At 47.2% G+C, this 288,358-nt stretch overlaps 2 protein-coding genes and 1 long non-coding RNA gene across 14 annotated transcripts in view; all 3 read right to left on the reverse strand.

The window, feature by feature from the left end:
- The window catches only part of LOC119251633 (uncharacterized), a 15,399-nt gene extending 10,363 nt beyond the window's left edge, over nucleotides 1-5,036 (reverse strand). The window contains exons 1-2 of one of the 4 annotated variants that reach the window (XR_005126532.2): nucleotides 4,926-5,036; nucleotides 3,548-3,740 (exon numbers count right to left, since the gene is read on the reverse strand). This is a non-coding gene — a long non-coding RNA (uncharacterized LOC119251633). Of the gene's footprint in view, nucleotides 1-3,547; nucleotides 3,741-4,482; nucleotides 4,534-4,925 lie in introns of those variants that run through there. The other 3 variants (XR_005126534.2, XR_005126533.2, XR_005126535.2) reach the window with 3 other exon arrangements.
- Nucleotides 5,037-11,261: 6,225 nt separating this feature from the next.
- Nucleotides 11,262-103,691, reverse strand: LOC119251640 (zinc finger protein 260-like). Of its 8 annotated transcripts, XM_054698314.1 has the most exons (11): nucleotides 103,655-103,691; nucleotides 98,081-98,206; nucleotides 97,507-97,602; nucleotides 79,094-79,172; nucleotides 52,876-53,002; nucleotides 52,303-52,398; nucleotides 45,986-46,125; nucleotides 39,540-39,702; nucleotides 39,196-39,288; nucleotides 22,226-22,291; nucleotides 11,262-11,951 (listed from the first exon to the last, which is right to left on the reverse strand). In XM_054698314.1, exons 2-11 carry the CDS (start codon nucleotides 98,185-98,187, stop codon nucleotides 11,926-11,928), a joined length of 993 nt encoding a protein of 330 aa, XP_054554289.1. In that variant the 5' UTR covers nucleotides 98,188-98,206; nucleotides 103,655-103,691; the 3' UTR covers nucleotides 11,262-11,925. The 8 variants fall into 8 exon arrangements, with proteins under 8 accessions (XP_054554289.1, XP_054554285.1, XP_054554284.1 ...); XM_054698310.1 differs by lacking the exons at nucleotides 11,262-11,951; nucleotides 22,226-22,291; nucleotides 79,094-79,172; ... (1 more) ...; nucleotides 98,081-98,206; nucleotides 103,655-103,691 and adding exons at nucleotides 34,763-37,125; nucleotides 54,575-54,802; nucleotides 57,834-57,872; XM_054698309.1 differs by lacking the exons at nucleotides 11,262-11,951; nucleotides 22,226-22,291; nucleotides 79,094-79,172; ... (1 more) ...; nucleotides 98,081-98,206; nucleotides 103,655-103,691 and adding exons at nucleotides 34,763-37,125; nucleotides 91,501-91,562.
- Nucleotides 103,692-112,012: 8,321 nt separating this feature from the next.
- GFOD1 (glucose-fructose oxidoreductase domain containing 1) lies at nucleotides 112,013-228,218 on the reverse strand. Of its 2 annotated transcripts, none has more exons than XM_037520931.2 (2): nucleotides 227,941-228,218; nucleotides 112,013-118,952 (listed from the first exon to the last, which is right to left on the reverse strand). In XM_037520931.2, exons 1-2 carry the CDS (start codon nucleotides 228,191-228,193, stop codon nucleotides 118,033-118,035), a joined length of 1,173 nt encoding a protein of 390 aa, XP_037376828.2. In that variant the 5' UTR covers nucleotides 228,194-228,218; the 3' UTR covers nucleotides 112,013-118,032. The 2 variants fall into 2 exon arrangements, with proteins under 2 accessions (XP_037376828.2, XP_054554290.1); XM_054698315.1 differs by lacking the exon at nucleotides 227,941-228,218 and adding an exon at nucleotides 122,872-122,960.
- Nucleotides 228,219-288,358: the final 60,140 nt, after the last annotated feature.

Consider the following 288,358-nt stretch of genomic DNA (forward strand, 5'->3'; position numbering starts at 1 on the left):
GATATGAGGTGAAAAGAGAGTTCTGAGGGGCCCCTCATGGTGGCACAAGGGGTTCAGTCTAGCACTATGAAGCTATGAGAACCACTGAAGGATGAGTTGGATCCCTGGCCAGGGATCTGACTCACATGGTGCAGCAGACCTCTCCTGTCTCCCTGCTGCTCCCCTCAGCAGTGTATTTCAGTAGATCTGCTGTTCTGCTCCCCACTCTGTCTCTGGTGAATCCTCTCATCCCCCTTCCAACACCCTCACCTCTGGTTTATGTATAAATAAATAAAATAAATCTTTAAAAAAAGGGAGACCTTGTTCTAAGAGAGAAGAATGCTCTTATGAGTGAGATCCGTGTTTACACAGTAACAGTCTAATACACCCACTGAGCCCAGAGGATCACATACACCCACGAAACCACCATGGATGCTATAATTTCAGTGATGTCAAATCTGACCCAGGGCACATATTTGTACAGCAAGGAGGCAGGACAATTGGAAAATTCATAGTAGACTGACCTGAAAGACTGGAAGGAAATTATAGGTAATGATCAAATACTAAGCAAAATAACAACAACAAAAAAACAATCGTATTTGAACACCTGGTGTCCATTATATATGTTGAACTATTTAATAATTTTTACAATTGAATACATGATAAAATTTTTGGTTTATTTCTCTGAAAGTATAAACAAGTTATGAAGAGAATGTGTGTGAAATGACTGGCATTTCCATTGACATTCACACCACAAAAAATGAAATAACTGTGATTATTTCATTAAAGTTAAAGAAGGTGGGGCCTACCTGGTGGCACAAGGGATTAAGAGGCAAGCACCATGAAGCTGTCCACAGCCACTGCAGCATGAGTTCAATCCCCGGCCAGGGAGGTGACCCACATGGTGCAACAGACCTCTCTTGATTCGCCCGTTGCTCCCCTCAGCAGTGTATTTCAGTCAATCTGCCTGTTCTGCCCCCCACTCTGTCTCTGGTGAATCCTTTCACCCCCCACACCTCTGGCCTGTACCCACTTCTTGTATACATAAGTAAATCTTAAAAAAAAAAAAAAAAAAGTTAAAGAAGTAGGTGCAGGACCTGAACACTGAAAATTATAAAACTGTAGTAAAGGAAATAAAAGATACAAAGAAATAGAAAAATGTCTTGGCCTCCTAGGTGGGAAGAATTAACATCATAAATGGCTTTATTGTCCAGAGCTATTTACAAATTTAATCTAATAGCTATCCACATACCAAGGAGGTTCTTTGTAAGGAAACAGAACACTCACCACATTTATATGAACCCACAGAAGGTCCCAAATAGCAAAAAATCTTGAGAGAAAAAGTGAAAATGTAACTATAATACTTCCTGACTTCAAACTATATTAAATGCCAAGCGTAATCAAAACATTATTTTACTGGAACAAAACCAGAACTCAGAGCAATGGAAGGCAATTAAAAACCCAGAAAGCAAATGATATAAATACGAAGAGTTCACCTTGGACAAAGGAGCTAAAATCATACAATTCAGACAAGACAGCCTCTTTAACAAATAGTACTGGGATGGGGACTCCTGGGTGGCCTAGGAGTTAAGAGTCAGTGCTATCACGGCTATTCCAGGCCAGAGAGCTGACCCACCTGTGGCACAGCAGACCTCACCTGTTCACCTGTCTCACTCACTGCTTCCCTCAGCAGTGTATTGCAGTGGATCTATCTGTTCTGCTCCTTCCTTTCTTTCTGGTGAACCCTCTCAACCCTGGAACATCTAGTCTACACCCCAGTTCTTCCATGCATAAATATATCTTCCCAAAAAATGGTGTTGGGTGTTGGAGGACGCCCAGTGTAGTGAGCAGAAGGGCCTTGACCCGAGTCCCTAAGGCATGTGAAAACACATGCGTCTCGGAGGAAAACCTCTGAGTGACAGGACTTGGTGTTGAGAGCCTGGAAAGTGACCTGCGTGGAGTCAGGCTTCTACATCTCCACAGTCTGAGAATAACAAAATGGAGAGACCCTGCGCAGTGAGCAGAAGGGCCTTGACCCGAGTCCCTAAGGCATGTGAAAACACATGCATTTCGGCGGAATACCTCTGCGTGACAGGACTTGGTGTTTAGAGCCTGGAAGTGACCTGCATACATCTCCACAGCTTGAGAATAACAAAAATAATGAGCGAACTTCCCAGGCTCTGGCTAGGGGGCAATAAGATTATGTGCGTGAGAACTAACCACCTGGTACCCTACTGTCTGAAGTAAATAGTTAATAGTAAGAAAATAGACTAATCACTCATACCTGTTATCATTATATGGTATGCTTTGATGTTACACCTACTGCAATTAAAATAGTATATAATGAGCACTAAAACAATAAAGATTTACTGCATGCTAGACATGACAGTCCCCCATGTCAAATTTCCCTCACCGTCGTGTCCCAGGTCTCGGACTCACTAGAAGTCCACAGTTGGGAAACATGTATAGTGACTTGCAAAACTAAGAAGCAAGACCCATTCAAAACTCCATACAGAAAACTAATTCCAAATGGCTGAAATGTTTAGACATAAGAGCCCAAGAGCTTGAAGTACTGAGAGCAATTAAGGGGTACACTATAGGACAGGTGCTACAAAATGTATTAGGGAACACAACCCCAACACCAAGGGAAAGAAAGCAAAATTCAACAAGTGGGACAACACCAAACCTAAAAGCTTTTGGAACGCAAAAAAAACCAGCACAGGAACAGAAATGCATCCCACAGAATATAAAAAAATATTTGCATGTCACACATCTGACAAGGAGTTCCTTCCAAAATTTATAATGTATCCGGGCCTCCCTTGTTGTGCAAGGGGTTTAAGACACAATGCTAGGACGCTATTCCCAGTCACTGCAGCATGAGTTTGAGCCCCGTCCAGGGAGCTGACCCACATGGCGCAGCAGACCTCTCCTGTTTCACTTGCTGCTCCACTCAGCAGTGTATTTCAGTACATCTATCTGTTCTGCTCCCTACTCTGTCTCTGGTGAATGCTCTCACTCCTGCATCTCTGGCCTGCACCCCAGCTCTTGTATGCATAAATAAATAAATCTTTAAATAACAACAAAAAAAAATTTAAAAAACCCAAAATTTATAAATTCCCCACCCAATCTGAGAAACCAAGCAATGAGTCCATTAAAAAAGGGCAAAGGAACTTTGCTAAAGAGGAAATTTTGAGGTCCAACAGACATAGGAATGTTCACCTTAATTTATTGTAAGTGAAATGTCAATTAAAACCACACTGAGATGCCACCTCACCCCTTGACAGTGGCCCAAATAAAAAAGAGTAAAATGAACAACGCTGGAGAGGGTGCAGAGAAAAGTGGGCTCTCACCCACGGCTGGTGGCCATTAGAGCAGTACAGTCCCTGTGGATAACGGTGCAGAGATTTCTTTAAGAAATAAATATAGAAATGCCATATGACCAGCAATACTTCTATAAGTTATTTACCCCAATGTGCAAAACTCATTACAAAAAGATTCATCTACTCCTAAGAGCAGAGCAGCACTGTTCCCAACTGCCCAGCTAAGCTAAAGAAAACAAATCACTCACCAGAGATTTATCCATTGTCCACTGCTCTCAAAGATGCCAGAGGACTCTGGAGGCGGCGCTGGGAGAGGTGATGGAATCCTGCAGGAGAGGACTGAGGCAGCTGGTCCCGGGTCCTGGAGTCTCCTGTCCAGAGCGCTCCACACACTGCCTGGGAGAGACCAGAGTCACTGCGCGTGACAGCTGTGCTTACACTCTGAGAAGGAGCAGGAAAGGACCCATAAGTCCATTATTAATACTATTTGGGTTTACCATTTACCGCGTTAATAAAAACTGATACTTCCTAACTAGGAAGAACTAAAGAAAAATTTCAAAGATGATTAATTATTTCAAAAGGGCCTCCCTTGGTGGCCCAGGAGGCTGAGCCCAGCGCTGTGAAAGTGTCCACAGCCTCTGCAGCGCCGGTTTGATCCCCAACAGCCTGCTGGGGAGATTCCCACATGGCCGGCAGACCTCTGCTGTCTTGCCCGCTGCTGCCCTAAGCAGGGTATTCCCCCCCATCTGCCTGTTCTGTTCCCCGATCTGTCTCTGGTGGATCCTCTCACCCTCCAGGGCATCTGGCCTGTTCCCTGGCTCTTGTAGGCATGAATAAATAAATCGTAAAAAAAAAAAAAAAAAAATTACTTAAAAAATTGGTCAAAATTTCAAAGGAAATGAAGTACCTAATGCAGGACACTCCCAGGAAAGTTCCAGAGCCCTGCTTCCACGCATTCATGTCCTGTTCACATACGTACACCCCCCCCCCCCCCGTGACAACACACACACACCCTGGGGTGTCCCCCCAAGGGAACGAGGGCGCACAAGCACGGGAGGAAAAGCTCTTTCCCAGGGGTCTGGCCTCCGGGACACCGTCCTCCTGGGGAGACCCGGGGTACCGGCCAGGCACGCGGCGGGGCGGCGGCCACGATAAACGGGCACAAAGGACGGGAAACTCTTACCCGCCGGCCCGGTCAGGGCCCGGGACCCCCGCAGCCACGCCGAGAGGGACGCGAGACCCCGGAACGCAGCCCCGTCCGCGTCCAGGCGGGAAACGGCCGCGCGTGCCCCAGGGTGAGCTCGGGGTCCCCGCGGAGAAAACGCCCGGGGACCCGCGGAAGCCACACCCCGGGGCGGGCGCTCGTGGCGGGGGGTTCCGCATCCCACGACAGCCGTCCCAGGGCGTCACAGCGCACGGAACTCCCGGAAACGCGGAGGGGCGGCCGTCGGGGGGCTCGCCCGTGTCCAGGGCGGGGACCCCGCTCCCCTCGCCCCCGAGCCTCGGCCCGGCGGACCCTCCCGGCGCCTGTTCCGGGCCACGGGCCCCCTCACCCGCCTCAGGCCTCCCCCGGCGCCTCCCCGCCGCGCCCGCCCCCCGCTCCCGCACGCGGGTCCTCAGCCTCACCCCAAGCCCAGCCTCGGCGACAAGGCCGCTCGCAACCCGCGGTGGGGGGGGTGGGACAGCGATCCCGGAGGCCCCGGGGCCCCGGGAAAGACGGGGAGGACGCGGGGCCGCGCCTGCGCAGACGAGGCCGGCGAGGCCGGCCGCCCCTGGGCGGAGCCCCGGGCGGGAACCGCGTGTCCTCGGGAGACTACATTTCCCACAATCCCGCGCGCCGCGCGTCCGGGAGCGTCAGGGCGCGTCCTCCCCCAGTGGGGCTCAGGGACTTAAGCGGCGGCGGGGCCGCTCACATTGTTCGGGGCGCAGGGCCTGACTCCGCGGGGCACGGAAAAGGAGGGGGTCCTTGTTTTCATGCAAGAGAAGTGGGTTTTTCTCACTCTGCCCTCCCCCTGCGCTTGGGGTGCTGTATCCCTGGGAGAGTGTTATGGGCACATTCCCCGGACAGCATCTGTATTTTATTTAATTTTTTTTAAAGATGTATTTATTTATGCATACAAGAGGGGGGGGGTACCGTCAGAGATGCGGGGGGGGGGTGGGGGAGGGTGCGAGAGGACTCACCAGAGACAGAGTGGGGAGCAGAACAGGCAGACTGACTGAAATACACTGCTGAGGGGAGCATTGGGTGAGGCATGAGAGGCCTGCTGCGCCATGTGGGTAGCTCCCTGGCCGGCTGGGGATCAAACTGGTGCAAATTTCTTCAAAGTGCGGTGCTTAACTCCTTGTACCACCAGGGAGGCCCTGGACAGCATCTTGAATAAACCCATGTCAAGGCCTTTCTTGTGTGGCATCTCTGCCTTTCTGGGCGCCAGTGAGAGACCAGCTTTGGAGGCTCCCAGCGGGGACTCTGTACCCTCAGACCCCATTCTCTCCATGCACTGTGTGAGGGCTCAGAGCTGCTGGAGGCCTCCAGGCTGAGCCAGGGTCCTTCCGCCTGTATCTTAAAAGGTCTGAGTTTGAGGGGCTCGCAGTCTCCTCATTTCTCGCTAAATGGGCTTTTAACGACATTTTCCATCCTGCCAGACAGATTTTAAGAGTTACCGCATCCTGACCAAAAACTAAGCAACTGCTGCGTGACCCACTACCAGCACTGCCTGCCTGTGACGGACATCAGGCCCAGAGACACACACTCTCTTCCCACACATTCTGTCATTCCTAAATAATGCCTCCTAATATATTTACACGTAGCGTTCAACATGTATCACAGCCATGAGAGTGTTCGTTGTATAGGCCATGAAAATGGACTGTTAAATAGGGTACGATTTTATAGGTCCTGATTGAGAATTGCCGTGGCATTGCTTCTCATTGTACATGTGACTAGTTAAAGTAGAAATTGTTAAGAGTCACAGTCAACAGAAGACCAGACAAGGAATGGAAATAGAGGAATTTATGACACAGAGATACTAATAAATGTCCACTCACACCTTGTGCAGCTACATGGATGCATCAGAGTTCTTAAAGGAGGGAGTTGCAGAGAATGGGGCATGTGAATGTATTAGGCTACCTAACTGGAGTGCTTCAACTTTTCTGAACTGAGATTATATTATTCAAGGTAAACCTAAAACAGTAGGACTATTGTCCACTCTGTGGAGGTCCAGGGCCAATCAAGGGGAGGGCCTGTGAGAGACTACCACTGCCAATACCTGCAAATGAGCTCATGTGAAGCAATTATATTTACTTGTGATTCTTCCTGGTGTGATAGAGGCAATGTAGCAAGATCCTCTATGAGGGTACCATGGAGTGTTGGATGAAAGTTCTTGAAAATACTCCTACATAATTATCAATACACACATTACAACGTCTGTGTTACTAAATGGACAAAAAAAGTGTAGTTGTTGCAAAATACAATTAAAAGTATTTGAGATTTAAGGCTTGTGTGAATGGAGCCTTACACTGTGTTCACAACTAGTTTATTGTTCCTATAGTTCACCGAATCCTTGAACAAGGAAGAATTGGTTAATGTTGATGAAGGATAACATGTAATCAGGGTGTCCCTGGTGGGCCTAGGAGTTAAATCTCACCCTTATTACTGCTAAGGTCTGAGTTTGATCCAGGCCAGGGAGCTGACCCACATGGCACAACAGACCTCTCTTTTCATGCCCGCTGCTCCCATCAGCAGTGTATTTCATTTAATCTGCCTGTTCTGCTCCTAATTCTGTCGCTGATGAATCCTCTCACCGACTACAGCACTGGCCTACATTGTTGCTCTTTTATGCAAAGAAAATTACAAAAAAATGTTATCAAATATACCTGAGGACATACACATAAAAATCCATCGGGTTTATGGGCCTCCCTGGTGGCAGAGGGGTCAAAGTCTCAGTGCTATCAAGCTGACGCCAGAAACAGCAGCATGAGTTCGATCCCTGGCCAAGGAGCAGACCCACATGGTGCAGCAGAACTCTCCTGTCTGTCCCGCTGCTTCCCTTCACAGTGCATTTTAGTAGATCTGCCTCTTCTCCCTGCTCTGTCTCTGGTGAATCCTCTCACTAGCAACCCAACCCAACCTCGGCCTCGACCTCTGACTTGTATGCATACATAAATAAATCTTTTTTAAAAAATCAGCTTTATTAAAACATATTTAGTTCAGATACCAGTGTATGCTCTTTGGTCAAAATCAAGTTGTGGGCATTTAAGAAGCATTCTTGTTCTTTTGATTCCTGAATCTCATTGTTGGTGGTCAACATAAAGGCTCAATACTTAGCTAATGTGCACACACACAATTCTATGCTCTGTTTTTGGAAAGTCACCTGTTCTTTCACCATGTGCCTCTGAAGATTTCTTTTGACCACAACATCAAATAATAGTCATGATCTCTATTACTGCCATGAAGATATATAAGGATTTTAATCAGCTGTCAGTGTATTTCCATAAGGAGAAATTGATGAAATGATTTGAACTCCAGCATGTTTCTATGTCTGACTTTTATGCCAACGATGAAGCCCATAACTCTTCTTGGTGATTTAAATCAATGTTTTGAGTCAACCAGAAACAGCATCTCCATTTAGATTTTCTTGATACATGGCACATTACTGTCCTAAATTTACCTGCAAGTTAGATATGAAAAAATCCATCTACTAGGACAGTCTCTCAGATGTTTGAGGCAACAAAAAAGCAAACACATGACTTCACATAGACAAGAGAAAGCCAGAGAATGAAGTGAATTAGAGCTGAGTTACATTCATCACCTCTTCATAATATCGCAAGTGTGACTGATAAAAAGTACACAGAAAATAATTATACCTCAACCATCGTATTGAACATTTTCTACACTCTCGACATTCATAGGGTTTGGCTCCAGTATGACTTTCTGATGTACAATGAGGTGTGATTTCCTGTACAATGTTTTCTTACACTTTAGACATTCATAGCACTTCTCATGTTCGGTGAGGGTTGATTTCCAGGAGAAAGTTTTCCTACACTCTTGACTATAATAGTTTCTTTCCAGGTGTGACTTTTCTGATGTACAAAGAGGAGTGATTTCCTGTAGAACGTTTTCTTACACTTTGGAATTTCAGAGGGTTTTTCTGGTGCATGAGTTGTCTGAAGACACTCAGGTCTCACTTGTGACAGAATGATTTCTTACATCCTTTACATTTATAAGGCTTCACTCCTGTGTGAGGTTTTTTTTTTTAAAGATTTATTTATTTATACAAGAACTGGGGTACATCCCAGAAGGCCGGGAGGGTGAAAGGATTCACCAGAGAGAGAGCGGGGAGCAGAACAGGCAGATGGACTGGAAACACTGCTGAAGGGAGTAGCAGGAGAGACAGGAGAGGTCTGCCATGCCATGTAGTAATCTCCCCGGGCGGCTGAGAATCGAACTTGCACTGCAGAGGCTGCGGACAGCTTCACCGCGCTGTGCGCAACCAGCTGCGCCACCTGGGAGGCCCTGGAATAATTTTTAAATAATTTTCAATGTTTTGCTTTCCACACTGAATTTTTACTAAAAATAATAATTCAACTAACATTATGGGCTAAAAGTAAAGTCCAAGACTTTGCTAAAAAAAAAAAGAAACCAAGAAAGATTTAGATGGGTTTGGAGATGGAAGAGGGGTTAGAAGACTATGGGGTACCTTTTTTCTATTTCCTTTAAGAATGCCATTGTTAGTGTTTCTTTCTAGGCATGGGTAGTGGAAAATCATATGATTAATATTTACAGATCAATTTTCCTTTAGATAAGACTAGAGAGCTCTTAGTTTATAAAAATGCAAAGTAATTTTTAGTTACATTGGACACACCTAAGAGTATACAGAAAGTATTCTGGAAAAACAAAATATGAAAATAAGATGTCAAACAAACACATCTATATTGTATATGCTGAACTTTTAAGAGAAAAAAGATTCACTTGAGGACACATGAGTGAATACATAGCACACAGCAAAGACGAAAGGATGCTGAAAGTCAACATTAGGAAATTCTTTCATATGATTGAGAGGAATGAGAACATTAAAAATTAGGTAGCACAATGTTTATGTCAGATACCTTTAATTAAAATTCAAAATTTTAGGGCCTCCCCGGTGGTGCAGCGGTTGAGCACTGGGTTGCGAAGCTGCCCGCAGCCTCTGCAGCGCCGGTTCGATCCCCGGCCACCAGGCGAGGGTCCCACATGGCGTGCAGACCTCTCCTGCCGCCCGCTGCTCCCCTCAGCAGTGTACTTTGTCAGTCTGCCTGCTCTGCTCTCCCCTCTGGCTCTGGTGAATTCTCTCACCCTCCCATGCTTCTGACCGTACCCAGTGCTTGTATAAATAAATAAATAAATCTTTAAAAAAAAAAAAAAATTCAAAATTTTAAAGTAGACATGGGCTTTTCAAGTGATTATAGGAGTAATCTGCAATAAAACTGTGACTATTTATAGAACAATAATGGATATACAGATGCATGTAAAATGTTTGAAACTCATAGAACTAAAATATAATATGCTGTTAGATATCCATAAACCAACTCCTTTATATATTCAAAAGATCAATAACAAATCAGTACAGAAAAAATCTGAAAAAATATAATAACTTTTATATTCTTATTAACTTCTTTCGCCCTGAAAAGACAACACATTTTTTTTGTCTGCTTTGGGATGTTTGCAAAAATTCTCTCCCAAGAATGTCTGCTCCAAGTTTTATAAATGAATTTCATGAGATCTTTGTCTTCTTCTACTTAGAATTTTTAACTTCAATTCTCACACGATGGCTATATTCTCCTTGAGTTCCATTTACTCTTACTTCATGATGTGTCTTAAGAGATGTCTCAGTCCACCACATAAGAGATGTCAGACTCTTTTCTTCATCTGTGCCACTAACACAACTTTAATTATAACAGTACCCAGCAAAAGTCCCCTTATGTTTCCATTATTGTCTCATGTTGCACATTCGTTGGCTGTGTGACCAGACCATTGTAGGTATGCATGCGTGCTCAATGGTCTTCCAGTCAAACACTGTATATTTACATTATGAAGTGGTTTTTTTTTTTTTTCTCTAAGCTGCGTGGTCTCACTATTTATAATTATTGCATGTGGTGTTGAGGCCAAGTCCAGGGGTCTGTGTGCTCTATTGCTGGAAGTGATACTAGCTGCAGACTTATTTCAGGAGAAACATACTCCACTATTTGTACCTATGTTTCAATGAGGGAAAATTTCGTTGCAAAATATCCAACAACATCAGAGGAGGCAGCTGACAGAGACTGTTTTTTCAGGCTTCCAGCAACAATCACTAAGCAACCATCCTTTTATATGTTCATTTCTATTTTGTCTACATCTATTTTCCACAGACTGAGGACTTACCCTGCTACATGATTGCCTTAGTTGTCACTCATGTCTAGAAGAAGGGGAGCTGGCTAGAATAAGTAGCTCCAATATTGGAGGGGGGAGGAAAGAATGCAATATGACTCTCCTGGAAGCTTGTGATAATCTGAAGGGATTTTGACTAGGACGCTGCACAATCACTGAACATAAGGAAAGTTAGAGTGCCCATTGTAACGTTCAACCTTGAGCTGAGAGTCTACACCCACTAGACTTTAATTTTCTGGTTCTGGGGCCTCCCTGGTGGCACAAGGGGTTAAGACGCAACCTATCAAAAGCTGCCTGCAGCCTCTGCAGTGCCGGTTCGATTCCCGGCTGCTCCCCGGCCACTGGAGGAGGGTCCCGCAAGGCGCACAGACCTCTCCTGCCGCCCGCTGCTCCCCTCAGCAGTGTCCTTCGGTCCTTCTGCCTGCTCTGCTCCCCGCTCTGGCTCTGGTGAATTCTTTCATCCTCCTCCGCTTCTGACTGTACCCAGTGCTTGTATAAATAAATAAATAAATAAATAAACAAATAATCTTAAAGGGGAAAAAAAAAAAAAAAAAAAAGACGCAACCTATCAAGCTATCCGCAGCCACTGCCCCACAAGTTCCACCCCCAGCCGGCCAGGGAGCATCCCACATGGACCAGCAGACCTCTCCTGACTCGTCTGCTGCTCCCCTTAACAGTGTATTTCAGTCAATCTGCCTGTTCTGTTCCCCACTCTGTCTCTGGTGAATCCTCTCACCCTCCCCCCACCTCTGGCCTGTACCCTATTTCTTGTATAAACAAACAAATAAATAAATAAAAATTTTTCTGGTTCTATTTCCATGCTCAGCTTTTTTGGTGGATTTTCTTCTCTTTGAATTATACAGAAGATCTTTTTAACATTTCTTTCAGGGTAGATCTAGTGTTAGTGAACCTCTTCTCTGGTTTTTGTCTGTCTGGGAAGACCATTATTACTCTCTCATCTCTGCAGGAGAACTTGCAGGTGATGATATTTGTCACCAGTATATTTTATCTCTATTCTGAATATGTTGTCCCATCCTCTCCTTGTCCTCTGGAAGAGAACTTGGTGATAATATTGCCTCAGTTGGGATCATCTGACCCCCTTTGAGATCTTTTAAATGGCTGGTGAAAGCAAGTGGGAGTTTAATGTCAAAAAGTGACTTCATGATTTTGTTTCCTCTTTTGCTTTTTCATGAGATTCTTCCTCAGTTCAATTTCATTGGATATTTTTTAGGCTCCAACTGAACAGTCACTTTCTAGATTGGGAAGAAACAAATACAAACGGACTGAATAATGAACAATTGTGTAGGTCATCCACACCCATAACATTCTGTTCAAGTGGCTCCTCTTCATGTCCTAGAAAACTCCCTATTGTCCACAAGGACCCTCTATACTTGCCAGTTCATACAAATCCCCAGATCCTGGGTCAATTATTTGATTCAGAAAGAATCAATGCCAAAATCTAACTGGATATCTGGTTCTGGGCGAGCTTTGACTCCACTACCCACCAGATTTCTCCAACAACAGCAAGAGCTTAGACGAAGGTGGAGCTGGAAGGGACGATGCTAAGCTAGGTAAGTCAGAGGAAAAAGATAAATATCAGATGATTTCACTAATATGTGGAAAATAGTGAAACTGAACAAAGGGTCAGGAAAAAGACAAAATTGGCAAGCTGGCCATGTATCTGGAGGCAAACAGCGGGGAAGGGGAGGAGGAGGAGTCAAAACAGAGGAAGGAAGAGCACAACGGACTGTGGTGACAGATCACAGGTGCTGTGGTGGTGGAGACTACAACCAAGGGGAGAAATTAAATAACGCCAAAAATTAACAGTGATGTAAGAAATACATCTATTAAAAAAAAAGACTTTTGGCAACTAATTCCCAAAACGGACCCTGTGATTTCATTGTTTTTCAAAATTGTTGATCAAAATCGCACTCATGGAAAACAAGAATGGAACAGGCTGCCTTGCAATACAGAGGGTGGATGACAAACTTTTCTGTAATGGGTCACATAGAGTTTTAAGCGCAGCACGCCTGTAGACAACTTGGCAACTGCTTCCACGTGCTGCTGGAGTGCCAAGGCAGCCAGGATTGGACATGGTGTGTTCCAATGAGCCTCTATCTATGGACACTGATGTTTGAATTTCTTAGAATCTTCATATATTACAAAAATATTCTGCTTGTGATTTCTTATTCCACCATGTGGAAATGTAAATGACCATCCATACACAAATAGGCGGCAGGTGAGATCTAGCTGAGAAGCTTGTTCCCTGGCCTCTGCTGTAGGATATAAACTTCAAAATTTTTTTCAGAAAATATTTATCATCAAGTGTTCAATCTTTATCTTCGCCTCGAGCCATAAGCACAAAAACACTCATGGAAATAAGTGGGAAACAGCCACTCCGATCTCTCAACCCCAGGCTGAAAATCCACAAAGTTCCTTGGCTCATATTTAAAAATCTGATCTAGTTCTCATTCAGGTCCTTGGCAATGGAAGGGACTTGTCGCTGTTCTTTATCCCTCCTGTCCAGTCAATGGCTCCCTGCATGGTTTCTTGGCCACGTTTGGAGAATCTGTTGGTGTTCACTTATTCCATGTCCCACAGAGGGGATCAGTAACTAAGACCCAGAGTAGAAAGAAAGTTTTACAATCCCCTGCTTGGGACCACTGAGCAACGGGAGGTCTGCTTTTCTTTAAGTCAGTTATGAAGGAGAAAGAAAAATTAATTTTAATTTTTTAAAGATTTATTTATTTTATATATACAAGCACTGGGTACAGTCAGAAGCGCAGGAGGGTGAGAGAATTCACCTGAGCCAGAGTGGGGAACAGAACAGGCAGATGGACTGAAATACACTGCTGAGGGGAGCAGCGGGCAAGGCAGGAGAGGTCTGCACGCTATGTGGGACCCTTGCCAGTGGCAGAGGATCGAACCTGTGCTGCAGAGGCTGTGGGCAGCTTCACAGCCCAGCACTCAACCACTGCGCCACCAGGGGAGGCCCTAATTTCAATTTTTTAAACTAAAACAAGGACCAACTTCTAAAAGTAAGAAATCCTAAGGAACCCCTGTGTTCACTGCATCACTATTTACAATAGGTAAAAACCTGGAAACAACCCAAATATCTCAAAACAGTTGAATGGATCAAGATGTGGCCTATATACACAATGGAATACTACTCAGCAATAAAAAAAAAATAAACTCATGCCGTTCGCAACAACATGGATGGAGCTAGAAGGAATTATGCTCAGTGAAAGAAGCCAGAGGAAAAAGAAAAATATTGGATGGTTACACTTATGAGACACAGGGCAAGCTAGGGTTATTAGGCAGTTTTAGGGACAGTGCAGGAGGGGACCTATGAAGAATTAAGAGACTTCAGAGATAAGGACAACCAAGGGAATGTAACCAATTCCACTGGGAAAAACAAACATCCCAGGACCATTGATAACAAAATGGGAAAAACAAACATTCCAGGATGGTCCTGGTTTTCTTTAGGTGATAAAGTGTGGAGATGCTCTCCCGGAAGACTAGGCCATAAAGATAAAGATGTAACAAATGGGGAAAGACAGACCTGTTAGATAAGGAATGTGAAGATCCCCCACTCAGTAGCAAATTAAGTGAGACAGCCGAGAACTGACCAATCACAAAGAGACTGGTGGAGCTTTAGAATAATCAGGGAAAGAAAGTATACATTCCCTGAGACAGGACTCCACTTTGGCTTCCCTGGCCTGGGAGTCCCACTTTATTTCTGTTCTTTTTCTCCTCAATAAACTTTTTCTTTCTCTAAACAAACTGCCTCTTCTCGCTTGCTTGCCTGAGCGTCTGCGAAGTTCCTGCTGCAGCTTCCTGAGACACCAACCCGTGGGGGGGTCTAGTGGCTGGGGCTCAGCGCTGCCCTGCAGCCTGGAATCCGTTCCTGGCTGGAAGACTAGGCCTGACAATTCCGGTATCACTTATAGCAGGAATATAGGGGAACCAAATAAGACTTCAGTGAAAAAAAAAAAAAATAACCGTACAAAACACAAGAAAGCAAACACAGACCATTATAAACCAGAGACATCCTGCAGGGGAGCAGGAGGGAGAGGGATCAGAGGGAGTGAGGGAGGAGCTCAGGGGACTGAGGTGATGGTGCACGGGTGCCTTGGGGAAGGAAACTCCATGGGGCTCCACCTGAGGTGGGGGGGGAAGCGAACATTGTTTAAAAATGAACAACGATGTAAAAGATAAAAATTTTTTTTTAAAATCCTAATGACATATCACTGAAATATCCTCCTGTACTCAAATCCTGATGATTATATTATTTTCCCTGTATATTATGCTATCTCTGTCATTTGGCTATCTCTTGTTCTTACAGTTATGCTTCTCTTGCTATTTTATTTAACATGGCTCAGCCTAGTCTCTCAACCTGCTGCGAGAGTTCAGGCAGTTCATGTAAACTATCAGGGCTCCCTATTTCTCTTCCTGTTTCTAACCAATACAGTTGTGTCCCAATTTTTGGTTAAATCAATACTGACATTATCATGACCATACAAGTATCCTTTACTTTAAGTCAAATAATTCACTATGTCTACATTTACTCCTTAGATCCAAAGCTTTTCCATTTTCCCTTTAATCAATTTCCTCTTATTTATGTTTATTTCTCTGTGGACCTATTGCTACTCTTCACACAGTCCACTAGACTCACACAGCTTCTCCTACAGTAGTATAAATGAAAGTTCCCGCCCATTAACATATTCCCTGTACGCAATGCCCCCTTCTCTGCTTCTAGTTTTCTTTCTTAAATCTGAATCACTTATGTTTCCAAGGATGCCCCTACGTCTGCTTTTTCTTGTCAGCTCATTCTCAGAATGCTCCTTATCACTGTCCTTTGTCAAATGCTCTATTCAGGATCTCACATTTCTCTTTTCCAACGATCTATGTACTGAGATTTGTAGACTTCACCCACTGAAGAGATCGTTGGAGAACTTTTGGAGACTTGCCAAAAAATTTCTTTAGTCTTAAAATTGATACATTATTTCACCTGTACATAAATCAAGGATCAAGCACACTATTTTTCAAATTTGGAGGATGTTTATGCATTTCTTCTAGCACCCAATACTGTGGGCGTCTTCTATTCAAAAATCTTTGTAATTGCTTTAATTTTTTGTCATTTAAAAATATTTCTCTTTCCCTCTCACTCAATTAAGATGTTTTGCATTCATTACGCTGAGCACTTATGTACAAAGTACATGGTAACATTCATTTCATGATATATTTTCATTTGTTTATTTTTCATTATAGCTTTTCAATAAGGTAGATGTTTGATTCCTCTTTGATTCTATATTTATTTTAAGTTTGTATTGAAGTACCATTGGCTTTTAAAATTTATTGTCTTCAGTTCATTATAGTTCCTTTAATTTTCTAATTTTCCCTTTTATGGCACCTTATATATAATTCCCTCCCCAGAATACTACTTTTAAAAATCGATTTTCAACTCCTTTTTCATACTTTGCCTATTTCTTCTAATACCTTTGCTTCCGTACATTTTATTGCTCTTTCCGGTGGCTTTTGTTCCCCAAATCTAACAATCCTTGAGCCCTCACACTTATTCAGAAGAGAAATAAGAAGAGGCTGGTATAAATGTCTACTTAACTGAAGAATAATCATGTTTATTTTTTTATTTATTTATTTTAGAGGCATGTTTTATTTATTTATTTGTTTGTTTGTTTGTTTTGTTTATACATGCACTGGGTACAGTCAGAAGCGTGGGAGGGTGAGAGAATTCACCAGAGCCAGAGCGGGGAGCAGAGCAGGCAGAAGGACCGAAATACACTGCTGAGGGGAGCAGCGGGCGGCAGGAGAGGTCTGCGCGCCATGTGGGACCCTCCTCCGGTGGCCGGGGAGCAGCAGGGGATCGAACCGGCGCCGCAGAGGCCGCGGGCAGCTTCGCAACCCAGCGCTCAACCGCTGCGCCACCGGGGAGGCCCAAGAATAATCATGTTTAAATGGAAGTTTCTTTCTTAAAAATACTTTTAACCCAAACCTGGGAATGTTAAATGTCAAAACGTGGAAGAAATAAGCAGATACTAGTTATATGTGACATTTGAAAACCTTTAAAATAGAGTATAATTCTATCCACTTGCTTATTATCATCCACAAAATGAGAATCTTTTTCAAGAGATCATTTTTGTTCACCTTTTCCTGGTGTTTAACTGCCTCCAATCCCATATGAGCCAGTAATTATACTACATTTTGAATATTATGAAAAAAGTGGTGGATTTTTATAGTTCCATTACTAATGTTTTACTTTCAATGAATTTCTTGAAGTTGACTTGATCTCCAATCATTGAGAGAGCAGTGTCATTGCTATATATTATTGTCTATTTTTATAAATAGTCACTAGTTTTTACTCTTGGTAATTAAACAATGTGGTACAATTTGATGTAGCTTCTGGATTTAACTAAACAGTTCAAGAAATGAAAAATAACAATATGTAATTTTTTTTATATTTTGGATATAGTTATGAATTTTTACATATACACATGTATTTTCCCTTCATTGAATTCAAAAGTCAGGTGCTATTGTGATTATTACCTGCATTTCACAGCTAGGAACACAACAAAAACATTAAAAAAATAATTTCCCCAAGACTCTATAATAAGTAAACAAGTAAGATAATTTAAATTTGAACTTAAGCAATTGGGATGACCACATTTTTTCATCACTAAGAACTGCTGGGTATTAAAAAGTAATGACAGCAGTAAATTTATGAATGTTTCCATATAATGATAATTAAATGTACATAGAATACTCTGATTTACACATTTTCCATTTATTCCTAAAGACAACCCTTATCTTTCAATCTGCCTGGAAGATATTTGCAGGTCCTAATACCCTGAAATCATTTTTTTCACATGAAAGTCTTAGTGAAAATTTAGGTTTATTCTAGGGGAGTGCACGTATAGAGATATGTGAATATAAACTGCTCAAATTACAAATCAATTTTTCTTTGATCCCGAACTCCGAGCTGTGTGTGGTAATCTCCTAAGTACCACAAGACAGGGCCAAGAGACAAGTTTCCCCACCTGAAGCTGAAGTATGTGCTGTACTGTCCTTCAGAAATGTGAGTTGGGGCCTCCCCTGGTGGCACAGTGGTTGAGCGCTGGGCTGCAAAGCTGCCCGCAGCCTCTGCAGCGCCGGTTCGATCCCTGGTCGCCAGGCGAGGATCCCACATGGCACGACAGACCTCTCCTGCCGCGGCCGCTGCTTCGTCGGTCTGCCTATTCTGTTCCCCGCTCTGGCTCTGGTGAATTCTCTCACCCTCCCGCACTTCTGACTGTACCCAGTGCTTGTATAAATAAATAAATCTTAAAAAAAAAAAAAAAAGAAAAAAAAAAAGAAATGTGAGTGGGTCCATCCCCACATATGCACGGTCCATGACAGGAACATGTTAAGAGGTGCTGTGATCTGGACTTTGTTCTGCAGCGGTTACCTGAGAGTTCTGAAAGGATAACTCATAAAACTAGAGCTGTAGATATAATCTACAAGGCTTTCCATGAAAACCAGCATCAGGCTCATCATCAGTAAACTCTTACCTATAGACCAGAGAGAGAGATTTGAGAAAGATGAAAATTTAAATAGAAAGCAGTTCCATAAATCCAGAAAAAAAATATATCATAGAAGGAAAAGATAGCCAAGATCAGCAATTTTCTGGGGCACTGGGGCCACAGGGAAAGCTTTTGGTATGGGACCTGCAAGAGTTGTGCATATGACATATTGAAAAAACTAGCAACAACAAATGTTGGTGAGGATGTGGAGAAAAAGGAACTCTCCTGCACTGCTGGTGGGAGTGCAAACTGGTCCAACCACTATGGAGAGCTGTGTGGAGATTTCTGGACCTACTAAACATAGAGCTTCCATAGGATCCAGCAATTCCACTCCTAGCTATTTACCCAAAGGACACAGAAACATCCATTCCAAAGAGCACCTGCACCCCTATGTTTATAGCAGCACTGTTTACAATAGCTAAGCTTTGGAAACAACCCAAATGCCCAAAAATAGATGACTGGATCAAGAAGATGTGGTGCATATACACCATGGATTATTACTCAGCAATCAAGAAAGATAAACTCATGCAATTTGCAGCAACATGAATGGCGCTGGAAGGGATCATGCTCAGCAAAATAAGCCAGAAAGAAAAAGAAAAATACCGGATGGTCTCACTCATAGCAGGAATCTAGAAAATTTAAGGGACCAGGAAAATGAATAACTATAAGAAAGTGAAAATCAAAAATCAACAAACAACAAACAACTATGAATCAGAGACACTCCATGGGTGGTGGGGGGCAGGGAGGGGAGGGATTGGGGTCAAAATAAGGGGATTGCAATTGTATGGGGAATATAAAAATAAAATTTATTTTAAAAAAATAAAATAAAAATGAATGCCACAGGTTAAAAAAAAAAAAAAAAGAGTTGTGCATATCATTGGAGTGCTATGCAAGAAATCCCAGGTCCAGACATGCAAATGTTCCCTCTTACTTTCCTTTCAGTTTGTGAAATGAAAGTGTTTATTATTGCAAAATAATCTACTTTGTACTCACTGAGTATTTCTGCTGGAAGAAAAACATTAAAAGAAAAGGTCAGGGGCCACTAGCAAACATTTCTAATTTTAAGGTCATTCAGTTAGTCATAATGGGCTGCCACCATATAAGGCCAAATGTGGCATTTACTCTATGAAGATAATTCACTTCATGCATGTTTGCTTGGGGCATTATTTCATTTCCCTGGAAATTCCTGTAAGATTCAGAATATAGAACATTACTCATAGTACACAAAAATATAGTGGGTCTTTATAATATAGTAAAATATAAATGATATTTTAGGATAGCATCACTGTGAATGTTACATTACTCTCATATTCTAAAATCCATTTACCTTATTCACAGAAATTCATGCATTTTCTAGGTGAATATAGAATATTGAGTTCGATTCTTTTCTCCGTTTAGTGAGATGAGCTCTATATACTGACTTCATTTTTGTAGATTTATTTCATCCTATTGTTCCCAATATGAGTTACTTTGTATTTTGGGGCTTTATATGTAACTACTTGGCAGAAAACTAAGCAGGCAAAATATAAACAGACCAAAACAACAACAACAACATCAATAACAACAAAACCCTCTAATGTTCAGAACAACTGCATAGGAACGATCTCCATACCAAAGACAAGAAGCAACCTATAGATCATTTTTCAATTCCATAATCCAGGTATAGCCTGAAATTCATTAGGCAAAAGGAGCTTTCCCAGTTCTGGTGCAGTTCTGGGTGATCACATGGGTAGTTCTTCCCATTAGAAAGTGAATGGATGTGACCTATGTCACCTGTGGACATGGTAAGAAGTTCATGTTCCTTCTCAATGGCCTCTTATTCTGCATCCAAGAATTGATGTGATATACTATGATATTCTATAGGACAATAGATCTGTGAGGCAGATAGAGCTAGTGTTCTTGCTAGACCATGCAGGAAAAAATGGTTCCATCAGAATTGTTTCTAAGAATCATTTTATTTTATTTATTTATTTATTTTTTTTTATAGAGGCATGTTTTATTTATTTATTTGATGGTTTGTTTATACATGCACTGGGTACAGTCAGAAGCGCGGGAGGGTGAGAGAATTCACCAGAGCCAGAGCGGGGAGCAGAGCAGGCAGAAGGACCGAAGGACACTGCTGAGGGGAGCAGCGGGCGGCAGGAGAGGTCTGCGCGCCATGTGGGACCCTCCTCCAGTGGCCGGGGAGCAGCCGGGGATCGAACCGGCGCCGCAGAGGCCGCGGGCAGCTTCGCAACCCAGTGCTCAACCGCTGCACCACCGGGGAGGCCCAGAATCATTTTATAAGAAAGAAAGTTTTTATTCTTTTGAACTACTGCATTTGGATTTAATGATCACTACACTCTTGTGCGTCTTCATTAATCTTTATGATATATATACTCTCTGCTATTGCCTAAAAATCACTAAGATTTCCAGAGATCGTAATGTCTTTGTATCTCCCTATGAGCTTCTGTAACTTCATCCACTTTTCAATCGAGAGCCCATACTTTGTGGGTATTTTGATGTGTAATAGACTTTACTCAGGAGTGGGGCAGATGGTCATACATACGGGCACAAAATGAAATTGTTACTGAAGTGATGACTATGACATTAACAATGCATGCAGATAAGAAGTGATTTTATCACTCCTTAATAGCAGAAATACATCCTCTTAATTTAGCCAATATCATTTGCTGTGCCCATGAACATTCACTAACAGGTTTGATGAGACTGCACTTCATGCCTTCCTTATTCAGACAGCGAATAAGCTGTTTCATGGAACAAGTGTTTTAGATGACAATGAAGAGGTAGGAAATTAAACTATAATGCAAGTCTAGACCCAGAGTTGGATAGTTGACAGCTGCATGTCTGCAGGGGAAAAGTCATTATTTTCTGTGATGATAGACTGAAAAGAGATTAAAGTTCAGCTGGATTTTATCTGATGCTCCATAACAGGACACATTTCTCTCAGACTTAAAAAGAAGTATCTGGACGACTTTGACTATTCAGTAATCACAGATTCCATTACTTTTCTTTGTATATATATTTATTGATGATTTCATATACCAAATGTGGTATTTCAAATAGAAGAACATGTTGCTAAATACTGTTTGTAATAGATTCAGATTTGCTCAGTGATGCCTGTGTGATGACTTTTCTAAAACTGCAAATGTTGCATGACCAAATACTAAATAACTAATTTGAGGACAATGGCACTACATATATACACAGTACATTTTGAAACAATTAGTATTTTTGTGCTTGGAAGCAGTGATTTAAATTTTGGTCTTACAAAAACAAGTGGTATATCACACCTGAAAACTTCTGGGAACTTAAGGCTGTAAAACATTCCAGGCCAAGTCTTTGAGATAGATTTGTGGTCTTTTAAGACAGAGACTGTCTGGAGAGGAGTGTGAAATTTAGCGATAGAACAATAGCAGTTAACGTGAGAGACAGCAGTTAAAGTTAGAGATAGCAGTTAATTGATAGTTGAAGTTATTAGATAATTAAAGTTAGAAATAACAGTAGTTGACAAGATAAATAAAGAAGCAATACGCAAAAATATGGCCTTGAGAAAGTAAAAGGAATTCCCCTTTTTTTTTTTGAGGCTTGGGGCTAGAAAAAGATCAGTGCAACTTATGCGACACTGGGATTCTTTGGGTTTTTTAATTCCTTTTAATCATTTACTACTTTTCTTAAATCTGAATAGTTTAGTTATAGGAATAAGTTTTTTAATTTTAGCCATAATTGGATTTGATTACCAGTATATAAGGTGATTATGTTTTTTGATGTTCAAGATTCAGGAATTTTATAAATTTTGATTCATTAGTAATTTAGCAGTTATAAAGGAGTTAAGTTTTAGTCATACAAGTTTTTTGTTGCTTTGCTGTTTTTTAGCATTAACAGAATGGTTACTGGGCAGGGGAAGAAAATGACTGTGAGGGGACAGGTTGTGTGGTAACTGTACTTACCTTGAGGACAAAGTGAGATGGCTGTTATCACCTCAGCAAGGGTCATAGGTCCCCAGGCCAGTTTGGCTGGTTTTGAAAAAAATGCCAGGGTTGTTAGTCTTTTTTTACTACTTGAATGCACTCGCTTATGTACTCCCATGGCTTGCTCGAGATGTATAAATAAAGAACTGCTGAGCCCCTCAGCAGGACGATACTTGCACCCTTATCAAGTATCAGTGTCTCCTCATTCCCCCATCCCTCCCCCCACCATGTCAACGATGCTGTCCCATCCTTCAGGAACCCCTGACTCCCAGTTTGCAGAGCAGGCCTCCAGCAGGTTTCATCTCCTCCAAGGTGAATCCAGGGGGCAGAGAACAGCTGTGCCTCTCCAGAGGAGGACTTGGGATATTCCCCAGAGGAAACACCCCACAGCTGCTGGGACTCTACCTCCCCCTGGGGAGAGGGTGCTCCCTCTAAGCACGGAGGTCAGGCAAGGCCCCAGGATGTCCAGGCGATAGGGGTGACCTGGTCCACTGCTGTGGGCAACTGCTCCATCCCTGGGAAGTCAGAGTTGGGGCTGGCAGAGCCCAAGTGGCATCCAGCTCCGGGCTCTGGCCTGCCCCCTGGGTACTGACACCGGCCTCAGTTTCCCTCAGCCAATAAAAGGAAACCGAGTTTGGAGAAAAGGAAAGTGGCTGAATTTGTGGACAAAGGAGGAGGGCAGCAGCCTCATGACTGACAGACCCCTGTCCTCTGCTGGGCAGAGGGCAGGGTCTTTATGCAAAGGGAAAAAAGGGGAAGAAGAGGGAGGGGCTGCAAGGGGCGGGGATAGGGGTGGACCTAGATGGGGGAGCTCCAGGCAGCTTTTCTCAGCTCTTTGGAAGGAGAGAAGAGAACCTGTCAAACAAGGGGGGAACTGCAAGAGATGGTGGAGACCAACTAGTTCATTCCTCCCTGAGAGACTGGTCACTTGCAACTGCGTCACAGGAGCTCCAGGAGCTCAGACCCAAACCGCCCATTCATAATAAAATGCTTCTTTAGTTACACTTTTCCTCCTCTATTTTTTTAGATTTACTTCTTTATGCATACAAGAACTGGGGTACAGGCCGGAGGTGCAGGGGGTGTGAGAGGATTCACCAGAGACAGAGCGGGGAGCAGAACAGGCAGACAGACCAAAAATACTGCTGAGGGGAGAAGCTGGCAAAAAAGGGGAGGTCTGCAGCGCCATGTGGGCCTCTTCCTGGCTGGCAGGGGACAAACTGGTGCTGCAGAGGCTGTAGACCGCTTCACTGCGCTGCGCTCAACCCACTGCGCCATCGGGGAAGCCCTTCATTATTTTTTAAAGATTTATTATTCATTTACGAACACAAGAGCTGGGGTGCAGGCCAGTGGTGCTGGGTGATGGGTATGAGAGACTCACCAGAGACAGAGTGGGGAGAACAGGCTGATTGACTGAAATCCATTGCTGAGGGGAGCAGCAGGCGCGCCAGGAGAGGTCTGCTTACCATGTGGGATTCTCCCGGGCTGGCCGGGATCGAACCTACGCTGCATAAGCTGCGGGACAGCTTCACAATGTGGCGCTCAACTGCCTGCGCCATCAGGAAGGCCCAGTCAATTTTACCTTATGGATATATTTTTACGTACATTATATCTACCTCTCTATCCTCTTTCTGTATTAATATTTGTATCATCTATCTAATCTTACCTATTTTTGTGCCCATGGATATTTATAGCAGCATTGCTTGTAAGGCAAAATAACTAAAAAAAAGGGGGGGGGAGCGCTAAGGAAAAGTCCTCTATCCATAAATAAGACTAGATATATTAAGGTATATACATATTATGGAATATTTTGTGGTTACTAACAAAATGAGATAGATCGATATATGCTGACATGGCGACTTCTGCAAGTCATATCACTACTACGTAAAAAGCAAGATTCAAAGCCATATACACAGAAACACAGATGTGCATGCAGGTGTGCTATATATTTCTGTGTGTATATGTGTATATTGATAATAATTTCATGTGGGTAAGAATTTGAAGATTTGTAGAATCACCTCTGTATATCAGAAGGAAGTTTAAGGGGAAAGGTTCTGAAGGGAATGGAGTTTGTTTGGGGGGTCTAGGTGCCCTTCATTCTGACTCAGTCCTTAGCTCCAGGAGATCTGTGGTTGGGGAGTGTAAAGGCAGGACTGGTCACTGAGCAGGTTTTCTAAGATCCCATGCAGACCAGGTAAAGGAGGAGTCAGAGTCCTCAGTGCCTGATATTTTTCCTTACCCTACAGTCCACCCCCTCAGGGTTTTCTGCCATATGGCCTTTATCAGTCTCTACATACAAATCATAAACACATGTCTCTTGGCAATATGAACACTGCAGCCATGGCCCGCAAAAGTAAATGAAATACATCGCAATATAACAAAATACAACAGAACACAAATTAAGTCCAGGCAGGGCCCCAACCTAGTGCAAAAGACAATTATTGGTACCAGCAGATGAGCCACCAAACCTGCTGCCGAAGGCTCTGCTCATATGAGGGAGGGGAACCACTCACGGCATCTACTGCAACATGCCAGGAGCCGTCGGGCTTCCTGGCCTTCTCTGGCTGTCGTCTCGGCTACAAGCCACACACAGCATCCACCCCCAGGATGCACTAACTCTGGGATTGGCGATTCTGTTCTGTTGGGGGTAATCGCCAGCCCTCAGGGTTTCTGTCTGAAGTCGCTCCAACACTCGGCTTCATAGCCACCCATGCGACTCGCAGACCCCTGCACTCAGGCCAACCCACTGCACAAGCACATGGGTCGGGGATCCAACTCTACATTTTCCCCAACCGTCCCCCAAGGACAGGTTCCTCAGCTCCTCACCCTCACTCGACGAGCAGGGCATCACCCACAGGTGATTCCACGAGACTCCCAGGTCTTCAGCATACTCAGGCTGCTTAACAGCCGCTCAGGGCTTCCCAAACTTAGCATCAGCACCAGCTTTTGCCTTCTCAGTTGGCTTTTCTCCTCCACCTGGCTGCTGGGCATCCACAGGCTGCTTTTGGCCATCAAGGCCCACTGGCCACCCCCAGATTCCCATCTCCTGGGGTTTACAAACAAAACTGTTCCATCCCCAGGGTCCCAAAACATATCAACCTGCAAGGGCCTCCGCCTTCTGGCGGGATTGTCAGTCCAAGTTCATCAGTGTGAGTCCATCAGTCCAAGCCCACCAGTCGAAGTCCGTTGGCCTCTCCCTGCATCAGCACTGGCGAGCTCTGAATCGTGGTCCTCTCCTCCCCGACGATTCTGCTGTCTCAGGGGTCGTTGGCCGGTCCTTTCGGGTGTCCTCGGCTGGTCCTCTTGGGCGTCTCCTTCATGCCAGGTCTCGTCCTGCAGCTCCTGGACCCCGTCCCTCTCCTGTGCCGCCACGACGCCTCCAGCGTCATCACAGGCAAAGTCTGTTACTCCTTAGTCCCTCCAGGTCTTCGGAGGGCTCCATACTCGTCTGCATGGATCATCTTGCCGACTTACGCCAATTGTAAAGGTCAGGAATGGACACAGAGCAGGTTTTCTGATCCCATGTAGACTGGGTAAAGGAGCAGTCAGAGTCCTCAGTGGTTTTTTGCAGGTCTTTTATTGGGGTTCACCAGGCATATGGCAGGCAGGGGTGCTTGGGGGCCGGGAGGCTGGCAGGCCTCCCAGCCCCCAGCAAATCCGCACTCTATCTGGGCTCTCTGGCCTTCTCTCGGCTTCTCCTTCGACTTCTGCTTCTGCTGATTGGCTTCTACTGGCGTCCCTGTGACGCCGCCCTTAAAAGCACAGTCTTAGCGCAGGTGGACCCACTCCAGGTGCCCGCCATCAGGCACGCATTCAGGATCACAGGGTTCCCTCATGTATCCTGACGGCGGGAGGGCAGAAAAGCCTGATATTTTTCCTTACTCTGCAGGGAGGTAGGTCCTTTTGGGCTGTGAGGTTGGTTTCACTTGACATGAAATTGAAGCACACAGTACAGTCTATTACATATTACAGTATAGCCTTTTTATGACACTAATTCAAGGGTTTCATTTTAACTTTGGGGAGTATCTACAGCTGACAAACAAAGCAAATGACACACACCCAGGTGAGTTTCATTGTTAAAACCATTGAAACTGGCTTGAATCCATCTGGCAGAAAGGTGGTGAGAATAGGTCAACACCTCGCTACCTACTGCTTGACTAAGCACCTCTACTTTTAGACTTCGTGGGGAGGGGTGTAATTCTGCACCTTTGTCTCTTGGTTTCTGATGTGCATCTCCTGTCTTGGCTTCTTGGAACCCAGGCACACGGAAGGAAGCCTCCAGAACCTGGGCCTTCCAGAATATGGTTCCTGAGATTCTGCCAACAATGCCTGAGCGCCCAAAGAGCATGTCCACAGGGCAGTCCACAAAGAGGGTTTGGGAGACATTACTGCCTTGAAAAATTAAGTTTGCAAAAACATATTTAGCTTTGTGCAGTTTCCCTAAAATTCTCCAAAGAAGGTGCTTGTCTTCACTCTAGAATGGCAAGGAACATTTTTTTCCCAAGAAGTAAAACAGGAATAAGACAAAAAACATGTGGTGTCTGTTACTTTTATAACAGATGGAAAATGGGTTATCTTTATTTTACTCTGACCCATAGAATGACAAAAACCAAGATTTTCTATTTTTGATATGTAAGTTTTGATTGCTGCAAAAAGTTTTAAAACTATTGCACTGTAGTCAGTCATAAAGACATGATTCAGTTATAAACTCGTCTTTTTTCCATCCTTCCTTCCTCTCTCTCCCTCCTTCCTCTTTGTTGCTTGTCTCTTCGCCTTCCTTCCTACCCTTGACTGACTTTCATTTGTTGGAGGACACATTAAACATCTTCTCCACATGGAAGACTGCCTGGGTGTTTCCCCCTCTTCTTTCCTGAGGGAACCCCAATTATGTTGAATAGTACATTAACTCTAAGGGAACATCTCACACTCAGCTCGAAGTGCACGAGTCCCTTCCCTTACCAGAGGTGGGTAGAGGAGAAAATGTATGACCCGGTGTTGGTCGATGTGACTAAAGAGGAATTCTGCCAGGTGCTACCTGAAGATATTCCCCTTCCTGGTAGGGAAGGAAGGTGTAAGAAGAGTCTTTGCTTCTCTCTTCCTTTTTTTGGTTGTGACTATTGGGCTGTCCCATGATGCCTGCAACTGGGGCAGCCGTCCTTCTACATCCCAGAATGCACCCTCGGCCCAGAGCCAGTGATAGCAGAGTCGATGGACAGAAAACCTGGGATTGGAACAGTCCCAGCCTTCTCGAGCATTCCTAAGTAAACTGGAATTTTCCTAGTGGTTGAAGTCAGGTTTTTCTGTGACTTGTAGCCACAAAAGCATTTCCCTGTACACCTGGGCTCTAAAGTCACGTGGAAAGCTCTATTACATTAACAGTAAAGTAATCGTGTTAATTATGATGACAGTGGGCCTCCCCGGTGGCGCAGCGGTTGAGCGCTGGGTTGCGAAGCTGCCTGCGGCCTCAGCGGCGCAGATTCGATCCCCGGCTGCTCCCCGGCCACCAGAGGAGAGTCCCACATGGCGCGCAGACCCCTCCTGCCGCCCGCTGCTCCCCTCAGCAGTGTACCTTGGTCCTTCTGCCTGCTCTGCTCCCCGCTCTGGCTCTGGTGAATTCTCTCACCCTCCCGCCCTTCTGACTGTACCCAGTGCATGTATAAACAAAACAAACAAACAAATAAATAAATAAAAACATGCCTCTATTTTTTAAAAAAAAAAAATTATGATGACAGAAATATGATCAAAGAGTTTTGGCTACACCCAAGACTGATAGCAACACTGTTGGAAGGGGCTGGGGAGAGCACCCCATTCTGTCAAGAGTTTTGGCTACACCCAAGACTGATAGCAACACTGTTGGAAGGGGCTGGGGAGAGCACCCCATTCTGTCTCCCGGGGAGGGGCGAGTTTGGTGAGGCATCTGTGGTCACTGCTAAATAATCCTGAGCAAGTTAGTAGTTCTGGGGAAGCGGCTGTGGGGTTGTGACCAGGCCGCACTGACCCCGCTTCAGTGCTCTTAACTGTTTCCAGCTCAGCGCAGAGGATCTTTCCCGTTATTTCTGCTTTTAATTTCTTTTACCGGCATTTTCCGGTTTTCCAGCGTGCAGGTTTTGTACTTCATTAAATGTTTCCCCAGACACTTCATTCTTTTTGCTGCAGTTGTAAAAGTCTCCTACGGAAGCTTTCTGATGGCTCCTAATGAGGGTGTGGACACACAAACGAGTTCTGTGTCTGTTGATTTTGTATTCTGTCACCTTAGTGGATTCATCTTTTCTAACCGTTTTTTTTTTCCCGGTGGCGTGATGTCGAAAAGGGGAATTTAAAAGGCCCTACTATTTCTACCACACCCTGAGTCATCTGCACCACCCAAGATGTTGATTGACTCTCTCACGTAGGTTTTCATGCTCAGACATTGTGGGGGTTTTTTTTAAACTTTTTTTTTTGCCCCCTCCGGCGCCCACCTCCCTGCGCGGCTGTTGAACAGTTTGTTTCCTCAGATGTAGAGTGGACGTCTTTGGTGGTGTTCAGCCAGGGGGAAATGAAATTATCATTTTTGTCATGGTTATACTATAACCATGACCAAAACAGGTTGATATATAAGATGTGATTTCTTTATTTTTCACCCCACCGACTGCTGACATTGCTAAAAATAGACATTTCAACATCAGGGCTTTTGCATTTGAGGTTCTCACTGAAGTGCCCAAAGTATCACTTCATTCAGGCCACCGTCAGTCACTCCCTCCTCAGAGAGACCCCCAGAGCGCTCTGTCTAGAACAGCGCCTCTGCGACCTCAGTGTACTTTCCAGACCTTACTCCATAATACCTGTGGAGAGACGAGGGAGGACTGTGAACCCGGAGGAGGTGCCACCAGCTCAGACCCCAGCGCGCGGTGAGGACGGGCCCGGGACGGGCTGACGCTCCGGAGGCGCCGAGACCATCGCGGCGCAGGGAGGACACACGGGTCACGGGGGCGCGAGGGGGGGATGGTCCCGCCAGGGACCCCAAGGGCGTCCAGCCGATGAGCGCCCCGCGACAGCGCGAGCCCCTGAGGGCGACGGTGCCAGGCCGCCTCTGCCCGGGCGGGCGCAGGCCCACCCCTCCGCTGCCCCCGGCTTCTTGTCACCCCGTTTCCTCCGCGGGCGGCACCCACAGCCCGCCCCCAGGGCCTCTCTGGCCGCTGTGGAGAGAATCCCCCGCCAGCGCCTTGAGGACATTCGCGCCAGATGGAGGAATCCACCCGCCGGGTCTTCTGGGCCGCCTCCGCACCCCGACTCCCCCGCGCCCCGGGAACACCCCCCCACTCCGCGAGTTCGGGACTCAATCCCAGGGAGGTGGCGGCTCCGGCTCCCCGGACAGCGTCCCTGGAGGGCCAGGAGCCGCCGGAGCCGGCACAGGGCTCGCCGCAGAGGGAAACGTTACCGGGTGACTCAGCAGGGACCGCGGCGAGCGCCGGGGACATCTTCACAGACCTCACGTGTCCTTCACACTGTTTCCTCAGCTCACCCCGAAAGGCCGCTGAGCAGGGTGCACAGAGTCAGGCGAGACAGCGCCCCAGCAGCGTCCACATCCTCCACCCCAGCTCTCCGCAGGAGGACGGCACCCACGCGCTCTCTCCTCAGGACGGAGTGCGAGGCCACAATCACCTCACCTTGGCCGACATGTCGGTCCCGCAGCCAAGCCCACGAGTCTCAGGACACGAGCTGGAAACGCCACCTCTCCTGGCCGAGAGGACTTGATGCTCATCCCTGCTCGTGAGAAGGGGCGCATCTCCTCCTGGCCTGTCTCAGGGTGTATTTTCTGTTTCTCGGGATGTTCCACATCATCTTGCACACATCCACGTTTTTACAGATTTGTTTCATGAATCTACACATATTTATTATTAGTGTTCTTCAAAATGATGATATCACAAGTCAGATTAATTTATAACTAGGAATTTGATAAGGTAACTCTAGCTCAATTATTTGGTTTTCCAAAATACTCGTTCAACAAATATTATGTCTCCTTTTAGGATGTCATCTGGGAACAGAGTATGTGACCAAGGATAACAGGACAGGCCCAACGACACAGGCGCATTTTAAGCATCTGTTATTTTGGTAACACCCCTGGTCCAAAGTGAATGATATGGCCAAGTCTGAAGTCATGGAGCAGAGACGATCACTTCAGCCACACTAGTGCTATGGTACGAGGCATCTGTTCCTCAGGATGTAAAATCAGGCAGGCTCATTCACTCAAATGATCACATCCAGGTAGTCTGGAAATGACAGGGCACCATATTTATTACAGTTTTTTATAAACATGATTTTTATGATTCTTTAAGCATCTTCAGTTTAACTACAGTCAACTTTGCCTTAAGTAATACGTGTCTTCTTTAAAGCCGTTTTTATGCATCGTCTTTTGCAGTGTAGCAAATCATCCCAAAGTAAACTAAACACAGCTTACTATTTGGCGACCAGTTTTAGATGAGCAGGTGGTTTTCCTAATGACCTCATTCTCATCTAAAACTCATTCTGGTTAGTTTAACGGCAGGACCGAAAATATCTGAGTTATCCCAAGTTCTCTTCTAATCTACATAATAGTACTAGTGATTGACAGACGGTCTGAACAGTATTTCCAAGACCCAGGAATATCCCACAGCGCCATCCTCCTCGGTCTCTTATGGGTACACTCCCTTTCACCCAGGGGATGAACTTAGGGGTGGGGGCGACCAAGGGAGACGGCACAGACCTGCAAGGAGCACACACCTCTTGTCCCCACATCCGAAGGATAAGCGCCCCACACAACAATGGACCCATAGCCTCCCTGGTCCGTAAGTCTCAGACCGTGAAGCTGTCCAAGCCACTGCAGCAAGAGCTCCATCCGTAGCCAGGCAGCTGACCCACAGGGCGCAGCAGACCTCTCCTGTCTACCCGCGGCTCCCCTCGGCAGTGGATTTCAGTGGATCCACGTGTTCTGCTCCCCACTCTGTCTCTGGGGAGTCCTCCCCCGCCCCAGTCCACTCCCTGTCCCTGGAGCTCAGGGCTCCTGTAGTGTCCTCACCGCTGGAGTGTGGACAGTGTCTCTGGGCTGTGCTGATCCTGCGCGTCCTGACCCCAGGATGCGGCTGAGCTGGGCAAGGTCCCCACGGAGCACGGGGGAGGCCTCTCCTGGGCCTCCGCCGACAGCATCACCACCCACCTGGGCCGCCCACCCATCCGCAGAGGCCTCACCCGCCACACCCCTGGATGCCCCAACACACCTGCAGGGGGACGTGACACGAGTCCCCTGAACCCCTCACCTTCAGAGCAGAGAGTGACCCTTGCTGCAACAGCACACATGGGTCACGTCACAGCAACAGACACTTCCAGGGAACGTGGCACGAGCAGAGGAGCGTTGTCTTAGCAAACCCTGCAGGCCTCTTTGGACCAGGTCTGAGGTGAAGGCTGAGGGGCCGGATGCCATCTTTAATGGGCGCTCGAGGACACCAGGAGCCTGCAGCATCGTGGAAAGCGGCCTGCGGCCTGGGGGTGAAAACCTCAGCGACCTCCCACGGCGCGTTGAGGACTATAGCCCCTGGTCCCGACACTCCAGGTGGAGTTTGAAGGGACCAATGTACGTCCCCCTGCATCACGGAGGATGCTCTCAGGGCACAGACACCCCGTCAGTCACCAACCTGGAAACACAGGACGGGGGATCTGGCTGTAGAGATGTTCCTGACGGAGGAAGCTGCGTAGAGGGCGTGGGCAGGGAGGAGCGGGAGCCCAAGTCCCAAATCCACGATCAGAGAAACAATCCCCGACGGATGGGCCCCAAGCCCAGCCCCGCGGAGAGGACCCCGCGGAGAGGACGCCGCGGAGACGACACAGGGCACGACTGCAAACCCACAGACCAAGGCTCGGCGAGGACATGCAGGCGAGTAACGGGGGCAAACTCTGCGGGCCTCGGAGCCTCGGGAGAGCCCTCAGGCCGAGCCCTTCAGCAAGAGACACGCGGCAGAGACCCCCACGACCAGCCCCCGCTCCCTGCCCGCCACAGCCGTGGGAGCCCCGGCTTCTTGGCCCCAGCGGCCACCCCTCGGGACCGTTCAGCTCAGGGAGCTTTCTTGTCCTTACTCCTGTGAGTAAATCTCTGGCTCTTCTGGAAGTCTGGGCTCCACTTGGAAGTACTTTCGCACCAAAGACAAGAAACGAAGAAGAGCGCACCCGAGGCCTCAGACTCCGGGCCTGCTACACAAACACCCCACTCGGCATCACCACGGCACCAAAGAAACACACCAGAAGGTGCCCGGGGCCCCGGGGGGGTGGGGGGGGTAGCCAGAGTGACATCAAGGACTTTGCAGCCACCACCTTCCACGCCGACCACTCACCCCAAGGTATGAACTGACTCAAACAAAGACCACATTCAGGACACGGCCAGGAACCTGTGGCCTCAGAACACATTTCCAAGGCATGATTTTACTTGATATAAACCCTGGACTCTCGGGGGGCTCACACATCCTCGCCAGGGGATACAAAGGGTCTTCAAGTGGGAAGAGGCTGGATTTGGGGAAGTGGTTCTGCTCCAAAATACGAGTGTGGTTTGAATTCAAGGCAGTGGTTTATGAAGGATCACAACCCCATGCGGTTTCTAAATGGATGAAAGTCCACCTCATAGAAAAGGGTTAGAAACAGGGCCTCCCCGGTGGTGCAGCAGTTGAGCGCTGGGCTGCGAGGCTGCCAGCAGCCTGTGCAGAGCCGGTTCGATCCCGGCCACAGGCGAGGGTCCCACATGGCGAAGCAGACCTCTCCTGTCTCGCCTGCCTCTCCCCTCAGCAGTGTATTTTGTCAGTCTGCCTGTTCTGTTCCCTGCTCTGGTGAATCCTCTCACCCTCCCACATTTCTGACTGTAACCTGTGCTTGTATAAATAAATAATCTTTAAAAAAGCATATTAAAAAGAAAAACATCCAAAAAAGCATTTGGAAAAAAAAAGAAATAAAAGGGTTAGAAACAGTTGCAGCGCCATGACGTTCCTGGCAGAAAGAAAGACGAAGACCCCGCAGTTGACCTGGAGCAGCGCAGGCGCTGGGGGCACTGACCTCCTGGCTGAAGCAGCTTAAAAGTCCACATGTATGTTCTGACTGCAAACCGTTACCTTAAAGAGCAGTGGACTAACTGCTATCTTGTGCGACACCTGCGTTAAACACTGTCTTATATTGTTAGGGAAACTGTCAGCTGAGTGATGAGGAAAATAGGCTGACAGCACTGTGTTGTATTTATCAGCCCCATAAACCTACACCGGCTGAAGCACAGGTAGGAGCCACATCTATCACTTTCTCACGTGGACACAACGTTGCATTTAGCAGGAAGTGCAAGGGTTTTGGGCACTTCCCGTCACAGTCACAGCCGCTGCTTCACAACAGTTTCCTTGACATTAGTCCTTAAGCAAGAATCCTTTACAGCAAAGAACATGCAATGGAACAAGGACAGTCTCTTCAGGAAATGTTGCTGGGAAAACTGGACAGCTACACACAAAAGAAAAAAACTAGGATATCTCACGTCACATTCAAAAAGCAACTCAAAATGGATAAAGAACTTGAATACCTGAAACCATAGAACACTTAGGAAAAAACAAGCAAAACACTCCCAACAGTCACCTCAGAAACATCGTGAGTTCTCATGTCACATGCAAACAAAACGGAGAAGATAAACAGCTTGGACTCCAAGAACTAAAAATCTTCGTACAGCAAGAGAGACAATAACCAAGACAAAGGGACACCGCAGGTTGGGAGTGGAGCTTTGCACTCCAGACAAGTGATGAGGGACTGATTTCAAAGATGTGCAAACAGCTCACAAGACTCAACAAACACAGTAGACCTCTCCTGTCTCCCCACTGGCCTCCTCAGCAGTGGATTTCAGTAGATCCACCGGTTGTGCTCCCCACTGTCTGTGGAGAATCCTCTCACCCCCTCATATTCTGGCTTGCACCCCAGTTCTTGTATGCAGAAGTAATCTTCCAAAAAATTTCCCTTATTTTGTAGAACTGGGGTGCAGGCCAGAGGTTCGGGCGTGAGAGGATTCACCAGATACTGAGTGTGGTGACAAACAGGCAGAACCACCGAAATACCTGGCTAACGGGAGCAGCGGGTGACACAGGAGAGGCCTGCTGTGGCCATATGTGGGGCGGCTCTGTAGTCGGGGCTCAAACTCCAACCAGAGGGGCGATAGCGCTGAGACTTAACCCCGAGGCCACCAGGGAGGCCCCAAGAAACCTTCATCATGAAAGGCAGGTAAAGAAAGCTGCAGACCTCAACCTACAGCCAACAGCACACAGTTCAACTTTTCCTTCTAGAGGAGGACATTTTGGAGGTGAGCAATTCCAGCATTGGGGGGCACCACAGAGGCTTAGAATACTGGACAGAACGTGACGGCTAAGTTAGAAAACCCAGAGAGATCACTTACCCACGCAACATGCAGTGTGCCCTGTAGACAGCTACTGTGGACAGGAATAGCATCGCCCAGGAACTTCAACTGCTCTCAGCTGAATGATGTGGTTTGAGTGCCTAAGTTTGAATATATTTTTTTTAATAGAGGCATGTTATTTATTTGTTTGTTTGTTTTATTTATACAAGCACTGGGTATACAGTCAGAAGTGCGGGAGGGTGAGAGAATTCACCAGAGCCAGAGTGGAGAGCAGAGCAGGCAGAAGGACCGAAGTACACTGCTGAGGGGAGCAGCGGGCGGCAGGAGAGGTCTGTGCGCCATGTGGGACCCTCCTCCGGTGGCTGGGGAGCAGCCGGGGATCGAACCGGGGCCGCAGAGGCTGCGGGCAGCTTTGCAACTCAGCGCTCAACCGCTGCGCCACTGGGGAGGGCCAAGTTTGAATATTTTTAAAAAGATTTTTATTTATTCAAGCATACCAGAACCAGGGTACAGGCCAGATGTGTGGGAGGGTGAGAGGATGCACCAGAGACAGACGGGGAACAGAACAGGCAGACTGACCGAAATACTCTGCTGAAATACACGCAGCGGGCGATACAGGAGAGGTCTGCCGCACCATGGGGATGCTCCTGGCCGGCCAGGGAATCAAACTCGCATTGCAAAGGCCACGGACAGCTTCACAGCGCTGCGCACAACCACCTGCGCCACCAGGGGAGGCCTGCCTGTCCACTCTTGACAGTCATAGCATTTCCATCCAGTGTGGATTCTGTCATGCCTAGTGAGGGCTGACTTCCTGAAAAGTTTTCCCACATTCTTCACAATCATAGGGACTTTCTCCAGTGACTTCTCTGATGTCTAGTGAGAGCATGCTTACTGGAAAAAGTTTTCCCACACTCTTGACACTCATAAGGCTTCTCTCCAGTGTGACTTCTGTGATGGTGACTGAGGGATGATTTCTGGCGGAAAGTCTTCCCACACTCTTCACAATCATAGGGTTTCTCGCCTGTGTGACTTCTCTGATGGACAGTGAGGGATGATCTCCAGGGGAAAGTCTTCCTACACTTTTGACATTCATAAGGTTTCTCTCCAGTGTGACTTCTCTGATGGTCACTGAGGGATGACTTAGTGGAAAAAGCTTTCCCACACTCTTCACAATCATAGGGTTTCTCTCCAGTGTGACTTCTCTGATGGTGACTGAGGGATGATCTCCAGTGGAAAGTCTTCCTACACTCTTGACATTCATAAGGTCCTTCTGCAGTGTGACTTCTCTGATGGCGACTAAGGGATGACTTACTGAAATACGCTTTCCCACACTCTTCACACACGCAGGGTTTCTCTCCAGTGTGCGTCCGCTGATGTAGAACAAGAACTGACTTACGGGAGAACATTTTCCTGCACGCTTGACATTCATAGGGTTTCTCTCCAGTGTGAGTCATCTCATGTCGAACAAGAACTGACTTACGGGAGAACACTTTCCTGCATGCTTGACATTCATAGGGTTTCTTCCTTCTATGAGTTCTCTGATGGACACTAAAAGCAGATTTCTGCCTGAAAGTTTTGTTACATACCAGACACAGGTAGCGCTTCACTCCTGTTTGAGATTGTGGATGTACAGTGAGGGCAGTCTTACATGAGAAAGTTTTCATGTAATCGTTAGAGCCAAACAACTTCACTGCAGTGAGATTTCTCTGGTGTCCCCTCTGTAAGGAAATTTCAGAGGTGCCCCCACACTCATCAGGTTGATCGTCTGCTTTTGTTTTCTGATGTTCAGTCAGAACAGAGGTTTTAGAGGCCGCTTCACCATATCTCTTATATCCAAAATTATTCTGTCCTAACTGGGTACTCTCATGCGGATAGGTGTGAGATGTGTTCCTGAGACTGGCCCCACTTTCATAACATTCCTGCTGCGCATCTTCAGCATATCTAGGAGGATTCAAATAAACTGGAGTCATCTTTGCAGCTCTCCCCTTTTCAGTACAACTACAGGGAGTCTGTCCCCTTTGGGTTCTGTCTCGGACATCGAAAGGTGCCTCATCACGGGTGTCCCTGCACTCATTGCATTTACGGGCAGCCCCTTCCGGGAGGGATCCTCTAGGTGTAAATACTGTTTCTTCACTCAAGACTTTTCCTTGTTCATGAAATTCAAAGGGCTCTTGAAAGTTCTGAATCACCTGGTGACTAAGGTGCTCAGGATACTTGATGGGTTCCCTCATTCTACTAAAGATCTCTTTGTTCTCTCCAGCATGCTCTTCATGAGGCTCACCAGGGAAAATCATGGTCCCATGTATAGCAAAGTTCTCAGGCATCATCGCTGAATTGTTTCCATTTTTGATACTATGGTTTAAACAACAAATTGACTCCAAAATGCTTTTTCCCCATAAGTCAGTTCTCTCCTTGGATGGTATTTTGCTACTGGCGGTAATAATCTGCCACACATGTCTGCCCTGATTTGCAGGGCTGCCCTGAGTCAAGTAATCCATAGTATGGACATCTAAAATGAGATAAAAATGACCATGTCTATAAAAAGCAAGCATTTTGAGTGAATACTTAACTCCCAAGCGGCACAAAAGCTTCTATATTACAACACAATTTACAGGTATTGATTTTCTGATTCATGCTTTTTGCCCGTAGCAAATTATGGGAGAACAGAATTTTTTGTCTTTTGTATTTTGGCATAGAAGAACTGGGGTGTAGGCCAGAGGTGCAGGAGTGGGGGTGTTGTGGGGGAGCGTGGAGACAGTGTGTGGAACAGAACAGGTGGATTGACTGAAATACACTGCTGAAGGGAGCAGAGGGTGAGACAGGAGAGGTCTGCTGTGCCAAAGTGGGTAGCTCCTTGACTGTGGATCAAACTCAGGCCATAGGAGTGAGAGCTCAGAGACTTAACTCCTAGGCCGCCAGGGGGGCCCCAATTAACAGATTGTCTAATGCCAAGCCAGGATGATAAGGAAGCAGTAAAACTTATACTGCTTTTATAAAATCATAAATATTTGGTAAAAATAGTCATTTAACTATACTTGTCGATTTCAAGCAGGAATACTTAAAACAACACAGAGCATATATCCTTTCTTTCTTAGACTGACCCTGTGTAACTCTTGATGGTACTTTCTGAATAATCAAGCCCTGCAGATGTCATCGTTTTCCTGGAAAACCTATGGATTGAGAGTGATACAGGGTCATTTCCCAGTCACTTTAAGAAAAAGCCCTGCCGAGACACAAGGATGCTGCACGTCCATTTCCTTAGATGTTATTTCTCCTCCGGCCCTGGCCACAGTCACCTGGAGAGGTTCTCAGAGACAAGCACTTTCCTCTCTGTCAGGAGAGACCTCGCTGTCAGTTCTTATTTGAATATCGTATCACATAAGGCTCAGAATCCTAACACATGCAGCAAACTCCACCTCATCATTGTGTCCCATGTCCCCTGCTGAGCGATAGGAAAAAAGTTCTGATTCCAGCCTGTGGCGTCATCATTAAAGACTTTTCCCACATCTTCTGATACCAGCACCCTTGGTGTTCTCACCACAGTCCTTGCTACCTGTGTTTATAGCAGCTCCAGTTTTTATGTCGTGTGTCACTCTTAGCTACATCACACTGTCATTGATTCCTTTACTTTCCTCCCGACGATTCCCACGAGAAGGTGAAATCGCACAGGTGACACTGTTCCCCGAGGTATTAGCCCCCAACCTGAAACTCTTGGTGCCATGGCTTTAGAAACCACCACCTCAGGTTCCCCCTCCCTTGTCACAGAACATCCCATCCCACGCTGAACAATTTCTGGGTCCTCCTCAGCCTCACAATGACTATGTGGGCAGTCACAAGGCTTGCCTCTGAAACACTTCTCATGTTCTAAACAACCCTCCAGCCAAGCCCCCTCTATCCGTTTTGAGCTAGTCACCTAATAAGTGACATCTCCAATAGCAATACACAGCCTCTAGCCCAGAACACAGAGGGAACTACATATGTGACATGTCAGTGCAAGCCATTCACCTCACCTGAGCTCTGAAAGAAAAGAATTAATCTCTATAATGATGTGTTTGGAGCACACACACAAAAACAACATCCTCCACTTTTTGCACTCATCCTGGTCTAACATCCTCTGTGGCTTTACCTATTTAATAAATGTATTTACTATATTTTCTTTACTCACAGACTATATTACTTCAGAAAGCAAAGACCATTTCTGTGAGTACTGTTGCTCCCCCCTCTCATAGAAAACTTACCACTGGCTAAACTTCCCATGAACACACAGAAAGAATAAAAAAATTCCTGAACAGGTACCTAAACAAAACAGTGTGAGAATACACTAAGAGAGAGAACACAGAAATGTGATTACTGCAGAACAGTATCAGGGACTGCATACTGGTTTAAGAACATAGACAACCATTAAAAGAGCAGGAGAAAATCTACAAGAGAGCAATATTTGGGAACTGAATGAAGAATCAGTGTGATACAGACAGACACACTGTCCAAGGTTGGACATTGGAAAGAGTGTGGCCAATATCACTGGCCACACTCCCAGTCAGTTCCTCTCAGCCTCCCGGCCTGGCAAGCACTGACTGACCTGAGAGGTCCCGGTTTGGGGGATCGTCCACAGACCACGGTTGTAATCCCTGCCCCGACTTGATGCTCGCCTCAGGATCGGTAACACAATGCCCTGTGATGAGAAACAGTGTTGGTCATCGATCAAGTTCAACTTCAATCTTTGAAAACTAACAAATGCAGTGATAAGAGCTATGCAAAAGAGGCCAATCTGAAACTTTCCTAAAAAAACAAAAACCGAAAACACCCACAATGTACACTGCCTGCCATGTTCAACCTCACCTGCACTCAATTATATAAACAAGTGCACACTTATCGGTGCAGAAGACAGCATTACACTCGAGTGTTACACTGGCGCTTCCTCACCTAGGGACAGCAGGTGACTGTAGGTCTCCAGCATCACATCCCAGTACAGGGTCCTCTGAGCTTCACTCAGGTACCACCACTCCTGCCACGTGAAGTTCACAGCCACGTCTTCAAATGACACCGTCCCCTCTGAGGAAACATTTCTCATCTCAGGGCGGGCAGCCTGGGTCAGACAGAGCAAGTGCAAACACACCTTATTTTGTGGGTCTTTGGTCCTATATAGGATGTACAGAATTCTCAGTTGAAAGAGCCTCGCCTCTACATTCACCCGTTCGGTCCTAAAAGTAGAGCTATAGCTTACCTTATCAATTTGGAAGTGTCTATGATTCTAAGAATAAAGGATGAATAAAATTTGCTCCTTGAGGAGCTGACAGCCTGGTTGGCATGTGTAACAGACACACACCCGGAATCATGTGCTAAAGGAGCTTCATAACAAATGAAAAGCATGTGCAACTTTGTGCCAATGTTTTACTCCTGTGACCTCAAAGCCTGGGATCTCCAACTCACAGTAAACAAAAACTGAACCCGAAACCAGAATGTTCAAGCAATGAGGGGGGAAAAAGCACAGTTGAGAGATGTTCAATTACAAGCAACTATAAACCAGAGACACACTATGGAGGAGTGGGGAGAGGTGGAGGGAGGAGCGATTAGGGTCAAAATAAGGGGGGGTGGGATGTATGGGGACGATAACCAAGATGAAAATGCATACATTGTGCAAAAATGAAAAATGATGTAAAATATATATAAAATAAAATTTTAAGAAAAGATGTTCAGCTGACAGAGTCAGAGAAGACAGAACAGGTCATCACTTCTCAAATGGAAGGACAAAGGGAATGAGAACTCGGCAATAACTTGGTGGCGGAGGTACAAGGAATGTTTTCCTAATATGCTGTCCGCATGACAGGCTGGAAGACACTGGTATTCCACACACAACTGGACATTTGTGTGACAGATCAGGAACTCTAAGCTGAGAACAGAAATTTGGGAATCAGGGCCTCCCTGGTGGCACAAGAGTTTAAGTCTCAGCACTATGAAGCTATCCACAGCCCCTGCAGCATGAGTTCAATCCCAGGCCAGGGAGCTACTCACATGGCGCAGCAGACCTCTCCTGTCTCGTCCGCTGCTCCCCTCAGCAGTGTATTACAGCAGATCTGCCTGTTCTACTCCTGACTCTGACTCTGGTGAATCCTCTCACCTCCTGCACCTGTGGCCTACACCCGAGCGTTTATATGCATAAATAAAATAAATCTTAAAGAAAAAAAAGAATTTGGGAATCTCCAATATATTTCTGATAGTTTTCATCATCATATGGGAGAAGACAGTGACCAGAACAAAAGGTATCGAAAGAAGAGGAAAAACAACTAGAAGAGATAAATACGTCTTTTGGAGAAAGAAAAAAATAGATCACAGCAATGAAAGAGTTTTGAAAAATAAGATACTCGGTATAAGAAAACAAACATCTTAAGAAATCTGTAAATTTATTCTATTATCTCATTTCCTGTGTAGTAAATCCTATGTACCTCCACATACATATTGAATAGGAACCCATTAAAATAAATTTCTATTTGTATTAGCTAAAAAAGGATTCAGAGGATTTTTCCTCAACACAAAACAAGTCGTTGACACAGCCACAGGCGACATCAACATTCCCAGTGAGAGAAGGACTAACAAAGATGCTCAGTGTCCCCTTATTCACAATGGATTCGGGTGACCCTATACAACAACAACAACAAAGAGACAACATACATAAAAATGGTCATAACTAGTTATAATTCATTCTTGGAAAACTAATGAAAGCCACAGTAAAGCAACTCTGGAAAGGAAAACCCAGGGAGCAGATTGTGAGTATAACACACACTCGTGTTCACACACACAGGAGCTCCTGTACGCTGCCAGTGAAATGACAAAACAGTAAGCAATGCGTATAGCGGAACCAAGGGCAGAGACTTGCTGGAATAAAGAAACCCGGAGGGTTAAACAATGAATTAAACAAATGCAAAGACACTACAGCATCCAGAACACGATGAGCCTGCTGCACTGACAAGCAACCCTCGCAAGGTAACCCGGCCTATCCCAGTTCTAGGAAAACAAAAATGCATTCTTATTTATAGGCACATTGATGAAAACACTAATATGAGAAATGAAACCACAGCAGAGAGAAGGTGGATGGCTCATTTCTGTGCACAGAAACTCACTGGACCTCCAAGCAGTTAACAAGGCAATAAAATAAGAGATTCACCAAGAAAACAAGCTGTAATAAGACTCCATTCATACAGGTCTGAGTTGTCAAACTCTTGAAAACAGAAAGTAAATGGTGGACACAGGGGCTGAGGAACAGGGCAGTTGGGAGCGAGAGTTTCATGAGTACAGTATTTTATTACTGGGAAATGAAAAAAATCTGGAAGGTGGTGACGGCTAAATAACACTGTCAGATACTAAATGCCAAACACCACCACATGCAATAACAGCGAAAGAAGACTTTTTATTTTACATTTAAATAAAGGGTCGGGGGCTCCCTGGTGGTGCAAGGGTTAAGACACAACCTATAGAGCTGTCCGCTGCCACTGCAGCACGAGTTCAATCCCTGGCTAGGGAGCTACCCACATGGCGTGGCAGACCTCTCCTGACGCGCCCACTGCTTCCCTCAGCAGTGTATTTCAGTCAGTCTACCTGTTCTGCTCCCCATTCTGTTTCTGGTGAATACTCCCTCCGCCACACACATACCTCTGGCCTGTACCCCAGTTCTTGTATGCATAAATAAGTACATCTTTTTAAAAATGAATGAATGAATGAATGAATGGAGGGCCAGGTTTACTAGGAAAAGGAGAAAAAGAAGCTACAGTCACACTGGACAGAAGAGCAGCCACTGCTACTCCCCACAGTGCAAAGGTTTAAAATGAAACACTTGCATGGTCACAGGTGACAGGAGAGCTGCTAAAATTAGATTGTAAAATATATTCATTGTAACAATATTCTATAAACATTCTATCAAAATTAAAAAAATCTACCATTAACCGTAACTATAGCAAGAATCATAGCAAGAATCATACGTATGACTAACGTACACACACCCACTGTACTCCAGACTCGATGACAGAAATGTGAAGCTCCTTATTAAAAACTACATTTAGGATCACTGACATAAACTCCCAACAACCAAAGGTCAAATGATGAACATCTGCGCTACCTGGTTTTACTCAGCGAGTGTCTGTGTCATGACCCTTGTTCAAACGTTTCCCACTGACCGGAGTACTTTCTCCCCCTGAACTCTGAGGTGTCACCACACACTGGCCAATCGAAGGCAGAAAAGGGAGCAACCTCATCACTGAGAAAACGCATCCATCAGGTTTGGCCAAAAAAGAGAACTGTATTGTGAATGAAAGTGAAAACACACACACAGTGCACGCGCGCACACACACGCACACACACGCACACACACACACACACGGTGGTGCTGTTGTTAGCAACCATTAAGATATCAGGTAATATTGAAGAGTAACTTGCATTGGATGAAACTGAACTCTGGAATAGAGAAATCCCTTTCTGCTGGCGGGAGACCTGGGCTGAGAAGGATCTAATTCCACACGGGAGGGCACAACACAGGACGAGGTTTGCACGTTGCATGAGCGGCACCTGCCATCGGGATGACTACAGGCGCAGTCAGGTGGGAGCCGAGCCTGTGGTAGTAGGACTGGGCAGAGGCCCACGCTCAAGTGTAACTGGCAGAAATGGCAAAACACAGGTGACTGACTCACTCAGGAGAAGTGCAGACTGAAGACGGGAGACCAGATCGGAACACAGGGATTAGCTACATTCAGGAGCACAAGATACTCAAGCACTCAGGGACACGGAAAAGAAATCATCAGAGAGACCATGACAGAAGCAAACACAAAGAAATTTCATCTTCCAAAACACTGAAGACGGAGGAAAACGCACCAACACATACGACGAGGTCAACATTGTCCTGATCCCCCCCCAAAAAAAACAGCATAAAAGGGAAAAATAGACCAACAGCACCAAAGAACAGAGAAGCGAAAATCCTCAACAAATTCCAACCGACTTAATACAGCAACATGGAGTCTCCCAGGTGAATCAAGGGGTCAAGACAAAGCTCTATGATGCGATCCGCAGCCCCTGCAGCATGAGTTCGATCCCCAGTCAGGGAACTCACCCACACGGCACACCTGACCTCTCCTGTCTCATTGCCTCTCCCCTTAGTAGTGTATTTCACCAGATCTGCCTATTCTGCTTCCCACTCTGTCTCTGGTGAATCCTCTCACCCCCTTCACCTCTTGCCTGCACCCCAGTTCTTGTATGCATAAATGAATAAATCTTATTAAAAAAATGGACAAAGGAACTACATAAACTCTCCTCTAGAGAGGGAATTCTGACATCCTACAGACAATAGGAATGTTCACTTTAACTTACTGTAAAAGAAACGTAAATTGAAAGCACATTTAGATGCCACCCCTTGAGAAGGCCCAGATAAAAAACAATGGATTTACACGAAACGGGGGGGGGGGGGTGCGAATTTTATGAGGACTATAACGAAGATGAAAATGATTACACGGTGCAAAAATGAAAATTATGTAAAAATATATAAATTAATATTTAAAAAAGTGAAAAAGCAAAAAAAAAAAAAAAAAAACCACATATGGAATGAAGAACGCTGGAGAGGGCGCAGAGAAAAGGGAGCTCTCACCCACGGCTGGTGGCCATGACAGTCGGAACAGACCCTATGGATGAGGGTGCGGAGGTTACTTAAGGAAATAAAAACGGAAATTCCATGTCATCTGCAATACTTCTACACGTTATCCTCACGGGAAAACTCAAACACAAAAAGATTTATCCCACCCGGGAGCAGAGCAACTCTGTTCCCAACTGCCCAGTCATGGCCCAACCTACATCCCTTCACCAGAGGCAGGGCAGGAAAGGTGGAGCACACGCAGGGGAACACTGCAGGGCTGTGAGGAAGGAGCAAAGGGGCACACTGAGGATAAAATGGGTGGGCAAGGAGGTGATAGTCTGTTTTTTTGGGGGAAAAAAAAGATTTATTTATTCATGCATACAGGAGCTGGGGTACAGGCCAGAGGTGTGGGGGAGGGGGGTGAGAAGATTCAGCAGACAGAGCAGGGAACAGAACAGGCAGATTGACCGAAATAAACTGCCGAGGGACGCAGCAGGCCAGTCAGGTCTGCTGTGCCATGTGGGTTGCTCCCTGGCTGCCCGGTGGATGGAACTTGTGCTGCAGAGACTGCAGACAGCCCCATCGGTTGCATCTCAACCCCTTGCGCCACTCGGGAGGCCCCAGGAGGTGCTATTCTTCAATGAAATAAAACAAAAAGTAGAGACACATATCAGATGGCTTCACTCATCTGTGGAAAATAAATATCCAAAAAACATTTACAGGCAAAATACTTGAATCAAACTTGAACCGGGTCATGTGAAGGTAAAGATGACCACCAGAGGGAACAGGGGAAAGGGTGGAGAACTTAGGGAGGGAGGCAGACGGGGGATGGGCCAGGGTGGTTTGGTAGAGGGTGAACAAGGGGTAGGGCAAGACCCACTAGGAGTCTAGGAAAAAAACTGGCAACTATTTGAGCAGAAGGTTTTAGTGCTCCACATGTCAATGACAGATCGAGGAGGGAAAATAAGTAAAAGAAGAAGAAAAAAGTTTAAGAAAGTTTAAAACAATTTAAAAAATTGAAACTTCCCCAAGGTCACACACGGTGTCGGCAGGAACTTTGGGGAAGGCAAAGGCTGGAGAGTGTCACTGGACTGGGGAACAACTTAGGGTGCTGGGAAGCATCACTAGAAATGCATGCAGACCACACCAAGGAGAAATGCCCAGGAGCAGTGGAAACAACCGCCAGAAAAAAGGACTCTGAAGAGTCTACCGGGCACCTGGGGTTTGCAGACCCCTTGAGAGAAGAGCAGGCAGGTATGGAAGGACACCCCAGTGGACTCAACGTCACACATGCCAAGACTGACGCCTGCATGAAAGTCTCCGAGAGCGGCCTGGGACACACTACAGGATTTCAGCAACTGCACAGAAACCTTAAAAATTCAGTTGTCCTTTTCAAATGACATGTGGCTCCTTCACCCCCATCTGCACTCTGGTCCTCAGACCCCTCCTCCTCCTCCTCCCTCACCCCGCACCTGAGCAGCGCAGAGCTGGGAAGTGTTTCTGTCCAGCGGGGTGAAGAGCCACAGGCCACACCTTCAGCGTCATCAACGGAGACCCAGGTACAGACTCTGCGCTGCGGGAGCACCAGGGCAGAGCCCCATCTCCACGCACGCTGGACATGGGAAGGGCCTGGACCTACGCCACACCTTTCCCTGGTGAGGAATGTGTCCCTGCAGAAAACTATGTTTCTAATGTGCATGTCCGTGATGAACTCGCATAAAGTCAAGGCACCGCGAGCTGAAGCCAACACGCCACTCACCAGAGATTCGTCCATGGTCGCTGCTCTCACAGACGCGCCAGGGCTCGGGAGCGGCGCTGGGGGGCGCTGGGGTCCAGCACAGAGGACGGAGGCGGCTGCCGGGGTCCGGAGTCTCCTGGCCAGAGCCCGCCACACGCTGCCTGGAGACACCAGAGAGTCACCGCGTGTGGCAGCGGGTGGCACTTCTAGCAGGGCAGGAACGGCCCCGAGTCCACGCGCGGCAGAGCCTGGGCGGACGGTTCACCACAACTTAGTAAAAGGTGACACTGCCCACTGCCTGCGCCACGGTCACGCAGGAGCAACCGTCTCAGAGCTGAGGAGTCGCTGCAGAGTGTGGACTCCACTTCCAGCGAGACGACCTTCCCGCCCTCCGCTCCAGGACACCAACAGCGCCGAGTCCCCTGGGTGCTCTCGTGCAGGCTGGAGGAGGGAATGCAGCGGCCAGCAGGACGCCGCCTGTGGGGGAACGCGCAGCGCCCCGGAAATTCAGTCCACAAGCCTGTAACGCCCCACGAACTCCCAGCCACCCGGTCCTGCAAACCCAGTTTCCCGGGACCTCCCCGCACCCACAGGGCCGCATCCCGCTGGCAACCCGCGAGACGTCACCCGTCCCCACAGGGTCCGCGAATCCCGCCCCGGCGCATTACCCGCGCCCCCCGCCCCAAACGCAGCCTGGCTCTCCCCTCCCTCACCGCCCGACTTAAGTGGGGCCCAAAGACTCAGCGCGCATGCGCACAGGCGGACCCGCGCTTCCCCAGGCCCCCGCCTCGGGGACCCCTTCCCCCGCCCCGGGAAGGCCCCGGCAGCGTCCGGGAACACCCCGGAAAGCCGAGTCGTCCTCCCCAACGGCCGCCGCCCCCGCCCCCCGCGCGCTCCGGCGGGAATCGGCTCCAAAGCGCCCGAATCCACGCGGCCGGAGCCCCCGCTCGCCCGCGCCCCCAACCCCCCGACGCCTCCGCTCCCCCGAGACCGGCCTCCCGGGACAAACCCCGCGCTCACCTCGGGGAGCCCCAGCGCTCGCGAAGGCGCCGGAACTTCCGGACGGGAGTGGGCGGGGCCGCGACTGCGCAAATCGCGGAAGTCCCGCCAAGAAATCTCCGCTAGAACCACGGGGGCTGGAGACTACATTTCCCACAACCGCTTGCGCGACAGTCGGGCCGTCGTTGGGGCGGGGTTGCGGCCTGGAAGTGGGAGGAGTGGAGGTTGAGGAGAATGAGCAGGTGGGCGAGGCCCGTGAAAACTGCGGGGCCCATAACGGGATCAAGGCCCTGAGGGAAGAAAGCTCAACAGGGCCGCCCGGGGGCTGAAAGGGTTAAGAAACGCTCTGACTCAGAAGCTGTCCGCCCCCTCCACAGCACGGAGCTACCCCCAGGGCAAGGCAGACCTCTCCCTTCTTGCCCACTGCTCCCCTCAGCAGTGTATTTCAGTCAGTCCGCCTGTTCTGTGCCCCACTCTGTCTCTGGTGAATCCTCCCCATCACTCTCTCTCTCACACACAAACACACCCCTTTGGCCTGCACCCCAGCTCTTGTATGAATAAATTTAAAAAATATGCGTAAGAAGTCCACATATACATAAGAAGTCCACATAGAGTCATTCACAATATCTCAAGGATGGTTGATTAAAAAAAGACCCAGAAAATAACTATATGGGTCCCCAAACCATCGTCTTGAACTTTTTCTTATTTTTTGAAAGATTGGTTTTATTTATTTATGCATATAAGAGCAGACGTGTAGACCAGAAGTGTAGGGGGTGAGAGGATTCCCCAAAGACAGAGTGCAGAGAAGAACAGCAGATTGACTGAAACACACTGCTCAGGTGAGCAGCAGGTAAGTCAGGAGAGGTCTGCTGTTCCATGTGGTCAGCTCCCTGGCCAGGGACCAAATCGTGCTGCAGTAGCTGCTGACAGCTTCATAGTGCTGTGACTTAACCCTCTGCACCACCAGAAAGGCCCTCAGACTTTTCAATTATGCTAATCTTTAGTGTTTTCATGTTGGCTTATGCTCCATAACAATTTTCTGACTTAAGGAATATAAGGTGTTATTCACTTCCTACTGTATTGCAATGTCTTAATATGAATTTAAATTTCATTATAAATTACTTAATCATATTTTCACTTCTTTCTAGTTTCCACTATGAATATCTGGTGGTTTCAAAATTCTTATTTGGACAAACCACTCATCACTTTCCACTTGCGGTTTCTCTCGGTTTGCACTCTCTGATGTTTAGGATGATTTGACTTCTGGTTAATCACTTTGCCGCTTCTGGTTAAACTTCTGGACTTTTGGTTAATGACACCAAAGTTGGGGCCTCCCTGGTGGCACAAGGGGTTAACACACTGCCTATGAAGCTATCCACAGCCACTGCAGCACGATTTTGATCCCCGAGCAGGGAGCTACCCACATGGCACAGCAGACCCCTCCTGTCTCGTCTGCTGTTCCCCTCAGCAGTGTATTTCAGTCAATTCACCTGTTCTGTTCCCCACTCTGTCTCTGGTGAATTCTCTCACCCCCCCACCTCAGGCAGATACCCCAGTTCTTGAATGTATAATAAAATAAATTTTGGGAAAAAAAGAGACTAAAGTAAAAATATTGACTTCACAATTTTAACATTTCTCTCTGATGTGAATTCTCTAATGTAGAGTAACGCTTGACTTCTGGTGAAAGGCTTTGCCACATTCTTCACATTTGTAAAGTTTCTCCCCAGTATGAATTCTGTGATGTTGACTTCAATGTGATGGATGGTAGAAGGCTTTCCTACATTCTTCACATCTGGAAGGTTTCTCTACAGTATGAATTCTATGATGTCAAGTTACATTTGAATTATTATTAAAGGTTTTGCCACATACTTTACATTTGTAAGGCTTTTCCCCAGTATGAATTTTGTAATGGTCAGAAACACTTGACAGACAATTGAAGGTTTTGCCACATTCTTCACATCTGTAAGGTTTCTCCCCAGTATGAATTCTATGATGTCGAGTAAGACTTGACTAATTGTTAAAGGCTTTGCCACATCCTTCACAATTGTAAGGTTTCTCCTCGGTATGAATTCTGTGATGCTAAGATAGTTAAAGGCTGACAGTTGGTGAAAGGCTTTCCCACATTCCTCACATCTGTAAGGTTTCTCCCCAGTATGAACTCTCCGATGTCGGGAAAGGTGACACACATAGAAAGATGTTACCACAGTCAGGATGCGTGTAGGCTTTTCTCCAGCATGAATCCTTAGAAGGTTAGTCAGCTGTGGATGCCAATACAAGGCTTTACCATGCTCTTCACACTTGTGAGGTTTCTTTTTTTTTTTTATAGAGGCATGTTTTTATTTATTTATTTGTTTGTTTGTTCGTTCGTTTTGTTTATACATGCACTGGGTACAGTCAGAAGCGCGGGAGGGTGAGAGAATTCACCAGAGCCAGAGCAGGGAGCAGAGCAGGCAGAAGGACTGAAGTACACTGCTGAGGGGAGCAGCGGGCGGCAGGAGAGGTCTGCGCGCCATGTGGGACCCTCCTCCGGTGGCCGGGGAGCAGCCGGGGATCGAACCGGCGCCGCAGAGGTCGCCGGCAGCTTTGCAACCCAGCGCTCAACCGCTGCGCCACCGGGGAGGCCCACACTTGTGAGGTTTCTCTCTCTCATGTTCAGTAAGTCGTGGGCACCATTTGGTAGCTTTGCCGTATCCTTCACAATGATAGGGTTTCTCATGAAGTGCATGATGCTGGAAAAGTATTGAGGACTCCTCAATAGGATCCTGTGTAGATTTTTCATCTTCCTATCTGATTCTCTGATGTTGATAATGACATCACTGAAAGTTTAAATCTATCCCACATTGACAATGTTTTGAATAATCATTTGCATTATGGACTAGGGGACTTCCCATATGTTCCCACATTCCTCTCAGATTGTGTCTTGTTAAAAATGTCTCATGGATCTTTGCTAACAGAAACATATTTATCACTACCTGCAACAGACATAAAATGGAGTTTTACCCAACATGGTTTACACGCAGGATCATTTTGTACAGGAGGAATTGTGTTATGGATGATGGAATCTTCATTGCAACAACTGTTGTGCCCTTCCCATGTATCTTGACATGTCTGGTCTTTCAATAATTCTAAATTCTCAAAGGTGCCGATTCCATCTCCTCCCGGTTCCACATTTAGCAACAAATTTTCTGTGCCTGACTGTGGCATGGAGACCTGGTTTCCTTGAGAAGACAGAGCTGGGAGACAACCCCACTCACAGCACTCAAGACTAAATACTTTAAATATTTAAGACATAAAATTAATACCAAATAAAGACGACCGACATGACGTTAGGACAGGTAACATCAGCACTAGACAGCAACACACATGCTTATGAATAGGTAACATCCTTAGGGAAAGGAAAATATATAGCAAATACAGAAAACTGCATGATACAACCCTATAGTAAATACATGTTTCTGCTTCAGAATTTGGAAATATGGCACCAAAAAAAAATCATAGATTTATGTTAGAGAATATATATAAAATGAGATATAATTTGTGATGTCAGTAGGGGTAGATATGTTAAAGAGTGGAGTTTTGGTATGCAGCTGAAATTACATGGTTTTCACTTTAGGAAAGACTGTCATAACTTTTCAACATGGTATGGAATCCCCAAGAGAAAAAAGATACCGTAAAATACATGGAAAAGAAATGAAAACAGAGACTGATGTTATGTGTACATAGGTTGGATGACAATGCTTTACAATGTTTGTAAATAACATACAAACCAATATACCTCAATTACCATCAAAATTTGTGAAAATGGAGGGAAATCACCAACAAAAAAGGAGAGAGGAATAAAAGCATATAAGAAAAGGTCAAAAAATATACAGTGATGCAGTAGGTTGGAAATGAGGTATAAAATGGCTGAGAATAGAGGAATCATTCTTGAATAAAGTTAACGCCTCCTTTTCAGTAATACTTTGGTGTAAATGAAAGTCCACAATACGCTGACAAATGTGTCTGAATGAATTAAAAATAACACCAATTCAATCTTACCTATATGACACTCAACATAGATGTTTCATTGCACCATGTGGAATGTAAGGATGGAACTAGATTCCATGAAGACCGATCATGAAAATGGAGCCGTGTGGATCACTCTAATAACATGATCTGAGTCTAAAGCATCACAGAATGAAAGGAATGCCCCCAGAAAATAACAGAAAACTACATGTATTGGGAAGTCATTGTAATATTACCTATATACTAAGATGAGGTCCTGAATGTGTGCCGCAAACAAAGACAGAACTCAATGCAGAAGATGAAAACAATAAAATCAAGAAGAGGTTCAAGGCCTAATTGCAACTGGAAGGAAAATCATGATATAAATTCACAAACCGGAGATGACAAACAGGGGTGAAAAATAATTCTAAAAGGAAGATGTGGTATATAGACAGGTTGGAAAACTACTGAGCTATGAAAAAGGATACATCTGGCCATTTGCAACAACAACAATGGAATGTTGGGGGAGGATTAGGCTCATTGAAAAGAATCAGAAGGAGAAAGACTTACTGGATGAATTCACTCCTATTTGGACTTTGGAGAAACAAACCAAGGAAAATGACAATACAAACCAAAATAAACTCTAGAAATAGGACTGCAGAATGAAGGGTACTAAGAGGGAAGAACAGTGGGTGTGGGTACAAAAGTGGGAGGGGATTCAAAGATCTATGGAGAAGCCCACTATGCACTGGAGGTGGGTGTGGTGGTGACAGACATCTGAGGATAGGAGAATCTATTCCCTGAATCATGTAGAGCGAGGTAAACCCATGGTTCCTTGATTCCAAAAAGCTAAGAAATACTGAGAAAACATTGAAACAAAGCAAACTCCCCAAAACATGTTATTCAGAAAACAATACTAAGGGGAAAATTTAAAGCATTAAACAATTACACTAGCAATAAGAGAGATCTCAGTGGAGCAACGTAACTTCACACCTCCAGGAATTAGAAAAAGAACAATTTTAGCTCCGTATTGGCAGAAAGGAGGACATAAAATAATAACAAATACATAAATAGAACATTATAGCCAAAAAGCACGTGCTTGTCTGTGAAAGGAAGTCTGGATTTGGAAAGATCAACAAAACAGACAAAACCAAAGTTCAATTCAGTAAGAAGGAAAGGCAGAGGACTCAAGTGTCAGAGAGGAGACACCCCCAGGGAGACCAAGACGAAGATTCCAGGACAAAACAGCAGCATGTCTGCAACGCCTGAAACAGAGCTCCCCAGACATTTAGGATGCTTTCCTGTGGACCACTGCACCTGCCAGCTGCGGCCTCTGCCGGATTCATTCCACCTACCTGGGAGGAGGACGGGATCTGCACTTCTCTCCACATCCCAGGGCTCCATCTTTTGCTCCAACAAGATGACCAGCTCGGCCATAGACACAGCAAGACCTGTTTATTAGGACAGGTGATAAGAGATGGCCTGAAGAGTCTCAAATTCCCAACACAGTATTGTGTTTAGTAGAGGGGACAGTATAGAAGGTTCTGGAAAAGGATCACTGCAAATACTTTTTCTGACAGCACCTTTACCAGAAATCATTGAAATTTTCATATCCTAAGAACCATTTCTAGACCTCTGAGTCCTAGCAATGTGATAGAGAAGCTGGGATCTTGCTTGTAGCAATAACGGTTAAGTCACATATTTTCTTAAATGAGCACCCATACAGAGAGTAGGCTGCAGATCATCCTAAGACAGGAGAAATTTAAGACATGTTGAAACATGAGACTTTCCAACAAGCCCACACTGTTGTTCTTTAAAGTAGGGATCTAAAAGTATCCGACAATTCTGGGCATCCCTGCAGCACATCCACATGCGGTACAGGAAACGCTGAGGGCACATGAGGGAATGTAGAGGGTTATCCTCCTCACCCAAGGACACCACATTTCTGTAGGTCTCTCGCATCGCGTCCCTGTACAATTTCCATTGCAGCTGGTCCAGGCCCTCCTGCTCCTCATGCAAGAATTCGATGGGCACATCTCTGAAGGTCAAGGGTTCCTGAAATCAAAACATACAGTTACTACATGGCCACCAGCAGAACTCTAAATAGGACACGAGGTGAAAAGAGAGTTTTGAGGGGCCCCATGGTGGCACAAGGGGTTCAGTCTCAGCACTATGAAGTTATGACAACCACTGAAGGACAAGTTTGATCACATGGCACAGCAGACTCTCCTGTCTCGTCCACTGCTCCCCTCAGCAGTGTATTTCAGCAGATCTGCCTGTTCTGCTCCCCACTCTGTCTCTGGTGAATCATCTCACCCCCGCAAGCCCTCACCTCTGGCCCATTCCTCACCAATTTATGTATAAATAAGTAAATAAAATAAATCCTAAAAAATGGGGGAGACCTGGTACTGAGAGAAGAATGCCCTTACACAGTGAGAGCCAAGTTTACACAGGAACAGTCTAATGCACCCACTGAGCACATAGGATCACATACACCCGCGAAACCACCGTGGACGCTATAATTTTGATGACGTCAAATCTGACCCAGGGCACATATTTGTACAGCAAGGAGGCAGGACAATTGGAAAATTCGTAGTAGAGACGGAGATGAAAGACTGAAAGGAAATTGTAGGTAATGATCAAATACTAAGCAAAGCAACAACAACAAAAACAATCATATTTTTAAAGACTTTTTTATTTATGCATACAAGAACTGGGGTACAGGTCAGAGGTGCGGGGCGTCAGAGGAGTTACCAGAGAGAGAGAGAGCGGGGAGCAGAACAGGCAGACGGACTGAAATACACTGCTGAGGGGAGCAGTGGGCAAGACAGGAGAGGTCTGCCGCGCCATGTGGAAAGCCTTCTGGCCTGCTAGGGACCGAACTCATGCTGCAGAGGCTGCAGACAGCTTCACAGTGCTGTGCTTAACCTATGCACCACCAGGGAGACCCCGTTCCCACAGCTTTCATTAGCTTTATATATGAAGCAGATATTATTCTTTGAGCTTTTAATACACTTTATCTTTTATGTGACCATTTCCTCAAACACCCACAAAATTACAGACCCGGGTTTTCCCTACAGATCTGAGCTAAAATGAATCAGAGAGGACCCGACATGAATGAGCACAGCAGGTTTTGTAGCCAGCAAGAATGGTTTGGTTAAAAAAGGGAAAGTCACACGCTACATACAAAAGAATGAAGCTTGACCACTACCTCACACCATGCACAAAACCCAACTCAAAATGGATTAAAGAACTAGACATAAAACCTGAAACCATAAAATACATAGAAGGAAATGTAGGCGAAACACTCCATGACATGCACATCAAAGACATCTTTACAGACACATCACCCAGAGAAGTGATAGTGAAGGCAAAGATCAACAGCTGGGACCACATCAGGTTAGAGAGCTTCTCCACAGCAAAAAAGACAGTAACAAAAACAAAGAGAAATTCTTAAGCTATCAAACATGGGCGCCCGGCATCTGGGAGGTGGCCCACCCGAGTGTGGGCCAAACCACAAGGACTTGTCCAAATGTCTCCGTCCCTTATCAGTGGGGGAGGCGGCCCCTTAGGACCGCACCACGCCCACCCTTGTTGCTGGGCTCCCCACTGCCCCCCAGGGCTGACCCCCATGCTCCGTCCTTTCTCTGGGTTGAAGATGTCCTTGCAGAGGGGCAGAGGCCAGGTTGACGGGTCAGTCAGTGTTCCTGGGTCTCCCCAGGTGAGCGAGGAGGCGTCCGTGTTTCCTCAAGTGCATTTTCTCCCACGGATGCCCTGGGCTCCGGGAAGGTCTCCATGGAGAGCCTGCAGGGTGGATGAGGTGACGTGTCCTCCTCCCAGGATCCCCACGCAGACCTGGAGGAGTTTACAGACGGGGAGACAGGGGGTGCCTCAGGGCAAACTGGACGGGAAGGGTTGACCCAGGTGGGGAGTCCTCAGTGCGTGCTGGGGAATCCAGGGCGGGGCCCCCCAAGGAGCAGAGAGAAAAGGGACCTTAAAGGATTACCCCAGGGGCAGAGGAGGGAAAGCCCGGGGAGACGAGGAAAGGGAAGTCGCATGGCAGTGGCAGGCGGCAGTGCCAGGGGTAGACCCGGAGGAACCCTGAGACCCCAAACTCTGTGCACCCTCCACCGGCACTGCAATCTGCTGCGTGCGGAGCAAACACCCCCTCACGTGAAAGCCCTGCCGTGGAAAACAACAGGGTTGGGGTGCAAGGGGAGGAGAAAAGACAGGGTTATTAGACAGTTTCCAAGGAACCAAAGCCTCCCGGGCCTGTGGGCCTATCCCCGCGGCAGGGGTGCTGGGGGCTGGGGAGACGTATCGGGCGCTGGGGGGCTGGGGACACCAGCAGGCGCTGGGGGCCTGGGGAGACGCAGCAGGCGCCCGGGGGCAGGGGATCCACAGCGGGCGCTGGGGGCCTGGGGAGACACAGTAGGTGCCTGGGCTTGACCGCGGGCGGGGCGCCCTGGCCGCCACCCCCAGACCCTGCACCCCGGCTCTGCCGTCTGCGGGCGGGAGCTGTTCTGGGCATGATGGGTGTCCCTGGGCTCGCCCCCAGCCTGGCGTGGCGGCCTCACTCCCCGTCCAGTCATGACGCACAGGTGTCACCAAACATGCTCAAACCCTCGGCCCATCTAAATGAAGGGGTGTCCCTCACCAGGTGGGGTGCCGCGCACTCCCACGGGGTCCCACAGGACAGCGCGCAAGCCAAGCGCAGGGGCTGACCTGATGTGAGAGCTGCCTGCGGCCGCGGCCCTCCTGACCAGAGACCCCACGTGAGCTCAGGGACCAGACCCCGCGCTGCCCTTCCAGAGGGACCGGGACAGGCCCAGGCGTCCTGCTCAGCACTGAGAACATAGACACGCTCCCGTCTGGACCGGAAAGTAGAACTCAGACAGATTATCAATAAGCCATGGGGGTGCTCGGCCTCCAGGCACTGCCGGGGGTGGCCAAGGAAACGTGGCCGTGCTCCCCAGCTGTGCTCCCAGCTGTGCCCGTGACTCCAGGTCCCCAAGGACAAGTGGCCTAAAGACTTGACTTCTTCGTGGCGATGTGGGATTCAGCTTATTCTGTCCAGTAATAATATCTGATGCAACTGCCACAGGACCCAGCCACCCACTCCCAGGACACAGAAACACGGGTCTGAAGGAAAACCGTGCCCCGATTTTCGCGCGGCACCACAAACAAGAGCCTAGTTCTGGAAACTGCCTAAGTGCCCCCAAGGGGAGGAACGGTCAAAATGGGGACTCTCTGCACCACGGAATACTACTCAGCCATGAAAAAGGATAGACCCATGCCACTCATGGCCACATGGAAGGAACTGGAAGGGACGGTGCTCGCTGAGATCCTCAGAAGGAAATACACATACAGGTGGAAAGTCGGGAAACTGAAGGAAGGGTCAGGGAAAGACAAAACCTGGAGGCACCCACAGGTCTGAAGCACACGGCAGTAGAGAGGGAGGGGTCAGATCCGGGAGGGAAGTCACAGGGGATTGGGCTGACGTCCTCAGGTGCTGGTGGGGGAGAATGAAGGGGACTAGGCCCGAGGGGAGAAGTCAACGAGTCTACAGACATGAACGACGTCAGAAAATAAAAATGAATAAAGAACAAAGGCGACAGAGAGGCTCGATGGCATCAGTAGCCTGTGATGAAGAACCTGAGAAACTGACTGCAAAATAGGAAAGAGAACAGCGGAGGGAAGGGAGAACGTGAGAAACGAGCATGTGCGGGAGTCTGCGGCCCCCCGGGGGCGTGATCGAAGAGCAGTTCAGCTCCCACTGTCCTCAGCTCCCCTTGGGCCGGGGCAGCGACGACAGCCGCGCCCCAAATGCCATTGTCGGCAGGTGCGGCCGCCCCGGGTGTCTGGTCTCCTGGTGTCCGGGGAGCCCAGGGAGAGGTTCCGAGGGGGAGCCCAGACCCACGTCCTGACGAGAGGCGACGGGGACACAGTGGCCCCCTAGCTCCGAGGCTCCCGGACCCAGCCTCGGGAATCCGGCCCCGGTCACATGGGCTGCAGTGGCCAGGGAGGAAGGCCAGGAGGACGGGACGGGGTCACAGTCCCGTGACCCCCACAGTGATGACCCCGGCTTTGGGCAGCGCCTGCCGCATCCTCTCTGCAAGTCCCCCCTTGGGGGCTGTGGGGGGAGTGGACACCCCTGACCTGCCCTCAGGCTCCTGAGTTTTCGGGGACTTGCTGTCGGGGTCTCCGCTGCCTCGGTTGTCTGTTCTGGAACGGACCTGCCCCAACAAGGGGCCTGAGCCACAAGGGGTCTCTGTCGCCCCCCACCCCTGCCTCTTTCGGTCCTGCAGACGCTGCAGAGTGATGCCCAGACCCACTGCGGGGACATCCCAGGGGCAAACACCTGCCCAAGAGGGCGGCTTCTGCACGGGAGAATCCAGCTCGCCAGGGAGGTCCACGGGAATGTGGAAGGGGAGACCCCAGCAGGCGGCACCTCCGTACACCCCTCTACCTGCAAGGAAGCAGAACAGATGCCCCCCCCATGCCGCTGTGGCCCATGATTCAGTGCAGGACAGGCCCTTGAGAAAAAGCTGGGTCAAGACCACCAACCCCCACCCCCCTGAAAGCAGGAGCTGAATCTCCCCTGCCCGGGGCTGCCCCAGGGAGAGCGGAGCTCACAGGGGTCTGCGGGTCCGTCTCCCCTACCCGGGGCTGGCGCCCCCGACCTTCCCCGACTGCTGTCCCCCGAGAGCCTGCCCTGTCCCAAGGGCAGCGCCCCCTGGGGTCCGAGGACCCGACCCGGAGTCTGCTCGGCTCTCCCTGGAGCAGAGATGTGTGCGGGGACGGGACACCTGACGCCCCCACTATTCGAAATGCCTTCCCGGTTCGTGGGCATCACAGGGCTGGGTGGAGGCTCCTCTGCACTTACCCAGCAATTTCTCTCCCACAAGGTTTTCCTCTAATGCCACGAAGAGCAGCACGTGGAGCCCCCGCGCATCTTCTGGCCAAGACAGAGAGAAGCTGTTTAAACAACGAGGGGAAGGATGGACATTTTCCCAGGTAACAGAAGTCACCGAACAGATCTGAAGACCCGCTGCTCCTCCCCACTGAACGAAGGTTTCCCCGGAGGCCTGGCTGCTGCCTGCGCGGTGGGTGAACTGCAGCGCGCCCTGGGCGAAGCATCACCGGGTGGGTGGGGCTCAAAGGGCAGACTGAACTTTCAGGGCGACCTTCCTGCCCCCAGGGCTCTGATGGAAACTGTTTTAGGGCCACAGATCTTGGAAACAGCGAGAAGGATGGGACCAAGGCCAAAGTCGGAAAATGTCTTTCAAAATCTTTTTTTTTCTTTCAAAATCTTTTTATGGGGCCTCCCTGGTGGCGCAGGCGGTTGAGGGCCGCACCGTGAAGCAATCCGCAGCCTCTGCAGCACGGGTTCAATCCCTGCCGGTCAGGGAGCAACCCACATGGTGAGGCAGACCTCTCCTGTCTCGCCCGCTGCTCCCCTCAGCAGCGTATTTCAGCCAGTCTGCTGTTCTGTTCCCCACACTCTCTGGTGGATCCTCTCACCCCCCGCATCTCTGCCCTGTACCCCAGCTCTGGTACGCATAAATAAATCTTTAAAAAATTCAATTTATGGCGCCTCCCTTGTGGCGCAAGGGGTTGGGACAGAGGCTATGGGGCTATCCATGGCCACTGCAGCACGGGGTTGCATCCCCAGCCAGGGAGATACCCATGTTCACAGCAGACCTCTCCTGTCTTCCTGCTGCTCCCCTCAGCAGTGGATTTCAGTCAGTCTGCCTGTTCTGCTCCCCCCTGTCTCCGGTGTATCCTCTCACCCTCCCACGATCTGGCCTGTACCCCGGTTCTTGTATTACAATAAATCTTGAATAAATAAATAAATGAATAAATAAATAAATAAAAAGGTGGACTGCGGTCCTCACTCTAACTTGACTTGAAAGCTCACCCAACTTTCCTGAGAGTCTGACGAGCCTCCCAGTGATCAGGCGTACAACACTGTCCCTAACTAAACTAAGAAGCCAGTAGTTTCCACTGGCCTTGGGACTCTGCACACACAGCAAGCCAACCCTCCTGCTGAGTGCCTGGCTTTGTGCCTTACTCCAGCATTTCAGGGCTCCCCGGGTGGGTGTTGCCCTAAATAGGGACACAGGGGATTTAGAACAGCTCCTCTGCGAGGAACAAATATCCCACCGACATTCTTTTCAGTCTAAGGGCACTCGAAAAATGGGCTGCGTCCCTGGTGCAATGTGCTCTCATGCCCCAACCCCAACACTTGCTATTCTACTACTGCTCGGCTTGTGACTAAGCCTACACTCAGCGGCTGGCCCCAATGACTTTGCTCCAGGGCAGGGAGAGGGGCAGCCTCTCCTGCAACCCTGCCGGGTCTAAATAGGTTCTGCCATCCGCCATGTCAACACAAAACATGTGAGACTTTAATGGGAAGGAACTTTAATACAACTAGGAAACAACACAGGAAAGGCAAAGAATACAGCTTCTAAATCAACCACCCAAAGTGACCCGTCCCCTCAGGGGTAAAAGTCCATCCAAATGGGATTGGCCCAGAGCAAGGCCCCAAGCCTGCCACAGTCTAAAGCACCTTCCAGTGGGGACCCACAGAAAAGGGACAGAAACAGCCAGACAGGTCTGGTAGGGAAAGAGCAAAATCAAGACAAAAACCGCATTGTCCCCTCCCCACGGGTCTCACCCATATCTGTGTCACCCCGTCCACCAACAAAAGGCAGGAGCAGTTTCTTCACGTTTCTCTCTGCTCCATGGGCCTCCCCCAGGTCTCCTTCTGGCTCCATCCTGCTTCCTTCCTTTCTCCGTCTCCTCTGCAGCTTCTCCTCTCCCTGCTCAGCTCCACCCTCCCTTGGGTGGGGCAGGGAACCTGGAACCTCCCCTTTCCTGGGGACCCCCTGTTACAACTTCACCTGTGACCGAGGGCCCTTAGCCGCTGCTGTACTTCTCATTCTCCTCTTCAAATCTTAACATACACAATCTCCTACTCAAATTTGTTTCTTCTAAGCGAGGGGGAGCGCCTCAAGGTTAAACTCCTCCTCCCAACAAACAGCTCACCCCTCCAAGGGGAACGGCCTGTCCAGATGCCCCCCCTCACCTCCTTCCAGAACCACCAACAGGCAGCTCAGGGACGAGTGTCAGGGAGACCCTCTCCCGGGCCCTTGGAGGCAGGGCCAGCTCTACATGCCACTCCAGCAGGGAGCAGCTCCTGAAAATGGACCTCCTCCCTTCAACTCCCCAAGAGATTTTGGGCTGGATATGGTCGGGGGGGGGGGGGGGGGAGATGGAGGACAAGAAAGGAAAGACTGGAAAGGACGTGCCCCAAGGCCAAAACCTGACTCACACTAGGAGGTGGGGGTCGAGCACATGCACAGGACCCTTAACCAGCTTTGGAGGTCGGACCCTCAGGCGCCAGCGCCTTGTCAGGAGGCAGGAAGGGAGCAGGGTCCCTGCTCTAGGGAGTGGGGCACAGGCCTGAGGGGAAGGATGTGGAGACGGGCCCACCCCGGAATCTCTGGTCCCTTTCTAGCGCTGCCTGTTGCCCAACATCCGCAGCAAGCAGCCGCTCCCGGAGGAGCGCGCCTCCCAAGGAGAAAGGGGCTGTGGCAGGGCAGGCTCCGCACAGGCCCGGGGCAGCCGCCCCCCTGCCCGCCCCGGACCACGCAGGAGCCTCTTCTCACCAGCTCTCGCCTCTGCGGGGCCGCAGCCTCCTGGCGGGTGGCTGGTACCTGCCAGGACGTCTCCAGGGACCTCCCTCAGCGGAGGCCGCTCTCCTCAGGGCCGCCACCTGCAACCGCGCAGGCCTCGCTCAGCAAACCTGCCCCTTCCCTTCCCCGGAGAAACCTGCCCTGTAAACACAACTAACGTCTCCGTCTCGTGGAGGAGCGACCTGGGGAACTCCCGGGGGCTGCTGAAACAGGGTCTGGGGAAACATTTCCCAGAGTGAACCCCAGGACCTCGCACTCCAAAAACCCCATCACCCCCACCCGATTCCCCGAGACCCACGGGAAAATCCCGCAGTTCTGGAAGGACACTAGGGAAGATCTCTGGCGCCACCTAGTGCCCAGAACAAAATCACCACCTTCCTAATAGTGGGAAGCCAGGGATCCCAAAACCACCTTCAGGCCCTGAGAGGGGCTGGGCCGCGCCTACGGGGTAAGAAGGGAAACCAGGCGTGGAGCAAGACCCCATCCTGGAGCGGAGAGCCAGACGCTGGACCAGGGGTGTGGACGCGCCTTAGCAGCGGGCACTGCACAGGATGACAGCCAGCGTTTTGGACCTGACAGCCCTGGAACTGAGACCTAGAGCGCAGCATTCGGGGGCGGGATCCACACAGCTGCGGGCACAGCGCCGGGTGAACGCGCGGCAGACACAGCACCCGGCTTGAACGACAGCCCCTGTGTGGAGGCACCCCCCCCTTTTCTCAGAGAACCACTGGGGAAAAGCACAGGTCAGCAAGTGCAGGTCTCTGGCGCCACCCGGTGACCAGAACAAAGCCACCAAGGAGCTGATTCCCTGCTGGAACTGAGTGAACCCAGAGAGTGGGAACCACCAGGGGCAGAGCCCAGCAACAGGGCAACAGCGCCCTGGTGGCGTTTTGGCTCGCGGTGCTGGACTCGGTCCGGTGAACAGATGTCAGCAGGTTGACTCTGTGTTGGACTCTCCAGGCCAACGATATGGAACTTAAGCATCTGTGGACTTCTGCTATCTGCTGGGGGTGTGGGGGTGTCATTCCTAAATCCAACTCCCCCAGGTACCAAGGCAAGGGGTGACTATAAACTTTCTGGGGGCTCAAAAGTCATACATGGATTTTCCACCACCGGGGATCAGCGCCCCAACCCCATGTTGCTTAAGGGTCAACTGTATCAGCAAAAGCAATCATAAGAGCTAAAAAATACATGTGGTTCTGCTGGCAGGACAATCCAGACACTGCTACTGTTAGGGGAATCGAGAGCCCAGTACAGAGGAAAGGAGACAAATGACACCACAGAGCAGAGCCTCAGGCGAAGATAGGAGGGAATATAGACAGAGTAGAAGGAATCTAGAGCCAAGTGCAGGAAAGGAGACACATGATAGTTCATGGAGAAAGTTCAGATGCAGAATAGGGGTGCCCGGGGGCTCCACTAGATCCAGAGAAGCCCATTAGAATAACCCCCTCAGAGATACAAGGAACATACCTCAACATCATAAAGGCCATCTATGACAAGCCAACAGCCAGCATCATTCTCAATGGTGAAAAGCTGAAAGCAATTCCATTAAGATCTGGAACAAGACAAGGATGTCCACTCTCACCACTGCTTTTCAATATAATACTGGAAGTCCTAGCCAGGGCAATAAGACAAGAGAAAGACATCCAAGGAATCCAAATAGGAAAAGAAGAAGTCAAACTATCACTATTTGCAGACGATATGATATTATACATAGAGAACCCCAAAAACTCCACAGAAAAGCTAATTCAACTCATCAATCAGTTCAGTAAAGTGGCAGGATACAAAATCAACATGCAAAAGTCAGTAGCCTTCCTATACACAAACAATAAATCTGAAGAAGAAGAAATCAAAAAAACCATCCCTTTTGTTATTGAAACAAAAAAAATCAAATATTTGGGAATAAATCTAACAAAAGAGATAAAGGACCTATACAAAGAAAACTATAAAACACTGTTAAAAGAAATAGAAGAAGACACAAAGAAATGGAGAGACATCCCCTGCTCGTGGATTGGAAGAATAAACATTATTAAAATGGCCATCCTTCCAAAAGCAATATACAGATTCAATGCTATTCCAATCAAAATTTCAATGTCATTCTTCAAAGAAATAGAACAATTATTGATGAAATTCATATGGAATCACAAAAAACCCCGAATAGCCAAAGCTCTCCTGAAAAAAAAAGAAGGGAATGGAGGCATTACACTCCCAGACTTCAAACTATACTACAAAGCCATAATCATCAAAACTGCATGGTATTGGAACAAGAACAGACATACAGACCAATGGAATCGAATAGAAAATCCAGAAATAAATCCACAGATTTATGGTCAACTAATCTTTGACAAAGGAGCAAAGACTATGCATTGGAGCAAAGAAAGTTTGTTCAATAAATGGTGCTGGGAAAACTGGGTCGCTACATGTAAAAGAATGAAGCTTGACCACTACCTCACACCATACACAAAAATCAACTCAAAATGGATTAAAGAACTAGACATAAGACCTGAAACCATAAAATATATAGAAGGAAATATAGGCGAAACATTACGTGATCTGCACATCAAAGACATCTTTACAGACACATCACCCAAAGCAGTGATAGTGAAGGCAAAGATAAACAGCTGGGACTACATCAAATTAAAGAGCTTCTGCACAGCAAAAGAGACAATAACAAAAACAAAGAGAAACCCCACCAACTGGGAGAACATTTTTGCACCCAACACTAATGATAAAGGACTGATCACAAAAATCTGCAAAGAGCTGATGAGACTCAGCAACAACAAAGAAAATAATCCAGTCAAAAAATGGGCAGAAGAGCTAAAAAGAAACTTCTCTGAAGAGGAAATGCAAATGGCCAACAGGCATATGAAAAAATGTTCAACATCACTTGCCATCAGGGAAATGCAAATCAAAACTACCATGAGATACCATCTTACACCAGTGAGAATGGCACATATTAAAAAAACTAGCAACAACAAATGCTGGCGAGGGTGTGGAGAAAAAGGAACTCTTCTGCACTGTTGGTGGGAGTGCAAACTGGTCCAACCACTGTGGAGAGCTGTGTGGAGATTTCTGGACCTACTAAACATAGAGCTTCCATATGATCCAGCAATTCCACTCCTAGGTATTTACCCAAAGGACACAGAAACATCCATTCCAAAGAACACCTGCACCCCTATGTTTATAGCAGCACTGTTTACAATAGCTAAGCTTTGGAAACAACCCAAATGCCCAAAAATAGATGACTGGATCAAGAAGATGTGGTACATATATACCATGGAATATTACTCAGCATTCAAAAAAGATAAACACATGCAATTTGCAGCAACATGGATGGCGCTGGAAGGGATCATGCTCAGCGAAATAAGCCAAAAAGAAAAAGAAAAATACCGGATGGTCTCACTCATAGCAGGAATCTAGAAAACTTAAATAAGGGACCAGGAAAATGAATAACTATAAGAAAGTGAAAATCAAAATCAACAAAAAACTATGAACCAGAGACACTTTTAGGGGGGCGGGGGCGGGAGGGGAGGGATTGGGGTCAGAATGGGGGGCTGCAATTGTATGGGGAATACAACAATAAAATTCATAAAAAAAAAAAAAAAAAAAAAAAAAAAATAACCCCCTCAGAGCCCCGGGTAACACTCGCTGTGGGGGATCGTCTCATTGATTTCTTGGTGGACACTGGAGCGACATACTCAGTTTTGAATTCAAAATTAACTAAAATGAGAAAAAGAGACTGTAGCAGTCACTGGGATTACGGGAAGGCCACAACAGAAAGCCTTCCTACAACCTTTGGAGTGCCGGCTGGGCACCACACAGCTCCAGCACAGCTTCCTATACATGGAAGAGTGTCCAATCCCTCTACTTGGTCGCGACCTTTTAAGTAAGCTCAATGCACGAATTATATTCTCACCAAAACATCAGAGGCTTCACCTACAGGTGCCTCCAGAGCATGCTCTGTGGTTCCAGATGTTACTTACTCAAGATGTTCCACCGAAAGGTGAAATTTTACCTCCAGAAACTGTTGAAAGAGTAAGGAAATGGGTATGGGCTGATGGAACCCCAGGACGTGCGAAAAATGCAGAGCCTGTAAAGATAGAAATGATAGAGGGGAGCAGCACTCCGAGGAGGAAGCAATATCCCTTAAAGGAGAGGCCTTGAGGGGAATTGAGCCAGTATTGAAAAGGTTCCTTCAATCTGGACTCAATTCGGCCCTGCCGCTCACCGTATAACACCCCGATTCTGCCAGTGAAGAAACCCCATACAGGCGAGTACCGTTTCGTCCAAGATTTAATGACATTGTTTGGGATTTACATCCCACCGTGCCTAATCTCTACACCTTATTAACTGCCATACCTGGTGACTTCAGGTGGTTTTCGGTATTAGACCTGGAGGATGCCTTTTTCTGTATCCCAATAGATGTCCAGGATCAACCGCTTTTTGCCTTCGAGTGGCAAGACCCTAAGTCCAAGAGCACTCTCCAGTATTGCTGAACTGTGCTTCCACAGGGGTTTAAGAACTCCCCAACTATTTTTGGGGAAATACTGGCCAGGGATCTCAGGAAGGTTCAATTAAACCACGGCGTCTTGTTGCAATACGTAGATGATTTATTGATTGCAAGTTCAGACTACAAATCTTGTCTGGAAAATACCATAGGGGTACTGAACCACCTGGCAGAATGTGGCTATAAGGTGTCACCTCAAAAGGCACAGATCTGTAAACAAACGGTGACGTATTTGGGGTTGAAATTAAGAAAGGCAGATGAAGCCTGATGGCGAAAAGAAAACAAGTAATTTCAGCCCTTAAAGACCCCAGCAACTGGCGACAGTTGCGCGGATTTTTGGGTATGGCTGGGTCTTGCAAGATTTGGATTCCTAACTTTCGATTAATAGCAAAACCCTTGTATGATGCTCTCAAAGGCCTGGACTCTGAACCTTTGTCTTGGACCCCAAGATGTCAAAAGGCCTTTGATGAAATAAAAGTAAAGTTGATCTCAGCACCAGCATTAGGGCTTCCAGATCTTAGGAAGCCATTCAGACTTTATGTACATGAGAGACAGGGTGTTGGCCTTGGAGTACTAATCCAATTGTTAGGGCCAGAAATGCAGCCTGTTGCATATCTGTCCAAACAATTGGACCACACCACTAAGGGATGGCCTCCATGCTTGCGTGCTGTGGCTGCCACTTGTGACCTCATACACGAGGCGAAGTTTACATTGGGTCAGCCCATCACTGTGTGTGCCACATTGGGTGTTGACATTGCTGTAGCAGAAGGGTGGACTTTGGTTGACTGTCAGGCGAATGGGAAAATATCAAGCAGCTCTGTTGGACAATCCTAATGTGAAGCTGTAGGTTTCTAACTCCCTGAATCCCACCACACTACTTCCAAGCAATGCAGATGGACCTGAGGATGACACTTTAATCCACAACTGTTTAGAAACCATGGACACAGTGTATGCCAGCCAACCAGATCTGACTGACCATCCTCTGCCAGACCCAGAGTGGTAGCTATTTACAGATGGCAGCAACTTCATGGACCAAGGCCGTCGATGTGCGGGATACGCAGTGATGACGCTCCAGAACACAGTGGAAGCCAAGGCTCTTCCGGCAGGTACATCAGCGCAAAAAGCTGAATTAACATCCCTGACCCGTGCATTGGAACTCTTGAAAGGTAAAAGAGTCAATATATTTACTGACTCCAAGTACTCTTTTATGATTCTCCACATGCATGGGGCCATTTGGAAGGAGCGGGGACTCCTTACTGCCAGTCACAAGGACGTCAAACACCCATTAGAAATCCTGGCCCTGTTAAAGGCAGTAGCTTTACCATCAGCTGTTGCCATGATGCATTGTCCTGGCCACCAAAAGGGTGGGTCTGACATGACAAAGGGGGAAAAGGGCAACAGGGCAGCCGATTGGGTGGCTAAGGCCGCTGCCCGTTCTGCCCTCCAGGGGGGACTCATCCCTCTTGTGGACCTGACTCAGTATGCTCCTGAATACACCTAGCACGATGAGGAGAGAGCTCATGCATGGGCATTTACTGAGTTTGACCGCAGCTCCACTTGGAGAGTAAACTCCCATGGGATGATCCTCCTCCCGGAGGCCCTGGTATATCTGGTGCTAAAACATCCTCATGAAGGATCTCACTATGGGAGAGATGCCTTATTAGAAACAGTGCGCCCATATTTGAAGGGCCCGTATTGACACAAAATAGCACAACGGATCACCCGAGGTTGTGAATTATGTGCCAGGAATAACCCCAAGACTGACTCCCATCCTAAAGCCATTGGGGTTCAATATCGGGGCAAGTGTCCTTTTGAGGACTGGCAGGTGGACTTTACACAAATGCCTAGAACAACAGGCAATTTCAAATATCTCTTGGTTTTTGTCGACATGTTCTCGAGATGGGTGGAAGCATTTCCCACAAAGACGGAAAAAGCTTCTGAGGTTGCAAAACAGCTACTGAAAGAGATAATCCCTTGCTTTGGGCTGCCGGACTCTATCCAGAGTGATAATGGGCCGGCATTTGTCTCTGACGTCACTCATGCAGTAAGCAGTGCATTACAGATTAACTGGAAATTGCATGCTGCATGGAGACCGCGGTCTTCCGGGCAAACAGAAAAGATGAACCATACCTTGAAGAAAACCTTGGCAAAACTGTGCCAAGAAACACAACTTCGTTGGGACCAGGTACTATCCCTTGCCCTCCTCTGCATAAGAGTGGCACCTAGAAGTGGGCTCAAATTAAGCCCCTTTGAGATTGTGTTTGGAAGACCTTTCCAGGCCTCGGTTCTGAAAGCCAGTCCGGAAATAGCTCAAGATTGCCGGATCACACAATATGTGAAACACATCCAGGAGGTTCTTGCAGTAATTCATAACTTTGCAATCTCGAGGATCTCTATGCCTCCTGATCAACCATTGCATCCCTTCAGACCTGGAGATCAGGTCTTACCGAAGACTTAGCAGAGCAGGGATGCTCAAAAAAATGGACTGGTTCCTAGGATGTTTTGTTGAGCACACATACTTCTCTGAAACTTGCAGGCATAAAACCCTGGGTACATCATTCCAGAGTTAAGAAAGCCCCAGGAGGAACTGACCCAGAGACAAAGTCCCATTGGTCTTGTGAACCCATTGAGGACTTGAGATATTTGTTTAAGAAACAGACAAAAACTTAAATGTTACTGACTTCTTTTCCAATTATTGCCGCAGGATACCCAAGGACTCACTTTTTCTGAAGAAACCCTAAGAAAACTAACATGCTCTAACCAATCTTCTTCCTTTCAAAGTTTAGGAGACGTGAAATAACATCTAGGATCATGCATATGCTGCCAGTATTTTTTTTTTACACAGAAAGGCGTTCAATCTTGATTTTGGTATTTCCTTTTGACTTTTTGTTTTTAACTTTGAGATTTTTTTTTTTCTTTTCTCTGCTTGTTTTTGTTACTTTGGCCTATGAGTGAAACTGCAGTTGTATGACATATCCCACGTGTGATAAATGGTAACTAAAGAGCTCTTTGTGTCTATATGTTGTATGTCTGTATGTCCTTTCCTTGTGTCCTTGTCTTGACCTCCAGTGGTTGACAAATTGGTACACATGGTGCCCATAGACATTGAAGGAAAAAAAAAAAAGTCTCCAGCTATGAGGAAACACAAAGGTTATGGTTTGATCGTCAACATTGTACTACTGAACTAAGCCGGTGCCTTCATAGGGATTGAACATTGTTGTTTCTGTTAATTTTCTGATATTTATGGCAAAGCTTCCCAGAAATCTAAATTCAAGTACAAATTTGGTAGCCTGTCATTTGGCTGATGCAAGGAAATTTTGTGGAACCTCAGTAGAGCTCCTGAGATACTCAACAAACTTTCTCCCTTTCCTCCTGGGAAGGCATTAGATGAATTTGTTCTATTTGGCTTTTACCGAATGGAGTAAAACTGGAAGGGAAGCTTTGTCACTTGGGAAAATGGTAAAACTTTGGTATGTACAGAAATGTTAACAGTGGTTTTCTAAAAAATGTGTATTAAAAAAAACCTCTCAGAATCTGGTATGTATGTAAATTGTCAATGGTGATTGTCACCTTGTAATATTGTATAATTCAATAGTTTACTATCTACAGAAATTGTTTCTGGAAATACAGGGAAAAAAGGTCTCAACAGATTCCTATTGATGGAACTGTTTAGAGTAAAAAAACTTTCTACAAAGGACTGAATAGACCTGGAAATACACCTGACATTTACTAAGTTTTCTTTGACATAATACTGGTAATTTTTTTATGAATTTTGTCCTGAATCCACAAAGTTTTTGTTTTGTTGTTTTATTTTGAGTAACCATAATCTGCAGCAAGGTTGCGATTTTTTTTCCCAGCAAAGCTAACTTGTGTTTGCATTTTCTCTCCCCTTGATATCGACACAGCATAAAAATAGTGGTAGTAATCTTTTACTAGTTATTTCAGAGTCTGTTTTTGCATAACTTCCATAGGGATTTTGTTTGCTGAAACTGAAAAAAATTAGACAAAAGTTTCATTGTGTGGCTTTGTGTGGAGTTCTTCCAAAAAGTTGAAACAGAGCTAAACCAAGAAGAGGAGAACCTGTTTGCTTTGTTCGTAGGGTTCCAGAGACCTCCAAAGAAGGTGAGGAAGCTTGCCTCCATTGGCAGGACTGGACAGCCCAGCCAACGAAAAGTCCCTGGTACCCTCGAGAAGAGGAAAGCCCAGGTGGAGTCTGATGAGACCAACTTTGTACCTGAAGCCTAACATGGACCGGATGCCACTGGTTCGCTCTGATCCTATATGGAGTATTTCAACAAAGACAGCCAAAAATTGCTGCTTAGTTATTCTGCCCTGTGATTTTATGCAAAAATAGGTGATATGGTTTAAAAGTACATTTAGTTTGCAAACTTTTGCTATGCTGTTCAAAAAATTTGGGATCAAGGTTGAATTTGTTTTTACATAAATTGAACCATTTTAAGATTTTTTTTCCCTGTGATTTTGACTTATTTGCTGTCTTCTTCGGGATAATGCCTGAGATGTTTTCTTTCGGCTTGGACTGATGAACTGTTTTTCCAGGAATGGAGGACTTTTGCTTTACACAATGGACAATGCCTGGAGGGACTTGTTTTCTTTCACACTTGAACCCTGGAAAATTTTCATCTGAGACTATATCCCAGCATCCATATGTTTGATCTTCATCACCATGGAAATGGTGGAAAAAAGTAAAAGGGGAAAATTGTTAGGGGGAAATGATGTCCTGAGCTAATCCCATACAGGCTTTGTGGACACCAACCCCACTCCAGACTAAAGCCATCAAAACACTGGGAAAGACAAATCCAGTCACCACCAAAGGGAACATGGCAGGGACCTGAGGGTGGAGCTAAGCAGCCAGGTTGGATATAAAAACCAAACACGTGGGCCTTGGGGGGCTCACTCTCCTGCTCGCCTCCTGGCTTCACGGCTCCTGGCTCGTGGCCAGCTCTGAGAGTGCCATTTGGGATTCCTGATCAGCGGATCGGGTAGGACGCATTTAAAACTTTGTCTCCCACTTTTCTCCCTGAGCTGTACATTTCCTCATTTCCCCTTCCCTTGTCAATAAACCTTTTACTAACCTTTCGCGTGTGCCTGCAGTAGAACATTGATAAGTCCTTTTAAGCGTGCGGGTGAGGACCCACAGTCAGATACCCCGTTTTGTATCGGGGCTGCCTTATAACACTACTACAACTGTAATTTGATGCCACGATTAAATAAAACACTAAATTTCAGTTAGAATAAGGGAAAATCAAGATGCATTTTACCCCTTCCCTAATTCCATACTCCTGTCTGATTGAAGAATAAAGGGGGGAGTTCAGTGAACAGGGAGTGTTCAAGGAGGGGACTCTGAGCAGGCTGGGAAGGGTGAGACCAAGCGATAGAATAAAGCGGGCTGCCTTCACTTCCTCATGCAAAGAGGAGGATACCAACATACAGAAATGTCCGGAAAAACAGGTCCGGAGGGCCATGTCCGAGGCCTCAGTTCCAGTGAACAAAAGCAAGAAGTCAATGTGAACAGGTGAGGGACCCACTAGAAGGTCACAGGCCAGCTGGTAAGAGAGAAGACCCAGGTGAGGTCTGAGGACAGAGCAAGGGGGCTCAGGACAGCTGAGACCAAAGACTGACACAGCTGACGCAGGTCCACTCCCGCTGGGCTCTTCCCAGGGATGCTCTTCATAAATGCTCCGGTGCAGTGGCACGCGATGAAATGTTACTGTGATCAAAAAAGACAAACTCTCGCCATCTGTGGTAACAAGGATGGAGCTGGAAGGGTACACTAGCCGATGGAGTCAGAAGGAAGAAGATAAATACCGGATGGTCTCACTGAAATATGGAACATAGAGAAAACAAAAAAAAAAAAAAAACAATCAAGAAAAAGACAAAACTAGCGAACTGACCACAGAGCTGAGGTGCACAGCAAAGGAAGGAGAGTGAGGGGGGCGAGACAGGAGAGGAAAACACAGTGATGGTCCACGGGTGATGTGGCGGTGGGAGAGCTATGGGGACTACTGAAAGAAAAAAGAAATGCTCTGGTGCCCAGTGAGGCCTGGAGGCAGGGCACCTGAGAGCTGAGAGGAGACAAGAGGCTGCCCACACAGAAGAGCCTTCATGACTGATGCCTGAGGGGAAAGTGTGTGCAGGGGCCTGGGTTAGGGGACTGACAGAAAGGGTGACGTGGCAGGCGACGAATATTTGAAGACTTCAGTTTGGGAAAAACACAACAGGAAAGCACCATAAAGGGAGGATGTGATCCCAGGTCCACCCGGGGCGTGTGGCACTCCATGTATGGTTGGTGTTAAAATTCTTCTAGCAAACGCCAACAGCTTGATAGCTGTGATCAGCTCTAGAAGTGAATCAGCCAGACTTTTGAAAGTTCCCGGAAGAATTCCTCCCTCATTCCTTCTCATGTGCCATCCCCCTCATACAAGCTGTTCTCAGAACACAGATAAAGGCCCGTCAGCCAGAGAGGAACCATATTCCAGACATCTCATGTAATGCTTACTTATCGCCAGAACCTTCCATGGCTTAGATGTGCCTTTCATCTGTCCCCCCCTTATCCATTTACCCTTGGCATGGACTCCAGGTCAGCTCCTTCCCTCTAGCGCCCATGCTGCCTCCCATCACCTCCAGCGATCCTCTTTTCTCATCCCTTCCCTCCCACTTGCTTCTTTTCTGATGCATATAGTTCTAGCACTTCAGAGTCAGAGTGATTCCCAGCTGGTCTTCCCAGATACTCTTTGGTGCCTGAGGAAACCTAAATGTCAAGTCTAGATTCCTTAGCCCGGCACACTGAAGACTGACTGACTTCTCCAGGCTCCCCTGTGAACTCCCACATACCAGGTGAGGAGCCTCAGAAGACCTAGAAAGACTGGGTCACAGGTCTTGTTCCCACCAATAATCTCATTAGCTACTGTTCCTGCTGGTCCTTGATGTTGGGGTCACGAGTGATTCACCAGGTCCAAGGCAATCTCAAATAGCCCTTGTCTGATTTCCACCCCTCCATGTGCTCTAAAAGGATATTAGAACTTGGAGGAATTCAAGACTGAGGACTGCTAAGCGCCCACAGGCTTTGGGGACATAGTCCCTATCAGCTGCTGTTACTAAGGACCCCTTGGCGTTCTTGAAAATTGTCCAGTATGTCCTTCATCCAAAGCATTGATTGCGAGTGTGCACAGGTCAGAGACAATGGGACTTACATACATAGATGTTCTAGAACAAAATTCTGGAGTTGAACCCCAATTAAATTTGAGCACAAATAAGAAATTAATTAAGGGCCTCCCCGGTGGCACAGCGGTTGAGCGCTGGGTTGCAAAGCTGCCCGCGGCCTCTGCGGCGCCGGTTCGATCCCTGGCTGCTCCCCGGCCACTGGAGGAGGGTCCCACATGGCGCGCAGACCTCTCCTGCCGCCCGCTGCTCCCCTCAGCAGTGTACTTCTGTCCTTCTGCCTGCTCTGCTCCCCGCTCTGGCTCTGGTGAATTCTCTCACCCTCCTGCGCTTCTGACTATACCCAGTGCAGGTGTAAACAAAACAAACAAACAAACAAACAAATAAATAAATAAACATGCCTCTATTTAAAAAAAAAAAAAAAAAGAAATGAATTAATCTGTAATTCCTTAAGAAGCGCTCCTAACATGTTTTAGTGTTTCATTTTCACTCTTGGCCGAAGGGAGAGTTTGTTTGGATCAAAAGAAGTAAGAACTTGAGTAAAATCAGGAGAGAAATGTGTTTCCATAATTGGGATGACATTTAGAGGAAGTCCAAACACCAACTTCAATATGGTGCTCTCATCTCTGCACAACCTTGGCTGGACCACATCCCTGCTGCAGAAGCAGTCACAGATCAAGTCACCTCACAGGAACTCACCTAGCAGAGGTAGACTCAAGAGAGCATTCAAGAGGAAGTCTACACTTGAATGAACATGACAAAGGACTTTGAATGTTGTGCATCAGCGTTTTTGCAGAATGTACAAGTTTTGGTCACACGCGCCGTACCCATCCATCTGGTTGTGACTTAGCCCAAACTCTGTGAAATGACATCTTTGTCATCTGTTGTCTAGAATTCTTGGACAATCTTCTGGCAGGGGCCCTGGAGCTGCCAAATGTAAAGACGGCCCAGGTATGTCTAGGCAGAGGGATCTTCTCTGCTTAGGTGAGATTAAGGTAAACATGGGTTAATAAAGTGGGAGCCTACTACTTGGAATGAGGTGAAGTGATTTTTTCTTCATTTCCATACAAAATTCGACATACTTCGTATATGTGTAATTCATTCTCATGACAATTACTGCAGTCACTTCATTTTTCATATGGAACCACCCAGACTTGTCACAACAGGTGCTAAAAAGGCACAGGAGAAAAGCAGCAGGAAGTAAAACTGGAAACTGGTTGTGCCTGTCTCTGTGTGCAGTAGGAGAGGGTGGGGGATACATGGGCATGGTAGGACACTGACTTCTCTTTGACCAGGAAACAAAAACCTAAATGACTTGTAGTATAATGCATGCGTTCTTATTAAGCAAATGCCCCCAAACTACGGAAGCAACACTCATCTAATAGGAGAAAATATAATCCCTGGTCTACAAAACAAGAAATGGGCCTAATTTGAGAAAAACCAACATCACAAAGAAATTCCAGATTTAGGAAGGAACGACTAGCTCCTGCATTGGAACTAAAACTTGGGACAGTGGAGTCATCCATCAAGGGCTGCCTTCCAGGCCACCCGATGGACAAAATACATCATCACATTTTACAGTTGAGCAGCTGGTACTTTGAGCTTTTGTTAGGTAGAAATGATGTCCTGAGCTAATCCCAACAGGCTTTGTGGACTCCACTCCCAGTCCAGACTAAAGCCATCAAGACATTGGGAAAGACAAATCCCATCACCACCAAAGGGAAGGTGGCTGGGACCTGAGGGTGGAGTTAAGCAGCCAGGTTGGGTATAAAAACCAAACACGTGGGCCCTGGGGTGGCTTGCTGTTGCTCGCCTCCTGGCTTCACGGCTCCTGGCTTGCAGCCAGCTTTCAGAGCGCCATTTGGGATTCCAGATCGGTGGATCGGGTAGGACACATTTAAAACTTTGTCTCCCACTTTGCTCCCTGAGCTGTATATTTCCTCATTTCCCCTTCCCTTGTAAATAAACCTTTTATTAACCTTTCATGTGTGCCTGCAGTAGAGCATTGATAAGTCCTTTTAAGCGCATGGGTGAAGACCCACAGTCAGGCACCCCGTTTTGTATCGGGGTTGCTCTACAACACTTTGACTAAGTGCTCTCCCTTCTTGACTACTCAGAACTGCTCTTAGGTGTACTACAGGATTATAAGATGTGAGAATGTTATGTGTGTGCTGTGATGTTGCCCATGAATGCAAGGATTTGTTGCAACTTGATTGTCTAAATGGGTTGGCCAAATGCTGAATGCATGAACATCAGACCAGCTCAGAAGGGCATGAATACAAAGATCATGGGGACCCTGCTACTCATGTCGCCTGACAAAAGTCCGGGCATGGGGCAGATTTCTGAAAAATCAGGAATCTTGTTAGCTGACTCCTGCTAGAGTCTCCTCATTTGTTTATGGCTAGTTTCTACCATTGCTAAAATACACATTTAAAAGCAAAACTGCAAATACTGATCAGTCACTGAATAACCGGTTTGATGACAAATGGCAGTGCGTGATACAAATATTACATTTCTTATAAAACTAGTAGTTCTCTGCCAAAGGCAGCAATTCAACATTTGGCCTTACATGAACAAGTGAAAAAACTTCTGGGAACAAAAGGCTCTAAACATCCCTGGGCCAAGTCTTTTAGCATGGAGATGTGGCCATTTAAGGCAAGGGCTAACTGGAGGAAAGTCTTTTACTTTACAGTTAAAGATAACAGTTGAATGTCAGAGGTGAGCCAAGCTCCAGGTAGAAGAAAACTCTTGATAACTCAGAAGGCACCATAGTGGACGCCTGCTGATTCATTCCTGTTTATTTGGGGCTAATTGGCATGGAAGCTGTCAGAGTACACATTCAGTTTTGTGACCGGCTGAGCTAGCTATAACCATCTTTGGCCATGCCTCTGATAAAATATTGGTAACTCCTTACAACTATAAACAACCATCAGCAATCTTACAGAGAAAGGAATTTTCCGTTAATCTTAAAGTTAGACAGGGAAACTAGGCTGCCTAGATAAGTAGAAGAGTAATAGGCAGAAAACTCCTGTTTACATTAGGGGAATTCCTCCCTGAAGGGAGAGCTGGGGGCTAGGGAGGAGTCAGTGCAGCTTGCCTGGCACCATCGCCCTCCAGGCCCTGGGTTCCTTCATAGCCCATCAATATTAAAACAACATACTATGGATGACAACTTCTAGATAAACGCCTTCTGGTTTCTGCTTTAATCAATGAGTTATATGTTAGTCTCAACTTTACAGGTTAGTTAGAAAAAAATCCCTCTGTCTCCCTTCCCCCAGGTAACTTCCTGCCCTTTGTTTCCCCAGCCCTTAGTTCATCCTTCACTCAGTAAACATGGAAACGTGAGCGCAGCCGCAGAAGCCTTTTGCTAGTAATAACATGACTGGTCTTTTCAGATGAATGACTATTCTGAGAAACTTTTGTTGAGCTAATGAGCCTCCTTTAAATAAAAAAATAATAAAGGTCACAGCCTCTGCGAAAGGGTCAATCAACCCTGGCTGCTCTGGGAAAGATGTGACTGTTCCCTTCCCTCATGCCTGTGCTCACGCGCTCTCCCGGGTTGCCTGAAATGCATAAATGAAGGGCTGCGGAGACCCTCAGCAGGACGAGGCCCGCACCCTGACCCAGTGTCTGCGTCTCCTCATGCCCCTCCCTTATCATTCTCTACAGTTGCGCCACCGCCGCCCCATCCTTCAGGAACCCCTGACACCCAGACGGCTGCAGCTGGCTCGCAACAAAAGATTTCATCTTTGTATTATTATTTCCAATTTTTCCTTGTTGTGAAGTGAAGGGAAAGTATGCACCAGAAGACCTGCCTGCGTGCACGCTCTAGGCCAGCAGAGGGTGGAAAGGAAAGGCCGGTCCAACTGGGAGACAGCTCCTATCAGGCCAATTAGCAATTTGACTGAGCTCCCTGAAGATGGTTATACCTTTCAACACTGCTAAGAAAGAGGGAAGCAATTGTTAGGGGGAAAGGCTGCTTTGCACTAATCCCATACAGGCTTTGTGGACCCCACTCCTACTCCAGACCAAAGTCATCAGGACACTGGGAAAGACAAATCCCGTCACCTCCAAAGGGAAGGTGGCAGGGACCTGAGGGTGGAGCTAAGCAGCCAGGTTGGGTGTAAAAACCAAAAACGCGGGCCTTGGGGGCTCCCTCTCCTGCTCGCCTCCTGGCTTCACGGCTCCTGGCTCGTGGTCAGCACTCAGAGCGCCATTTGGTATTCCTGATCAGCGGATCGAGTAGGACGCATTTAAAACTTTGTCTCCCACTTTTCTCCCTGAGCTATACATTTCCTCATTTCCCCTTCCCCTGTGAATAAACCTTTTATTAACCTTTCTTGTGCGCCTGCAGTAGAGCATTGATAAGTCCTTTTAAACACGCGGGTGAGGACCCACAGCCAGACACCCCGTTTTGTATCAGGGCTGCCTTATAACACAAAGATGCTCTTGTAAATAATCAGACACAACTTAGGAAAGTCCTTTAGAGATCAGTGTGAGGTAGTCACTTAGTCATCAGAATAACAAATAATTTTAAATCTTGTTTCTTTAAAGTCTGTGCTGTCATCTTCTTGTCTGGACCAGCCTTTCTCTCTCTCTCTCTCTCTCACACACACACACACACACACACACACACACACACACACACACACAAACCATACACATACCACACGCCACATATACTCACATATGCACATACGCACAACACACCACGCACATGCTATCTGTACCACCATTGACCCACTCCCAATTGTGCTTCAGTCCACAACCCGCCAGGTGCGCACTCATGAATAAGAGCACCCGAGTCTAATCAACAGGAAAAGAGCCAGAATCACTTCTTCTCTTCAGTCTTTCTTTGTTACATTCATCCCTTGATCCCACGCAAAAGAATGTAACTAAGATATCTCACGTCACATTCAAAAAGCATATCAAAATGGATAAAGGACTTGAATACCTGAAACCATAAAACACTTAGGAAAAAACAAACAAAACACTCCAACAGTCACCTCAGAAACATCCGTGAGTTCTCATGTCACATGCAAACAAAACGGAGAAGATAAACAGCTGGGACTCCAAGAACTAAAAATCTTCGTACAGCAAGAGAGACAATAACCAAGACAAAGGGACACCGCCGGTTGGGAGTGGAGCTTTGCACTCCAGACAAGTGATGAGGGACTGATTTCAAAGATGTACAAACAGCTCACAAGGCTCAACAAAAACAAAGCCAACAACCCCGTGGAAAAATGGAAGGAGAACAAAACAGCCATTTCTCAAAGGGAACCACAGATGGCCAACGGGCACATGAAACAGGCTCCACATCCCTTAGACCAGAGAAATGCCATTCAAAACCCCATGAGACGCCCCCTCACACCCTCAGAATGGCTCCCACCGAAAAAACCTGCCGAGGACGTGGAGAAAAAGGAGCCTCTTACACTGCTGGGGGATGCGAGCTGGTCCATCACTGTGGAGAGCCTCAGGGAAGGTCCCAAATCACTACAAACGGAGCGGGCATCAGCCCCAGCCATTCCACTCCTCGGAAGCCACTGACAGGACACAGGAACATAAATTCCAAAGGACACCTGCGCTCTGATGTTCACTGCGGCTTCATTGACGAAAGCCAAGACAGGAAACAAACCTTCCTGCCCCAAAACAGAAGAGTGGATGACAAAGATGCCGTCCACATACACAATGGAACTCTGCTCAGCAATCAAAGCTAAAACGGCGGAAGGGATTATGTTCTGAACAAAGAGAGAAGGAGAAAGACCTGGATTACATCATCACCTCCAGGAGGAATACAGGGGAACGAAGAAAGGGTCAGGGAAAAAGACGAAACTGGCAGGCAGATGACAGAGCTGAGACGCCAGCAGGGGACAGGGCAGAAGATGGGCCAAGATGGGAGGAGGAGCACCAGGGCCTGGGGTGACGGGTCACAGGGGCGGTGGGGACGGGACATTTGCAAGAATTATACAGAAGGGGAGCAATCCAATGTTGCACAAAAATGAACAACAATGTAATAAAAGAAATTTGAAAAGGCAAGAATCCTTTCCTTTAAAAAAAATTCAGGGGCCTCTGGTGGTGCAGGGGTGAAGTCTCAGCACTATGAAGCTGTTCTCAATACTGCAGACACGAGTTCGATCCCTGGCCAGGGAGGTGACCCACATGGCACAGTAGACCTCTCCTGTCTCCCCACTGGCCCCTCAGCAGTGGATTTCAGTAGATCCACCTGTTGTGCTCCCCACTCTCTCTGTTGAGAATCCTCTCACCCCCTCATACCTCTGGCTTGCACCCCAGTTCTTGTATGCATAAGTAATCTTCAAAAAAAATTCCCTTATTTTGTAGAACTGGGGTATAGGCCAGATTTAGGGGTGAGAGGATTCACCAGATACTGAGTGTGGTGACAAACAGGCAGAACCACCGAAATACCTGGCTAACGGGAGCAGCGGGTGACAAAGGAGAGGCCTGCTGTGGCCATATGTGGGGCGGCTCTGTAGCCGGGGTTCAAACTCCGACCAGAGGGGCGATAGCGCTGAGACTTAACCCCGAGGCCACCAGGGAGGCCCCGAGAAATCTTCATCATGAAAGGTAGGTAAAAAAAGCTGCAGACCTCAACCTACAGCCGACAGCACACAGTTCAACTTTTCCTTCTAGAGAAGGACATTTTGGAGGTGAGCAATTCCAGCATTAGGGGAGCACCACAGAGGCTTAGAGTACTGGACAGCACGTGACGGCTAAGTTAGAAAACCCAGAGAGATCACTTACCCACGCAACACGCAGTGTGCCATGTAGACAGACAGCTACCATGGACAGGAATAGCATCGCCCAAGAACTGAAGAGGATACTAGAAGCAACAGCAACAGGAACAGCGACATCATCACTGCATGAACTTGGGAGAACAGAGTGAACCAGGTAACTCTACGCAATTAGGAGTGAAACTGTATGTCAGTTCCCATTGCTCTCAGCTGAATGATGTGGTTTGAGCTTATAAGTTTGAGTATTTTTTAAGAGATTTTTATTTATTCAAGGATACAAGAACCAGGGTACAGGCCAGATGCGTGGGAGGGTGAGAGGATGCACCAGAGACAAAGGGGGGAACAGAACAGGCAGACTGACCAAAATACTCTGCTGAAATACACGCAGCGGGCGAGACAGGAGAGGTCTGCCGCACCATGGGGCTGCTCCTGGCCGGCCAGGGAATCAAACTCGCACCACAAAGGCCACGGACAGCTTCATAGCGCTGCGCTCAACCACCTGCGCCACCAGAGGAGGCCTGCCTGTCCACTCTTGACATTCGTAGCATTTCCATCCAGTGTGGATTCTGTCATGCCTAGTGAGGGCTGCCTTCCTGAAAAGTTTTCCCACTCTTCACAATCACAGGGATTTAGGCAGGTGACACCTCTGATGTCCAGTGAGAGCGTGCTTACTGGAAGAAGTTTTCCCACAATCTTAACACTCATAAGGCTTCTCTCCAGTGTGACTTCTCTGATGGTTACTGAGGGATGATTTCTGGCGGAAAGTCTTCCCACACTCTTGACACTCATAGGGTTTCTCTCCAGTGTGACTTCTCTGATGTCTAATGAGGTGTGACTTACTGGAAAAACCTTTCCCACACTCTTCACATTCATAAGGTTTCTCTCCAGTGTGACTTCTCTGATGGTCACTGAGGGATGACTTAGTGGAAAAAGCTTTCCCACACTCTTCACAATCATAGGGTTTCTCTCCAGTGTGACTTCTCTGATGGTGACTGAGGGATGATCTCCAGTGGAAAGTCTTCCTACACTCTTGACATTCATAAGGTCTCTCTGCAGTGTGTCTTCTCTGATGGTGACTGAGGGATGACTTGCTGGAATACGCTTTCCCACACTCTTCACACTCATAGGGTTTCTCTCCAGTGTGAGTCCTCTGATGTAGAACAAGAACTGACTTCTCGGAGAACACTTTCCTGCACGCTTGACATTCATAAGGTTTCTCTCCAGTGTGACTTCTCTGATGGTGACTGAGGGATGACTTACTGGTAAAAGCTTTCCCACACTCTTCACAATCATAGGGTTTCTCGCCTGTGTGACTTCTCTGATGGTAACTGAAGGATGATTTCCAGGGGAAAGTCTTCCTACACTCTTGACATTCATAAGGCTTCTCTCCAGTGTGAATTCTCTGATGCTCACTGAGGGATGACTTAGTGGAAAAAGCTTTCCCACACCCTTCACATTCATAGGGTTTCTCTCCAGTGTGAGTCCTCTCATGTAGAACAAGAACTGACTTATAGGAGAACACTTTCCTGCACGCCTGACATTCATAGGGTTTCTCCCTTGTATGAGTTCTCTGATGGACACTAAAAGCAGATTTCTGCCTGAAAGTTTTGTTACATACCAGACACGGGTAGCGCGTCACTTCCGTTTGAGATTGTGGATGTACAGTGAGGGCAGTCTTACATGAGAAAGTTTTCATGTAATCGTTAGAGCCAAACAACTTCACTGCAGTGAGATTTCTCTGGTGTCCCCTCTGTAAGGAAATCTCAGAGGTGCCCCCAAACTCATCAGGTTGATCGTCTGCTTGTGTTTTCTGATGTTCAGTCAGAACAGAGGTTTTAGAGGCCGCTTCACCATATCTCTTATATCCAAAATTATTCTGTCCTAACTGGGTACTCTCATGTGGATAGGTGTGAAACGTGTTGCTGAGACTGGCCCCATTTTCATAACATTCCTGCTGCTCATGTTCAACATACCTAGGAGAATTCAAATAAACTGGAGTCATCTCCGCAGCTCTCCCCTTTTCATTACAACTACAGGGAGTCTGTACCCCTTGGGTTCTATCTTGGACAACGAAAGGTGCCTCATCACAGGTGTCCCTGCACTCATTGCATTTACGGGCAGCCCCTTCCGGAAGGGCTCCTCTAGGTGGAAATATTGTTTCTTCACTCACGACTTTTCCTTGTTCACGAAATTCAAAGGGCTGCTGAAAGTTCTGAATCACGTGGTGACTAAGGTGCTCAGGATACTTGATGGGTTCCCTCATTCTACTAAAGACCTCCTCCTTCTCTCCAGCATGCTCTTCATGAGGCTCACCAGGGATCATCATGGTCCCATGTATAGCAAAGTTCTCAGGCATCATCACTGAATTGTTTCCATTTTTGATACTCTGGTTTAAACAACAAATTGACTCCAAATTGCTTTTTTCCCATAAGTCAGTTCTCTCCTTGGATGCTATTTTGCTACTGGCGGTAAGAATCTGCCACAAATGTCTGCCCTGATTTGCAGGGCTGCCCTGAGTCAAGTAATCCATAGTATGGACATCTAAAATGAGATAAAAATGACCATGTCTATAAAAAGCAAGCATTTTGAGTGAATACTTAACTCCCAAGCAGCACAAAAGCTTCTATATTACAACACAATTTACAGGTATTGATTTTCTGAGTCATGCTTTTTGCCCGTAGCAAATTATGGGAGAATAGAATTTTTTGTCGTTTGTATTTTGGAATAGAAGAACTGGGGTGTAGGCCAGAGGTGCAGGAGTGGGGGTGTTGTGGGGGAGCATGGAGACAGTGTGTGGAACAGAACAGGTGGACTGACTGAAATACACTGCTGAGGAGAGCATTGGGTGAGACAGGAGAGGTCTGCTGTGCCAAAGTGGGTAGCTCCTTGACTGTGGATCAAACTCAGGCCACAGCAGTGAGAGCTCAGAGACTTAACCCCTAGGCCGCCAGGGAGGCCCCAATTAACAGATTGTTTAATGCCAAGCCAGGATGATAAGGAAGCAGTAAAACTTATACTGCTTTTATAAAATCATAAAAATTTGGTAAAAATAGTCATTTAACTATACTTGTCGATTTCAAGCAGGAATACTTAAAACAACACAGAGCATATATCCTTTCTTTCTTAGACTGACCCTGTGTAACTCTTGATGGTACTTTCTGAATAATCAAGCCCTACAGATGTCATAGTTTTCCTGGAAAACCTATGGATTGAGAGTGATACAGGGTCATTTCCCAGTCACTGTAAGAAAAAGCCCTGCTGAGACACAAGGATTCTGCAAGTCCATTTCCTTAGATGTTATTTCTCCTCCGGCCCTGGCCACAGTCACCTGCAGAGGTTCTCAGAGACAAGCACTTCCCTCTCCGTCAGGAGAGACCTCGCTGTCAGTTCTTATTTGAATATCGTATCACATAAGGCTCAGAATCCTAACACATGCAGCAAACTCCACCTCATCATTGTGTCCCATGTCCCCTGCTGAGCGATAGGAAAAAAGTTCTGATTCCAGCCTGTGGCGTCATCATTAAAGACTTTTCCCACATCCTTCTGATACCGGCACCCTTGGTATTCTCACCGCACTCCTTGCTACCTGTGTTTATAGCAGCTCCAGTTTTTATGTCGTGTGTCACTCTTAGCTACATCACACTGTCACTGATTCCTTTACTTTCCTCCCGACGATTCCCACGAGAAGGTGGAAATTGCACAGGTGACACTGTTCCCCGAGGTATTAGCCCCCAACCTGAAACTCTTGGTGCCATGGCTTTAGAAACCATCACCTCAGGTTCCCCCTCCCATATCACAGAACATCCCGTCCCACGCTGAACAATTTCTGGGTCCTCCTCAGCCTCACAATGACTATGTGGGCAGTCACAAGGCTTGCCTCTGAAACACGACTCATGTTCTAAACAACCCTCCAGCCAAGCCCCCTCTATCCGTTTTGAGCTAGTCACCTAATAAGTGACATCTCCAATAGCAATACACAGCCTCTAGCCCAGAATACAGAGGGAACTACATATGCGACATGTCAGTGCAAGCCATTCACCTCACCTGAGCTCTGAAAGAAAAGAATTAATCTCTATAATGATGTGTTTGGAGCACACACACAAAAACAACATCCTCCACTTTTTGCACTCATCCTGGTCTAACATCCTCTGTGGCTTTAGCTCTCTATTTAATAAACGTATTTACTATATTTTCTTTACTCACAGACTATGTAACTTCAGAAAGCAAAGACCATTTCTGTGAGTACTGTAGCTCCCCCTCTCATAGAAAATTTACCACTGGCTAAACTTCCCATGAACATACGGAAAGAATAAAAAAATTCCTGAACATGTACCTAAAGAAAACAGTCTGTGAGAATACACTAAGAAAGAGAACACAGAAATGTGATTATTGCAGAATAATCCCCACAGTATCAGGGACTGCATGCTGGTTTAAGAACATAGACAACCATTAAAAGAGCAGGAGGAAATCTACAAGAGAGCAATATTTGGGAATTGAATGAAGAATCAGTGTGATACAGGCAGACACACTGTCCAAGGTTGGACATTGGAAAAAGTGTGGCCAATATCACTGGCCACACTCCCAGTCAGTTCCTCTCAGCCTCCCGGCCTGGCAAGCACTAACTAACCTGAGATGTCCTGGCTTAGCGGATCTTCCACAGACCACGGCTGTATTCCCTGCTCCGACCTGATGCTAACCTCAGGATCGTTAACACAATGCCCTGTGATGAGAAACAGTATTGGTCTTCGATCAAGTTCAACTTCAGTCTTTGAAAACTAACAAAAGCAGTGTGAAGAGCTGTGCAAAAGAGGCCAATCTGAATCTTTCCTAAAAAAAACAAAAACCGAAACACCCACAATGTACACTGCCTGCCATGTTCAACCTACCAGCAGTCAATTATATAATCAAGTGCACACTTATCGGTGCAGAAGACAGCATTGCACTCCAGTGTTACACTGGCGCTTCCTCACCTAGGGACACCAGGTGACTGATGGTCTCCAGCATCACATCCCGGTACAGGGTAAGCTGAGGTTCACTCAGGTACCGCCACTCCTCCCAGGTGAAGTTCACAACCACGTCTTCAAATGACACCGTCCCCTCTGAGGGAACATTTCTCCTCATCTTGGGGCCGGCAGCCTGGGTCAGACAGAGCAAGTGCAAACACACCTTATTTTGTGGGTCTTTGGTCCTGTATAGGATGTACAGAAATCTCAGTTGAAAGAGCCTCGCCTCTACATTCACCCGTTCGGTCCTAAAAGTAGAGCTATAGCTTACCTTATCAATTTGGAAGTTTCTATGATTCTAAGAATAAAAGGATGAATAAAATTTGCTCCTTGAGAAGCTGATAGCCTGGTTGGCAGGTGTAACAGACACACACCCGGAATCATGTGCTAAAGGAGCTTCATAACAAATGAAAAACATGTAGAAATTTGTGCCAATGTTTTACTCCTGTGACCTCAAAGCCTGGGATCTCCAACTCACAGTAAATAAAAACTGAACCCGAAACCAGAATGATCAAGCAATAACGGGGGAAAAAGCACGGTTGAGAGATGTTCAATTACAAGCAACTATAAACCAGAGACACACTATGGAGGGTGGGGAGGGGTGGAGGAACAATTAGGGTCAAAATAAGGGGGGTGGGATGTATGGAGACTATAACCAAGATGAAAATGCATACATTGTGCAAAAATGTAAAAATGATGTAAAAAAATGATGTAAAAATGATGTAAAAATGATGTAAAATGATATAAAATTTTAAAAAAGATGTTCAGCTGACAGAGTCAGAGAAGACAGAACAGGTCATCACTTCTCAAATGGAAGGACAAAGGGGAGGGGAACTTGGCAATAACTTGGTGGCTGAGGCACGAGGAAATTTTCCTAATATGCTGTCCGCATGACGGGCTGGTAGACACTGGAATTCCACATGCAACTGGACATGTGTGTGATGGATCAGGAACTCGAAGCTGAGAACAGAAATTTGGGAGTCAGGGCCTCCCTGGTGGCACAAGAGTTTAAGTCTCAACACTATGAAGTTATCGGCAGCCATTGCAACAAGAATTCAAGTCCCAACAAGGGATCTACCCAGAAGGCGCAGCAGATCTCTCCTGTCTCTCCGCTACTCCCCACAGCAGTGTATTTCAGTCAGTCTGCCTGTTCTACTCCTGACTCTGACTCTGATTAATCCTCTCACCCCCTGCACAATGTGGCCTACACCTGAGCACTATGTGCATGAATAAAAAAAATAAATCTAAAAGAAAAAAAAAAAGAATTTAGGAATTCTCGGGATAGTATTAATAGTTGTCATCACCATAGGGGGGAACACAGTGACCAGAACAAAAGGTATTGAAATAAGAGGAAAAACAACTAGAAGAGACTAATATTTCTGTTGGAGAAAGAAAAAAAATAGCTCATAGCAATGAAAGACTTTTGGAAAACATGATGCTAGGTATAAGAAAACAAACCTCTTAGGAAATCTGTAAATTTATTCCATCATTTCATTTCGTGTGTAGAAAATCTTGCGTACCTCCACACACATACTGATTAGGACCCTATAAAAATAAATTTCTATTTGTAATAACTAAAAAACGGATTGAGAGGGTTTTTCCTCAACACAAAACAAGTCCTTGACACAGCCACAGGCGACATCAACATTCCCAGTGAGAGAAGGACTAACAAAAATGCTCAGTGTCCCTTTATTCACAATGGGTTCGGGTGATGCTACACAACAACAGCAACAACAGAGAGACAGCATGCGTAAAAATGGTCATACCTAGTAATAATACATTCTTTTTTTTTTTTTTGGTGGGACCCTCGCCGGTGTCCGGGGATTGAAATGGCGCTGAAGAGGCTCTGTGCAGCCTTGCAAACCAGCACTCAACCACTGCGCCACCAGGGGAGGCCCTGTAATTCATTCTTGGAAAACCAATGAAAGCCACAGTAAAGCAACTCAGTGAGCAGACTGTGAGTATAACACATACCTGAGTACGCTGCCAGGGAAATGACAACAGTAAGCAATGCATGTAGCGGAACCAAGGGCAGAGACTCCCTAAGATAAACAAATCCGGAGGGTTAAACAATGAAGTGAACAAATGCAAAGACACAACAGCATCCAGGACACGATGAGCCTGCTGCACTGACAGCAACTCTCGCAAGGTAACCCAGCACATCCCAGTTCTAGGAAAACAAAAATGCATTCTTATTTATAGGCTCATTGATGACAACGCTAATACGAGAAATGAAACAACAGCAGAGAGAAGGTGGATGGCTCATTTCTGTGCACAGAAACTCACGGGACCTCCCAGCAGGAGTGGGCTCAGGATGCCAATAAAAGCACCGTATGACGAAATGGGACAATACAATCCCCTCGCGCTTTCGACCCTGTTCAAAATGGAAATGCGCAGCCATGAGGAAAGGACTGGAACACACAGCTCTGCAAATCACACACCCAAGCGGGTCCTAACACATGAATGTGCTCAATACGACCAGTCACGAAGGAAAAATGAACAAGAAGTACAAGAGATGAGATTTTACATCCGCTGGGATAGCAATGATTTAAAAAGAAAGAAAAGAACAAGTACTGGCAAAAATTGGGACCTGGCTCCCTCGCGCACTGCTGGGGCAAACATAAATGATGCAGCCAGGAGGGAAGACAGCAAGGTGATTCTTGGGAAAAGGGAACTCAGAATGACAGGAGGACCCACCCCCACCCCGGGGTGTTCCCCAATAGCAGGGACAGCAGGGACGGGCAGAGACGTCTGCTCACCTACGGTCACTGCACCACCAGTTATTACAGCCCAAACCAAAATCAACCCAAGCCTCAGGTGATGGATTAATGGGTAAATAAGACTGGCAGATACACATAAGAGATTATTAATGGGTCTCACAATGGAACTAAACAATGACACACACTACAATATGAAGGCACTCCTGTACGAGACCTATGAAATGACAAAACAGTTAACAAGGCAATAAAATAAGAGATTCACCAAGAAAACAAGGTGTAATAAGACTCCATACAGGTCTGAGTTGTCAAACTCTTGAAAACAGAAAGTAAATGGTGGACACAGGAGCTGAGGGACAGGGTAGTTGGGAGCGAGAGTTTCATGAGTACAGTATTTTATTACTGGGAAATGAAAAAAATCTGGAAGGTGGTGACGGCTAAATAACACTGTCAGATACCAAATGCCAAACAACACCACATGCAATAACAGCAAAAGAAGACTTTTTATTTTACATTTAAATAAAGGGTCGGGGCCTCCCTGGTGGTGCAAGGGTTAAGACACAACCTATGGAGCTGTCTGCTGCCACTGCAGCACAAATTCCATCCCCGGCCAGGGAGCTACCCACATGGCGTGGCAGACCTCTCCTGACGTGCCCACTGCTTCCCTCAGCAGTGTATTTCAGTCAGTCTGCCTGTTCTGCTCCCCATTCTGTTTCTAGTGAATACTCCCTCCGCCACACACATACCTCTGGCCTGTACCCCAGTTCTTGTATGCATAAATAAGTACATCCTTTTAAAAATGAATGAATGAATGAATAGATGAATGAATAGAGGGCCAGGTTTACTAGGAAAAGGAGAAAAAGAAGCAACAGTCACACTGGACAGAAAAGCAGCCACTGCTGCTCCCCACAGTGCAAAGGTTTAAAATGAAACACTTGCATGGTCACAAGTGACAGGAGAGCTGCTAAAATTAGATTGTAAAATATGTTCATTCTATCAATATTCTATAAACATTCTATCAAAATTTAAAAAATCTACCATTAACCGTAACTTCAGCAAGAATCATACGTATGACTAACGTACACACACCCACTGTACTCCAGACTCGATGACAGAAATGTGAAGCTCCTTATTAAAAACTACATTTAGGATCACTGACATAAACTCCCAACAACCAAAGGCCAAATGATGAACATCTGCGCTACCTGGTTTTACTCAGCGAGTGTCTGTGTCATGACCCTTGTTCAAACGTTTCCCACTGACCGGAGTACTTTCTCCCCCTGAACTCTGAGGTGTCACCACACTGGCCAGTCGGAGGCAGAAAAGGGAGCAACCTCATCACTGAGAAAACACATCCATCAGGTTTGGCCAAGAATGAGAACTGTAATGTGAAAGAAAGTGAACACACACACACACACACACACACGCACACACACGTTGGTGCTGTTGTTAGCAACCATTAAGATATCAGGTAATATTGAAGACTAAATTGCATTGGGTGAGACGAAACTCTGGAATAGAGAAATCCCTTTCTGCTGGCGGGAGACCTGGGCTGAGAAGGATCTAACTCCACACGGGAGGGCACAACACAGGACGAGGTTTGCATGTTGCATGAGCGGCAGGTGCCATCGGGCCGGCTACAGACACAGTCAGGTGGGAGCCGAGCCTGTGGTAGTAGGACTGGGCAGAGGCCCATGCTCAAGTGTAACTGGCAGAAATGGCAAAACACAATTGACTGACTCACTCAAAAGTGCAGACTGAAGACGGGAGACCAGATCGGAACACAGGGATTAGCTACATTCAGGAGCACAAGATACTCAAGCACTCAGGGACACGGAAAAGAAATCATCAGAGACCATGACAGAAGCAAACACAAAGAAATTTGCATCTTCCAAACAACTGAAGACGGAGGAAAACTCACCAACACATACGACGAGGTCAACATTGCCCTGATCGCCCCCCAAAAAAAGACAGCATAAAAGGGAAAATAGACCAACAGCACCCAAGAACAGAGAAGCGAAAATCCTCACCAAATTCCAACCAACTTAATACAGCAACATGGAGTCTCCCAGGTGAATCAAGGGGTCAAGACAAAGCACTATGAAGCTATCCTCAGCCCCTGCAGCATGAGTTCCATCCCCAGTCAGGGAACTTACCCACACGGCACACCTGACCTCTCCCGTCTCCTTGCTGCTCCCCTTAGTAGTGTATTTCACCAGATCTGCCTTTTCTGTTCCCCACTCTGTCTCTGGTCAATCCTCTCACCCCCTGCACCTCTTGCCTGCACCCCAGTTCTTGTATGCATAAATGAATAAATCTTATTAAAAAAATGGACAAAGGAACTACATAAACTCTCCTCTAGAGAGGGAATTCTGACATCCTACAGACAATAGGAATGTTCACTTTAACTTACAGTAAGAGAAATGTATATTGAAAGCACACTTAGATGCCACCTCACCCCTTGAGAAGGCCCAGATAAAAAAAATGGATTTACACAAAACGGGGGGTGGGGGGTGGGAATTGTATGGGGACTATAACGAAGATGAAAATGATTACATGGTGCAAAAATGAAAATGATGTAAAAGCATCTTAAATAGTATTTAAAAAAGTGAAAGAGCTGAAAAAAAAAACCAACCACATATGGAATGAAGAACGCTGGAGAGGGCGCAGAGAAAAGGGAGCTCTCACCCGTGGCTGGTGGCCATGACAGTCGGAACAGACCCTGTGGATGAGGGTGCAGAGGTTTCTTCAGGAAATAAAAACGGAAATTCCATGTCATCTGCAAAACTTCTACACACTATCCTCACGGGAAAACTCAAACACAAAGCAGAGCAGCTCTGTTCCCAACTGCCCAGTCATGGCCCAACCTACATCCCTTCGGCAGAGGCGGGGCAGGAAGGGTGGAGCACACGCAGGGGAGCACTGCAGGGCTGTGAGGAAGGAGCAAAGGGTCACACTGAGGCTAAAATGGGTGGACAAGGAGGTGATAGTCTGTTTTTTTTTTTAAAAAAAGATTTATTTATTCATGCATACAGGAGCTGGGGTACAGGCCAGAGGTACAGGGGAGGGAGGTGAGAAGATTCAGCAGACAGAGCAGGGAACAGAACAGGCAGATTGACCGGAATACACTGCCAAGGGACGCAGCAGACCAGTCAGGTCTGCTGCACCATGTGGGTTGCTGCCTGGCTGCCCGGTGGATGGAACCTGTGCTGCAGAGACTGCAGACAGCCCCGTCAGTTGCATCTCAACCCCTTGCGCCACTCGGGAGGCCCCAGGAGGTGCTATTCTTCAGTGAAATAAGCCAAAAAGTAAAGACACATATCAGATGGCTTCACTCATCTGTGGAAAATAAATACCCAAAATACTTACAGCCAAAATACTTGAAGCAAACTTGAACAGGGTCATGTGAAGGTAAAGATGACCACCAGAGGGAACAGGGGAAAGGGTGGAGAAGTTAGGGAGGGAGGCAGACAAGGGATGGGCAAGGGTGGTTTGGTAAAGGGGAAACAAGGGGTAGGGCAAGACCCACTAGGAATCCACATGTCAATGACAGATCGAGGAGGGAAAATAAGTAAAGAAAGAGAAAAATGGGCCTCCCTGGTGGTGCAGCGGTTGAGCGCTGGGTTGCAAAGCTGCCCGCGGCCTCTGCACCGCAGGTTCAATCCCCGGCTGCTCCCTGGCCACCAGAGGAGGGTCCCACATGGCGCGCAGACCTCTCCTGCCGCCCGCTGCTCCCCTCAGCAGTGTACTTCGGTCCTTCTGCCTGCTCTGCTCCCCGCTCTGGCTCTGGTGAATTCTCTCACCCTCCCGCGCTTCTGACTGTACCCAGTGCATGTATAAACAAAACAAATAAATAAATAAATAACATGCCTCTATTAAAAAAAAGAAAGAAAGAAAGAAAGAAAGAGAAAAAAGTATAAGAAGCTTTAAAACAATTTAAAAAAACGGAATTTCCCCAAGGTCACACACGATGTTCTCAAACATGGCAGGAACTTTGGGGAAGGCAAAGGCTGGAGAGTGTCACTGGACTGGGGAACAACTTAGGGTGCTGGGAAGCGTCACTAGAAATGCACGCAGACCACACCAAGGAGAAATGCGCAGGAGCAGTGCAAACAACCGCCAGAAAAAAGGACTCTGAAGAGTCTACCCGGCACCTGGGGTTTGCAGACCCCTTGAGAGAAGAGCAGGGGCAGGGATGGAAGAACGCCCCATTGGACTCAATGTCATGGTGCCAAGACTGACGCCTGCATGAAAGTCTCCGAGAGCGGCCTGGGACACACTACAGGATTTCAGCAACTGCACAGAAGCCTTAAAAATTCAGTTGTCCTTTTCAAATGACTCGTGGCTCCTTCACCCCCATCTGCACTCGGGTCCTCAGGCCCATCCACCTCCTACTCCCTCCCCTCGCACCTGAGCAGCGCAGAGCTGGGAAGTGTTTCTGTCCAGCGGGGTGAAGAGCCACAGGCCACACCTTCAGCGTCATCAACGGAGACCCAGGTACAGACTCTGCGCTGCGGGAGCACCAGGGCAGAGCCCCATCTCCACGCACGCTGGACATGGGAAGGGCCTGGACCTACGCCACACCTTTCCCTGGTGAGGAATGTGTCCCTGCAGAAAACTCTGTTTCTAATGTACATGTCCGTGATGAACTCGCATAAAGTCAAGGCACCGCGAGCTGAAGCCAACACGCCACTCACCAGAGATTCGTCCATGGTCGCTGCTCTCACAGACGCGCCAGGGCTCGGGAGCGGCGCTGGGGGGCGCTGGGGTCCAGCACAGAGGACGGAGGCGGCTGCCCGGGTCCGGGAGTCTCCTGGCCAGAGCCCGCCACACGCTGCCTGGAGACACCAGAGAGTCACCGCGTGTGGCAGCGGGTGACACTCCTAGCAGGGCAGGAACGGCCCCGAGTCCACGCGCGGCAGAGCCTGGGCGGACGGTTCACCACAACTTAGTAAAAGGTGACACTGCCCACTGCCTGCGCCACGGTCACGCAGGAGCAACCGTCTCAGAGCTGAGGAGTCGCTGCAGAGTGTGGACTCCACTTCCAGCGAAACGACCTTCCCGCCCTCCGCTCCGGGACTCTCGACAGCGCTGCGTCCCCTGGGTGCCCACGTGCGGGCGGGAGGCGGGAATGCAGCGGCCAGCAGGACGCCGCCTGGGGGGAACACACAGCGCGCCCGGAAATTCAGTCCACAAGCCTCTAATGGCCCAGGAACTCCTCCCCCCACCCCGTCCCCGCCCAGCAAACCCAGTTTCCCGCCGACCTCCCGCCCCCACAGGGGCTGCTCCCCCACCACCCCAACACCCCCCCCCCCCGAGCCGGCAACCCGGCCGGCGCGATGTCATGCGCCCCACCCTGGGTCCGTGAATCCAGCCCAGGGCGCAATACCCCCCCCCAAGAAACGCCGCCTAGCTCTCCCCTCCCTCACCGCCCGATTTTTGGGGCCCACAGGAGTCAGCGCGCATGCGCACAGGCGGACCCGCGCTTCCCCAGGCCCCCGCCTGGGGGACCCCGTCCCCCTCCCCGGCAGCGTCCGGGGCAGCGTCCGGGGACAACCCGGAAAGGCCGGGACGTTCTCCCCAACGGCCTCCGCCCCCGCCCCATCGCGCGCCCTTGCCCCCCGCTCCCCAACAGCCCGGCGTCTCCGCTCACCCGAGCCCGGCATCCCGGGACACAGCCCGCGCTCACCTCGAGGCGCCTGAGCGCTCGCTGAGGAGCCGGAACTTCCGGACGGGCGGGGGCGCGGCCGCGCCTGCGCAGATCGCGGAAGCCCCGCCCAGAAACCTCCTCGGGAACCACGGAGGCTGGAAACATTTCCCACAACCCCTTGCGCGGCCCGTCGGGCTGTCGTTGGGGCGGGGTTGCGGCCTGGAAGTGGGAGGAGTGGAGGTTGAGGAGAACGGGCAGGTGGGCGAAGCCTAGAAAACTGCGGGGCCCATAACGGGTTCAGGGCTCTGAGGGAAGAGAGCTCAACAGGGCCGCCCTGGGGCTCAAGGGGTTAATCATCGCACTGACACAAAAGCCATCTGCCCCCTCAACAGCAGGGAGCTACCCACATGGCATGGCAGACCTCTCCTGTGGCGCCTTATGCTCCCCTCAGCAGTGTATTTCAGTAGACCCACCTGTTACGTTCCCCATTCTGTCTCTGGTGAATCCTCTCTCTCTCTCTCTCTCTCTCACACACACACACACACACACACACACCCTTTGGCCTGCACCCCAGCTCTTGTATGAATAAATTTAAAAAATATACATAAGAAGTCCACAATACATAAGAAGTCCACATAGAGTCTAAATAAGACATTCACAATATCTCAAGTATGGTTGATTAAAAAAAAACCCAGAAAATAACTATATGGGTCCCCAAACCATCGTCTTGAACTTTTTCTTATTTTTTGAAAGATTGGTTTTATTTATTTATGCATATAAGAGCAGACGTGTAGACCAGAAGTGTAGGGGGTGAGAGGATTCCCCAAAGACAGAGTGCAGAGAAGAACAGCAGATTGACTGAAACACACTGCTCAGGTGAGCAGCAGGTAAGTCAGGAGAGGTCTGCTGTTCCATGTGGTCAGCTCCCTGGCCAGGGACCAAATCGTGCTGCAGTAGCTGCTGACAGCTTCATAGTGCTGTGACTTAACCCTCTGCACCACCAGAAAGGCCCTCAGACTTTTCAATTATGCTAATCTTTAGTGTTTTCATGTTGGCTTATGCTCCATAACAATTTTCTGACTTAAGGAATATAAGGTGTTATTCACTTCCTACTGTATTGCAATGTCTTAATATGAATTTAAATTTCATTATAAATTACTTAATCATATTTTCACTTCTTTCTAGTTTCCACTATGAATATCTGGTGGTTTCAAAATTCTTATTTGGACAAACCACTCATCACTTTCCACTTGCGGTTTCTCTCGGTTTGCACTCTCTGATGTTTAGGATGATTTGACTTCTGGTTAATCACTTTGCCGCTTCTGGTTAAACTTCTGGACTTTTGGTTAATGACACCAAAGTTGGGGCCTCCCTGGTGGCACAAGGGGTTAAGACACAGCCTATGAAGCTATCCACAGCCAGTGCATCACGAGTTCGATCCCCGGGCAGGGAGCTACCTACATGGCACAGCAGACCCCTCCTGTCTCGTCTGCTGTTCCCCTCAGCAGTGTATTTCAGTCAATTCACCTGTTCTGTTCCCCACTCTGTCTCTGGTGAATTCTCTCAACCCCCCACCTCTGGCAGATACCCCAGTTCTTGAATGCATAATAAAATAAATCTTGGGAAAAAAAGAGACTAAAGTAAAAAAATTGACTTCACAATTTTAACATTTCTCTCTGATGTGAATTCTCTAATGTAGAGTAACGCTTGACTTCTGGTGAAAGGCTTTGCCACATTCTTCACATTTGTAAAGTTTCTCCCCAGTATGAATTCTGTGATGTTGACTTCAATGTGATGGATGGTAGAAGGCTTTCCTACATTCTTCACATCTGGATGGTTTCTCTCCAGTATGAATTCTATGATGTCAAGTTACATTTGAATTATTATTAAAGGTTTTGCCACATACTTTACATTTGTAAGGCTTTTCCCCAGTATGAATTTTGTAATGGTCAGAAACACTTGACAGACAATTGAAGGTTTTGCCACATTCTTCACATCTGTAAGGTTTCTCCCCAGTATGAATTCTATGATGTCGAGTAAGACTTGACTTATTGTTAAAAGCTTTGCCACATCCTTCACAATTGTAAGGTTTCTCCTCGGTATGAATTCTGTGATGCCGACTAAGATAGTTAAAGGCCGACAGTTGGTGAAAGGCTTTCCCACATTCCTCACATCTGTAAGGTTTCTCCCCAGTATGAACTCTCCGATGTCGGGAAAGGTAACACAGCATAGAAAGGTGTTACCACAGTCAGGACACGTGTAGGCTTTTCTCCAGCATGAATCCTTAGATGGTTAGTCAGCTGTGGATGCCAATACAAGGCTTTACCATGCTCTTCACACTTGTGAGGTTTCCCTCTCTGATGTTCAGTAAGTCTTGGGCACCATTTGGTAGCTTTGCTGTATCCTTCACAATGATAGGGTTTCTCATGAAGTGCATGATGCTGGAAAAGTATTGAGGACTCCTCAATAGGATCCTGTGTAGATTTTTCATCTTCCTTTCTAATTCTCTGATGTTGACAATGACATCACTGAAAGTTTAAATCTATCCCACATTGACAATGTTTTGAATAATCATTTGCATATTCCCATATGTTCCCACATTCCTCTCAGAGATTGTGTCTTGTTAAAAATGTCTCATGGATCTTTGCTAACAGAAACATATTTATCTCTACCTGCAACAGACATAAAATGGAGTTTTACCCAACATGGTTTACACGCAGGATCACTTTGTATAGGAGGAATTGTGTTATGGATAATTGTCCCTTCTTGGGAATCTTCATTGCAACAACTGTTGTGCCCTTCCCATGTATCTTGACATGTCTGGTCTTTCAATAATTCTAAATTCTCAAAGGTGCTGATTCCATCTCCTCCCGGTCCCACATTTAGCAACAAATTTTCTGTGCCTGACTGTGGCATGGAGACCTGGTTGCCTTGAGAAGACAGAGCTGGGAGACAACCCCACTCGCAGCACTCAAGACAAAATACTTTAAATATTTAAGACATAAAATTAATACCAAATAAAGACGACCGAATAACGTTAGGATAGGTAACATCAGCACTAGACAGCAACACACATGCTTATGAATAGGTAACATCCTTAGGGAAAGGAAAATACATAGCAAATACAGAAAACTGCACGATATAACCCTATAGTAAAAATATTGTTTCTGCTTCAGAATTTGGAAATATGGCACCAAAAAAAATCATAGATTTATGTTATAGAATACATATATCATGAGATATAATTTGTGATGTCAGTAGGGGTAGAAATGTTAAAGAGTGGAGTTTTGGTATGCTGCTGAATTTACATGGTTTTCACTTAAGAAAAGACTGTCATAACTTTTCAACATGCTATGGAATCCCCAGGAGAAAAAAGATACCGTAAAATATATGGAAAAGAAATGAAAACAGAGACTGATGTTATGTGTGCAAAGGTTGGATGACAATGCTTTACAATGTTTGTAAATAATATTACAAACCAATATACCTCAATTACCATCAAAATGTGTGAAAATGGAGGGAAATCACCAACAAGAAAGAAGAGAGGAATGAAAGCATATAAGAAAAGGTCAAAAAATATACAGTGATGCAGTAGGTTGGAAATGAGGTATAAAATGGCTGAGAATAGAGGAATCATTCTTGAATAAAGTTAACGCCTCCTTTTCAGTAATACTTTGGTGTAAATAAAAGTCCACAATACAATGACAAATGTGTCTGAATGAATTAAAAATAACACTAATTCAATCTTACCTATATGACACTCAACATAGGTATTTCAGCGCACCATGTGGAATGTAAGGATGGAACTAGACTCCATGAAGACCGATCATGAAAATGGAGCCGTGTGGATCACTCTAATAACATGATTTGAGTCTAAAGCATCACAGAATGAAAAGAATGCCCCCAGAAAATATCAGAAAACTACATGTATTGGGAAGTCATTGTAATATTACCTATACACTAAGATGAGGTCCTGAATGTGTGCTGCAAACAAAGACAGATCTCAATGCAGAAGATGAAAACAATAAAATCAGGAAGAGGTTCAAGGCCTAATTGCAACTGGAAGGAAAATCATGATATAAATTCACAAACAGGAGATGACAAACAGGGGTGAAAAATAATTCTAAAAGGAAGATGTGGTATATAGACAGGTTGGAATACTACTGAGCTATGAAAAATGATACATCTGGCCATTTGCAACAACAACAATGGAATGTTGGGGGAGGATTAGGCTCAGTGAAAAGAATCAGAAGGAGAAAGACTTACTGGATGAATTCACTCCTATTTGGACTTTGGAGAAACAAACCAAGGAAAATGACAATACAAACCAAAATAAACTCTAGAAATAGGACTGCAGAATGAAGGGTACTAAGAGGGAAGAACAGTGGGTGTGGGTACAAAAGTGGGAGGGGATTCAAAGATCTATGGAGAAGCCCACTATGCACTGGAGGTGGGTGTGGTGGTGACAGACATCTGAGGATAGGAGAATCTATTCCCTGAATCATGTAGAGCGAGGTAAACCCATGGTTCCTTGATTCCAAAAAGCTAAGAAATACTGAGAAAACATTGAAACAAAGCAAACTCCCCAAAACATGTGATTCAGAAAACAATACTAAGAGGTAAACTTAAAGCATTAAACAATTACAGTAGCAATAAAAGAGATCTCAGTGGAGCAATGTAACTTCACACCTCCAGGAATTAGAAAAAGAACAATTTTAGCTCCATATTGGCAGAAAGGAGGACATATAAAAAAATAAGAAATACATAAATAGAACATTATGGCCAAAAAGCAGGTGCTTCTCTATGAAAGGAAGTCTGGATTTGGAAAGATCAACAAAACTGACAAAACCAAAGTTCAATTCAGTAAGAAGGAAAGGCAGAGGACTCAAGTGTCAGAGAGGAGACACCCCCAGGGAGACCAAGACGAAGATTCCAGGACAAAAGAGCAGCATGTCTGCAACGCCTGAAACAGAGCTCCCCAGACATTTAGGATGCTTTCCTGTGGACCACTGCACCTGCCAGCTGCGGCCTCTGCCGGATTCATTCCACCTACCTGGGAGGAGGACGGGATCTGCACTTCTCTTCACATCCCAGGGCTCCATCTTTTGCTCCAACAAGATGACCAGCTCGGCCATAGACACAGCAAGACCTGTTTATTAGGACAGGTGATATGAGATGGCCTGGAGAGTCTCAAATTCCCAATACAGTATTGTGCTCAGTAGAGGGGACAGTATAGAAGGTTCTGGAAAAGGATCACTGCAAATACTTTTTCTGACAGCACCTTTACCAGAAATCATTGAAATTTTCATATCCTAAGAACCATTTCTAGACCTCTGAATCCTAGCAATGTGGTAGAAGCCGGAATTTTGCTTGTAGCAATAACGCATAAGTCACATATTTTCTTGAATGAGCACTCATACGGAGAGCAGGCTGCAGATCATCCTAAGACAGGAGAAATTTAAGCCATGATGAAACATCATGAGACTTTCCAACAAGCCCACACTGTTGTTCTTTAAAGTAGGGATCTAAAAGTATCCAACAATTCTGGGCATCCCTGGAGTACATCCACACGCGGTACAGGAAACTCTGAGGGCACATGAGGGAATGTAGAGGGTTATCCTCCTCACCCAAGGACACCACATTTCTGTAGGTCTCTCGCATCGCGTCCCTGTACAATTTCCACTGCAGCTGGTCCAGGCCTCCTGCTCCTCATGCAAGAATTTGATGGGCACATCTCTGAAGGTCAAGGGTTCCTGAAATCAAAACATACAGTTACTACATGGCCACCAGCAGAACTCTAAATAGGACACGAGGTGAAAAGAGAGTTTTGAGGGGCCCCATGGTGGCACAAGGGGTTCAGTCTCAGCACTATGAAGTTATGACAACCACTGAAGGACAAGTTTGATCACATGGCACAGCAGACATCTCCTGTCTCGTCCACTGCTCCCCTCAGCAGTGTATTTCAGCAGATCTGCCTGTTCTGCTCCCCACTCTGTCTCTGGTGAATCATCTCACCCCTGCAAGCCCTCACCTCTGGCCCATATCTCACCAATTTATGTATAAATAAGTAAATAAAATGAATCATTAAAAAATGGGGGAGACCTGGTACTGAGAGAAGAATGCCCTTACACAATGAGAGCCAAGTTTACACAGGAACAGTCTAATGCACCCACTGAGCCCATAGGATCACATACACCCGCGAAACCACCGTGGACGCTATAATTTTGGTGACGTCAAATTTGACCCAGGGCACATATTTGTACAGCAAGGAGGCTGAACAATTGAAAAATTCGTAGTAGAGACGGAGATGAAATACTGAAAGGAAATTGTAGATAATGATCAAATACTAAGCAAAGCAACAACAACAAAAACAATCATGTTTTTAAAGACTTTTTTATTTATGCATACAAGAACTGGGGTACAGGTCAGAGGTGCGGGGCATCAGAGGAGTTACCAGAGAGAGAGAGCGGGGAGCAGAACAGGCAGACGGACTGAAATACACTGCTGAGGGGAGCAGTGGGCAAGACAGGAGAGGTCTGCCGCGCCATGTGGAAAGCCTTCTGGCCTGCTAGGGACCGAACTCATGCTGCAGAGGCTGCAGACAGCTTCACAGTGCTGTGCTTAACCTATGCACCACCAGGGAGACCCCGTTCCCACAGCTTTCATTAGCTTTATATATGAAGCAGATATTATTCTTTGAGCTTTTAATACACTTTATCTTTTATGTGACCATTTCCTCAAACACCCACAAAATTACAGACCCGGGTTTTCCCTACAGATCTGAGCTAAAATGAATCAGAGAGGACCCGACATGAATGAGCACAGCAGGTTTTGTAGCCGGCAAGAATGGTTTGGTTAAAAAAGGGAAAGTCACACGCTACATACAAAAGAATGAAGCTTGACCACTACCTCACACCATGCACAAAACCCAACTCAAAATGGATTAAAGAACTAGACATAAAACCTGAAACCATAAAATACATAGAAGGAAATGTAGGCGAAACACTCCATGACATGCACATCAAAGACATCTTTACAGACACATCACCCAGAGAAGTGATAGTGAAGGCAAAGATCAACAGCTGGGACTACACAGGTTAGAGAGCTTCTGCACAGCAAAAGAGACAATAACAAAAGCAAAGAGAAATTCTTAAGCTATCAAACATGGGCGCCCGGCATCTGGGAGGTGGCCCACCCGAGTGTGGGCCAAACCACAAGGACTTGTCCAAATGTCTCCGTCCCTTATCAGAGGGGGAGGCGGCCCCTTAAGACCACACCACGCCCACCCTTGTCGCTGGGCTCCCCACTGCCCCCCAGGGCTGACCACCATGCTCCGTCCTTTCTCTGGGTTGAAGATGTCCTTGCAGAGGGGCAGAGGCCAGGTTGGCGGGTCACTCAGTGTTCCTGGGTCTCCCCAGGTGAGCGAGGAGGTGTCCGTGTTTCCTCAAGTGCATTTTCTCCCACGGATGCCCTGGACTCCGGGAAGGTCTCCATGGAGAGCCTGCAGGGTGGATGAGGTGACGTGTCCTCCTCCCAGGATCCCGGCGCAGACCCGGAGGAGTTTACAGACGGGGAGACAGGGGGTGCCTCAGGGCGAACCCGAAGGGAAGGGTTGACCCAGGTGGGGGGTCCTCAGCCCTAAGGAGCAGAGAGAAAAGGGACCTTAAAGGATCACCTCAGGGCGAGAGGAGGGAAAGCCCGGGGAGACGAGGAAAGGGAAGTCGCCTGGCAGCGCCAGGGGCAGACCCGGAGGCACCCTGAGACCCCAGACCCTGTGCACCCTCCACCGGCGCTGCCATCTGCCACGTGCAGGGCAAACACCCCCTCACGTAACATCCCTGCCGTGGAAAACAACAGGGTTGGGGTGCAGGGGTGAGGAGAAGGACAGGGTTAGACAGTTTCCAAGGAACCCAAGCCTCCCGGTCCTGTGGGCCCGTCCCCTTGGCAGGGGTGGCCCCGACGGGGCGCTGGGCCCGAGCCCCAGCATCTGAGGCCCCCTCTGGCAGGGGCCCCGGGAACGGGCGGGAGGGGCAGGTTCGCCTGAAGGAAAAGAAACAAAATCCCAGCACCCGCCAAGGGGAGGCCCCCCGGGCCGCCTCCCGCGCCCCCCTGGCCGGCGCTGGCCGCACCCGGTCCCCGCAGCCCCGGGGACACCAGCGCCCCGCCCGTAGCCGCCCACACCCGCACCCACAGTTCCCGAGCCCCGGGGGGCCATGCCCGGCTCCCCCCGCCCCAGGCTGCCCGGCTCTGGTGACCCTGCGCTTGGGCCCGCGGGGCGGTGCCCGGACCTCACCCCCACCCCGGCCCCCGCCCCTGCTGGGGGTCTCTGCGCAGCCGGATCCCCGCGGCCTGGGGGTACAGGCGCCTCCCTCTGCGCCTCTCCGGGCGGGGAAGCCGGGGGAGGGTGTGGGGGTGCTCAGACCTGCTCCTGGGGAGCCAGCCCCTGGGGGACCCCTGCGTGTCCTGCCCTCCCAGCTGCGGCCCGCCCGGCGCTGCCCGGAGGCCGCTTCTCTGGCCGGCCAGGCCTGGGGCTGCGCTGCGACCCGCCCGCACCGGGGCCCTCCCGCAGGCGCCGGGGGGCTGGGGAGACGCAGCGGGCGCCGGGGGGGCTGGGGAGACGCAGGAGGCGCGGGGGGGGGGCTGGGGAGACGCAGCGGGCGCGGGGGTTGGGGAGACACAGGAGGCGCGGGGGGGGGGTGCTGGGGGGGCTGGGGAGACGCAGCGGGCGCCGGGGGGGCTGGGGAGACGCAGCAGCTGCCTGCGCTTGACCGCGGGCGGGGCGCCCTGGCCACCACCCCCAGACCCTGCACCCCGGCTCTGCCGTCTGGGGGCGGGAGCTGTTCTGGGCATGATGGGTGTCCCTGGGCTCGCCCCCAGCCTGGCGTGGCGGCCTCACTCCCCGTCCAGTCATGACGCACAGGTGTCACCAAACATGCTCAAACCCTCGGCCCATCTAAATGAAGGGGTGTCCCTCACCAGGTGGGGTGCCGCGCACTCCCACGGGGTCCCACAGGACAGCGCGCGAGCCAAGCGCAGGGGCTGACCCGATGTGAGAGCTGCCTGCGGCCGCGGCCCTCCTGACCAGAGACACCGCGTGAGCTCAGGGACCAGACCCCGCGCTGCCCTTCCAGAGGGTCCGGGACAGGCCCAGGCGTCCTGCTCAGCACTGAGAACATAGACACGCTCCCGTCTGGACCGGAAAGTAGAACTCGGACAGATTATCAATAAGCCATGGGGGTGCTCGGCCTCCAGGCACTGCCGGGGGGTGGCCAAGGAAACGTGGCCAGCTGTGCTCCCAGCTGTGCTCCCAGCTGTGCCCGTGACTCCAGGTCCCCAAGGACAAGTGGCCTAAAGACTTGACTTCTTCGTGGCGATGTGGGATTCAGCTTATTCTGTCCAGTAATAATATCTGATGCACCTGCCACAGGACCCAGCTGCCCACTCCCAGGACACAGAAACACGGATCTGAAGGAAAACCGTGCCCCGATGTTCACTGCGGCATCACGAACAAGAGCCCAGTTCTGGAAACTGCCTAAATGCCCCCAAAGAGAGGAACAGATCAAAATGTTGATATATACACTATGGAATACTACTCAGCCATGAAAAAGGATAGACCCATGCCACTCATGGCCACATGGAAGGAGCTGGAAGGGACGGTGCTCGGTGAGATCCTCAGAAGGAAATACACATACAGATGGGATGTCGGGAAACTGAAGGAAGGGTCAGGGAAAGACAAAACCTGGAGGCACCCACAGGGCAGAGGCACACGGCAGTAGAGAGGGAGGGGTCAGATCCGGGAGGGAAGTCACAGGGGATTGGGCTGACGTCCTCGGGTGCTGGCTGGGGGAGAATGACGGGGACTAGGCCCGAGGGGAGAAGTCAACGAGTCTACAGACATGAACGACGACTTCAGAAAATAAAAATGAATAAAGAACAAAGGCGACAAAGGGGCTCGATGGCATCAGTAGCCTGTGATGAAGAACCTGAGAAACTGACTGCAAAATAGGAAAGAGAACAGCGGAGGGAAGGGAGAACGTGAGAAAGGAGCATGTGCGGGAGTCTGCGGCCCCCCGGGGGCGTGATCGAAGAGCAGTTCAGCTCCCACTGTCCTCAGCGCCCCTTGGGCCGGGGCAGCGACGACAGCCGCGCCCCAAATGCCATTGTCAGCAGGTGCGGCCGCCCCGGGTGTCTGGTCTCCTGGTGTCCGGGGAGCCCAGGGAGAGGTGCTTGCCAGTTCCGAGGGGGAGCCCAGACCCACGTCCTGACGAGAGGCGACGGGGACACAGCGGCCCCCTAGCTCCGAGGCTCCCGGACCCAGCCTCGGGAATCCGGCCCCGGTCACATGGGCTGCAGCGGCCGGGGAGGAAGGCCAGGAGGACGGGACGGGGTCACAGTCCCGTGACCCCCACAGTGACGACCCTGGCTTTGGGCAGCGCCTGCCGCGTCCTCTCTGCAAGTCCCCCCTTGGGGGCTGTGGGGGGAGTGGACACCCCTGACCTGCCCTCAGGCTCCTGAGTTTTGGGGGACTTGCTGTCGGGGTCTCCACCAACTCGCCTGTCTGTCCTGGAACGGACCTGCCCCAACAAGGGGCCTGAGCCACGAGGGGTCTCTGTCGCCCCCCACCACCCCCGCCTCTTTCGATCCTGCCCACGCTGCAGAGTGATGCCCAGACCCACTGCGGGGACATCCCCGGGGCAAACACCTGCCCAAGAGGGCGGCTTCTGCACGGGAGAATCCAGCTCGCCAGGGAGGTCCACGGGAATGTGGAAGGGGAGACCCCAGCAGGCGGCACCTCCGTGCACCCCTCTACCTGCAAGGGAGCAGAATAGGCCCCCCACATGCCACTGTGGCCCTTGAGAAAAAGCTGGGTCAAGACCACCGACCCCCACCCCCCTGAAAGCAGGAGCTGAATCTCTCCTGCCTGGGGCTGCACCAGGGAGAGCGGAGCTCACAGGGGTCTGCGGGTCCGTCTCCCCTGCCTGGGGCTGGCGTCCCCGACCTTCCCCGGCTGCTGTCCCCCGAGAGCCTGCCCTGTCCCAAGGGCGGCGCCCCCTGGGGTCCGAGGACCCGACCAGAGTCTGCTCGGCTCTCCCTGGAGCAGAGATGTGTGCGGGGACTGGACACCTGACGCCCCCACTATTCGAAATGCCTTCCCGGTTCGTGCGCATCACAGGGCTGGGTGGAGGCTCCTCTGCACTTACCCAGCAATTTCTCTCCCACAAGGTTTTCCTCTAATGCCACAAAGAGCAGCACGTGGAGCCCCTGCACATCTTCTGGCCAAGACAGAGAGAAGCTGTTTAAACAACGAGGGGAAGGATGGACATTTTCCCAGGTAACAGAAGTCACCGAACAGATCTGAAGACCCGCTGCTCCTCCCCACTGAACGAAGGTTCCCCGGAGGCCTGGCTGCTGCCTGCGCGGTGGGTGAACTGCAGCGCGCCCTGGGCGAAGCATCACCGGGCGGGTGGGGCTCAAAGGGCAGACTGAACTTTCAGGGCGACCTTCCTGCCCCCAGGGCTCTGATGGAAACTGTTTTTGGGCCACAGATCTTGGAAACAGCGAGAAGGATGGGACCAAGGCCAAAGGCGGAAAATGTCTTTCAAAATCTTTTTATGGGGCCTCCCTGGTGGCGCAGGCGGTTGAGGGCCACACCGTGAAGCAATCCGCAGCCTCTGCAGCACAGGTTCAATCCCTGCCGGTCAGGGAGCAACCCACACGGAGATGCAGACCTCTCCTGTCTCCCCTCAGCAGCGTATTTCAGCCAGTCTGCTGTTCTGTTCCCCACACTCTCTGGTGGATCCTCTCACCCCCTGCATCTCTGCCCTGTACCCCAGCTCTGGTACGCATAAATAAATAAATCTTTTAAAAAAATCAATTTATGGTGCCTCCCTGGTGGCGCAAGGGGTTGGAACGCAGGCTATGGGGCTGTCCTCGGCCACTGCAGCACGGGTTGGATCCCCAGCCAGGGAGATACCCATGTTCACAGCAGACCTCTCCTGTCTTCCTGCTGCTCCCCTCAGCAGTGGATTTCAGTCAGTCTGCCTGTTCTGCTCCCCCCTGTCTCCGGTGTATCCTCTCACCCTCCCACGCATCTGGCCTGTACCCAGGTTCTTGTATTACAATAAATAAATCTTCAATAAATGAATGAATGAATGAATGAATAAATAAATGAATAAATAAATAAATAAAAAGGTGGACTGCGGTCCTCACTCTAACTTGACTTCAAAGCTCACCCAACTTTCCTGAGACTCTGACGAGCCTCCCAGTGATCAGGCGCACAACACTGTCCCTAACTAAACTAAGAAGCTAGTAGTTTTCACTGGGCTTGGGATTCTGCACACACAGCAAGCCAACCCTCCTGCTGAGTCCCTGGCTTTGTGCCTTACTCCAGCATTTCAGGGCTCCCCGGGTGGGTGTTGCCCTAACTAGGGACACAGGGGATTTAGAACAGCTCCTCTGCGAGGAACAAATATCCCACCAACATTCTTTTCAGTCTAAGGGCACTCGAAAAATGGGTTGCATCCCTGGTGAAGATGTAAAGAAACTCATCAACTGGAGGAGGGTCCCTTAGATGTTTGACGCACGAAAGTCAAATACATGACTCCACGTACATACCAGGAGAAAGCCATAGAGTGAAGTGATTTAGGGCTGAATTATATTCATCAGGTCTCTTCACAATATCTCAAGTATGGTTGATAAAAAAGGACATAGAAAATAACTATACAGCTCCCCACACCATCGTCTTTAACTTTTATTTACTTTTTTTAAAGACTGATTTTATTCATTTATGCATACAAGAGCAGAGGGGTAGGCCAGAAGTGTAGGGGGTGAGAGGATTTGCCAGAGTCACAGTGGGGAGTAGAACAGGCAGGATGACTGAAACACACTGCTGAGGGGAGCAGCAGACCAGACAGGAGAGGTCTGCCACACCATGTGGCTAGCTCCCTGGCCGGATGGGAATCGAACTCGTACTGCAGAGGCCACAGATAGCTTCACCGTGCTGTACTTTTAACCCCTTGCACCACCAGGGAGGCCCACATTTTCCTTTCTCACAGGATATCACTTCAACAAAGCAAAGGCCACTTCCGTGATTACTGTTCTTACCACCACTCAGAGAAAATTTACCACTGTCCAAAACGTCCCATGAACATACTGAGTGAATAAACAAATGCCTGAAGAAGTACCTTAAAGAAAACAGTCGGTGAGAATAAACTAATAGAGAGAACACAGAAAATGTGACTAGTGCAGAATAATTTCCTGCAGTATCAGGGACTGCGTACTGGTGAAGTCCAACATTGACAACCATTAAAAAAAGAGCAGGAGGACATCTAGGAGAGAGCTTATGTGGAAACTGAATAAAGAATCACTTCAATAAATGCAGATAAACTGTCCAAGGTTTGGACATTGGAAAAGTAGCACAGTGTGGCCTACGGGGGTAAGAAGGGAAACCAGGCGTGGAGCAAGACCCCATCCTGGGACTGAGAACCAGGCCGCAGGACCCGGGGTGTGGGTCACTCCCTAGTAGCGGGCACTGCACAGGGTGACAGCCAGCGTTTTGGACCTGACAGCCCTGGAACTGAGCCTAGAGCGCAGCATTCGGAGGCGGGATCCATACAGCTCCGGGCACAGCGCTGGGTGAACGCGCCGCAGACACAGCACCCGGCTTGAACGACAGCCCCTGTGTTGAGGTGCCCCCCCTTTTCTCAGAGAACCACTGGGGAAAAGCAAAGGTCAGCAAGTGCAGGTCTCTGGCGCCACCCGGTGACCAGAACAAAGCCACCGAGGAGCTGATTCCCTGCTGGAACTGAGTAAACCCAGACGGTGGGAACCACCAGGGGCAGAGCCCAGCAACAGGGCATCAGCGCCCTGGTGGCGTTTTGGCTCGCGGTGCTGGACTTGGTCTGGTGAACAGATGTCAGCAGGTTGACTCTGTGCTGAGGACTCTCCAGGCCAACGATATGGACCTTAAGCATCTGTGGACTTCTGCTATCTGCTGGGGGTGTGGGGGTGTCATTCCTAAATCCAACTCCCCCAGATACCAAGGGATGACTATAAAGTTTCTGGGGGCTGAAAAGTCATACATGGATTTTCCACCGCCCGGGATCAGCGCCCCAAACCCCTGTTGCTTAAGGGTCAACTGCATCAGCAAAAACAATCATGAGAGGGCCTCCCCGGTGGCGCAGCGGTTGAGCGCTGGGTTGCGAAGCTGCCCGCGGCCTCTGCAGTGCCAGTTCGATCCCCGGCTGCTCCCCGGCCACCGGAGGAGGCTCCCACATGGCGCGCAGACCTCTCCTGCGGCCCGCTGCTCCCCTCAGCAGTGTCCTTCGGTCCTTCTGCCTGCTCTACTCCCCGCTCTGGCTCTGGTGAATTCTCTCACCCTCCCGCGCTTCTGACTGTACCCAGTGCATGTATAAACAGAAAGAAGGAAAGAAGGAAAGAAGGAAAGAAAACATGCCTCTATATAAAAAAAAAAAAAATTAAAAATTAAAACCAATCATGAGAGCTGAAAATACATGTGGTTCTGCTGGCAGGACAATCACAGACTCTGCTACTACAACTGTAATGTGATGCCACCATTAAATAAAATGCTACATTTCAGTTAGAATTAGGGAAAATCAAGATGCATTTTACCTCTTCCTGATTCCATACTCCTGTCTGATGGAAGGATAAAGGGCGGAGTTCAGTGAACAGGGAGTGTTCAAGGTGGGGAATCCGAGCAGGTTGGAGACCAGCTCCAGCTAGATGTCGTGTCAGGGATCTCAGCAGGAGAGGACGGCCTTGGTGAAGTTTTTTGGAGGGCTGAGGGGAAGTGGAGCCAGGTAGGAGTGAGGAAGACACAGACACCTTCTCTCCTGCAAGTATCTCCTCCTGAGGGTCTCAGCAGGTCTTTCTTTATACCTTAAGGCCAGCGGTGAGATGACATCAGCATAAGCATCAAAGCAGAACAGAGACAATCATCACATATTTCCTCATGAACATACAAAGACCCTCTTGATCTCATACTACAAAAGGACACTTCCTTAATCTGATTAAGAAAATCTACAGGGGGCCTCCCCGGTGGTGCAGCGGTTGAGCACTGGGTTGCGAAGCTGCCCGCAGCCTCTGCAGTGCCAGTTCAATCCCCAGCTGCTCCCTGGCCTCCGGAGGAGGGTCCCACATGGCGCGCAGACCTCTCCTGCCGCCCGCTGCTCCCCTCAGCAGTGTCCTTCGGTCCTTCTGCCTGCTCTGCTCCCGGCTCTGGCTCTGGTGAATTCTCTCACCCTCCCGCGCTTCTGACTGTACCCAGTGCTTGTATAAATAAATAAATAAATAAATCTTTGAAAAAAAAAGAAAAGAAAATCTACATGGACAATGACTCCCCTAGTTACAGCTCTTTTTCTAACATAATCCATTGTCTAAGACAGTACAATGTTCAGTAACAATCAATCACCCTGTCAAGCCTTCCTAATTTCCGAGTGGACATGAAAGTCCATTGTTATGCTCTATGACTAAAATCAACCCATTCCCTAGTACTCAAATCCTCCAGCCCATTACCAATTACTTCAAAGTGATCAAAAGTAACTCATCAATACTGTTTAGTTCTACAGAAATCTAACCTTCAACTAGAAATACCGAACCTCCCCACAACCTGCACACTGTTAACTTTTCACAAACACCAGGAGATGTACTGTTGCCGCAAACAGGTACCCCCAGGTTAGGCTATGGTTTCCAGGCACAGTGGGTTCAGGGCGGCTTGTTCTCCAGAGTTCTCGGGGCCAAACATTTCTTTCCTAACTATATCTTTAACAATTTTTACTTCTTTTGTGACAGTTCATGCGTAACAACAATAAGCCAATTGTCACCTGGGTCTGATTTAGGTTTTCACAGGCCAATGAATAACTAACTTACTTCAGCATTAACCAGGAACAAAGAGGAGAGCTTTAGCAGGCTTCGCCATGAAGATTCCCTAGTTCAGATCTTCTTTGGGAGGTGCAAGGACTCCCCTCTTCTGCGAAGTACAACTTTCCCTCTTTGGGGGAGCACAGGGACTCCCCGCTTCTCGGAGGTCTCCCCCAAAGCCCAGACCATGTCAAGCATGGGAGGCGCAGCCTCCCGCAGAGCAGGCTGGGAAGGATGAGACCAAGCGATAGAATAAAGAGGGCTGCCCTCACTTCCTCATGCAAAGAGGGGGATACCAATATACAGAAATGTCCGGAAAAACAGGTCCGGAGGCCCATGTCCAAGGCCTCTGTTCCAATGAACGAAAGCAAGAAGTCACACACTTGGAGGTCACAGGCCAGCTGGTGAGAGGGAAGACCCAGGAGAGGTCTGAGGACAGAGCAGGGAGGCTCAGGACAGCTGAGACCAAAGACTGACACAGCTGAGGCAGGTCCATTCCTGCTGGGCTCTTCCCAGGGATGTTCTTCATAAATGCTCCGGTGCAGTGGCACGCGATGAAATGTTACTGTGATCAAGAAAGACAAACTCTCACCATCTGCGGTAACAAGGATGGAGCTGGAAGGGTACACTAGCCGATGGAGTCAGAAGGAAGAATATAAATACCGGATGGTCTCACTGATATGTGGAATATAGAGAAAGCAAAAAAACAAAACAATCAAGAAAAAGACAAAACTAGCAAACTGACCACAGAGCTGAGGTGCACAGCAAAGGAAGGAGAGTGAGGGGGGCGAGACAGGAGAGGAAAACACAGTGATGGTCCACGGGTGATGTGGCGGTGGGAGAGCTAGGGGGACTACTGAAAGAAAAAAGAAATGCTCTGGTGCCCAGTGAGGCCTGGAGGCAGGGCACCTGAGAGCTGAGAGGAGACAAGAGGCTGCCCACACAGAAGAGCCTTCATGACTGATGCCTGAGGGGAAAGTGTGTGCAGGGGCCTGGGTTAGGGGACTGACAGAAAGGGTGACGTGGCAGGCGACGAATACTTGAAGACTGCAGTTTGGGAAAATCACAACTGGAAAGCACCATAAAGGGAGGATGTGATCCCAGGTCCACCCGGGGCGTGTGGCACTCCATGTATGGTTGGTGTTAAAATTTTTCTAGCAAACGCCAACAGCTTGACAGCTGTGATCAGCTCTAGAAGTGAATCAGCCGGACTTTTGAAAGTTCCTGTAAGAATTCCTCCCTCATTCCTTCTCCTGTGCCATCCCCCTCATACAAGCTGTTCTCAGAACACAGATAAAGGCCCGTCAGCCAGAGAGGAACCATGTTCCAGACATCTCATGTAATGCTTACTTATCGCCAGAACCTTCCATGGCTTAGATGTGCCTTTCATCTGTCTCCCCCTGATCCATTTACCCTTGGCATGGACTCCAGGTTAGCTCCTTCCCTCTAGCGCCCATGCTGCCTCCCATCACCTCCAGCAATCCTCTTTTCTCATCCTTTCCCTGCCACTGGCTTCCTCTCTAATGCATGTAGTTCTAGCACTTCAGAGCCAGACTGATTCCCAGCTGGTCTTCCCAGATACCCTTTGGTTCCTGAGGAAACCTAAATGTCAAGTCCAGATTCCTTAGACCGGCACACTGAAGACTGACTGACTTCTCCAGGCTCCCCTGTGAACTCCCATATACCAGATGAGCAGCCTCAGAAGATCTACAAAGACTGGGTCACAGGTCTTGTCCCCACCAATCATCTCATTAGCTACTGTTCCTGCTGGTCCTTGATGATGGGGTCCCGAGTGATTCACCATGCCCCAGGCAATCTCAGATAGCCCTTGTCTGATTTCCACTCCTCAGTGTGCTCTAAAAGGATATTAGAACTTGGGGGAATTCAAGACTGAGGACTGCTAAGCGCCCGCAGGCTTTGTGGACATAGTCCCTTTCAGCTGCTGTTACTAAGGACCCCTTGGCGTTCTTGAGAATTGTCCAGTATGTCCTTCTTCCAAAGCATTGATTGCCAGTGTGCACAGGTCAGAGACAATAGGACTTACATACATAGATGTTCTAGGACATAATTCTGGAGTGGAACCCCCATCAAATTTGAGCACAAATATTGATCAAGAAATGAATTAATCTGTAATTGCTTAAGAAGCGCTTCTAACATTTTTTAGGGTTTCATTTTCACTCATGGCCGAAGGGAGAGTTTGGTTGGATCAAAAGAAGACAGAACTTCAGTAAAATCAGGAGAGAAATGTGTTTCCAGAATTAGGACAGCATTCAGAGGAAGTCCAAACACCAACTTCCATATAGTGATCTCATTTTGCACAGCCTTGGCTGGGCCACATCCCTGCTGCAGAAGCAGTCACAGGTCAAGTCACCTCACAGGAATTCACCCAGCAGATGTAGACTCAGTCATGTCATTTTTCATATTGAACCACCCAGACTTGTCACACCAGGTGCTAAAAAGGCATAGGAGAAAAGCAGCAGGAAGTAAAACTGGAAATTGGTTGTGCAGCAGGAGAGGGTGGGGGATACATGGGCATGGCAGGACACAGACTTCTCTTTGACCAGGAAACAAAAACCTGAATGACTTGTAGTATAATGCATGGGTTCTTATTAAGCAAGTGTCCCCAAACTATGGAAGCAACACTGATCTAGTAGAAGAAAATATAATCCCTGGTCTACAAAACAAGAAATGGGCCTAATATGAGAGAAACCAACATCACAAAGAAATTCCAGATTTGGGAAGGAACGACGAGCTCCTGCATTGGACCTAAAACTTGGGACAGTGGAGTCTTCCATCAAGGGCTGCCTGCCAGGCCACCCCATGGACAAAATTCATCATCACATTTTACAGTTGAGCAGTTGGTACTTTGAGCTTTGACTAAGTGCTCTCCCTTCCTCACTGTTCAGAACTGCTCTTAGGTGTACTACACGATTATAAGATGTGAGAATGTTATGTGTGTGCTGTGATGGTCCCCACGGCAGCAAGGATTTGTTGCAACTTGATTGTCCAAATGGGTGGGCCAAATGCTGAATGCATGAACATCAGACCAGCTCAGAAAGGCCTGAATACAAAGATTTCATCTTTGTATTATTATTTCCAATTTTTCATTGTTGTGAAGTGAAGGGAGACTACGCACCAGAAGACCTGCCTGCGTGCACGCTCTAGGCCAGCAGAGGGTGGAAAGGGAGGCTGGTCCAACCGGGAGTCAGCTCCTATCAGGCCAATTAGCAATTTGCCTGAGCTCCCTGAAGATGGTGACCCTTCAACACCGCTAAGAAAGAGGGAAGCAAAGATGCTCTTGTAAATAGTCAGATACAACTTAGGAAAGTCCTGTAGAGATCAGTGTGAGGTAGTCACTTAGTCATGAAAATAACAAATAATTTTAAAACTTGTTTCTTTAAAGTCTGTGCTGCCATCTTCTTGTCTAGACCAGCCTGTCTCTCTCTCTCTCTCTCTCTCTCTCTCTCATACACACACATACACACACACACACACACACACACACACACACAGATGCACACAAACCATACACATACTACACGCCACCTATGCTCACATATGCACACCACCCCACGCACACACTAAATACCTCCACCGACCCACTCCCATCTCTGCCTCAGAGTTCACAACCCGCCAGGCGCACGCTCGCGAAGCCCCCGAGGTGACCCAGGAAGACAAGAGCCAGAATCGCTTCTGTTGGTCAATTTTTATTGGTTACTCTCACCCTTCACCCCAGCGATGCAGACTGTGGGGGACAGCAGGAAGCCCCGGGGAGGCAGAGCCAGCAGGCGGGGAGTGCGGGGCTGGGCCTGAGCACAGAGCGCACCCCAGGGCCAGGGAGTCCCTCCCCCCACAGCAGTGTGGCCATCACAACCCTGGGAACAGCTGCATGTACTGTCCTTTTTTTTTGCTTTAATAATAAAAGAGGAAAGGAAAATTGTCTATAATGTATCTGCTATTCTTGCTATCCACATTATATATAAAATATAGACTCTGTTTACTTTATAACACACATCTTTCCCCTTGATAAATAACTTCAAAATATCTAGTATACATGCCTTGACCTTGTCATATATGCTTGGTTTTCTACATACATCCATACATATATATATAAATATATACATATATATACTCACGTCTGTAAAACACAATAAATACATCCTCGACAATGACAACTGAACAAATGCAATTTTGGTTTAAAAAAAAATGAAGGACTTCTGTGAAAGCACCAGGCAGCAAACAGAAAACCATAACTGCTAGAAACTTCTTCCTTCCCCGGGGCTAGACAGGGCCCAATTCTAAATATGTTTGGTTGCCTAAACAAGAAAGAGGGTCTAAGGAGGCGGTCAGGTCCCTGCTTTTGTTTCTTTTCCTGGGATGTGACTAGAGTTACAAGTAAGTCATTACATTCAGAAGGACACCAAGGGGTCCTGGTGATGCTTCAGGGACAGCAGAGACCCGCACAGGAAGGGAAACGCAATGGCCGCAGGCCACCGTGGGGCAGAGCCCGGCCTGCCTGACAGCCTAGCTAAGTGCAGAGCCATCACGTGTAGCACAGTCTTGCTATTACTCTGCTCGCTGTGTAAACAGAAAGGGTGCAGCAGATTCAAGAGTGTTCAGTAGTGCAACACTTTAGTAGCCTGACTGAGCCAGATGCTCCGGTGCCCTGTCCAGGACTCCAGCACAGAGAGACTGGGATGTGGGGAAAAGGAAGGTTCGGAGGCCACTGCTTTGCACTGCTCACTGACTGGGGTCACTCAGCACAGTCCTGGCTTCAGCTCAAGATCCAGTGAGACCACCGAGCCTATCGCCTGTTGCAGCTGCCCAGGAGGTCTTCACTGTTCTTGTAACAAGTGCTGGAAGCCACTCAGTAGGGCCACCCCTGAAATTGGGAGCACTCCCTGTCTGTCCACTTTCCTGCCCAAGGGGAGGTCAGCCCAATGGCTGCAAAGTCTGCAGCCACATTGTGGAGCAGCACACCTTTCTTTCTCTGCCCTCCACCCGGCTCCAAAAGGGAATGAAATGCAGCATGAACTGTTGCTCTTTTTTGTTTAATGAGCTCCCACTTCCACAGCCTCTGCAGTAGAAAAACGGAGGCAGCAGGTGAAGCAGAGTCCTCAGCTAGTGGAGCCCTAGGTCTGGATCTAGGATTGGGGTGGGGGCAACCTAAGGAGAGCTGGCCTCAGGAAATCCGAAAAGTAAACATCTGAATTGCTGTCCCTGTTCCCCCTACTATAAGACAAAGCAGAGAGAACTGTTCACCTTACAATCACAATGGGAAAGTTTAAACAGCTCGTTTTTTGTGGTACAGTCCAGCCATAATTGAGTTTCTAAAAACATTCAGTCAGATACAACAGCTCAGGGAATACAGCCCATAGCAGGCTTGAGTTCTAGATGCAACTCGGACCAACCAGCCAGGACCTCAGACAAGTCACTGCACCTCTGAGCCTCCCTCTTCCTATCAGAGAGGCCCCAAATCCTGGTATGAGCACAGTGTGACTTAGAAATCTGGGTAACCTGTGGTACCACTAAGAAGTACTGTAACCTTGACCATCATGTCACCTCCCTGGGATGTAAAATAAAGGAACTGAATATGCTGGACAGAATCCAGGGCCAATGGATTCACTTTCTCCCCAGGTTATCACTGGCCACGGCTGAAGCCACCCCTTCCCGGCCCAACCCACCAGAATAAAGACAATCACATCAGACACCGAATTTATGAGCCCAGACCACATTCAACAGCTTCTGCCATGAGACAAGATAGTTAAAAGCAGAGAAAGGTATGAATTCAACATACAGCTAAAATCGAAGTCACAAATGAACTGTAAAAGCTCCACTCCCTGAGAAAAGGCGTTTTCCCATGGGATACACCCAGACACCGAGAACACATTTGACAGTCATTGGTAATAACTGGCCAAGGACATTTGAAAATCCTAGGTCTGGGGCTTGCTGCATCACCTACACTCAAAGTCAACTTAGGAAGTCAATTTTTAAAGGAGTTGAGCGATATTTGTTTCGGAAGGAAAAGAAAAATCAACTTCTGCTGCAGCTCTCTAACTAACCTTCTGGAGGAATGTGAGTGTGGCTTCCTGCTCACAGGAGGGTGTTGACAGAAGTGCAAAGAGCCCCATGCAGGTTGCAGTGAGCCCTTATCACAGCTGCTCCACAGGGCAGGAGGGCAGCCCCCTACAGAGTCCGCAGGGAGTGCTTTCCTGCCCAGGAGAAGGACAGAGGCCCAAATCCTTCTTCTAGGGAGGGAAACTGGTTTGATGGAGAGGAAAGGCTTTGGAGTCCATTTTGCTTAATAGCTGGACTTTCGGAAGTTGCTCTTCTTCAGAGTCTCAATTTTCTCACATATAAAATGGGACCAGCAATACCCACTACTGAGCGTGGTTTACAGATGAATGAAATCACAGATCTACAACACTGCGCACAGTAGAAAAATCAAGAAATGTTGGCGCACAGGGGGTTCCTCAATGGCTCTCTGCAGATAAAGTGTTTGGGAGGAGCTGTCTTGAGTTGGAGAGGGCCAAGGCTGCCCCTGAAGTGTCCAGATACACCTGACACAGGTAATGAAGGCCAGGCAGACTAAGGAATGTGGCTGGACTCTGCAACACCTCTCCCGTCGTGGAGAGACTTAGTGATTGCAGACTCTCCAGAAGAAAGCTCAGAGAATCCAAACTTTCCAAATAAGCCCAGAGCATTTCCAAATGCTGGACACCAGTGGGTACCAGAACATCAGACTTATATCCTCTTTCAGGATTGGGAATTTGGGATCCCTGTGAAAGCAACCAGTGGCATCAGCCACATGTTCAGTACTAGAAGCAGCCACATGTGGCAGAAAGTAAACCAGGGAACGGCAGAACTAGATGTGAAAACCTGAAAGTGCTGCCTCCATCCCACAGGTTCCTTGCTACATCTTAAACAAAGCTGAAAGGCGCCGGATTATCACCAGGACTTCACCCCAGGTCAGTCAGTGGATGTGCCCAGACACCTAAGGGCGCTATTGACCATCTGGGCTGAAACAAAGCCTTCCGCAGAGTGCCGTCCAGGGCTTAAGATGACCGTTTCCTATTGTGTCTCCCAGTCGAGGCTTTGCAAGTGGTAAGACTGGGACCAACGGAGCACTAACGTGTATCCCAAGTGCACTCGCAGCGAGTTTTGTATTAAAAAGTCAACTATCTGGGGCTTTATTCCTCCCATTTCTTCATCTACCTACTACACGCGTTGCAGTAGATAAAACTGGAATAAACTTACTAAAATATTTTTCATGCTTCTCTAAAAGTCTATTTTCTTTCTATATACCCCAGCCTCAAATGAGAATTTTTGTTTCAGACATGGAGCTCAGAGGCCTCGTGGGAGAAACCTCCCAAGTATCATGGCTAAATGGAGAAACCTAAAATGAAAATCCCAGGAATATCCCAACTTACATTATCAACAATTTAGAAAAATGAAACGCATAGAGTCACTGGTTTCCCTCCCTATTCAATCACAGCCTCGTAGGCCAGCTAGAAAAAAACTTGTTTCCACTCAGAAGGCAATTTAGGACAACCTGAAGCAATACAGTCCCTGGCATGGCCTCTGCTCAAATTTCGGGGAGACTTTCATTCTATCAGATGTGGTTTTGAACTGATAGTTGCCAAAGCTGGAAAAGTCCCGTAGCCTTGTCAGCAATGGACAACACACCAGTACAAGAGAGCATTTCAGCTGTAAGGCCCGGGAAGTAGCAAGATTCTTTGCAGGAAGGCAATTTTAACCTCTGAGCTGGAAAATGACTTGAGCAACATTCTGGACATGAGGGCTAGCGGGAGGAGCCACCTGGAATTCCCAGGGCACTGACCTTGGGAAGGGGATGGAAGCTACAGCTCTTGTGCTGTTCGTGTTTGGACTCTGCTATTGCAGAGCTGGGGGTCCATTAAATTCCCGTCTAGGCCATGTATGTGAAAAGAAGCCTAAATCCCAATTGTGTGCTCAAGACTGCTATTAGATTTCCATGACCTGTGAACAAAAGTTATGTAGTAGACTCCACATGCAACTCTGACAAAGATCTTACATGAACAAGAGATAACCCAAGGACAATTTCCCATTTTCAAAATGTATTTGACTAGGTCTTTCTTTCAAGACCAGATCTGAATTTTTTCAGGAACGATTTTAGTGACACTTGGTGGTAGAAAGAGGAAGCATTTATGAAACCTTAGGCGTACATGTGTGTAGGAGCGACAGATGGAAACACACACACACACACACACACACACACACACACACGATATTCTCTTTGGGCACTGCCTGTGCAAACCTGCAGATTGCTCTCTCCAGAGGGTGACAAGACAAGAGAGACAGGAGAGCAAGGACAGGAAAAATACGTTTTTCCCTCCATGAGCCTCTTGACCCTATGTGAAGTATACACATCAGAGGGCTCTAAAGCTCCATTTTAGAAACACTGAAAATTATGTTCCTTGTTTTCCTTTTGCTTTGTTTTGTTTAAAAGCTTTTCAAAAATTTTCAGGCGTCAGAATCATAAAAGCAAAGGTCAAAGCTAAGAAAAGAACTGTAACTTTTTTTTTTTCAGGGAAGATTATATCTGAGTAGCATTTAAAAGGCTTCCCTTTTAAATCCACAGCACTGGGTGAAGCTCCTAAAAGCCCGTCTCCAACTAGTAGAAGACATGGGTGTTGGAGCAACTCCAGGGCTCACTTACTTTCCCTTCTACTGAGGAATTCCCACAGTAACGTGGGGCTCCCAGCTGCTTGCAGTCTTGGAGGGCAGCCTGTCAGCTTCTGGGCAAACCATAGCTCCTCCTGTGTTCTTGGCCCTGCCTGGGCAGCCTTGTGAAAGGACCACCTCAACACATCAGTACCAAACTCCTCTTACATTCAATTCCACTCCACCAGAAATACTGTTGTAAAGGTGATTCTGCAGGCTTTTTAAATGGTTGACAAATTCAAAGGCATATTTTATTCGCTGCCTCATCTGTTTAGATGCAGCATGTGCTCTCCTTTTGGCTTAAGGAATTCTCTCTGCTTGCTCCTCCTGGCACTCCCTTATCCCTCTTCAGGCCAGCTGAAGGGCAATGAACCAATTAGGAAGACACTTTCCAGGGCTTCCACTGAGGAAGATGAATTAATCAAGAAAGCTGTATACTTTGCTACCAAGTCCCCTTTTTCTTCAGACACTTCAGGTGGCTTCCTGGGATTTGAACTTTTACTCAGGTGCCCACTGTACCTACCCACAACCCTGCCCATTTTCCTCCAGACTCGCAGGCTTGTGTGACCATGCGGGGACTTGCCTTCTGCCCGTAGTGGGTCACAATAAGGCCAACACCCACTGACCTTGCCATCAGCTACAGTGCCTTGACCTTGACCTCACAGGAGCATGTGGTTACAAAGGAGGCCAAGGTGGGGTGAAGTATGGTGTTGGGAGGAAAGCCCTCCTTGCTCCTCACAGTAGCTGCCACAGAGGCAGCTAAACCTCCCTTACACAAATGGCAGCAGAGAGGATCTCAGGAACACCTCGGCTGTAAGCCCAGCGCCTGCCAACAGTCTTGTTTGGGGCCCCTCAGCTGGGCTGAGTTTCTCCTCTTGCCCATACCATTTACTACACTGCTTGCTCCCTCTCTACCTCACTCTCCTGGAGGCCACAGCTTCTCCTTGCCTCCTCTCCAGGCCCCCAGAAGGCCTAAGACACCTAGGCCCAGTCTGCGCTAACAGTACAGGGACATTCTGCTGCGGCGCATGGCCTCGCTGATCAGGTAAGCCGGACTCAGCTCTGGCTCCTCAGTCATGATGGCAATGTTCTGCCACTCGCCAGTCTGGCTGGACCGTTTGATGGTGTCCACCACGCACAGGGCGTACAGGCAGTCGTCAAAGGTGGCCGCCATGGTGAGTGGCCTCCCGTCCCATGTGCGCCGGTCGTCCTGGTCCTGGAAGGCCTGACGCACGGCCTGCATCATCTTGATGGTGCCGCGGAGGTAGGGCGAGGGGATGTCGCTGAAGGCCTTCTCCGGCAGCAGGGAATTGCTGACCAGCGTGGCGTCCTGCAGCAGCAGCTCCTGCTCTGGGGCGCTGTTGCGTTGCCCGTACAGGTCTGTGCCCACCGCCAGCAGGCGCCCAGCCGAGCCCACCACGGTCACATCCTGCTTGAAGTCACCGGGCACGTTGAAGTTGAGGGTGACGGTGCAGCACACCCCGCCCTCCAGGACCATCTGGAAGGTACAGAAGTCGTCGCTGGTGATCTGGCGGATACCCTTGATGTGGTCAGTCTGCTTCACAAAGGTCTTCAGCAGCCCGTGGACCTTGACGGCCTTCTGGCTGGTAAGGAAGGTGAGCAGGTCGATGATGTAGGTGCCCACCGAGTGCAGGCCGCCGCCGCCCATCAGGTCATCGCAGCTCCAGTTGTACTTCTTGCCCAGCAGGCTGCCACTGTGCACCTGCACCTCGCACACCAGCAGCTCACCCACGTAGCCCTCCTCGATGAGCTGCTTCATGCGCACGAAGGCCGGCAGGAAGCGCAGCACGTTGCCCATGATGCTCATGAGCTTGGGGTAGTAGTGTGCGGCTGACATCATGCGGAAGGCGTCCAGGGGCGTCGCTGTGCGGTCACAGATGACATTCTTGCCTATGCCTGCAGAGTGGGAAGAAAAACAGCAGATCAGGGCACTGAGTGGAGCAAGTGATAGGGGGGTGCTGTGAACCCCAGAACTTAATTCTCCAAACAGGAGCCGGACCTGATCAGATATCCTTACTACAATTTTAAGATACTTTATAACTAATGCCTTTTATTTCTACAAAAAGAATATATATATATAATGCAGTGTTAAAGTTGAATTATACCACTAGCATTGGTTTAAAGATTACAATTAGATTTAATATATTCAAAGTTTGTTTAAGATTTAAAAATGCTAACCAATAACATAAAATGCATCATCTAGTATCAGACATAAGATTCATAAGTTGTAAAATACATGCTTAAAATATTTAAGATATATTAAAGTATACAATATAATGCTACATGTAATTATATTTTCTTTAAGACTCTTACATGTGAAATGTTTTGTTTTTATTTTATCTGTAAAATATAATAGTCATTAAAAATAGCATATGTAGAGAGCTGTATATCTGGACAGAGTCAGAATATATAATAAACTTAAATCATGCCTAAGGCGAGCCTGATTATGTATGAGGAAGAGGGCCTCCCTGGTGGCGCAAGGGGTTAAGACGCAACCTATAACGCTATCTGCAGCCACTGCAGCACGAGTTCGATCCCCAGTCAGGAAGCAACCGACAGAGCGCAACAGACCTCTCCTGTCTCACCTGCTGCTCCCCTCAGCAGTGTTCTTCAATCTGCCTATTCTTTTCCCCACTTTGTCTCTGGTCCTCTCATCCCCACATCTCTGGCCTATACCCCGGTTTTTGTTTGCATAAATAAATAAAATCTTTTAAAATAAAAAAGTATGAGGAAGAATTTCTTAATGACACCCTTCAAAGGTCTAAGCTTTTAGCTGTCTACCCCCATGACCACCATCAAAAGATTATATTTTGAGTGCACTCTAGCCTGTTTATTCTGCATCACGGATTAGAGCTGGTAGTGGTCACAGATGTGTTTGTTTAATGTTTTCCTGATCTTTACGGGAAAAGCAGATATTGCCTGAGTTTGGGGTTGGCACAGCCAATTCCCCCCCCCCCCCACTGCCATCTGCCTCACCATGGGGTTTGATGCCTTTGTCCACCGGAGGTAGACTAATGTGATGACTGTAACTGATGCATGCATCACAGGCAGACCGAGCCCTTTAGGAGACCAAGTGGCTCTGGGTTTGGAGAAAATGAAGAATCAAAGGGAAAAAAGAGTGACATGGAATGAAAACGGGGTTGATTTTGCAGAAGCCAAGAGTCAGGGAGGAAAACCAACTCAGCTGAACCTGGAGAAACAGTCAAGTGGAACTCAAAATAAAAATAAATGACATAGAAAAAGCCAGGTTAAAAGACGCAGGGTGAAAGATTTGGAGAGCTTCTGAGTAAAGGTGCTTGCCGGCCTGCAGCTGGTCTTCGGGGTCCAGTCATAGTCTGTACACCGACCTAATAAAGGGGATCTGGGCATCTCAGTCACTGATGAGTCGACCACACAGGGAAACGTGGTGATGACACACACACTTGTCCTGACTGTGGGTCCTTGAGTCAACAAAATCCATGAATCATGACAGCCTGAGCTAGAGGGTTAACACAGATGGAGGAAAGTGAATACAACTGAGGCTGTTGACTTCCATTTGCACAGCTAGTCCTGGCCCCAAGTGAAAGGCCCGGAGCCTACACCCAGGCCACAGTTCCTTGCTTGCTCCATTTTGGCAGAGCTGGCTGACTTTTCTGATGACCATGAATGAATAGTAGGAAGCTCCTTTTACTGTGAACTCTGTCAGAGGGATGAGGAAACACTGGTTTGTGTTACCTAAAGTGCCTGTACCTGTACTACCCTGTTCTGATGATGTGATTAGGTGGCTTTAGGCTCATTTACCTGGGCTCATACCCACAGGAGCAGGTTTATAGGTAAACAGATCAGGAGGTCACCGCAGATATCTGCCTCACACCTGTTGGGTTATAGGCTGTGATCTCTCCTGTATCCCACCTCAATGTGCCCCAAACCAGGACCTCTGACTGCATCTTCTCAATCATGCTAATGGTGCATGGAAAAGTTCATCTTATTCTTTTGCATTATAAAAACTCTAAAATAATAACAAATAAATTGAGAAAAATAATTTGTTCCCGCTCCATGTATCCCAAACAATCAGTGATGAAAATAATAGACTTCCTCTCCAGACAAAGCAATATGAGCATATATAATTCCACCCCATCCTGAAACTCATGCATGGCCCATCTTCCCCCGCCCACCCCCCAAGTTTCTGAGATACAGGACCTCTCCCTGTTGGCTACTTTTGTCTCCCATCCAAGTACTAACCAGGCCCAACCCTGGTTAGCTTCCAAGATCAGAATGGTCATAGACTGATGGGCTATTTTTATATGTGTGGTTCCACACTGTGCTATAAGTTCCTCAAGACTAAAGACTGGTTGTCTTTATTTCTTAAGTCTCTACTATCTGCCATTGTCACCTAGAGATGTAGTGCATGAGTGAACAGTGTTCCCTGGCTCCACTTCTGCACCCTGTCCCACCTCTGCAAACACCCACACTTCACAGATGGGTGTCAGCAACATCTGACCACATAATATTGTCAAAAGTCAAAAAAGACTTCTAGGAATCTATCATAAAGAAATCACCTAAAATTAAACACAACCCAAAGAAATCCTCTAAAATAAAGCACAGCCCAAAGATGATTCTCACTGCATTATTTATAAAGTGAAAAGCTGTGAATAATGCAAATGCCCAGCAAGGAGAGTGGGTAAATAAGCGGTTGCACAGGCGCATAATGGAGTAGTGCACAGCTATTGGAAACTATGCTTATGAAGATGCCTGCTAGTGGCAGCCAAGCTGGTTATGATGTGGTGTTAAGTGAAAAGGGTTCACAAGACACACCATGATTTCAACTCTCCCCTAAGAGAGCAAAGGAGAAAGAAATAACCCAGATGGGACTACCGCTGAATATTTATAGTGGTTAACTCTGATTCTTATCAAATTATGACTGATCTTTTTATTTTCTGAGTTTCTACTTCTACGATCAGATAAAAATATTTACTTAAACCCAAGGAGACAGGAAGGCCTTTGAAGGAGAGTGCTTACATGATGGAAGAAGGCACACCGGAGCCAGCGGTGGCTAGGCAGGCCCTGTCTTAGTTTCTGTCCCAGCGAGCTGGTAGAAGCACCGCTGACCCTGAACTCTGAAGGCTTCCAAGGCTCAGGCTATATTGCCAGGACTTTTTGCTCCAAAGCCTCAGGACTGCTTTAAGATTCTGGTAAAAGCTATGGACTGTCCCCAAAAGATGCATTTCAAACATACATACAGATCCCTACCCACAAGCTGCAGACATTTCATTCATAAATTCTAAGATAACCTTTTGAAATCCTTAGACACAATTTAAAAATCAGGTAATGTCTCCAGTTTTCAAAGGAACCCAAAATACAGAGCTAGCGTGGACCTCGTGGGTGTGTAAAAGCCAAGTGAGTTTTCCTTCCCTTCTGAACCATCTTGTCTCCTATGTGGGGAGAGGGGTTGTTTGCCAAGCCCATTTTAAAACCCACCAGTTTCTCTTTTCCAGCTTTTCCCACCTAAAGTCTGCCCTACCAAGATGCTAAGAACCAGAAATCCCAAGGTTCTTTAATAGTTTAACACGAAGGCTTAGTTTAAAGGAATACAATTTTATTTTGTTTATTTTTAATTTCAGCTTTATTAAGGTAAAATTCACATAAAATTATATTTGAAGTGTTCACCTCGATTTGACATACATATGTGTTGTGAAAGGATTCCTCCCACCTAGTTAATTAACATATCACCCCCACATATTTTTTTGGTGTATGAAGGAACATTTGGTGTATGTAGGAACATTCTACTCCCTAGCAAATTTCAATTATACAATACAGTGTTATCAACTGTAATTACCATGTCTTACTTTAGAGTCCCAGGACCTTGTTCATCTTAGAGCAGAAACTTTGTACCTAAAGGAAAACAATTTTAATTACAGACATTAGGTGCATGCGAGTGTGTATATGTATGTCAGTATATATAGGGTGTTTAGTTATATGTGTAGGTGTGTGTATGTTGGTGTGTGTGGGTATGTATGCATAGGTGTTGGGGCGGGGGTAGATGCATTAGGTGGCACAGTACAGTCTCTTCATCCCTAAAATCACTTGCAATAGAAAGGAAACTTGCACTGTCTGGGCCTAGGGCTGACATACCTGACAACCCTGGGTGTGGCATATACTACTGAACGTATGCTGGGATCTCTCCTGAAAAGCTGACAGGTGTCTGCCTTCCAAATGGCCTCTATCAGCCTGGGGTTTGGGTCTGGGTCTCCAGAAATACCAGAGGCAATTAACTTTACTGAAAGGCCAGGAGGCCACTCTACCACTCTGCATCCAAGCATTTTTCCAAGCACCACACAAAACACACTCCCTTTAGGTTTGGAGTCCATATGCGCTGTGGCAAGAATACATGTGGAGTCCTCCTTTGAAGGCAATAGATCTAAAACATTAGGACTTTACACAGTTTTAGAGAAAATCATGCTACAGATACTCAAGCAAAGGACTTAAAACAAAGGAACCCAATTCCACATCAAATAAGTGGCTAAAGGAGAAAAGTACTTTGCCAAGCCTCAAAACAGTGGTTGGAGAGTCAGCAGAGGCCCCTGGTGCTCACAATGATCTAAAGGAATGGAGGGAGCTCTCTGGGCACAGGGCTATGGAGGGTGGCGGCACACCACTGCCCCACTGGACTGCGGGCCACTCCACCACCACCACTCCACGCTCAGTTCCTCCACTGAGGGTTCTGTGTCCAGAAGTGGACAACGTGGAATCCCACTCCATTTGCCAGTGCTGTGCAGCGGCTGGAGGTAGCTGAGGAGTCCCTATTCAACAGGCCCCAGCATTCTAGGAAAATCTTCACAACCCACCCCAGTAGACCATTTGCCCTTTGAGCTGGAGCCAACTTAATTTTTTTAAGCTCAGAACCCCTTGCCACCAAATAAAGCAAGAGTTTCATGTCTATAAAATGATGGGGCTTCTTGCCTATGTCACGGGGCTGAAGTAGGGGAGGAAATAAGATGGATGAGAAACTTCTGGAGGGTGAAATGTACAGTGCAAGGCAGTGCACCTGCTCGTTGTCAAACACTTAGATAATTTCAGAGGAGCTTAGTTCCCTCCTGAGAGCCCTCCTGGCAAATAGACTTCCTTCAAAGCCTGCTGAGTGTGTTCTCAGTAACTGAGCCAAAATATCCACTGTCCTCATGAAGTCTTGGTGCTATAGGAAAAGAGTTTCCTTGCAAAAGATCCTAAAGCCAAACAGCTTTTTTTTTTTTTTTAAAGCCAAACAGCTGCTTCTCTCACACCCACAAGCTCAGTGTCTCCGAGCTGTGGCTGAGCACCTGCTCTAGCTCGTTCCAGAGACCAGGGCTTTCGTGGGGGCTGGTATTCCATTCAAATGGACCACCACAGGGCCAGGGCAAGGGACTTCCCATGGACACCTCTAGGGAAAGGCATATGCTCAGCGCCATCCCCCAGGGTCCTCTTCCTGCCCTTGAGTGTGTCATTTATCCTGGGTGCCTCTGGAGTAGAACTGGCCAACAAGAAACAAGAGCCACCCAGAGACAAGAGCCATTCACTAGCATAATCAGCCTAGAACTTCAAAGCCTCCCTCCCAGTCAGCACATTACACACCCCTTTATCTAATCAAATTACAATTACACACCCCTTTATCTAATCAAAGGGAGAAATCTGTGAGGTCTGTTTGGCTTTCCCACCAGGTCTTCCTGATTATTCCACTTGTGTTGACAGCCCCTTATCTTCTGAAAGCCAGCACAGACACTGGTCTGGCAGCCTGGACTGCAGCTGCCCATGTAGACTGGTAGGCCCCCCCAACAAGTCCAATCAGGTATGGCTTCTTATGTTTTTCCTCCCAATCACAGAGGGCAGAGAGTTTTCTTTATATTTTTTTCAAGCAGGGAACTCATAATCTTCATTCATGTGCCATTCCTTCAATATTTCATTGCTAAGCTATGGGAGAGACCCGAAAATAATTAAGAAAGATGAACAGGAGCTCACAGTCTACTAGAGAAGACCAACCAGGAAATGAGTGATTACAGGATCTAATAGATTATGGGATCTATTAGAGGTATGAGCAATGAGAGCACAAAGGAGGGACTGCCCAAATGATTTGGACATGGTAGAAAGCATTGCTGGGAGGTGATAATTGAGTAGGGTTCTGAAGCATGTGTAAGAGTTTACCTAATCATTCAGAAGCTTTGGCTCCCATGTAGATAATGGTCAAGGGTGTTCACTCTGAGGCCTGAGAAACTGCTAAAATCAAAATGTTAACAAAAAGTGTGTGTGTATATCTTGATGTTTGATGTTCTGTTCTGAGGAAGAGGCTGAATAGAGATCTATGAATATATCAAATAGAACTGGAGTTTAGAGTGAAGAACAAACAAAAACAGGTCAACTTGTAACAGGGTGGTCCCCAGGAAAGGGGGAGGTTCCCTGCCCCACCCAAGGGAGGGTGGTGCTGAGCAGGAAGAGGAGAAGCTGCAGAAGAGACTGAGGAAGGAAGGAGCAGGATGGAGCCAGGAGACCTGGAGGAGGCGCATGGAGCCTAGAGACACGTGAAGAAACTGCGCTTGTCTTTTGGTCGTGGACTTGATACAGTTAACAAGTTTGTCTTTCCCCATTTCTTGCAATTCCCCTTATCTAGCATTGGCAGGATTGATGGCTTGTCTTTCCCATTTGTTGCAGCTTCCCCTCCCCTTGGGAAGAAAAACAAGCTGGCGCCCACCGGTTTCCCTGCAGACCCTTCCCCCTCGCCCTAAGAAAAACAAGCTGGCGATCACCCGTCTCTGTGCCTTGACACCTTCCCCTTCCCTTAAGATGAAGGAGCTGACACCCAGCCATCTCCCTGTTGAGCTGGCGCCCACTTGTCTCTGTGCGGACCCCTTCCCCCTCCCCTTCGTGGACCCCTACCCATCTCCCCCTGTATAAATACCCCTGCCCACTGCCAAAGAGCAGGACGGTGGTTTTTCGGACATGAGTCTGCCGCCCTCCTTATTTGTCGACAAATAAAACCGCTTTCCTTTTCCTCAAACTCAGTTTCCTTTTATTGGCTGAGGGAAACTGAGGCCGGCGTTCGGTAACAGACTGGGTGATACAGATGTGTGTGAGACCCGTGGGGAGGTGACCATGGCAGCTTTTATCTTGATGTTGATTTTGCTCTTTTCCTTCTGGGCTTGTCTGGTTGTTTCTGACCCTTTTCTGTGGGTCCCCACTGGAAGGTGCTTTAGACTGTGGCAGGCTTTGGGGCCTTGCTCTGGGCCAATCCCATTTGGATGGACTTTTACCCACGAGGGGACGGGTCACTTTGGGTGCTTCATTTAGAAACTAGACTCTTTGCTTTACCTGTATTGTTTCCTAGTTTTATTAAAGTTCCTTCCCATTAAAGTCTCCTATGTTTTGTGTTGATGCGGCGGATGGCAGAACCCACTTAGAATAGGCAGGTTTGCGGGGTTTGGGCTGCCCCTCTCCCTGTCCTGTAACAGATTTGGCGTCCAACGTGATTTAGGATAGAGCCATCCGTGGTTAGTCAGCCCCATGGGGAAACTGGGCTTCCCTATGGCACTGGCTACCATAAGCGCAAATGTGATTTTTGGTTTCTCCAGTGTGTTTGTTTCATATGTCGATTTGCTGTTGAAAAACTGGCTTGGGCTTTGTGAAGATCTGTGTGTCTGTATGTAATTTGTTTGTAGTGACTTGCTAAGAGATTTTAATTTGTGGAAATTGTTCTGTGCCAGTTTTACTCAAAAGATTAGGCAGTACGTAGGACCATGTGGCCAGATCAATGATGGCGTCTGAGGCCACTTGGAGTGCTCTTGTAAAATTCAGAGGTTCTTGTTGCTAGGACTTTGGAACTTTTTTTTTTTTCTTTCTTTTTGTAATCTCTGCTGTCTCATTAGCATTTCTAAAGGCAATGATGGTTCTTCAGTTGTATGTTGCTTTGTCTTTGGCTACTTCCTGCTCTCTGCCTGATGGATTTTGCAAGCCAATTGTGGAGCAGTGGTGTTTAAATTAGCAAATGTATGCCTGGGTGTTAAGGAAAGAGTAGCCTTAAGCAGTAACTGGTAATTGCTGGTAGCCTTGATGGATTCTTGGAGATAACTTGAATTTTTGCAAAGTCTGGATCAGAAAAATTAACAAGATTTTGTCTGAGTCTGAAAGGATTTGCTGCTGTGAATTTTGTCTACACAATTTGTTTTGGGCATGTTTGCCATTTTGAATCCTGGATTTGTTCAATTGCTGGTGTAAGACAAGATTCTAAGTTTCTGCTTCCTACTGAGGAAGGTCTGTTATGGAAAGCACTCTTTAGGGTGCATGATGTAATTGTACCAGGTTTTCATACCTGTGTTGTTGTTGTCCCTCCATAGTGTGGGGGAGGGGTAATCTGTGCTTAGATGTTGAATCTGCTCTTTCAGCTTCTGTCCCAGAGTGGCTAACAGAAGTAAGGAGATGACTCTTTTTAATTGAAAGTTAATTACTGATATTTTGATTTTGCTTTTTCAGGTTCTATTCCAGGAAACCCAAGGAGTGCCTGCTTGGTGGCTAACAAGAGATGACTCTGTTAGGGGGAAGTGATGTCCTGAGTTAATCCCATACAGGATTAACTTTGTGGACTCCGGACCCACAGTCAGGCACCCTGTTTTGTATCGGGGTTGCTCTACAACAACTCCTTTTGCTTAAAAGTTAACTGTTACTTTTATTCTTTCAGTTGCTGTACAGAATACCCCAGGATTGACTTCTAACAAAAAGTCTTCAACACTGAAAACCCTAAGGTGATAAACAAAGTCATGGAACTCTTGTGATTAATAAAACTTTTCCTTCCTATTTCCAAAGTCTTAGGTTTGTAGGATGACAACCAGAAATTTTTCTGCCAGCAACACTCCACATTTTTTTTGGACTTTGACATTTTTTTTTTCTGAGCCTATGGAGTAAAACTGCAGTTACATAACATTCTACGTGGCATAACTAAAAAAAAAACTGTCTTTGTCTATATGTTGTATGTCTGTATGTCCTTCTGTCTGTCTTGACCTCCAGTGATTGACAAATTGGTATACATGGTGCCCATAGACGTTGGGGAAAAAAAAAAAAAAAGAGTCTCCAGTTATGAGAAAAACTTAAGGTTATGTTTTGATTGTCAATATTGTGCTACTGAACTAAGCCGGTGCCTTCATAGAGATTGAATATTGTAGTTTCTGTTAAATTTTCTGATATTTATGGCAAAGCTTCCCAGAAATCTAAATTCAAGTACAAATTTGGTAGCCTGTCATTTGGCTGATGCAAGGAAATTTTGTGGAACCTCAGTAGAGCTCCTGAGACACTCCACAAAGTTTCTCCCTTTCCTCCTGGGAAGGCATTAGATGAATTTGTTCTGTTTGGCTTTTACCTAATGAAGTAAAACTGGAAGGGAAGCTTTGTCACTTGGGAAAATGGTAAAACTTTGGTATGTACAAAATGTTAACAGTAGTTTTCTAAAATGTGTAAAAAAAAAAAAAAAACCTCTCAGTATCTGGTATGTATGTAAATTGTCAATGGTGATTGTCACCTTGTAATATTGTATAATTCAATTGTTTCACATCTACAGAAATTGTTTCTGGAAATATAGGGAGAAAAGGTCTCAACAGATTCCTATTGATGGAACTGTTGAGAGAAAAAAAACTTTCCTACAAAGGACTGAATAGACCTGGAAATACACCTGACATTTACTAAGGTTTCTTTGACATAATACTCGTAATTTTTTTCTGCATTTTGTCCTGAATCCACAAAATTTTGTTTTGTTTTGTTTTGAGTAACAAGGATCTGCAGCAAGGTTGCAATTTTTTTTCCAGCAAAGCTAACTTGTCACATATTCTCTCCCCTTGATACCAACACGGCATACAAATAGTGGTAGTAATTTTTGCTACTTATCTTAGAGTCTGTTTTTGCATAACTTCCATAGGGATTTTGTCTGTTTTAACAAAAAATTGGACGTGAGTTTGATTGTGTGGCTTTGTGTGGAGTTCTTCCAAAAAGTTGAAACAGAGCTGAACCAAGAAGAGGAGAACCTGTTTGCCTTGTTTGTAGGGTTCCAGAGACCTCCAAAGAAGGTGAGGAAGCTTGCCTCCATTAGATCAACCCGGCCAACGAAAATGCCCTGGTACCCTCGAGAAAAGGAAAGCCCAGGTGGAGTCTGATGGGACCAACGTTATACCTGAAGCATACACCGACTGGATGCCACCGGTTCACTCTGATCCTGTATGGAGTATTTCAACAAAGCCAGCTAAAAAATTGCTGTTAGTTATTTCTGCCCTGTGATTTTATGCAAAAATAGGAAAAATGGTTTAAAAGTTGATTTAATTTGCAAACTTTTGCTATGCTGTTAAAGTTTGGGATCAAGGTTGAGAGAATTCGTTTTTGCATAAGTTGAACCATTTTAACATTTTTTCCCTGTGATTTTGATATATTTGCTATCTTGTTTTAGCCAATGCTCCAATTTTTTTTCTTTTGGCTTGGATAATGGACTATTTTTAAGTAATGAAACTGTCATACTGGACATTCATGGACAATGCTGCTGACTAATTGTTGCTTCTCTTACACACAATATAACCCTGAAAAAAGACTGTCTCCTAAGACTACACCCTGAGATCTGTGCCACCATAGATATGGTGGAATAAAAATTAAAAGGGGGGATTGTAACAGGGTGGTCCCCAGGAAAGGGGGAGGTTCCCTGCCCCACCCAAGGGAGGGTGGAGCTGAGCAGGAAGAGGAGAAGCTAAAGAAGAGACTGAGGTAGGAAGCAGGATGGAGCCAGGAGACCTGGAGGAGGCGCATGGAGCCTAGAGACACGTGAAGAAACTGCGCTTGTCTTTTGGTCGTGGACTGGGTGATACAGATGTGTGTGAGATCCGTGGGGAGGGGACCATGGCAGTTTTTATCTTGATTTTGCTCTTTTCCTTTTGGGCTTGTCTGGTTGTTTCTGACCCTTTTCTGTGGGTCCCCACTGGAAGGTGCTTTAGACTTGTGGCAGGCTTTGGGGCCTTGCTCTGGGCCAATCCCATTTGGATGGACTTTTACCCACGAGGGGACGGGTCACTTTGGGTGCTTCACTTAGAAACTAGTTCTTTGCCTTTCCTGTCTTGTTTCCTAGTTGTATTAAAGTTCCTTCCCATTAAAGTCTCCTATGTTTTGTGTTGATGCGGCGGATGGCAGAACCCACTTAGAATAGGCAGGTTTGCGGGGTTTGGGCTGCCCCTCTCCCTGTCCTATAACAAACTCTCTGATTTCAATAGAAATAAGTATCTGAACAGAAAAGATAGCTTATAATACCTCCCTCCTAAATCTTGGTCGATTTCCCTCACTCACTGCAACACTCCATTTGGTTCAGTTCTGCCTGTTTCTTTCTTGATTTTCCCTTTGACAGCAATTCCTTCCAGCCTCTCTAAAACACACACACACACACACACACACACACACACACTCATGGGTGACATTTATCTAAAGTGCCCCTCTGCCGAAATTAAATCCCTCATCTTCCATCCCTTGAGAGTTACTGACAGACAACCCCTCAAACCAAACCACTAGTCTGATCTCTTCACAACAATAATGGCTTAATTAAAAAGAGCAGCAACGTCCATTTATTGAGCACTTGCTCTGTGCCGGCAGAGGCTGAGTGTTCCAGGTACACTTCCGTTTGTTAGTCCATACACCTCATGAGGCAGGTACCAGTACTGTCCCCATCTTACATGTGGAACCTTTTCCCTATGAGAGGGAAAGCCGTTTGCCCACAGTTCTATGGCTCAGTGAGTAACACAACTGGGATTTGAACCCAGATTGTGCTCCAGAGCAAGTCTGGTCTTCTGCATTTACTGCCTTCTGGTCATCTCTGTCTTAACACTGGCAAGTTACTTTTGCAGCCCATTTCTAAGATAACATCACCTCCCTGAAACTTGCTTCCATTTTTGCAGGTGGTATCTGTCTCCGCACATGTGTGCAATGCCCCTAACTCTGGCACCACTGAGGAGAATCATGCAACTGACTGTGAGTACCAGAAACCAGCAGGTGGGGGCGCAGATGCCTAATGCTCGTCTAGGTGACTGCCAAAAGTCCCAGAGCAACTGGATTAAGTTCCCATGCTAATTTCAAACTTGAGATAGATGGACCAGGGTGGCCCATATTCCACTACTTTTATCAAGGGCCCTGATGCCATCAGTGAGCTCTACAAGAGAGAACAAGCAGAGAGGCAGTCAGCATGGCTAATGTTGGCAGAATTTGATATCAGCCTGAATTAGATATACAAGGGCTGTCCAGTGGCCAACCTGCCCTAAAAGGTCAGCCCGCATCCCAACCCACCTTCCATGGACTTGCACCCCACCTTCCCCAACTACTCAAGTTGTTGTCTGAATCCTCCCTTTGCACGGGAGTCCCTAGCCATAGTGAGGTTGGCTCAGACTGTTTCCCAGGTACGATCTAATCACTGCGCCTGTGACATGCGCAGCAGACAGTGTTTCTGCAACATTGCTTTTCCTATTTCCTTACTGGGTGAGCCCTGTACATCTCTAGCACCATGGCTCATGATGTGCTGAGAACAAGGAAATCATGCCAAGAAGCCACTAGTTAGTTCCTACCAGCCTGGGCACTCCCCAGGAGTGATCAGCAGAGCTTGCTACTTCCAGCCCAGGGCAGAGATTTGGAAACAGGTAGGTATGTGGGAGCCAGAGACCTTCCAGGCTGGTGGCAAGCTTCCCTGCCGCCCGAGGCCGCCCTTCCCTGCCTGCAGCTGGCACGCATGGACCTGAGTGTGAGGGGCAGGAGGTGCTGAGACTGTGGAAGAACAGGAGCTGGGGGTTGGATGCAGGAATGCAGTGGTCAAGGACTTAGGAAAACAGCCAGGACCGTGAACCTCACCCTTGAGTCCTGTCCATCGGTCCCAAATAGTCAGATGACAGACACTGTGGCTCGGTGGGCATTATCCTGGGGGAGGGCCCTTATCACATTCCACCACTGGACAGACAGAAGTCAGAGGATACTGCGTGGACCCAGGGGACATAGCTAGTCCCATAAGCTGTACTCTCCACATAGGAGCAGTCACCTTCTGGAGTGAGGGAAGGGAGAGGCTAGTGGCAGGGAGGTGGGCCTGAGGCAGACTTTCCCTGCCTAGCGCTGGCACACATGGACCTGAGTGTGAGGAGCAGGAAGGTGCTGAGACTTTGGGAGGCTAGAACCTTGGGGCTGGGTGCAGGCCCAGGGAACGCCGAACAACTGGCCAGCAGCCTCTAAACAACTGGCCAGCAGCCTCTAAACGAGACTGAGCTAACTGAAAATGCAAGTGATTAGATTCAGTGAGATTATTGGATCAAATTGCCGACCAGCCTAGCAGGAGGGGAGCCCATAATGGGGATCAGGCTGGCTTGCAAAGAAATCAAGAAATCTGCACTTTCTCTTCCTAAGTATGACGTGAATTCTCATCACACATCCAAAAGGGTGGGAGCCTCATGTTATCTCCCACATAGTCATTGACAAAACCTCAGTACCTAATTGTCAATTGCAGTTCAATACTTTGGAGAGGAAACACCAGCCTCACTGTGTGATAATATGAAGGCAATAGGCTTTAAATTAGGCAACTGCTCCAAAAAAATGTAGAAAATTCATTCAGGAGGGGTTATGCCTTAGTGAAGGAATTGTGCATATATATATCTACACATATATATGGGCATATATGTGTATATATACATATATACATATGGCGAGGGCCATGCTACTCATGTTGTCTGACAAAGGTCTAGGCATGGGGCAGATTCCTGAAAAGTGAGGAATCTCATTAGCTGACTCCTGCTAGATTCTTCTCATTTGTTTATGGCTAGTTTCTACCCTATATGGCAATTGTTTAAATATGCATTTAAAAGTAAAACTGCAAAAGCTTTTTGATCAATGACTGAATAACCAATTTAACGGCAAATGGCACTGCATGATACAAATATTACATTTTTTATAAAATTAGTAGTTCTCTGCCAAAAGACAGCAATTCAACACTTGGCCTTACATTAGCAGGTGAAAAACTTCAGGGAACAAAAAAGGCTGTAAACATCCCTCAGCCCCAAGTCTTTGATATGGATTTGGGGTCTCTTGAGGCAGGGGCTAAATGGAGAAGGAAATTCTTTTGCCTTGAAGGTAGAGATAGCAGCTGGGTGGCAGACACAGCCATGCTCCAAGTGTAAGAAAATTCCTGATAAGCCAGGAGGCTCCATAGTCAGCTCCTGCTAAATTCTTCCTGTTTGTTTAGGGCTGACTCCCCTGGAGGTGACAATTGGTGTGGTAGCTGTTAGAGTGTGCATTCAAGAATAAGTCAACAACAATTCTGTGACTGGTTGAGCTAATGGCAGCACAAATAGCTCACTTGGAAATAGTCAATGTTACAACTGTTGGGGGAAAAGGCTGTCCTAAAGCTAATTCCACACAGGCTTTGTAGACTCCACCCCCACCCCAGGCCAAAGCCAAAGACACCAGGAACTCCACATCCCATCACCACCAAAGGGAAGGTGGCTGGGACCTGAGGGTGGGGTTAAGCAGCCAGGTTGGTATAAAGCCAGACCCGTGGGCTTTGGAGGGGTCCCCCATTTTGGCTCCCCGCCAGCTCGCAGCGTCCGGCCAGCTCGGAGAGTGCCTTTGGGTTTCCAGGTCGGCGGATCGGGTAGGACGCATTAAAGACTTTATTTCCCTATTTTCTCCCTGGGTTGTACATTTTCCTTATTTCCTTTTCCCTTGTAAATAGACCTTTTATTAACTTTTTGTGTGTGCCTGCAGTGGAGTATTCATAAGTCCCTTTTAAGCGCGCAGGGTGAGGACCCACAGCCAGGCAACCCGTTCAATATCGGGGCTGCCCTATAACAATCCCTCAGATTCGTCCATGCCGTCTCATCCTTACAGGAACCCCTGACACGACAGTTAGCCGGAGCTGGCTTCCGGCATACATACGTACATGCGTACAAACAGCAGATGATGTCTGTTTTTCTTTAAATCAGGCTATGTCACATAGTCTAAGTTTTTGGCCTCTCTTTAAAAAATGGAAAGACCAGAAACGTTGGGTTTCTTCCCCAGAGGCCCCAGCATGACAACAATCAGCTGGAGCTGAATAGGGTCTTCCACAGTTCAGTGGTGTGTGCACAACCAGTGCTGCCACAGTCCCCACCATTCCTTATTGTCTGTATTAGTTATCTCTTGCTATCCAGCACACGGCCACAAACTTAGCAGCATAACACAACACCCGTTTTTGTCTTTCAGTTCTCTAGATCAGAACTCTAGGTGGGCTCAGAGGGGTCCCTGCTAAGGGACCACACTGGAGAAGAACATGCTTCCAGATTCATGGGTGGTTGGCTAATATATGACTAATCAGAGCGACATCAGGGTGAAGGCCACCTGTTTTGCAACCATCCCAGGACAGGTAGGTTCATCTTCAGTTCTCACAGATGAAAAGATAATTTTGGAGCTTTCAGTAGATTTTTACAGACCTTTACTGCTCAATTAGGGGACAGACCAGCTTTCTCAGTATTTCTCTGGCTGCCTCCTCCCTCTGTCATGTAGTCCTGCTGCTTCAGAGTGACACGCCCTTACTGCCCCGCCCCTCGGCACAGGTGTACCCATTTACATCTGCGCATGCCCAGTGTTCTCTGGGCCCAGATGTCGATAATTACAGGTGTGTGTGCAAGACCGCAGGTGCCGGTCACAGATGCTGAAGGTGGAAAAGCAGAAAAAAGCCTGTAACTTCATTTACCCTCCACCATCTTAGAAGTCCCATGATCCACTCATTTCCTTTTGAGTTCTAGAAAGCCTTACCAGGAGAAAGAGTCTCAAGTATTCTACTCCAAAGACATGGGTTGACATTCCTTTCAACCTCCCTGTTTTTGGGTCCTTTTTGTAGTTTTTACTCCATCAAAAAGACTCAGTAAGGTTCTCTAGACTTTAAAAAAAGCTATTATTAATCTCCTTGTTACCAGGGAGACTGACTGTGTCCCCAATTCAGGGCTCCCTGTGGGCAGTGGTAATAGGAACAGGGCCTGGAAGGCCTGCAGCTTCTACCTCTGGGGACTGAAATGAGCACAAGGAAGGGAGGAGGATCTGAAATTGATATGCAGCGGATGCCAGGGACTTCCCATCAGCTCAGGTAAGCATCACACAGACACCATTATCGCCATATGTCCAGGATAAAGAACTGAGCTGAGAGAGATGAAGATTGTTCAAGGTCATCGATACTCAACAGGTCCCAGGCACAAATACAGTCTGTGATGCCAAAGCCCTGTGCTTTTCATTTTCCATCTAGGAAATTGCTACAAGTAGCAGGTGGGAGCAGAATTAAAAGAGCCTGGGAGCTGCCAAATAGGTTAATAAAAGATGCTCCCAACCTTGGGTCCACTGGAGGCCAGCAGAGAGTTGGGCATTGAATCCGGAAGGCAATACAGGGAAGGTGTAAGATAAAGGAAGATGGTCAGGTTTTCATGTTGCTGTCACCTGTGGCCTTGATTGTGCTAATGCAGGAGGTGCTTGGGAGTAAGGGCACAGGGCACACGGGCCTGATGTGTGGTGTGGGCATGTGTGAGTGGGCACTCCTAAGCATGGAGGCTGCAGCTATAAGAGGTATGAAAGGACAAGTGACTACAGAAAGGCAGGGCCAAGAGAGAACACCAGAGAGAGAGAGAGTAAAAAGAGAGTAAAGAGAAAGAGAAAAGATTCACCAGGGGCCAGGGGCTGGTAGGCCCCCTGGCCTCCCTGCCTTGCCAGGCTTGCCAGCCTGCGGGCTTGCACAACAACAGGCATAAAAAGAGCCTTAAAGGGCCAATCCGATCCCCGGCTGCCGGGCGAGGGTCCCGCATGGCGCACAGACCTCTCCTGCTGCCCGCTGCTCCCCTCAGCAGTGTACTTCGGTCCTTCTGCCTGCTCTGCTCCCCGTTCTGGCTCTGGTGAATTCTCTCTTACCCTCCCACGCTTCTGACTGGACCCAGTGCTTGTATAAATAAATAAATAAATCTTAAAAAACAAAAAAAAGAGCATTAAAGCCTGGAAAAAGCCAGTGAGGGCTCCCGGACTCTCCTTTTCCGTCTGCCTGAATCAATGGAAAACCTGCCTTGTGCCTTGCTGGTGCTATGGAAGGAGATGTGCTCGAAGAGAAAAGAGCTGGGAAGCAAGAAGGGTCAGGTCAGAGGGTTGACGCAGGGAAACCACATTTGTCATCCTTGCGAGGCAGGCAGATGTCCGGTTGCTCCACATCCATAGCAATGAACGGCCCAGAGCCACTGAAAGGATAATATCAGGAGGAAGGGTGACTGAGGCACCGTCCACTACAGTGGCTGGGTTCCCAGAGGGGAATAAAGGAGGCCCTGTAAATGTTCCCCACTTCTATACACAGGTACCACCATCTTGGCAAAGGGAACTGGCAACAGTGGGCTTGCTACTCCCTCTACTTTCAAAAGCAGTGTGCCACAGCAGGCCCACACTGCCCACCCTGTGAAGCCCAGCAACACAGATCCTGTGGGAGAACACCTGCTGTGACCCCCTCCTGCCCAGGAAAGGCACAGCCCAGGGCCCGGGGCTTCCTCATAAACAATGCCTCTGCCTCTCAGCCAGAAGCAAAGGGAAAGACAATGAGCTGTGAAGCAGACAGTCTTCAATTCAGACAGGTAATGTTCCTGCCAGACAACAGCAATAAACGCCTCCCACGGCCAGGAGGCTCCTGGATCATCAGGACAGTCATTAACAAACCACTTCCCAAAGCACTTTCACCACCTCATTTCCACATCTTTGCCAAGTCTATGAGGCTGGAGGGAGTGGTGGGAAGGTGATGGAGGTTAGAAAGACAGAAGTAACCTACAATTAGGTGTTAGTGTGTGTTTGGGCGGGGGTGTTGACAGTAGAGATTTGTAATTTCAGGGGCTGAATCTCCTCATTCCATCTGGGAAATTGCCTCCATGTGAGAAGTAGTGGGAGGTGCAGTTTCTTCCCACTGTACGGGCCACGCTGGAGTTTGCTTTCTCAGAGGGCTTTGCAGCAAAGCTGTGGGCACACATGTGGCCCCAGAAACATGACCTGGGCTTGGCACCAGGAGGGAGGGAAGTACTGGACCCTGGTGAGCAGGGTGGGGGCCGCAGCCAGTGACCAAGGGCTTTGGTGGTAGTGATGACATCCCCTGTGCCCATGGTCCAGTGCCATCACGCAAATTTGAGAGCCACAGGGTCCATCCACAAGGGCTAGATTTCTGGTGTGATCTGCACGATGGATCTAGCTGCCAGGTCTCTGGTTCTTCATATTTTCCAGGCCTAACTCCCCTGGCTTCCTAGCAATTTGTTGACAAACTCATGTCCTTTCAGAAAATTTCATCCTGCTAAAATCAGCCAGGTCATTTCTGTTGTTAGCAATTAAAACACTTCTCTAGTACAAGATTTCGATGACAAGCTTTCGGGACCCTTTCTGAAAAGACTGATTTGGGGAGAGGAATCACTCAGTGCCTATTAAAGCAGCCCATGTCCCAGCATCCTTTACTGGAAAAGGAAGTGCGATGGGGACTCAGGAGGAATGGAAAGCTGATGGGGACATGCCGGCGGTGTGACTCAAGGCCCTGGCCTCAAAACTCTGCTCCCTTCCCTATAAAATGGAGTATCATCTTCAAAACAGCTATGCCGAGGAAGAAATCACATACAGACATTGTCCCCACATATGAAAAGCGCACTGAATGTCTGAAGTCAATAATGAATCAGAATACAAACCTCTCACATGAGCTTTTAGAGCAAGGGCTAGTCAGGTGGCAGGGAGGTAACTATGGGGCAGTGCGCAGCGAGGGGTAGGGAGATCCCAAGACTTGAAATCAAAATGGGTCCTATGCCTGGCTCTGCCACTGATTGAATATGCACAAACCACAAACCTGCCAGACCAAGTTGTTACAGCGCTGAGCCTACGAAATGAGTAGCACGTTGGAAAGAAAGTCTGCTGCAAAGAACCGTCTATTACAAGAATAACATTACTGCTGAGATGCAGTAGAAAGAGAAAGCAAACACAGACGTGCTGCAGTGCTTGCTGCTTGGGGTCCCTGGGCAGGACACCAGATGCTGCATGAATGAAGACTCAGCGGGGCACTGGCAGGGTGAGACACATGGGACACACCCTGGCAGGCACTTCTCTCGATGTTGCTGTATGTATGGGGTAGTGACGGGACAAGATGGGCAAAGACGGAACTAGGCAAAGACGGAACTAGGCATCTTATCAACTGCTCCAGATAAATAACTGCAGTTGAAGACTGTGGTGGGAGGCTGCAAATCTGAACCCCTCTTTCCTCAGAACCAAACCTCCCTGTTCCTTGGTGGCAGCTGCTAGCTTGAGGGAGTACCCTGTCAGCAGAGCTCAGCACCTCAGAAAGGAGCCTGGGGAGTGGGGGTGGGGGCAGGGAGGGGAGGCTACAAAGCCCCTAGGTCACCCTAAGAAGCAGTGGGTCCCAGCAGCCTGAGCCAGGAGTGCACCCCCTGCAGTCTTCTCTTAAAGGGACAGTGCTCAATTCTTCATCTTAGGACCAGATGACAACAACCTCTGCTGAGATGAGGGTTTTAGCATCAATCATCCAGGACAAAAGGCTGAAAAGAAAAAAATAGCTCAGTGGGAGGACCAGGTGCTGGCTAGGGTGACTCTTGGTGCTCTGGAGTTTTGTTTTTACAATCTGCATAGATGCAGACTCAAGAGAGAAACCCAGTTGTCAGGCACTCCCAGAAAGCTGGGTCTGCACTGGCCTGGCCACACACCTGCTAACACAAGCCTGGAAAGCTAGAAGGCCTTGGCCCTGCCCGGTGATGTCAAGTGGCAGCAGCCCCTTACAGATGAGGAAATGGGCCAGTCAGGTCTCAACACTGCCTCTTCCTCACAGGGGCTGTGAGGCCCTGGGGAAAGCAGGGGTGTGGGCCTGCAGGTAACAAAGCTCTGAAGGCTCCAGGCCCTGGGGTGAGTCCAGGAGTGACCTAAGGCTCCCTCTATATCCTGAGGAGGCTCCTGCATGGAAAAGACTCCCAACACCCAGGAGCACACTCTGCGTGGGCACAGTGCTGGAAAAAGTTGAGGAACCGCACAGGACTCGGGTGGGGCATGGAGAGTGGCTTCCGTAAAGATATGCCATTTATAGAGGAGGGCAGAGTCCCAGGCTCAGTTTGCTGAGTTCCACACCAGGGAAAGGGTGTTGGTGAGAACAGAAGGCTTCACTATGGCTCGTCCCTACCCTGTTGGCAGGCACTGTCCTCCCCCGCAATCCTCACACACTCCCTCTCACCAGCATGTCCTCCTGAGAAAAGATCTCCTGCAGTCATACTGCAGTCTACAGCCCACCCAGGTGTAAGAACAATAGAAAAGTCTCCCAGGACCCTGGGGACTTCATCATCATTCCCATTTCACAGACTAAGAAGCCAAACCCTTAACAGTCAATGACCCAGTTCACACCCTAGAGAGAAAGTGCTAAGTGGTAGAGCAGGATGCAAACCCACACATTCTTTCTCCCCGTATCTGCACCTCATCTGGAAAAATCTGTTGCAATTAATTCTAAATGCAACTTGACTGGCAGAAAGACATGAGTGCAAAGGAATCAACTTGTAATTATGGTGTTTCATGTAACCTTTCATCCAATCCACAAACACTTATTAAGGGCCTACTGGGGAAGAACTGAAGGGGGTGCCGTCACCCATCTGGTATTTTCCACTACACACTTGTATGCTTTAGAACCGTAGTTCCCAATGCGAGTACCTCGGCATCCAAAGTGTTCAGGACCCCACAGCAAGGTCGCAAGGACACATTTTTAAGGAAAACGCAGTGGTACCCAATGTCTACTGGGCACTTTCAGAACTGCTGCAAGAAATTCAGTTTCAAGGCTGGGTTACACCACATTCTTTCAATAATATCCCGTCCCTGTGAAGCTCAGTTGGGGGAAGTTGAGCCATGATAAAAGGAAGAAAATGAAGGTGGGAAAGGAAATAAATGTAGTTTGAGAAGTTGTGCAGGGCTCGCTGGTACATACCTCCATCATAACTGCTTTTTTTTTTTTTTAAGATTTATTTACTTATGCATACAAGAAGTGGGGTACAGGCCAGAGGTGGTGTGGGTGGGGGTGAGAGGATTCACCAGAGACAGAGTGGGGGACAGAACAGGCAGACTGACTGAAATCCACTGCTGAGGGGAGCAGCTGGGAGTCAGGAGAGGTCTGCTGTGCCATGTGGGTAGCTCCCTGCCTGGGGATCGAACTCGTGCTGCAGTGGCTGTGGATAGCTTCATAGGTTGTGTCTTAACCCCTTGTGCCACCAGGGAGGCCCTCATAACTGCTTTTAATAATGTAATACAAGCATTTTTATTCTTTAAATGCATATGATTTTTTCAAGTCTCTGTTATGTTGTAGGGCATACACACCTACCTGGTCCTCATTGTTTGGACTTGCTACGGGGACGGCTAGCTTCACCTTTGCCTGGGAGTACCATGAAAATATTATTGAGGCACTAAAGGCACTGGGAATGGAGAAGATTTGGGGACCTCTGCTCTGAGTACATTCTGTCACTTCCCCCGCCTCATAAATAACTGCATGTTCTTTCAAAAGGAGGAATCATCTGATACTGGTCGGAATTTTGGTTTCCCCTTAGCACAACTTGTTTGCTATAGATGCTTCTTACTACTTATTCACCGTTTACAATAAAAGATTGAATCTGGCATGAGAAGGGAGCCACAAACAAGGAGGGGTCAGGAGGGTCTGCTGACACCCCAGTTCATAGGTCTCTGACCTGGTGGTCAAAGAGGCATAAGGCACCTTTTGACCCTGGAGAATCAATACAATTTCTAAGCAAAGTAAAATAATCAACTGCCTCTTAAGGAGTTTGAATACAAAAGAAGATACAGAAATTATGTATAGCTTACTTTATAGCCCTCTGGAATTGGGCCTCTTTGTCCATGAGATTGAGATGCTGTTTTATTTCAGCTGACTCGCTTATGATATCGTTGATCTAGATCAGTCTTCCCTGTCTGGAAAGGTGTGGACCTCCAGGATAAAGGAACCCTCAGCACACAGGGCAGGGTCAGAGCTAGTAGGCAGCAAGAGTTCAAGGTCCAGCCCTGTTTGTCTCCCAGCTGCAACTCTCCAGCAGGAGTTGCAGGTCTACTTGCCTATCTGCTGGCCAGGACAGCACAGATAAGCTGGTGGCTTAGCAATAGCTGCACTGCTGCCGGGGGAGACAAGGGTGTGTGTCCAGTAAGGCTGACATTCCATTCTCAGGAGCATGCCAGTCTTCTCTGTAGATATCTCGAGGCAGGACAGGCAGGAGGGGCTTCACCCAGGCACCTGCTCCCACACAGCCTTGGTCCTAGTAACCTGCAGGTGATACCAGCAACCCAAAAGAGTTCATGGAACTGTCTTTAAAACTAATGAATAACTATAAGAAAGTGAAAATCAAAATCAACAAAAAACTATGAACCAGAGACACTTTTTGGGGGGTGGGGGCTGGGAGGGGAGGGATTGGGGTCAGAATGGGGCATGTGCAGTTGTATGGGGGAATATAAAAATAAAATTTATTATTTAATTAAAAAAAAAAAGAAAAAAAAAAAGAAAACTGGCAAGTGGTGATGGTGAGCCTTCAATAAAGACCAACCATTTTGCCACAGAAGTGGTTACTACTCTGCTTCATGCTGCAGATGGGAAGACAGAGGTGTGGGGCCAGAGGAATTCATAGTCTATATTTCTGCCAGGCGAGGAAAGGAAATAGCATTTTTCTGGTCTTTCATTGCATCAAGATTAGACAGTCGTCAGGGTTTTGGGAATAGAATTGGCCAAATAGTTGTATTTGTTTATTTAACAAGGGAGTGCCTTTTGTATGCAAGTTGCTCTCTGTTGGGGTTTGGGGAAGATGCATGAAATCAAGGAATACAGGTGAGGGGAGATAAAGCACAGCACCTAAAACAAAGCTACCCACCCTGTTGAAGGGCATAAAACTGCATTAAAGCACTTGTGAAAATGAAAGCATATTAGGGTAGAAAAATACACAGCAACGTGTAAGAAGAAAGCCTCGACATCCCTCCTCCACTGGGTCCGCCCATTCACTCCGCTTTGGACTTCACATCCTTTTCCCTCAAACACCGTTTACAAGACTCCAGGCTTATCAGTTAGTTAAGGCCAGTTTGTTTTGACAATTACTCATTTTTTTTTCAAACAACTCTGTGGTCCATTGTCCTCTGTTCTTTTACCTCCAAACCCAAAGGATTGTTCAATTTAATGTCCAGGAAGCTTCCAGTTCTTGAGGCCTACATGCCTGGCCTCTGCATGGGACACACACCCAGCAGACTGCAGTTCTTACAGTCACCGCCTGCCTGAAAGGTTACTCAAGGTTGCACCCTGGCCTCACTGCAGAGGAACTGAGTTCACCTTGGGGGACACAGGGCTGTGCCCTGCCAGGCAGTCAGCACAAGTGGCGTTCTGGGCAAAATGTACTCTGGGCACCCACCATCCACTTCTCTGGTGAGCACCAACCCCAAGTTCTCCCCACTGCCCCTCATTCTGCTGCTCTTCCTGGTGATTTTTAATAGGCAGCCTCCCCTCTGCATGTGCTTCTGCTATGAGAGGTTGAGCCTTTAGCACAGGAGGTGAGGAGGGTGGGGATTTTATTCAGGTCCTTGCTCCCACCCACCATGCCCAACTCTGCAGGACTCACTTTCTCACTGCAAAGCAAGAGGACTAGGCTAAGGCAGCATTTCCCAAAGAGCTTCTAGGAACCACTGTTCCCACAGGGTGTTTCTTGCTGTGCTGTGTGTAAGAGAAGGACTTCAGGGTTAAGGACTTTGGCAGCCTCTGCAGCATGAGTTCCATCCCCACCCAGGGAGCAACCCACATGGCACCGCAGACCTCCCCTGTCTCCCTGCAGCTCCTCTCAGCAGTGGATTTCAGTAGATCTGCCTGTTCTGCTCCCCACTCTGTCTCTGGTGAATCCTCTTACCCCCCGCATCTCTGGCCTGTACCCCAGCTCTTGTATGCATAAATAAATAATCTTCAAAAAAATTTAGGAAGCACTCGTAAAAAATGCTTACTGAGTTGCAGTGTGTGTTCTAGCCCCAGTTCCCAGCCTCCATCTCATCCCCACAGGTTAGACCTGTCAATGATTACCCTCAGCTCAATCTTGGGTGTGTTTCTGTTTTGAAGATCTTTAAAGCCATTTTAAGCCCCCAGTGAGCTAGGCACACACACAAGTAACTGAAGTTGCAAGCACCCTCTCCATGAGGAAAAGCATTCTCTCCTAGGGAACTGCTTTGAGCCATGAATGTTTACCAGAATCTCCAAAATATCAACAACATGGTGCGGACCCCAAATTATCTGACTAGTCCCCTTTATCATGAGGCCATCTGGAGAGAGGAGGAACAACTAGTGTTTGGACTAGATATTCCATAGGGCCCCTCCAAGTCAACCGTTGCACAGGTTATGTTCTCTCTGTAGTGCCTTGCTGACCAAACAGCCAAGCGCGTTTATTAGAAAGGGTGGGGCAGAGAGGAGATGAGAAGGCAGGAGGCTCTGATGCTAAGTCAGGGCTCTCTGGTCCCAGCAGCTGACCTGCCACATGTCCTGATGAGAGACTAGCACTTTTTTTTTTTTAAAGATTTATTTATTTCTGCATACAGGAGCTGAGGTACAGGCCAGAGATGTGGGGGGTAAGAGGAACCACCAGAGACAGAGTGGGGACCAGAACGGGCAGACTGACTGAAATACACTGCTGAGGGGAGTAGCGGGCAAGACAGGAGAGGTCTGCCTCGCCATGTGGGTAGCTCCCTGGCCGGCCGGGGATCGAACTCGTGCTGCAGAGGCTGTGGATTGCTTCATTGTGCGGTGCTTAACCCCTTGCGCCACCCGAGGCTAGCATTCGACAGTTTTAGAAGCAACAGTTCAGAAAGGGTGGGGAGGTGGAAGCACTTACGTTCCCCCCCGTCCACTGCCTGCACCCCTTTTTTTTTTTTTAAAAGATTTATTTATTTATGCAAGCACTGGGTACAGTCAGAAGCGCGGGAGGGTGAGAGAATTCACCAGAGCCAGAGCGGGGAGCAGAGCAGGCAGAAGGACCGAAGTACACTGCTGAGGGGAGCAGCGGGCGGCAGGAGAGGTCTGCGCGCCATGCGGGACCCTCCTCCGGTGGACTGGGAGCAGCCGGGGATCGAACCGGCGCTGCAGAGGCTGCGGGCAGCTTCGCAACCCAGCGCTCAACCGCTGCGCCACCGGGGAGGCCCTGCCTGCACCCCTTTAAGTTGAATGAGTAGAAAAGAAATGGTAGAGTAGAAAAGTCACGGTAAACTGTTTAGAAAAAAATTTCAGTAACTAAGCATATAAACAACTCATCACAAAAGTTTAGTGGTGCTTTTTTGCCAACTACTATAGGCAGTCAATTTTCTAAAGTTCTACACTGTGTCAATGCTACCTTTGAAAAATACGTAACACCTCTCCAATTTATGTCACTATAATCTTTTACACACACACACACACACACACACACACCCTCCCTCTCCTGTTTAGAGCTTAATCTCTGCCATGGCCCGCAGCGGGCATTTGAGACTTTTCAAAGCTTGGTCATGATTTACTTCTACAAGAGATTCTCTTTTCCCTCTGCTAAGTTTAATTTCAAAGGGTTCAGTCCCGCGCACTTTCTCACCCTCATGGAGTTCGTCCCTTTCTCCCCTGCCCCCACCCAGTGTCAACCCAGCTTAAGTTTCATCTCCTCATCTTCCCTGGAAACCTGGAGCCTCATATATTTCTCCTTCAATAACTTTCTGAGCTTTTATTATATAATGTCAAATGCTTAGCCTTATTTTCATCTGCAAAATAGAAACTCCCAATCGCCTGTGAGTTATTACTGTGAGTCAGTTCCCCCAAACCTTCTGGGCTGCCATTTACTTTTGGTTTATATAAAATGGGGATAATAATAGCATCTACCTACAAAAGATGTTATGAAGTGACAATGGGGTTATGCGCATAAGGTACAATGCCTGGCACAGAAGTTCTTGATAAATGTCAGCTATTATTAACCAGGTCGTGAAACCTTCAAAATGAGCAGAAATCACGTCTATTTCTCGGTGCCCACCAATGGCCTTGCACAACCACCATCTTCTATAAATCCTGGTTGCTTGAAATTTACTCCACAAGGGATGGATAACAGAAATCCAGGAGAAAAGTTGAAAGGACACCTTATTATGGTTTTCAAGGACCTAGGTAATGGTCACTTTACAAAATATCATAAATATTATTATTTTTGTTTGTTTCCTAGAAGGCAGAAGATAAGAAATGCAGGTAAATTTTAGTAATCTTGGTTGGAAATTTCTGATGGCTCCAACAAAGCTGCAGTAGAGAACATTGACACAGGACACAGGTAGGTGAGCCAACCAAGGGCTGACTGACCTCAAAGCTCTTTCACTTATTTGGACAAATAAATTTACCTTTCTCAGCCTCCCTGCCTTCATCTGTGAAATAGAAACAGTAAGAGTATCAACCTCACTTGTTAGTCATAAAGCCCATCTTCAAAGCACAGCACAGGGTCTCACTGCTCAGCAAATACCAGTTATGGTCATGAAGCTGTGGTGTCTATTGATATTGTGGAGTTTTTTTTTAAAGTGGTTGATAAACAGTTTTGGTAGATCGTGGGTAAACAGACCTGCGCATGTCATGTGGGAGAAATGCTGAGGCCGTGAGATATATTAGACCAGGGACTGCTCGGATGGGGCAAAACAACTCTGCCCACCCTAGGAATGGCTGTTTCTTCTTGATCCATTAAGAATCGCTGCTTCTGCTCAGTAAGTTTGCCCCCAAGTCCTCTCATTAATTGATTCTTGTTATTTCATATTGAGGCAGGGGGTGAGAGGATGAGGTAGGTGGGCAGGAGCAAAGAAGTTGGGAAATTTCCAGGGCAGAAAAGAAGTGAGAAGTGAAACAGGCTTTCTGCGGTCGCGGTCGCCCAGATCCCCATCCTGTGGAAAGGCATCCAGGGGTCCAGTCTGGGGCCCTTCAGCAGTGGAGCTCCATCGAGCTCTCCATCTGAGGTGGAACAACTGGGTACCCCAAATTCCAGACCCTCCACCATCTCATTTCTTTGGAATCTGGTGATACCAAGACTAACCAAAGCATTCCTTTTTAAAAATGAAGAGCGCTTTGGTTAAAAATATTTTTTTTTTTTTTAAAGATTTTTAAATTTATTTATACAAGCACTGGGTACAGTCAGAAGCGCGGGAGGGTGAGAGAATTCACCAGAGCCAGAGCGGGGAGCAGAACAGGCAGACTGACGAAGTACACTGCTGAGGGGAGCAATGGGCGGCAGGAGAGGTCTGCGCGCCATATGGGACCCTTGCCTGGTGGCTGGGGATCGAACCGCTGCTGCAGAGGCTGCGGGCAGCTTCACAACCCAGTGCTCAACCGCTGCGCCACCGGGGAGGCCCTGATTAAAAATATTTCTAAACAACTATTTATTTTTGGTAGAGCAAAATAGTATATTACTTTCCCTGGCCAATTTCTCCTTTTTCTCTTGGTCAATTTCTGAAAGAAATCATCTGTAGACATTTTGCTAGCTGGCTAACAAACAAGCAACTGTTTGAAAAGACTGGCTTTGTCATTAAACTTTCTTTTTCATGATTTTATATAAATTTTGCATTTCACATAAAAAATTTCTAATGTGTGGAAATTAGAGAGAGAGTAAAATGCAGTACCTCCATCGCATAGAGGGAAGAGCAGGAACGCACATTTTCTTGTATTTATGTAAAATATCTCTGAAGGGAAGGCTGATGAGCAGCATCAGCAGGAAAGCAGGTGACACAGCCCATCTGCTGCTATACTCTGAATTTTGAACCAGATGACTTTATTTCCAATTTGAAAATGAATATAGATAAAAGTTTTATTCTAAAAGGAGAAAATAAACCTTACAATGTCCTTTGGATGGGAAGTAGGGCCCATGTTTCACCAGGGAGGTCAGGACAGACTAAACAAAGAGTGGCCTGCAGCCGCCCACAGTGAGGCCTTCATCATGGCCCCCTGCCAAGAGGCACTGGATACGCCATAACAAGCCCATAAATCAAGCGATAAAACTCATATGTCGAGGCCTTGCCTCTGATAAGAGAAACTTTCTTTTCCTTTCCAGCAATACAATGGATTCATGAATTATCCAGAAACTCAGATATTGCAGTGTCACAGGCTGGTTGACTGAGAAGCTGGACAGAAGCCAGACTTGCCCCTTCATAGCTGTGCAAACTCAGATAAGAGGGTTACCCTCTCAGGACAGTAGCCTCCTCGTCAGTCAATCATGGACAGCAACATCCTGAGAAGTGACTAAAGGTTACTTATGTAGAGTGACTGACTACCAGCACTCACAGGTAAATGTCAGCTCCTTCCACTCAGATAAAGAACCCAGGGGCTCCCAGAGGAGGACCATCCTGCTCTTTGCTACTCCCACCCCAAAAAACTTACATGCGCTTCAGTAAGGTTGCTCCACACCCCACCCAAGTTAGTTCCCAGCCATGTGCAAGGAAAGCTGGGGGCCATTGGTGGGGAGTCACATTCAGGCTTGTGTTATACTGGGGGTGGGAGAACTCAAGCAATGGCAGCTCCAGCTTGGGGTTCATTCATTTCAGGGAGATCTGATCCTGGAACTAAATACACCAGCCACTGAGCCACTGAGTAGGAGGCAGGCCAACCTGAGTGCTGGAAGGTGATCCTAATATATCACTATACTTGCAACAGTGGGTTTCAGCACTGGAGTCAGGAAAACAGAATTTATGTGTTTTGTTACTTTGTTGTTCATAAACATGTAAGTTTATGAAGCCACCCAACATGCAAACCAAACTGAGGAATAATATTAGTCCACGTCTATGCAACTCATCTGAAATTCTCCAAATAATTAAAGGCATCATTTACTGAGCACCTACTATTTGCAGGCCCCGGTGCTGGATGTTTTATCTTCAATCTTTCCTGAAATTTTATAATTGCCTCCATGACAGAGATGAGGAATCTGAGAGCATTTAACCTTCAAGAGATCAGAAGCTAACAGCTGGGTCAGGATCTGAACTTGGGTCTGAGCACCCATGTGCTTTCAATGCACCCCTCCATGTAACTGCCACACTGAGAGCTTTACCACGTGCACCTACAGGTGACACTGTAGCACTGTCACCTTCAGGACAGGCGGTCTTTCCCAGGACCACTGGTATGGGAGACTGAATGTCAGCACTCTAATCCCTATCACCTATGAATGCCCCTTACATCATGGTATAAAGGACTTTGCAGATGTGACTAATTTAAGGATCTTGAGATGGGAGCTGATCCTGGATCCAAATGGGCCCCCTATAATTCCAGGGTCCTTATAAAAAGGAGACAGGAGATCAGAAAAAGTGGTGGCAGAGGCATCCTAGAAGCAAGAGGTTGAAGGATGAGAAAAGTGGTCCCCAAAGAAAACAGCCAAGGCAGCTTCCAGAAGCTGGAAACCGTAAGGAAATGGATTCTCCCCTGAAGACAGCAGAAGGCATGTCATACTACCAGTATCTTGAAATCAGACTTCTTACCTTCTCAGACTAAATGAATCTGCATTAAGTCAGTAGATCTGAGATAATCTATCACAGCTGCAGTAGGACGCTCACGCAGCTGGGATTTTCAGTGTCGGAAGGAGGGAATTTCACCTCCAGGAAGAAAGTGAGGGTTCCTGGTGGCAGGGCCGGCAGGTGTGCAGGGATTCACTGGGAGACCCACAACTTCACCCGCACCTTCAGTGCCAGAGAGGCCTGACTGGAGAAAGCACTCAGCGGGGGGACAAAGGCACTCAGAACTGCCACTTAGCAGGCTCAATCCGTGACGGGGCTGCGGGGCCCCACAGATGCCTGAAGGGAAAAAAGGGCTGTCTGGCTGGGGCGCTCACCGCTGCGGATGTCTGCTGTGGGAAACCTATCTGCACCTCCACAGTGCCGCTCTTTGCTTCCCCTTTCACTCCCAGGCCCTACATCACCTGAGGGCAGCCCCGCCATTTCCTGGAAGGTGGGGAGTCAGACTTGCTGTGTCAGAAACCCAGAGCCAGATTAAAGGGGAGACCTGAGGGCTCTGTTGCCTCCTCGCAGGGCCTGTCTGCTTCCAAGTGAGACGTCAATGCAAAACAGAAGAGCAGGGGCCTTCCCTGGTGGCACAGAGGTTGAGCGCTGGGCCTGCAGCCTCTGCAGGGCCAGTTCGCTCCCGGGCCGCCCGTGAGGGTCCCACAAAAAAAAAAAAAGAGAGAGAAGAGCAGGTGGGGGGCCAGGAAACAGCCTTGGCCAAATCCCAAGAGAGTCATGGGCCGTGAAAAGGGCGGTGTCCTGCAGGAGCGTCGGGAATGCCACCTGGTCACACGGCAGGCATCTCCCTGGAGGGTTCTTGGATTTAATGATTTTGGGAGGGGCGGGGGGGTATTTTAATACTAAATCTATTTACATTAAAATTAACACAGGAATATTTGGAACCAAATACAAATTTTGCTTTAATTTTTTAAAGTAGAAATTTCCAACTATAGACCATTCTCCCAGGCTCCCCTGGCCTCCCAAAGGAGGCACTGCTTTTTCTCTCTATTCTTCATATTTCAGAAGAGGCTGAGAAGTCTGGCTTAGGAAAGTGCCAGGGCAGGATCCTTCATGCTGCATTTGACTCCTGTCTGTAGCCAGCAACGACCGGCAGGAAGTTGGCTACTGTATATCATGTAACATGATATACACATCTATAATGTTATGTTGCATATTATGATATATACTGCACATATATATATTTACTACATACATACATACACACACACACACACACACACATATGCATGTGCTATATTAGTCACTTCTCTGGGCCTCACAAGTCTGTTCTGAAGCTTAAGTGAGATCCAGTGGAAAAACCCAGCACATCTCAGGCCATCATTATCAGGTTAATGGTATTATCAGACACCTAGCTAGGATCTGTGACAAGGCTCACGTCCTCACCAAGCCAGAGCTGGGCTGGGTGTCAGTCTGACACAGGACAAGGGGAGACAGCCTTTTCAAGTTTACCCTTTTAAATATTCCAAATCTTGCCTGGCATGGTTATAGGTAGTAATCATTACTCATTAAGTTGTATACTTACACCCGGGTGTTTCGCTGGGTGTAAATTTATGTCAGTAAAAAACTTTTTCAAAAGAATTGCCCTTTTGAAATCATACACCCATTTTGCATATTTGACCCAAAATGGCCCCATGAACAAAGGCAGAGTCCAAGGAGCTCACACTGAGTGTCTGGTCTTATTAAGGGCTCCCCTGCAGTCAGAAAGGATGCAATTCTGGATCCCAGGGCCTGGAGGCAGATGGAGCTCAGTGAGCGGTGAGCACCTGCTCTCTCACTTTGCAGTCAGGCAGGGGCCACTTCCGAGAGTCACACCCCAGAACAGGAACTACAGAGGGGTTCCTGCAGGATCAGGGTCAGTTTCAAAAGCCTTTCTATTGATGAAGATGCCATGGACACCAGTTGCCTCCACTCATTCCCCTGATATCTTTTAGCACAAAGCATGGGCTAGTTAATGGCAATTCTGGGCATTTAAAAAGAAAAGGGCTGGACAAGCAGCTTGGAAAACAGGCAGATTTTTAATAATGTAAAGCATGTATCTCTCCTAAAGCCCCAGCAATTCTTTTTTTTTTTTTTTTTTTTTTTTTAAATATTAAATTTTATTTTTATATTCCCCCATACAATTGCAAACGCCCCATTCTGACCCCAATCCTTCCCCTCCCGCCCCCCCACCCCCAAAAAGTGTCTCTGGTTCATAGTTTTTTTGTTGATTTTGATTTTCACTTTCTTATATTCATTTTCCTGGTCCCTTATTTAAGTTTTCTAGATTCCTGCTATGAGTGAGACCATCCGGTATTTTTCTTTTTCTTTTTGGCTTATTTCGCTGAGCATGATCCCTTCCAGTGCCATCCATGTTGCTGCAAATTGCATGTGTTTATCTTTTTTGAATGCTGAGTAATATTCCATGGTATATATGTACCACATCTTCTTGATCCAGTCATCTATTTTTGGGCATTTGGGTTGTTTCCAAAGCTTAGCTATTGTAAACAGTGCTGCTATAAACATAGGAGTGCAGGTGCTCTTTGGAATTGATGTTTCTGTGTCCTTTGGGTAAATACCTAGGAGTGGAATTGCTGGATCATATGGAAGCTCTATGTTTAGTAGGTCCAGAAATCTCCACACAGCTCTCCATAGTGGTTGGACCAGTTTGCACTCCCACCAACAGTGCAGAAGAGTTCCTTTTTCTCCACACCCTCGCCAACATTTGTTGTTGCTAGTTTTTTTAATATGTGCCATTCTCACTGGTGTAAGATGGTATCTCATGGTAGTTTTGATTTGCATTTCCCTGATTACAAGTGATGTTGAACATTTTTTCATATGTCTGTTGGCCATTTGCATTTCCTCTTCAGAGAAGTTTCTTTTTAGCTCTTCTGCCCATTTTTTGACTGGATTATTTTCTTTGTTGTTGCTGAGTCTCATCAACTCTTTGCAGATTTTTGTGATCAGTCCTTTATCATTAGTGTTGGGTGCAAAAATGTTCTCCCAGTTGGTGGGGTTTCTCTTTGTTTTTGTTATTGTCTCTTTTGCTGTGCAGAAGCTCTTTAATTTGATGTAGTCCCAGCTGTTTATCTTTCTCTTCACTATCACTGCTTTGGGTGATGTGTCTGTAAAGATGTCTTTGATGTGCAAATCCCGTAGTGTTTCGCCTATATTTCCTTCTATGTATTTTATGGTTTCAGGTCTTATGTCTAGTTCTTTAATCCATTTTGAGTTGATTTTTGTGTATGGTGTGAGGTAGTGGTCAAGCTTCATTCTTTTGCATGTAGCGACCCAGTTTTCCCAGCACCATTTATTGAACAAATAAATCTGTGGGTTTATTTCTGGATTTTCTATCCGATTCCATTGGTCTGTATGTCTGTTCTTGTTCCAATACCATGCAGTTTTGATGATTATGGCTTTGTAGTATAGTTTGAAGTCTGGGAGTGTGATGCCTCCATTTCCTTCTTTTTTTTTCAGTAGAGCTTTGGCTATTCGGGGTTTTTGGTGATTCCATATGAATTTCATCAATAATTGTTCTATTTCTTTGAAGAATGCCATTGAGATTTTGATTGGAATAGCATTGAATCTGTATATTGCTTTTGGTAGGATGGCCATTTTAATAATGTTTATTCTTCCAATCCATGAGCAGGGGATGTCTTTCCATTTCTTTGTGTCTTCTTCTATTTCTTTTAACAGTGTTTTATAGTTTTCTTTGTATAGGTCCTTTACCTCTTTTGTTAGATTTATTCCCAAATATTTGATTTTTTTTGTTTCGATCCCAGCAATTCTTCTCTTAGAAATGTACTGAAGATAAATATAAATATATATCTATACAGAAGACCTGAATATGATGTTCATAGCAATTCTATTTACAATAGTCCAAGCCAGAAATAACCCAATCCATTAGCATGACTAAAGGAGTGGAGGTATATCCATGAAATGAAATAAACAAACTATTCAGACATGCAGCAATATGGAGAAATCTCAAAATACTGCACTGAGAATAAGAAGTCAGAGGCTGAGGGGTCCATATGTCACTACACGAAGTTGTCAAGCAGATGAAAGTTAGCTATCCTGACACAAAGCACATCAGTGGATGCTGCGGCTGGAAGGGTGGGTACGGAACACAGGATCACTCAGGGAACTGTCTGGAGTGATGAAACTATTACACACCTTGAGAGGAGGGTAATGTTATATAGGTGTACTACACACTTAAACCATACACTTAAACTATACACTGAAAATGGGTACATTTTATTGTAAGTAAGTTACATCTCCAATAAAGGAAAGATCAAGAGAGCAAGAAAAAGAGGTGGGGGGAGGCAATGAGGGGGGGAAAGGTGGGGGAGAGAGAGAGAGAGAGAGAGAGAGAAAGAGAGAGAGAGCACGTATAAGCCCGAGAGAGCCCTGATATCTTTGATGCATGCTCCCTTTCAGGGAGGCAGATACTTTGCTTCCCTGACTCCTAAAATCCTCCATACAGTTATTCATGAAGAAGCTGAGTTTCGTCTGGAAAGGATTATAGTCTATGAAACCAGGGGAATACTGATTTTTGTTTTGTTGTGGTTTTTTTTTTTTAAGATTTATTTATTTATACAAGAACCGGGGTGCAGGCCAGATGTGCAGAAGGATGAGAGGATTCACCAGAGACAGAGCGGGGAACAGAACAGGCGGTTCCACTGAAATACACTGCTGAGGGGAGCAGCGGGCGAGACAGGAGAGGTCTGCTGTGCCATGTGGGTATCTCCCTGGCTGGCCGGGATCGAACCTGTGCTGCAGAGGCTGCGGACAGCTTCACAGCACTGCGCTCAACCGCCTGCACCTCCAGAGAGGTCCCTGACATTTGTTTTTAAGACAAGTGACCTCTGGCCTTCTGGCATATTGGAGAGGAAAGACTTGATGGGAGGCAGAGGCCCCATAATGGAACAGCACAAGTAAGCACACGGGACGTATGCAAGGTATACCTGGGGTTCACACAACACACAACCACATCACACGGGAGAAGGAAAAGAATTAAAACATGTACTTGTCAGTTGATACACAGCCACTTCCCCGAGATCCCCAAATTTCTCCCCATCATTCAGGAACTCTCTCCATAGCCTAGCAACTTGAAAGGCTGGCAGCTGCCATAACCAAGACCCTACCCCGGCTCCGATGTGGCTTCTGTGCTGATGGGCTGGTGCCCGGCTGCCACTTGAATGTACTTCCTGCTCCCCAGAGCAACTTAAATTAGGAGTCACCCACGAGCATATTGTGATTGAAACAGCACACATGTCAGGATGCAGTGCTGCCAATGGAAAAACACAAAAGCAGGATGTTTTAGGCATAGACCACATAAAAACTCTTCAGGGATTTTTCCATTTGTAAGCCCTGCATTGATGCCAATTGCAGACGTGTATCTCGCTTCCAGATCAACATCTTAAATGAAGGGGAGAGGGAAGATTATTGGAATAATGGAGAGGAAAGCACATCTGGCGACTGGAGGCCAGAGGTGAGGAGTGGCTGGAATAAGAGACTCTTCTGTGGGGCGAGGGAATCAAGTTCTCACCTCATGAAATCAAGTGAGCTGAGGGACAGCCCTCTGCTCACTCCTTCTAACGAGTCACTGATGCACAAGTATTGCACACGGTTAAGAAACAACAGAGAGGGCCTCCCCAGTGGCGCAGCGGTTGAGCGCTGGATTGCAAAGCTGCCCGCAGCCTCTGCAGTGCCGGTTCAAACCCCGCCAGCCTTGGAGCAACCCACATGGCGAACAGACCTTTCCTGTCTCGCCTGCTGCTCCCCTCAGCAGTGTATTTCGTCAGTCTGCCTGTTCTGTTCCCCACTCTGTCTCTGGTGAATCCTCTCACCCTCCCGCGCATCTGGCCTGTACCCCAGCTCTTGTATAAATAAAATAAATCTTTAAAAAAAAAAAACAAAAACCCCAAAACCAAAAAATATATATGTTATTCCACCTGTAAATACCTAAGCTAACATCAGCTGATCTAACCCTCCCTCCCTCCCTCCTTCTCTCACTCCCTTCTCCCTCCCTTTTCTTTCTGAATGGCCACCTGCAACTATTGGGCCTATAACAATTAACAACAGAAATTAACAAGAATTCCCTGCTGTCATTCACTACACAGTCTGAATTCAGATTTCTTTGTTTTGAAAATGTCTCTTCATGTTTGATCTTCTTGTATCAGGGCACAAACAAGCCCTCCCCTTATACTAGCCATTTTCTAATAGCCTCTTAATTCTTTTTTGTGCATTGAGGATTATAGTTCATAGTATTCAGACACATGAGTCTCTAGCCCCATATAATGCTAACATCTGTAGTCAGGCAATTCTCTTTAAAAGGACCTCAGATTTCTCCTGATTCATTTTATACAAAGAAATATGAACCAAAATTATTTTCCTCAGCAGGAGAGCCACTGGTCTACACAAGGGTCAGATGCCATTGTTGGCCCTTAAGCACCTGTTGAGGAGAGATAATCCCAGCCTCTCTGTTGTTTCTTTCTTTCTTTCTTTCTTTCTTTTTTTTTAATGCAGCATGGTGCTCAACCACCTGCACCACCAGGGCGACCCCACATACGTATTTTTTGGATGGTATAGCACTCTTTCAAATTTGGCACAATAATGAACAATCTGAAAACTAAAATAGGAAAACAATTCCATTTATAACAATTCCATTTATAACAAAAAGGATAAAACACTTTAAATGTAAAATTTTTAAAAAAATCTATGCTCTGAAAACTAAAAACAAACAGTTGAAAGAAATTAGAGAATACTTCAATAGCTGGATAGATACCCTATGTCCATAAATCAGATGACATAATGTTGTTAAAAGATACTACTACCCAAATTGAATTGTTGAATCTAGAGATTCAATACAATTCCAATAAAAATTTCAGCTACCTTTTTTTTGGAGAAATTGATAAGCTGATCCTGAAAATGCAAAAACAATCTTGAAAGAGAACAACATTGGAAGACTACACTTACTACAGAGCTATAGCAATAGATGGTGCAGCGCTTGCAGCGCTGGCATACAATAGACAAGTGGAATAGAACTGAGAATTCAGAAGCAAACTCTCACACTTAACTGATTTTCACCAAGGCTGTCAAAACCAATTAATGAGGAAAAAATAGTCTTTTCAACAAATGATCCTACGACAGTGGATATCTACATCCAAAGAATAAGGCTGAACTTTTAACTAACACCATATGCAAAAACTAACTCAAAATGGATCAAAGACCTAAACATGAGAGTTAAAACTACAAAACTTTTAGAAGAAAACACAGGAATAAAATTTTTTAGGCCTTTTGTTGGATTATGACAGTGTCATCCAAAATATGAGCTTGAACCTCAGTTCTGCCACTTCCTGGCTATGACCAAGTAGATAGCTTAATTTCTTTTTTTTTTTTTTTTAAGATTTATTTATTTATTTATACAAGCACTGGGTACAGTCAGAAGCACGGGAGGGTGAGAGAATTCACCAGAGCCTGAGCAGGGAGCAGAACAGGCAGAAGGACCAAAGTACACTGCTGAGGGGAGCAGCGGGCGGCAGGAGAGGTCTGCACGCCATGCGGGGACCCTCGCCGGTGGCTGGGGATCGAACCGGCACTGCAGAGGCTGCGGGCAGCTTCGCAGCCCAGCACTCAATTGCTGCACCACTGGGGAGGCCTTGTAGATAGCTTGATTTCCCTGAACACCAATGAAAATGAAGTCTCATATTAATGGATTGTTAGAAAACTTACAGGAGGCAACATCAGTCTTGCATCTCAGTCAAGTGAGTTAACTGTTATCCTATTCTTACTAAAAGAACACATAACTACAGATTAGAGCCCATCTGTGGACTTGGATGAAAAAAACATTTTATTTCAAGATTTTGAAAAAAGAAATTATAATTTACAAAGCTTAGAGTGAATTTTCTACACTGGGTAATTTTCTTCAGTAACACCTTTTGTTTCATAGTTTCCAAGAATAGCATACTGGAATCTTCTAGGTCAAACTCCACCTGAAGATACTGTTTATGAAGTATCCAGTGTTTTAAACTTTTGAATTTGAATGGCGTTGTATAGGGCAGCTTGTCCCAGTGAACCACCAGCCCCACTACTCCCTATTGCTTAACCACAGTGCCATCTTACGATTTACATCACTCTGTGGCTCTGAAAAGTGATTATATTTCCAGACTATTTCAGATGCTAAGGTAATATCTTTGTTAGCTATCCAACTTTTCTGTTACAAAGGTTTGGCTAGTCTCTTCTTTTAAAGGCTTTTCAAATTTGGGAAGATTTTTAAAGTTCTTTGAATATTTTCAGTAATTTTAAATACGAAGCTCTAAAATATTTTTAAAGCTCTTTTAAAGCACTGGCAAAAATAGAAGTATAACGCAAGTGGTAAACAGAAGCTACATGTGTAAAATTTTCTAATAACTACATGAAAATGCTAAAGAGAAATAGGTAGAATTAATTTCAATAATAAATTTTACTTAATCCAGTTTATATAAAATATTATGAACATATAATGGATATAAAAATTTGAGATGTTTTATATTCTTTCAAATTGCCTTCGAAATGGGTGTGGATTTTACACTCATAAATCAGCTGAATTTGGAATAGCTCTGTTTCAAATGTTCAAAAACCACAGATGATGAGTAGCTCCGGAACTCGACAATGCAGATATAGACAGCCAATGATGTGCCACACAAGGTCACACAGGAAAAGAACGTTCACCCTGGAAGGTATTTTAAAGCGGTAGATTCTGGAACTTTGGTGGTCATTGGTCATGGTGAAGCTAAGATGAAGCAAAACAGATCCCATTATTCCAGTATATAGGGCTGGAAGCAGGATGTTTGGGGCTTCTATTTTGGCCATTGTTTCTCCTTCTATCCTTCCTACCCCACATGTACTGAGGGTGAGACAGGCCAAGTCCAGAGTTGAAGAAAAATTGAACACAGAACAGGAGGTGTGGCTGAGAGATCACTATTCCTAACACCTATATCTTTGTTTCAAGTCCAGTCCTAAATCTCCAGGGGCCGAAGGGTGCCAGGTCCAGGCCCTGGGTCCCATGTCCCAGAGGAGGCTGGCAAGGGTATTTCCTGTCTCTTCTGTCCCTCCCTCCCAACTTCTGAGGCACTTTTTCTATCTCAAAGAACAGACCTTCTGCCTATGCTGTTCAAGGAATATTGTGTTCTCCCAACTGTGATATTTTGGGTCTTTTTGGCAGGAGGTAGGATGGGCAGGGGTGGAAATAACTCACGAAATGTTCTCTGAACAAGGAACCAGTGAAGAACAGACATCTGGCCCCAGGATTTTGCTGGCTCCAGGGACATCACTATAAACCCACTAACATTAATTGCTTTCATGCCTGCTCCCATTTCTAGTGGAAATAAAATACCTCTCTGGCTAATGGAAAATGAAACACCCATTTGCTGTTTGTTTACCACATTATGTAAGAGCTCTCAACACCACCACTCCCCCCAGACCCCATCTCAAAACCCCTCAAGGACATCTTGCATGAAGCCTCCCAGGCGCACATATACAGGGTCCTGAGGCTTAGAAAGAGCGCCTTCAATCCTGCTAGGACTGTGGAACTCCTTATTTCTAGAGAAACCAAAGAGAAGGGAGGTAGAAAGAAGAGAGACAGAAAAGGGAAGAAATTCTGTTTCTTTTTAATTCATGCCTCCAGGAATCTTATGGATCTCGCTATTTGCTGGGTTCAGCGTCTGATTTCAGTTTCACCAACAGAGTAAGGAAAATACAGGTTCAGCTGATATTGGAGTTTAGGCAAATTTCAACTCCTTGGGTCCCATCTAGTTGTCCTTTAAAATGGATTACAAGAACGCACCAAGAAGCTTTCTTTGCTAGTCCTGGTTGGCTGCCTGTGGTTACCCAGTGTTAGCACTGATAACAGTATGGTAACAAACACCTTGTCTATCAGTCGCCCCACTGATAGTTGGCAGAACCCCATCTTACACACCATTCTGTCTCTGGTGCCTGGCACAGGTCCTGGTAAATCAAAGGTTTAGCAGAGACCCTTGATTGTCCTCCTCTTCCTGCCTCCTGCTCACTTCTCTTCTTCTCTAGCAATAGAATCATTATTTAAAAAGAGAGAGAGAGAGAGAGAGAACCATTAAGGTTTATCAGGACCCACAGTTGTCAAGAATAAAACTACATTTCCCAATCTCCCTTGCAGTTAAGTGTGACTTAGTCTGGCCAGTAGGATATAAGTGGAAGTAATGAATAAACTTCCCGTGGTGCAGTGTTCCTTTTCCCTCTTCTTATGTGAAGACTGACTGGGAGAGAGGCCATTTGGACTATATAGACAAGGACAATACCCTAGGGATGGTAAAGCAATGAAACAAAGGATAATGATCCTAGACACCATGGAGCTGACAGAGGGACCATTATGTGAGAAACACATTGCTATTTTGGATCTGGGTTATAACAGCTGAAATTACATGCTTAGGATTTATTTATTGAAAAGAAAGGCGGTCACACCCTTAGAACAGGTAACCCCACTGTGATGATTATCTTATGTGTAAACTTGACAGAGTTACAGGCGCCCAGACATTTAGTCTAACATTATGCTGGGTGTGTCTGTGAGGCTGTTTCTGGATGAGGTTAACATCTGAATAGACTGAGTAAAGCAGACTGCCCTCCCTAATGCGGGTGGGCCTTACACGATCAGTTGAAGACCTGAATCGAACAAAAAGGCTAAGTGAGAGGTAATTCCTCCTGCCTGACATAGATCTTCTGCATTTGGACTTGCACTGAAATATCAGCTCCTTTTGTAGCTCAAGCCTCCTGGCTTTTGGACTAGAACGCACACCATCGGCTCTCCTGGGTCTTCAGCTTGCTGACTGAAGACATCGAGATTTTGGGCGTCTATAAATACATAACCCAATTTCTTAAAATAAATTTTCTTTTTATTCTTGACAATCATGGGTCCAGCTAAAAGTGAATGGCTCTACTACTATAGAGTAAGGGGAGAACTAACTGGGGGAGGGAGGGACAGTCAGGGGTCTTCACTACATCTGAAACTTGATTAGACTTTTGGACAAATGAGGATCAAAGAGAGCTCAGAGAATCAGTTATATAAACTGGATTTAGTGAGGTGGCTTTTTCTGTGTCACTTGATTTCATCAAGAGAATTGCAAGCACAGACCCTTTATTTAACAGAGAGGGTGATGAACAATTACGATGACTCCCACTCAACCACCCTCTCCTCATGCTCACCCAGCTTGCTCTCTGAGATTGCACAAGAGCAGAAGTTCACAGAATCTCTCTTCTTGGGTCAGCTCCCAAGGGATGAGAGCACTTGGCTTTGGTCCCAGAAAAAAACTGTGATCGGGCAAAGGTATGTGAGAAATGCACCCTTTCCCAGCAAACTCTGCAGAAGAGCGTGGCCAAGAGCCCAGTAGAGCAGCATTTGTCCTCCACGTGGAGTGTTTATGAACTGACACATTCTCTCTCCAGCTCAGGAAATAGCTGCCTGATCAGAACACAATTGAACATGACCTTGGGCCCAGCTGTGGCAGGCAGAGGTTAATTTCCTTTCCTCCTTAGGGCAGGCCCCAGTTCCAATTGTCTTGCTTTGCCTAATTAAATTTTCTGCACAATATAGCAAGCTCCTTATCTTGGGCAGCAGGCAAAAGCTTCCCCTCTGTTCCTGCCATAAAGCACAAGCTTGATGAGGGGCTGTTTTGCTTTTCACAAAACAGTCTTCCTTGTGAGGAGAAAAGACTTTCGCTACTGGTAATGGCTATTTCACTGAAAACGTGGGCTTGCCAGTGAGGACCTCCCGTGTGACCTGGCAGAGAGAAAAGATAAAGCAGCTGTGTGAAGGAGCTCAGGTAACTTAGGACCTGAAGGAAAGTAGGCCAGTGGGTCGAAATATCATCCAGTCACAAGCAAACAAAAGATTTAATAAATAGGAGATACTCTCACATGGGCACAGTCCTAGGCACCCGCCAGCCTCTCACCTCTTGGGGCAACCACTCGCCATGCTCACCTGCTCACACGGCTCTGTTAAGGGGAGAGCTGGGCTGACATACTTGTGTTCTTTACAAATACATCACTTTACAAATGTCTGGTCCTACTAACTTATTTTGGAGTGACTACTGGTTTTGGAGAAATGACACTTTCTCCAAAATGATTTTTTTTTTAATTAAGCAACTCAGAAAAATCTGAAGAGGAAAAGGAAGCTCCATATTTCACCCTCAGTGAGCATCCATCACTAAGTCAGGCGACCGCCACCCAGCAGCCTCGTGGTGCACTCATACAGCTAGGAAGAGGGATAGATTTATAGGTAATTTTAAAGGTGGGATAACCCACACTATCTTTAATAAAAAGGATTCTATTATTTAAACCTAACAGGTATGAAATGGAATCTGCTGGATTTCTTTTTTTTTTTTTTAAGATTTATTTATTGATGCATATAAGAATTGGGGTACAGGCCAGAGATGTGGGGGGTGAGAAGACCCACCAGAGACAGAGTAGGGAACAGAACAGGTGGATCTACTGAAATACACTGCTGAGGGTGTTATAGAGCAACCCCGATATTAAACGGGTTCCTGGCTGTGGGTCCTCACCCGCGCGCTTTAAAGGGACTTATGAATACTCTACTACAGACACACACACAAGGTTAATAAAAGGCTTATTTACAAGGGAAAAAGAAATAAGGAAAATGTACAACTCAGGGAGAAAATAGGGAAATAAAGTCTTTAATGCGTCCTACCCGATCCGATGACCTGGAAACCCAAAGTCACTCTCAGAGCTGGCCGGACGCTGCGAGCTGGTGGAGAGCCCAAAATGGGGTCCCCCAAAGCCCACGTGTTTGCCTTTTCTATCCACCTGGCTGCTTAACCCCACCCTCAGGTCCCAGCCACCTTCCCTTTGGTGGTGATGGGATTTGGAGTTCCCAGTGTCTTTGGCTTTGACCTGGGGTGGGGGTGGAGTCCACAAAGCCTATATGAAAATAGCTTTGGGACATTTTCTTCCCCCTAACAATTGGAGCAGCGGGTGAGACAGGAGAGGTCTGCGCCATGTGAGTAGTTCCCTGGCTGGGGATCGAACTCGTGCTGCAGAGGCTGCAGACAGCTTCACAGTGCTGTGCTTAACCCCTTGCGCCACCAGGGAGGCCCGGAATCTGCCAGATTTCTGCAATAATATGGATTTTCGGCTGACATGATTCTGAAGGCAGGTGAAAAGGCGAAGGCCACTGATGTATGGGTGATATCAGAAAGGTAATAACAGGGGGAGATCCCCAAACCCAAAGTGATTTAGAAATATTTCCCTTGGCACTCTGGAGAGAGGCTTTCAGTGAAGGTAAGGGTAGCAGCTACTCTGGGCCCAGTGTTCTGGAAGCCCAGGGCCTGCTCTTGTTATAGGACAGGGAGAGGGGCAGCCCTATAACACTCTGACCACGCAGCTGGCTCACCCTGTGCTTCAGTAGATTACCTGATCCCTGAGGAGGGGGGCATCTACCTGTTGCTGGGTGAATCCTGCCAATAATGACAGGGGCAAAGATGGCTATTAATCACCTACGATGGGGAGGAGGAAAGAGGGGAACAATTTGAAAATTCAGAATTAGTGTCAGGAGATTCCCAAGACAGAGCGATGTAGAGAGACAGAGGTCCGTCGTCCCCTTTAGAGGCCAGCAGTGAAAAAGAAGCGGAGGAAGGAGCAGCAGGGGAAGGGAGAGAGACAAGTCTGACAACTTCGACACTGAGAACAGAAACCTTGCCACTCCCCAAGCCCCGTCCCTCACCTTCTGCCTCAGGCAACCACAGCCACCTAATTATCCACACAGCAAAGCAGCTTCACTTCAAGGAGACAGTGAGAAATGCTTTCAAAGTAACAAGGAACTCCTATGTGATTGCATGGTAAAGGCGTCAGCTCCACCAGGAAGAATCCAGAGACCTGCAGTCAAGCATGTGTGTGTATGTGTGTTTGTGAGTGTGTGTGTGTGTGTGGTCATCTGAGCAGGTGTCAGTGCCCCACAGAGCTGTCAGAAGAAAGGGGGGCAACAGAAGGGAGGCTCCAGGAAAAGGCACACCAGAGAGTCAGCTGTGAACAGCAGGCTCCACGCTGGAGAGAATTGGGCCTGTGGCTGATGGGCCTGTGAGGTAGGACCGTACACACATCGGTGTCTGTTTTCCTCCAGCTGTAACTTCTGGCCTGTTCTCCTGTTAGACTATCACCTGGCAGCCCTCCTTCCCACATGGAAGGGGTGGTGTGGGCCCCACAGCTGCAGGCCTGTCATCCCAGCCTGTGACAAGAACTAGGGGTGAGCGTGAAGGAGCACCTCGACCTCTTCCATGAACTCAGTTCCAGCTTTCCCTAACCTGCCCGCTGACATTTCCAGTGAGAAACGTGGACCCAGCTCCATCATTTACTTCATAGTGATGGAGAAGCTCGGCCTGGGCTTTCAAGTGGACTGCCTGGTTCAGGTTCTAGCTCTGCTGCATTCTCACTGTTGCAGTCAAAATACTCAACTTCTGGGGCCTCCCTGGTGGTTAAGCACCCCACTATGCAAGGGGTTAAGCACCGCACCATGAAGCAGTTCGCAGGCTCTGCAGCACGAGTTCCTAAAAGGTGGATGCAGGAGGCTGGAATGCAAAAACCCACCAGGCAGCCCACCTGGGAACAGGAATGTGGAAGCCTGCCTCGAGGATTCAGACAATGCATCTCCCCCACCCCCCACCCGCCCTACAAATCTTTTCTCAAAGAAACTCCCCCCACCCTACAAACTTTTCCCCCTGCTGTACGAGCTCAGTTTCCCACCTGATCTCTCCTCACCCTATAAAAGCCTGCCCCCCCCAATGTGTGTGGCTTTACTGACCCCCACCTTGGGTCCGTGAAGTCCGCCCGGGGCACAATAAATTTTCCCTTCCTTTGAGAAAGCTTAGCCTGGCTCGCCTTTCCTTTACCACGCCGAACCTTTCCGTTCCCAGCCAGCCGGCCAGAGAGCTACCCACATGGCGCGGCAGACCTCTCCTGTCTTGCCCGCGGCTCCCCTCAGCAGTGTACTTCGGTCAATCTGCCTGTTCTGTTTTCCACTGTGTCTCTGGTGAATCCTCTCACCTCCCCACACCTCTGGCCTGTACCCCAGCTTTTGTATGCATGAATAAATAAATCTTAAAAAAAAAATATTCAACTTCTTTGTGCCTCCGTGTCCTCATCTATAAGACGAGGGAAATGCTAGCGGCCTTCGCTCTCAGGCTGGGATTGGAGAGATGGTCCACACAAGGGCTGAGAAGAGCTTCAGCATGTAGGAAGGGCCATGAAGGCCATTTCTATCACATAGCACGGGATAACTGTTAGGGGCTAACTGCACCCCCCAAAACAATAGGACCTCAAAATGTGACTATTTGGAGACAGGATCTACAATGAGGTAATTAAGGTGAAAGAAGTCGTGAAGGTCCAATAGGATTAGTGTCCTGACAAGAAAAGGAGATTAGGACACAGATGCCCAGGAGACCCCTGGTGAGGACCCGCGAGAGGAAGGCCATCAACAAGCCATCAACAAGCCAAGGAGAGAGGCCTCAGAAGAAACCCAGCCTGTGACACCCTGATCTCAGCCTCCAGAACTGTGAGGAGATAAATTCTGTCGTGTCAGTCTCCTCATCTGTGGGGTCTTTCGTCGAGGCGGCCTTGCAGACGAGTGCACACAACACACATGGAGCTGATACTCGGCCTGTATGCATCAGTGCGGAGGCTGAGCCAGTGCCGCATCTGATTGGTGACACAGTCATAAAATCCCTCATAGATGTTCACATCTGCCCCTCCCCACACCTGAGAGAAGCAGGAAGACCCCCCCCACCCAGAGAAGCAGCCTTTGGCCCCAGATTCAGCAGGAACGTGTCTGCTGTCCGCCCTCATCTTGCCTTCCCTTTGTGCTTACTCAGTTCCGTTCTCCATGTGCTCAGAGCTCATTCCCCTCCTTCCTTTAAAGCACAACTCAAGCGAGTATAGCAAAGGGGTACAGGGGGCTCGTCCGAGCAGAGCCAGCAACAATCCTGAGACGCCCCCCGGGGCCCTATCTGCTTGAGAAAGTGTGTGAGGCTGAGGACCACGACGGGGTTGCTATGACGATACGTGCGCTCGCTATTTGCTCAGCATCCCTCAGTCTTTCAAGCGGTCTCGAGGGATCTGCTGTACCCGCCAGAAGCCCAGAGAAATCGGAACTGGGTAAGAAGTTGTATGAGAGGCCAGGGTGGAGCCAGGCGGATGGCCCACCCCCGAGAGACCATCATGGCGTTAGCCTTCCCTGACATGCTCCCCTGAAGGTCTGCGCCTGAAACCACATTCTGCTTTCACCGCACAATTCCTCCTTTGCCAGGCTGCTGGCCACGCAGCTGGTGGAGCATTTGCCACCCTCTCCTGCTCCGCTGGGTAGCAAGAGGAAGAAGTAAACTGCCCATCTCGGCAGTTTGCCTGGGCACAGAGAGCACGGGGATTTGGCCACCTGCTTGCTAGGGCTGCTTGGCTTCCACTGGTAAATTCTCTCTTCTGCCACCAAGGTATTTGAATTCTGCCAGAGTCACCATGCACAATGACAGGTAGGAGCACTTATTCCTCATCCAAGAAATGACAATAAAATCCTTTCTAATGGGGCCTTCCCCAGTGGTGCAGAGGATTGAGCTCTGTGCTGTGGAGCTGTCCATAGCCTCTGCAGCCTCTGCAGCCTCTGCAGCACAGGTTTGATTCCCGGCCAGCCAGGGAGCTACCCACATGGTGCAGCAGACCTCTCCTGTCTCGCCCGCTGCTCCCCTCAGCAGTATTTTCAGTCAGTCTGCCTGTTCTGCCCCCCACTCTGTCTCTGGTGAATCCTCTCACCCTCCCATGCCTCTGGCCTGTACCCCAGCTCTTGTATAAAAATAAATAAATCTTTTAAAAAAAATCCTTTCTAATGGAAGTTTCCCACAGTGATGCTCAGTTGCAGAAGGGCAGGGAGTGCCCAGACGGCTGTAATTTAGCGCTTCATCTCCTTATCGGAGGTAAGCCAAGGATGAGACAAGCTGAAAAGAATGAGCATTCTTTGACTGAAATGGGAAAAAGAACAAAACAAGCATCACCCCAAGGCACCACTGGTCCTTCCCTCCGAGGCCACATCAGCTACCACCTCTGGCCCATCAGGCAGCCCGTGCTCCTTCTCCAGGAGCAGCACACGTGCAAAAGCAAACAGAGACATCCTGGCAGATCACATCTCACAGCTTTGCCCAAGCCCAGAGCTCAATCTGATTGTTTTCTTTCTTTCTTTCTTTCTTTTTTTTCTTTTACAAGAGGTAGCGTGCAGGCCAGAGGTGCAGGGAGTGGGGTGATAAGAGGATTCACCAGAGACAGAGCAGGGTGCAGAACAGTCAGACCCACTGAAGTCCACTGCTGAGGGGAGCAGCGGGCAAGACAGGAGGGGTCTGCCATGCCATGTGGGTCAGCTCCCTGGCCAGGGATATAACTCAGGCTGTAGCCACTGAGATTTAACCCCTAAGCCACCAGGGAAGCCCCTCAATTTGATTATTTCAAAAAGACTGCTGGGAACATCAAAAATCATAGCACAAAGATGTCTGATATGAAGAGGCCACTATAAAATGTACAGGATGGCCACACCCCTACACCCCTACCAGAAATCAGTTTCTGGAGTCTTCCGATGATGTTTTTCATTTGCTTTACCCTTGCCAAAGCAAAGCACTTTTGCTTTAAAAAGAAAGAAGGGCTTGTTAATACCTGTCTGATGCAGGTTTTATCCACCTCTCGAAGGCTGCTACTCAGGTGGAGGTTACTGTGTCCTCTAGTCAGGATAAGTGGCATTAAACCACATCTAAGCACCCTCCAAACATGCAAGGAGTCCCGGGGGAACTAGAGGAAAACAAATCATGGGCCCTGTTCATTAGGGTCTTGTGATCCAGACAGGGAGAAAATTTGTGCATATTTGGAAATGACTTGAGATGGCAGTATGGTTCCTAGGCATTTTGTGACACAGGACTGCGAGCACAGGAATTCAGAGAGCAGCAGAGTCAGCCAGCACCCTGAAAATCCTACCAATTAAACAAAACATGCCCCAGGCTTAAGAGGCCAGAGAGTGGAGCTGTCTTGCTTGTCTTACACAGGGCAGGCGAGGCTTTGGGTGGCTCAGGGTGGTCACCACGGTCACTGGCAGGACGCACCACCAGCACAGAGCTCAAGAGCACATTTCCATGTGAGTTCTATTCCTGCACCCCAACTTGTGTGGAATGGAACCTTGGACCCTCACATAATCTCCCTGTGCCTCCAGAACTCCATCTGTAAAGTGGGGACCAAATAAAACATTACCGGGTAGTTGTGGAAAGAGCTTTCATACAGGCCCAGCAAGTTGTACGTGCTTAATACAGGCTACCATCCTGGCCCTGAACTTCTAAAGGGGATCCCTTTCGTTAACAGCAGGATATTTGGCCTAGCTCCAAAGACAGATTATGCAGCAGAAAGCAATTTTAATTTTAAACTAGATTTTTTGGGGGGTGAAGGGGGAGGTCCTAGATCTTCAAGAACAGGGTGTTAGTCAGAAGCCCCTGAACTCGAAGGGAAGGCCAACGTAACCCTAGCTGATGCAGTGGCTGGAAACAGAATAAGGTCGGCTGTTCCCGTGGGTGCACAGTGGCCACAGTGTCCAAGCTGGGAACAGAATCAGCAGTGAAGGGAAAGCACGTTGTTGGTGAGGGCCCAGAACACCGAGCCGCGGGGAATGAGCCCACCATCTGCAGAAAGGATCCTCCCCAGCGCTGCTGCTCTTCCTGGTGAGAACACATACGGTTCAGAGGCTAGACCCAACACCCAACTTTTCTCATGGCCTCTTAAAACCGGTCCATTCCCCTGTTCCACCCTTTCCAGAACTTGTGCATACAGGTCTTCTCTCATGAGGTAGTCTGAGAACATGCTGCACAAGGGGAAACAAAACCTTTCTTTGCCAGCCAGCTTGTCCTGCCCTTCCACCCACTGAATCTTCTTCCACCCAGATATCCCCTTAAGGATGGGCATTCTCTTTATTGAATTGAATACAAGATCCTGAATGACCCCCGCCTCTCCCCACCTGTCTTGTCTTGGCCCCTCAAGCTCAGAACACAACATAAGACACTGTGGGCACACACGGTCCAGCCCCGAGGGTAGCGGCTGGTCTCGGATGCCTTCGCACCCTTCATCTCTGCTCAAGGAAGGCTTTCCTGGACCCAAGAAGGATTTGGCTTAACCGCCACAGGGCATCAAGTAACAGACCAGGATGTGGGTTTGGATTTAATAGCTGGGCAAGTTGACCTATTTAATAGCTTATTTCCTCATCTTTGACTATCTGTTTTGGACTGTGCTCATGGCTTAAGTGAGGTAATAGACACAAAGCCAGCAGTTCAGCATTTGGCACGTACAGCCAATGCCTAACCAATCACTGGCATTATTACCTATATGTCTATTATGATTAGCATCTAGTTTCCTAGTCTCATTCAACAAACACCGACCAAGACTTCCTAGTATCAACCATGTGCCAGGCACACATGCTAAAAGATGGGCATGGAACCAGCCCTGATGGAATTTAGGGTGTGGTAGGAGAGGAAGACAATAAACAAGGAAAGAAAGAGAAATATCATTTCAGGTGTGGGACTGTCATGAAGGAATCAAATGGAGTTTGTGGCAAAGAAAAATTACTTTAGAGAGAGGTTAGGCTGCAATCGGGGGAGGTTGCTCTGAGTGACATGTAAGCTAAGCTTAAGGATGAGTAGAGTTTAGCCACAGGGAGAGGAGGGGGCAGGGCACACTGAGCAGAGCGAAGATAAGGCCCACATGAGGGTGGATGAAAGCTTGCCGGGCCCAAGAAAGGAAGAAGGTCAGCACAGCCAATGAGCCACGGCACATGGAAAGTGCCGCTGGGTGAGGTGGGAGCACCGAGCATGGGCCAGAGCTGTAGGCTTGGAAGGAAGCTTGGTTTTAATACTCTGGGTGATGTGGGGCATTTCTGAAGAATTCTGATCAGAAAATGGTACCTCAGTTGACGTACCTGCTTTCTCCCACCATTCACAATAAACATTTTATATCTACCCCTTATCGAGGACTCCCCTGGCTGGCTGAGCACTAAGCGTTTCACGTGTGTTATCCAGATGTGGCGTGGCAGCAGCAGGCTAGAATGATGGTGATGGGGACGCAGAGCCATGGGTGGCTGTGAGAAGCGTCCAGGAGGCAAGAGTGTGGTCAGGCTTGGCTGAGTGAATGAAGGGGCCCCATGGAAGAACCCAGCTCAGACACTGCCACTGCCTTCCTTCCTAAGCTATCCTGTCTTCGTCACTGTCATCATCATTGTCACCATCATCACCATCATCATCATCATCTGCAAGTCACAATTTTCATTTATCCAAAGAATAAAATTAAAACAATTCATCGATTTAACAAACACCACACTTTGGAAGACAATGTGCTCTGTGAGAAGCATGTGCTCGATCACTGTGCTCTAGATTACTCTAGAACTCCATGCGTACTTACTTTATCTTCACCTGTTTTCAATGACTGAGTCTAGAATTAATTTTCAAAAGAACCTGACATTAGCTACATGGTCCAATTGATTTAAGTCACCGCCTAGAACAAAGCCTGAGAACTAACCTAACGACACAAAGTATTAGCGCTGTTTTCCGACGCAGCAGAGCTGCTAGGACTGCTGGCGTCACCTCGCGTGGAGGGGTTCTCACTGAGTCATGCAGCCGGTGGGACAAAGACCATAACAATGTCAGGCTTAAAACAGTAACAAAGCCCTGAGCCAGGGGGACAGCTTCTTATAAATGCAGCAAGGAAAGAATTGTTGGAACATGGGTTTTTCAACTACAGCATGAATAATGTTATCAGGGACCACATCATCACTGAAACAGTCATGTGGGACTGGATTAGGAACCTGCTAGAAAATGATTATGTAGAAAGAGTGTGATATGGGCCTCCCTGGTGGCGCAAGGGGTTAAGAACCACACTATGAAGCAATCCACAGACTGCAGCACAAGTTCGAAACCCGGCCGGCCAGGGAGCTACCCACATGGCGCAGCAGACCTCTCCTGTCTCACCCGCTGCTCCCCTCAGCAGTGTATTTCAGTCAGTCTGTCTGTTCTGCTCCCCACTCTGTCTCTGGTGAATCCTCTCACCCTCCGCACCTCTGGCCTGTATCCCAGCTCTTGTATGCATAAATAAATAAATCTTAAAAAAAAAAAAGAAAGAAAGAGTGTGATATATCCCTTGCTGTGAAGCACACACACTCATAGGAAGAGCATGTTCTGGAAAGCATGGGCCACTTTCATTGATGTGAATGTGCTTCCATATAACATGCAGCTGCCTCCTGAGAAGAAGAAAGCTAAGAGAGGGCCTTTGGAAAGGGAAGGCCTGAGGTCTCGCATTGACTGCCCCATCCCCCAGGCCTGGGAGAACATGTCCACTTGTAGGTAAGTGGAGAGAAAAGGATCCGGCTCACCTGAACTGGCTTCAGCCTCAGACCTGAACTCAGGCTGTCCATTTTTGAAAACTAGTCATTTGCTTACTGAGTAAAACCTTCCACCAGATGCCACTGCAGAGGACAGGCAAGACTTAAGCCCCAAGAAAACAAGGAATGAGCAAAAAATGATGAACGTGATAGAAAGGGATGAAAGAGCACCCTTTCGAGTGGGTGAGTGTCCCTCTTCCACTCACGACTCTCCTGAGACGCAAAATCCAACGCAGACACCCCAGTCTGCTTGACGCATGGCTGATGGAACCAGGTCTTTTCTAGAAATCACAGCCATTGGGGATGATTCTCCTTGCATGAAAGAAATGACAGAAAGTATTAGTGCTGTTTGCCAATGCAGCAGAGCTGCTAGGACAACTGTCAGTTTCCTCTCCCAGAATGAGTCAGCCTCTGATGTGTCCACAAGAGGGATGTAGAGGCCTAAACAGTGGTCCAGAAGGCAGGCCTAATTCCAACCTGGACCACCACTTGGGGGACTCTTGTCTCTAAAGCACAGAGAACTTGTTTCCTCAGTCACATCTGCCCACACTTTCCATACTCCAGTGTGACAGGCCGCCAAAAACTAGAGAATTCTGAGGTACGGTTCGCTCTCTGCAGCCACTGTGGGAAACAGAGAGGATCCATTAATGGGGGGAGGGGTGGTCAGAAGTGAATGAAAGGACTAAATTGAAGGAATGAACAGCCAACTTCAGACGCCTTCCTGTTTTTCAGTTGGTCCCCTTGGATGCTGGAGACCCCCAGTCCTTGTCTACCCCTCCCCGTAAAAGGCCCTGTCCTCTCATCTTTTTTTTTTTTTATGACTCCTCTGTAGATAGTCGCAGCAAGACCAGGTGACAAACAGAAGACACAGACAGTCCCCAGGGTGTCCCAGGACCATCATCTCATCCGGGTCTTACTTAGAGTTGAAAGACGTTAAAGTTGAAAGAATCAAGCTGTCTAGGACTCACGTTAAAGAGTACGAAGCAGTCCCCACACACATGCACATGCGCAGACACACATCTGGTGGAGCTGGAAGGAAAAGCAAGGTCTGAGCGCCGGCCTCCCGAACCTTCCTGTTACATTGGAAAATGTTCCTCAGCTCTTTTTTACTAATATTATCAATAATGCAAAGCTCTAGAAGGAAGTCAAACAGGTGTTGGAGCTGAGAGACATTCAAAAACCTGAGAGAGTCATTCAGTGTTTCCTGCTTAGGGTGAAGCTGGGAAGCTCCAGCAGGTGGTTCCTGGTTTTGTGTGTTTTTCTTAAGTTCCCATCGAGCAGAAGGCTGGGCATGGAGGAAAGAAAGAAATGGTTCTTGCTCCAGTCCCAGCTGCCATGTTGAACTTCTACTTTGCTACTGAAGAAGGAACTTGGAAAGGAAGATTTATGCCAGGTGTCAGGTGAACATCTTTCCAAAAGAAGATGGATGTGACTGAGACCTGGAGGTCATAGCGCCTAAGGGAACAGACTGCTTTAGAAGTTCCTACGCCTCCCTGGGTGAGGGAGGCATGCCAGGGAGCTGGCCAAGGGACCGAGTAAAGGCAAATGACATGTGACCTCCCTTCCGTGGGCCACTCCTCACTCTCCACAGCTACCACCAGCCTCTCTCACCTCGACTGTGATAGATGCTTCCGGTCTACTTGCTTCTACCCTGCTAAACCACAGCCAGAGCCAGCCCTCTTAAACCAGAACAGCAAATAATGTTGCTCCCCCATTATCAACCCTCTGATGGCTTTGCATGCCCTTTATTTTTTTAAATTTTTTAATTTTATATGTTTTTTATATATTTTTTATTTTTGCACAAAGTATGCATTTTCATCTTGGTCATAGTCCCTACACAATTCTCGCCCCCCTTCTTGTTTTGATCCTACCCCCTCCTCCATCCCCCTGTAGTGTGTCTCCGGTTTATAGTTGCTTGCTGATTTTCATTTTTACTTTATTATAATTAGTCTTTTTCCTGGTCCCTTATTTAGGTTTTCTAGATTCCTGCTATGAGTGAGACCATCCGGTATTTTTCTTTTTCTTTCTGGCTTATTTCGCTGAGCAGGATCCCTTCCAGCTCCATCCATGTTGCTGCAAATGGCATGAGTTTATCTTTTTGATTGCTGAGTAATATTCCGTGGTGTATATGTGCCACATCTTCTTGACCCAGTCATCTATTTTTGGGCGTTGGGGTTGCTTCCAGAGCTTATATTATGTCTACTGCATGCCCTTTAACACAGGACTCAGAGCCCTTACTAGCTCCTCCATAGCCCCAAGTCACCATTCCTCTGACAACCCCCTCACTCATTCCCCTCCAGCCCACAGCCCCCTTGCTGCCAGGCAACAAACACACCAGCTGCTGGAACACTCAACCTGTGGCAGCCCCAAACACTTATAAGTCTTGCTCCCCCATTTCCTTCAAATCTCCACTCAAAGGTCAGAGAGCCCTTCTCTGACCACCCAGGAGAGCCTGCCCCTCCCGAGCCTGCCCCTCTCTTCTGCCCTCCTCCCACCCCCCCTCTCTGGTCAGCTCCTGGGTCTGGCACTTTCCTCTCTAGCTGAGCATCTGCAGTTATTTAGTCATTTCTTCTTCTTTTTTTTTTTTTAAGATTTATTTATTTATTTAGACAAGCACTGGGTACAGTCAGAAGCGCGGGAGGGTGAGAGAATTCACCAGAGCCAGAGCAGGGACCAGAACAGGCAGAAGGACAGAAGTACACTGCTGAGGGGAGCAGCGGGTGAGACAGGAGAGGTCTGTTGCGCCATGTGGGACCCTCGCCGGGAAGTGGCCAGGGATCGAACTGGTGCTGCAGTGACTGCGGGCAGCTTCGCAGCCAAGTGCTCAACCACTGCGCCACCAGGGGAGGCCCATATTTAGTCATTTCTTTAGTGTTTCCCTTTCCATCACTGGGAGTGTGAGCTCCACATGGGCAGGGCAGGGCTTGGTCTCTTTGCTGCCCTGTCTCCTACAACTGGGGCAACCACTGACACATGCTTGCTCGCTTGCATGGAACTCATGCCTTGAAACAACACCTGGGTGGAGAAAACACGATGACACTGGAAAAGCCAAGGCCAGCTGGGTCCTCTGGTTTGTTTCTGGATCTATATCCTCCCATCTGTCCACGTAGTCCTGCTTCTCAAGGGTGACAAGCAAGCCTCGGGGTGCTACAGGGAGAGGGACAGCAGTGGGTGTTGCAGAGGGGAGGGCCAGACTCTCAGACATCTCTCAGGGGAAGAGGCCACCCCATCTCCCTCTGAGCTACAGCTAACTTACGAGTGGAAAGCTAAGGAGGTCAAGACTGGAAAGGAGAGCAAAGATAACAGCTGGGCTAAATAAGAGGGATCCTCGAACCTGTCAAAAACACCCCACTTTCAAGAGAACAGGAATGTGATTCTCTTTCCAGTGCAACAATTCTCATTTGCAACACATGGAAAAGCTGTAAAAGAGCTGTTGTCTTTTTTCCTAAGTCTCTAGAATAAACATTGTCAGGTATTTATCTTAACTTTCAAGACTTCTATTTATGCAGCAGGCTGATGCCTTCAATTCTACAAAGGGCTGATTTTTCTGGGGCTTTAGGAGGACGGAGGTGAAGGCACAGCCCCCCTCGTGTGGGAGTATGGCACGGCGCTAAAGCCATGTAGTGGCATGCTTTAAGAGTGGGGTTTTTTAATTCCATGCCCAGTAACTGTGCTCAGAGGAATCCACTCTAAACAGGATGTCATAAATCAGGCACTATTTATAACAGAAAAATAAAGCTGGAAACAACCTAGCTATCTAAAAATAAGAACGATAATGTATGTGGAATTCTTAGCCTAGTGCCTGGGGCTAAGTGGGTGCTCTCTAGGGGGTAGATAAAAATTTTCAGCGTGAATAATTAAAGTAAGTGTCCACTATACAATAGGTAACTTTTTTAAAGCTTTTTCCTATTGGTGTTGTCCATGCATATAAAAATCTAAGCAAAGGAGATATTTAAACCTTTCAGCAGGGGACTGTACAGCCATCTGTATTTTCTGAGGAGCCTCATCAATCTTTTCCTACTTTCCTGACCCCTCATTTGACAACAACAGAAGACATATGGTCCCCACTAGATCTGTTCTTGAAACACAAACACATGCTTTATTAGTCTTTATTAGCCTTCCCTTTGAGAGGCAGGTGAAAAATCATTGTGCAATTCAATCAGCTTTTTTTAGCATCGATCAGGTTCTGAGCCTTGGCTGGAGTGACCGTCACAAGAGGGACTGCTCAGACTGTCTACAGAGGGTCTCTACGGGAGTCCAGGAGGGTCTGCTGGACAAGGACGGCCCTTCTCCAGAGCTGTCAATCAAATAGCCACATCAGCCTGAGACGGGGAAATCAATCAGGTTCTTCCTCTGGGGAGCACCAGTGGGCAGAAATCTGAATTATGAGCTGTAATCCCAAGGAAGGAGAAAAATAAATCAATAGACTTTAAGTGGGGATGGGTTGGGACCCCACTCCTTTTTTCATCTGTGAAAAAAGACATGCCAGACACACACAGACACGCATGCAAATATAAATTCACACACACGAGCTCCCTTCTCTATGATCCTGCCCTTCTCCAAACAGGGCTGTAACTCAGTGCCGAGGTTCTAAACATCAAAAAGAACAAGACGTCTGCTTTCGTGGTTTGCAATGCTGTGCAAACCCCAAGTGGAATCGGAGGCCCGTGGAACACATGCTGGTCCACCCAATTCTCAGGAGGCACTTGGCAGGTGCCCACAGGTTAGAAGAGACCTGAGCAAACACCCACCGGCAGGGAGGATGCTGCGGTCTATCAAGCGATGCCTTAGTGTCCCCCAGATGCCGCGTGAGCGTTTGTTTCCGTCCCAGACGCCACCTGCCAACTCCTCTCCTTTATGCTCGTCCCCATGAATTTCGACTTGTGATTTATTTTAAATATTGCCTCTACAGACAGAGCAGACACTGCCCCAAAGGCAGGCACGCTCACAAGTCTACAATTTGACCCTTTGCAAGTAAGTCACTAATGTTTCAGGTGGATAAGAAGAAGAAAAGGAAACAAACAAACAAACCCATGTTCCTTCTGATTCAGATCATTTCCATCTCAGGAGGAAGCCTGTGTTCACCCAGATATCAGTGGGCTGGTTCCTTTGTTTAAACAAAAGGCTTTCCTGAAAGCTGCAGGGAACCAGAGAGAAAGGATTCTTAGTAACAATTTTCTCATAGTGAAAGCTGGAGGTGCTCTGCTGGGAATCCTTACTCTGGTTTAACAATTCTGGAAATTCAGCCAGCAGGGTGGACTGTGTGAATATATGTGAGTAGGGATTTCACCCAAGGAACTGTTTTAAATCCAACTTGTTTTAATTGGCTATTTCTCCTACATCTAATGTTTTAAATATATATCCCCCAGAGGAAGCACACACTTGGTAGTAAACGGGGCCTTCACAAAGCACAGGGTGCATGACCCTCCCCTATAGCTGGCTTACTGAAAACCAAGCAAGTAAATGCCTGTGAAAGTCTGTTTCCCTTCCAAAAGTAAATGATGGAGTAAAATCCCAGATAGCATCATACTTGAGAAGAAATCTGAAGTGTCCTGCATAGTACCTGGCAGACAGAAAGCAACGGAAATACTGGGATCTCAGTCCAATGTTTGATCGGTTTCCAAAACAACAGCCAAAACTCGTTCACAGCTACATTGACATGGACACGAGCCACAGGTCCGCTTACTGAGTACTGATTTGTGCTAAGTAGGAGGCTAGATGCTCCCACTCAGTGTCACATGTCACCTGAGAATGTGGTCAGACCCATTTTTCCATACAGAGGGACATGCTGAGGGTGCCCAGGCTATATGACACCAAGGTCATTTAGTGATTAAGTAGCAGAGCCAGGACTGGACCCACTTACAGAACACAAGCTCTTCCCACAATGATACACTGCTGCACGTGAAGAAGCTTCTTAAAGTATCTCAGAGAGGGTGCCCTCCTTCGAGGACTTTTTAACCTATCTCCCACACAAAGCAGGAATGGCCCCAGCAGATGGCTATTTTACCCCTTGCTTAGAGTGACAACGGGCTCGGAGAGTTGCCACTCCAGGGTTGAGCTGTGATCCAGTGGTCAAAATTTCTGTGTCTGCACTGATCTGAAAGCTTCTCTCACCAAACTCTGATCCTTTGGTCCTATGTGTGCTTACTATTGCAGAAGATTTTGCAAACGTAAGGGAGATAATGCTGACAAGAGGATGACAGCAGCAGTATCTACCCCATTTTAAATCCTATACAAAGAGAACCCAGCTATGCAGGGGCTCCCTTTCAAACCTAACACCCCATGAAGTACACATCAGATATATTTGGATGTGAATAAAAGAGAATTTTTGATACACTGTATTATCCAATTGATGGAATGTCATAAATCTTAGAATCAGGTTGCGAGGGAGGGCTACTCTAAAACATAAGAAAATGCCCATCAGTATCCAATGGTCCATGGTGGAGGACTATGGGTGCCTTGGTGATAGGTGTGGTGTGGTAACATACTCTGAAAGTAAGGTCCTGTACCTCTGCATCATACACAGTATTGCAAACCAACGTACCTCAATAAAAATAAAATTGTCAGAAACACACACACATACACAGAATGAAAATGCCCAACACATACTGTTAACAAAAACATTGTATAAGCAGCATAATCTCCATTTTGCTCTTTTGCAAATCTGTATGCAAATAGCTAAAATATGGAAACCACCTAAAAGCCCCCAAACAGATGACTGGATCAAGAAGATGTGGTACATACACATAATGGAATATTACTCAGCAATCAAAAAAGATAACCTTATGCCATTCATAGCAACATGGATGGAGCTGGAAGGGATTATGCTCAGTGAAATAAGTCAGAAGGAAAAGGAAAAAATATCGATGGTTTCACTTACAGGAGGAAAACCATACAAGGGATTAAAAAAAAAAAAGACAAAGCCAGCAGGTAAACTATAAACTGGAGACATTAGCAGGGGAGGGGGAGGAAGAGGGATCAAAACAGGAGGGACGAGCACAACAGTCTATGGTGATAGTTCAAGGGTGTGTTGGTGGTGGGAATTTTATGAGGACAACACCTGAGAGGAGAAATCAAACTTTGTACAAAAATGAACAATGATGTAAAAATATAAAAAAAAGAAGAAAAAAGTCTGTATACATTTAAAAACATTTAGGGGCCTCCCTGGTGGCACAGCGGTTGAGCACTGGGTTGCGAAGCTGCCCACAGCCTCTGCGGCGCCGGTTCGATCCCCGGCTGCTCCCTGGCCTCAGGAGGAGGGTCCCACATGGGGCGCAGACCTCTCCTGCCGCCCGCTGCTCCCCTCAGCAGTGTACTTCGTCAGTCTGCCTGTTCTGTTCCCCGCTCTGGCTCTGGTGAATTCTCTCACCCTCCCGCCCTTCTGACTGTACCCAGCGCTTGTATAAATAAATAAATAAATAAATAAATAAATAAATAAATCTTTAAAAAATAAATAAAAATAAAAATATTTAGAAGTAAATACAAAAGAAAAATAGCGATTAGCCTTGATTGATGTAGAGGATTATAAAAAATTATCTTTCTCTTATATTTCCACATCATTTTGAAATTTTACAAAGGTTTACATTGTTTTTTGACTTATCCAACCAATCTATGAGCACATTTTATATAAAGACTATAGTGGTAATAACAATAATAAAGACTATAGCAACTCTATAATTTATACTACACTTACTATCAGTCGAGCAACATTAGGGCTTTATACATAGGGGCACATTTAATCTTCGCCACAGCCCTTTGAGTTCAGTACTGTACTATCATTATCGCCATTTGACAGATGAGAAGACTGAAATCATAAAGATTAAATCCACGGCCCAAAAACTGGGGCGAGGTAGGGCCAGGATTTAAGTCCAGGTGTCTGACCCAGGCTGCCATGCTCCTGGGCTTGCCAAGGTCTCTGTTCCACCAGACCTGATGTAAGACAGACAGCATTCAGGAGAGCAAAAATTGGCTCAAAAATGCATCTGAATCCATCTTTCAGTATAAACACAACAGAACTGACACAGACTCTTGAAGAGATAGGACATACCTTCTACAAAGTGGTAGGAGCCACCTAAGCGCCCATCAGCAGATGACTGGATTAACAAAGTGTTACTGAGATATGCAGATGCTGGATTATTAGTCAGCCTTAAAAAGGAACAGAATCCCGGCCTCCCATGGTGGCGCAGCAGTTGAGCGCTGGGTTGCAAGGCTGCCTGCAGCCTCTGCAGCGCCAGTTCGATCCCCGGCCACCGGCAAGGGTCCCACATGGCGCACAGATCTCTCCTGCCACCCGCTGCTCCCCTCAGCAGTGTACTTCGTCAGTCTGTCTGTTCTGCTCCCTGCTCTGGCTCTGGTGAATTCTCTCACCCTCCTGCGCTTCTGACTTTACCCAGAGCTTGTATAAATAAATCTTTAAAAAAATAAAAATAAAAATAAATAAATAAAATGACAGCCACACCCACCCAATCCTTCCAGAAAGAGGAAAGGGTCCTGGACCATCCTGTTCACTCAGCTGTAAGCATAGGCCAAGGATCAAACATCACCAAGAATGATGGGAGCCACCGATGCAGGGAGTAGATGAGTTAGGCTGAGATGGGCCTCCAGTGCTCTCCTCTTCCACATGGCTTGGCTGTGATGCCTCCTGAGAAGGCCTCACACAGCAAGCAGGCCATGGGCCCAGCCTGCCTGGCCCTAAAAGACGGAAGCCATGGGTGCCAAGAAGCCATGGATGGGATCTAGGGTCCCATAATCAACCTCATGTGTGCCCTACCCCAGTCCTTACAATATCATCTGGGTCATGAGGCGAGGTGGAGGCTCCATGGGGGTGAGACGCAGATGAGCCTGCTCCCAGGAAAAGGACTTCAACTATTCCACTAGCTCCTAATGGATCCCCATCACGTTGTCCCTTCAAAGTCTGGGAAGTTGCCTTCTGCCTCCTTGATGCTAAATGAACATCCTGCTGGTGTTTTGTGAGCACCCAAGGAGGGTACATCACAAAAGGCAAGGAGAGCAGAAGGAAGAGCTCCCCAGGGAACCAGTGGTGGAGGCCGGAGGGATAGACAAGGCTGACCGTGAGCAAGGAACATCTGTCTCCTACAAGCAGGGCAGACACTGGGAACTAAGCTAGAGGCCAGGTTGGGAGCCTCTGCTAAATGTTGCCAGTTCTCCACAGCTTTCTCCTGCTCTGACAATGGCCGGCCCTGTCTGCTGGGGGCAGAACATGGGGCCTGACTAGAAGTCCAGGGAGCAGAGGCAGTTTTTATAACTTCTCTTGGGGCAGGTTTTATAACTTCCCTGGGTCTCTGTTTTCTCATCTGCAAAGCAGGAATATCACGATATTTTTCTGATGTGGTTGCTATGAGTAAACCTATGGGAAAGCATTTTTAGAAACCACAGGAAGTTGGAAATAGCACGATGTCAGGTGTTGTGGGAACCCACAGGTAGCAGAGGCATACAGCACGCTGAGTTTCTCCGGTTTGACTTAATCATCTTGAAATGACAGTTTTGAGGTCACGCAGTTGCTGGGTTGGTTGAACCCAGAACCAATGTGACTACTGTGCACCTGGAGCCTTTTAAGAGAGAATGTGCACGCAGCGGGGCTTGACTTTCAGAAAACCCAATAACTACACAAAAATCCAAATAAGCAAAATGGGAGGCTCAAGGAGATAACATATGAGCAACCTGCAAAGAGTTACAAACAGGGTTTCAAGGAACACGGCTTATAGCAAACGCCTCGAGGTCGAAGACATTCCATTTCCCTAAGCCCGAGAGACTTACATTTCAGAAATGTCACATCACAGTCAAAAATAAAGGAAAGTTTATGCCATCTGCTGGGCCTGGGGCTTCCTTGGGCTGTCCACATAGAGGGGGCACCCCGAGAGGCACCTCTCAATCTTCTGCCATCCCCAGGACACCAGACAGCCTGGTGATGCTATAGCCCCCAAGCATGGGCAGGCACTATTAAGCCTGAGAACAACTCTGCCGAAAAAAGAAAACTGACTGGTCCTTGAGGGGAAGCGTCACCTGCTCCCTTTTCACATGGCTGCTCACAGGGCAGAGCACAGAGGCCAGATGACCCACCAAGTCGCAGCCACAACGTCGACGCTCCACACAAACGGGAAAGTCCAGGTGGAACAGGCTGCCTCCTCTACCAACCATGCAGAATTCTAAATTCTTTTCTTCTTGGGCTAGAAAAGGAAAGGAAAATCTGCCCACTTCCGGTGTCTGTGGAAGGTTCTCTCCTTCCTGTGGCTCGCAGTCCCTGTCAAGCTTCCCCTTGCTGGGTCCTGCCGACTCTTGACAAAATGTGAGGCTTGTTCAGCCCAGGGTGACACTAGTCACTGAGCAGTGTGAAAACTGGGGGCAGGGGAGGAAGTGGGGAGCATATGTGTGAGCGCAGAGGGAGGGGGTGCCACCAAAGCTCTGCGGCCAGCAGTGGAAAGTCAGACTTGCTGTTTTCATTTTCCTGTCACCTTCTGAGCTCAGGCACCTGTGAGACTTCACGTCCACTATCTTTTACACCAGCACATTGAAGACCACCTCAAGGTGGGGTGGGGAGGGGGAGGCAGGAGCACATAACTGAGGAAGCTGAGAGAATCCAGCTCACTGTTGTTCGAGGTCCTGGACTAAGGCACGAGAACCCCAGACCCTCCTGGGCCAAGGGAAGGAAGCTCGGTGGCGGTTCGCCTGCCCACGCCCACCTTCTGAAGTGCTCCTCCATGCCTCCCTCACAGCACCATGCCCAGCTGTGAGCTGATGTTTTTCCCCTTGGTCTTCCACAATAAGGCCCAGTCAGTGTCCAGTACCTTTTTCTCTGGCCTGGTTGGACCATGTTGGACATACAAACAAAAAAGCACCATGTTAGACATGAAACTTCTTGACCACCCAAAAAGTAAGAATAATTATCTAATTAGTACCAAAGATCCTGAATGTGCCATGCTGGCTTGCTAGAAACACAGACAGACCCTAGGAAAGTAAGTACAACTGCACATTTAGAGAGATAAGCTTGGGGCCTCCCTGGCCTCCCTGGTGGCACAGGAGTTAAAGACGCAGCACTATCAAGCTATCAAGCTATTGTCAGCCACTGCTGTATGAGTTCGATCCAGGCCAGGGAGCTACCCACATGGCGCAGCAGACCTTTCCTGTCTCACCCGCTGCTCCCCTCAGCAGTGGATTTCAGTGGATCTGCCTGTTCTGCTCCCTACTCTGTCTCTGGTGAATCCTCTCACATCCCACACCACTGGCCTGTACCCGGTTCTTGTATGCAGAAAAATCCTGGGTCTCCCTGGTGGTGCAAGGGGTTAAGACACAACCAATGAAGCTGTCTGCAGCCACCGCAACATGAGTTGGATCCCCGGCCAGGGAGCTACCCACATGGCGCAGCAGACCTCTCCTGACTTGCCCACTGCTCTCCTCAGCAGTGTGTTTCGGTTGATGTACCTGTTCTGCTCCCCACTCTGTCTCTAGTGAATCCTCTCACACACCCCAACACCTCTGGCCTGTACCCCAGTTCTTGTATGCATAAATAAATAAATCTTTAAAATAAACAAACAAACAAATAAATAAATCTTTTTAAAAAATAAAGATAAGCTTCCAGGAGAACTCCAAGTGGGTAGGAATCTATCAGCATCACAAAGGAGTGAGTGAGGTGTATCTCCCTTTGAGACAAGAGGCCCCGGGACACCACAGCACATTTCCTAGTCCTCAACCTCAGCTGCCCTTGCAGGAAGACACACAACATGACACAGGACGCAGTTGGTCCCCGGGGTGGCAGGCTCTATCACTGTCAAAGGGCTATGTGGGCTCTGCATGAAAGGGTGGCTGCACCCAAGGGTTGGTGCCTCCGCAGCCCATCAACCAGGACATTCTGCAATTTCAGTCAACTGGGTGTCAACTGCCCATTAGTGGTAAAGGAGGAGGATTTCAGAGACCATGAGACTTCACGGTCCTTTCAGGTAGGAAGATCTGTTCCCTGCTGATCAAGAACTAGGGAGTCTTGCAGCTACTGATGACATTAAAAGCTGGACCAGAAACTTAGTCAAGGAGGTGCCCTGGGCCTCTGGGGCATGGTGCAGACACTGGAATCTTAGAAAAATATCTTTCTCCAGAGCTTTCTGTAAGAACCAGACCAGGCAGAACACAATAGCATGTCACAGAACTGATGGAGTGGACTGGTGAAGAAAATCTTTCTTAGAAGATTAGAAAGTAGAGTGTCTCACATGCAATAAAGAGGCATTATAAAGTTCTTTGTTTTATATATTCATATATTTACATATAGAGCTATAAGATATATATTATACAAATATGTTGTCTACATATATACATTCCTACATATATTGGTGTCATTATATTTTTCTAATATAGTGTCAGTATTTCCAATCTCACGTATTCTTCGAGAACCTTGCCAGCTCATGATGAAAAGGTGGAATCCTTCCCCTTAAATTTGTGTGGGGCCTTGTAACTGGCACAATGGGGCAAAAAGTGGTGAAATTGACATGTGACTTCCAAGGGTCGGGTACAACTTCCAGATGGCTCATGCTCTCTAGGGATGCGGGATTCTGGAATGCAGCTGCCATGCATGAGGAAGCAGAGTGCATGCAGATGTCTATACTGACAGCCCCAGGTGAGGACAGTGAAAAGTAAGCATCACCTCAAACAAATGAGTGAGGAAGCCTTCAAGTCATCCCAGGCCCTCTCCACCTTCAGAGCCACCAAGTTTGTGCAACAGGAAGCAGAGATGAGCTGTCCTCACTAAACCTCCCAAATTAAAGACTGAAGAGCTAAATATATGATTGGTATTGTTTCAAGCCACTAAGTTCTGGGTGATTCATTATGCTACAACAGAGCATTAGAATCAAAATGTATCACTTATTGCGGGGCGTGTCACAGAGCTTGGTGGCTAACCAGAAGACCCTGCCCAACTCTTTTTTGATGAGCTTGCTCTAAGGAATGTAAGCAAACTTCATCTTAAGAATAAAACTTTTCATTAATGATGAGAAAACTCCCAAAGCACTAATAACCCAGCACCTCAGCACAAACCTGAGTGACCACTTACATCATTGCCAGGTTGCCACCACGTGTGGAACCTCACCAGCTAAGAACCTCTCATTAAACCCCAAGGTCCCTCCTCTGCCTGCAAAACCCAAAGCATGGCAGAAACAGTTGGTTATTCAGAGCCTGTGCTCCCAATGGCATATTTCATGGAAAAAGCAACTCTTTCTACCCTTGATATTCACAACCCTGAGACCAAGACCAATCCCTGGGGACCTGTTATTCCTCTTTCAATGTAGCTCAAGAAAGAGGGTTTCTCACCCCTCACTGACTCAGCCCTAACCAGGCCCCTATGCACCCGATGGCAGCAGAAGAGGTGACCTCTTCCTGCCTACAAGCCAAGAACGCAACCTATCTATCATTTCAAAGTAGCTAACCCAAGTGGGACAATGCTGCACATTCAAATCTTATCTTAATTTTTCACTTAAAGATCTTGGCGATCTTTCCGTATCAGGATATGCAAATTACATTGTGGTTTCACAGACTGCATCATATTATATTGTATTAATACAGCACAATTCACAAAACCCATACCCCTATTATTAGACAGTGTGTTTCCAGTTATTATAACTAATGCTGCAATAAACGTTGTGCTAATACAGCAAAATAAATCCCAGATGTGGAATTGCTGGGGTCAATATGGGTGTGATTTAACTTTGATTGCTACTGCTGAATGGTTGGGCACATTCTTAATTCTTCTGTGGCTCTATTTTCTCCCTTTATAAATCAGGAAAATATCGATGAGCTATCAGGTTACTCCCTTAAAAGACTTGGCTGGCCTGAGAAATACAAAGCAGGGTCATTTTACATGACATTCAGTCAAAGGCACTGTGTTCATGCCAAATTCCAACCCAGAGTTGTGTCTGGGGCAGATACCAGGCCCAGCTGCTGGTCCGACAGCATCAACCTCAGTGGCCCTGGCCATCCTGTAGCCGGGGAGCAGGGTGGCTGTGTTCAGAAGACCTGTGTTTTCCTCTTAAAATCACAAGGGAGAGAGTGTTGCCACGAGCAGGGCACGAGAGAAGGGGAAGACCAACACAAAGGCGGCGGGTCTCTGTGACAGAAATGATGAAAAGCAAAGTAAGTCCCAGGCTCAAAATCCAGAGCTTTTGCTGCAATGGCCTCTGACCCAGTCTGGCGAGGCCACCTGCTCTGGTTGCCACTGTTTCCCGCTGCCACTGACAACTGCCAGCCCTGCAGCCATGGGGAGCCCCACATGTACTTCATGCTCCTATGTTGAGTGGGGGAGGGTGCATCAAGCGGGAAAGCTCCAGAGCCAGGGGTCCTAATGCTCCAGATTCCACCCCTGATGACCTGAATATGGGAGCTGCCCAAAATAGAGGCAGGACCAAGCTGCCATGAAGACCTGGACAGAGGGAGCACACACCAGCCGCCACTCTGTGGGCTCATCCACCACGTGTGAGGCTGATCCGGTGCTTCCTCAGGCTCAGCACTGGCCTCTTCCTCCATGCTGCTGGCTCAAGGTATTTGTCCCTGTGCCTCAGCAGCAGGTGGTGCTCGGTGCAGCCGGCTCCTGCTGCCTCTGCTGAGCGAGCTGGTCACCATGGACACCGCCGGGGTAGGGCAGACTGCATCAGCCCCACATGCTGGCCTCGAAATTCTCTCCCTCTGTCAGGTCTCCCTTTTTTTTTGCTCCCTATGTAAATAAATCCCATTATTGCTGTTTCTCTCTGTGTGTCCTGCATTCTTGTGAGACTGAGGACCCACCCATCCAGTAAGCCTGCTGCCCTGGGTTTGCCCTGTTTAACCTTAGAAAAATCCAAGAAAGACTAGGTTCTGCGGCTCTCCCTTTGCCACCCTCAACCTTGGAAGGTCCTGGGCCTCCGTGAAGATGTTCTCTTCGAAAACTTCCTTAAATTGTGGTGAATGCAAACTTGAAGAAGACACTGTCACCTGCAAAATCACTTCTAAATTCCTTCACACCACCCTCAAAGGCAGGCTGTCCAGTAGAACTTTCTGTAGTGACGCTAGGCTCGCCATCTGTGCTGTCCAGCGTGGAAGCCGCTGGCCACATGGACCACTTGACATGAGGAACTGAATTTTTCATTTTATTTCCTTTTAATTAATTTCAACATAGTCACAGGTAGCTGCTGGCGATTTCGTCTGGCCAGAATAGCTATGGATATCATGGCTTTTAAAGGACAGACGCCCCTTTAGTCCAAGTCTCTCTCAATCAACCCACTAAGAAAAGGCAAGTGAACCCTCCCGCTGTCCTGTAAAGATGGATATACCCGGATGCACAGCGATGGACACGTGACCTTCAGCAGTTACCGCTGGTGTCTGCCACGTGGCTGTGCACCGGATACCAGGCGGGGGCACGCTGAGGTGCACTTGGGACTGAACAAGAAAGGGCATCTCTATCCCTTCTTCACTCAACAAGCTGTTACGTCTGTGTGGGGCTTACAGTCACAGTAGATGCTGAGGAGTATTGCGGGGGGTAAGAAGGAAGAACGGTATTTTGCTTGGGGAAAAAGAGACTGTGGCCATATGCTGAGAAGCCCTTGGGGGTCTCCGCACGTGTTTTGCACATGGATGTTTTTGCACATTGTTTCATTTATTAGCTTAATGGAGAAGACATTTAAATAGCAAGTGACAATGTGACACAACTGAGGAATAGTCTATGTAGGGAGAAGCAGGGGCCTCCAGGGGCTGGCAACTCGCTGAGCCTCTTCCACCCTGCAGTGATTGTTGTATACATTACATGGCGATGATTCCAGCACTGGGTAACTCCCTGCCCTTCCCCATGCACCATTGTGCTGATCCTATTAAAACCCCAAATAAATAAACTATGTAGCTCGTGTTTACATAAGTGGGTGGAGAAAAGACAGTTAGCTTCAGCAGGGAGACAAGAGAGCTGCTGAGCTGTTGAAGAATGAAGACACAATCACCTCCTTTACAAAGTGACCCCCTGCAACTACACATAGACTTTGCATTTTGTAATCACCTGAGACCAAGTCCCAAGCCTCAGAGAAAATTCAGTGCCATCTATGAACATAAAATTACACCTCTCAAAAATAAATGGAAAAAATTTTAAATCAAGAACATGGATAATGTGTACCTCAACTAATATAAGTTATATTAGTCATATAAGTTAAAATATATCTTAATAATGCAATATGTTATACATATTATATATATATATTATCACTACATTCTTAATCTGTATGACTGAGCACTTACACCTAACATATATATATTTATTTATTTTTTTTTTTAAGATTTATTTATTTATTTATACAAGCACTGGGTACAGTCAGAAGCGCGGGAGTGTGAGAGAATTCACCAGAGCCAGAGCGGGGAGCAGACCAGGTAGAAAGACGGAAGCATACTGCTGAGGGGAGCAGCGGGCGGCAGGAGAGGTCTGCGCGCCATGTGGGACCCTCCTCCGGTGGCCGGGGAGCAGCCGGGGATCGAACCGGCACTGCAGAGGCTGCAGGCAGCTTTGCAGCCCAGCTCTCAACCACTGCGCCACCAGGCGAGGCCCCTTAGAATTCTTAACCTCAACACAATATAGTTGTAATTAATATTTATGTAGGTGCTAGAGACATAGACATGACTTTATTTCAGTGAGCGTGAACAGAATCACAGAAACGGAGGCCAATTTGCATTCTTGTTTTCTAGAGCCATCCATTCCTGTAACCACAGTATTTGAGAATTAACTGTTCTAGAAGTGCTAGGAAGGTTATTGGAGCAATTTTACCCAAATTCTCCTCATATTTGATTTTCTGGAGACTGCCCCTGTCAGATGGCATAATGGGGACAATTTTAAAACAATGATCACAGAGCAAAGCAGCGGAGAGAGAGGACTAGAGAATAAACAATGGACAATAAAGGCCGATCATGTATTTCTGTGATTTCCAAAGGATTCAGCTGTGCCTGCAGGTCTGCGAGCGTCTGAGAGCAGCACGGCCACCCTGTGCATACAGAGGGGCTCCGGCACTAGGCCCTTCCCGCAGCACCCTTGGGCTCCCAGGACACTGGCCTGTCTGTCTCAGTAAGCCAAGAGCTGCCTTGCGGCCCCCTCCTTTTGAATGTGAGAAATTATCACATCTGCATCTCAGGAGTTTTCTTCGCACGTACAGAAGCTAAGCTGTTGACACAGGGTGACATTTATCGAGCACTTACTATGTGCCAGATGAGTGTCCTGCGCTTGCGATCTTTTTCTAGCCCAGGAGACACAGCGGCTGAACTAGTAAGCTTCTTCATGGTCTTACTTGAAAGGTGGATCTCAACATGCTTATCCATTAAGCACGTGTTCCAGGGCCTCCCTGGTGGTGCGAGGGGCTAAGCACCACACTATGAAGCAATCCACAGCCTCTGCAGCACAAGTTTGATCCCCAACCAAGCCAGGGAGCTACCCACATGGCGCAGCAGACCTCTCCTGACTTGCCCGCTGCCCCCCTCAGCAGTGGATTTCAGTCAGTCTGCCTGTTCTGTTCCCCGCTCTGTCTCTGGTGACTCCTCTCACCCCCCGCATCTCTGGCCTGTACCCCAGCTCTTATATGCATAAATAAATAAATCTTAAAAAAAAAAAAAAAAAAAAAATGTGTTCCACCCCAGAGATCCCATGCACTTGCTCTAGGATACAACTCGGACATGCAGAGTTTTAAAAGCTCCCAGTTCTAAGCGTGCTATCAAGATTAAGAAACACTGAACTAAAGCAGGAAATGAAGAAAGTTGGATCTGAACTCAGGCCTCTTAATTCCAGAGCCCATGACCTTCACCCCTGACCTATCCCATCCTCCACACTGACATGAAGCACGTTAGGTGCTGGTGAACAAAACACTTTCATCGGATGTCTAAGCCAGACCAATTCTGCCATGTCAGGCCTCTGGGGTCTTCCACGCAATTCCAAGTCTTTTTATTTTTTTTTTATTGTTGTTGTTTTTAAAAGATTTATTTATTTATACAAGAACAGGAGTACAGACCAGATGTGAGGGAGGGTGAGAGGATTCACAGAGACAGAGTGGGGAACAGAACAGGCAGGCTGACGAAATACACTGCTGAGGGGAGCAGCAAGTAAGACAGGAGAGGTCTGCCATGCCATATAGGCATCTGGCTGGCCAGGATTGAACCCACACTGCAGAGGCTGCAGACAGCTTCACAGTGCTGCGTTCAACCGCCTGCGCCACCGGGGGGGGGGGGGCAAGTTTTTCAATTTAAGGGTTAATATGAATTCTTTGTGATCCATGGCCATGTCCTAGACTGTCACCCATCAGTCTTCAGCTGGCCACTCTCAAGGCCCTGCCACTGGGGAGCACGCCTTCCTTCTATAAAACCAAGTGCTCAACTTTCTCCCATTCCAACATAGCTCAGTCTGCTGGCAGCCGTTTTGCTAACAAGTGTTTTCAGAAATCAAAACCAGAGAAGAGCTTTCAATGTAAACAGTACTTGGGTTATTACCCAAACATCCCTAGTTCATTTTGCAGACCCGTTTAAATACTTTAAAACAAGTGTTTATGTTGTTATCTGTTAATGCTTCAGCTTCGCCCAAACTACCCTGTTTGGTGCCAAAACTACCCCGTGTGTGTCTGTCCTGCTCTCTTCTCCTCCCTCCTGTTCCTCCCCACATGAAAGAAAACCCTGCAATGATCTGGGTTCTGCAATGGACAGGAAAAAAGCAACAAGCTTTGGCCTGCTGCGCTCATTGCTTCATCCGCTAATCTAAAAGTAATCAGATCATTGCAAAGAAGTCTCTCCACCACCCACATCTGCTGAGCTTGATATAATTTCATTATATTAGAAGCATTTAACATTGTGTTCTCCTTCCCCCGCCCTCTCTACAGAGCCTAGGGCAGTGCTGGGCACATGGTGGTGCCAACAACTAAGAGCAAAACGGGTCACAAACATGCCAACTCACAGGACAGGAAGGTGAAAGGGGAGGCATCTGTCCCCCAGAGCTCGTACTGTCCAAACCTGGGTTCAAACAGTTTACCCACCTCCTCAACCCCCTGTTCATGGAGAACAAGTCTATGGTGTCACAAGACCAGCAGGCTGAGAAACCAGGAGAAGGATCTCACCAGCCATATCTGTCTCTAACCATCGTGACCACAGACAGTGACCTAAAATCACTGCCCCCCTCTTTCTTCAAGAATCACAATGCTGCGGGTCTGAGAGTGCCACCCTAGAGTCCACCCTTCCCCTCTGCTTCTGCCATCCACACTGATATCATAGACCTGTCCCTTGTGTCTGACTTGCTGTGCTTTGGGAGCAAAACCAAGCACAGATCTCTTCAAGATGACAGAGAGCACACACAGGGGACACAACCCAGAGGGAGACTTACCCAAGAGAAAAGGGCAACACATTTGAACTTAGAGACCTCTTTCAGCTCAGATTTTGTGCAAAGAATGTGTCATTTTTTAGGTCCATTAGAAAAAGCAACTTCCTCTAATTATCAAGTGAACCACCCAAAAGGTAATTTGTCGAGTAAGACAGATACCAGTCCTCTTAGATCAGCACAACTGTCATCAGTGACACAGTGAAGTAACAGCCTGGTGGTGGGGGGACTAAACATGGGAAAGAAACAGCTCAGCCAGCGGCAGGAGAGTTAGAATGGAAGGAGCTGGCCTTCTGGAGAGGCCGGGGCTTTACAAGCCTGTAGACTGATACTCCACAGGGCCTGTCTTCAAAACGGGCCAGATTGCCTCATACTTACAGAGCTGCACTTTCTCACACGCATCTCAAGGAGCTCTAGAGACAGCCTGGGCCACAATCTCACACTAATAGTGCTCTGCACATGCTGGGCTTTTGTCTAAAGAGACGGGACCCAACCTCACCTTTTCCAATCAAAATAGTCCTGGAATCCAAACAATTTAGAAGAAGCTCTTTGTTTCACATTTTTCCAGAGCCAAAGGCAAAATGATCCTGTACTTTGGCATCCCCTGGCTTCATTCCTCTCAAAGACATGATTTTAAGAGAAGAGAAAATTCCTACAGCCAAGATCCAGAGGAAGGGTCGGCTGCCTCTGACACCACTCATTCTTCCCCAAGAGACCGCTTTCAAAACAAAGGAACATTCTCCTTTGTTCCTGCAGTGTGGAGAAGACACCTTCACACTGAGGCTTAGGGGACTCACAAGCACAATAAAGTTGGGTCTGGTGGTCGTACAGTCCTTCGTGCAGCGCCTGGTTGCCCTAAGCTCCCCCAAGCTGACACCACAGGGCAGGCCTGAAGTCCCCATAGAGCATAAGCAGGTGCAGCCTCCTCAGAAGAACTGCGAGGGGAGGCAGACTGGGGTAGCGAGCATCTGCTTAACCACAAAAGGGGAAAGTGCTGCGGGCAGGGACACCAGAAGCGTGGGGGAGTGAGAGGACCACAGAGCAGCATGCTGGGCGTGGACTCTCTGCTAACAAGCACGGTCCGATTCCCAGCATCAGAACTAGGCCAAGAACTGAAAGTTAAAGTTGCAGCTCTGGGAACTATGACACGACAAGCTTTTGTTTCCCCAATCTTTTAAAATATTTATCTCATCAAACAGAACTTCCTTCACATCAAATTCGAAACCCCCCAAAACAGGAGGAGTCACATTACCTGTGAATCCCAGATTTGAATTCTGTCAGCATTCCTGGGAGAGTGAAGCTGAAGCATCAAAATGGGGCATTGTATTTGCTGGAAGTCAGGGGACCACGGATGGGGTGAGAAGGCACGTCAGTTGGCGGCCTCAAGGGCTGTGGAGGTGACATACAGAGTGGGTAGGACCATCTTTTGGGAAAAGCCACTTAGCCCAGAAAGAGCTCGTGTGTGCAGCTCCCTCCGGGAGAATGCGGGTGACAGTTAAAGGCCAAAGCAGGCCCGCTATGGCCGCCTGCTAATCCCAGAGGGACATTCTCATGCAGTGTGAGCAGGCCTGCTGCCCTAGGCAGTGAACCCCAGGGCAGGCTGCATCTTCTCCCCAAAATGCGTCTGTGCCAGGACAACCAATACACCAAGGGAAGACTTACAGGGACATGGAGATCTAAGAAAGAGGGTGAAAACCAGCATGATCCCTCCAATCTGTCCCGCGGATGGAGAGAAGGGATTCTAGAGGCCAGAGGCAGGCAGTCAAGACTTCCCTCCTATTACCAGATGCGGGGACATGGCCCTGATGTTCACTGACCCTCCTCTGCCTACTGTCTATATTGTCTCATAGGTCTGGAAGCTGGAAGTCTGAGAATAAGACACCAGCAATGTGGACTCCTACAGGACGCCATGAGAGGAGCACTCCAGGCCTTCCTCCCAGCTTCTGGTGGTTTTCAGGCAATCTTTGACATTCCTTAGCTGAGTCCACATCACCTCAATCTCAATCTCTGCCTTTGTCTTCACTTGGTGTTATCTTCACAGCTGTGCAAGCCTGCTCCAAATTTTCCCTCACCGTCAGACTGGATTAGGGCCTGTGACCTCATTTTACCTTGATGACCCTGTTTGCCGGTAAGGTCACATTTTAAGGAATTGGGGGATATGACTTGTATATTGGGGGTGGGGGGGGTGGGGGAGAGACACAATTCAACCCACAACAGAGAGGATCTTATAGAAAGTCAGGAATTTTCAAACTGTATTTTATGAACATCAGCTTTGAAAAAAATGCTCCTCAAAAAAAAAAAAAAATCCTCCTCAAATATACAAATGTACTCTCAAACTCAAGGAGTAAACACATTAACTATGGATAGCTTTTGTCAATCATACCTCAATAAAGTGTTTTTTAAGGTATTAAAGGCAGTGAAAGATGTACAGAAGAGAGGGGATGTGGTGAATGAGCGCCCTATGGCCCGGTGTGTTCGAGAAGTGCCCTGGCTCCATCTGTCCTACAGATTCATTTGTCCACACACACTTAGGAAGCACTTCCTCTATGTCGGGCATTAAGCCTGATTCTGAGGCTCCAAACATAAATAGACCTGGTTGCTGCTGAGAAATTAGGCTGTTTGGGAGGGAAGGAGAGTAGAAACACACAGAGCAGTACATTCTGTGTGCCGTGATGAGAACCACATCAGAGCAGCCCAGTGCAGAGAGAAGGGGAAGGCAGAAGAGAAGGCTTTGTGGAGGGGAATCCTAGCCAGGTTTATTTTTTTTTTCTGTTTTTTTTTTTTTTAAAGATTTATTTATTTATGCACACAAGAGCTTGGGTGTAGTCCAGAGGTGAGGTGGTGAGAGGATTCACCAAACAAAGTGGGGATCAGAACAGGTGGCTTGACTGAAATCTACTGCTGAGGGGAGCAGCGGGCCAGACAGGAGAGGTCTGCTGCGCCTTGTGGGTAGCTCCCTGGCTGGGGATCGAACTCAAGTTGCAGATAGCTTAATAGTGCTGAGACTTAACCCCTTGAGTCATCAGGAAGGCCCCCTAGCCAGGTTTAAAGAGCACAGAGGAGTCTGCCAGTCAGAGTTATCAGGGAAGTGGTATTCTGGTCAAGAAAGTAAAGGGAACTGAATATGACACAGCAGACATGAGAGGCAACATATCACATGCTGTGCACTTGGAGAGGACAGAGGACAAGGCAAGTGGGGCAGGAGGTGAAGATGAAGGTGCAGAGGGCTAAGGAGGGCGTAGCTTATCCTGAGCGTGAGCAGAACAGAGGCCTGCATGGAGGCCACTTGCTGTGTGGAGCCAGTGAAAGAGACCACGATGAAGCTGGAATTGGGAAATCATCATTTTGCAGCTATCATCATAAAGACTAGAAAATGTGTCTACCTATTAGTGGGTGTTAAACATAGGGAGCAGTTTTGAAAATGAGCCAAGCAGTCACAAAGAGTCTTCTCATAGATGGCTTATAAGTAGCTAAGGAAAATATAACAGTAACACAGAGGAAAAAGAGGGCACACCTTGACTGGGTGATCAAAATGAACAACAGATGGATCAATGGGTATTGTCTACCTCCAGATATGATGCTGCTGAGAATCCATAGCCTGACTCAAACCATGAGGACAACCAGACATCCTCTCCCTCCCCAAGAAACTGTGTTCTTCTCAAAGATCATATCATAAAAGACAAAAAAAGGTTTAACAGTGTTCCTGACATTGGGTAAAGAAACATGGCAACCAAATGCAATGCCCGACCCTACACTGGGCTCCACTTTGGAGGGGGAAATTCTATAGAACATTCCCATGACCCATAAACCCATTATTGGGTTAACTGGCAAGACTGACTGGCATGTGAGAGGCAGACTGGAGGAGAACATTGTATCAGTGACGACATTCACGGGCTGAGAACTGTAGAGATGGTCTCTAAGCTACCATTGCTTGACTTAGAATTTTTCAACTTTACCATGGTGCAAAAGCCAAACGCATTCAGCACACTCCATACTCCAAATTTTGAAATCTTACCATTCATGGGCTGTTGCTATTTCCTAGGAGGCTCTCATGATGCTGCATGGAGCGATAGCCCCCAACCGTCTGGGCCAAGAGGGTAAACAAATTGATTCTGTGTCACCAGTGTTTTTTGGATACTGCATTTTGTATCTTCTCCTATCATGTCTATAAAATGTCTGTCTGCATCTGAGCCAGTCAATATTATAAAACAGGCTTCATGTTAGATGATTTTGCCCAACTGTGGGCTAAGGTAAATGCTCTGAGTGCATTTAAGGCAGATTAAGTTAAGCTACGCTGTTCAGTTGGGTAGGTATACTAAGCGTATTTCTTTTTTTTTTCCAAGATTTTAAAAAATTTTTATTTATGCATACAAGAGCTGGGTTACAGGGCAAAGATGTGGTGGGTGAGAGGATTCACCAGAGACAGAGTGGGGAACAGAACAGGCAGACTGATGAAATACACTGCTGAGGGGAGCAGCGGGCGAGACAGGAGAGGTCTGCCATGCTATGTGGGTAGCTCCCTGGCTGGGGATGGAACTCATGCTGCAGAGGCTGCGGACAGCTTCATAGGCTGCGTCTTAACCCCTTGCACCACCAGGGAGGCCCTAAGTGTATTTATTTCCAATTTACTACAGTTTCAACTTATGATGGGTTTACCTATGATGGGCCATAACCTATCACAAGTCAGGGAAGATCTATATTGTGGTTATATAAGAGAACACCCCAGTTCTTATCCCCACAGGAAGTGTGAACTTTTGTCCCCAACACCCCTTCACTGTCTGTGCCCTTGCTGACCTTCCACCAAATAAGGACCTTGTAAACAATGTTGAAAAGGAAGTGAATTATATACAGATGTTGACTGATAATGCTGCATACCCAAAGCTGATATGATTTTTTTTAATGCAAGGTTACCGCAATAAAAAATTAAAAAAACAGAAATTTCCAAATACCATGGCGATACTCAGACTACCTTGAAAATGCCAGAAGCCAGACTCCCTGTGTGGTTCAGAGCCTGTCTCTGCTCTTCCAAGGAGAAAGAAAACACGCCTTAGGCAAACAGGTAAAAGTAAGTGCCTCGTGCCACTGAGTGCCAAGGAATCCACGGAGTCTCAGAACGGCCTGTGAGGGGCCTGCTCCTGCTGCCGGGGGTGAAGCAACGAGCACCTCCGCAGATGCTCTGTGCTGGAAGCTGCTGGCTTTCCCAAAGACAGAGCCAAGAGCCTGGGTCAGCGGCTCACTTTAGATGCTGGACTCTGAAGAGTGACAGAGCACTCCTGCCCTTGGAGAGCTAAACGTGACACCAGGGCAACCCGGCCAAACTCAAGCAGTGAAGAGGGAGCTTAAATGGTACTGTGCGCTAGGCCTTCACTGTCCATAAAAGATACCATAGTCAGGGCCTTCCTGGTGGCACAAGGGGTTAAGCAGAGTGCTGTGAAGCTATCTGCAGCCTCTGCAGCACGAGTTCGATCCCCAGCCAGCCGGGGAGTTACCCACATGGCACAGCAGACCTCTCCTGACTTGCCCACTGCTCCCCTCAGCAGTGTGTTTCAGTCCATCTGCCTGTTCTGTTCCCCACTCTGTCTCTGGTGAATCCTCTCACCTCCCACATCTCTGGCCTGCACCCCAGTTCTTGTATGCATAAATAAATAAATCTTAAAAAAAAAAATACGCTAGTCAAGCACAAATGTTCACACTCTCCACTTGCTTTTAGACTCACCATTCTTGTCACTAGGATGAAGACTGTCTTCCCCACACAGAGCGCTACTCCAGACGAATGCTTTCCTAGTAACTCAGGAAAAGGGTCACAGAAGCAGTCTAAATATGTAAGGTTAAGACCTTGCCCTTCCTTTCAGGGGATCATTTCTCCATCAGTGATTAATTCCTAATTTACATAAGAGTGACTGGCTTTCCTGACTTGGCTCTAGAGACTCTATAACCGAACTTGATCAAGAATGCAGCTGCTACTCTCCCTGAGGCAAGCTGCGAGTCACCCTGAGAAGTCACGCCAGCCAAATTCTGTCTCAGAATATTCCCTCCCTATCCTAGCATGGCAGGCTGAGCCAAGTTTTCCTGCGGATTTTTTATACCTGGACCATGAATGCTCTGCCCTCTTGGTGGGAAGTGCAATGTGGGATTCCACGCGGGCTGCTCAAGACCACAGTGCTCAGGACGTAACATTCACAAGCCTTAATTTAGCTCTTAGAACAGGGGCTTTGTGAGTTAAAGCTGGGTCTGCACCAGGGTGGGGGTGGGGGTTCTCTTTATTTGCTCTCCTCACTTCAAAGGCCACAAGTGTGTCTGGGTCCCCAAGACCACCTGGGAGAGGATTCACAGGTCTCAGCATACAGCCAAACCTAACAGACGACGGTGAAAAATACCAAGCAAAAGCAGCAAAAGGAAGGGGTATGTGGGACAAAGTGGGGGAACGAGGCAATCCCCCAAGACTCCCCTCCCAGTGGAGTCGCAGAGGATTCACTAATTCCAGCATGAAACTGTGGCCACAGGTGTGAAGTGTCATCTGGCAGGGAAGCCCAAAGGGCACTCCGTGTCCAGAGTTTTTATTGGAGGCACGTTCCAAATTTCCGGACTCCCAGGAAGAAAGCAGGTGTTTAGCACACACCATACTGCTTGCACGGATCAGACACAGTGAGCCACATTTTTCACTTAGGGAAGTCTGACACCAGCGGAGGGAAGGTTATTGACAAGGTCTTCATGTTCAGATGGCTCTCACCTACTGGCCAACCCAATTCCACATGGACACCTTCCTCTTCATCAGCTGTGATGCTTTGTTCCCTTGCTCCTGTGTCTGACGCCATCCAGCCCCAACTCATGGCCCTCAGCTACAAAGCACAGGCTGAGCAGAGGAATGCAATAGCCACCGGAGTCTTCACCTCGGGGGCATTCTGGCTGTGTGATGGGTCAGGAGGAATGGTCAGCAACTCAGTCCTGAGGAACCAGGAGTCACAGCGCACACAGGATGTCTTGAAGAACACAGGGTCACCCTGCAGCATCTTGAGGCTGCTTCAGCAAAGCTTTCCAGCTTTTCAAGCAGGTGGTGGTATGGTGGCTCCAGGAGCCCCTCACTTTGAAACTGGTAGCTAGGGGGACAGGGCCAAAGGCCAAGCTGCTTGGTCCCAAGCAAACCCATTGCACTACACCCCAGGGCTGCAGGAATGCCTGTCAGCATGAGAACAAAAAGACCTGAGCAGTAAGAACCAAGGTCAGGGGGGATATTCACCCCAAAGATGCATGGACTGCTAGGGTTCAGGTCAAAAAGAATGATAATCCTGGGTCAAGTCCAGCACAGGAGTGGGGATACCTACTTGGCATGTTTTTAAGCAGAACATCCCCTCTAGAACATTCCCCAATTCTTCCTTCTCATCCATTGAAGGAAAGCAGATGTGGGACTGGGGTGGAAATGGAGAAACTCTAGATCAGTCTGGCTACTGTCATAAGCTGAGGAGGTGTAAAGTCAGGTTTGGGTGATGGCAGCCATTTCCGAGACTGTGGACTAGGAAGCAGAAAAAGTAAGTAGTCAAAGAGATCAGCTCAGGTACAAAGGGAGAAAACCCCTGCTTCTAACCCTTCCCAAGGAAGAGCCACAGCTCTGAGTGGGCACTGGGAGATACCCAGTGCCATGATCCTACCCCACCCACTGGCATGCCAACTCCTGGACTTAGTTCCTGTGACATACCGTGAAATAAGCTTGATGAACACCAGTAGGGGGCCTGACCCAAGCTTCCGGAGTTAGCATTTCGCTTTTAGTGACAAGGAAAGGCCGTGGAAATGTTCCAGATGAAAGGAGTCTCAGGAGTCAGGGGTAGGGCTGGTAGGGCCCAGCAAGTATAATGTTCATATGTAAGATATCTGTTCTTTTAGCACATCTCCAGCCTGATCTTCCACTTCAGAATGATGCAGCACCTAAGCTCAGGCGCCCTGGCCAGGCTGTGTGGCTCTGAAGGCCTGTTTCACTGCTTCAGAGCTTTAGACTCAGAGTGCACAGCTTAGCTGCTCTGAAACCAGGATCTGTCTGGAAAATGTCTCATTGTGCAGCCCTACCACCCTTTACCAAAGTCTCTGGGACAAGATGTAGGTTAGAATTTCCCAGATTTTAAAAAGATAATATGGTGTATTTACTGGATATTAAGTATCACTCCTAAGCACATGCAAACATTCATGGGTGGTGGGGGGGTTTATACTATATTGGCTCACATCAGTTTGAGGAGGTTCTATAATCAATGAGTTTGTACCTAACCAAAGAAAAAATTCAATTTTCAGAGTCTGGCTTTTTTATAATAATGCAGATTCAAGGAATAGAGCCCATGGCCCTGATTCTGTGGTGTCAGACTATTTCCAGGATTACACCGGTTAATACAGACACAGCACTTTGCTGAAGCCTTTTTCTGCCTAAGACTGCATCATGTCACTCATGTTTCCCACCAGACTGCAAGCTCCTTAAAGCCCAGAGATATTAGCTAAGCTTTTTTATATTGGCCTTAGCACCCAAAGAAGTGCTTTGTGCTTAGCAGGGCTCGAGTAAATATCTGTTAAATGAATAAACCTAGTTTCAAAGATAAATTCTTTCTTCAGAATTCAAATTGCAATGAATCTTTGACGGTTCCCTGGAGGGCACAATTATTTTGTCCTCTGCAAGTACATAAATCTAGAAATTCAGGTGTAACATTTTTATTCCTTTCAATTCCCTTTTTAAAGCATCTTAGTTGTCATAGTACTATGTTTTCATAATTTTAATCAAACAATAGAAATAACAGCGGTAGTACATTAAGAGACACAATATGCCAAGTGTTGTTTAAAGAATTTTATAAGTAGTAACTTCTTTGATCCCATAACTAATTGATTTGACATAGAAGCAAGGCAGGCCACTCACCCCAAGACAAACAGCTAGTAAGGGGGAGGGGTAGTTCAACCCAGGCCAACGGGCTGCTCACAGATATGAGCAAAGGACCTCTATAGGTTGAACTGCATCCCCTGCAAGAGATGTTGAAGTCCTATTCCCCAATACCTGTGAATGTGCCTTTCTAGAAATGAGGGGTTTGCAGGTGATCAAGTTAAATGAAGTGATGGGGCGGGCCCTCGTCCAGTATGACTAGTGTTCTTATGAGAAGAGAACATTTAGACACAGGGACAGACATTCACACAGGTAGAATAACATCAAATCTAGACGTGGAGATGGAATAATGCTTCTAGAAGCCAAGAAATGACCAAGATGGTCAGCAGGCCACCAGAAGCTAAGAGAAGCCTGGGACAGATGCCCCTTCGCAGCCCTCAGAAGGAACCAGCCTTGCTGACCCCCTCAGACTTCTGGCGTCCCGAATTGAGGGAAAAAACATTTCTTTTCTCTGAGCTAGCCAGTTTGTGTCTTTGTTAAGGCAGCCTTAGAAAACTAACACAAGCTCATCACGCTGGTTAGAAAAACAGGCTGCAGCCAGCAAGGCCAGTGGCTCCTCCTCAGTGGCAGTGCTGCAGCGGAACAGGCAGACACAGTGCACACCCTCATGGGACCGAGGGAAGAGACACGGCACTCAGCGGGGCTTCATGCTCACTGAGTCACCCTTAAATCCTACTCCCTGGCCTTTCCGCGACCACTTCACTTCTTTGAAAATAACCAAGAAAACAAGGAACCAAGAGACAGCACATTTCCATGCCACCTACTAGCTCCTTGAATAAGTAACAGCACATTCACACTCACACACCCACTGCAAAGCAAAAAGCTTCCTGTCTGATGAGAAAGCCCACCGCTGCTGTTCTCCACCTCCCACAGACCAAGGCTGGCTCGCGACCATGAATCAGAGAGGACAGCTGACAGCTGGGGCTGAAGCCAACACTACCCAGTCCTCCAGGGCTGCAGAGACAGAGGCACCCTGCTGGGGATATCAAATAGGGGTCAGCCAGGTGCGGGCAGGGGTTACTTCAGACCCCAGGACCTGGGCTTCATCCTCAGCTGTCCCTCAAATAGACATGAATGCATTGGGGTGAGATTTTGTACAGCTGATACCTGGTTGACACTCGCATTTAGGGTTCAGTCACTCTAGGTTATGTGATATAAACTTGTCTAAATTTGTGTGCCTGAAACACTAGGGCTTCACACACACACACACACACACACACACACACACGCGCACACACACGCTTGCCTCTTCTGGCTCTTGTCCTCACAAGGGTCTAAACAGAAGCACATGCCTCCTTAATGATTCTGAACACTTGGGAGTGAGTGATACACCCCGAGAGTGCCCAGTGGGTCAGGTTTCTGACCTGATCTAGACAGAGTTTTACACTCAGGGTTAGTTCTTTCAAAAGTCCCTATCACTAAATCACCTGGGTAATTCCAGACACCCAGCGGGGTTCTGTTTCCTGAGAGGGAAGCCAAGCCCAGGCTCACAGGAGCCTGGACAGCCGGCCTAGGCAGGAGCCGGCCTAGGCAGGAGGCTGCCAGAGTGGGAAAGCATCTGCTCTCTGGTCCGAACCCGGTTGTAGAAACACCCAAGATGTGAACACATTATTCTAAAGAGAAAATCATCACAGTATCTCACCAAAGGTTGAGAGAATGACAGAGAAATGTCTGAACTACAGGCAAAAGTCATCATTAAACCCAAATAACAGTAAACCAGGAGTCTTGCCACTGCCCGGCAGCTGCACCCTGTACGTAGCTCAGGAAGCACACCGAAGGCCAGACTGCCCCTTTTGGGTGCAGACATCCACCAGCTGGAGCCTTGCTAAAAGGGAGGGGCTCACTAACTGAAGCACCCTCCCCAGCGGGGCCTAGTTTAACATCTTCCTGGCCAACCCTCTGTGGCAAGCATTTTCAAATAGACTGAGAGTTTAGTGGAACCATTTCTCTAGCTCATGATTCTAGCACAGCAGGTCTGACCGAATGGGGGTGCCCCGCATCAGTCCAGCTCATTCCTGGGAAAGCCCTTTTACCCTGGGATCTACCTCATCCCACGACGGACACAGGTCTCCGTGTCCAAAGTGCAACCACCAGACCTCACTGCCAGATCTGAGAGGGTCAAGAAGATGAGGCTTCTGACAGATTCTTTTAGCTTTTTAAAATTTTGATGAATAACTTATCATCAGGGAAATGCAAACCAAAACCACAATGAGATGCCACCTCACTCCCAGAGAATGGCCCCTATCAGAAAATTCAGGGTAAGTGAAGTGTCAGGCTTTTCCACCCTCCCGCCATTGGGATGGATGAGGGATCCCTGCGGTCCTGAATGTGTGCCTGATGGGGGGGCGCCTGGAGTGGGGTGTGGGCATATGTGGGTGGGTTCACCTGGGCTGAGATGGGGCTTATAAGGGCGGCATCATGGGGATGCCAGCAGAGCAAAAGGAGCTGAGAAGCAGGGGCCACGATAGAACACTGGGGAGCCCAGAGAGAGGGACTTGCTGGGGGCTGGGAGGCCTGGCCCCTCCCCGGCACCCCTGCCTGCCGTGTACCTGGTAAATCCCAATAAAACCTGCAAAAGCCACCGAGGGCTCCAGGACTCCTTCAAATGTCTGCTCGATCCTAGAGACCCTGCTCCATCTCTTCCTGGCCCTACATTCAGAAACAACCGATGTTGGCGAGAGGGTGGAGAAAAAGGAAACTTGTACACTCTTGGTGGGAATGAAGACTGGTCCAACCCCTGCGGAAAACAGTATGAGGCTCCTGAAAATATTAAAGATAGATCTACCACATGATCCAACAATTCCATTCTTGGGTATCTACCCAGTGAGTGCAAAAACATTAATTCAAACGGATGTGTGCACTCAGCTTCACTGCAGCGCTATTTACAGTAGTTAACATGGCAAGCACTGGGGCATTAGTGAGCAGAATAAAAGTTCACGCAACCTTTCCAAGAACACAGGACCTCCAGGGGGCGTTAAGCTCTGGTAAGAGGAGTTAAGCGGTGCCCCTCCTCCACTCGGAGCAGTTTGGAGGGCACCCTGCAGGGACAGTGCTGCCAGGCAAAGGAACATTCTACTCCTCCCTGTTCTCATGACTAATAGGTGACCTGACTGTCCACATGGGAAAGTCAAGGTGGAGTTTTCTGTCATAACAAGAGACAGAGGAGTGGCCTACACAGCTGTGTAGCCCAGAGCCGCAGCTGCCCCACACAGAAAGTGGCAAAGACTGTTCGGTGAGTAACATTCCCAGACGCCCCCTGTGGATCCTGAGTCAGACCTGCCAGAAGCAACTGGTCTTCTGCCAGGGATTAGAGAAATGACGCAAACTTGCTGTAATTTTCCAGAGTCTAAAGTGAAGGAATGGTCTCTAGAAAGTTCCACAGTAGGCAAAGCTGTGCTCTACAGAGAGCAGGTGCTCTGTAAATATTTGGGGGTGAAGATAAATCTGCCTGCCACCAGCAGACAGCCAACTAGGCAGCCAGGTTCCCTCCTCTACCAGCAGCTCCTGATATTGGGGATTAGGGCCCAACACATTCCTTGTCCTCCCTTCAACCCCACAAGACAGGATCCTCGTAAGGTTCTCCACAGAAACACTTTGAGAGGGCCTCCCCTGGTGGCGCAGTGGTTAAGCGCTGGGCTTTGAAGCTGTCCGCAGCCTCTGCAGCGCCGGCCACCAGAGAGGGTCCCACACGGCACACAGACCTCTCCTGCTGCACCTGCTGCTCCCCTCAGCAGTGTATTTCAGTCAGTCTGCCTGTTCTGTTCCTTGCTCTGGCTCTGGTGAATTCTCTCATCCTCCCGCGCATCTGTTCTATACCCCATCTCTTGTATAAATAAAATAAATCTTTAAAAAAAAACAAAAAAAAGAAACACTTTGAGAAAAAGTCACATACCTGGGGAATGATGGAGCTGGAGCTGAGCCTGGGTCTAGATAAAGCAACACTTGATACGTCTCCTATGCCAGCAGCATTATTGATTATTGATGGAGAGATGGTGTTTCCCGCTAAGTGCTAGCAACCATCTGTAACAAATTCCTACAGCTGGATGTGATTCAGCATAAGCAAGAAGCACCCAGCGCAGTTCTACACTGTACTTGTAACTCATATGCTTTGGAAGTGGCTGTGGTCTGTTCGCGTAAGAAAAATGAACCCAGGGTTCCCCTGGCTCTGCGTTCAGAAATCTTACATCACTTCCTTAGGCTACATCAGTGACAGCCTTTGGTTAAAACTAAGAAGCACTTTCTATGCAGACAACAGTTGGGGCTCCAGGAATTGTTAGGGGGAAAAGGCTGTCCTAAAGCTAATTCTATATAGGCTTTGTGGACCCCACCCCCACCCCAGGCCAAAGCCAAAGACAGTGGGGACTCCAAATCCCATCCCCACCCAAGGGAAGGTGGCTGGGACCTGAGGGTGGGGTTCAGCAGCCAGGTGGATATAAAAGGCAGACACGTGGGCTTTGGGGGGACCCCATTTTGGCTCTAGGCCAGCTCGCAGCGTCCAGCCAGCTTGGAGAGTGCCTTTGGGTTTCCAGGTCGGCGGATCGGGTAGGACGCATTAAAGACTTTATTTCCCTATTTTCTCCCTGAGTTGTACATTTTCCTTAATTCCCTTTCCCTTGTAAATAAACCTTTTATGAACCTTTTGTGTGTGCCTGCAGTGGAGTATTCTTAAGTCCCTTGTAAGCGCGCGGGTGAGGGCCCACAGCCAGGCCACCCGTTTTATATCGGGGCTGCCCTATAACACAGGTACTATTCCTGGAGCTCAGAACGGAGACAGCGGTTCAGAGGGATGATTTCACTCCATCCCCTCAGCCTATCCCATCCTACAAGTCTGAGGGTATCAAGTCATCCAAAAGCACTTAGGACAAGTAAGATTCAAATTTGACTGTTTTCTAGTCCCTTGGTCCTGTTTTTTTTAATCCACATATACATATTTTTCTATGCTCTTTGCATTATATCATCTTTTTTAAAAGATTTATTTATTTATAAAAAAACTAGGGTACAAGACAGAGGCGTGGGGGGGTGAGAAGATTCACCAGAGACAGAGTGGGGAGCAGAACAGGCAGACTGACTGAAATACACTGCTGAGGGGAGCAGCGGGCGAGACAGGAGAGGTCTGCTGTGCCCTGTGGGAATCTCCCTGGCAGGCCAGGAATTGAACCCGCTGCGGACAGCCTCACAGCGCTGCGCAAAACCTGCTGTGCCACGGGGGAGGCCCCGCATTATATCATCTTATAAACTACTTCCAAACTCCTCCGAGAGACACAAGCAATAAAGCTCCCCACTGACTTCAGTCCCAGACCTTCCTCATTAGCTATGACCTTCAACAAGTGCCAGAAACTCTCTTAACTCCATTTTCCTCCGCTATAAAACGGGGCTGATACTTGTGTTATAGGAGGAAAAACGAGATCTGAAACAGCTCTGTGGGGATGAGCTGTCCTCGTGGTCATCCTAAGGCAGCAGGAAAAGATCCCACTACTCCTGGGGCTGAAGAAGGGAGGGGAGAGGGGCCGCTGAGGGTTTCTGGTGTGATTTCCTGTGAGAAGTTGTAACAGGGTGGTCCCCAGGAAAGGGGGAGGTTCCACGTTCCCTGCCTCACCCAAGGAAGGGTGGAGCTGAGCAGGAGGAGAAGCTGGAGAAGAGACTGAGGAAGGAAGCAGGATGGAGCCAGGAGACCTGGAGGAGGCGCATGGAGCCTAGAGACACGTGAAGAAACTGCGCTTGCCTTTTGGTCGTGGACGGGGTGACACAGATGTGGGTGAGACCCGTGGGGAGGGGACAATGGCAGCTTTTATCTTGATGTTGATTTTGCTCTTTTCCTTCCGGGCTTGTCCGGTTGTTTCTGGCCCTTTTCTGTGGGTCCCCACTGGAAGATGCTTTAGACTGTGGCAGGCTTTGGGGCCTTGCTCTAGGCCGACCCCATATGGATGGACTTTTACCCACGAGGGGACGGGTAACTTTGGGTGCTTCATTTAGAAACTAGACTCTTTGCCTTACCTGTATTGTTTCCTAGTTTTATTAAAGATCCTTCCCATTAAAGTCTCCTATGTTTTGTGTTGATGCGGCGGATGGCAGAACCCATTTAGAATAGACAGGTTTGCGGGGCTTGGGCTGCCCCTCTCCCTGTCCTGTAACAAAGTGATGCTTGAGTCCGGAGTAGGAAGAGTTCAAGAGACAGCCGTGATGCAGCAGGAGACCAGACCAGTGTTTCCTGAAGACGGCAAGATGCGCATGAGGCTCTCTTGGACGGTCCTCCCCGCTGGAGCAGCTGGGGAGGAGGGTGGGCGCCCAGGGGGCACAGGCCCAGGCCTGCACAGAGCCTTGCACGATGCCATCTGCAGTGTCCCTGGCTCCCGAGCAAGCCGCCACAGCTGGCGCTGCTCTGATGAGCCGTCCCCCGTATTTTCCATCGTGTGTCAGCTCACACCTTCCGCCCTCCAGAGCAAGGCGGTCCCTCTCTGCCCCCACACTGCCATTCTCCTTCAGCAGCTGCTTCCTGTCGGGGGAATCGGAGTGGTATGCTGGGTTTTTTTCCCTTTATCTGGAGCGCACAGTGCGCAGAGTCTCTCCTGCACCACGAACTTCCTCCCTCAACATCAGAAGAGAATTCTTCTCCATCACCTCCCACACAGATACACACTCAGCTCGTCCCAGAAAACACACGAGCCAGGCTCAGCCTCCACCAGGAAAGTGAGGGAGTAGGGGGGTGAAGGGCCTGAGGATGCCAGCATGTGCCTCCCCGTGCCATCCGGGTGACTCTGACAGTTCCTAGTTGTGTAACGCGGTACAAGCTTCTGAACCCTGTTTCTCCATGTGTGCGCGGAAATAATCACTCTCCAGGAGGGTGGTGGGAAGAATTAAGTGAGACGCCTGCCACATGGCACATACTGTGCTTTTAGCCCAAGGGGCTGCATTTATGTGTTGGGGGAGGACATAGTTCAATGCTATCATTGCAGTTTAAAAACAACCGGGAGAGGAAATAAACAAGACAAATGCTCCCTAGCACCCTGGGGCCACTGCATTCCAGTGGGGGCTGGTTACCTTTGTTGCTCAGTCTGAATGCCACCAACTAGGACTCTTGCTAGAATTTCCGTCCTTATTTTTGCCCCTCCCATCAGAGCCAAAATAAAGTGGCAAAACATCTCAGCTCACTTCTGGGGTCAGCACCAATGAGCTTTGAGCTTCTCCAGCCCCTCACCTTCGATCCAGTGGATTGTGAGGTCCAGGAGGAGAAATCACGGGTCCAAAAGGGGAAACAAGCTGAGCAACGTGCCCTGCCAAGTCCACCCCCTCAGCCACGGTTGACTCTTACATTTGGAGCTTTTTTAGAGAGCGCATAAGTCATCTCCCCTCCCTCATGCCTTTCCTGGCCTTTTTCCAGAAGGGCCCTCAGGTCATCAAATAACGTCTCTGCCGATTCCAATGCTAGAATTTAAACAAATTCTGTCGCGAATCTTAACTGTAATCATTTAGTTTACAAATAACAGGACAGCAAAAAACACAAATCCATCCTGCTCCCAAACTCCCATGGTCATATAGAAGAAAGCAACGCACCTCCTGTTTGCAAATGCCAAGGGGAGATGGGGGGAGTCAGGGGAGATGGGGGGAGCCGGGGGAGCTCGGGGGAGCTCGGTGAAGTCCTTGATGATGGGCCGCTAAGATTTCATTAAGCAGAAATCTTCTCTCTTTTCAAACTGTCAAGTCACACAGGTGAACAATTAGACAACGGAAAGGCAAGAAGGGAGAGGTTTCTTACGGGGCATTTAAAAATGCAAAGCGGTTCTCGGGAACAGCCCCCTGGCCACTTAGCCACACCCCCCCTGGCAGCAAAGCCGGGCTCCTGACCTCCAGAATCCAGAACGCTGGAGCTGGCAGACACTGAGTCTGGCCTCCCAATTTAGGGATGCCGTCTCTGGGGCATGAGGGTGCGGTGAAGGTGGGGGCCTCCTATCCAGACGGCTCCTTAGAGGCAGGGGCAGGGCAGAGCCCAGACCCGAGCTGCGCAGTGCGGGAGCCGCCAGCCACACGTGGCCACCTACATGTGAATTAATTAAAACGGAATGAAATGAACTGCTTAGCTCCCCTTTTGCACGAGCACACCTCGCATGCTCAACAGCCACGTGGGCCAGCGGCTCCTGCCTGGACAGCCCAGAACAGAACTTTCCATCAGCACAGAAAGTCCCTCCGACAGTGCCGCGGCCATCAGAAGCCTCTCCAAGCACTTTCCGCTCCGCCAGGGTTTGGGTCTCGCTTTGACTGAAGGTATCCGGCTGCCAAGCACTGTGACATGGGGCCACTGGGACAGGACCAGCTTCCCCTTGTCTTAACGAACAGAAGGAAAAGGAAAACACTGAGAGCATCCTATGCTGTCAGGTCAGGGTAAGCGCCAGGCCATGCAACTGCTGCAATGACACACACAGGTTGTCTGTCTCTACGTACTGAGAGTGACCCATCTACTGGGCCACGGCGTAAAATGCATTTCTCCCTGAGGGTCAGGAAGAGAAGAGACCCTCTGCACTACAGCCTGTTCTTTGTCGAAGGCAGTTTGGGGGCCTGTGCACCCTTCACTCTCCCCTTTTCTGATAAATCACGAGAGGCTAACACAGAATGTCGGCTCCTGAACACCACACATGGGTCTCTCCGAGACCCATTTTTCTGCATGCTCTCTTTTCTGGCCAGCCATTGCCAGAGGGCACAGAGCCAGGCAACTGGAAGGCTCCAGATGCTCGTCTGGACTCCTGTGTGCTCACGTAGCCAAGGGGAGCAGGTGGGTGCACAGACCCTCTGCTGGGAGGAAGCCAACACTGTGCTCGTGAAGCGCAACTCCTCTATGTTTACAGCAGAACCAAGATCTGTCAGTAACACTGACAGCAAAGATGAGGGAGAACCAGAGATCATTCTTGCTCCCCTAGACCAGCAGCAACTCCCCCTCCAGCTAGAGCTCTCTAGGTCACAGAGCCGAAAGAAACTGGAATACTCTCATTGCCGTGATTAATTTTATGGGTCAATTTGGCTAAAGCACATCATTCTAGATGCTTCCGTGGAAGTACTGTTTAGATGAGATTAAAATCTGAATCAAGATTATCCTCCACAATGTGGGTGGGCCTCATTCAACTAGCTGAAGGTCTCGGGCCTCCCCGGTAGCGCAGCGGTTGAGCGCTGGGTTGCAAAGCTGCCCGCAGCCTCTGCGGCGCCGGTTCGATCCCCGGCTGCTCCCCGGCCACCAGAGGAGGGTCCCACATGGCGTGCAGACCTCTCCTGCCGCCCGCTGCTCCCCTCAGCAGTGTCCTTCGGTCCTTCTGCCTGCTCTGCTCCCCGCTCTGGCTCTGGTGAATTCTCTCACCCTCCCGCGCTTCTGACTGTTCCCAGTGCATGTATAAATAAATAAATAAATCTTTAAAAAGAAAAGAAAAGAAAAGAAAAAGACTGGTCTCCCATAAAGAGAGAATTCTACCGACTGACTGCCTTTGAACTTGAATTCTGCTGAGTTTTCATCTAGCCTGCCAGCCTACCCTGAAAAATTTAGACTTGCCAGCAGCCAGAATTTTTTTTTAAAGATTTATTTATTTATACAAGAACTGGGGTACAGACCAGAGGCATGGGAGGGTGAGAGGATTCACCAGAGACAGAGCAGGGAGCAGAACAGGCAGACAGACTGAAGGAGGCTTTCTTTGGAGTATGATTATATATTAATCAGGGAAACGTGTGTGTGTGTAGAGAGAGAGGAGTGAGAGGAGGAAAGAGAGAATGCTGAGGGGAGCAGCGGGCGAGACAAGAGAGGTCTGCCGCGCCATGTGGGTTTCTCCCTGGCCGGCCGGGAATCGAACCACACTTCAGAGCCTGTGGGCAGCTTCACTGCGCGGCGCTCAACCTGCTGCACCACCGGGGAGGCCCAACAGCCAGAATTATATGAACCAATTTCTTAAAAAATAATACCCCTCTTTTTCATTCTCTCTTTCTTCCTCTCACTCCTCTCTCTCTACACACACACGTTTCCCTGATTAATATATAATCATACTCCAAAGAAAGCCTCCTCATTCTTCAGTGAGCTGTCAAATATCACCTCTGTATAGCAAGACCTGATTTCCTCTACCAGAATACTTGCTGCTGCTTCTGTGCTCATTGTTGAAGTATGTTGCTTTTGCCATTATTTTCTGCAAACGTAACTATTGTGCCTTGTACCACAGTTAAGTGTAGATTCCAAACACTGATACTCAAAGCTTGGTCTGTCACCTAACAGAAGCATTACGAGAAACTTGTTAGAAATGCAGACTCGCAGGCCCTGCCCCAGACCTAGGGAATCACAATCTACATTTTAATAAGATGTTCTGTTGATTCATATCACATTAAAATTTGAGATGCACTGTTTTAAACAAAAAGTTCCTTAATTTTGAGGAACTTTTAAAAATACCAACACCTAGCACCTATTCTCCAAGACCCAGATGTAACTGTTCTGGGGTGCAGCCTAGGTCTCAGGCTGTTCAAACCTTCCCAAGGACTCTTGCGATGCAGCCAAGCGCTGAGAACCAGTGAACAGACCCTTGGTTCTGAGAGCAGAATGGAGGCCAGTTGGGTCAAGGAGCTGTATCAGGCCACATAGCAAGTTACCATCAAGATTTTCTGTCTCCCTAAAAATCTTCTAAAGAAAAAGATGGATGTGCACCCTTAGCACATTTAAAAGGAAACCTGGATCATGCAATACCCAGCTGATGCAGGACTCTGTCATCAAGGCAAGTGTCTGCCTTGCAAAGAGGCGCCAAGAGGAGTCTCTATGAACACAAAGAAGTGCACCATTTAGGCTGGGTCTCCAGAAGCCTTCCCATCTATGAGGACTGCAAACACTGAAATCAAGTGCAAAATTCATGCTGAGGAAGATGGAAGTCACCCTGGTTGAGGCTGACCCAAAATGCCCCAACTGACACAGAATCTGCCTCCGCCAGTTCCTTTATTCTCTGCTGGGCCCTCATTGCTTATATAACTTGTGTGGAAAATACTAAAGGATGATACTATTGTCCCTTCTCATTGTTGCCGCATGACATGGATTCCTAATCTGAGTTAGGAGATAGCAGGGAGATAAGAAGGAAAAAGAGGGGCCTCTCTGGTGGCGCAAGGGATTAAGACGCAACCTATGAAGCTATCCGCAGCCACTGTGGCACGGGTTCGATCCCCGGCCAGGGAGCTACCCACATGGCTCAGCAGACCTCTCCTGTCTTGCCTGCTGCTCCCCTCAGCAGTGTGTTTCAGTCAATTTGCCTGTTCTGTTCCCCAATCTGTCTCTGGTGAAGCCTCTCAGTCTCCACACCTCTGGCCCGTACCCCAGTTCTTGTATGCATAAATAAATAAATCTTAAAAAAAAAAAAAAAAAGAAGGAAAAAGAGGTTTTTTTCCCTTTCAAGACCTTCGGATGACCTTCACCTTTATGGGACCTGATGAGAATCACTCAGTCTTTTCCCAGTAATGAGCCACTTCCTGCCACCCTTCATTCTCATTACCTGTTCCACCTCTTAGGGAGGGTGGCTAGAGGCATAGGTAGGCTGGCTGGGTGGGGGAGAAAGAAAGTGGGGTCACTGGGGAGAAAAGTGGCTGCCTCCCAGCTAATTAAATGTGACAGGACAACATTCTCTATTGTCTCCCTCCTTTTGGCCACCAAGAAACTGTCCTCAATAAAATTTCTGGCTGCAGTTGCTTGAAACAAACAACTCTTTGGTCTGCTGCAGACAGCCAGAAGCTCTTCTTGGGCAAAGCTACATCTGAGGCACCATCTGCTTCAGGAGGCACCTGCACAGGAAGCTAACCCCAAAGGTCCACAGCGCTGGCAAAGTGGTGCCCAGAAATCACTCCAAGCCCCACAGCCAGCTTGACAGCTGGCAGAGAGAGCTAACTATGCAGGTGCATTTCTCAGCAGTGACATCAAGGGGAAAAAATCATCAGGGGCATGATAAATGTGGGTGGAGCCCCCACACACACACACATACGCCTGTACATACCCAGGCACACCCAGTCACACTGCGGGTGAGCAGTCTTCCCACTAAGCCAACACCAGCCAAATCACTGCCTCTAGAACACAGCTCCTCCCTGGCAGATGAAAGAAAGAATGTATTCTGGTACAAAGCAGAGCTGTGTGCTTGCTGAGCAGATTAAAAGGGAAAAAAAAATGAAGCTAATCAACCATATGATAGCAATGGTAATAAAACAGCACTTAAAAATATTTACCAAGCCAAATACTTTTTCCCAGTCAATGCCAAGCATTTAAAGTGAGTTGCTGGAATAGATAAACAGGTAGAACTGGCAGGGACTCTTATAAACCACCTCCGGAGCCTGCATTTCACGGTTAAGAAAATGAAAGTCCAGAGAGGTGAGGTCACTTGCCCAAGGTCACACAGCTAATTAGTTGTGGGTGCCAGGACAAGAATCACCTGCCCAGGCTCCCAGGCCAACATCCTTAGGCTTTGCCACCACCCATCCACCAAGCCCAGAAAGAAATCCCCGCAGACTTTCCAGAAAAAAGGTTCGGAAGCGGCTAACCATCTACAACAGCACAGGTTTGGCTCAAAAGAAAACTCTCTGCAAAGAAAAGGGGAAATGGAAACTGGAAACGTTGCATTCACACCATTCCTGTGTGTCTTGGGAAGACTGAAGCCAACGAGCGCGTCACGTCCACCTGAGGCCAGGGCAGGAGGCAGAGGGAGATGCGGGTGAGCCCAGCCCCTTCCTTCCTGCAACGTTTTGGGTTTAAAAGTACAAATATGTGACCCTAACAACCAAGAGCCTATGAGTTCCCCCAAATTCAGAGTCACTTCAAATTACCCCCTGCACAACAGCCGAGCTCCTAGATCGTCATACAACCACTTCCGTGGCCGGGAAGACTGTCTCTGGCTCATGCTGGACTAATTTTTGTTGCACCACGAACATCTGTCCATGTCCCAGATTCCAAGGATCACAGAATGTAAAGCTTGGATAGTCTTCCCAGCCAACTTTCCCATGATTGTCTCTTTTGAGACGATAATAAATAAATTTGAGACAAAGATAAATAAATGTATTTTTTACATTAGGATCATAGTCTTAAAATTGAAAATTTAGCGAAGGAAAAAGCTCAGAATCCCGTAATCCATAATAACTATCATTAGGCTTTTGGCTTATTAACCTACCTGATTTTAGTTTTCTGGGTATGCTTGTATGTGTGTCTATAATAGCAAGGATGTCATTACGAATATACAAATACTCCGGTATCCTTTGCTGGTATGTATAGAATAAAAAACTCCCCATTTTTGCTAGTCTTCCTACACATCATCTCAATGATTATTTAATCCCAACGGCTATTTAATCAATGGTACTCACTATATTTACATAGTCTACTCTTGAACATTCCTGTTGGTTTCTAGCGTTTCAGTATTGTGAGTAAGGCTTCCCTGACCACGATTGTGTCTGCAGTTTTTTCTTAGTTATTATGTGGCTACTTCCTTACCAGTGCTTCCCAGAAGTCAACTTCCCCATTTTCCACATTGTTGGAGAAATACAGCTCCCGCTCTGAGGACTGAATATCTGATAAGGTGAAAAGAGCTCTCTCTGGAGGTCCTGGATTGCTCCTGCCTCTGGCATCACCGCTTCACTCTGTGACCAGGACAAGTCACTCAACTCCTCTGAGACTTGCTTTTTCCCTGCGCTGAGGGAGACAGGTCCTGCCAAGGTTTGCCTCCATGCTCCAACAGCCAGGAGTGCTCTCTTTCCACCCACCCGGACAGCCTCCCATGACACCAGATCACCCAACGTGACCCTTTTCTTCCCTGCTTTTCACTATCAGTTGCTCAAGAAAATGACTTTGTCAAAGCCCATCGTGGGACCAGAGCTCTAAGCCCATGGAGGCCAGGATGAGCAAGGCTGGGGGTCACTGCACGTCGCCACGGCTTAGCTGCTGTCCCCGATCACCCTTGGAGCTGCTTTCTGAATCCTAGACAGCTGTGGAATTCAACAGAGCTCACTGCATAGCTGGGCGTTAGGATGATGATAAACACTCAGCCATGTATGTGGGGCCTGGCCAGAATTAGGCCCAGGGGCAGGGAGTCAGCCTGTGTCACCTATGGCTGTTCTCTGGACACATCAGGTACCTCAGGATCCCTGCAGGTAAAACCTGAGCCTAGAACACCCCACTCTCAGCGTAGAGCACCCCAGAACCAACAGAGGAACACATGGCTTCTCTATTTCTATCTTATCCAGACAAGTTTACCATTTATTTTTGGCCTCTTCAAATTATAATATGCTGAGTTTTTATCAGCAGAGCAGGGAAGACGATGAAATAACATTTTCTAAATCACTCAACATCTGGTTTGACACAGGCTGTCATCTCCTTCGGCTATGCTAGCGGATCATGTGGGCTCCTGGTCAGTTCTCATTCCCCTTTTCATACTTTGTCAAAATCCTAAGGCCTTTGTGCACATGGACCACGGATTTTGAAGCATGTAGTCGTGGTCAGCACACAGTGGTTAGCATCAGGGAAACATCTATTTAACTCTGAGTCCACTACTTAGCTGAGTGGACCTGACAAAATATCCTGTTTCACAGAATCAAGGACACACTGCAAAGGCCTACAATTATTTTACTTATGACCAAGAAAGCTTCTGTCATTAAATCTTTTTTTAATTGAAATGTTTCCTTCTCTACTGGTTTTTTTTTTTAAGATTTATTAATTTTTATGCATACAAGAATGGGGGTACAGGCCAGAGGTGCGGGGGGTGAGAGGATTCACCAGAGACAAAGTGGGGAGCAGAACAGGCAGATCAACTAAAATACACTGCTGAGTGGAGCAGCGGGCGAGACAGGAGAGGTCTGCTGTGCCATGTGGGTAGCTCTCTGGCCTCCCGGGGATCGAACTTGCGCTGCTTTGGCTGCAGATAGCTTCATAGTGCTGTGTCTTAGCCCCGTGCACCACCAGGGAGGCCCCTCTGTCACTAAATTAAACATGACAGTCATAATTTAGATGTTAAAGTGTGAAAAAAGGTGTCACAGTCCATGTTATGCGATGCTGAACCTACACTCCACAGCTCAATTTCCCGCGTGCAGATGGACACGCTAAACACCCACCTTGAAGGTCAGTTATGAGGTGAGAATGAGGTAACAGTGGATTGTGCTGGGTCTGGACCTACTATGTAAGTGCCCGGTGCCAGTTCCTCATCTCATTTAAACACGGGTAGGTTATAAGCTCTTTCAGAGGAAATACCATAACTTAAGCATCTTTCATTTCTTCTCAGGCCTCACAGCCTAGAGTACTGCCACATACTTTGTAGACACTCAAGAAATGGATGGTGAAGACAAAGGTGGAACTGCATGAAAACTGACAACAACCCAAGCAGTAATCCCTTCTGGGGGAATGTGGTCAAGGCCATCCCACTGGCTTCCCCAGCACCAGGAGGCGTTCCCTATCACAGTGCCCCTGTCAGCGTCATCCAGACTGGGTCTTGGGGGCTACAGAGGAGAAAAGTCACCTGCCCGTGCACACACCATCCTGGAAACGCCTGTGGGGCCGGCTGTGGACGGCACCCCTGCATTTGGGTAAGCACAGCAGCTACATCTCAGCTCCACAGAGCTGAGATACCCAGGGACCCAGGGACCTCTCTGGGGAGCCGGGCCACTGCTGTGCCCAGACGTGAACAGCTGTGCATATTAAGTCAGACGGGCCGTGTCCCCAAGGGCTGTGAGCCTGTCCCCCAGGACTCTGAGAGCAGCATCGTCAGTGTAAACAAATATCCCATGTGGGCGGCGCTAGAAAGAGCAGAAGTTCAGACAAACAAAGCCATGTGACGTTTTTTCCCCCTAAATATTTATGCCTGCTGCTCTTTTCTCCTCCGTGCCCCAGCTTTATTAGAAAGGGTGAAGAGACCTTCTCTTCTTCATCACTCGATTTTGAGTGCCCATATTCCTGCGGGAGATGAAAGAGCTGCCGATGACAAATTTAAACAAGGACTCTAAAACCCTCACCTTGCCTTTAACACTAGTCGAGAGACATTCTGTAGGACACGGATGTGCTCACACTTGGGCACAGATGTGCTCATGTTCTCACAAATGCACACTACCCTCTCCCTCCAAGCTCCAACGAGCTGGAATTCCGCAGTCCCGGCTCCTGTAGGGATGCTCACAGATGGATATTGCTTTCACAAAGTTAATGGGACTTGAAGAAGAAAAGCAATAATAATTAGCAAAATAGTAATTATGTATTCATGGAGGCTCCAAGCTTTCGTACTTATTAGTCTTTCCCCTCAGATGTAGGGAAGTGGAGGAATTCAGCCAGAAACCTCATTTTGCCCAGAGTCACACAGTATGTGAGCAGCAGAGTAGAAAGCAACCTTCCTGCTCTTACATCAGTCTCCCTGCCCCAGCCAGGCCCTCAGAAACTGTGAGTATCTTCCCTAAATCTAGTCCCTTCCCCACCACCACCCTCCTCTACAAGCTCCCCAGTCACTTTGCTTTTCTGTGCTTTGGGGCTTTACGTTGGAGAAAGAACGGGAAAATCTCACAGGGTTGCTGCGAAGACTAAGAAAACATTTCCTGTGAGCAAAGCTGAAATCCTGCGCTGGCGTCACTCCAGCCTCCTCTGTGCATCTGCTACCAAAAGCTCCTGTGGTGACCCCCAGGTGGGAGGGGTGTCATTTATCTCTCATTCCCAACATCCAATGGAGACTTCAGGACTCTCTCCACAGCTCATCTTTTTATTAATGGTAGCGATCTTACACACCTCATTAAACATCTAATAATTAGATTGAGACACCAGTAACCCGCTGTGTAGACTCCCTATCATCCCCTTCCTAGGAGAAAACAGAATGCACCCCAAAGTTTGGATTTCTTAAAAATCCATATTTATATCAAGCATAAATGACGCCATGTTCATGTTGAGATTAGCACTGTCCAACGGTGGGGATGTTCAACGTGGCATGTCCAATATGGTAGCCACTAGTCAGTCACATGTGGCCTTCAAGCACTTGAAATGTGGCCAGGGCAACTGAGGGAATGAATATTTAATTTTAATTTATGGGGGCCTCCCTGGTGGCACAAGGGGTTAAGCACCGCACTATGAAGCTGTCCACAGCCTCTGGAGCACGAGTTCCATCCCAGGCAGCCAGGGAGCTACCCACATGGCGCAGCAGACCTCTCCTGTCTCGCCCGCTGCTCCCCTCAGCAGTGAGTTTCAGTAGATCTGCCTGTTCTGTTCCCTACTCTGTCTCTGGCGAATCCTCACACCCCTCTGGCTTATACCCCAGCTCTTGTATGCATAAAAAAAAAATAATAATAATTTTAATTTATGTAAATCTAAAGAGCTGCAATGGCTACTGTACAAAGCACTGATCTAAAGAGTGCCTGGTATAGAGCTAGTACTCAATAAATATTTGTTTAAGGAAAGAATGAATTACTGTAGCTCACTATGAGTTCTGATTAATCGTAATGCTCTTATGTTTTTTAAGCACTCGGCTATAATTAAGTTCCTGTTTCAGTCAACAGCCTCTGAGTTGGGTATTTCTATGATCAAAGAGGAAGAAACTGAGGCTCACAGAAGTCAAGCAGAGGACTCACAACCATGAGACAAGGCCAGGACCCAACCCCAGGCAGCGTGCTGGGGCAGCCTCTTCAAACTGCATGACTTTTCCACTGATGGGGTACAAGCATCTGGATGCCTCACTTTACTTTCAACGGATGGCAACAAATTCAGCAAGGAACTTTACCTTTTGGAATAAAGCAATGAAGGTACATGGTGTATCACATCTGGGGAGCTTTGAAAAGCCTCAGCTGGCACACTCACCTGGCAATGCCCTTGACAGACTTGTAGACCCCGAATCAGGTCTGACTATTCATTCCACCACTGCGACCTCATCCTAGAACCGCCTCCCCCAGCAGCAGACCACTCTGCAGGGGGCCTCAGGGTCACAGTCTCCTCCCACTCGCGCCAACCTCCTGACCTTGACAAGCACATGCAGCGACATGTGACGGCTGTTTCTCCCAGCACCCCAGAGCCCCAGGCCAGCATCTGCCCCGGACCTAAATGGGCTCAACTGTGGAACAAATGTCCATGAGGAAGCGCACAGTGGAGGCCTCCTCCGCTGACCTGCTCTCCACATGTGGCGGTGCCTAGTCGACTCCATCCCTCTGGGGCTTTGGCCTTTACCACGGTTCCCACTAAATTGATCTTTGCAGCTTGTTCAGACCCCAAAGGCGGCCATTTGTGGCCCTCTCATGGGCTCCCTCCCAGTGTTCCACAAGCTGTTTCCACTGCCGACCCCAGAGCTGCGACATCTGTGACTGTCACCGTTTGGGCTCCAAGGGCAGAGGAAGACGCAAGTGAAACTCACTGCACACCAAGGAGGGAGAGAGGAACATACTAGCAAAAATATTAAATCTAGGTATGAAATATCGGCTTTTAATTTTGGACGTTCTTAAATGTCCTTAAAACAAACCGTTCTCCTCAGTGTTGCTACAGAACCATGTGATTCCTTGAGAGGATTTCATATTATACAGCCGCCTACATCTTCCTTTTCAATTATTTAAATGCTCTCTCCTCTTCTTGGTCAAATGTAAGCCCCACCTCCTCCAAAAGATCTTCCCAGACCATGCCAGCTCCCAGAAAGCCCTCTTCCGTCAGCACTCCAGCAGCATCCATTATCTGCAAGGCCACCTCCTCAGGGAGCCTGGCTGTCTGAGGGGAAGGGCACTGGGGATAGTGTGGCCTTTCCTCACAGGCCAGCACGTTTTATCTCTAACCTCCAACTCAAGTTCCCAGCTCAGCAAAACAAAAGCTAAGCTGCAAACTCTATCTGACCCTTCACTGGGCCATGTAGCAATAACTCACCACCCATTGGCGGAAGCCCCTGCCAGGCCGCACTCCACAGCAAGGTTCTCGAGAACACATAATCCTTCTCAAGCGGGAAATTCTGTTCCAGCATTTTCCCTATGTTTCCCCCTTTGTTTTAGTGCCTTTTATGTACACTGGCGCTGGGAAGCTACCCAGTGGTTGACCCTTATGCCAATACTCATATTTTTGAGCTGCTCGTTGCCTTCAGCAAACATTTCCTGGCACTGCAATAGAACTATTCAGGTCTGTGCTGAATCATTTATTTCACTGCATTGTTGTGTGTTTGCCTGTGCGTTATCTTCTCTCAAAGACAAAGACCACAGCTTACTATATGGCTTATTTCTCACCACAGTTAATAGTGCTACAAACAGGCCTTCTCTGGTGGTGCAGAGGTTGAGCACAGCGCTGTGAAGCTGTCCGCAGCCTCGGCAGCACCAGTTCGATCCCGGCAGGCCGGCAAGGATCCCACATGGCACCTCAGCCCTCTCTTATGAAGCCCGCTGCTCCTCTTGGCGGTGTATTTCGTCTCTCTGCCTGTTCTGTTCCCTGCTCTGTCTCTGGTGAATCCTCTCACCCTCCCATGCATCTGGCCTGAACCCCAGCTCTTATATAAATAAGTAAATAAATCTTTAAAAAAAATAGTGCTAAAAACATCCAAAGGCGTTTATTAAATTTAAAAAAAAAAGAGAGAGAGATATCAAGAAACCCTCTCCAGACAGTGGGCAAAATAAGTGATTAAATGACCCTGGGGCACTGCAGATAATCTTTGAATTGGAAATGTCCTTCAAAGAGTATTCAGTGCATCATCAGGACCTAGGGGCACACTGGAGCCCAGTCATCAGCATCTGCTCACATGGTTGTCTCGCGCTTCTAAATAATGAATCATTTCAATGAATATTTGGCAAAGCGACTATTACTTGGATTGGAGAACAAATTCAGTTATCTCTGAAATAAAAAATAAAGGGAAATATTTGAAAACCACAAAACTACCCCTCTCCAATTGAAGTCGAGTTACTTAACTGACGTCAGCAATAAGAAAACAAAGTCACAAAACCACTTCTTACAACTCAAAATTAAGACAACAAAAACAACCCAGTTTAGAAACGGGCAAGAGCTTTTAGCAGACATTTGAATAAAGAGGATATATGACAGACTTATAAGCATATAAAAAGTGTTTGATATCATTAGTCATTAGGGAAATGTTAATGCGAATCATGAGAGACCATGTCACACCAACTATAATGGTTTTATCAAATAGATTGACAACACCAAGTAAAGAAATTAGAATTTGCCAACATTGTTGGTAGAAATGTAAAAAAAAAAAAAAAAAAGTGTGTACAGCTGCTTTGGAAAAGTTTGACAGTTTCTTAAAAAGTGAAATATGTACATACCATATCATCCAGCAATTTCACTCCTAGGTTTTATCCAAGAGAAATAAAAATACGGATCTACAAAAGGCATGTATGCAAATGTTCATAACAGCATTATTCAGCACAGCTAAAAACTGGAAACAATGTAAATATATAATCAATGGTGAACGAAAATTAACAAAAATGATATATCCATACAATGGAATGTTACTCAATAATTAAAAAGGAATGAAAGGAATGAACTTCTGCTATATATAATGACATGGGTCAACACCACATTATGCTGTGAAGGGAGCCAGACACAAAGGCTACATATTATATGAAATTTCTTTATATAAAATTTCTTTGAAAGGAAAAACAATAGAAATCAAAAGCAGATCTGTGATTGCCTAAGGCTAAGAATGGGCATGGGGCTTGGATACACATAGGTATGAGGAAACTCTTTGGAGTATTGGTAATGTTCTAAAAGGCTTGTGATGATAGTTGCATAACTATATAAATGTACTAAAAATCATTGAACCACTTACAATGAGTGAACATTCCGATATGTATAGTATATTCCAATAAAGCTATTTTTTTAAGATTTATTTATTTATACAAGAGCTGGGGTACAGGCCAGAGGTGCGAGAGGGTGAGAGTATTCACCAGAGACAGAGCGGGGAGCAGAACAGGCAGACTGGCAGAAATACACTGCTGAGGGGAGCAGCGGGCGAGGCAGGAGAGGTCTGCTGCGTCATGTGGGTATCTCCCTGGCAGGGGATCGAACCCTGGCTGCAGAGGCTGCAGTCAGCTTCACAGCGCTGCGCTCAACCTGTTGTGCCACCAGGGAGACCCCCAATAAAGCTATTTAAAAAAAAATGCTAAAACTGCAAACCAACATAATTTGGGACTTCAAAAATCTATAGTTCTAACTAATGGCTATTAGCTAACTAAAAGGGCATCTCTGTACTCCAAGTTGGAAATTGAAAATTTAGAAAACAACTTGTATCATTTTTATGTATGATTTTTAACATAAAATTATGATGTAATTTTTTTCTGTGTGTATAAACACTCTCCAGGGCATTAAGACTTTTCAAGGCAAGTCTAACCCCCCCGCTCCCCCATATCCCAGACTTGCCCAAACCCAAGGAGCCAGCTTCCCCTATTCACTGGTGTATAACTGGTCAGGAAGAGGACTCAGCCACAAGGGTTGCTCCCCAACATCCACCATGACTTGAGTCTGAACCAAGGTCAGCCTTCAAGGTCACCCTGCTTTGAGACAATGCTCAGAACTCTCTCCTCCACACCTTCCACACCTGCCAGCTGAACTTACTGAGAGGTTCTCTACCAACCAGTCTTTCCAGACCCACACTGGCATGACACGTCGCCCCAGTGTCTCGTCACCTGACTCTCCTGGCCAGGTGGCCTTGAGCCAGCCTAAGTCTGTAGTTGTCAGGGTTCTCCAGAAAACAGAACCAACAGCATGTTGGTTATGTACAGCTTTATTTTTAAAGGATTTGGTTCAGGAAATTGTGGGGGCTGACAAGTGTAAAATTTGCAGGGCAGGCCAGCAGGTTGGGGACCCAAAGAGGAAAAGTTACAACTTCCGTCTGAAGGTGGAAACCCTTCTTTCTCCAAGGACCTAAGTACTTTCCCTGTCTCCTTTGAGGACCTAAACTAATACTTAAGTACAAAAGGACTAAGCCTCACGCACAAGCCCTCTGCTGACACATGCCACTCGGGTGCTCAGAAAAGATCAGTGAATCTTTTCTGGCAAATGATCATAAAACTCCACTCAATCAGGCATGTCTACCTACTTTCCCATCACATCCTTTCTATAGCTACATCCTAAATATAATTATAATAAGGGCAACAAGAATGACGTCATCTGATCATCACATACCTTTTTTCTTCCAGTTTTACTATAGTCAATATAAAAGCAGCAAAATGCCAAAGGTGTATTTCATAAAGTGGGTGTAGATCTGTGTAATCAAGAACTGTCTATATTTGTCAAATCATTTTCCAAATCAGTGTACTCATAATCCGAACCTTTTTGGAGTTTGACTCAGCTGGGAATGACCCACTTCCAACTCCTCCACCTCTACTGCCCTCCAGTACAGTGGTCCCCACAGTATTTTGTGAGGTATCCCCCACATTTTGAGATAATCTCCAAAAAGGCTGAGCCAGGAAAAGCAGCAGGCACAGGCAGGAGCAACCAGGTGTGGGAGCAGGAATTTGGATGGCTGCACCTGGAATATTTATATTGGGGAGCTGCATTTGAACAGGTCCTGTCCACCAAGGGGCCCACGAAGCAGAGGAAGCTGATCTAAATGGGGAAGGATGATGAAACTGACACTTGGAGAGACACAGAACACAGAACTGTAAAATTCTGGGAGTTCATGGCATCCGGGCACCTAGAGACTCAGCCACATCACTGCCCCAGTTCCTTGAGACAGCGTCCTCGTGATGGTAAGTCTTCACAGGAGCCTGGCAAGTTCCTGGTAACACCATCAGCCCCTTCCAGATCACATCTCTGTGAAGCAAGTGCTGGATTCACAGCACATATGATATCTGAAACTTGGCTTATGATCACTCCCTTTGAAAAGGAAAAAAAAATTGTGTGTTTTCTAAAAACCTTGTAAAGTGTATTTTCTAAATCCAGCTGGAGGGAATCAGCTCTTCAAAGAATATGGAAAGGAAATCTTCAGAAACATGATGTGGCATAGGCTAGAGATCTGATGACACTGGAGAGAGTAGAATTATAAAGAACATATGGAGCTACCTAAGGAAAGTCTCATTTTAACTGTCACAGCAACCCTGGATGAGCCCATTACTTAGTTTTTGAATCACAACATCTTGTACAGGGATGCCCTTTGCCTGGCCCATGATAGCCCGGAATCAAAATACATAAGTAGCTGCTTACATCTTTCTTTCCCTTAATGCATGTGATTTTCTTCTAGTATTTGTGGGGGGAGGGGGTTTACTTCCTCAGTTTCAAGTATCAAGATATCCAACTTCTTCAACTGGCTTCTTCTGCAGAACTGTACATTTTCAAAGCCTGATAGCATCAACCAAATAATCAGTCAACTGCACCTAATTTCAGACAGATGAACTGAGATCGGTGAGGCTTGACTTTTCCTTACAGTAAACAGAGTCATTCCTTTCCTTTACATAGAACCCCAGGGCTTCCTCAACGCCACACCAAACCTAGAGATCGAAATCATTCCACTCAGCGCTTAGGGGCAGAAACTCAGAGAGAAAAATTCCACCCCCTTCTCCACGCAGTCTTCAGAGAGGAACAGGCTAAGAAAAGACTTCAAGGAAGAAATGGAAACTCGGAGTTTGCTGAGACTTCAGAATGGTTGGCATCAAGCTCAAAGACACCATTTCATTTTCTGCAGCTGTATCTCCGCCGTGTGGCAACAGGTCGACAGGGGCCCTGCCCCAACCCTGTTTCCTCCCTGCTCTCTCACCCCTGCCCGGCAGCCTCCTCCACATTGAGCAACTGCCCACACTGTGAAGTGGGACAGGAAAGGGCACACTGGCCCGGGGCCTCCGCGCGAACGATGCCAAACAAGTTGGGGCAAGACCAACATGCAGCAAGATCGAAGCTCAGGGAAAGCTGACAGCCTCACTCTCCTTCCCAAAGGAGCCTTCCATTCGCCCCACGGAGGCTTCCCCTGCAGAGTCAAATCCACAGTCTCCAAAAGCCCGCACAGGCACCATGAAAACAGATGTCGTCACCTGTCTCCATGGGACGGCTGCCCCAGTATCCATGGCCGGGAATGCAAATGCTGGAGGTCCTGTCCTGCCCAGGAATCTGCATTTTGACAAGGTTCCCAGATGTGAATGCACAGTAAGTCTGAGAACCCCTGGGCTACTGCATGCAGGAAAATATGTATCGGTGGGCATATCCTACTTAGAACCTTTTGCTTTTCTCCAAAGATTTGCTCATTCATTTGGGCCTCCCTGGTGGCACAAGGGGTTAAGCACAGCACTATGAAGCTATCTGCAGCCTCTGCAGCATGAGTTCAAACACTGGCCAGCCAGAGAGATACCCACATGGTGCAGCAGACTTCTCCTGACTCACCGACTGCTCCCCTCAGCAGTGTTTTCAGCCAATCTGCCTGTTCTGCTCCCTGGTGAATCCTCTCACCCTCCCGCACCTCTGGCCTGTACCCCGGTTCTTACATGCATAAATAAATAAATCTTTTAAAAATGCATTCATTTGTCATTCAGCAAATATTTATAGTGCACCTGCTAGGTGACTCAGTGCCTGGCACTGTCGAGGGACGATAAGGCGATGCTGGAGCGGGCAGACAAAGGCCGTCTCTCAAAGTACTTACAGCCTAGTCAGGGAGACAAATAGCAAATAAGAGGACAAGCAAACAAATGAAAGAGATGATCGCAAACTGTGATACCAACTGTGCCACCAAGAAAATAAAAAGGATGACAGATGCACGATGGAGAGGTGGAGGAAGACGTTTGACTGGAGGGTAGGGTCCAAAATCTTCTCTCCTGATAGAGCTTTAAGTTGGAACTTGGAAGACAGAACTACCTAGCCGCTTGAGGGGAGAGGCTTCTGGGTAAGGGAAGGGCCAGTTCGCACAGGCCCCACGTTGAGCTAGGTGTGTTTAAGAAAGAGAAACGAGGTCCAAGTGGCAGGAGACACGCAGCCGCTGGAGAGAGGGGAGTGATGTTAGGCAGGGCCGTTTCAGGCCAAACAAGTCACAGAAGTTGCTGGAATGTTGTCCAAGTGCCATGGGCTCTGGGCCAGGAATGACACAGCTATCACTTCCCCTGTGAGTGGAGAATACACTGGAGAAGAAACAAGACCGGACCTCAGGAGGCAGCTGGGTAGTTCTGCATGGTCAGGGTGCAATGGCCCCCGGGGAGGGTTACCTGGGAAACATGTCTTGACTGAGGAGAGTGCCGGCCCCACATACGGATCTGCTCTGGCTACAAAGGCAAGACAGACCACCCTTCGCTGCCTTCAGTCATGGGACTTAACGGAAAGAGGCACACAAGGAAACTGACAAAATGCACGGTCATTTCACGGACTGGCTCATTTGGCAATGGCTTTGTTAAATAAAATGGGCACATACTTTTTAACCAGCCATTCATGTATTTATCCTGCACACTGGACTGGCATCTTGCAAAATGACATGTTCTAGATTATCCATTGCCTGTTTATACAAGCAAAATATTATGAAAAACCTACAAGCTGAGCAACAGAAAACTGGTTAAAATTTTTGTATGATCTATACAGTGAAGTATTATCAGCCCAAAACAGAAACAAGATGACTTCACAGTCTCAATTTTTATTTGCATATATGTGTGTATGTATACCTATGTACACCTATAGATCTGTGTATCCATCGATACCTACATTGTCAAGATGATATGTTACAAAAAACACAGTATGTAATGGTATATACAAGATGTTACCAATTATGAAAAAATACTTTAAAAGTTCACGCATATTTTTTCCAGTATATGCCTAGAAAAATCTTCAAAGGGAGACATAAAAAGCTGGTATCCATAATCTCTTCCAGTTGTAGGACAGGAATTGGAAGACATGTACTCTTGTGGCATTTGAAATGTGTACCATGTGGATGCATAACCTCCTTAAAATAACTAAAACTTAACTTTTAAACAAATGTATTAAAAATAGGTGCCAGTAAAGATCCCAGCTTGTGGTGCTGAAGCCTCAGACAGGTACGTGGGGGGCAGGACTGATGAAGAGTAAGAACTCCAGAAGGAGGTAATACTCAGGCTGAGTCTTGAAGGATGAACAGTCATCAACCACAAGCACAAGGCAAAGGGTTTCTTTTTTTTTGTGGGACCCTCGCCGGCGTCTGGGGAACGAACGAACGGGTGCTGCAGAGGCTGCGGGCAGCCTCGCAGCCCAGCGCTCAACCGCTGCGCCACCAGGGGAGGCCCGGCAAAGGGTTTCTGGACAGAGCCATGGATATATGAACAAACACACTCCATTCAAAAAAATCCCAGTAATTTGGTTCAGCTGAAGCTCACGGGGCTCCAGAAGGTGCAGCACGAGGCTGGGCAGGGTCTTCAGGGGCTGGCTCTTGCCGATCTATCATGCCAGGAAGTTGGGGCTTTGCCCAGAAGTGATGAGCAGGCCTTTGGTTCGTCCAGGTAATTTTGGCAGCAGTGAGGAAGGGAGGGGGCAGACAGAACCTAATTCAGAAACTAGGTAAGGGATCAATTTCTTCTATGGAGGAAGCAAAGATGCAGAAAAGGGAACAGATACAAGAGGAATGAGGGCACCAACCAGATTTAAGAAGTGATTCCATGGGTGGGGTATCAGGAATAAAGGATAACCCCAGCAATTTTGCCAGAGCAGCCGGCTGTCTGAGAGAACGACCTGAGGCCACGTTGGGGATGGACGAGGAAGAAATCACAGTGGAAGAGGACAAGATGGAGGGTCGAAATCTCTAGCTGGATATCCTTGAGCAACTGGACTATCAGCAGTTCAGGCAGTCTGATCACCACCAGATCTCTGAGTTTTAGTCGCCTTCATCTGTTAAATGGGGCTAATATCTATCATAGAGGATTGTTTTCATCCTGAAATATTTTATACTCAGCACCGACCACAGTGCCTGGCACATAGGAGATATTTAACAAGAAATACCTGCTGGGAACCGTAGTAATTGTACATGGTAGAAAAGGTCCTACAACAGAAAAATACCTAGTTTACCGAAGTAGGGATTTCAAGGACATTTTTAGAAATTAGAGGAAGATGTGAGAAATTCAATAGATTCCACGTCTCATTTCTCTATGATCTCTAGACCAAAAAGCTCCCCTTGACAGCCCTGTGGCCAGTTCCAGGAAGGACCTGAGGGTGACAGAGTGGTCACCATCGCTGGGCACACAACTGTACACTCGGGCCTTCAGTAAAGAAGGACAATTCACCAGCACTCTCAAGCCTGGCTTATTTCAACTCCAAGCAAACATAGAGTCTCTAAACCCCCAACGGCCAGCCCAGCCCAATAACTGTTTGGGGTTTTTCACTTCCTGTGTTGTGTATTTGTTGAACCTCTAACTGTGACAGCAAAGCAAATCAGGACCACCCCCCTGCTGTGCACTTGAAGACACAATGCAAAGGACAGCAGGTCCAGGGATTTTCCAATGAAGATAAAATCTGAAACAAGACCAAAGCACAGCCACACCTATATCCGATGCCTCCACATTTTCTAAAAAACTACAGACTACCTTAAATTCCCTGTAGAACCTGGTGTGAAAAAATAAAAGCCCAAAACCTACAACAAAAACATGATAAAAACCTATTCCATAGACTTGACTATTAAATTAAGTCTATTTTCTATGTCTCTGGCACTCAAAGAGTCAAGAAAAAAACATATCAGAGGGATTTTTGAAAATAAGAACAGAAGTATCCAGATGTATAATTTTGTACCACTTCTCTCAAAGTCAGAATCCCCAAATACTTTCATTGCTAAAGTACTAGAGATGGTCAAAACTGAACATTCTTGTTCCCCAAATTGCTGCTTTCCTTAGACAGGCTCTGGAGTTGATGGTCTGCGAGGTTGTGCTGCCTTAAGAGGGGAGAAGCAACGTTACAGCCACATCTTTGACATGACCTGTCATAAGACTTCCAGGGTCCTGTTTCATACAAACTGGCCTAACAGATGTGGGCTCTGGGAGAGTTCTAATCCAGCTGAAATGCAGAGAACCACTGTGAGGGCAGAGCGCAGCGACCTCACATATGTTAGAACAAACAGAAAGGAAATGCAGGGGTAGAACCTAATGGCATTCGATCCAAGGCCAAAGAAACCAGGCAACAAAGGTCAAAGCTTAATAGAGTGAATGTGAAACTTGACAACTTGAAACCAGCCTCCTTAGGAATTCCATCAAGTGTCCATTCTGAGTAAAGAGAAGAACGGCCAGATTCAAAACTGGTTTTCCAGGGAGAAAGGGCCTGCTGGTCTGGTCATAGGTCTTTGAAGATAAAATTAATATACACAGGGCCTCTCTGGTGGTGCAAGGGGTTAAGATGCAGCCTGTGAAGCTGTCCACAGCCTCTGCAGCACGAGTTCGATCCCGGGCCGGCCAGGGAGCTACCCACATGGCACAGCAGACCTCTCCTGTCTCCCCGCTGCTCCCCTCAGCAGTGGATTTCAGTGGATCCACCTGTTCTGCTCCCCACTCTGTCTCTGGGGAATCCTCTCACCCCCTGCACCTCTGGCCTGCACCCAAGTTCCTGTATGCATAAATAAATAAACCTTCAATAAAATTAATATGCACATACATTTCACCTACCCCGAATCCATACCTGTTTTTTAATACACAACATTCTCTCCAAAGATTACATAAGCAGTAATTGGCTTCTGGGTGTCCTTCTGCCCATTTCCATTCTCCCCTTCTAACTCACCTCTGAGGTGACATCCTGGACCCTAAGTTTTGTTTCTTTCCCCACCAATAAAATGCCCAGCTTTCAAGGGTGGGTGATCTATTTCTCCCAAAAGTCAAGCGTGCGCAGTCTCCCTAGGCCTGCGTGAGAACTGCTGATGGACAAGACATTCTTCCTCTGCACACAGCAGAGGCGCCTAGACTGCTACTCTGGGAGGATCAGACCCAAAGAGCTGCAGGCCCCAGATGGTGAGGAGCAGTGAGCTCACCCCAACACGCTTGTCAACACTGCGCCTGGGAGCTGCTCCCCAAGCAAACTGAGGGGGAACCGTCGCCGGCTTCCAAGTGGAACTGGCAGCGCGGGGCCTTCCCCACACACAGCACCCGCATCTCGGCAGCTCCTGCACCGTTCGCTAAAGATCTAAGACCTGTTCCTCCAAGTCTGCACAGAAGATCGTTGCTGAGCTGCTCCCTGGAAAGTTAGATTTCCTTGATTTTTTTCAAACCAGTTCTGGCGAACCCACGACTCCCTGGGGCCGTTCCAGCAGATCCCGCCCCCGGCCCGCTCCCCACCTCTGCCCAGGTCTCCCCACCTCTCCCGCCCTCCTGGCTTTCCGCGAAAACGAAGAAACTGCAGCTAATCAGCTGGTCACAGCCCTAATTTTATACTCCACTGAGTCCCAGAGGAAAGGGCTGCTCTCCCGGGGCGCAGAGCTGCTAGCTGTCAGGCGTCCGCGGACCCCGGGAAAACCCGAGACGCACGTGGGGCCCTTTCTTGAGGCGGCCCCGGGCGCACCCCGGGCGGGCACGCGCCCCGGGGACCTGCTCCGAGCAGCCCGCGCTCAGGGCCCAGCTCCCCCCCCCGGCGCGCGCCTCCTCCGGCCCCGCGCCGCACACCTGGGTCGCGCCTCCAGGTGATGCCCGCACGGAGAAAGCGCAGGGGTGGGAGAGGCCAGGGACGGGGAGCGAGGCGCGCGGCTGGGGTGTGGGTGCGCGGGGCCCCTCGGCGAGCAGGTGCAGCGCGGGCTGCCGGGGCTCGGGGGCGGCGGGAAGCTGGGGGGCGTGGGGAGGGCTCGGGGGTGCTCACCCAGGGTCTTGACCGCGATCTGCCTGGTGAGCGGCGGCGGCAGGTTGATGCACACCAGGTCCACGTCCTGGTGCAGCAGCACCTCGTCGATGCGGCTGGTGTAGAAGGGGACGCTCATCTCCCCGGCCAGCTCCTCGGCCTCCTCCTGCGTGCGGCCCCACAGCGCCTTCACCGCGAAGCCCTCGTCCTTGAGCAGCGGGATGATGACCCGCGCCGTGAGGCTGGTGCCGAACACGCCCACCCCGGGCAGCATGGCCGCTCGGGCCGCCGGCCGCGGGTCGCTCCCGGGCGCACTCGCGCGCACTCGCCCCTCGCCGGCCCCGCGCCCGCGCCCGCGCCCGGCCGGGTCCCCAGCGCCGAGGGCGCGCAGCCCGGGACGCGCCGGCTCAGCGCCGCGTTCGCTGCGGAGTCCGCCGCGCGGGGCTCCCGTGCGTCCCGGAGGCGGCCGCGGGGGCCCCCCGGGTTTCCCGGGGCCCCGGCTCAGGCGGCGCGGTCGCTGCCGCGCGGGCCGGCTCCGCGCGCCCGGCCGCGGCCGCTCCATGGCCGGCTCATCCCGGCGCCCGCGCCGCCCGGGCCGGCCCCTCGCGCGTCCTGAGCGCCGCCCGCGCCCCAGCGCGCCCGGGCCCGGCGGGGACGGCTCGGCCGCGGGGGAGTCGCCGGCGCCCGGAGGCGGCTGCGCGCGCGGCGGGGAGGGCGCAGCAGCGCGGCGGCCACGACCCGGCGCCCGCCCTCGCCTGCCGCGGCCGCGGGCCCTGGCCGGCTGCGCTCCCGGAGCCGCGGGGCCGGGCGGGGCCGGGCCGGGCCGGGCTGTCAGCGCGCGGTTCCTGCCCCGCCCCCGCCGCGGCGCCGCCGCCATTGGCCGCCGCGCGCCGCCCCCGCCCGCCGCCCCGGCCCAGGAACCCGCCGGCCCCGCCCGCGCCCCGCCCCGGGGAGCCCGTGAAGCCCTGGCGGGCCGCGGGGGCCCCTGCAGGGAGGCCGCGGGCGCCCGGTCCTGGGGGGCGCGTGTCCGGCACCGCGTGGGCAGCGCTGAGCGCGGCCTCCGCCCCGGGCGGCGCGGCGGGCCCAGACCCGGCCGGGGCGCGGTGCGGGCGCGGGTGGAGCCCCGCGCCGGCGCGAGGTCTGGGCACCCGGGTAAGCAACATGACACTCGGGGCCAGGGCGGCCGAGCCACTTGCGCAGGGCCACGCGGAGGGAGGCCGCCTCCGGGGAGCAGGACCCGGCTGCAGAGTTGGGCAGCCGCCCCCCCAGGCGCGCACGCGGGCCAGCCGCCTTTGTCCAAGTCTTCTATTCTCATTTTAAGATTTATTTATTTATTTATACAAGCACTGGGTACAGTCAGAAGCGCGGGAGGGTGAGAGAATTCACCAGAGCCAGAGCGGGGAGCAGAACAGACAGACTGACGAAGTACACTGCTGAGGGGAGCAGCGGGCGGCAGGAGAGGTCTGCGCGCCATGTGGGACCCTCGCCCGGCAGCCGGGGATCGAACCGGCGCTGCAGAGGCTGCGGGCAGCTTCGCAGCCCAGCGCCCGACCCCTGCGCCACCAGGGGAGCCCCCCCCCCACCCCTGGTTGAAGCCAGCTCTGCCCTCCCAGCGAGCCCGTGTCCGCCGAGACGCGCGTGTCGGCAGCCACATCCAGACGGGGAGCCCAGAAGCAGCAGCGGTTCCGCGTCTAGGTTTCTAGAGGGAGGGGCCCCGGGGCCAAGCCCAACTCGTGGCTTCATGCTTTGGCGCCTACCCCGAGCCCCAGCTGCCCTCCCGAGCCCCAGGCGGCTGGTTTCCTGCCATATGGGCAGCGCTTATGACGCTGTCTGCCATGCAGGGAATGCTCAGTAAACATTCGGTGGATGAATAAATGAACGTGCGTTGCTTTTGGTTCACCTGGTGCTAAGGGAAGAGAGGGACCTAAGGGTGACCCCAGACCTGGCCTCTTAGTTTAAGTCTTTAGAGAGGCCCGGCTCCTGTCATAATTCTGTCTTCAGCACTCAGCTCCATGAGGCACGTGGTCTGTTTCAGCACAGGGGTGGAGAATGTGACACTGGCCCGCGTTTTTTTAATCAACCTGTAACAACTGGCAATGAGGTGGGGCACCAGCATACCAGAAAGCTTGTGTGGCAATGCAGGCAGGGAGGAGGCCGACCTGGAGCCTTGGAAGAAAGGCACAGGGCCCCGGAGTGCTCAGGTGGCCACAGGTGGCCGGGAAGGTCTTAGAGGAAAGGGCACTTGTCATAAATACTGACATGTTTTTTGGAGGTGGGGCGTGGGAGCAGACCCGGGAATGTGGAGGTGTGTGGGAGATGGCCCTGCACGCGCAGGACAAGGAGCTTGCTCGGTATTGGCAGTCATGTTGCTTCCTGAGCCTCCTTGTCATTTACTGTCTGTGGAACCTTAAGCAAATTCCTTCATCTCTCTGTGCCTCCATTTCATCTGCAAAGTGGGGGTAATCGTGGTCTATACCACAAAGGGGTTTGGAAATTATTTTTTTAAAGATTTATTTATTTATTTATACAAGCACTGGGGACAGTCAGAAGCGCGGGAGGGTGAGAGGATTCACCAGAGCCAGAGCAGGGAACAGAACAGGCAGACTGACGAAATACACTGCTGAGGGGAGCAGCGGGCGCGGCAGGAGAGGTTTGTGCGCCATGTGGGACCCTCGCTTGAAGCCGGGGGTTTGAACCGGCGCTGCAGAGGCTGCAGGCAGCTTCGCAGCCCAGCGCTCAACCGCTGCGCCACCAGGGGAGGCCCAAAAGGGTTTGGAAATTCTGAGTTAACCTTTGTAAAGTCCTTAGAATAATATCTGGCACATAGTAAGCTCTCTGTAAATGTTAAATAAATATGGAGAGAACATGACCAACATCATTTTGTGAGAGACGATGATAAATGTACAGTAATATCTAGCCCATCAAAGGGAGTTTTGTTTGTGAATACAAACAATATGTGATCCTTGCCGGCAAACTCTACCCCTAGCTGCAGTGTGAATAAAAATAAACTTTCCATCTTCATAATATAAAAAGAAAATGATCACTAGATCATTTCATTTGATTCTCACTAGAAATGTGTGAGTTCCACTTCGTAGACGAAAATACTGAATCTGGCAGCAACTCAAATGTGAGGGTCTAAAACAGAACACTTCAGGGCCTCCCCAGGTGGTGCAGCGGTTGAGTGCTGGGCTTCGAAGCTGCCCGCAGCCTCTGCAGCGCTGGTTCGATCCCCGTCTGCCGGGCGAGAGTCCCGCATGGTGCACAGACCTCTCCTGCCGCCCGCTGCTCCCCTCAGCAGTATACCTAGTCAGTCTGCCTGTTCTGCTCCCCGCTCTGGCTCTGGTGAATTCTCTCACCTTCCCGTGCTTCTGACTGTACCCAGTGCTTGTATAAATAAATAAATCTTAATAAATAAATAAATAAAACAGAGCACTTCGTTTCCACCTGCCCCAACTGTTTCTTCCCCAATCATCCCCATCTCAACACATGACAGGACCAGCCTACCAGTTTGACCAAAAACCCTAGGACTACCCAGCACTCCTCTCTGTCACAAACTCTGTAGCCAAGCAGCAGCAAATTCTGTCTGCTCTGCTTCCAGATGCGCCCAGAGTCTCACCGTTTCTCTGCCTGGGGAACCCCCGTCACCAACATCATAATCTGCATCACAGCTCCTCTCTTCTCACTGGTCCACCGACTTCCCCTTTTCCTTCCCACAGTCCATATTCTCCTCTCAGCAGTGAGAGTGAGCTTTGCAAAGATTGGTCTGCTCATGTCCCATCAGGCTCCTCACCTATTGGTTATTAAGGCTCAAAGTCCTCCCGCTAGCCTGGAAGGTTCTGCCTGCCTCCCTCCCCACATGCCAGTACTCTCATCTCCTCCCTGTGCACTGGAGGCTGGGCCTGTGCTGTCTCAAGGCCTTTGCAGAGAACTGTTTGCTCTGACTCTACCCCACCCCCACAGCGTGGCCCTCGCTCACTTTATTCAGGTCTCTGCTCAGATTCCCCCTCCACAGATTGCCTGGCCGGCCATTCTCTCTTACATGACACTTCTCTCATGTCTCATCCCTTTGTCTGATGCTATTGTGCTTTCAAGTCCCTCTCACTGCCTCATCATATTAAGTGTTTCCCTGTTTACCATCCATTTGCCTCCAGAGATTATACACTCGCTGAGGTCAAAAGTTTATATCTTGGGCCTCCCCGGTGGCACAGCGGTTGAGCACTGGGCTGTGAAGTTGCCTGCAGTCTCTGCAGCGCCAGATCGATCCCCGACCCCAGGCAAGGGTCCCACATGGCGCGCAGACCTCTCCTGCCACCCGCTGCTCCCCTCAGCAGTGTACTTCGTCCGTCTGCCTGTTCTGCTCCCCGCTCTGGCTCTGGTGAATCCTCTCACCCTCTCGCACTTCTGACTGTACCCAGTGCTTGCACAAATAAATAAATAAATCTTTAAAAAAAAAAAGTTTATATTTTGCTCACATGCATCTCCAGTGCCTACAGCTGTACCTGGGAACTGCGAGACACTCCATTCATGTATGTTGGACAAGTGCCTATGCAGTTGTCAAGTAACTATTATTATGTGGATTATATGAGTTGAAATTTGTAAAGGTATCAACTGCCGTGTGCAAGAAGGGCTTAGGCCCTGGAGAGGCAAGGCCAAGTATGGCCCTCAGGTAGCTTACACTGGTGACCTGTTGGTTGGGAACATGAGTGGACAATGCAATGTGGTGGGGCACTGCAGGGATGACTTGGGAACAGAGGAAAACTGTGAAATGAGAGTGGGAAGCATTTGAAGATACGCTGAGATGTCAGAGAAGAGGCGTGGACCCAGGTTCTGTGTTAGCTGTAGTTAGCTCGAAGAAAGAGAAGGGAATATTCTAGACAGAAGGAGGCTAAAACAGGCTCACTCAATGTGGAAGAGGCCAGGGGATGATGGGGAATAAGTGAGAGACTCCAAGCGGGCATTTTGGAGCCATTGCTCAGACTCCTGTATGGCCTGTGGGTTGCCAGGCGCCTCTCCCGACACTGTCCTGCTAACCACCGCAGTTCGCAGAGGGGGCAGGAAGGTGGGCTGAACAGAGATGGCAGCTGCGGAAATGAAGATGCAGGCACAGATACGTGAGGGCAGAGGAGACCCTTGGTGCTGTGATGAGGCGAGCCCATCTCCCGGGCCTCCCTGCGAACTGAATGTGGGAGGTAAGGAGCTGCTTTGACTTCTGAGGTTGGGGCTAGTGGAGAAGCTGGGTACATATGGGAGTCTTGCTTGCTTGGTGTCCGGGCCAGCCGGGCAGATCAACGGGGTACCCGGGGGAGGAAGCAGGGGCTTGGTATGGGACAGGGGTACGCGAGGAGTGGAGACAAAGCCAGGATCATCGCCAGTCTCATTTATTCAGGAACGTGTACAAGGTTATATAGGGTTCAGAGGGGGAGGTCTCTCGTTATCTCTAGCAAGGAGAGCCCACCAATGCAAACAAGCCACAGTAGCAAGCAGGGGGAAGGGGTCAGTCGTCACAATAGGAAACTTGAAACCTTCACTCGAGCTAACATTCAGTACCTGCTTCAGGCAAGAACCCGGATGTTCAGGTCTGGGCCCCAGGTCTGGGCCCCGACAGCTTGGCAGATCTTGTTCACCAGTCCTGGACACAGGACGATCCCCCTCAGAATGCACGGGCTCCAGCCCCTGATAATACAGAACTTTGAACCATGCTTGCATTGAATCCTCTGGTGGTTACTCTTCACCTTCTCAAGGTGAGACCCTCTTAAACTTGGATCCTGAATCCCAAGACAACCTGACATTCTGACTGTAAAATGGTCCAGGACAGGGGCCTAAACTTTTCTTTCTTCTCAATCCATTCTACATTGCATTGGGGTGAAGATTTTAGGCCCATTTTAATGTCATTTGAGAGATTTGTCATGTGTCTCCAAAAAGAACATTCTGAATGATTTTTTGGAAATAAAAATAGAATGGATTCACTTCTTATTCTATCCTTAGGATGATGATAAATAGAATTTCTTACCTTAATATAGTTTAATGATAATTTAAAATACTTTTCATTCTAAGTCACCCAGACATATTACAGAAGTTTCAGGAAATAAGATGAAAACTGCTTTAATCTCTATTCCTCCATAGCTACTGCAAATAATTTGGTTTAACTGCTTCCACAATTTTGAAAATATTTTGATGTTTTAGTGAAAAATAAAAGAAAATTTTGCTATTTGATACATTTGTTTATTGTTCTTTTTGACACAAAGTAGAAACAGACTTTGGTTATTTTCAGCCAAGTATCCATAAATACCCAATATCCTTATAAATCTTGTGGAATGAAATACTTTTTCTCTTCGTAGAAATAGAACTTTGGGGCCTCCCTGGTGGCGCAAGGGGATAAGCACAGCACTATGAAGCTATCCGCAGCCTCTGCATCATGAGTTCCATCCCCAGCCGGCCAGGGAGCTACCCACATGGCGCAGCAGACCTCTCCTGCCTCGCCTGCTGTTCCCCTCAGCAGTGTATTTCAGTTAGTCTACCTGTTCTGTTGCCCACTCTGTCTCTGGTGAATACTCTCACTACCCCCCTCCACACACCTCTGGCCTGTACCCCACTTCGTGTATGCATACATAAATAAATCCTTAAAAAAAAATAGAACTTTGCCAAGTTAAAATACATGACTAGTTATGACCACAGGAGATCCTAAAGCAGTTCTTCTGAATGCTTCTGATATGCACAGTGCTGAAATGTATTCCTGGGCTTGTTTTCATTAGCAGAGTTTTTACAAGTTCCAATTCAGCATATACTTTCAACTCTTTGGGGGTTTGTTGCTAGCAGGAGGCGCTGTGTAATGAGTGCTTGTTATTCGTGCTGCACATGTTATACGTGGGGCACTGAGCTAAGCAGTTTGTATGCATTTACAGCTCACAGCTCTTTCAGGTAGGTCAGTACAATAATCCCCATTATTACAAATAAAGAAACCGCTATCTAGAAAAGTTAAATAACTAACTTGAAGTCAACCAGAAGGACAAGCACTGTGACCAAAATCACAGTATGTAACCCTGAGGCAGGCTGCCCTTGAGCTTATGTTAGCCGCCACCGCCCCCGTGGCCTGACGACACCCAGCCCAGCTGTCCAGGGAAGCACAGCACAGGATTCTCTCCTTCCTGCCGCTGCCCTCCACCCCAACCCCAAATAGGTCAACTGACACCCTGAGGAGTCAGGGAGCTGGTATGCAGGTCAGGGAAAGGGGTGCTGTGCTCCTGTCGCTGCCACCGGAGACAGGGCAAGGGACAGTGTTGCCCAGACTCTCCCCTGGATTCCTGCCATAGCTCCCCATCAGACTGACCCCCACCCTCGGGCAGCCTCCCGTCCATCGGAGTGTAATCAGAGAGAGGATATGGAGAAAAAGGAACTCTCCTGCACTGTTGGTGGGAGTGCAAACTGGTCCAACCACTATGGAGAGCTGTGTGGAGATTTCTGGACCTACTAAACATAGAGCTTCCATAGGATCCAGCAATTCCACTCCTAGGTATTTACCCAAAGGACACAGAAACATGAATTCCAAAGGGCACCTGCACCCCTATGTTTATAGCGGCTCTATTTACAATAGCTAAGCTATGGAAACAACCCAAATGCCCAAAAATAGGTGACTGGATCAAGAAGATGTGGGACATAGACACCATGGAATATTACTCAGCATTCAAAAAAGATAAACACATGCAATTTGCAGCAACATGGATGGCGCTGGAAGGGATCATGCTCAGCGAAATAAGCCAGAAAGAAAAAGAAAAATACCGGATGGTCTCACTCATAGCAGGAATCTAGAAAACCTAAATAAGGGACCAGGAAAATGAATAACTATAAGAAAGTGAAAATCAAAATCAACAAAAACTATGAACCAGAGACACTTTTTGGGGGGTGGGGGGCAGGAGGGGAGGGATTGGGGTCAAAATAAGGGGATTGCAATTGTATGGGGAATATAAAAATAAAATTTATTTTAAAAAAAAGAAAAACCATACTAAAAAATAAATAAATAAAAATAAAATGCATTAGTTACCATGTCACACCCATGGAAAGCCCTGAGCTGCCTTCTTCCCGCCTTTGTGTGGGCCCTCTCCGTGGACTGGGAGGCTCTCTGCCCTGCCCTGCCCCTCCCTTGTCCCTGGATGCCACCCATTCTAAAGCTTGGCTTCAGTCCCTTCGAGTCAGTCACACGCCCCGCTTCTTGATTCTGCAGTCTTCCCTGGGTATCTCTTGCTTCAAGATGTTGGTGAATTCTGTTCCTTCTGCCAGGAAGGCTGTTCTCACTCTGTCTCACCTGTGGCCTTATTCTCATCATTTTGGACGCAAGCCACATGTCTCTGTCTTCCCACCCTATGTAATGGTAGCTGCTCTTTCCAACCACAGTCTTAACTCCACACTTATACAATATTCTCAAGCTTGATTCCCAACCTTTGCCTGCTCCCTCCGCTGGCTAGAATATAAACTTCTTGGACCCCTGGGTCTTGCTGGCCTCATTTATTGCTGTATCTCCTTAGTGTAATAAAACAGCACAGGGTACAACACTGATATATGTAAATCTGTTGAATAAATGAATAAACCACGTAGGTATTAAAACTTTCTAATATCATGTAATGGATGGGAAAATGCTTATCACATCCGGTTATGTTTAAAGGGCCAAAAATATACAGCATATATAATATTGTCCCAACTTTATATGTTTGTTTTGTTTATTGTGTTACAATATATAATGTGAAATTTACTATTGTAACCATTTTAAAGGTATAAGTCAATGGTGTTAAGTAGACCCATACTATTGTGCATACAACTATTTATTTCTAGTAAGAAATACCCTTTAAAATGAAAAGAAAAACACTTATTTCTAGATATCTGCATTTTCCTTTTCCTTACACTTAAAATGAAGGGAAAAACATTTAAATATTTAAATAAACTGTTTTTGTCATGTGTGTTCAGAAATCTTAAGTCTCTGATTCCAAGTCTGAGCATATGCACTCGCCTAGGTGGATTTAACTAGTTACCAGTCCTTGAAATACGAAAAACAATAGTCGACTCAACTAGGTTTCAGCGCAAGCGGTTTCTTATCTGTGGCACTCACTGGCCAAGAGACACACAGACACTCTGTAAAGTAGCCCCACCACCCACTTCGTGGCTCTGGGAGGGTGGGTTTAAAGTAAATCTGCAAGGGACTTGGGCAGTCACAAGATTGTGTGGGCAATACAGAACTTTTCTTCTTGATGTTGAAAGCCCTCAGGGCACTTGGTTTCTTCACAGTTTCTCTGGGATAATGCTATTCTGTGTAGTTTTCCACTGCCTCAGTCGGTGTGTTAAGGCACGGGACAGTGATAGAATTTCTCTGGAAACACACTGAAAAAAAACTGGATGCTTTTTCCAGGCAGATCAATAAGCATACAGGAAAACTATTTAGCATCCCAAATCAGTAACACACTCCTTATATACACAGATTAACGCAGATAAATAATCCCTGTAAAGTCTGGCAGAAATTAAATATTATTTTCAATTGTCATTTGCAATAGAGAAAGAAAGGCATGGCCTTTGCAATTCAAATTAAGAGCATTAGTCTACTCCTTCAATGCTGGTTTAAAGGTGAAATAACATGTGCTTTATTTTAAGTCAGTCTCTCCTATGTATTCATTGAGGCAACAGGCTACTCATTGTTCTTAGGCAGAGAATGATGGCAGAGAGAATGTGTCATGCAGTTCAGCACAATGGGAGTAGAAGGAATCAAGGTCATTCATTCATTCATTCAACCAGGGATGATAGTAAAAGTATTCGATACCCAGCAGAGCATGGACACCAAACAAACACCATTACCCCTGGAGCCGGGTCCTGGAGTTCCCCTGACTGATCAAGCATCAACTCGTTATGTGCTAGTTTGTGGTCAGTCCTGGAGTGAAGGTCAGGGCAGTGGCACTCAAAATTCAGGACAGCAGCTGAGCATTTTGGCCTGTTTATATGAGGTGTGTGCACACCAGCTCACCAGCAGCGCTCCGCTCTGTTTATGTTCATTTACTGCCTGCTCTGTCCAGGTCTCTGAGTTGCTCGCTGGAATACAGAGCCAGAAGATTCCATGTCCCACAGGGGCTCATGGCCTTGTGCATCAGACAGACAGTCATGCAGATCCTGGCAATATAGGGCGTGACATGCATAATCAGCTGTAAATGATAATGCTGTTCAAGTGACACGCACAAACCATGTGTAGCAGGGTGTGACAAAGAATTAGGAAATGTTCCTTGTCTGAATTAAATTAAAGGAGGTCCTCTACTTATGCAATGGAGGGACAGCCCACATGGAAGCAGTAGCCCCAATTCTCCTGGAACCCTCTTTCTTTTTGGAAGTTCTCACCAGCCATTATTACCACTACCATAAGCCATCCTTACCCACCTATCCACTCCTCTTGTCTCATGCGCCCATATGCCTTTTATTTTTCCCTTCAAGCACAGCCAGATGTGAATAACATTTTTAAACCAAACTCTGCAGAGGGCTAGGAGCTAATGGCAGGAAAATAAAATCAGGTATGAGATGAAATTTGAGAATGTGGCTTATAAATGGAAACATATTTATGTTCAGCTTCACCACCTCACAGAGCTGCCCTGTACACGAAACATTGTATCCTGGGGTAAACCATGAAAAGGACGATTTACAGTATGACCTGTCTGTGGGCCCCCCAGCTGGTGGGTTGGGAAGCTCATTTGTGCCCCAGCTAGCAGTGGAGAGCTCATTCATCAATGTGCAAAATCACAGTCACAGAGATAAAAGAAAGAGAAAGCAAACAAGCATCTAGCAACTGAAGAGCATAGCCACAATGCTTAAGGAAGCCAGTCTGTGAGATAAATTTTTTTGAAGTTCTTGCCTTCAACAAAAGCAAAGGCAACACAAATGAGAGCAAAAATAAATGAGACTGCATCAAAGTACAAAAAAGCTGCACAAGGGAAGCCATCAACAAAATGAAGAGGTAATCTATAGAATTTAAGAATATATTTGTAAGGCCTCCCCTAGTGGCCCAGCGGTTGGGCGCTGGGCTGCAAAGCTGCCCACAGCCTCTGCAGCACCGGTTCGATCCCCGGCTGCTGTCGAGGGTCCCACATGGTGCGCAGACCTCTCCTGCTGCCCGCTGCTCCCCTCAGCAGTGTGTTTCGTCAGTCTGCCTGTTCTGTTCCCCACTCTGTCTCTGGTGAATTCTCTCACCCTCCCACGCGTCTGACTGTCCCCAGTGCTTGTATAAATAAATAAATAAATCTTAAAAAAAAAAGAATATATTTGTAGATCATATATCTGATATGGGTTAATGTGGAAAATATGTAAAGAAGCCATTCAACTCAACAGCAAGAAATAAGTAAAACTAAAACCAAATAGTTCAATTAAAAATGTACAGATAATATGAATACATTATTTTTCCAAAGAAGACATATAGATGGCCAATCAGTATATGAAATGGTGCTCTATACATGAAAAGGTGTGCGGTATCATTAATCATTAGCTAAATGTAAATTAAAACTACAATGAGGTATCACCTCACACCTGTCAAAATGGCTATCATCGAAAGATAGGATATAAGCATTGATGAAGATGCAGAGAAAAGGGAATCCTTGTGTACTGTTGGTGGGAATGTAAGTTGGCTCTGCCAGTATGAAAAGCAGTATGGAGGCTCCCCAAAAAAATTTTAAAAGGAGCTCCCACATAATCCCAGCATGCTTCATAGTAGACAAGATAAGGAAACAACCTAAGTAGCCACCACTGAATGATGGAGAAAGAAATGGATGAAGGAAAAAAAAAATATATATATATACACACATATGGGATACATGTTGATAAAATGGAATATTATTCAGTCATAGAAAAGAAAGAAAACTTGCTATTGGCAACAACATGCATTGACCTTGAGGATATTATGCCAAGTGAAATAACTCAGAGAAAATAGCACAAAGACAAACTCAGTGATAGAGAACAGCTTTGTGAAAATGGGTGAAATGGTCAAAAGTTACAAACTTTCTATTATAAAATAACTAAGTCAAGGGGATGTAATGTGCTGCACAGTGATGGCAGTTTAATAACATGGTATTGTACATTTGAAAGTTGCTTTGAGACCAGACCTTAAAACTCCCATCACAAGAAAAAGAAATTGTACCAGTGACAGATGTTAGCTAGATTTATTTTAGTGATTATTTCACGATATATTCAAATACTGGATCATTATGTTATAGACCTGAAACTAACATGTCAATCAAACCTCAAATTATATTTTGAAAAGTTCCTGCCCCAATGAATTCCTTGTGAAAATTCTCCAACTGAAAGAACCAGCCCCACAAGTTCTCACAAGGAACTTAAGGAAAGGCTGGTTATAGGACAGAGGCCTTCCCTGGCAACCCTTAGGTAGAATATTAACCCTCAGGTCAAGCTAAAGGAATATGCAACTCACTTCAACCTAATTTGCTGCAATCCAATCTGATCTAATCAGAGGTTATCCCAAGTTAAAGAACCCTGTCAGGTATTGGCCCAATTAACCATGAGATCATAAATGTGCTGCCTGGACAGACTACCCCTGTGCCACGGGCCTGTTCACTAGCAGGGCAGTGGCAGTGACTTGGCTGCCATTCACCCTGGTCCTAACCTGCTTTGGCATTTTCAAGGCAGAGTTTCACGTTGGCTCATGCTCAGACTGGGGGTCAGAGAGAGGTTGTTTTATCCAGGGCGAAGCGTGTGCAGGTTCCCTTGTTTTCCGAGGACCTTGCTCTGGTCTGCTTCTGGAATTCTCTTCTATTTCTGATGAGGTCCCTGGAAGATAGACTCTTTTTCGTTCCTCTTTCTCAAACAATGATATTATCTATGTATTATGAAAACAATACATGATATTTAGAAATAAGAATAGATATTGAGAAAGACTCTTTACCCAACAAATAAAGAATACTTATCCTTTCTAAGGCCACCCATGCACTTGACCATTTGTTAGGTCATAAAGGAAACCACAGCAAATTCCAAAGGCGTGATGTCAATAGATTATGTTCTTTCACCACAATGCACTGAAAATAGAAGCCAACAGTACACACATGTCCTTCCACCTCATAAATTTGGCAATAAAAAATATCATTCTAGGTAATCTCTGGATTAAAAAAGGAACTATGATGAAAATGAAAAATATTTAGAAATGGTATGCAATGGACGCATGCATATAAAAATCTATCAGATACAACTAAAATTGCATTCTGACACAAATTTATAACTTAAATGCATTTTTTTTAGAAAACTAAAGAGAGTTGACAATTAATAAAGTATTCAACTTAATGATTTAGAAAGACAAAGTTTTTTATGTCTTAATGGGATTTTGTTTTTTAATTTTTTAATTTTTTTTATTTTTATATTCCCCATTCAATTGCAACCCCCTGATTTTGACCCCAAATCCTCCTTTCCCTGCCCCCCCAAAGTGTGTCTCTGGTTAGAAAGACAAAGTTTTTAATAAAGAATCTAGGAAGAAAAATCTAAAAGAAATTAATATAAAACACAAATAAGGAATCTGAAACCAAGAATACAAAAATTATTGATAAAATTAAAAGGCTGCTGGGGCCTCCCTGGGGGCGCAAGGGGCTAAACGCCGCACTGTGAAGCAATCCGAAGCCTCTGCAGCACAAGTTCGATTCCCGCCTGGCCAGGGAGCTACCCACATGGCACAACAGATCTTTCCTGACTTGCCCGCTGCTCCCCTCAGCAGTGTGTTTCCGTCAATCTGCCTGTTCTGCTCCCCACTCTGTCTCTGGTGAATCCTCTCACCTCCCCCTCTCCCTGCATCTCTGGCCTGTACCCTGGCTCTTGTGTGCATAATTAAATCTTTTTTTTTTTTTTTATAGAGGCATGTTTTATTTATTTATTTGTTTGTTTGTTTGTTTTGTTTACACAAGCACTGGGCACAGTCAGAAGCACGGGAGGGTGAGAGAATTCACCAGAGTCAGAGCGGGGAGCAGAGCAGGCAGAAGGACCGAAGTACACTGCTGAGGGGAGCAGCGGGCGGCAGGAGAGGTCTGCGCGCCATGTGGGACCCTCCTCTGGTGGACGGGGAGCAGCCGGGGATCGAACCGGCGCTGCAGAGGCTGCGGGCAGCTTCTCAACCCAGCGCTCAACCGCTGTGCCACTGGGGAGGCCCTAATTAAATAAATCTTAAAAAAAAATTAAAAGACTGCTAATAAAACAGCCAATGAAATAGAGAACTCTCTGGAAAGACTAGAGAAACAAAGCAAAATTCTGAAGCTTTAAGAAGAAAATGGTGGTTACCGGAAAGGAAAGCAGAAGAGGTTGGGTAAGTCAGGAAAACAGGGTCAATTTTAAGGTGAAGGATGAGAAGCAGACTTTCAGGGATGAACATAGCAGTATTTATAGATGTTGGTTTATAATGCTGTACAGCTGAGACCTACATGTTATACAATAGTGCTACTTCGATGGAAATTAAAAAGCAAAAAAGATTTGAAAGAAGAACTTACATGATAAAAATAAATGTAAAGCCTAGTAAGCAAGACAGAGAACAAAATGACATTAAGTTGGAGAAAGAAAGAGGTGAATGAATCATACATTTTTATTCCATGGCAAAGGCTTGGGCATCATTCTGATCAAGTGAAGTATTATTACATGATGGTATAAAGCATTCCTTCATCTCATCACTACATTTGTTCAACACATGCAAAATATTAATAATCCTCACTGAATGAGTCTTATCCATTCATAAATAAAATCCAATGATACCCCAAAAAAGGAGAATAAGCAAAATAATCAATATTAGGGACAAAAACTACTATGGACAAATTTTTGCCTATCATTTTGAAAATGTTTATGAAATGGACAACTTCACAGAAATATATCAATTAAATATGAAGCAAGAGGGCTTCCCTGGTGGTGCAAGGGGTTAAGACGCAACCTACGAAGATGTCTGCAGCCACTGCAGCACAAGTTTGATCCCCGGGCAGGGAGCTACCCACATGGCACAGCAGACCTCTCCTGTCGCGCCCGCTGCTCCCCTCAGCAGTGTATTTCAGTCAGTCTGCCTGTTCTGCTCCCCACTCTGTCTCTGGTGAATCCTCTTACCCCCCCTCACCTCTGGCCTGCACCCCAGTTCTTGTATGCATAAATAAATAAATCTAAAAAGAGAGAGAGAGAAAGAAAAGAGCAGCAAAAGAATTAGGGAGCGAGAGATGAAATGCTGATTGTTTGTAAACTGTCTTCACTGAAAATCCAAGAGAATCTTCAAACAAACTATTAGAGTAAGAGGAATCACAGCCATGTAGATACCATCAATAACCAATTAGAACAAGTAGTAGAAAAAAGCCTTATTCACAATAGGAAATGAAAATACATACACTGAGTCTACAGAGAAGTTAAACAAATGATATTCAGGACTTCACTGAGAAAATATAAGTTGTTGAAAACGAAAGGCTGACTATAGGATTGAGGGGTAAGTAGGGGGAAAGCTTCAGGCCTTGCCACCCTCCCACTGTGCATGTACACTGGCCAAACGGTATGGCGTGGCATGCATGGTGTGGTGTGCATGGCGTGGAGCGGCGTGCGTGGTGCAGTGGAGTGGCCGGAGGTGAGCAGTGGACTGCGGGGTGCTGCAGGAGAGTGCGGCAGACTGCTATGGAGTGCAGGACGAACAGCGGGAGCATGAAGACACCAACACGGCTGCTAGAACCGGTAATGAAGCTCCCTGGTATGGGGTGGCTGCACTACAATGATCAAAAAGATTCAATATTCTTCCCCCCACATGAATCTATTAAATTCAGTATAAGGTAAAGGACAGCAAGGCTGAGGAAAGTGCTATTTCATTTACCTAACCTTGCAGGTGGCTGCATTCCACTGAGGACCGACCCAGCTGCTCGCTAGGATGGCAGGCGTCCTGCAACTATGCCAGGCCGAGGTTTACGGTCAGTTCTCACAGGCGAAAACAGAACAGGGAGCCTTTGGTGGGTTCTGCAGTCCTTTAATGCTGACACCGGGCACCGCAGGCCGGCAGAAGAGCAAGAGAGACTGAGAGAGGCAGGCCAGCAAGTCCCTGCCCAGGCCTCTGTGAGTGCCCACAGCCACACGACCTATACCTCACTGCAGATGCAAGGCCCAGCTGCTGTTTGCTACATTTCCCAAGCGTGGAAAGCAGCATTTCAAGGTATGGGCTCTCTCGTGTGCAGGAGGGGAACTGTAGCCTGATTTACTCAGTTTCCTTAAGGTTAGGCTTCTCTTTCTCTCTCTAGGGAGTCGCAAGTTCTCTCCCTGAGGGTCACTCCAGCAGGGCAGGCAGTCTACTTGCACAGTGGCTCAGGGCTCCCAAGAGCACGCAGTGAAAGCTCAGAGGCAGAAGGTTTAGGCTAGCAACTGACGTCCAGCTCATCCTAGGATTACAGCGTCACCAAACCAGCCTAGGCCCCACGGGAGGTGTGGTTCCTTGGCTGCGTGCCACCACGGAGTGGTCACACATCAGAATTTGTCAATGATCAGGTTTCCACATAAGCAGACTATGTTTCTGGGTTCTCTGTTCTGAGGTCAGAAAGGAAGACTACTTATGCTTATGGTGGATTTCAACTGGCCACGAATTCTTTGATAGTTCTCCCTTTCAGAGTTTCCTCCCAGTGAATGAGCTTTAGACTTAGTGAATAGAAGTGGGTTCACTTGTGATGAAGAGAATAAAGTGGAAGAGACAGTGTGTGACTTTAGAAACTGTGTCATAAAAGGCACTAAGGGTTGCTGCTTGCTCACATTTTCTTCCTCTTGAATAGATAACTCGCTCTGAGGGAAGCTCACTACCGTGTCCAGAAGACTCTCTGGCAGCCTGGGGAGGTGTCTATGAGGAACAGCTGAGGCCTCCCCCCCAACAGCCATGTGAGAAGCCATCTTGGAAGCACCACCTTCAGGTGATGGCACCTCCCACGGACATCAGACAGCAGCCTCGGGGGAGACCAGCATCACCCAACTCTGTTTTCCCCCAGTTCCCAATTCGCAGGAGCCGTGGGTTAATAACTGTCTATAGATCTAAGCTACATGTTTTGAGGTAATTTGTTATGAAGTAATAGATAATGGATATAATGTCTCATCCCCCAAAACTAATAAAATTATATCTCTACTCATGCCTCACAGACAAAGCTTCCAAAGTTATCAGAAGGTGAGGTGAGACAGTATCTATGGTCATAGAAAATATTTCTCAAATAAGACAGACACATGCCATAAAGGAAAAAAACACTATTAAAGATAAAAGATAAATGACAAATAGGCAGAAAATACCTGCAACCAATAGTATCCAGAGCATATAGGGAACATCATCAAATAATTCAGTAAAAGGTAGCCCAAAATGCATAGATAGATAGATAGATAGATAGATAGATAGATAGATAGATAGATTAGACAGAGAGATAGATAGAGATAATTCATGGAAGAGGCAAGCTAAATGATCACCAGACCACCTCACTAGTACCCACAGCAATGCAATTTAAACTAGAATGAGATTCAGTTTTTCATTCATCATCACATTGGCAAAAATTAACAAATTAAAAAACATCAAGGGCTGACCAGGGAGTAGGAAAAGGGCACTCGCAGACATTGGTGGTGGGAGTAGAAATTGTTGCAGCCATTGTGGAAGCGATTTGGCAGCATGCAGTTAAACCGCAAATGTATTGCTATGTACACCATGGTCTGACAATCCTAGAGTTTCCAGAGAGAATCTCGGGCACAACTGCACAGGAGACCCACACAAGGAGAATAATCGAACTGATTGTGGTAGAGAAATATTGCAGACCACTTGAATGTTCCTTGTAGAATAGGGAACTGAAAGATGGCATATTTAAACTAAATGCTATACCAGAGTAAAGGACTAAACTGCAGTTACAGGTATCAATATAGATTGCTCTCAGAAACACAATGTTGATAAAATATACTTGTATATTAAGTTTACATCTAAACAATTCTGAATTTTATGAATATATATTTGGTTGTTGTTTAAAAGAATTTGGAGGAACTCAGAGTGAAGCAAGTAGCCTGTGATAAGCAACTTGCTACATTTCCTGGAATGCAACTTACGTCTTTTCTGACCATGAACAGTTACAGTGGTAACCCACCCAGAACAATATCTACGCCCATAACTTCCCTGCAGGGGTGCTCAGCTTTTGGATGTAGGTCTGCTGAGCCAATTACAGGCACAATAAACCTGCTTCTTGTCAGCCTTCGTGTCCTGGTTTCCTCTGCCCCAGATAACAACCGGACTGTGTATTAAAACTGCATATAAATCAAACCACAGTATGTGAGTTAATAAAACAGAACGGGAAGACTGTGATGGCAAATTTATGTGTCAACTGGATTGGGCCGAAATATCTGGACAAACATTTTCTTGGGTGTGGCTGTGTGCATGTTTTTTGACTGAGATTAACATCTGAATTGGTAACCGGTTGAGGGCCTGAATAGAACAAAAAGGTCAACCTTTCTTCAAATGAGAGCCAATTGTCTCTTGCCAGACTGCCTTCAAACTGTGACTTGGGCTTTTTTGTTTTCTGCCTTTGAACTTGAACTGAGACATCAGCTCTTCCTGGATCTTAAGGATCTTTGCACAAGAACTGCATCAGCTTCCCTTACACCACCAGCTCTCCTGGGTCTCCAGCCTGCTGGCATGCCCTGTAGATCTTGTGAACGCTCAACCTTCTTAATCACATGAGCCATTTTCTTACAATAAATCTCTCCTTTTCTCTCTCTCATGCACACACACACATACACACACACACACACACACACACTCACACACTGTAGCTACAGATGTAGATGTCTGTACATACATAGATGTATGTGCATACGTTTACATATGTGTATGTGTACATATATGTATGTGTGTATAGATGTATACACACCCTATTAGTTCTGCTTCATGAGTGTGTGTGCCTTTATCCTATTGGTTCTTTTTCTCTGGAGAACTCGCCAATAGGAAGACGTACACTAAATTTGTAAAAGTGGTTGGTTCTTCAAATAGGGAGAGGAAGATGGGTTTAGCAACTAAAATGTCAATGTTTTATTAAAAAGACCTAAGCAAATGGAATACAGTTTTATCAGTTCTCATTATAAAACTAGATATATGGCTTTTGTTATATTATTCTTTATATTTTTCTGTTTTTGGAATTTCTCAAAAATGACAAAACTGCCTTTATACAAAATTCAAAAAATAATGTGTAAAGGAGAAAATAAAAATTACTCATGATTTCACGATGTTGCATTTTGATTTATGTTTCTAGACCTTTCCAGACCTCTATGCATAAGAGCAAGTTTGCATATTCACATATCCCCAAACCCCCGCTTTACAAAACAAACCCATGCTGTTTAATAGCCTGTTTTTCTCACTCAATATTATATATATCTATATCTATGTATATCTATATCTATATCTATATATATATATAGAGAGAGAGAGAGAGAGAGCTCCATTTCACCTTGGACTAATGGAATTTCCATTTGCTTGGAAGTCATATAATTTAAAATCATTTGTTGGAGTCACCCACAACTGTTAAACCTTTTTGAAATGAAACCTGCATTCGTGGAAATCAGGTGTCAACAGTGGCATCTATGGAAGGATACCTGGGCATGCTCCTGGAAGGTGTATGAACCGCGACCAATGAACACCAGGGTTAAAGGGAAAAGATTGTTGTCATAGTATTCAAGGGTCTCCAGAGGCAGAAGCACAGTTTTATTTTTAATTAGTTGGCCATTCAGGTGCTCAGGATTTCTTCCTTCTACAAATAACTTTTATCTTAAGTCATTTTTAACTTACAAATGACTCTGCTTGGGCTGAGTGAGAGTAGGTGGCCTGTATCTTCTGGCCTACACTGCAGAAATGTAAATGAGGTCACATATTTATGTTATAAAAAGGGTCCACAGAACAGTTTAGAGTGATAACTGAAGCATCTCATGATCTAGCCAACCCTGACGGGGTACACTCACCAGAGTGGAGACAGGTAAGCAGCCAAACAGTAATCACAGCATTGATTTATAACTCTCAGTGGAGGTAAGTGTCCAGGGCTCTTATTGATAACATCTGAGAGGTAACTTGAAAGCCACTTTGGAAACAGAGGCTCAGGTGAGCCCTGGTGATGGAAAAATAGGTAAGTGGCTTCTTAGTCAGTTTTACTATGTGCAAATGGGCAGCAGTGTAACAAGAATGGAGAAACCCATTAATGAGGGTTTCTGATTCTCAGATCAGCTTCTCTACTAAGACAAAGGGGACCTGGTGACATTCACCTCTGAGCCGCTACTGTTAGTTGCTGTGGCCTATGGGCAACCATGGTCTTGTTCCCTCTCGTTACATGAACAGATAACACCTGTGCTGGACCACTCTAGACATACCTAAGCCATAGAGGGAAAGGGAAGAGAAAATGAAAATAATGCAGTAGGTTTTTTCAATGTACACACAGATAAGTGGTCTCTGGTGTAATTATAGACCAGTTCAGATCCTGATCTAGAAGGTATAATGCTGCCTTTACTATTCCTCTCTATAATACCCTTTCAACATTGAATATTCTTTATCATACCTGTGCACAGGTTTTGTGATTACATAGATCAATTCTTGAAAATTAACTCCAAATCTCAGTAACCACCTTTTTTCTCAGAATAATGGAAGCACTTACTATTAATATCCACTGCGTGTAGACCTAACTACCCAAATATGCCCCCACTGGACACTATGCCAACTTCATTAACATTCATAAGATGCCAAAGACCCAGAGGCATTGGAAGGAAAATTTGGGTGGTTGACTTTAATCCTCCAAAAACTCAATAAATAGTTATTCTTAGCAGGAACATGTAACTCATCAGTAAGCAGACTGAAAAACACAGAAAACATTTTGTCATTTCTCATTTGAAGACTTCAACATTTTTTTTCACGATTTATTTATTTATTTATATAAGCACTCGGTACGGTGAGAAGCGTGGGAGGGTGAGAGAATTCACCAGAGCCGGAGTGAGGAACAGAACAGGCAGACTGACGAAGTACACTGCTGAGCGGAGCAGCGGGCAGCGGGAGAGGTCTGCGTGCCATGTGGGACCCTTGCCTGGTGGCTGGGGATCAAACTGGCACTGCAGAGGTTGCGGGCAGCTTCGCAGCCCAGCGCTCAACCACTGCGCCCCCAGCGGAGGCCCGAAGACTTCAACGTTTTTATACATATGTTTGAGTTCCAATCCCATGTCAAAGCTAACTCAAGATTCAGAAAATCAAGATGCACTAAAAAAGATTTGAGCTGTCTAGGGCCTCCCCGGTGGCACAGTGCTATGAAGCTATCTGCAGCGTTGGCAGTGCGGGATCAATTTCCAGCTGGCCAGGGAGCTACCCACATGGCGCAGCAGACCTCTCCTGTCTCACCCGCTGCTCCCCTCAGCAGTGCATTTTGGTCCATCTGCCTGTTCTGCTCTCTGCTCTGTCTCTGGTGAATCCTCTCACTCTCCTGTGCCTCTGGCCTGTACCCCAGCTCTTGCATAAAAATATATACATCTTTAAAAAAAAAAAGGTGAGCTGTCTAAAGGTTAATTCTTTTTGACTTTTTCATTTTCACTAATAAGAGACGATTTTTTTTTTTTTGCAAATTCTTGGAAAACTATAGTTTGTGAAGAATGCTGTAAGAATATTTATCAACTCTATAATCGGGAGACAAACTGATTAACTATATTTAATCAGTCTAACACAAACTGTTATACTGATGTTCATTCTGAGAACTCCAAATGATTCAAATATATAATTATGTACTTTATAAAGGAAGTTGCCTTCTAATCAGATGAAGCCGTGGGGATGAGATTGTGGGAAAGGATTATATTTTCTTTGCTTTATAGTGGCCTCCTAAAATATTAACACTTAAGGAGGTTTACAATGTACTCTTTACTTTAAAAATATTACTTATTAAAAAGTTCACTAATCAAAACTGGACAGTGAATATCATAAGGTGCTCACATCTGCATAACCACCTCCCAGGTCAATGAGTAGACCATTGCCAGCACCCCCAGAAGACCCCTTCCAGCCCCTTTTATCATAATCCCCACTCCACACCTCAAAGTTAGCCACAATTCTTATCACCAACAATAAAGATTAGAGTTGCTAATTTTAAAAAATTATATAAATGGATGGCATAGCATGCATTGTTTTATGTAAGACGTCCTTTATTTAACATTATGTTATGGAGATTCAAGGGCATTACATATAACTATAGCCACTCATTTGACTGCTATGTAATATTCTGTCAAATGACTATAGAACAATTTCTTCATTCATCCTAATATCTGTGGATATTTAGGTTTTCTTACAATTTGGAGTTGTTAGAAATCATGCTGGTATGAAAGTTCTGGTACATGTCTTTTAGTGCTTATCTCTGTGTGGATTTCTACCGGGAGTATATCCGGGAATGAAAGTGCTGGGTCATAGGTTACGCGAATTTTCGATTTTGAGAAATAATGCCAAACAGTTTTATAAAGTGATTGTGAAGCTTCACTTATTCTTGGCAGTCATTCTTTTTCTATTTCTGGCAAGGGAAAGTAAAGTGAGCAGGATATTTTAATGTCTTACAGGCTTCTTGGAACAAAACACAGTTTTACAAATTATTTGAAAGAATTAAGTTTAAAGTAATTAAAGGTTAAGGGATTAAATTTCTTTCTAAACTACAGACATTTAAAAAAAGTATAAAAGTGCTGGGCCAAAATGCATTTGGGATTTCCTTGTTGCCAAAATATCTGAAAAGTAATTCCAGCTGCTCAAATAATCCACAGCTAGGCCGACCAGAGACCTGATATCATCCTGGGATTTTCAATAAAGTAAACAAACAAAAAACAAAGACTTCTTAGGACTCCCAATATCAAAGCAATATCACTCCTATGAACTCAATCAAATAAGCAAATATTTTCAATATAGCCACAGTTCCACCATGAAGTGGGCAGTGTTTTTTGTTGGGTTTGGTTTTGTTTTAAGGTTTTTAAGGTTACAAATTTCCTTCTCCCTGTTCTAGGATTGTGATTGGAAATACTAGGGAGGTGGGGTGCTTCTCAGAGGACACTAAAATGCCCACTCATTGTCTACTAGAGACTTGATTATTCAGTGTGGAGCTGTGTATCTGCCCCAAGAGGCTGGGAATTCACTCCCTGGCAGGACTGGGAGAAAATGGACTCACCAGCTAAATTACTCCACTTATTTCTTGCCAATATTTATAAAGTCTTGGTATAAGAACTTGCCTTTTTTGTGATACAAGTATATAGAGGATATAAGTAGCCAGTTAAGAAAATTACACAGATATCCCACATTAAAAACTGTTAAGAGCATGCAGTTAAAAGGAACAAACTGCAGTATATTTACACAATGGAACACTATGTAGCAATGACAGTGAACAAAACACAACCACAACAAACCATGTAAGCAAGTCTCACAGATAGGGTGTGGACTGAAAGAAGTCGGACACAAGCGAGAACATACTCTAACTCCATGTAGAGAATGTTCAAAAACAGGCAAAACTAACTTACAGTGGAAAAATTCAAACTAAGAGCCAGTGAAGGGGGCTGACTGTGGGTCTGCTTTGGTTCTGTTCTTGGTCTAGGTGTCGGGACATGGGTAAGTTCAACAAGCTGTGTACTTACAAATGTGTGCACTTTTCTATTCTGTTGGTTATTCTTCATTATTTTAAAGTAAGGCTGTTGTTGAAGAAAAGTGGGCTGACCTTAATTGTGATTTTATTACCAGCCCAGTAGCTTAAGGTAACGTTAAATAGTGCGCTCCTTGCTCAGGAGCACGGAGTCTCCCTAAATCTTTCGAAGTTATAACTACAGTTTTATGGACAGCAGCTGTGTATTAGGCACTGTGTACAGTCCTGTAATATATTATCTTCAAGCCTTAAAACAAACATTCAAAATAAGTACCATTATTCCCTGCTCACAGATAAGAAAAAGTTCTGAGATGCTTGGCTATTCCCCCAGGGCAGGCAGCTTAGTCAGTGCCTGAGTCAGTGCGCCAAAGCCCAGGCTCCCTCCTGAAGTATAAGATTCCATTGTGGGCAGCCAGCCCAACCCATTCCCACTGGGGGAACCTGGATAAACTAAACTTCCTGGGTCACCTCAAAGGGACAAGATTCAAAACGTCTTGTAGAAGAGGGCAGCAGGTGCAGGACTGGGGTTGGTAGAGAGAACCAGGGTCCAGGCTGCCAGGCCCCCTGGGGCTGGTCGAATGCTGAACATGTCAACTTATTTTTCATTTTTATATAGCCAACAACTCACTTGTCAGTCAGCCATTTAGAAAGTCCTCGTGGCTTACCCTGTTGTAGAAACAAGGCAAGTGTGGACCGGGCAGAATTGGATATACAAGGCAGCAGACTTGTGCACCTGTGAGCTGGTGAAGGGGCCACATCTGGCCTGGTCCATTTATCAGGATGAAGTCAACGCGGGATTACTCTTTAGCAACTGAACCTGAACAGCAACTTCTGCTCCCCACCCCCACCCTGGGGCTGCTGCCACAGCACCCTTTCCAAACCCAGCACGCACACCTCTGCCGCCAAACTTTCCCAACTACTGAGGCCACTGGGCTTCCACGCATTCATTTTAAGAAGTCCCTTCCACTTACATGGTTTCATTTAACCTCCACAGACTGCCAGAAAGTGCTGTCCCTTTTCTCAGATGGCGAAACCAAGGCTTGAAACATTTAGTGGTTTACTGAAGGTCAAAACACAAGTAGGTGGCAGCTCTGTCTTCCTTCTCCTACTGCTCTGACCTAAAGCTCCTCCTCAGTTAACCCCTTACTCTGTGTGGCCACAGCCCTGAATTTATCACACAGTCACACTGCCGAGATGTTGCGTCAAACTTCTAGAGGCTCATTGGGCTGTAGGCCCCGAGCCATCAGCCAAGTACCAGTTCAATCTTGAGAAAGGGTGAATTAATGTATACTACTCCTGCATCCCCCTTAGTAAGCCATAAAGTAATGAACAGTGATAGAGAAGCACCCATTGCACAGGCTGTGGAACCACAGTTCCAAGTGGGAATCCTGACTCCCCTGCTTGCCACCGTGTGCCCATGGGGAGAACACACAGGCTCTTTGCTTGCATATTTGTAAAAGGGACATAGAAATCACTTCTACTTCATAAGCTGGTTCTCTTAGTCAACTCAGGCTGCTAAAATATAAGATCATAGGTTAGGTGGCTTAGACTGCAAATGTTAATCTATGATAGGTCCTTATACTGGAAGGTTCTCTACCTGGGAGAGCTCTCTTCCTGGCTTGCAGTTAGCCACCTTTCACTGAGGCCTCACATGGAGGAGAGAAAGTGGTGTCTCTTCCTCTTCTTCCAGATTTTCCTCCTTTGGGGAGCAAAATCACCTGCGGCTGAGACCCACTAGTCTGTGTGTACATGTGGTAGCTCTAACTCAGCTATCAGTAGCATGAAGACAGGAATGTAATATACCTTTTTACAGTCTCAAAACTAGTAACCCAATTCTGGAACCATAGTGATTGCTCCAAAAATACCTGTGGAAATGAATCAAGCTGTCATCACCTTATACTTCTTAAAGTTACTCCTGTTTGTCCTTCACATCTCACCTCTAATATCACCTCCCTCAGGCTTTTTCCAAATCTAGGCCCCTTCGGGCTTCTCTTTCTTTCACTTCCAGTGAAATGCTGTTGTCTTTATTATTATTGCTATTTTTTTTAAGATTTATATATTTATACAAGAACTGGGGTACAGGCCAGATGCGCGGGAGGGTGAGAGGATTCACCAGAGACAGAGTGGGGAACAGAACAGGCAGACTGACAAAATACACCGCTGAGGGGAGCAGCGGGCGAGACAGGAGAGGTCTGCCATGACATGTGGGATTCTCGCCGGCTGGCAGGGATCGAACCCTTGCTGCAGAGGCTGTGGACAGCTTCACAGTGCGGTGCTCAACTGCCTGCACCACCAGGGAGGCCCTGTTGTTGTCTTTATTATTGAACAAGTTTCTCAAGTATCCTGACATGGGAGTAGAAGAGCCTGCTGCAAGCTATATATTTTAATCAAGGAAACCAAGCTCAGAGAGTCGATATTTGGTTAAATATTATTCTGGATTGGACCATGTTCAATATCGCAAAGCAAAGAAGTGATAGACTGAGGTCACAAGAGAGTGGGTCAGATCTCTAGCAGGGGCTGACAAGGTGGGGCTGAGCACCTTCTGAGCACCTTTCTTCTGTCACAGAAGATACTGGAGTCTAAGGAGAACACCCCTCGGAAACCAGAGGCCAATGCAGCAGGAGAAGACAGCACAAGAATGGGCACCCGCATAAAACACGGTGCTAACCTATATCGCCCTACTATCACAGCACGAAAGGTTGTGCCCTGTGGATAAGCCTGCTAGGGAATCTGAGGGTGCTAACCAAATTTTGACCTCAGCCCAGGTTTGAGGGGAACCAAGCTGCAGGTAGAATAAGAGGGTGTCTGGATGAGACAGTGTTTATCCATTGTGTGTTCCCAGGGGAGCAGGTTTCCAGGGGCGCTGCATTGTCTGTCCTCGCACCGGGAGATGTCAGTAATTCATTTCGTTAGGGATGGCACAAATCGTTATCCTGCGTCCTACGATAGGGAAAAAGATGCAAAGTTAAGGACAACAGAGATGCGCCCTGTCTCTCAGCCCTAATCCCGTAATCACACAAATGCGTGTTTACTTACAAGCCGACAGGTGCAGGGAAGGGAAGGGGGTGTGCTAGGAGAGCACATAGCAGGATATCACTGAGTCTGAGGGCTGGGGAAGGTTTGCCTGAGAGGATGATAACTGAGCTGCCATCTGAAGAATGAATAGAAGATAATTATATCGGTGTGTGTGTTGAGGTTGCAGATGGTTCCAGGCTGAAGAAAGGGCAGGGGAAGGATTCTGAGGCAGAACCATGGAGGAATGGGCATGAAGAATGCAAGGCCATGAAACATTTAGTTGAGCTTTATGGGGAAAAAAAAAGGTTAATAAGAAAAGTAGATCTAATGCTTCATCCAATGATCTAGGTGGGAAAATGCCCCATTCCCAAAAGAACAAAAATAAAGTACCACCTTGTAGGGTAAATGGAATTAATCAGGCTTTTTAAGCCTCCAGCCCCTGTGGCTATCACCTGGCTGTGGTGATGCAGAAGGCACTTGGGGAAGCGTGGACACCGGGAGCAGAGGGATGTGCACTTGTGCAAGTGTGCACATCTGAGCCTAGAAGCCAGGGATTCAAGGGTAGCCTCCCAGCCTCTGCCCTGCCTGGCCTGTGCCTGCCTCCTTGCATGCCAGCCTCCCTGCCTGGTGCACCTGTGTGCCTGGTTCCCTGAGAGAGCATCAAAACCTGAAGAATCCACTGAGGGCTCTGGGACTCTCTTTTGCACATCGGCCTGGATTGCTAGTGAACCTGCCCGTGCCTGCTGGCATGGCACACCTCAAAAAGAGAGGCAGACTGTCTTTCCAGGGGGGACTTCCCTCTTGATGGTAGAATCCTAGTGGATTTCTCAGTCCAGAGTTTGATCTGAGCATATCTAGTACGTGCGTCTTTCCAGTTCACCCAGTCAGTCAGATTCAGGGACTGATTCACATATACCAAAGTCATGAAAACAGATGTATAAATCAAAATGACTGTCTAATTTTGCCATAAAAATGATATCTGCCTAGAAAGTTGAAATATTCACGTGTGTTGGCCAATATGCTCCTTCCCTGTCCACAGGGGAAGGCAAATGCTGCTTGGAAAGTTAATTGTTGAGCAGGAATTCTCTACCAGGGGTACGCATGTTATCTGAGCCCCAAATCAGAAGAAAAAAACTTAAAGAACTCTGACCTGATTTATGAGTGTCATTCATCCAAATACCTATCTTGAGCAAGTCTTTACTAACAAATAATAGTATCGAATAATCACATAGTTATATAATGGAATAATGGTGAATATTATGTCACCTTATTTGTGATCATTATAATAAATATTTTGATGTATACTGAATAAACCATCATTATTAGAAAGATTAAAATAATGTGAAAAGAAATACAGTCCTCAGCACCATATGAACACTGACTTTAATATAGATGTCATCATTTTTCTATGTAGGTCAATGGCTTTATTTTCTACGAATACGTATTTTCTACTAATACTCAGTTTCCTCAATTAGAATTTTTTCTTTTGATTAAACAAGTACCCTCAAAAAGTCTTCAAGTAATTTAAATTACTTATAGTTTCATTCATCGTTGAAGACAGTTTTATTTCCTCAATATTATTCACCAGATCAAGAAGAAATGACAATTCAGTGACAATGAGCAACGCCAGTGCCAGATGTGGTTTCTAAATGCCATTTCTCATGAACAGAAAGCAGGACTCCTTGGAGAAACCACTGATTCAGAGTCTGGGGAAGGACCTGCTCATGAGGCTGGAACATTTTATTCAAAATCAAAGACCACTGAGGTCATGGCTACGGGAGATAGAAGCTGCCGTGAAGGGCTCTCCCCGGGCAAAGAAGGGAATATTCATAACAGAGTGAACACATCAAATATATGAAAACTCAACAGCCCATGTAATAATAATTAGAAACATAGTCATGATCTCCTTTGGTGGAGACGGCACCAACTCCTGACAGGCTGTGAAAAGAAAGGCACTTCCCCTGCCTTTTTTGTATAAACTTTAATTCAGGGTGAGTAGATGATATGGAAAATCCTTTCTTGATAGAAAGATCACAACTAACAAAAGCAGAAGGAATGGCAGCATTAGAAAACCATTACTTTCAAGTCCTTATGAATTGATGGATCCAGATCTCAGACGTCAATGACTACTCACACCGCCGGGTGAAAGGCTCAGGGAATCTGTATTATGGACACATCAGGCCACACTATGGAGAACCACCAGGCCATTTTAGTGAAGGGTGTACACAGAAGACAGCAGGGTGTACTCTTGCTGAAATAACACATGGCTTGAGAAATGTATTAAGAGACACCAGAAGAATAGATTCCGTCAAATCTGGAATGTGAGAATTCTGTGGGACAAATGACCCAGTTTCTTTGACAAATGAATGAAGTAAAAAGGGAATGATAGTGGGAGAATGTCAGAAACCAAAGAACTATCTGGTTTTAGTCCTTTCAGTCACATAACAAAATATTACAGAATATGTGGCTTAAACAACAGCAATTGATTTTCTCACATTCCTGGAGGCTGAAAATCTGAGATCAGGTGCCAGCTTGTTGGGTTCTGGCAAGAATTCACTTCCTGGCTTCTTGCTGCGTGCTTACTGGGCCTTTCCTGGGTGCGTGCACGGTGGGTGGAGAGGATCTCCCTCTTTCTTTTCCAAGGCCACCAATCCTATTGGATTAAGAACCCTCACACACACCCTTATGACCTCAATGAACATTCCTTACCTACTAAAACCCAATCCCTGAGCACAGTGACACTGAGGGAACGGCTTCCACATGTAAATTGGGGGGATGCAATTCGCCTCATAGACATATCAACCCCATGCCATGAATGGACCTCGTTTGAACGCTGATTACAACAAAGCAGCTTAAATTTAAGGAATAATCAGGGGAATTTTTACATGACCTTTTGGATACTTGATGATGTTACAGAAATACTGTTAATATTGGTGGATGTGACAAGGATGTAGTAGTTACAGTTTTTTTTTTTTTAAGATATATTTATTTATGCATACAAGAACTGGGGTACAGGCCAGAGGTGTGGGGGGTGAGAGGATTCACCGAAGACAGAATGGGGAACAGAATGGGCAGACTGACTGAAATACACTGAGGGGAACAGCGGGCGATACAGGAGAGGTCTGCTGAGCCATGTGGGTATCTCCCTGCCTGGCCAGTGATCAAACTCGTGCTGCAGAGGCTGCAGATAGCTTCACAGTACTGTGCTTAACCCCTTACACCACCAGAGAGGCCCAGCTACAGTTTTTAAAAATATTTATTTTTTAGAGACATATACAGAAATATTTGCCTTAGAAATCATTAAGTCTGGGACTTGTTTTATAATATATGAGTGGGGATGGAGTGAGGAGAGGGATAGATAAAACTATACATCAATAGTATTGAGGCAGGGTGAAGGCCTGGGGGCCTTTACTGTACTGGGAAAGGAGATTGGCTGGCAGCTATAGAGAATTGCTCTTTGGGTCCAAATTTCCTGGTAGAATTCTCTGGTAGTTTCTCAGTCTTTCTTCCATTAAAGCCTTCAACTGACTGAATAAGGCCCATTCAACTGACTGGAAGGCAATCTCCTTTCTCAATATATGTGTATGTTTGAAATTTTTCATAAAAATAAAAAATAATTTTAATGCAAGAAAGAAAGAGGAGAAATACTCGAGAAACATGTCAACCATATACAATGTGTAGATCTTATTAAATCCTGATTTGAACAACCAAGCAATAAAAAACTTGTGTGAGCTATTAAAGCAAATTGACCATAAACTCTGTGTTAGAAGATACTACAAATTTTTATTAATTTTTGGGGGCGTGACTGAATTTTTTTGAGGTCCTTATAGTGAGAGACAGATATTAAAGTACTTACAAGCTATATGAGTCAGAGTTGGCCAGATAATCAGAGCCAGAGTATCTGTCTATCGAAGCATGTTTATATATCTACAGAGAGAAAGCAGCATAACTCTATCTATCTATCATGTATCTATCCCTCCATCTATGTATAAATGTGTCTATAGGTCTCTATCTCGATAAGGATTATGTTATTTTTATGTTATTTTAAGAACTGGAGGCTGGTAAGTCCAGCTGTGCAGGGCAGGCTGGCAGCTATAGAGAATTGCTCTTTGGGTCCAAATTTCCTGGTAGAATTCTCTGGTAGTTTCTCAGTCTTTCTTCCATTAAAGCCTTCAACTGACTGAATAAGGCCGATTCAACTGACTGGAAGGCAATCTCCTTTCCCAAAAGTCAACAGATATGTTATTCTTATTCAAAAAACACCTTCATGGAAACATCTAGAATAATATTTGACCAACTATCTGGGTATCATGGCTGCTGTGGACTGAACTGTATCCATCCACCCCCTCAACTCAACCTCTGGTTTGATTGAATTGGGAGTTGTGGCCTTCCTTAGGATGTCCAGGTTAAATGAGGTCGTAAAGGTGGGGCTCAAATCCAATAGGATAGGCAGCCTTTTATGGTGCTCACGAAAAAGAGCTCACAGGAGTTTACAGGGTGAGGATGGTCACTTACAAGTGAAGAGGCCTCAACATGAAACTTACCTTGATGGTACCTTGATCTTGTACTTCTCAGCCTCTAGAACTATGAAAAATAAACTTCTATTGCTTTAGCCAGTTTGTGGTATTTTGTTATGTCAGCCTAAGCAGGCTAATATAATGGCCCACTTCACACATAAAATTAACCATCACGCAAGCATTTACATCATCTGGAATTTAAAATGGATCTACCTCATGATACAGCAATTCCACTACCAGGAGTCTACCAAAGGGGACACAAAAACACTAATTCGAAAGAAAACCTGCACTCCTATGTTTATTAAATCACCATTTACAATAGCCAAGGTATGGAAACAACCTACATACCCCAAAACAGATGAATGCATCAAAAAGATGTGGTACGTATACATAATGGAATACTATTCAGTAATTAAAAAAGATAAACTCACGCCATTTACTTTAAAATACTTTTAAAAAGATAAAAGAAGCCAGGGAGGGCCTCCTCTGGTGGCGCAGCAGTTGAGCGCTGGGCTGTGAAGCTGCCCACAGCCTCTGCAGCACTGGTTTGATCCCTGGCCACCAGTGAGGATCCCACATGGCATGCAGACCTCTCTTGCTGTGCCCACTGCTCCCCTCAGCAGTGTCCTTTGTCAGTCTGCCTGTTCTGTTCCATGCTCTGGCTCTGGTGAATTCTCTCACCCTCCCATGCTTCTGCCTGTACCCAGTGCTTATATAAATAAATCATAAAAAGAAAGAAAGAAAGAAAGAAAGAAACCAGGGAGTTTCAATTAACCATGATTAGCAAAATGTTGATAATTATTAAAACTGGTAGTGGATAAATGGAGTTGCATTACACTATCATCTGAAATTTTCTATGAGAAAACATTATAGAACTATCCATGAGACTATCATGCTCCAACCCAATACTCACAGAATTCACACACACCCTCTTTATACTTGGAAGTTGAATGTTTTGATAATGAAATTCTATAAGTACTTTTGTCCAGCTCTGATTTGTAGCTTCCTTTTCCTACCAGCCAGCAAGTTCTCATTAAGATATGACTCAAGGACATAGAGTTCATTAAAATGAACATCACAGCATATAGTGGGAAGAAGACTGTCAAAAAACATTCCCTGTCTCCGGCAGAGCATGTCATTCAGGGTTTTCTGCAGCTGAAACCATAATAACTGGGACGGGCTTTTGAGATTTGCCTTCCAAAGATCTAGATGATGCACCACATTAGCATACATCTCCATCACAAGGTTCAAAATGCATTAATACGGTTGGTACACAGCTACACTTCTCCACTCTGCCTAGTAGAACTTTAGGATTTTTTTAAAATTGACATCTAAATGCAAGTATATATATGTGTGTGTGTGTGTGTGTGTGTGTGTGTGTGTGTGTGTATACACTACAGCTGCATTTATGTTCTAGCTAGAGTAAATGCTAAAGAGTGTTACTAGCAAGAAAAAGACAACCAGAATCTAAGTTGTTACTTAACGTCTTTTTCCCTTAAGAATAACAGAGCCTTTTCACATCCTAGTGAGGCACTCTTGAAGGCTGAACAATTTAAGAATAGGCATTTGGGGGGGGAGGGGAGAGGAAGGACTAGGGTCAGAACAAGGGGGGTGGGAATTGTACGGGGACTATAACCAAGATGAAAATGCATACATTGTGCAAAAATGAAAAATGATGTAAGAATTACATAAAATAAAATATTAATAAAAAATAAGAATAGGCATTTGCAGAAACCTCATACCCTAATTGAAGTTTGCAAATAAAAAAATCATTTAAACTTTTCAGCCCAGGTAGACCTGGACGAGAGAACCCATGGCGTGGACAGGGAGGAAGAAAGCTCTATCTGCTCTGACCCTGGAATACTTTTTTAGCGGGGCCCAGGCTGGAAAGATGGGATGAAGCATAATTGCTTGTCAGTGTAAGTGCAACTGGATTTTTAGGGGAGTTGATTGGCAGGAATAAGAGCCCTATGGCCCAGGTGCCCTGATTGGACATTTCATCCACGGTTCCAGATCTCTCTTTTCTGTTGAGCGATGCGGGCTGGGCAAGGTTAGAGCTCGGCTTCCCCTGAGACACATGGTCCACGTCAGCTTGTCTGGGCTGCCCTCTCTTGGTTTTCCAGGCCTGGCAGCAACAAATCCCAAATGGTCAGTCTGTCCGCATCCAAAAATGCCCCAGCAGGGCCGCAAGTCTCCAGGACAGCGCAGAGAAGGGTGTCAACCGAGAAGACAGCAGCAGCAGAGGGAGGCAGGCCTGGAGATGGGGGGAATATGCAAATGGGTCACACAGGGCTGGCTCCATGGCCCTTGTGGCAGAAGCTGGGAGAGCCTCATAATAGCCTTTGGTTCGTTGCCAGGGGTAGCATTTGTGTCAGCCAGCAAGGCCCGGCTGCAAGCACTGTGGGTGCGGGGCCTCCAGCCTTGCTACAGGAAGTCAGCAAGGTCACAGGAGAGCCACGCGGGCTCCACCAATGCTGAGCCCACAGGACTTTCCAGAAATCACGCAATCACACAGAACAAAGAGAAAGAGCCAGATTACCTACGTATGGTTGGAGTCCAGAGTTGGGGGAATAAGCAAAAGCAAAGGAGCAGCAAGCATTATTCTGTACCTTTTGGCCAGAAACATTCATGGACAAAGGGCCACACTAGGGAAGAGGGACACACTGCGCAGGAGGGACACACTGCGCAAGATCCGAAGTACTGAGTGGTGTAGAGGCCCGCTTAAGAGGAGATGCTAACACAAACATCACTGGGCTCTCTTAGACTCCACAGGCTCTCGGGGTCCACCAGGGTCCTGTTGTCCCTCCGGCTCACTGTGCATTCCAGCCAGGCAGTCTCTCTCCTGATGGTTAAACGTCCAGCTCTGGGCACTCTGTCCTTTTCATCACCCAGGTTTGCAACATACCTTCCATCTTAACCCAGGGTTTCTGGTCCGGGGCTCCTGAAGAACATCTCCCCCACCCCCCATATCCATCACAAATTCTTCCATAACCACCACTATCTCTTCTCTTCTCCGGGTAAAGCCAAATTCCTTACAAGTATCCAATGGGAGGGCCTCCCTGGTGGTGCAAGGGGTTAAGATGCAACCTATGAAGCTTCCATAGCCACTGCAGCATGAGTTCAATCTCCTGTCAGGGAGCTACCCACAAGGCGCGGCAGACCTCTCCTGACTCGCCTGCTGCTCCCCTCAGCAGTGTGTTTCAGTCAGTCTGCCTGTTCTGCTCCCCACTCTGTCTCTGATGAATCCTCTCACCCCCGCATCTCTGGCCTGCACCCCAGCATAAATAAATAAATCTTTAAAAAAACAAAACAAAACAAAAAAAACCCAAGTATCCAATGGGAAATAAACCCCTATTTCTGGAGACATTATCACACATGAACCAGGGCAAAGACTCATATATCTCAGAAAGGAATCCTCTCCCACTTTGGGGTTCCAACAGCTTACACTTGTACACCTGCAGCATTTGCAAGTTCCTTTCCCGCACATCATCGCATTTTGGTCCAGCAATCACCAAGTGAGGCAGGTACAGTTGTCCCTCGGTATCCTCAGGGGACCTGCTTCAGGACCTCCCTCCACATCCCTCCCCCTGAATCTGCATTCTCAGATTCAGCCCACTGACATCCGAGGTTGGTTCCATCTGTAGAATCGGAACCACTGGGTAGAAAATGACCCGTGCACAAGTGGACTCGGGCAGCGCAAGCCCATGTTGTTCAAGTGCATTATGAACCCCGTGCTATGAACGTGACAGTTCCAAGGCCGCAGAACAGGAATTCAAACCTTGTCATTTCATTCCAAGGCAAATCCTTTCCCAATAAAAATGACAGTCACTGCCAGTTATTGGGACTTACTATGTGCCATGTTGTAGGCTCTGCACCTTCCACGTGTAAATATAATTAACCCTTGTTAAAACCCTAAAAGACAAGGCAATGATACACTTATATTCATTTTAGGGATGAGAGAAACTGAGGCTTGAGGAGGTTAAGCAACTGTGCCAGTTTCACTGCAGTCATCTCATGGCTGCCTGAAATGTTGCAATTGCTACTTCGCTGCAAATGGTGAGCTCGGGTGAGGAAACAAAGCACTACACTGATAACACCCCCCAGGGTGGTGAGGAAGTGCAGAGCTGTGTCAGGACCTGCAAGGGCACGCATCTCGAGCTCAGCCCACAAGCAGTGAGCCCTGGTGTTTGTACTGAATCTGGATAGACAGGCAGCCCTGACTTACTGTAAACCCAATTAAAAAGGTTTAATGAAGTATTAGCCCAGGGCCCCCCGGGGAGACAGACAGCACACTATTCACAGGAACGTGGGTGGGGTGAAAGGAAGCAACAGGGAGTGATGAACCCAGAAAGGCAAATGCTGCATCTGTCACCACCTCCAGGACTGTGGGAGCGAAGGGAGGACTTGCATCACCCCATCAATTACAGCTTGCAGGGAGCAATTGGGGGGCCAGGAGCTGTGGGGTGCAGCCTCCGAAGAGACCACCCTCTCACCCTGTCTCTGCAGGGCCCCTCATGTGTTAAACAACAGTGCCAGGAAGTCAATGGCAAAGGAGCCTTGGTGCAGCGATGCCAGGGACATAGGGATGTGCTCCCCAGCACAGCCAGGAGGGAGCCAGGAGGGTGAAGAGCGGGGAGTTGGAGAACAGCTGGCACATCCCACCCTGGTCCCGCCCCAGCACATGCCACCCTCCGTCCCGCCCTGCCCGGGCAGCGGCTTTAGTTCAACCCAGAGGGCGCTGGAGCTCTCATCACCTCTCAGAGTCAGCTGTGCCCTGGTCTGCACACTCCAAAAAGACAACTGTGTTCAGCAGACCAAATATTAAGGGGGTGTCACCAACTATACCATGTGATTCTACCCAGTTGTAGAAATACCAAGTGTTTCTACCATGTGTTTCTACCCACCCCACACCGGGGAAGCTCACAAGTGGTTCTAGCAGCCATGTTGGTGTCTTCATGCTCTCCACAAAGCCCCAGAGCTATTTTTCTTCTTTGCACCTTTTAACTCTTAGCTTCTGACACTTGTTTGTTTTTGCTTTTTTTTAAAAAAAAAAAAAAAAAAAAAAAAAAAAAAAGATTTATTTATTTATTTATTTTACAAGAGCTGGGGTACAGGCCAGAGGCATGGAAGGGTCAGAGGATTCACCAGAGCCAGAGCGGGGAACAGAACAGGCAGACTGACGAAATACACTGCTGAGGGGAGCAGCGGGCGCAACAGGTCTGCTGCACCATGTGGGACCCTCGCCGGCGGGCAGGGATTGAACCAGCGCTGCAGAGGCTGTGGGCAGCTTCACAGCGCCACGCTCAACCGCCTGCACCACCAGGGAGGCCTTGATTTTGCTTTTTAATATAAGAAAAACACAACGACAAAGGGCAAATCAGTTTCCAAACTGGCTTTTATGGTTCTTCCCTAGTGCTGGGGCTGAGCGTCTCCTGACTGCCTCTGCAGGCCAAGGTGACTGAGCCGCTCCTTGCCTAGCAGGAACTTCCACAGAGCAAGGAGGGAAGGGGAAGATGAGCATGGCAAGGGGAGCCACATCTGTTTCTGTGGAGAGAGGAGGGCAGGGTGAGCAGGACACCTGGAGAGTAGACATAAGTTTAAAAATAAGCAGCTCCGAGGCCAGAAAACCAAAAGCCCTCAACCCAAGGGCTGCTTGCGGCCAGATCTTCAGGCCTGGAGCACTGGAGTGGCTCTCCCAGCATTCCTTTGGTGACAACTGTTATGCAACTTTTAGGGGGGCAGGAGAGTGGGACGGTGGGAAGAGTTTTGATGTTGTATCTTTTTTAGTAATAAAAATGGATTTATTTAAATTGCTAAAAGAACAACTTTCTTCTCTCCTGTGGAAGTTGTCACTCTACTTCATCTTTCAACACACCTGCAAGATCAGAATCCTGACGTAGTTTAACAAGAACTGCTCTCGAGCAGAGAATGATTATATAAAACAGCAAGTTAGGACAAGGCCCATAGTGATGGGTGAGGGAGTCGCTAATAAAACGCTGGGGTGTGGCAAAAGATAGAAACAGGAATTGCAAGCAGCCCTACCCATGTGCTAGGCCTGCTGTCTGGGATCCCAGGTTTGGCCTTGCTCACTGTTTTCACAATGGGACTGTGGTGGCAACTGGAGACACAGTGGAAATAGAGGCCAAAAAGGTCACCACAACGTCCCATCCCAGTAGTAAAATAAGTCTGGGCTGCTCCACCTCCGTGTCACGCTCTCCAGGCCATGCCCGCCAGCCTGCTCGCTCAGGCCCTAAACTAGGGAAACATCTTGGATTCTTCCCTTTCCCCCACCAGCCTGTATCCAAATAGTGATCTTGTCTGACTGAAAAGTCTAATAGAATAGTGCACCCACGATGTGCCAAGCATCTCAGGTACTTACAGACATAAAAACTTCATGATTGAGGGGCTCACAATCTTATCAGATGATAACCTCAGATTGTGTATTAGGCAATTGCTTTTGTCTTGTAATGTCTTGTGGAAAAGACTTTGGGGGTTTATGACCAGTGGTTGAAAAATGTCATCTTCAGGGGCCTCCCTGATGGCCTAGGGGTTGAATCTCAGCACTCTCACTGCTATGGCCTGAGTTCCATCCTCAGCCAGGGAGCTACCCACATGGTGCAGCAGACCTCTCCTGACTCGCCTGCTGCTCCCCTCAACAGTATATTTCAGTAGATCCGCCTGTTCTGTTCCCCACTCTCTCTGGTGAATCCTCTCAACCCTCTCCCCACCTCTGGCCAATACCCCAGTTCTCCTACACAAAAATAAATAAAATCTTCAAAAAAAAGAGAAAAATGTCCAGGTTCTTCTTGCCATCTTGTTTTGCTTTATCCCAACAGTAGAAGCAAGATGGCTGCTGCAGTGCAGGCATCACACACAGACATTACCAAGGCCAGAGAGAGAGAGAGAAAGGACGGCTTTTTTTACAATTCACTAGAGAGGGACCTTTCACTAGAAGCCCTCACGGAGTTCCCTTTTACCTAGAATTGGGCCAACTGATTCCAGAACCAAAAATAAGCCAATTAATTACCTTTAGATCACACAGGGTGGAGTCTCTGCTCCAGGAGGTGTGTATATGTGTGGGGGGGTAACATCTGACCATTTATGAGGTTCTTTTAAGGGAGAAGAACTGGAGGACAAATTCTTGGTTCACAGTGAACAGTGTTGACAACAATATTAAAAGCATTAAAAATTAAGTGGGGTGGTGAGACAGAAGGCGAAGGGAAGTCTTTGATCTCATCCTCACTGTCACTCCCTGGGCTAACACAGTAGTCTTCTAACTGGTCCCCCAGAAACAGGTCTTCGCTCCCCCATTCCATAAACCCATTCACCACCTTGCCCCCCACTGAAGCTGCCTAAAGTGCCATCCTGCGCGTGTCATTTTCTTGCTTAAAATGCTCTGTATATCCTTATTTCGTGTGGGCTACAACGACCAACTTTTAGCATAATGTGATAATCGAGCGCTTACCACATGCGCGGCACTAAATTCTAAGGACTTTCTATTGTGTAACTGCACGTACCTCTCAGGAGAGTCCTCTGGGGAAGGGCTTTCATAACCCCTTGCACAGAGGAGGCCATCAGGCACCGGGATATTAAATAGCTTGTCCCTGTATTCATTTCCTGTTACTGTTGTAGCATATGCCACAGATTGAGTGGTTTACAACAACACACATTTTATCACCTTACAGTTCTGGAGGTCAGAAGCCCAACATCACTTTCAAAATCAAGATGTCTGCAGAGCTGCATTCCCCCTGGAGGTTCTGTATTTCCTTGCCTCGTCCACCTTCTCGAGGCTGCCTGTCATCCTCACCACATGGTCATAGCACTTGACCTGTCTCCATCATTCTCCCCTGTCTGCTTTCCTGCCTCCTCTTACGTGGATCCTTGTGATGACGTACAACTCACTCAGGTAATCCAGGATAATCTCCCCGTCTCAATATCCCTAATTGAATCACATCTGTAAAGTCCATTTTGCCAAGTTAGACAATACAATCCCAGGATAGGAACAGAACATTGGGACAGGTGTGTCACTGGGGAGCCAATACTTAGTGTCGTGTCCCCGAGGTCATATCGCAAGGAAGTCGCGGACTCAAGGTTTGCACACAGGCTTCGCAGCCCCTATAAGGACCGACGCCTTCCCTCCCAGGCTGGCTGTTTCGTTCGGCTTTCTTGCAAACCCCAGCCCTTCATATGGCCAACTGCCACTTACCCTTAGGACCCACAGTACCTTATTTTGGAAAAGCTTCCCTAACAGCATTCTTAGCCCTGTGCCCCTCCACTGGACGGACTGAGCCTCCTCTGTGCACCCAGCACCCAGAGCTCACTGAAATATCACTGATGCTCTAAATGGAAACTGGCGTCCCACCAAGGGCATGGAGCGCCAGAAAACTGGTTGGTTGTTTGGCCGGTTGCTTGGTTGCTTGGCTGGTTGAATAAACAAATGGGCTGAAGGTAAAATATTTGAAAGGAATGAAATGATTGTAAGGGCTAATGCAACAAGGGAAGTCTTGAAATCTATTTGCAGTGAAAAGTACATTTTAGGGTTTGGAACATCTTAGACTTCCAAGAACCATGAGGATCGGCATGGGCTCCAGAGAAAGAAGCTGGAACGTGGTGGTCTCAGGCTGCTCTATTGCAAGGGAGCAAGGGAAGAGAAATTTGAAAAACCAGAAAGAAAAACCTTTAGCCACTCCCTGACCTGCGAAATTCTAGTCCATCAGAGCATAGAGTTTGAAGGCTAATTCTCTCTCTCTCTCTCTCTCTCTCTCTCTCTCTCTCTCTCTCTCTCTCTCACACACACACACACACACACACACTCACACACACACACACGTAGGTATAGGACCAAGCTTGAACCCAAAATGTCTGGGTTCAGCTCTATACAATTACCACTGCACATCCTGCCTTTCAAATACCAATTGTGGGATTTTTTTTTTCTCCATGACTCATTAGTCCTGGTCTGTGACTAATCAAGGTGTTGAGGCCATCTCCTGCCATAGCAAAGGGAGGGAAGATCAGTGCACGCATCATCATTTCACACAAAAAAAGAAGGTGAACTTTAGGTCCAGTGCACTTTTCCGGTCTTTGTGCAGTGATGGTCCAAACCAGTGTGGTCCCCAGTGCTTGGGCAGTGCAGCAGGCTCTCTTATTCATCGTCACAGCTGGCAGGCAGAGCTAGGCCATGAGAATTATGGACTAGAGTATTGTCACCATCTCCCCGGATGGGGTAGGAGGGGAGCCCTAGCCTCTGGTGGTCTCCCTGCTGGGACTTCAGGAAGACATTCAGCCTGCTCACTTCCACCCCAGGGAGCACAAAATAGTAAGTGAGGGCCTTCCACACACCAGCTGAGCCCTCCTCACCATGGGCCCCCCTCGACACAGGTGCCAGGCTGTGGCATAGGCCTATCTAGCAGCCTAGGAACCCAAGACCCAGCCAGCAGTGGCATTTTCAACACGGACACCCAGGGTGCTTGATTTGTAAAAGAATGCAGTCCTGGGGACTGTGGAGCCTGGCCTAGAGGACAGACAGGTCACAGACAGAAACAAAGTCTAAAAGAGAGATGAAGGGGGTGAGGACTAATTTCAGAGGATGTGTATCAAAACCAGAGGTCAGCGAGCATGCCTGGCACTCTGCCCACACCCAGGGCAGGCCGATCCTTTGTCTTCTCAATGACTTTCTGCTCAGAATTGGCACTGGCCGTTCATGGAGTATTATCACCTTTACCGGACAGAAAGGAATCTGGGATGTAAAAGGAGCTTTTTATGCTGTAATTCTAGCTCATTAGGTCCTTTAAATAAGCGACAGAGTGACTCTTCAGACAGAACCCAGAAGGGTATATTTATTTTAACTATGTAATTTGCCAATGAGTTGAGTCAGTGAGTTGTTCCCAAAAAGCCCTGACTAATATCCTGAATTATGCTTTTATCAAATGCAATAAATAAAAAGTCCTCCTGCGGTAAGAAAGCTCAAGCGCCAACTTAAGGTATAAAAATCAGGCATCCCCCTCAGCAAACCTGGGCAAACTTCTGTTAGCTAATAGAGGGGAAACGGTTTTAATTCTCATTTCCCCAAAAGAGGTTTTGCGTGTAATACACATCCGCAGACGTGTGCAGAGGCAGCACAAGGGCGCTCACACTTCAACCTGCTTCCCCGGGAGCGCAGGCTCCCGAGAGAACCCAGAAAGTGCTGGCAATTTTCCTAGGTTAGACTTTTTTGCCAAAAGGAAGCCTGGCATCCATAAAAATTGTGCTGTGATTTCACCTTCTATGTAGATCAAACTTCGCGCTGCACACCTTAAATATATAGACAGCAATGCTTCCATTATTTCTCAATAAAGCTGGAAAATTAAAAAAGAAAGAAAAAATCGTGCCATATTTTACTTAAATACAACACCTTAAAATACTGCAGGTCCTACCTTCGCCTCATGCAGACTGCCATTTTACAGGTGGGGAAGTTAAGGTGAGATGCTTGACTTCTACAGGCTTAGGTATGGGGTTGAGACCTGGCTGGAAGCAGGGGTTTGAAGCTTCAAGCATATCAAGAGAGGATGCAACAAGCAACACAGCACTTGAGGGCAAGCAGAGGAGAGAACAGCAAAGCAGCTCAAAGAATGCTTGGAAAGGCAGAAGGAAAGCCAAGAGGACACAGAATCTTCAGAAGGGGAAGAAAGCACTCAAAGCAGCAGTCGGGACTGTTACTGGCTACGCAAGGCAGCAGAGGGGAGGGCTGAGATCATCTGACTCGCTGTGCCAAGCAGAGCTGTTTCAGCTGATGGCGGGCACAGAGTCAGATCTCTAGGGCTCGATGAGTAGGCAGGAGGTCAATGGGGACGCAGCTGAGGGCTTCCTGTGAGGAGTCTGGCTGAGGAAAAGAGAGAATGTTCTGGGTCTCAGGGAGGACCCAGGGTGGGCTAAGGAGTTCCTGACCTATGGAGAAAGCCACTAAAGAGGGAAATACTGGAAAATACTGGAGGCAGAGACACTACCCAGAGGAGCCAGCAGAAGGAGACCGGAAGCGCTTCCCCCTCATTCGCAGCCTCGCTGGGGCCAGCCAGCCAGAGCAACGAGCTAAGCACTGTGTGGCTGAACACACTAGGGGGGCGCGCCGCGATCCTGGATACTCGAAATGCTTGGAGAAGATTGACTTCAGTGGAGGTCCCCCAGCTTGTGTCTTGAAAGATTCGCGTGTCTCGTTAAACTGTCCTCCCTGTCCAAGGTGCCTCATGCTGGAGATTTCCATTTCTCTAGGGCAGGAAAACGCTCGAGATCTATATGGGAATTCTCCCTAAACCCAGTCTATCAAAGAATATTTCTGGTCCTAACAAACGACCACAGAGGCATCTCTAATGGCTCTTCACTTGGCAAGTGGACACCCCACTAATCTATTTGGGGAGAGCACTTACTCTCTTTGTGAAGTGCTGAAAATATTGACTCAATCATTTTTTAGTGATTGTTGCTGTTTTAATGAAGATAGTTAGTTAACCTGACCCTGCCTGTTACCCCAAAACTGCAATAGCGAGTGTTCTTTATTGATCCAGAAGAGAGTGAAATCCCATGAATTTTGCAGAGGCCGGGGGCCACCAAGCGAAGGCAGCAGTGTTTCTTCTCAGGAGTAGCAGAGGTCTGGGAAGGAGGCAGCCCACGCAGGCTATGCTGGCTGTGAAGTTAGTGATCGGACTCTGAGGGACTCGGACATCCCATCCAGTGTCAATAAGCACACTCATCAGTTACGGGGCGCCAAGTGCTTTCCTAAACATTCTACACATTTCCTCTTCCTACCAACCTGTAAGGTGGGTGTTTATATCTCTAACTGACAAGGAAACCATCATTCAAAAGGATGAAGGAATTTATCAAGGGTCACATACTAGTAAGTTCCAGAACCAAGCCTATGAGCCAGATGTGCATCAATTCCTGTGCTTACTTCTCTGTGGCTCTGACACTATGGAGATTAAACAAATCTGGTCTTAGAGGGGAAGGCTGGCAGGAGAGAACCAAAAGGGGTGCTTAATGGACTGTGGTAGAGGGTTATTGGTGTTTTGTGGTGGTGTGGTCTGGTAACATACATGTGAGGAGGTGTGAATCTGTACCCCTAAATCATACACAGTGTTTGTAAGTCAACCTCACCTCAACAAAATAGTAATACAATTAAAAAAAAAATAAAGAACTATAAACTCAAAAAGTCATCATTTTGAAGATTAAATATAAAGGTAATGACTAAAAGTGCTGTGAAAAGTTAAGAGGATAGGGTGCCCTGGTGGTGCAAGGGGTTAAGACGTAGCACTATGAAGCAATCCGCAGCCTCTGCAGCCTGAGTTCAATCCGTGGCCAGGGAGCTACCCACACAGCACAGCAGACCTCTCCTGACTCGCCCGCTGCTCCCTCAGCAGTGTATTTCAGTCAGTCTGCCTGTTCTGTTCCCCGCTCTGTCTCGGGTGAATCCTCTCACCCCCACACCTCTGGCCTGTACCCCAGCTCTTGTATGCAGAAATAAATAAATCTTAAAAAAACAAAAACAAAAACAAAGGGGTGATATTTGATTATGAAAGAAGTTGGCAATTCACCAGGTGGGATGGGCAAGACCAGGTGCCAGGAAGCCCGGAGGCCCTGTGAGCCGCCTTCTGTGGCTTGCTGGCACAGTGAGGCCTGGCAGTTGAAGAGGCTGGGAAGGAACTAGAATGAAGCAGGGAAAGGCCGTGAAAGCCAGGTAAGGAGTCTGGGCAGCATCTCATAGGAAGTAGAGAGGGGGGCGTTGAAGGTCAGGGTGATGAAAGCAGGCTTGCCCTTCTGGCCCCAAGAGTGGGTGTAGAGCAAAGCCCAGGAATGGTGAGAAGGTTGATGAAGCAGAATCTTTAATGGTGGGTTCAGTCTCTTCTGCTCAGACACTGCTTCCCTCCGAGAAGCCAAGGTCATCCTGAGTCTCGGGGGAGGGTAAAGTGCTATGAAGCGAAGACATAGCATAGAAGCTATTTGACTGCTGAGGGAAAATAAAACAATTCTTAACTATCAAATGCAGAGCAATGTGTGCAAATGTATCTTGCATGTGATATCCATCACCTTCTCAGACTTATTAAACATGGTCATTAAAAATAAATAAAATAAAATAAAAATGTTCATTAATCATTTTTTTAAAAACTCATTAGTAGTACATATTTTCTAGTTCTTTCCATTCCTCTTCAGTGCTCGGGTATTATTTCATATGATGACAGTGATTGTTAGCAGCAGGAAAAATACACGGCTGGGAGTTATGCGTTCAGTTTTTCATTCAAAAATGTAATTTTTTTCCTTGAAAATGTGAATTTTCAGCCACGAGGCAAATAAGCATTGGGAAATTATTGTCACAGTGTCTGAAAGTCTAGGAAACCCATTTATAGGGAGGAAGGGATTCCCCACATTTGGAGAAAACCTGGACTCCCTGGGTGGTGGTCCCCACTGTTACAATCAGTTACGATGACAGTCGATCGCTGTCACTGCACAATCACAATACAATCACTGGCGAAGTTTGTTTGTTTTCTTTTTTAAATCCTGATGCCGGATCACATGGTAGGCCAATCTTATTCCAAGTCAGTTGGATCAGAGTCTTTGGGGGTGAGACGTGGGCACCTTCCAGGCACCTCTGAAGCAGCTCACTAACCTAGGGCAACTTGCAATGTGAATCCCCTGGAGAGAGTGTTTTGACCCTCTGATGCCTGGACCCCTCCCCAGGGAGTCTGCCCCAACCCCTCCACAGAGGACCTGGGCATTTGTTTAAGGTGCCCAGGTTTGTCTGCTGTGCAGCCAGGACTGAGAAGATCTGACTAAACATCCTCCCTCAGTCCAATCAGTCCCGGCAAATGAACCAACCTTAAACCTCGCCTCTTCTACATCCTCTGCTATTCCACTTGCTGCTTCCTTCAGCCAACGATAGTAAGATGTGAGGGAACCCCGACCCCGCTTCCAACTTACATGTGAATTGAAATCAGCACCACCTCAAACTATCAGCTGTTTATATCTGTGCCTTTATTCCTGTATTTAATTGGGGGTGGCAAGCTCTTTAGAAAGTTAACTCACGGCCCTCCCTGGTGGCGGTGGTGCAAGGAGTGGAGCACAGCACTGTGAGGTCTGCAGCCTCTGCAGTAAGTGTTAGGTCTTTGCCAGCCAGGAGCTACCCACATGGCACAGCAGACCTCCCCTGCCTCACCCACTGCTCCCCTCAGCAGTGTATTTCAGTAGACCTGCCTGTTCTGTTCCCACTTTTTCTGGTGAGTCTCTGGCTTGCACCCCAGTTCTTGTATGCATAAATAAATTAATCTTTAAAAAAAAAAGTTAACTCACAGATTGCAAGTGGCTGTCAGAAGCAAGCAGGAAAACACCAATAAATCAGCAGGCTCTCTTCATTTGAGTGCTTCTCTCTATTCTCGGAAATCCATAGAACTTTCCCATTTGGCTCATAGGCCACCCACCTGCAGTTAACCAGGCAGGCCAGGGACAGTGACCTGGAACAATTCAGGCAGTCTTCAAATGGAGGTTGTCCGGAGGAGCAGGCATTTGAGGAACTGCGCACCTGTGTAGTAAAAGGAGTAACAGTTCATCTTTCAACAACATGGGTTTGACCTGCGTCAGCTGTCCATTGATACGTGGCTGTTTTTTCAATAAATACAGCCAACCCTCCATACTCCACAGGTTCCAAAAATGGTGACTGGTGGGGGGAATCGTGCACGTGAATCTGCACAGAGGGCAGGCAGGCTGCAAGGGACTTAAGCGTCCTGGGGTCCAGGGAATACTGTGGCTAATTTGGGAGAAGTCAAAAGATACATGTGGATTTTCAACTGCACATGCGGTGGTTACCCTTAGTCCCTCATCATTCCAGGGTCAACTGTACCTACCAACAACCTGAGTCTGTAGGGAAGGGAAGTGGTTCTCTGACGCTAAAAAAGCAGATTCTTGCCAGGCCTGGATCCAAAGCCAGGTGTCTGTGAATCCAAAGTTTCTTCTTTTTCTACCAGTTGTATTGGTATCATGTTGAATAGGTTTACAACCCCTGTGGACCCAACAATGACTTGGAATTTAGAATTTAGGGAGTTTTACAAAAGTAAATACATTAATATTTCTGCAGCAAAACCTATTAATATTTTCATCAAAGAGGTCAAGAAACTTTCCATTAGCCTTTTATCAATTCAGGCCAAGATGTCCTGCCAAATGAGGACTTTTTGGGTTTTGTGAATTACAGATAAGGGGTGGTGCAGATGAATGCCAAAGGAAAGAACTGAAAGCAATAATGAACAATTATTGGACAGTGAATGTTTGTCAGACATTTTGCAAAGCACTGGACTTGCATAAATCTCACAATAACGTGATGAAATAAGTGCTATTATTATCCCCATTCTCAAAGTCAGAAAATTGAGGCATGGACAGATTAGGCAACTTACTTAAATTCACCTGACTTCATTCAATCAAATGAGTTCATTCATTTGTTCATTCTCAGTTTAAATTAAAAGCTTCTAGTTAGAAACTTCTAGAGAATTTTCATTTCTATTGAATGGTGGACTATTTTCAGAATAAGCAACAAGCTTTGGTTTGGAAGCTTTCTAGCTTTACATCTGTCTTCTCTTGTTATTGTCTGTCTGGCTTTAGCAGCAGCAAATCCACACAAAACAACTGTGGGCTCTTCCCTTCGAGCACCGTCTTGGAAGGTTCAAGGCAAAACTCCTGCCTGATTCAAGTCATTCATCTGTTGTTATTGGACACCCACAGTGCTGGCGTTTAACCAGCATTAGATCCACTTCTGATAAAGCAGAAAACAATGTGTGAACTTTTACCAAAGTGGTTTTGTAAAATGAAAGTTGGGGAAAGTTTTTCCTTAGAAATGAGATTTGGCCACACTGCGTTCTGCCTTGCACGTTACTCAGCCTCCTCTGGAACAAGAGCCTTTGCCTTCCTAAAGGAATCCAGTGAGACTCACAGGAGTGCTTTCTACTACCGCATGTGATATATTTTTAGGATACACTTAAAGTACTCTTAAAGTTTTATTGAAAAGCATCCATGTTCCAACAATTGTTAAAATAGGAAGTCTTGAACTGCACACCACCACTCAAAATTCTAGAAGAACAATCTGCTTTGTTTAGTTACTCTTTCATTTCTTCCCCTTTAGAACGTAAAACTATTGTGCAAAACACATACTTAACCCTAGGTGCTGTGTATTCATCTTATAATTAACTGAATTTTATATCCCAGCAAATTAGAAAATTGTTGTTTTTCCATAAATAGTTCTTTGAACGTGTGTTGCTATTTTATTATCCTGAAGTGATGAAAACATTCAGATAAAAAAAAGCCCAATGGGAAGGAGGGGTTATCTATAGAAATTTAGTCTTTGGGGAACTCCAAAACACACATTTATTCTTTAAAAAATAGTCCTTATGTAACAGGGTGGTCCCCAGGAAAGGGGGAGGTTCCCTGCCCCACTCAAGGGAGGGTGGAGCTGAGCAGGAAGAGGAGAAGCTGCAGAGGAGACTGAGGAAGGAAGCAGGATGGAGCCAGGAGACCTGGAGGAGGCGCATGGAGCCGAGAGACACGTGAAGAAACTGCGCTTGCCTTTTGGTCGTGGACTGGGTGACACAGATGTGGGTGAGACCCGTGGGGAGGTGACAATGGCAGCTTTTATCTTGATGTTGATTTTGCTCTTTTCCTTTCGGGCTTGTCCAGTTGTTTGTGGGTCCCCACTGGAAGATGCTTTAGACTTGTAGCAGGCTTTGGGGCCTTGTTTTGGGCCAATCCCATTTGGATGGACTTTTACCCACGAGGGGACGGGTAACTCTGGATGCTTCATTTAGAAACTAGACTCTTTGCCTTTCCTGTGTTGTTTCCTAGTTTTATTAAAGTTCCTTCCCATTAAAGTCTCATGTTTTGTGTTGATGCGGCGGATGGCAGAACCCATTTAGAATAGGCAGGTTTGCGGGGTTTGGGCTGCCCCTCTCCCTGTCCTATAACACTTATACTGACTTGGTTTGCCCTATAACAAACACAATCTGCTACTGTCTTTTTCACAAGAGTCCCCCTGGTCTTTAATGAAGTCTAAATGTCCCCAATTCTTGTAGCTGAAAAAGCCATCCATTGATGCCTCGCAAATCATCAGCACAGCTAGAACATTTGGCCCAAATTTTGAAAAATACTGAGTACATAGTAACTCCTCAACAAACACCTGCTAAATATCAGGGTATTCCTACTAACCTCACACCACAAGCCAGGCAACCAACAAAGAAAGAGGTAACTTAACTAAACCTTCACCAACCAATTTTATGACCTTGAGCAAGTCACAACACTTAATTTATTTGCTCAACAAATATTCATTGACTGTTAATCCATGCCAGGTACCATCCTTCCCCCTCCCTACTCCCTGTCAGAGTACAATGGGAGACAGGTGTAGTTTCTGTTCTTCTAGACCTTACAAATAGAGAGGTACCCCACTTGGTGTACAGCAGAATCAAGGTAGCTGGGCCACTCCCAGAGTTTCTGATTCAGTAGATGTGTGGTAGGATCTGAGAAATTGCATCTAACAAGTTCTCAGGTATTGGTGCTGCTGTTAGCCTAGGAACCCTATTTGAGAACCACTGCCCTAAAAGGAATACAATACAACATAATAAGTGCCACTATTATAAGCAATCTATGGGGAGAAAGTTCCTTAAACACAGTACATACAAATGGCCAATAAGCTTATGAAAAGATGCTTAACCTCACTAACCATTAGAGAAACATATCAAAACTACAATGAGACACCTCTTCACACCCATCAGGATGGCTATTATCATAAAAATTCCAAGGGGAAGCACATTAAGAAGGGAGGAGCTTTGTCAGATATGAAAACACACACAAGCCTTGGTAATAAAAAACAGAGTACATAAAAGGAAGAATTCTTGGAACAGAATCAAAGTGCAGTAATAGATGCAAGCTACAAATTTAATATATGACAAAGGTAACATCTCCAAACAGTGGAGTTAAGAAGAACTTTTTAGTAAAATATGTTGTGGTAACTGGGGAGTCATTTGTAATAAATTGAATTGAATCCATACTCCATATCAGCTAGACCCAAAATGGACCAAAGATTTCAATGTAAGTAGTGATACCTCATAGTAGTTATATACCTCATAGTAGTTATACCTTACAAATATCTATTAGAAGGAAATAGGGCAAGTTCCTTTTTAGTTAAGGACTAGAGAGCCTTTCTAGTTGTGATTCAAAATTCAGAGAAGATTGACGTACATCAACATAATATTGGGGGCCTCCCTGGTGGCACAAGGGGTTAAGTGTCAGCACTATGAAGCAATTCACAGCTACTGCAGCACAAATACGATCCCCAACCAGGGAGGTAACCCACATGGCGCGGCAGACCTCTCCTGTCTCGCCCGCTGCTCCCCTCAACAGTGTATTTCAGTCAGTCTGCCTGTTCTGTTCCCCGCTCTGTCCCTGGTGGGTCCTCTCACCCCCACACCTCTGGCCTGTACCCCACTTCTTCTATACATAAATAACTAAATCTTTAAAAAAAAAACAAAAAACAAAAGCCACAACAAAAGATTGTAAGAACACCAAAAGCAAAATCAAAGGAGAGAGTTGGACAATATTTGCAAATTATATCACAAAGGGCTTATCTCCTGCGTGTGCATGCGCACATGTTTCTAGAAATCCAAATAAAAACAAAATCTAAGGACAAAAGAGATGGAGAGCTCCTGGAAGAAAGAACTATAAATCACCATTAAACATATGAAAATACAAGCATTTTCACTTAGAAGAAGAAGAATATAAATGTAAACTCTACCAGAAAAGACTGAGGAGAACTAGACACCCCCTGATTTTGTTGGTTAAAAAACATACAATCCCTTCTGGAGGGAAATCTGGCAATCTACCAAAAATAAGGTATATATGTTCCCTTTGACAGAGCGATCTCTCTTCTGGGAATATATCCTCCACAATCTCTGGAAGCATGAAAGGACAAATGTATACGCTTACTGAATGTGGCATAATTTGTAAAATTTGGTGACTATAAAAAAATCCATATAATTAGCAGTTAATTACTTGTTGAATAAACGAAGACACAACCATTGTGTTGATTATTATGCAGCTACAAAAAGGCATGTGGAAGATTCCTCACTAATGTGAAGAGATCTACAAGCTAAATCATTAAGTGATGAAAGAAAGGTATAAAATATTGTATAGGGTATTTAATTGAATGCATACAGTATATTATCTTTAGTGTAAAAGAGAAGCCATACACCTATTTCTTGCATTTATCTTCAGTTGTATAAAGAAACATTGGAAGCATAAATAAGAAGGTAATAAAAATGTGCTCTTTGGGATGAATAATTCATTAATACTCAATTTCTCTAACGATATTAAATAAGTTTGAGTGAGTCGTGGGGTTTTTTGTTTATTCTTCTACATCCTGAATTATTTACTTTGTTTTCAGAATCAGTTAAGGATGCATTCAGCTACAAGTAATAAAATATTTAAACAAAGAGCAGTTTCTTTCTCATTTAACAAGAAATATGGTGACAGGTAGATGGTAGACATTGGATTAGGCTGGTATTTTTATTAATTCTTTTGAACTTTCCCTCCAGACCATAATATTATTGCCTTGATTTCAAATATCACCTTCAGAAAGAGAAAAAAAAGGACCAGATAGTGTCAGCCATTTTTGATGCCTTTATCAGCAAAGCAAAAGTTTTTCCAGAGGCCCCCACTAGGCCTCGCTAATCAAGTCATTTGGGTCCCCTTGGATTCTCCTAAGTGGCTTGGACCAGTGCCTCATCACCTAGAACTGGGCACTTGCCATCTTGAGTATATTTGGGGTTCTAGTGAAAGAAATGGAGAAAAAAAGGGTAGGTACAGTTTCTCTGTTACGTTGGTAGTTTTCCTCTTAAATCATTGGTTTTCCACTACGATAAGAGCGAGGCTTCCCAAAAAGCTGGTGGGAAGTAGGCACACACAGGAGGAGGCTTACTGCGGGCCCGAGTTTGTCCTTCCTTTACAGAACCCCAGTATCAGTATACGGGGGTGGTTTTGTGGTCCCACTGAGTTCCCCCAGAGGAGAAGCCTTCTGTTGCAATCTGCTGCGGAGCAGTGATGGCCAGGGGTGGGGGTGGGGGGTGCATCCGGAGAGGGGGGGATGCATAAGGAGGATGAGAGCCAGACTGTTCCATCCCCAGACGGGGTATTAACCCACCAACCCATCCCTCTTCTGACACCCCCCGAACCTCAAGACCATCCACCCCATTCTTGATATCTTTAAGGCAGTGGTTTTCAAATGCCTTCGGGTAAAGATGCCGGATTTAGCAAATAAACAGACCGTGTGTCCAGGTAAGTGAATTTCATAGGATCAACAAATAAGTTGCTGGTATGAGAATATTATAAAATTGCGTGTTTATCTGAAATTCATATTAACTGAGTGGCAAACCCATTCCCACAGGATATTTGGCAATGTTGTGGGACATTTTTTTTTTTTTAAATCACAACTCCAGAGGCGGGTGGAGCCTAGTGATACTGTTGAACACCTTGCAGGCCAGGACAGCCGCCCCCCACAGAGAATGAACTGGTCCAAAATGCTGATCCTGCGGAGGCTGAGCTCGCTCACTCTCAGGCAAAGCCTCTTCCTCTTAGCTTCTCCAGAAAAGAAACCTCCAGACTCCTGCTTGGCATTTTGTGCCCAGGGTGAGGCACATTCATTTATTTTTAAAATCTCAGCGTGATCTATTTTTCATGGTCACAGCAAAGACTCAAACACTCTTTCTTAGTTTTCTTCTCTAGCCAATCAGCCGGCCAAGGAGCAGCTGACCAGCATAAGGCAGCGTTTGTAGGGAGCTCCGGAACCCTTGGGCCACCCTGCAAATGCCCCCTGAGTCTTTTCCTGTGCAGCCCAAACTCAGAGGCAGCTTCACAAAGCAGCCCTGAAGAGCTGGGCGGGGGGGGGGGGGGGGGGGGGGGGGGGGGGGGGGTGGAAGGAGCCCGGCCCATCTCATTCGGGGGTTCCACCTTCCTGCCTGGGGCCGGGCTCGGGGAGCCACACACAGCTGCCCTGTTCATGAAGAGACCCTTTCTTTGCAGGCCCGGGCGGGAGGGGAGCGGGCAGCAGAAGGTGGGCCGTGGCTGTTCATCAAACAACCCTTAAAAGAACAGGCGAGGAAGGAAGCAAGGGGTGGGGAAGGCTCGGAAGGTTTTCTGGTTATGAGATGTGTGTCATTCGTGGGAGGTTATTTGAGGATAATTATCCCAAGCCCTATTCACAGTTGTCCTTGAGATGAATGCCAGGACATTAGAATTCAGGAGTGATCGCTCCTTTTCTGCCACTACTGGCCCATTTCTTCCCTCTGCCCCAGGAGACCCCGGGTATCACTCACGTCTGTGTAGGTACAAACAGACCAATCTACCCATCCGTGTAGACCTTGATGTTCTTCTGGAAAAAATGAGGGGAAGGGTTTTTTCCTACTTATTTTTTTTTTTTTAATAAGGAATATGAAAACTTAAAAAAAAAAAGGCAAAACTATTGCTGACTCAAAGATAGAGCCTCGGGTTGCTTTGCTTTTTTTTTTTTTTTTTTTTTGAGAATGTAAAAATAAAAATCCATTTAGGCATTCATTAAGTCAAGCAAGATGAGTCAGGCTTTTAGTTATATAAAAGCTTGGCTTTTATGAAAAATCTGTCTTTGCAGTTCTCTGCTTGGTGGAGGAAAGAACGCTAGGAGCCTGTGCAGACAGCTTTATGGTCACTGGAGACACCCCCTTTAGACGCAGCTGTGGCCTAGCATGAGCTAGAAAAGAAAACCAGGGGGTGACAGGTGGGGGAGGTGGGGGTGAGTGGATGGAGGTGGCAACCCCTGTCCCTTCTCTCATCGCTCATCTTTTGTCCAGTAAAGTTGCTGAATTTACTGCCAGATGTTGGTCATTTCTACTGAATTTCACTAGAGTCTATTTCTCTCATCTTTGGAGAGTATGTTGAACTAAACCAAGTTATTGTTTTTTAAATCTGATCTTATCACCCACTGTAAAAGTGGTAGAGATAGTCATGCAGTAAAATTCAGAAAATACCAAAAGTAAAAAGTGGAGAAAATATCAGTTGAACCGCACACACTTGAACCCCTTCCGGGTTGAACACTCCACGGAGACAGCCCCTGCCTTCCACCCATTTCTTCTCAGGGTCTTTCTCTAGCTCAGTTTTTTTCTAAGCTTAGTTTCTCTCAGCTTGTGATAAATATAGTATGAATATTAATGCATGTGAACCCTATTTAAACGAGGTGGGGACAGTAGAGAGTGCCCACACGAGGAACCCAGCAGGCCGTGTGCCTCCCATGGGAAGGGAGACAGCGCCTCCTGTCGTGTCTCCCGCCCCAGAGGAGGTTTTCCTGAGGTTATAAAGGGGGTTGTTAGCCTTGACTTCAGTACGTGCACCCAGGTCTTCCCATGAACACGCACCCCAATTGGCCCTTTCTATTGTTCTATTTCCAAATAAACCCATTTTGTCGCTGGAAAAACTGATGCAAGGTTACTTCTTGCTTTAAAGAAATAAGAACCGTCATTTATTAAGCACTTACTACTTGCCAGATGCCTCCCTAAGCACTTTCTGTGCACAATTCCTCTTAGAAACCCAAATAATCTAATGGAGAAGATACGACTATTGTCACTCTCCCTATTACAGATGAGAAACGGAGTCACTCCCTAGCCTTGTTCCTTCTTCCATTTAATATTGAGCATGACCCTGTCTGTGTCACTCCATAGAAGCATAGTTCTAGATGTTATCCAATATTTGGGATGCTAGAGCACAGCTTACAGGCATTCACCTATCGCTGGAAGTTCGGGTTGCTTTCAATCTCTTGTGATTGTGGGTAATGTTGAATATCTTTTATTTGTGATCATAGATCAAACAATGAGCTTCTTTGAATGACACTATTTTGGGCTTTAGATATTTCTTAGGCAAGAGGTCCAAAAGTGCAAAGAGAAATGCTAAAAATGTTTTTAAGGAGTTTTACATGTAGAGAGTCACATTGATCTACAAATAGGTCCATTTCTGTGTATCAGCAATGGAAACTATTTTTGAAAACCTTTGTAGTTGATTTCTTTGGAAAATAATTTGTAGTACATTGCTTGCATTTAATTTTACTTTATAAGTAAGCAGGTCATTTTTTTTTTCATACATTTGTTGGTCAGACAAAAATCTCTGTTGGGGCTTTACTGTTTTCCTAGTCAATTGCAATGAATAATTAGATAGTGAATATTTTGTCACATGTCATAGCCTCAGTATTGTCCTCAAGTAGCTATTTCCCTTTAATGTTTGATTATTTTTTTCATATCACTTGAAAATGTTTACTTAAACGTCTTGGTGTTTTTCATTGTGATGTCTCTCATCCAAAGTTCAGACATTCCTCTTTTCTCTCATAACCTGTTCTTGACACTTATGAGAGACTTCTCAGTAGTATTTATACAAATTAAGGTTCAAAATAACACAGAGAGAAAAACAACAGAACCCTTGTCAGGCTTTCCTGCAGCTGATTGCTGTGAGATAAAGATCTCAAATCACCCAGAACTGATGGGTGCAGCCAGCTCCAGGCATACTTCTGGTTCCTCCATTTCCCTGGCAAATCATCCCAGCATTTAACATTTCTCATTATATGATGGTGAAAATTCGCCATTACGGCTAATTTGAGACTCTCTGTCTGCCATGTGATCTATTTGCCTTTGTTCTGTTCTCTGCAGAGACAGAACAGCCAGGGATTGTTCCTTGGGCAATTATTCCTTGTGGGGAACACTTGCCCAGAGCAGGGTGTGCTCTCAATAAATATTTCTTGATTAAGGATGATACTTAAAATCTCTAATTAGAACTATTCTCAGGCTTCCTTTCTCCTAGTTAAATGAGCTAAATAACAACTTGTTTTTAACCCCTTGGGTCATCTCTGTGTTTCTCTCTCACTGACTCCAGGGAGCTCCCTGGGCTAAGAGAGTGAAATCTGTGTTGTCCAGTCACCCCTGCTTCAGAACTCTCTCAGGGGTGGGCTGAGAGTTGCCAGCACCCAGGTTGGCCCACCAGGAAGTGGTAGAGAGCACCTTTAAGCATCTTTTTTCTCTGGAACAGATACAGGCTGAAGAAACAGGGTGGACTGGACTCAAAACTGAGCTCTCAGGCCCAGGAGTGCCAGGCACAGGCAATAACTAGTTGTGCTCACAAGTTGACATTGGATTGAAGATTAACCAGTGTCAACAAAATCAAGTTGCCATTAGCAGTGAAAATATTTATCGTTGTCACAAGACAATCAATGAATAGTCTTATATAACTCTCAGAAAGAGGAACATATTTTTTTTTTCCCCTCCAGAACAGAGTGCATCCTGCCCATGCCCCAAATACCCTAATATTAATCGTGTTATAAGCCTGCTTCTATGTCACCTTAGATGTGAACAATCTGATGGAAGAGGTTATCATTACTTTGGAATAAAGAAGCTGTCCCCTAGAAAAAGGACAAGTTTTGATTGATATGCGGTGTTTTGCTTCAAAAGTGGTGTGTGGGCCTCCCTGGTGGTGCAAGGGGTTAAGCACTGCACTATGAAGCAATCTGCAGCTTTCACAGCACAAGTTTGATCCCCAGGCGGCCAGAGAGCAACCCACAGGGCGCAGCAGACCTCTCCTCACTCGCCCGCTGCTCAGTCTGCCTGTTCTGTTCCCCACTCTGTCTCTGGTGAATTCTCTCACACACACCCCCACCCCCACCCCCTGCATCTCTGGCCTGTACCCCAGCTCTTGTATGCATAAATAAATAAATCTTTAAAAAAAAAAGTGTGTGATTTGGCTTTTAAATAATCAGAAGTTTCTCTTCCAATGTTTGACAACCTTAGTCATCAGTAAAATCGAATTGAGTGATGTGAGAGCTCAGATAACTCTCTCATCTCATAAGTAAAAGCCATTCCCAACACAAGCCAAAGGAGATCAGCACCTCCACTCTGGTTAGGGCTGCTTATCCACAGATGGGAAAATTTCTGTTTTTAAAAAGTTTTAAAAGTAGAATCAAGGAAAAGATATATGGTATTGCCACCAAAAAGATGGCCACTAGAAAACATGTACTCAGGGCCTACCCGGTGGCGCAGCGGTTGAGCGCTGGGTTGCGAAGCTGCCCGCAGCCTCTGCAGCGCCGGTTCGATCCCGGGCTGCTCCCCGGCCACCGGAGGAGGGTCCCACATGGCGCGCAGACCTCTCCTGCCGCCCGCTGCTCCCCTCAGCAGTGTACTTCGGTCCTTCTGCCTGCTCTGCTCCCCGCTCTGGCTCTGGTGAATCCTCTCACCCTCCCGTGCTTCTGACTGTACCCAGTGCTTGTATAAATAAATAAATAAAATCTAAAAAAATAAAGTTAGATTTTTTAAAAAAAAGAAATCATGTACTCAGAATTAATCAAACCTATAAACTTTTTAAAAGTCTTATAGCCTTAAAAACATCAATTAGTTATATATTTCTAAAGGTACTAATGATTCGTGTCGGAATATACTACTTTTTAAATAGTTATGGACTCTGAAACCAGGCCAAAAATACCACCAGTATTGACTTCAAACAGAAGCAAGCAGTTATTTCACCAGTGAAATGGGTTTATTTAGAAACAACCACAACAAAGGCAATTTGTGAAGCACAGTCTCATGGCAAGAGATACTTCACACCCTCTTCTCATAAACAAAAGCCTGAACTAGCCTAAACCAGCTTAAATAGATTTTAGATGGGCTGTTCTAACCGAAGTGTTCACTGGAGGAAACCAGAGTTTGATACAGTCTATGGCGTTCTCGCATTGGCTGACCTGTTGCGGGGCGGAAGACACTCTCCTTCCTCTGGACAGGGAAATAGCATCACATCCTAGTCAGAGATGTGAGGCATTTTGGATCCTGAGTCCCAGGGCAAGTTATGGTTAATTAGGCAGCTTCAGGACAGCACAGGCAGGGACTTACTTGAGTTCAAAGAGGCTTCCAGGGCCTCCCTTGTGGTGCAAGGGATTAAGGACCATACAATGAAGCCATCCTCAGCCTCTGCAGCACAAGTTCGATCCCCGGCCGGTCAGGGAGCTACCCACATGGTGCAGCAGACCTGTTCTGACTCGCCCGCTGCTCCCCTCAGCAGTGTATTTCAGTCAGTCTGCCTGTTCTGCTCCCCACTCTGTCTCTGGTGAATCCTCTCACCCCCTGCATCTCTGGCCTGTACCCCAGCTCTTGTATGCATAAATAAATCTTTAAAAAAAAAAAAAAAACAGCGCATACCGGAGTCAGTCCTAGTTGCCAATTGTCCCAGTGTTGTCGTCTTTGGAGTCTGTAGGTTTGGGGTGCGGGGTCCTTGGGTTTACTCGGGGAAAGGTGTCACCAGAGCTTCCATTTCAGTGACATGCGGCGAGTTCCCCAGTTTCTTAGGGCGGGTTTCTTAGGGAAAGGAACAGAAGAATAAGGGAAACTTGCATAGGCACAAGCGGGCAGGAAGAGCTGCCCCAAAGAGACAGGTTTGCTGAGAGAGGCCTGCATGGTCGCAGGCGGGCGGCCTTGAGGAGAGCGGCCTCCGCTGAGGGAGGTCAGTGAAGAGAAGCCTGGGCAGGTGCAGGTCACAGGCAGGCAGGAGGCTGCTGCCCTGCAGAGGGAGAGTTGGTGACAGGAAGCACCTGCATAGGCACAGGTGGGCAGAAGGACTGCTGCCCCAGAGCCTGTGCAGAGACTGCAGAGATACAGTCTTCTCTTTGGGAGGGGCCCCTCTTTGTGAGCCTTCAGTTAGGTGCTGATTGTGACAACCCTGCAGAATCTGAAAGGGACCCAACCAGAGATTCCACAAAGGGCTCAATCTCCATGTCTTAACCTTTGGGGTCTGTTGGGCTCAATCTCCATATCGTCACCCTCCGCTCTGTGCTCGATACTCCCCACAGTAGTCTGATACCTGCTTGGATCGTGGGCTTTGTAATCTGAGATTGGCACAGAAGGGTCTTGGTGTCCACGGCTGTGTCAATGGCTGTGCTAATCCCTTCTACCCCCACCACCCTGCGTGAGCCAGGGTTCTGGTCTTGGGGCGCCTCCTTTTCTGTTTTTGTGTTCCTGTCCTCATCGGAAGCACTTGCTGTGTGGCCTTAACTAAGTGACTTAAAAACTGTGATCCTTCGCTTCCTTATATAGAAAATGAGCTTCTATAGCTACACCTGTTGTTCTTATCTGCCCAGCCTCTACTTTCCCTTTGACTTCTCATAGAATCTTAATTTTCTCTTGGGTGATCACTCCCTTCTTTTTTAGTGCATGTCCCTCAGACGGAGCGAGCTTACCTCTCCCCTCCACGGGGAGACATAAGACCCAATTCTGGCCAATCACCTCCTTTTAGCCTCCTGGCCCCAGTGACTACTACTTTTGATCACGTGTCCCAAACTAAGTCACTGTGGTTTGACCCCTATTTGCTAGACCCACTGGGAAGGAGACATGATTTTCCCATTGGTGTAAACCTAAAATCGCTGGCTGCCATCTACTTTGCTGTTACCTAGAATGAGCCTCCCTGAGGATAAAACCAAAAGGAAGGAAAAAGAACTTAAGTCTCTGCATTTTACCATTTCTGATGTATTTTACACTGTATTTTTCAATAGTATTGAGACACAGGGAAAACTGGGGTTATTAGGCAGTTTTAGGGACAGTGCAGGAGGGGACCTCTGAAGAATTTAGGGAGGCTTCAGAGATAAGGACAACCAAGGGAAAGTAACCCATTCCACTGGGAAAAACAAACATGCCAGGACCAAGGACAACATTGTTAACGCTGGCCTTGGTTTCCTTCAGGTGGTAAAGGGAGGCAGAGATTGGAGAAACGGAGAGTGGTTTAATTTACGGACAACTTAGAAGGGCAGCTGTTTAACTTCAATGCAGGGATGCCCATCCGGAGGACTGGGCCATAAAGATGAAGATGCAACAAATGGGGAAAGACAGACCTGTTAGGTAAGGAATGTGAAGATCCCCGCTCAGTAGCAGATGAAGTGAGACAGCCGAGAACTAACCCATCACAGAGAGACGGGTGGAGCTTTAGGATAATGAGGGAAAGAAGGTCTATGTTCCCTGAGACACGACTCCACTTGGGCTTCCTTGCCCCTCCCTGGCCTGGTTCCCTGGCCTGGGAGTCCCACTTTATTTCTGTTCTTTTTCTCCTCAGTTAACTTTTTCTTTCTCTAAACAAAGTCTGCCTCTTCTCGCTTGCCTGCCTGAGCGTCTGCGAAGTTCCTGCTGCGGCTTCGTGAGGCACCACCCCATGGGGGTCTAGTGGCTGGGGCTCAGCGCTGCCCCTGCAGCCTGGGGTCCGTTCCTGGCTGGGAGACTAGGCCTGACAAATCCGGTATCAGTATGTAATGAAAATTCTCCTTTCTTTAAACCAGTTGCAGCAGAACTCCTGCAATTGAAGTTCTGATGATTACATACCAAATATGTGAAAGGTTTGGTGTGGTGTTTGGCACATATGAAAGCTTTAATAAATATTAATGCTGTTAGGATTTCTTCCCTAAAATGGATACAAGATAAAACTAAGAAAGGGGCCTGTTTGTTTGCCTTAGTTGACTATGTTGACATTCCCCATCCCCCTCCCAGACCCCAGTTCAATATTTGGTCAGAGACAAAGGAGTTATATGGCTTAATTAAATGTTCCATGTCACCTTCATTGGACAATCAATGTAGACCCTCTTCCCACTCAAAATACAAGATCTCCAGGGAACGCTGCTAACATTCTGTGATGTCTGCTTTATAAGCATTTCTATTGGAGGCTAGGCCTCCTCCAGATGTGCGGAGCAGGCCTTCCCAAGACATATCACTCTGGCATGTGGACTATTTTAAGATAGCATCAGTTGGATCCCTGTAGGTTCAGAAAAAACTGTTACCATTCCCCTAACTGTCACGGAGCAGCCCTGATATGGAACGGGTGGCCTGGCTGTGGGTCTTCACCCACGCGCTTACAAGGGGCTTATGAATACTCCACCGCAGGCACACACAAAAGGTTCATAAAAGGCTTATTTACAAGGGAGAAGGGAATTAAGGAAAATGTACAACTCAGGGAGAAAATAGGGAAATAAAGTCTTTAACGCGTCCTACCCGATCCGCCGACCTGGAAACCCAAAGGCACTCTCCGAGCTGGCCGGACGCTGCGAGCTGGCAGAGAGCCAAAATGGGGGACCCCCCCCCCTCAAAGCCCATGTGTCTGGCTTTATACCAACCTGGCTGCTGAACCCCACCCTCAGGTCCCAGCCACCTTCCCTTGGGTGGTGATGGGATGTGGAGTTCCCAGTGTCTTTGGCTTTGGCCTGGGGTG

Source organism: Talpa occidentalis, unplaced genomic scaffold (genome assembly GCF_014898055.3).
Source record: "Talpa occidentalis isolate TD23 unplaced genomic scaffold, MPIMG_talOcc4v2.1 talOcc4.2, whole genome shotgun sequence".
Taxonomy (NCBI): Eukaryota; Metazoa; Chordata; class Mammalia; order Eulipotyphla; family Talpidae; genus Talpa; species Talpa occidentalis.

What these genes read in the sequence shown, in the direction of transcription:
- LOC119251640 (XM_054698308.1), bottom strand. Translation starts at nt 52,931, where the DNA reads ATGGAAATTGTACAGGGACGCGATGCGAGAGACCTACAGAAATGTGGT. An exon ending in CAGAAATGTGGTGTCCTTGG is followed by an intron (nt 52,399 to 52,875) that starts GTGAGGAGGATA and finishes CCTAATAAACAG; the next exon opens with GTCTTGCTGTGTCTATGGCC. An exon ending in CAGTCACCTGCTGTCCCTAG is followed by an intron (nt 39,289 to 39,539) that starts GTGAGGAAGCGC and finishes TTCTCATCACAG; the next exon opens with GGCATTGTGTTACCGATCCT.
- GFOD1 (XM_037520931.2), bottom strand. Translation starts at nt 228,193, where the DNA reads ATGCTGCCCGGGGTGGGCGTGTTCGGCACCAGCCTCACGGCGCGGGTC. An exon ending in GATCGCGGTCAAGACCCTGG is followed by an intron (nt 118,953 to 227,940) that starts GTGAGCACCCCC and finishes CCCACTCTGCAG; the next exon opens with GCATAGGCAAGAATGTCATC.